Source organism: Xenopus laevis, chromosome 9_10S (genome assembly GCF_017654675.1).
Source record: "Xenopus laevis strain J_2021 chromosome 9_10S, Xenopus_laevis_v10.1, whole genome shotgun sequence".
Classification (NCBI taxonomy): domain Eukaryota; kingdom Metazoa; phylum Chordata; class Amphibia; order Anura; family Pipidae; genus Xenopus; species Xenopus laevis.
This window is the reverse complement of record NC_054388.1, coordinates 5,344,281-5,588,501: the sequence shown is the minus strand read 5'-3', so window position 1 is coordinate 5,588,501 and position 244,221 is coordinate 5,344,281. Positions and strand designations below refer to the sequence as shown.

The window sequence follows — 244,221 nt, the reverse complement described above, 5'->3', positions numbered from 1 at the left end:
CAAGTTGGAGTGATATCCCCCCCCCCAGCAGCCTGACAACAGAACAATGGGAAGGTAACCAGATAGCAGCTCCCTAACACAAGATAACAGCTGCCTGGTAGATCTAAGAACAACACTCAATAGTAAAATCCAGGTCCCACTGAAACACATTCAGTTACATTGAGTAGGAGAAACAACAGCCTGCCAGAAAGCAGTTCCATCCTAAAGTGCTGGCTCTTTCTGAAATCACATGACCAGGCAAAATGAGCTGAGATGCACCTACACACCAATATTACAACTAAATACACTTGCTGGTTCAGGAATGAAATTTTATATTGTACAGTGAATTATTTGCAGTGTAAACAGTGTCATTTACAAATAAAAACTACACCATAAAAATCAAGACAGAATCCCTTTAAGCTAAACTGGGGACTATGGCAAAAGGCCTGTGAAATCTCCTCCCTGCAGTGCTGTACAGTGATTTCATGTCATGGGCCAGGGTTTATAATAAAATTATTCTATCATACAAAGAAGTCAGTATTTGGCACTGTGCATGCTGGGGTAGGGCCACCATTAGAAATCACCGGGCCCCATACAACAACATTTTTGGTGCACCCTGGGCCCCGCCCACCCCTACCCCTGGGTGGGCCCCCATAAAACTTTTTTAAAAAAAACATTGGCTCCAGGGACCCCCTTACAAGTAAAAAAAAATGGGGTCCCAGAGAATATTTTTAAAAAAAACTTTGGTGGCAGGTAGGGTTGCCACCCTACCTAGTGGCCTATAGAATATTAAAACCCTAGTGGCAGGGGCCTATAGAATATTAAAATAATACATTGGTGGCCAGGGGATTAAAAAAAACACACACACTGGTGTTCAGTAGAATTGAACTTGTGGCTTCAGGACTTCAACTTCGCCTCCTTTCGTGACTTCAGGTCATTTCGCCACTTCAGGACTTCGGGTTTTTTTGCAACTTCGGGACTAAGGAAATAATTAAGGGTTAATTAGGCCTATTTAAGGGTTAAGTACAAACACACACAATGGCCGGCTTCCCTGGAGAGATAGAAGCCCCTGTATCCTGTGCCGTGACTCAGACTTGTGTCTCTAAGGGCTATTCCACACGGGGAGATAGCGACGCGTTTGCGGTCGCGGCGACAAAGCGCCGCGACAGTCGCCGCGACCGGCGCAGGCGACAGTTTTGTATGGGCGCCTATGTAAAAACGCCTGTGCTAACCACACGAGGCGATGCGCTTTTTCAACAGTCGCCTGAAAATGCCTCGCCAGGCTTTTTCAGGCGACTGTTGAAAAGCGCATCGCCTCGTGTGGTTAGCACAGGCGTTTTTACATAGGCGCCCATACAAAACTGTCGCCTGCGCCGGTCGCGGCGACTGTCGCGGCGCTTTGTCGCCGCGACCGCAAACGCGTCGCTATCTCCCCGTGTGGACTAGCCCTAAGACCGCAAATCATCTCGCACTCCACAAGCAGTTTACAGAATAGTAACACAAAGTCAGGCAGGAGACATCTGGGATACAAAGGACGAGAGTCTCGAGGCAAAGGAAAGCAGCAGAGTTGGGCTATTGGTTAAGGGAACGTTGTAAAATGCTAACGGATAAAACAAAACTGGAAAAAAATATGGAGAAAAGATCAGCAGGTACAGAGAGTGTCAACGTGGGTGGGAGTTGATGGTCATAGTTCTATTCTCAGCCTTAAAGGAATCACCCCCCCCCCCCAATTATTAAAGGGATACTGTCATGGGAAAATGTGTTTTTTTCCCCAAAAACGCATCAGTTAATAGTGCTGCTCCAGCAGAATTCTGCACTGAAATCCATGTCTCAAAAGAACAAACAGATTTTTTTTATACTTAATTTTGAAATCTGACACGGGGCTAGACATATTGTCAGTTTGTCAGCTGCCCCAGTCATGTGACTTGCGCTCTGATTAACTTCAGTCACCCTTTGCTGCTGTACTGCAAGTTGGAGTGATATCACCCCCCTCCCTTCCCCCCAGCAGCCTAACAACAGAAAAATGGGAAGGTAACCAGATAGCAGCTCCCTAACACAAGATAACAGCTGCCTGGTAGATCTAAGAACAACACTCAATAGTAAAATCCAGGTCCCACTGAGACACATTGATTTACATTGAGTAGGAGAAACAACAGCCTGCCAGAAAGCAGTTCCATCCTAAAGTGCTGGCTCTTTCTGAAAGCACATGACCAGGACCCTTATATCACTTTTGTACAGGGGACCGATCCTACTTTGTTCACCCTGAAATGCTGTGGTTGGAATACTGTTTTCATTGTTGTCTAATGAGCCTCTCCTTTATTGGACAAGGCTTTGTGTGATGTAATGTATGTCAATTTTATTGGTTGATACCCCCTTAAAAAGGGAGGGGAGACCGACAGCCTATAAGTAAGTGCCCATTTGGCACAAAATGCGTTAGGCTAATGCATGTCCTAAGATTTTTAGCAAAATGCTCTGTAGCATCAGACTGCTGCATTTTTTTCAGAAATACCGCAGGGAATCCAATGTATCTCTGTAGGCCTCGCACATGGGTGGCTAAACTGGTTAGGGATCTGCTCATCACCATATAAGCAGTTCTCATAGTAAACAACGGCTTATGATTTGGTGTTACATTTATCTGCTGTCCTAAATTGTCTTGGAACTATGGCCAAGTGGCTGATACACCAATATTTTCACCAGATATTTCAAATATCTGTATCCTGCTCATAAGCAAAGGAGAACTGCGACCCAAGGGTTGACTTTTTTTTACTAGAAAACCACTGAGGGTCATAGTGTTTTGCCTTAACAGCTTTCCCCAGGGAAACATCTTGAGGTGGGTGTGATGTAATTAGAAATTTGGCATTTTCCATGATGATTATATAGTGTTTTGTCTCTTCAGCTTTTCCCTGGAAGAAGCTGCAGAAACAAATTGGGTGATAAAAGTCAACTGAAGGACCCATGGGATGAGAAAGTAAATACCATATGAGGAACCATATAGCATATTGTCCTATAAGTTCGGTGGTTGGAACTGCAGAAAGGGAGAGGAAGAGGAGCTGGACTTATTTATTCATGGGGAGGCCCATTTATCAATGTCCGAATTTTTCTGAATATTTTCTGAAAACAACTCCCACCAAATCAAAAATGTTGGAAAAAAACCGAATCAAAATTAATTGGGATTTTCCACCCAAAAACTCTTTTTTGGCAGAAAACCACGAAATCTTCAGATTATTGCACGAAACCCATCACAGATCAAAATATCTTTGGCACTTCTCCCATTGGCTTTTATGCAACCTCGGCAGGTCTGAGATGCCGGCTTTTCGGATTCAGACTATAATATCTATAGAAATAAGTCAAATCAACTGGACTTGCTGTGTTTTTCAAGAAAAACACAGCAAGTCCAGTTGATTTGACTTATTTCTATAGATATATCATGACCTGGATGAATGAGAACCTTCCCAAACAGACTATGATAAATCCCAAAAAATTCGTGTTTTTTTTCCTCAATAAAAATTTAGATTTTATACAGGTATGGGATCCGTTATCAGGAAACCCGTTATCCAGAATATTCCTAATTACGTAAAGGCCGTCTCCCATAGATTCCATTATAATAAAATAATCCAAAATTTTAAAAATGATTTCCTTTTTCTGTGTAATAATAAAACAGTAACTTGTACTTGATCCCAACTAAGATATAATTAATCCTTATTGGAAGCAAAACCAGCCTATTGGGTTTATTTAATGTTTACATGATTTTCTAGTAGTCTTAAGGTGTGAAGATCCAAATTACGGAAAGACCCATTATCCGGAAAACCCCAGGCCCGATGATTCCGGATAATAGGTCCAATACCTGTACTAAAAAACACAAATTCTTCAGGTTTTTGGCAAATAAAACCCATAATGTTATTGGTAAGTGTATGGCCAACTCATGAGCTCCACTACACTTCATTCAGCCTGCACAGCCCACAGCTAGGATCACATCGGTTACAGAAAGCGTTCTGTTTGTTTGTTGGAGATTGGAAGGGTTGTAGAGATCATTCCCAAACATTTCAGGAAAGAATTTACAGATGGCTTTGGCTCTTTCTCTTGACAGTTGACAATTAAACACTGGCTGACTAATGAGAAAGAAACTCGGGGTAGGGCTGGAGATCCAGGAGGGAAGGGTTGGCCCAGTTAAACAGGCTTTTGGTTTTGTTTGTTAATATGAACACAACACCATGAGCTGTATGAGCAGGAGAGGAATTATTATTGGTGTACATGATAAACAGTTAATGAACAACTTCCTAGTTCAATAAAACAACATTTAAACAACGAGCTATGGAACACAAGGTGCTTCGGTCACATGAAGCTCAAAGTGCTGGGATTATTGTGGTTAGAGACAACCCTGAAACTATTCTCTGTATTTTAATTGCTAGCACTTTGTATGCTATAGCCATAACTTCTGGAATGATTCCAGTTTTTTTTTGACAAAACGCTGAAACTTTATTTTATCTATGGGTCTTCATGGAAAGAATTCCGGCCCGTGTGTTTGCGAGCAGAAGTGAGCATATGGCTGTGCCCCTGGTCTGCCTCCAACCATACCCCTGGTCTGCCCCCAACCATACCCCTGGTCTGCCTCAATCATACCCCTGGTCTGCCCCAACCATACCCCTGGTCTGCCCCCAACCATACCCCTGGTCTGCCTCAATCATACCCCTGGTCTGCCCCCAACCATACCCCTGGTCTGCCTCAATCATACCCCTGGTCTGCCTCAATCATACCCCTGGTCTGCCCCCAACCATACCCCTGGTCTGCCTCAATCATACCCCTGGTCTGCCTCAATCATACCCCTGGTCTGCCCCCAACCATACCCCTGGTCTGCCTCAATCATACCCCTGGTCTGCCCCTAACCATACCCCTGGTCTGCCTCAATCATACCCCTGGTCTGCCCCTAACCATACCCCTGGTCTGCCCCAACCATACCCCTGGTCTGCCTCAATCATACCCCTGGTCTGCCCCCAACCATACCCCTGGTCTGCCTCAATCATACCCCTGGTCTGCCTCAATCATACCCCTGGTCTGCCCCCAACCATACCCCTGGTCTGCCTCAATCATACCCTGGTCTTGCCTCAATCATACCCCTGGTCTGCCCCAAACCATACCCCTGGTCTGCCTCAATCATACCCCTGGTCTGCCCCTAACCATTACCCCTGGTCTGCCTTAATCATACCCCTGGTCTGCCCCTAACCATACCCCTGGTCTGCCCAACCATACCCCTGGTCTGCCTCTATCATACCCCTGGTCTGCCCCAACCATACCCCTGGTCTGCCTCAATCATACCCCTGGTCTGCCCCTAACCATACCCCTGGTCTGCCCCAACCATACCCCTGGTCTGCCTCAATCATACCCCTGGTCTGCCCCAACCATACCCCTGGTCTGCCTCAATCATACCCCTGGTCTGCCCCTAACCATACCCCTGGTCTGCCTCAATCATACCCCTGGTCTGCCCCTAACCATACCCCTGGTCTGCCCCAACCATACCCCTGGTCTGCCCCTAACCATACCCCTGGTCTGCCCCAACCATACCCCTGGTCTGCCTCTATCATACCCCTGGTCTGCCCCAACCATACCCCTGGTCTGCCTCAATCATACCCCTGGTCTGCCCCTAACCATACCCCTGGTCTGCCCCAACCATACCCCTGGTCTGCCTCTATCATACCCCTGGTCTGCCCCAATAGGCTGGCTTTGCTTCCAATAAAAATTAATTATATCCTAGTTGGGATCAAGTATACGCTACTGTTTTATTATTACAGTTAATTATTTATATTAAATGAATCAGTGGCCGAACCAGTCCTCTTAGCCATCTCATAACTGTCAGAGTGAAGGCTGGAACCATATTAGTGATATACGAGTACGACCAGTCTGTCAGTATGAGCCAATATAGATTTTATTATATATTATATATATTATATTAACTATAAATAGTGTAAAACAATATTCCTTTACCCAGTCGTAAGCAATTTACTGAGATAATATCCAAACAGACAGCAGAGAGGGTGCTCCATATTGAGCAGAAATGTTATTACATCACTTCCTAAATGTTTTCATCACATTCTGACATCACTTATTTATATCAATCCCACAATTCATTGCTCTTTTTCCACCCCCTCCCCCGTGAGCACGGATTGCCTTAGATCGTAAGCTCCTCTGGGTCAGGAGCTAATGTATAATCTCTGTAATGAGCTGTGGAATATGTTTAACTGAACATACAATTCTGGTTAGTTTTTTTAGTTCCTGCGACTGTCTATGGAAATTAGGGACAGTTGCAATGAAAGGCTAGGGGGCCCCTACGCCCCCTACGCCCCTACGCTTATTATGTTTAAAAAAAGATTCCAGCGAAGCTTCTGCATCCAAAATAAACATGTTAAACACTAAAGCATAAATTAATCCTTTTTATTGGTCTCATTATATCGAACTTCCTTCTTTACCCACGACCTATTGCACAACTGGTTTTTACATTAAACAGCATTGCTTATATAATCCTATAATCCAAAGGAATAATAAACCACGATCTCCACTACAGGTGCGGCAGAACTACAACTCTCACATCATTCTATCATTAGACCTGCCCGTGGGATGGTGAGATCTGGAGTTGTGCGACATTATCTCTCAAACAAACCAGTTACTCCATATGGCACGAGAGTTGATTCTTTAAGAAAGACTTGTGTTATAAAGAGGGGGTGACACTGTTTAGTAGCGCTGGGAAATTGGGGGTAAATTCTCAGTGGCAGATTTAATAAGGGTCGAATTGAAAATTTCGAATTCGAACTTTCGAATTTTATTCATGGTCAAAACTCTCAAATTCGAATTGTGAAATATCTAAACTCGTTTTGAATTTTAATTTCAAGATTTATCTTAACTCTGGCCCTTTAAAAATTCGAATTCGACTATTCCCCAACTAAAAACCGGCCGAGTTCATGTGTAAGTTTAGGACTACACGGACGTTTTCGGTGGGATCCGACGCACTGCGACAAAACGCTGGCGTCACAACGCATGCGACGGAAATAAGGTAGTCCTACCCTAAATCAATGCAAGAGGACATGTTAGTAACCTTCCTGACTAGGGATGGGCGAATTTTTCCGCCTTGTTTCGCCGTGGAAATGACGCCCATAGACATGTATGGTGTTCGAAAAAAGAATGAGGTGTGGCAAAAATAATTTGACGCCCATAGAGTCAGCGACATTTTGCCAGCGGCGAAATTCCGGAGAAGCGAAACGTGTCAAATTCGCCCAAGCCTATTCCTGACATTCGAGTTTTTTCTCGGAGAAAAAGCAAGATTCGAGTTTAGTCAAATTCGATTCGAGTCTGTAAAATTTGTCCAAGTTTTAGATATTTGAGTTTTTTATTAAATAACGCCCCAATCGGGTAAATTTGAATTATTTAGAGTTTAAAAAACTCACATGAATTCGAAAATCGACCTTTGATAAATGCGCCTGCCCAAGTCCGCCAGAATATTGCTTTTGGCTTAAACAGTGGTAGCATTTTTTGCCTTGGGGCACTAGGGTCTTAGGTTTGGGGGATTCCATTGACAGTATTTGAATGTTCCCCCAGTGTCTTTGTGGGTATCCTCTGGGCACCCTGGTTTCCCAAATAGATATTGGCATCTCATTGGCTCTTGATAACAGTAAACTTCATGGGGACAGTGAATGAGCTATAATCGTTATGGATTTCTGTATTAGATAAATAAAGGATAATAATAATAATAATTAGGGATGCTTTGAATCCAGGATTCGGTTCGGGATTCAGCCTTTTTCAGCAGGATTCGGATTCGGCTGAATCCTTCTGCCCAGCCGGACCGAATCCGATTCCTAATTTGCATTTGCAAATTAGGGGCGGGGAGGGAAATTGCGTGACTTTTTGTCAAAAACGAGGAAGTAAAAAATGTTTTCCCCTTCCCAACCGGTTCGGATTCGGTTCGTTATTCGGCCGAATCTTTAGCAAAGGATTCGGGGTTTCGGCCGAATCCAAAATAGTGGATTCGGTGCATCCCTAAATAATCAACTGGTCAAACAAACTTCCACTTTTTTATCCATCGGGCTCGTTTAGTGTAGATAAGGCATTGGATGAAGCCAAATCATTGGCTGGCAAGCTGTCCCTGATTGTGGTTTCACTGGATGGAAGCCGGGACCAGTAAAAACCACAGACAGCGGGTCTGGAATGCTTATTCCACGTCGGCTGTTAAGTTTAAAGGGGTACAACCAGACAGATGTTTTAGAGGCAGGCTGGAAAAAGGCAGAATAGGAAGGCTATATAGTAAAATAAAAATATCATCATAACACAAGATCACGAAGTGATGCTTTGAATGGGTCTGTTTATAATATTCTGAAAGGTACTATTGAGTGAACTTCCCCTTTAAAAGGCACACTACCCTCAACAATTCCTTTGGATGAATATAGGTGCAGTGCTTTATAGGACAAAGTTATATCTGCAAGCAGAGTTGAAAACACCTTTACGGAATCAGGGGAAAGCCCTGCAAGAAGAATGTTTTATACAGCAACCTAATGCTTCTATTATACAAAGGAGCACCATAATAAAATATATTACATGCCGTTAATGCAATTTACAGTTGTGGTCAAAACGCTCAACACTTGTTCTCTGTGCGGGTTTTGCTTCAGTAAATCCCTGTCCCCAAGAACTTACAATCTAATTTTACCGCACGTTAGAAATTTAATTTAAAAAAAACCGGAATGCGTATTTAGCTTTACAGTTCTACATTTGGGATTTCTCCTGGTTGGTGTAATGTGAAAATCAAATCTTATTACTGTACTAAAGAAATAATGTTTATATTTTATCCAATAGGCTGCCATTATTATGTAATAGCGCCAATGACATGTCCATCTGTCACTGCATGTATTACATCACTGACCATGTGACTCACAGTTATGGCAGACGTGGCACGGCCAAACAATAGAAAATAGCCACAGTCATTGGCTTAGTGTCAGCTGATGAACCACATTGGTGATATATAATAGGAATGGTCATATTAATCTACAATTTACATGGATATATACTTATACAATAACATCCTCCAGCAGCTGGAGTCTCAGATATTAGCCTCTCTCTTTATAGACCAACATTTGGTTGATCAAACTAATTCAATACAATACAACATTTGGTTTAGTTTCCCTTAACTACCAACAAAAGGTATATAACACAGCCATCCTGTTATGTGTATATATATATATATATATATATATATATATATATATATATATATATATATATATATATATATATATGTATCGGATCTATATCGGATCGAGCGGATCTTAACACTATATGCCCACCAAAGGCAGGGCAACATCAGGTTAATCTGATCATTTGGCCCTAGGGCCAATCGATCTGATTATAAGAAGGTAATCGGAGCTGACGGGAGGACCGAAAAAAAATTCAATATGGCCGATTTTTGGCCTGATATCGTTTGGAGAGACCCCTCAGAGTGCCCCCTACATGGGCAGATAAGATGCCAAATCAGTCTAAAGGACCAATATTGCAAGCTTTAATCTGCCCGTGTGTAAGCTTTAGGGCAGAGACACACGCTCAGATTCGGGGAGTTTTAATCACCCAGAAATAAATCGCCTCTTCTTCGGGCCAACTAATCTCCCTGAACTGCCTCCCTCCAGCTAGAATCTAAATTGCCGGTGGGGTGGCACTCAGACCACTTTGTTTTCAGAAGTCGCCCGAAGTTTCCTCATGAGGCAACTTCATATAATGGAGTGCTCCAAATGCCATCACGCCAGCAATTTAGATTCTAGCCGGTGGGAGGCAGTTCGGGGAGATTAGTTGGCCCGAAGAAGAGGCGATTTATTGCCAGGCGACTAAATCGGGAGGCTGTTCGGGTAGATAAGTCCACTTCGTTTTCCAAAGTCGTCTGAAGTTTCCTCGTGAGGCAACTTCAGGCGACTCTAGAAAATGGATTGCTCCAAGTGCCATCCCGCCGGTGATTTACAGTAGATTCTAGCCGGTGGGAGGCAGTTCAGGGAGATTAGCCGCCCCGAAGACTAAATCGCCGGCGGGGTGGCACTCAGACCGCTTCGTTTTCCGAAGTTGCCCAAAGTTTCCTCGTGAGGCAACTTCGGGCGACATTAGAAAACGGAGGGATCCGAGTGCCATCCTGCCAGCGATTTCGATTCTAGCCGGCGGGAGGCAGTTCGGGGAGATTATTCGCCCTAAAGAAGTGGAGATTTGTCACTGGGCGACTAATCTCCCCGAATCTAAGTGTGTGTCTCTGACCTTAGTCTTGTATGAAAATAGAATTAAAGGAGTGAAACTGTTTCCTTTTCAAGACTCATTCTGATCTACATACAAATGGGGAAAGAGTCCCTATCCTTTCCTTGAAATGCTTCATCTGGCAGAAACAATTGACTCCTATTGATTATAAGACTCCTTTGTCTGCATTGACACCCCAGTCAGAAGATTAGGGTGCAGGTTTTGATGTTTTTTTTTTATTTTCGATGTGTCCAGTGGCTCCTCCATCACTCGGCACAGCAACGTACACACCTGCAACATATGATTCCATGGAAAGCAATGGTTGTGCACGTGGCTGCTTATCCAGACAATATTTATACTATTAAAACATAGACATGGGGCATGCTGTGATTTCATCCTGCAACTAAATAAACACTTAAATGAGCTTTATTATAGGACCATGATCACCTAACAAATCAGTTTCTCACCATAGTGCCAGCAAGCTCGGCAGAGCTTTACAATAGTATGCCAAACTGCATTATAATGTCCCCATGACTGTGCATGTACATTTTAACATCAAGACAATAAGTTAATGGAAAAGTCGGGGATCAAGGTAATAATAAAATATAAGTAAATGTCAATACAGCATAAAGTTTTAAGAGGAAGATTCTCCCTGCCCCATAGAGCTTACAATCTCAATGCCTATGCCTTATTGCAGTATTTGAAAACATTTTGTAGGCTGTCACCTATTGGCTAATGTCTACCAGGAATCTGTTTATATTATTAGACCCCAATTAGAAGCAGCCAATCACGGTGCGGCACTGTATTCAGCATCAGCTCCCATAACTGTTTTGCATGTGTTCTTGCAGGACCATTCCCCCCATTCTGCCTCAGTGACACCCACCGACACCCTCTGAAAACGATACCCACTCCCAAATCTCGCAGCCCCTACACACGTCGGGACCTACCCATTTTTTTGAAGGTTTTGAGTCCTTGGCTCTTGACGGGCAGCACTTCTTGCTCCAAAACTTCGGGTTCTGGCTTGTACTTCTTCTTCTTCTTTCTGCCCCCACACATGGTGCCAAATACGCTGGGCATCTCTTGCACCCCAATTCCTTACACCCCAATTCCTTACACCCCAATTCCTTGCACCCCAATTCCTTGCACCCCAATTCCTTGCACCCCAATTCCTTGCCTTTGCTCTCACTCTCCTTGTGTGTCTCTTGCTGGTAACTCTGGTGCCTTTGTGTGAGTTCAGCCCCAGTCCTGCCTCCCTCCCTCGCTCCTCCTTGAACACTGATTTTTTTTTCCCACTCTCTGGCAGCTCTGCTTGACCTGGAATCGCATTTCATCACGGAGCTCACTATTTTAAAGTTGCAGAAACGAGAAAATCCTGCTGGTTGGGGATTAGGCGGTTTCAGTGGGTGTGAATAAAGACCGCATAATTATTGATGGGTTAGTACCATCAACAAATAAAAAAGCTGTATATACATTTGTAGTACAAATATAGCCCGCGGTGAAATAGCTATCCTGCATTTTTATAGCGCCGACATATACCGCAGAGCTTTGCGGAGATGATATAGCAGATATACAGTGGAGCTTACAATCTAAGGTCCCTATCATAGTCACATATCAGGGTTCATTACAAAAGAAGCAAATTAAATTGCCTTTATATTCTTGGAGTGTGGGATGAAACTGAGTACAGGTATGGGATCTGTTATCCGGAATCCTGTTCTCCAGAAAGCTCTGAATTATGGGATGGCCATCTCCCATAGACTCACTTTTAATCAAATAATGCACATTTTTCTAAATTCTTTTTTCTCTGTACAGGTTGGGATGCACCAAATCCACTATTTTGGATTCGGCCGAAGCCCAGAATCCTTCTAGAAAGATTAGGCTGAATACCAAACTGAATCCGAATACTAATTTGCATATGCAAATAAGGTGTGGGAAGGGGAAAACATTTTTACTTCCTTGTTTTGGGACAAAAAGTCACGTGATTTCCCTCCCCACCCCTAATTTGAATACGCAAATTAGGATTCAGATTCGGTTCGGCTGAGCAGAAGGATTCGGCTGGGCAGAAGGATTCGGCCGAATCCTGCTGAAAAAAGCTGAATCTAAAATCTATGCAAATTAGGATTCAGATTCGGTTCGGCTGGGCAGAAGGATTCGGCTGGGCAGAAGGATTCGGCTGGGCAGAAGGATTCGGCTGGGCAGAAGGATTCGGCTGGGCAGAAGGATTCGGCTGGACAGAAGGATTCGGCTTGGCAGAAGGATTCGGCTGGGCAGAAGGATTCGGCTGGGCAGAAGGATTCGGCCGAATCCTGCTGAAAAAAGCTGAATCTTGGCCGAATCCTGAACCGAATCCTGGATTTGGTGCATCCCTAGTACAGGTATGGGATCAGTTAACGTAAAAACCCATTATCCAGAAAGCTCCGAATTACGGCAAGCCCATCTCCCATAGATTATCCAAATAATCCAATTTTTTTTAAAAATGATTTCCTTTTTCTGTGTAATAATAAAACAGTCGCTTGTACTTGATCCCAACTAAGAAATAATTAATCCTTATTGGAAGGGAAACCAGCCTATTGGGTTCATTTCATGTTATTGATTTTCTAATAGAATTAAGATATGAATTAATCCCAATAGGCTGGTTTTGCTTCCAATAAGGATTAATTATATATTATCTTGGATCTGTTTTATTAATACAGAGAAAAAGGAAATAAATTCTTTGGGTGAATGGATTTCCTTAATTCGAGTTTTCTGGATAACGGATCTCATACGATCAATGATATTGATGATAATACAGGTGCTGGGAAGGGAGTCCCTCAATTGCGGTCCCAGTGGGCCCCAAAGGCTCAGTCCAACCCTGGACCTAATTCCGCCTGTCCATATTAATATGTGCCACTTAATCTTTGTTATTGTGTATATTCATTTGTACAGGTATGGGATCCGTTATCCAGAAACCCACTATCCAGAGAGCTCCGAATTACGGAAAGGCAGTCTCCCATAGACTCCATAGACTCCCATAGACTCCATTTTATCTAAATAATCCAAAAATAAATAAATAAATAATATATATATATATATATATATATATATATATATATATATATATATATATAAATAATTACCTTTTTCTGTGTAATAATAAAACAGTAGCTTGTACTTGATCCCAACTAAGATATAATTAATCCTTATTGGAAGCAAAAAGTATGAAGATCCAAATTATGGAAAGATCCTTATCCGGAAAACCCCTGGTCTCGAGTATTCTGGATATCAGGTCCCATACCTGTATTTATAACATTGCTTGCCATTGAATTTGTACCATAAGAGTAATGTAAAACACTATCGCACGTTGTATAGAGAAAATAGGACAAACCCTAGTGCTCCCTCCCATGATCAACCCACTCCCCACACCGAATCCAAACAAGCTTTCTGCCTTCCCCCTTACATATATAAATAAAGAAGTATATATAGAAGTAATTATAGAAGTATATATATATATATATATATATATATATATATATATATATACCTCTTGCAACAGAACCAAAAAAAAGCTTATTCATTGCCATGAAAGTTGCCAAACAGGATCGTATCAGGTTGTCTGGTTCAGTTTGTACTGCAAATAACTGATAAGCTGCTAAGAATACTATTGGTTTAGTAGTAGTTTACTGGTAAGACATTGGAGTCAAATGTCATATATTTTGATTGCAAGCTTTCTGTTACGGCTCTTTGAACAAATAAAGGGTTTAAATACATAGGGGCTGATTCACTAAGCTCGAGTGAAGGATTCGAATGAAAAATACTTCGAATTTCGAAGTATTTTTTTGGTACTTCGACCATCGAATTGGTTAAATTCGTTCGAATTCGAACGAAATCGAACGAATCGAACGAAAAATCGTTCGACTATTCGACCATTCGATAGTCGAAGTACTTGCCCTTTAAAAAAAACTTCGACCCCCTACTTCGGCAGGTAAAACCTACCGAAGTCAATGTTAGCCTATGGGGAAGGTCCCCATAGGTTTGCTAATCTTTTTTTGATCGAAGGATTTTCCTTCGATCGTTGAATTAAAATCGTTCGAATCGTTCGATTCGAACGATTTAATCGTTCGATCGAACGAAAAATCCTTCGATCGTTCGATCGAAGGATTAGCGCTAAATCCTTCGACTTCGATATTCGAAGTCGAAGGATTTCAATTCGAGGGTCGAATTTCGAAGTATTTTTAACTTCGAAATTCGACCCTTAGTGAATCTGCCCCATAATGTCAAATAAGGTTGTTCTTGCAACCTGCTGCAATATTGGGGTCTGTGCAATTATTTTAAAGTGCAGACTAGTGTGTCCAACGTGCAGAAAACATGGTGGATTGTGCCTGTTTTTTGCACTTTGCACCCTGTGCTGCACTTAAATGACCCCTCTTAAGTGTCACATGGGAAACTGCCAGTCCTATTGCCAATACAATAAGAGCACAAGCCAGAAAAAGTAGAGCGCTCCCTACAGGTCAGAAAGTTGCACAGTAGTCAGTGTGGACAGGGAGTAGTTGTGCTTATTACTGAGCTACTATCACTGAACTGCCGACATCCAAAGATCAATTTATAGCTCAATAATCTCCCTGTCCTTGTTAAGGGTAAGGGCACATGCTAAGGTTCGGGGAGATTTAGTCGCCTGGCGACAAATCGCCTCTTCTTGGGGCGACTAATCTCCCGAACTGCCTTCCCACCGGCTATAATCTAGCCCAAAGTTGCCTCAAGAGGAAATTCGTGCCGAAAGACGACTAATCTCCCCGAATCTCCACGTGTGTCTCTGCCCTATTAGACCTTTGCATGTGTTTACCCTGTGTCCCATATGGCCATGCCAATATGGTTTCTTATAATACTACTATAGGTGTAGGATCTGTTATCTGGAAACTTTTTCTCTAAAAAGCTCTGAATTTATGAGATGGTCATCCCCCATAGCCTCCATAATAATCAAATAATCCAAATTGTTTCAAATGATTTCCTGTTTCTCTGTAATAATAAAACAGTACTTGATCCCTACTAAGATATAATTAATCCTTATTGGAAGGAAAACCAGTCTGTTGGGTTTATTTCATGTTTACATGATTTTTAAGCAGATTTACGGTAGGGAGATCCAAAAGCAAAGGTCCCGTACCTGTATAATGATAGCTAATCTCACAAATAAACCCAGTCTATGCCCAGTCGAGTAATTGCTGAAAATACAGATGCAATGTAATATTTAACACTCCTGTGTTACCAAACCTCATGGAGAACTGCACAGTCAGCAAATGAACAGGGAAGGATATATGTCTGTGTCTGCAAACTCTTGGCCAAATAACCTCCTTATTTATTAAACCAATTAACCTATCCAACTGCTAGCTGTTGTGTGTGTATATATATATATATATATATATATATATATATAAACAAAATACCGCACTCAACAGGCTCAGTTACAGTACCTGAATAGACAAACAAAAGAAATTCAACGTTTTGATCACATTTTGTTTGTCTATTAAAATCAGTTACTCTAACTGAGCCTGTTGAGTGCGGTATTTTTTTGTTATTTTGTACATATTTTACCTGCACCCAGGCATGCTGTGTTTTTTGTTTGGTGAGTGCTCCTCCATGTTCCACAGTATATATACTGTTTATATATATATATATATATATATATATATATATATATATATATATATATATATATACAGTATATATATATATATATCTATATATATATATATATAACGTTTCGGTTCCTTACTGGAACCTTCGTCAGGGATAATAACGTTGGTTATTATCCCTGACAAAGGTTCCAGTAAGGGACCGAAACGTTGGATCTTCAATAAAACCTCCACTTTAGCATTATCGACTCGTTGTGAACTTCCTTGGAGTGCTGTCAATATTTGCAGTATGGATCTATATGTTACGGACTAGCACCCAGGTATCCAGTTTTCCTTATGGTCGTGCACTCCACTCCCTTTGTTTTATATATATATATATATATATATATATATATATATATATATATATATATATATATAGATATAGATATAGATATAGATATAGATATAAAATATATATATAGCAGCTTCATAAGGCTCCTTAGGCAGGAGCTGAAATAGATTATGCTGACACTACTAATATTTAAGGATGAAGACAAGATGGATGAGGTACAATGGCAACTTAGGCAGTGCTGAAACTGCAAGCTGACCCAATAACATCTTCATAGCCGTTAATAATAAAATACAGTAACAAAGAAATACTGCTCTTCGGAAAAACCAAGGGGAAAACATATAACAAAGGTATATGCATACCTCCCAACTGTCCCTTTTTTCGGAGGGACAGTCCCTCTTTTGACAGCTCAACCCGCAGTCCCTCATTTGTACTGGAAAGTCCCTCTTTTCTCTGCACTGAACAGCCAGAAAAAGAAACAAAGTTTCTCACTTAATTGGCTTTTAGCAGAGAGCCCAGAACAGCTAACAGGTGCAAATAAGATACTTTGTAACAATTTTAAGACACAAAAACACAGTTTAGATAAGGAGAAATAGTTTCAAACTTTCATAACCTGCCAAATTTTGTAAAACAAACATGGTAATTAGGGGGTGTGGCCACAGAAAGGGGTGTGGTCAAAAAAATTGCTGTAAAAAAATTTTTGTCCCTCTTTTTACTTCCAAAATGTTGGGAGGTATGTTATATGAACGAGAATAGATCATTTAACGAACAAGAAAAATGATGTGCTAATTCGATGAGTATTAGGAAAAATGTAAACCGCTACATTTTGATCGCAGATTTACCCCAGGTCAACGCCCTCTCTCCAGTGGCGTAACTAGAGGTTACTGGGCCCCACAGCCAATTAATTTTAGGGGCCCACCTCCAATATATCCAGAGGTTGTCCTGTTTTACCAATATATGTTGAAATTGCTCATTAATTAATTAATTATGGGGTCCCCTATTCCTCCCAGGCTCCCTCGCAGCCACAGGGTCTGCTTCCTCTGTAGTTACGCCCCTGCCTCCCTCAGTATGCCAAATTTGGACAGGATCAAGATTTGCAATTAAATGCAGAGCTGATTAAAAGATTTTTAGAAACGTATCCCCCTGGGACTGTGCAGGCAACAAGAGAACATCCATTGAGATTGGAGCCAATGTTGTTTACTTTTCGGTTTGGGGGGGGTTTCAAAATGTAGATCTGAACTATAACTTTCTGCTGCATTCTGGATCATTTCCTTTGTTGCTTTAAAATAACCCTGTAGGTCAGTGATCCCAAACCAGTGGCCCGTGAGCAACATGTTGCTCACCAACCCCATGTAGGTGTTTTCAAGTGGCCTCAAAGCAGGAGCTTCTTTTTGAATTCCAGGCAAGTTTTAGTTGCAAAAAAAACAGGTGTACTGCCTAAAAGAACCTCCTGTAGCTGTCAGTCCACATAGGGGCTACCAGATGGCAATTATTTTGCACCACCCAGGAACATTTTTCATGCTTTTGTTGCTCTTCAGCTTTTTTTACAACTGAATGTGGCTCACGGGTAAAAAAAAAAAAGGTCGGGGACCCCTGCTGTAGGTTATACTGTGTATACTGGATTAATTTTATGTTTCCTAGTGGTGGATATCATTTTAGAAAACATCTGGATTGTAGCTTATAAAAGGAATTGGCGGAGGCCGAGAATAACAGAAAGGCATGTGGCTTTTTATTTCAGTTTATTATTACCTTGTATTGCATGATGGAGATTCCAAGAGGAGCGCCAAGATCACACAGCATGTGGCCTATCTTCTAAACTCTTGAACCGCTGTTAAGCATCTTGTTTACCTCATTTGCTCTGTAGGCCTTGAATGTTGGGAACTGGGGACAAGTGTTTATCCTACGACCCACCAGCACCTGCCTTTGTTTTTGCCAATTCTGCTCCATGTAAGATAGGATAAGATAACTTTTGGGAGGTGTCTGACAAGCTTGATGGAAAACAGATAATTTGGTGGGTTTAGAAGACATAAAGCTTGAGTTATATCCCTGTTATAACCCATAAAACCAAAGAGTGGAACATGGACACAGGCCCGGATTGGCTTTCTGTAGATTCTGGTAAATACCAGAGGGGCAGCCGACAGATGCCACAGTCATTATTTATTGGGGTTGTTTGGGCCCATGTGTACTTGAAATGCCAGTCTGTACCTGCACAGACAGACAGACAGACACGCAGAAGCACAAAACAGATGGTTACATGCGTTGGAGATCATGAAGAGCATGTGTTTTGCATAGTGGCTGGAGGCTGTATAAGAACACACTCATATGATAGCCGAAAGCAACCACAATTATTTTTCTTGTAAGTTCCCTGCCGACGCTGTTAACCTGATTATTTACACTTCTTGAGCACAAGATGATATCAGGAGCACAAGTACAATACAACAAATACAGGTATGGCTTGGTTGCTTTTAAAGCCCTTGTTTAATTGACAGCAATACACATATATTCAAATTTTGTTTTAAGCTTTGTATTTGGAAGTAGATGCTCGGAACAAGGCCTTATTGTATATGATTGTGATGAGTTAGGAGTCATTTGCACAGACAGACTGTTATCAAAGGCAAGTGTTATATATTAGGGACTGGGTGTTGCTCATTAAAGAGCAGATAGTCAACTAACAGAGCAAATTGTAAGGTATGTATATTTATCTTAATTTAAAAGTGCTGTTAAGGAGCCGCAGCGCTGTACAATGCATAAAAGTACAATATATATAAAAGTATACATGGGGAAGACACATCACACAATAAATATACACAGAATTCATATCAGGACAAAGCTTAAGGGGCCGATTCATTAACTTCGAGTGAAGGATTCGAAGGTAAAAAGCTTCGAATTTTGAAGTTTTTTTTGGGCTACTTCGACCATCGAATGGGCTACTTCGACCTTCGACTACGACTATCGAAGGATTCGAAGTAAAAATCGTTCGACTATTCGACCATTCGATAGTCGAAGTACTGTCTCTTTAAAAAAAAATTTGACCCCCTAGTTCGGCAGCTAAAAGCTACCGAAGTCAATGTTAGCCTATGGGGAAGGTCCCCATAGGCTTGCCTAACTTTTTTTGATCGAAGGATATTCCTTCGATCGTTGGATTTAAATCCTTCGAATCGTTCGATTAGAAGGATTTAATCGTTCGATCGAAGGAATAATCCTTCGATCGTACGATCGTACTATCTGCGCTAAATCCTTCGACTTCGATATTCGAAGTCGAAGGATTTTAGTTCCTAGTCGACTATCGAGGGTTAATTAACCCTCGATATTCGACCCTTGATGAATCGGCCCCTAAGTGTTATGTGGTAATAGACTTAGGGGTATATTTATCAAAGAGTGAAGTTCCGCCACTAGAGTAAAATTCCGTCACTCTCCATTCATTTCTATGGGATTTTTATAGGTGTATTTATCAAAGGGTGAACTTTCCCTTCACCCATTGATAAATACGCCTTTCAAAATCCCATAGAAATGAATTGAGAGCTGCGGAATTTCACTCTTTGATAAATTTACCCCATAGTGGGAAGGAGGGCCCTGCCCCGTAGAGCTTACAGTCTAAGTGGATGGGAGGCTAACATACAGGCACAAATTGGAGATGAAAAAGTGCACAAGGTAAGGCATAGTCAGTAGGAACATGACTAGACTACTGTTCTAGTGATCCAAAGGGTAGGCTCTTAGTTTTTTCTTGAAGAGGTTTCCTTACAGAGAAATGGAGGGATGGAATTCCAGAGGTAAGGAACAGCAAGATAGAAGGGTTTGAGATAAGAGGTGGCAGTGGATGTGGATGGTGTGAAGAGAAGGTGGCTCTAAGAGGATCGGAGAAGACAACCAGGAATGTACAGTGAGACAAGAGAAGAAATGTAGTGAGGAGTGAAGGGCTTTGAATGTTAGTAGAAGGAGTGTGCTATCCTTTGCTTAACAGGCAGCAATGTTAGGGACTTGAGTTGAGGTTGAGCAGGTTCCCTTTTAGGAGAGAGCAGAAGGATCCTGGTAACAGAGTTTAAGATTGATTGGAGGGGAGAGAGCTGGGAGTCAGGAAGACCAGTTAATAGGATAAACACTGATGTTGCTTGGTAAATTATGTTGGGACATTAAACCTTGGCCTAGATACAGTCTGTTTTCCAATGTGTCTTTAATCAGTAAGAGTTTCCTTTCCCAGATTTTATTGTCTCCTTGGGTTTCTATATACTGTACATGCACACAGAAAGGGGATTTCTAAAGAGAAAGGTAACCTCCCCCTTCCATCCCAAAAGGATCAGACGCAATAAAAAAAAAATGATCAAGGGCAACGCTGGGGCGGAAAGAGTGTGGGGCAGGTACAGCAAAGATGCACCAGGATCACTTCCCACCAGGGTTGGCATCTCTGTAATTAATGTAGCTTGTTATTAAAGGATAAGTAAACCTTTAAAATAAGTGAATGTAAAATTGATGAGGGGTCTATTCTAAGTACTTTTGTCATTTACATTCACTATTTATTTTCTTTTAATTCCGAGATATTAAGGGATACATGTGCTGTTAATATGAATGAATGTTGTTACAACAGCGCCACCTGCTGGTCAGTTTCCCACCAGTCTGACCACCAAGTAGTCAAGGAAGTTGTCAGGAGAAAGAAAGAGGCTGATGTTCTTCTGCTTAGGAAAGATGTGAGAAAGGTTTCTAATTTTATTCCTAAACAGAAGAACATCAGAGCAGCCTCTTTCTTGTATATGTATATGGATTAGGGCCTTAAGAGGCCCCTATACCTCCTGGACCCACCTCTGTACTGACACCCTTGATGATGGGCGAATCTGCTCCATTTTGCTTCATGGAAAAACTTATGAAACAGTGAAAAATTGAAAAAAGGTATTTTTTAACATACAGTCTATTTATTTATTTTGTAGACTTTTTTTCACTTCACATATTGTGCTATTTTTGGGCTAATTTTGAAGTGCCTCTTGGCTAGTTTTGGGCTTGTTTTTTAGCCGATTATGGCTGGTTTTGTAAATTAGACCTGGCAACCCTGTTCTAGATGTCACTGCTCTCCCCACATTCCCCCAGTTCTCTTCAACATTAAATTGTGTAACCAGGACATGGGGATGGACATCAGGCCCCCCATTCTGTTGCACAAACAAGATTCTGAGATGATACAAGGCTTGTCTTAATAACAGTGTCCACAAAATGGCTCCTGCCTGCTTGCTATAATTAGAGTTAACAGACTGATGGAAACAAGATTTAAAGATTTATACAGTGTAATTAAAGTTAATATTGCTTGACAAACATGATAAACTATAATTTGGAATAATTTTTTTGGGTGACGGGTCCCCTTTAAAGGATACATAAACCTTTCTAATAAGTGAAAGTGCTACAGCATTCTTAGTAATTTTGAAAGTAATATCCAAGATATTAAAGGAAATATAGACTTTTAATATGAGTGAATTTGGTTACAACGGCGACACCTGCTGCTCAGTTTCCCACTGTGATCCAGTCGATGGAAGAAGAAACAAAGAGGACGGTTCTGATGTTCTTCTGTTTAGGAAAGATGTCATCTGAGGTTTTTTAATCTTTAATAATAATATATCCACAATCACATTTGTTTTCACTGCATTTATAAATCCATTCATTTTTGTTTTTTAGGAAATGACGTCCTTTCTATGGCCCCACATCTAATGTCCAGGGTGCTATATTATAGTATTGTCATCTTGTTGCCCTCAAGGTTACACTGAGATGTTTCCATGTTTGTGTGAAGGTATCAGCCATTAACTCTGTGTCATTGACTTCTAGTTTATGGAAATATCAACAGTATAGTTTTAGTGGTGCCAATAAAAGTTACGTTTTAACAGAGCGTTTCCTCTCACTTATATGCAGATTAATTTGCCATTATGTTGCTTCGGGTGGTGTGGGTGATCCACCACATACAGTATAAGGTCCTTCTACCATAAGTAGCTCCTTCCTTTGTCCCCTTTCAAAAACATTTTAATTGTTCTAGAAATAAAAAAAAAATCATATTGATAAATCACAGTGCTTTCAATAGCCTTAAGATACTGTTGCAATGCACCTCATAAAATTCTTCAGCGGATAACTGTCAAAAGGGAGTGCTCATCTCTGAAGCAGCCACCAACATACCAACAATAATGAGCTGCATTATACCAGGAGCACATTCAAATATGAAAGTCCAGTTGGTTGAAAGTCCAAAATAGAATAAGACTAGAAATGCTGTATTTTGTATACTAAACATAAACATGAACTTACTGCACCACAAGCCTAATCAAACAAATGATTTATGCTTTCAAAGTTGGCCACAGGGGGTCACCATCTTGTAACTTTGTTATATATCTTTGCAAGACCAAGACTGTGCACATGCTCAGTGTGATCTGGGCTGCTTAGGGATCATCATAAATGATCAAAACAGCACAAGTCAAATAATATCTGCCAGAAGCCGATACAGCAAGACTGATTAATAATCAGAATATACAGACTGCACTGGGTCCTGTGTTGTCATGTAATCTAATGTGGATTTTATAGTTTTTCTATTGTTTAATACAAACTTTCTCCAACTCTGCAGAACCAGTGGCTGCAGCAAAATAATCCTCCAAATAGAATCCCAGTTTATCTGTTTAAATCTGGCTCCATGATCTTTGTCCCTGCAGCTGGAGTTGGAAACCGTAAAGGGGATGTAAAGGCAAAAATAAAATCCAATACAAATCTCTACACAGTCGCCGACTGCTCTACAGGGAAACAAACAAAGCTGCTTGAGTTCTGCATGGCTGGGAAGTAAGGTGGGGGCTCCCCCTGCTGTTCATAAGTATGATTGCAGTTAGGGACTGTCTGACAATTCCTATCCACAGCAGTAAATGAAGGGAGAATTTCCCTGCATACAGTCAGGTTTCTTATAAAAACGGTACACGTTTTTTAATTAAAGTATATTGGAGATAGGTTTCTTTTTCATAAAAAAAAAGTAAAAATGGTATTTTATTTTTTTGCCTTTACATGCCCTTTAATTACTCCCCGGTCTCTGTTCTTTGGAAGCCAGTCTCACAGTTGGAGCAATACAACTATATACCACTTTTTCACCTACTCACCAGACAGATTTACCTTCGCTCATCCACCAGGGCTTAGTTTTTTTCTGCTTGTCCGTTAATTTACTGATGGGAGAGTCCTGTCTCGGCTTGGGGGCAGAGATGCTGAAGTGAACTAAGTAGCAATGTCTCGGTTACAGGGAATGTGCTGAGTGGGCAGTTCGGTAGCGCACACCATTGTCCATAGCAGAGACATACAGGGGTTTATACAGGGGTCAGCAAGAGTGGACAAAGGCTGAGGGCACACCTATAGACTTCATACCTAGGATTAGGCAGGTTATTTGACATAAAAAAGTAATAGAGTAAGAAATGCATTGTATGCAGGAGGTCTAGTAACCCATAGCAACCAGTCAGGTCTTTTTTTATTTTAAGCATCTCCCCACAATACATAATATCTAATGATTTGCTGTCCTGGATATCACAATTAGTGCAAAATGTGGAGCCACTTACAGCCTAAATGGCACAAATAAGCCAATGATGCTGTGGTTGTTTACAAGGAGAACTAAGTGATTCATTAGAAGTAGTAATTGCACCATCTTGTGTTCAAATACAGATCTGCACGAAGTAGTAAAAAAATGCAACCGCAAGCAAAAAAAAAAGGGAACCTTTACTTACCAGAGGGATAGTGAAAGTACAGTTTTTGGATGTCATCCACCGAGAGTTTTTTTCTTCTAGCATTTTTCAGCATCAGTCTGGCCACGCAGAGAGTTGCAGTCACTTCAGTTGCATGCTACGTGTCCAAACAAGTGCTACTGTGCTAGTGTTATTAGGAGCAAGTACTTTTAATAAACAGCGCCAATACACATACAACATTGTGTCCATTTAAGTACTTCCAAACTTGAGATTGCAAATGTTTAAAGGGTAAATAAACCATTTACAAAAAGTGAATGTAAAATGTAATTTTTGCATTCATTATTTCCAAGATATTAAGGGATACATGTGCTGTTAATATTAATGAATTGTGTTACAACAGCGCCACCTGCTGGTCATTTTCCCACCAGTCTGACCAACAAGTAGTCAAGGAAGTTGTCAGGAGAAAGAAAGAGGCTTCTCTGATGTTCTTCTGCTTAGAGGAAAAAAGTAGAAACCTTTCTCAAATATTTCCTAAGCAGAAGAACATCAGCCTCTTTCTTTCTCCTGACAACTTCCTTGACTACTTGATGGTCAGACTGGTGGGAAACTGACCAGCAGGTGGCGCTGTTGTAACATAATTCATTCATATTAACAGCACATGTATCGCTTAATATCTTGGAATTAGAAGAAAATAAATAATGAATGTACATTGCAAAATTTCTTAGAATAACACAATAGTCAATTTTACATTCACTTATTTTAAAGGTTTACTTATCCTTTAAGGGAAACTATGGTTAAAACAGAAGCTGTTTTTATATGAGAGACTATAAGATATTTTGCCTTTGCACCCAGGGCTGATCCTATCAAATGTGGGGCCCAATTGGGACCATGTTGGCGGGGCCCCTAGACAAAGTGTTGCTGGCTACTGACACACCAAGTATTTAGGAAAATAAGGGCATACAGGCACAAAATAGAAAGGAATGGGGCAGACAAGGTAAGAGAGTGAGAGGGATGAAATAGGGGCACATAATAGGGGCACACAGGGTAAGAGAGAGAGGGAGGAAAGAGGAGAGTGGACTGGGCCAATTAGTGGGCCGATTCAGCTTGGGAGCAGGCTTGGTTGGATTGGGGCCATCAGGGCCTATCAAGGTTGGAGGAAAGCTGGGCCTATGAGAGTTGGGGGCAGGCTAGACCTATGGAGTTGGGGGATAGGCTGGCTTATCAGAGTTGAGGGTGGGCTGGACCTATGGATTTGGGGATGGGCTGGACTCTCAAAGTTGGGGGCAGGCCAGGCAGCATCATGTGCTGAGGGAAATATTATCTGTGCTGCCCTGTGGTGCGGGGCCCCTCGAGGTGCGGGGCCCTATTGGGCCCAATTGGTCCAATAGGCCTAAAGCCGGCCCTGTTCACACCTATATGAATGTATAAAGACAAGGTATACTCCTCTTACATATGGTTTTCCATTTGCTTTAAGGTTATAGACACTGTACCATCAGAAGACACCTCTCCTGAGATGTTGGAGCATTTCCGCCCTCTGTACGAAGTGATCCCTGACATGCCACCACCCCCGGAATCCTTTTTCAGCATTCCCCTGGTAAGTAATGACTACACTATTCCTTCTTTATGGTCACTTATCACCATTGGTTATATAAATAAATGATGAATAAAATTATATACACCAGCTTGTTGGCGCTCTAAAAATACATGTTAATAATAATAAATAATAATGATCTTAGAAAACAAAAGATTTTGGGGGGATGACTGACCCCAGCAGCCACAGCGCTATTTCTCTATGATGTTACTGTCAACTTATCTTTATAGTCAGGTCCTCTCCTATTCATCTTCCCCTTATCATTCACTGGGGCTCATTTATCAACACTGGGCAAATTTGCACATGGGCAGTTACCTATAGCAACCAATCAATGATTAGTTTTTTAAAGCCAGCTGCAAGTAGAACAATGAATGCAGCAATCTGATTGGTTGCCATGGGTTACTGCCCATGGGCAAATTTGCCCAGTGTTGATAAATAACCCCCACTGTCATTCAAACCACTGCATGGTTGCCAAGATCAGATAGGCCCTAGCAACCAGAGAGCTGCTGACATTCCAAACGGGAGAGCTGCCAAGCAAAAAGCCATTTAATTTGAAAACTATAAAAAATAATGACCAATTGCAGATTGTCTCAGAATATCACTGTCTACATCAGTGATCCCCAACCAGTAGCTCGTGAGTAACATGAGCAAGTCCATATAGGGCTACCAATACCCAATCACATCCCTTATTTGGAACATTGTGTCATGGGTACAGCATATAAACATTCCTTCAGCACTGGGGAATGCCTGTAATAGAAGGCTTCAATAAATATTTATGATGCACGAACATGGAGAGCTCGACCCAATCCCAAGTAAAACACTTGTTGTAAGTGTAGGGTGCTATTCCGGAAGACCCTTCCCTCGCATAGGGGTCAGTGGGATAATAGCAAAGAAATTCGGATGCACACCTGTTAGTTGCAATTGTGTCCAAATGGTGATTTATTAAAGCCCAAAATATACATCACAAAGGGGCAACTTTTCGGACCCCTCTGGGTCCTTTATCAAATATTTATATATATAAATATATATATATTTATATCAACAAAGTCCAATATGTCGATCCTCGGAAAATGTAAGTACAATTATTGTACATGGAGTGACAAATGAGCTTAAAGGGCAAGTAAAGCCACTGACAAACAAAGGTTGTTTACATTTCTAGGATGACACAGGGCTGTTGTTCAGTTTCCCACAGCCGGTGTCTCCATAGGGCTATGAATATGGATTATCTAAGGCTCCACTGAACATAAAGTGAGTGGGTGCATTCAAACTATTCACTTAACAGAGAAGCTTTATTTCTCGATGTAAAATAATCCATAGAGTCGATCTGATTCCAAAACTCCTAGAAGGGAGTGAGGCCCAATGGGTATTGACCCAGATGTCAGGAATCAGGTGATTCTACTCAAATATTCAGGGTCGGACTGACCTGGGTACCCAGGGTATCAAAGGACCAAGCCTAGGAGAATTCCCATTGGCCCATTAATCCAATAATGAGCCTATATCATAATAATAGAATAATAATCTGAACCATTTGACACTCTTTTTAATTGTTGGGAGATTAGGCCAAGGCCTCAGCTAAAAAGGGTGCACTCCTGTGGGTACAAACTCACTGACGCAGGTTTGTTTAGACAGTTGCAAGAGGAACAATAACCGCAGAGATTTGATTGGTTGCCAGGGAAGACTGCGTGTTCATTGGCCCATTGTTAGTAAATGAGCCTAACGTGTCATCTTTTATCTATTAAAGGGATGCTCTGCTATGTAATCAAGGCAGCAATACTGTAAAGAAACCAAGATGCACAGTGGCACATCTCATAAAGGGGTGGTTTGCCTTTACGTTAACTTTTACTATGTTGTAATGACGAATTCTAAGAAACTTTTCAATTGGCCTTCATTATTTATTTATTTTTTATAGTTTTTTAAATTGTTTGCATTTTTCTTCTGACCCTTTCCAGCTTTCAAAAGGGGGTCGCTGACCCCATCTAAAAACAAAAGACCTGTAAAGCTACAAATTTATTATTATTGCTACTTTTTATTACTTCTTTTACTCTTCAGAACTCTCCTATTCATATTCCAGTCTCGTATTCAAATCAGTGCATGGTTGCTAGGGGAATTTGGACCCTAGCAACCAGACAGCTGAAATTGCAAACTGGAGAGCTGCTGAATAAAAAGAGCTAAATAACTTAAAAACCTCAAATAATAAAAAAGGAAAACCCATTGCAAATTGTCTCAGAATATCACTTTCTACGTTATACTAAAAATTAACTCAAAGGTAAACAATCCCTTTAATAATACTGGCATCATGTGATACTGGGCATGACCATGGTGAATTAGCAGTGAGGCCTAAGATGGCAGTTGGGAGGGAAATGCTTATGCTGCATTATATATGTGAACAGTGGCATTTGCACGGATTGTCAATGGTGATACTGCAAAACTGGATGTGACATATTGCTGCCAGTCTCCCCTGCCCCCTGCTCCTTTTGCTCTGAGACCCCCAGTAGGAGCAGGACTGGAAATAGGGGGTCACAATCAATGCTAGAACAGGGTTGCCGGGTCTAATTTTCAAAACCAGCCGAAAATTAGCCAAGAGGCACTTGAAAAGTAGCCCAAAAATAGCAGAATATGTGCAGTAAAAAAAAGTCTAAAAAATAAAGAATATATATATATATATATATATATATATATATATATATATACACACACCTTTTTTATGTTTCTATTAAGCAAAATGGGGCAGATTCACCCGTCACCAGGGAGGTAACTACAGAGGAAGCCCAGGAGGCATAGGGACCAGATAAGGCCTAATACATATACAATTTCAATAAATATTGATAAAACAGACCAACCTCTAGACATTTAGGTGGCCAGTAGATTTTTGCCCCAAAATTGTCTGAAATTGAGGAAAGTCACCGAAAAAATTGAGAATGTTTAAGAGTGACGGGAGACTGGGGTACAGAGTCCAAAATCTGGTAACTTTAGATTTCTACACAAGTCAGTCCCATTGCATGCTGGGTATTGTAGACTTACATTATACCTTGGCAGTCGGCAAATTGTTGAACAAAAACGACATTACCCAACATGCATAGGGAGACCGAGGCTTGGAACATTAGGGCAACAAAAGCCTTTGGCTGGTTTCCAAAGTACTTTCAAAACCAGTCCAGGCCAAGGCCAGTAAAAATTATGACTGATCGCATAACTGATGTTATTAATAGGAAATAAAGATAAATATATAGGAAGGCCAGTGATCCCAATGTTATTAATAGGGAATAAAGATAAATATATAGGAAGGTCAGTGATCCCAATGTTATTAATAGGGAATAAAGATAATATATAGGAAGGTCAGTGATCCCAATGTTATTAATAGGGAATAAAGATAAATATATAGGAAGGTCAGTGATCCCAATGTTATTAATAGGGAATAAAGATAAATATATAGGAAGGTCAGTGATCCCAATGTTATTAATAGGGATAAAGATAAATATATAGGAAGGTCAGTGATCCCAATGTTATTAATAGGGAATAAAGATAAATATATAGGAGGTCAGTGATCCCAATGTTATTAATAGGGAATAAAGATAAATATATAGGAAGGTCAGTGATCCCAATATTATAATAGGGAATAAAGATAAATATATAGGAAGGTCAGTGATCCCAATGTTATTAATAGGGAATAAAGATAAATATATAGGAAGGTCAGTGATCCCAATGTTATTAATAGGGAATAAAGATAAATATATAGGAAGGTCAGTGATCCCAATGTTATTAATAGGGAATAAAGATAAATATATAGGAAGGTCAGTGATCCCAATGTTATTAATAGAGAATAAAGATAAATATATAGGAAGGTCAGTGATATGATCCCAATGTTATTAATAGGGAATAAAGATAAATATATAGGAAGGCCGGTACTTTTTTTCTAGAAAAGTTGGCAACCCTAGACCCGGATGCGACCCAAAGATTTTGCGCAGGAGTCAGACAGAACCCGTCCGACCCATGGGTCCTGGTTTCAGGTCTGCCCGCAAATCACTATTGCCCAGAAGCAGTAATCCATAACAACCAATCAACAGGTAGAATTCACTGATCACCTGTTTAAAAGCAGACATCCCATTGGTTGCTATTAGTTACTGCTCCTGTGCAAACTTAGTGCCTTTTACTACATATGGCGGTTTAAATGTTAAGGCAATGTATCGTGTAAGAACTGTTTGTGGCACCATTAGTTTGCATCAAATTGTCCCCATGTGCAGGCCACAGGCTCACTTCCGGGTGCAGGCCAAACTGCTCCTTTAAGCCGGATCTACACACGGCAAAGGCGGTTTTGTCTTTCCCGATCCGCGGAAGGATCTACAGATGAAGCTTTATTAACAACTAAGATACCTTTAAATATACGTTCGCCTTTCGCGCAGCTGGCCTTAGTGGGCGACTAGTCGCCTGTATCTCGGCCGTTCGTAAGATGCGTAACTACACTGCGCTCCTCTTTCGGGACTTTTTTTTATGTACGGTCTGATATAATCTTGGGGGCGGGGGGGGTATTTTTTGACGGACTATATTTATATATCGGGGCGGGGGATAAACAAATCCCATTATCTTATTCGCAACATAAATCTACTTTATAAAGGTCAATAGAACGAAATTGATCGTTGTCCCTAAAAATATTCTATAAAAATATTGCCCAGAGCAAGTAGGAAAGTGGTACAACCCTCGCGCACACCCTTTCGATCGCTGATTGGATTCGTGGCGCTCGATTGGCAATCAATGCGGCCAATAATCTTCCCTAGTCCTACTTGGCAACGGCCGGCGGTAATTTCAACCAATGGAAATTAAGAATGGGCGGTACCATGCGCCGGAGCGTACATTCGATCGTTCGCTGAACGTTTGTAGGGTTGTGTGGGAGTCGTAGTACAATAGAACTCGGACCCCTTGGCATTGATAGCCTGCGCGGACTACAACTACCATAATCCTTCGGCGCTGCGGCGACTGAGGCTGCGCAAAGGAAAGGGGGCCGGCTCGGCTATAAAAGAGCGAGTCCCAGCCTAGAAGGAAGTAGTTGGAGAGTGGTTGACGTGTGCTTCGGAGCTGGAGGTGTGAGTGAGGGACTGAAACTAAGTTGCGTGTTCAAGAGCGGCCAGGTGGTGGCAGTGCCTAACAGTTTCATTCCAGTGCCGCGTTCCTACCACACGGCTGCTTGAGGAGAAGGGAAGCCAAAAGAGAACTGTGACAGGAGAGCTCATTGTAATTAGACTGTTATCCCAAGCAGAGCTTCTGAAGCCAACTGCCTGTCACTTTCCCTGGTTTTACGACACTTGACTCCCAGTGAAGTTGTTCATCTGTTGCATTCCCCCACAAAGAAGAAGCAATGTCTGAAGTGGGAATCTGCAAAAGTTTGGCAGGTGGGGGTAGTTTTCTGGCCCCTAAGGAAGGCGGTGGGTGGCAGAGAGAGGAGCAGCCCGTGGCAGATGCCAACAGTGTGTCAGAGGGCCACCACAATGAAAGTGGCTACCAAAAGCCAGGGCAGCTAGTCAAGGCAAACGCCCGGCAAGAAGACGATTGGAAGGAGCTTGGAAAAAAGAGGCACAGGAGACTCCGATCTAAAAACAAGAGACAGTGGAAACCCTACAGTAAACTCACCTGGGAGGAGAAGAAGGAGCTTGAGGAGCGTCAATCCCAAAGGGCATCAAGGATACGAGCAGAAATGATTGCCAAGGGGCAGCCCGTGGCACCTTACAACACCACCCAGTTCCTAATGGAGGACCACGACCAGGAAGAGCCAGACCTGTGCCCCCCGCCGAGAAAGTCCTCCGCCGCTCTTCCCCTGGCCATCATAAACTCATCCTACAAAGGAGACAGCACCGACGATGACTTGGAGGAAGAGGAAGACGAAACGGGCAGCGACGGAATGGGGGGCTACGACGGGGAAGACTTTTTGCAGAGGGATTTCTCGGAGACCTATGAGAAGTACCATGCGGAGAGCCTACAGGACATGAGCAAGCAAGACTTGATTAAAGAGTACCTGGAGCTGGAGAAATGCTTGAGTCGGATGGAGGAAGAGAACAACCGCTTGAGGCTCCAGTCGTTATCCAGCGCACCCGCTGCCGACCACAGGGACACAAGGATCCAGGAACTGCAGCTTGAGCTTGAAAAGCTGAAGGAGGAGAACCGACTTCTTCAGGAGAGGAAGCAAGTGGCAGCAGACTCACGTGAACACTGACCAATGACTTGACTAATGCCACTGAACTTTCTACAGTCAAAGTACAGGTCAACACGTTCCCTTCCATATTTTTTATGGTTGGCTTTCTGGAATCAGGGCAGCCATTGGGGGGCAGCTGGAACTACTATAGGGGGGTGCATTTTTAAAGGCCTGGAGATCAGTTTCTTTTTCCCCTTTTTGTAGTTGGAGCCCATTAGGGTCTTTTGCTCATGGGCAGGTAAGGCAATATCTAGGCCCTGGAGGAGTTTACAAGGGGCGTGCTCTGCTGAGGGGAGGCGGGGCCTGACTAGTTTCCTAGTCCTCAATTTCTAATGGTGGCCCTGGCTTGAGTAAGCACATCGCTGCCCTAGACCAGTCATTTAGAGTTTACCCACCCTACTCTACAATAAATTTTTTTTTTTTTTTTAATTCAAATCTGAACTGTAACATTTACAAACAACACAGGCCAATGGGGGAAAAGACTTATTTTTGACTGTTGATCACATTAAGACTTTTTTTTTTTCTTTCTTACAGCAGTGTGAATCTGAAATAGCATATTGAGTTTTATGATGTCTATATATAAATATATGTATTAAGTATACAGTTTTTTGTAATGATTTATTTGTCAGTATGACGCCTTAATGCCTATTCTCTAACCTTTCCTCGCATTCTAACCTGTTTAATGATTTCCTTTTTTTTTTTTCAGTATGAAACTTTTTAATAAATGTTTAAAAAGTAAGTCGACGTAACTGGTTGCTTTACTTTCCCACGTTATCAGGTTGAAGGTTTGCATGTAAATTCTTCTAGAATATTTAGAGTTTGCCACTTTATGCTGAACGCGGTTTCATGTATCTGTGATTCTTATCCGTTCTGTGCCAGATGCTTACAATGCACTGTCCTGTGTGTTAGAGAACAGTCTGCCTTTGCCATTCTTGCAATGAGACCTCCGTTTTCAACGAGCAATTCCTTGCTTTAAACCGATTGTTCTTTATATCGTTTATTTAGAATTAGTTATCTTATATTTCGGTGGTTTTAGTAAGGGGACACCCACCTCAAAGCTGTTATTGCATTGTTCAAATTATATTTTCCATACATCGTGTCAGCAGTTTTGGGGTAAAAGTCCTGTTTAAGGTGTAAGTTCTCCCATATCTGGAAAGTGTTTTGGCTTATAAGTGGGGTGTCTTTAAGTTTATAGTCTGTGACACATGGGGTTTTTACTACCGCTTTTTAAAGCACTTGCCGAAATAACCAGTTATGCTGTTGTGGATTGCTCCCCTGCTGGTAAAAATGGGAAGTGCAGTGAGTTTGAAATTCTTGTTTGATTTTTCCTCTGGGATTCCACAGAGCCCTAACTGGACCTACAATTGAAACTGGTAGATTGTAGGTCTGGACTGAGAATCAAAATAGGCCCTGGCATTTCAGGTACCCAGAGGCCGATTCAGCACACACAGAGGCCCAAACAGCCCCCACCAGCCCACTAAATACTGATTTTCTGTGGCACCTTATAGCAGCCCCTCTGGCATTTGCCAGAACCCACAGATCGCCAGTCTGGGCCCTGTAGATTGTAAACCCATGTAATGTTCAAATTCAGGTTACTGAAATCAGTGGGTTATGTTTACTAAAACTGGATAAAATTGCCCCAGGACACCAACCAATCAGCAAAGCCGTCAGCTGCAGGTAGAAAAATGAGAATATATACTTGATATGCTGCTTTAGGGTACCGCACCAAGGCATTGTTCTTCCTAATTGACTTTCAATTTGCTGTTTCAACACCTAGGAATCCTAGTAATGCGATAACGGGGCATAACCAAATAATAATAAGTCGGGCTTTTGTCCTAGTGAGTGTCATACTGAAAGTCTGATTCAGATTAACGTCCCCATTATTTTGCGCTCTATCGTATTTGCTTTAAGGGCCATACATGAGAGGTTTCTCAAGAGGACCCAACGTGTACTGTAAATTCTGCACGTCTCTGCTGACTAGTCTGTACATGCCACACTGTAGCCTAAACTGTCATATACAAACCACTATAAAATCTGGGAATTTGTGCAGTTATTTCTGATTTGCCCCCTGTGGTGGGGGGAGGGGCAGTGTGCTTTTGTATAAATAATTATTTTAACATTTTAAATTCAAGGCTGTGAGAGAGAAGCTATGGTTTTTCCTGTGGTGTGTGATGCCATAACTTGCACAGGGTATTTGGGAGGGTGGGAGCTGACATATTGCTAGATTCAGCAGATAAGTATCCTTCATATACTGCTGATGAGCAGTATATCCACCCAATACAGCTGCATCATTGGAGTCTTCAGAGAATATTTCATGTTTAGGTAAGCAGTACATCCATTCCCCCTGCTGTTTAAATACGAATAACTGAAATATCATAAAATATGACCTTCTACGTTTACATTTAGAAATTCATTTGATTGAATCAACCTAAAAACATCCATTACCTACTATACTTTTATTATTTTTTAGTAATCAAAGCACACCTTGGCCCTTTTTACCAGAAACTGCCCTGCCCCCTGCTGGCCACATGATGCTGGGAGTTGTTAAAAGGGATTTTTATGGCAGACTAATGGCACGTGAAGTGCAGCCTCGGCTTTGCTGTTCCTGCAATATTTCTGCAGGCAGACAGGACCTGATATGCTCTTATCTGTTCCCTTGTGTCTCTACACTGATGGGCACAGTGTCGGCCTAAGTGCAGGATATCCGCATGGTAACAATGCATTTTCATGAGATATCTGATATGGGGGAGCACGTCGGCTTCTGTCGGGCTCTCCATTTATGCTTCTAATTGGCTCATGGGTGTTTTCTCAGCTGGTGGAAAACTGCTGACTGTGACCCCACAACCTCTCATTCAACACCAGGCTACAGTTTTGGAATGGAAAATGCAAGTGCTTCTTTTTCCCTTTGTCCCATCAAACTTTAACAGGAATTCTACCTAGTGTTCTTCTTGGGGGCTAAATTCATTTACATTACTGAGGATTAAAGGGAATTTTTTAATAAAGCCCTTTTGTTTTTAACACTCTAACTATAGTAATGGTGGAGTGTTTTTAGCCCTTCTCAAATTCCTGAACTTTGACCGTGGCACCATGTCAATGATGTGAAAATGTGATAATCAGGAATTAGAAAGACCCACAGATATTTATGTAATAGGGAATTTAAGGTTTTCAACAATTTAATTTTGAGCCTGAGCCCTTTGCCCGAAATGTATTTAATAAAGAGGTCACGCATGCTCTGGTTAGAGAAACCAAGAACTTTTGCCTCTCTGTAGCTTGTTAATTTGATTGCTTTTAATAAGTAAACCCTTATATAAATATATATGTCCCTCTATTGTAGAACTCCAAATGTAAGATGCCAAATGCAATATTAAGCTCGTCATACTCTATAAGATTCTCTCGAGTGGATCTTTCTCTGATATGCCAACCAGCTTAATCCGACAGTTGACCATAGGGCCATAAAAATTGGATTACAACAGTGGGAATACATATGAGCCGTTGGAGCAGACTGCAACAGCAAGTCGTATCAGTCCTCAATCTGAAGGGAAAATCAAACCCACCCAATCGGCATTGGCTGATTTTCAGATTTTAGTCGATTGCCCAATCAGAGGTCGCCATACTAGGACAGATAAGATGCTACATCGCTCTACAGGACAGGAATCTTAAATCTGGCCATGTATGGACACCTTTAGGGTGGTGGCACACTGGGGATTAGTCGCCAAGCGACAAAACGCCACTACTGCGGTGACTAATCTCCTTGAAATGCCTTCCCATCGGCAAGAATGTGAATCGCCGGCAGGATGGCATACATATTGCTTCGGTTTTCTAAAGTTACCTCTAGAGGAAGCGACTTCGTAAAACTAAAGTGACGCGTATGCCATCCCATCGGCTATTCGCATTCTTGACGTCCGGAAGCCATTTCAGGGAGATTAGTCGCCCGCAGTAGTATTTGTCACTTGGCGACTTATCTCTCCATGTGCCACCACACTTAGGGGCTGATTCACTAAGGGTCGAATATCGAGGGTTAATTAACCCTCGATATTCGACTAGGAATTGAAATACTTCGAATATCGAAGTCGAAGGATTTAGTGCAAATACTGCGATCGTACGATCGAAGGATTATTCCTTCGATCGAACGATTAAATCCTTCGAATCGAAAGATTAAATCCTTCGAATCGAAAGATTAAATCCTTCGAATCGAACGATTCGAAGGATTTTAATCCAACGATCAAAGGAATATCCTTCGATCAAAAAAACTAAGGAAAGCCTATGGGGACCTTCCCCATAGGCTAACATTGACTTCGGTAGCTTTTAGCTGCCGAACTAGGGGGTCGAAGTTTTTTTAAAGAGACAGTACTTCGACTATCGAATGGTCGAATATTTGAACGATTTTTACTTTGAATCCTTCGATTCGTAGTCGAAGGTCGAAGTAGCCCATTCGATGGTCGAAGTAGCCCAAAAATACTTTGAAATTCGAAGTTTTTTTACTTCGAATCCTTCACTCGAATTGAGTGAATCAGCCCCCTAGTCTCACCCAGAAATCACTTGGAGAAGCAGGAAAGTGTATGGTCATGTACATTCCACTTATCTAGAAGCAGGAGGAATAATATTACTGTCCAAAAAGAGTCCGATCCAATCAGCATTGGGACACAACTCCCAAGTGTACAGATAGATATATAAACAATGACACCCTTGTTCCCCCTGGACTTCAGAGGAAAAGTAAGAATACTGGAGTTTTCTTTTTGTATTTGCCTGCGCCCCACTAGCTTTCCACAAACTGCACTAAAGTGTCACAGAGGCCCATTATTTGGTAAATGGATGCACTTTATGTGCAGGGTTAATACATTACGAATACATGGATGACGCAGGCTCCACAGCCAACCTGTGCCAGATACACACACACACACAACTGCTACTGTTCATGCCCTGCCAGTTGTGTGTTTGCCTTGCATATTAATAACCCCACGCTACTGGTATATTTTAATTACACTTGTGATGTGCTTGTGGGATCATCCATCATTTATGTATCCGGATAATCATTTATCTGTCTCTCTGAGGGCACAGAGCCAAAGGTTTGAAGTTTAAGTGCTTCTACACAGGGCTGAGCTTCCAGAACAACATCACACTACAACCACAACACAATTGTGGGACTGGGTACATACCTGTACAGTGTCTGGCATATGGCTCAAACATTCTAGGTAAACACTGAGTATGTTCGTGGTGCCTGAATAAAATAGAAAAATAGATTGTAAGGTTAGCTCATATTAAAAACAAAACAGTTTAAAGGGGATCTCCCACCAAAAAATGATAAATGAAACAAACAATAATTCTAAGCAATTTTCCAATATACATTGATGAATAAATATCCAATGTTTTGAAACATATTTGTAAATGTAATTACTATGGACAGTATGATTTATGGCATTCTGACTCTTGAAACAGCGTAGCAGATGTCTGTTTGACCTCAGGCTTGTTAATCAGCTGCTTTCTGCTACATTGTTTCAGGAGTCATAACCAGCAGGGCAGAAGCTATAAACAGCCAGACAGATGCTTTCAATAGCAATTACACTTATAAATAATTTTTTTTAAATTAATGTATATTGGAAAGTTTCTTATAATTACATTTACTTTCACTATGCAAAAAAAAAAAAAAAAAAAATGTGGGTGGAGATCCCCTTTAACCTGTAAGAAAAACGGAATAAAGTTATTAGAGAGAATATCCAATACATCTGAACACATCTGCACCAATGTATTAATTGACCCTTTAAGATATTAAAATGTGGTCATTTTAATGATTTCCAGGGACACTTTGGGGTTATTTACAAATATGCAATACATTTTAAGCGTGGGGGTACTTTTCCTGTGAGCGCCATTTTGTTTAATATCCCAGGTATCCCTTGGGAAGGTTTGCCACCTGACTGCTATTTACCGGCCTGGCCAGAAAAAATTAGGCTTGACACCAATGTTATATATATTAATGCGGGACAGCCCTGATTTTGACAGCTCAGCCCACAGACCCAGCATTTTATTAAAAAGTCCCGAGTTTCTCTATGATCTTCTGCACTAATGCACTAGGCCCAAAACACTCAGCACCTGCACTAAGCTACATTTGTAACAATTTAAGATAAGCAAAGATGCAATTGTAACTATTTAAAAGGGCAATTTCATCTTGATTAGCAAAACTCTTTTAACACATCCCATGTGTAGCGTGCCAGACTTTTTTTTGTCCCTCTTTCAATTTTTTCAGATGTTGGGAGGTATAATTTTATAGGGAAAAAAATAAAATCTAGGAAGGCCAGTATTTTTTTTTTTCCTAAAAACAATTGCAATCCTACCCCTCAGCAAGCACATGCTCAGTACAGATTTTTGTTGATTTCTCTACCCAGGTTAAAGTGCTAAAGCTTCTGATGAAGTGGCAGGATGCCACGAAACGTGTTAAGCCAGGGTTCACTACTGCTGTAATTTGTTTTTATATGTATACTAAATAAAATTTCATTTTTTAATACTTTTACTGGACTCCACGGTGCTCCGCTGTTCTTTCTTTTCCTTAAAGTGCTTGCAACACTGAAAATTTGACACAGAAAAAGTACCTGGAGCCAGAGCAATTTTTGACAAAAAAATCATCACCATCCAAGGCTACCTTACCTGTGAGCGTTTCACATGCAAGCTGACATTTGATTCCATGTCCCTAGTCCTCTTTGTTTCTGCTAGTTACCTGTATGGCACGGGCGGACCCTTTACGTGGTGTCGCGAAATTTGAATCTATTTTAATGGGCTTCGGGCCAGTAATCGTTGCCCGTTGTTAGGTCTAACTTGTTAGTATCTGGGTGGGATTCTGTCTTGTTTTGATTGTGGTTTTGATCCCTGCCTGCCTATTCTGAACTCTACCGATATTGACCCTTGCCTGCCTGACTACTCTTTTAATGCTGCCTGTACCGACCCAGGCCTGTTTGACCTTGCTTGAACTCCGCCTGTACCGACCCCAGCCTTTCGTCTACTCCCTGAACTGTTTGCCTTCTGTCCAAAACCCTTGGTAACGCACGTGCCCCTTTGCTCATTCAGAACACTTGCTTTGCTCATCTCAAATAGCGTTGCCACCTGGCCGGAAAAATTGATGGTTGATCCCAATGCTATTAATAGCTAAAAAGATAAATATCTAGGGGGGCCGGTATTTTTTTTCCAGAAAAGGTAGCAACCCTACTCTCAAGTGAAGACCTGGTGGCATCTGAGTAGCTGAGGGCTCCTCCTGAGGCCAAAGGCGGCAGCTACAGGCAGAAGATTGAGCCGAGACCAGGGAATTTAGCACTTGTTCTGAATTTAGGGAGCTGTACGTGACACATTGGCATCAAGCAACCCTACCCGGGCATCCAGTGCACCGCTTGAAAGCCAGTAACGGAACTACTGCTGGCAGAGCCCCAGGACGTGCAGTTGGCCCCCCCTCCAACACACAATCTTGATTTGGAGAAGATCCATTGGATTTGCTGAATATGTGAGGCTCCAGCGGGCCCCAAGGGGTTGCGGGTCCTGGTACTAGAATCACAAACTGACATCCCTCAAGGAATCTGATTTTTATTAATCTATATTGGGTAGAAAATAGAACTTTTTGCAGTAAAAATAAAAACAACACTAAATTTCTTTCAGAAACTAGTGTTTTACTTCTTTTTAACTCAAATTCTGAGGTAAACACTTTTCAGAATTCCCCTCTGTGCTGTAGGCATACATCAACAAGAGGATAGATAAATAACGTGGCTGGTATTTTACAGGCCTGGTCGGTAAAAATGATGCTTGATGCCAATGTTATTAATAGGAAAAAACAGCAAGAATATAGGTATTTTTTTTCCCATAAAAGGTGGCAACCCTAACCACAGGGTAGCCCACAGCTGGCATTTTCTAAGGAGGATGTTAGATGACAGTTGCAATATACCAAGGACATGCTTTTTTCAGGGGCAGCAAGTTAATGATACCATGAGGCTGGAATTGGAAGACAACTGGCATCTAAGGCCTTTGATATCAAACCAGAAACGGTGAAACCCCAGTAAACATTGTGCAAAAAGTTGCCCGTCACGTGAGAGGCTGTTTAACAACAACACCCACATTTTAAGGATATTGGACAGAGTATATTGATGACGAATTCGACGTGTTAATCTCAGTCACACACCTCCAGGACTAGGCCGCAAGCCTGGTGATGGAGTAGAAGCAGTCACCGTGACTGACACATACGTAACCCACCACCCTTTTTTTTTTTAATTCGCAGCAACGACAGCGGCCCAGTTATTGGTAAAGCCACCACGTAGATAAATATTCGTTTTATTATTAGTAGTCTTTGTCAGAGAACGGCAAATATTTATTTGACAACAGGATTTGTACACGCCTGCTTTTCTAAGAACTACAATGCCCGGTGTCCCCGCGGCCTAGATCTGCTGGCAGGGTGCCTCTGGGAAATGTAGTTTTCATGCGGGCGACGCGCACTTGCGGAAGAGCGGGATACTATGATTGACAGTTGGTACGTCCAATAGGCGGGCGGAGTTCATGTTACCGGAAGCGCTCTCCTATTTAGAATGGGCGGGCATGTGGTGGGTGCAGTGTGCTCATAGCTGCTGCTTACAGTGGGTTTATTTTCTTTCAGGGGACCCAGAATACGGCTGGGCTTCTGTTTTGCTGGTTTCCCTTTGAGATTGAATTGTGTATCTTAGTTGCTATTATTTGGGACAAAAGGAAGTGAATGTATAAGCCAGGAGGGTTGTTATTGTTCCTTCGGCCTCACTACTTAAAGGAACAGTAACATCAAAAAAAATTAAAAGAAAAATTTGTTAGTATACATCAAAAAATAAACACCAAGACAAATAAAACTTTAAAATAGCAAAGCCTTTATTAAGAAATAACTTACCGCAACTCCACTTCCGTTCATGTTAAGAAAAGGTGATATGGTGACCATCCATTGTGCGGCACTGGATTTCTCCTCCCTGGCTCTCTCATGGTGTGCTGACAGCGGCTGCTGCATCTGGGAGCGCAAAATTGTACACATCACCCCGGCTTCTGTGTAAGTACCAGTTCCTGAGTACAGACCACTGGAAGACAGGGGGCAGCTGAAGGATCTAAGCGCTGGCTCGGGTTCTCCGTGCTCTTCTGGAAGTCGCACTCTACATCGCCCAGCTATACAGGCTTGCCAGATCCCTTCATATCCCTTTATATAAACTATAGTAGTACTTATCTGTTATCTACTCTGTATCCTGTGCTGGCTGCCCCCGTGGCTACACCGCAGCTTGTTTATATAAACTATAGTAGTACTTATCTGTTATGTACTGTGTATCCTGTGCTTGAATGGCTGCCCCCATGGCTACACAGCAACTTGTTTATATAAACTATATTATAAACTATAGTATTACTTATCTGTTATCTACTGTGTATCCTGTGCTTGAATGGCTGCCCCATGGCTACACATCAGCTTGTTTATATAAACTATAGTAGTACGTATCTGTTATCTACTGTGTATCCTGTGCTTGAATGGCTGCCCCCATGGCTACACAGCAGCTTGTTTATATAAACTATAGTAGTACTTATCTGTTATCTGCTGTGTATCCTGTGCTTGAATGGCTGCCCCCATGGCTACACAGCAGCTTGTTTATATAAACTATAGTAGTACTTATCTGTTATCTACTGTATATCCTGTGCTTGAATGGCTGCCCCCATGGCTATACAGCAACCTGTTTATATGAACTATAGTAGTGTTTCTGAAGCAAACACACCAGTTTTACCAGTGCAGGGCAACAGTACATTATATTTTCCTATTTTTTCATTTTTTTGTGTTACTGTTCCTTTAAGGGGTCATTTCAAAAACAGTTTTGCTCCAGGGCAGTAGCCCCTAGCAACCAATCAGCAATTAGATTTGATCGGCCAAGTGCCTTTTAGGCCCCTAAAGTTCCATAGTATGGATATTTATGACTGGCCTAGGAATGTTAACAGATATAATTGATATTATGTGAAATAGGAAGAGACACACGTAAACCTGCCTGTCAAGATTTTTGTTATCTTTCTCAAAATAAATTTGTATCTGAGTAACAGCCGTGTCACTCCAGCCTTGTTTACTCTGTGGCACGTTGTGTTGTCCTGTGTAATCCGGTAAAGCCCACAGGCAGGGTGTACATTCCTATGTTAATTACTCGCTGAACTAACATACTCCCCTTTTTGCACCTAATACTTTATTGTAAAGGAATGTCGACTCTTGGAGAAGGAACAGCGAAATTCCTGCACAAGTGTGAAATGACAATGTATAGCAGGGAAAGGATACAATTGCACATTATGTACCATTAAGGGACACTTTACCTGTAAATTGTGCTTAGAACAGGGTAGTACTACAGTTTTATGGGATCTCTATGTACAGACTATAAGCAAACTTAGGGGGCAGTTCCTGCTGAATTGTGCTTAGTACAGGGAATACCTATGCTGCCATAGTTTTATGGGATCTCTCTGTATAGGCTATAAGCAAACTTAGGGGCTGTTCCTGTTGAATTGTGCTTAGTACAGGGGAATTCCTATGCTGCCATAGTTTTATGGGATCTCTCTGTACAGACTATGAGCAAACTTAGGGACTGTTCCTGCTGAATTGTGCTTAGTACAGGGAATACCTATGCTGCCATAGTTTTATGGGATCTCTCTGTACAGACTATGAGCAAACTTAGGGACTGTTCCTGCTGAATTGTGCTTAGTACAGGGAATACCTATGCTGCCATAGTTTTATGGGATCTCTCTGTACAGACTATGAGCAAACTTAGGGACTGTTCCTGCTGAATTGTGCTTAGTACAGGGAATACCTAGGCTGCCATAGTTTTATGGGATCTCTCTGTACAGACTATGAGCAAAGTTAGGGACTGTTCCTGCTGAATTGTGCTTAGTACAGGGAATACCTAGGCTGCCATAGTTTTATGGGATCTCTCTGTACAGACTATGAGCAAACTTAGGGACTGTTCCTGCTGAATTGTGCTTAGTACAGAGGAATACCTATGCTGCCATAGTTTTATGGGATCTCTTTGTACAGACTATGAGCAAACTTAGGGACTGTTCCTGCTGAATTGTGCTTAGTACAGGGAATACCTATGCTGCCAGCCTGCCATAGTTATATGGGATCTCTCTGTATAGGCTATAAGCAAACTTAGGAGACTGTTCCTGCTGAATTGTGCTTAGTACAGGGGAATACCTATGCTGCCATAGTTTTATGGGATCTCTCTGTACAGACTATGAGCAAACTTAGGGACTGTTCCTGCTGAATTGTGCTTAGTACAGCCATACTGCCATAGTTTTATGGGATGCCTCTTTACAGGCTATGGGAAAACCTACGGAGAGTTTTATAGAACTCATGATTTGCTTGAAAGTTTCCCATTTGCACGGAATACCCTATAAACTTTTGGGTTTTAAACTATAGCCAAGGTGCTGATTATTGGTCCTGATTAGATCCATGGAGTTTATGGATAAGAGGAATGATATGGCAGCTCTAACTCATATGCTTTAATGTTATAGAGTGTATATATATATATATAATTTAGGTAAACCTCTATAGTTCAGTTATATTGCCCTAACGGAATAATAATATAAAAAAATGAATCATCTGACTTGGAAAGTCCCTGTCTGTACCCTGCCCACCGCTCCCAGTCTCCTCCTCATCATCAGCAGCGTCTACCAGTCTCCCTTCACTAGACATTTCCAGAGCTGCACCCAGGTCTTTGGAACCTCCATAAAGTTGGCAGCAGGTGGAGTTTTCCTTCTGTTTGATCAATCAGCTCCAGGCACTGATCAACTGTCAGATGCTGTGCAGTGGACACATGGTACGCATTGGGGCTGGAGCTAGGGTTAAAAAATAATGGCCTTCCTATATTTTTTTTTCCCTATTAATAACATCGGGATCAACCATAATTTTTAACTAAAATACCGGGAAGGTGGCAACCCTAGTTGGGGCATAATAGGGCAATATTTCTTATATAAAGCAAGGCCTTCTGACGTGGGCCCTTGGCCAGGGGCGTAACTACAGAGGAAGCAGACCCTGCGTTTGCAGGGGGGCCCAGGAGATATAGGGGCCCCATGAGGCCCTAATTCATATAAAACCAATATAAATATTGGTAAAAAAGGTTAATCTCTATATTTTTTTGGGGCCTGAAAGTTAATTTGCTGTGGGGCCTAGTAATATCTCGTTACACCACTGCCCTTGGCTGTAGTAGAAAGTACAAAAAGGGGTGTAAACGACAGTTGCTTTAGTTAACGAGAGGCTCATTAGGGGTTTGGGCCTTGTTTTCCGTCTGATCTGCATCCTGTAGAACTCTTGCACTTCCCGTGCCGTTGCACTTGTGCATTTACGTTGCATTATGTCTGTGCCATGCAGGGGGGCGAATGCTACGTTCTCCCTTCTCCTTTTTAGCAAAGCGTCAGCTTTTCTGCGCTGGAGACCAAACCCACACATTTCCAAAACATCACCACCCCCTTTAAACGCTGGCAGAGAGGCACAAAAACCTTCCTCGGAATGTGTTATTACTGGACTCAGAGGGAAATTTGGCACCGGGGATAGAGATGGGCGTGGGGTGTCACAGCAGGAGAATAGCAGGGGCAACACAACATGTAGGGATTGTCCTAGAAATGGACGGATTCCATTACTCACAGTCCTGCACTGCCACCTGCCGTTGACAGTTAGTATTGTATGTTATGGACATAAAGAACTTCGTTTTATACAATATTTCCCTGCTCATATGTACAAACATTGTCTGTCCATATTCCAATATTCCAATATTCCAATTTTGTGATCTGTGCACGTGTAGCTGTAAAAGTAAAAGCGGGTGGTTTGAGTCCACCTGTGTCATTTATGATTGACTGCAGCGCCATCGCATGGATAGGGAAACCCCCTGACTTTTTTTTTTTTTAAATGACAGTTTTCAAGTTATGGGTTAGCAGTTTAAGGGGTTCAGCTTTCCAACCCCAAGAAAAATACCAGATCTGTTGGCCTGAGTCTGTATCCCAAGGAGGGCCAAACATTTTAGCCATTTCAGTCACCCGTCTACCTCAAAGGAGACATTTTGTGTAAAAAATAAGAGTGTACCACTGCATTAGATATAGAAGAATTGTGCTTAAAAAAGTAGTGTTTCAGGCTGATTTATTGAATATTTCTGTAAAAACCCTAATAATCCCTCCCTTCTCTTCCACGTCCTGAATTCCCAGGCTGTGCACTCAGCTCACTGCACTGTAGGACAGGAACCAATCAGCAGCTAGCAGGACCTGATAGGGAACTGAAGTCTGTCTGTGCTTGTGTGACTGCAGGGCTGTGATTGGCTGTCCCCCTCCTACTGTGCTTCTGGGAGGGACCGTTAGGACACGCCCGTCCCTCATTTGAAATACATACAGGGACCAGAGAACGTCTATAGGGAGCTCCAATAAAGGGGCTATTTTTAAAGATAATATTAATTTTAAGCACCATGTAAAAACAACACCATCTATTACTTATAATTGCCTACAAAATTAGAGTTTTTTCATTTATCCTATATGTCTCCTTTAAATATTCATTATACACCTTTATAATGATAATCTTATAATTGAAATGGGCTGCCCAGGCCTGCTATCATTTGCTATAGCTTTACACTGTTTAGTATCCCAGTATCAGCAGACCCACGGCTATGAACAGCAGCGTAACTGGAAACAATGGATTATAAATGTCACAAAAGGCACAGTGTGTACGTCAGCTCCTGTATAATATCAATACAGTTTGTACATTACCTGTATAATGTTATCAAAGCATGTCAATTAGATTGGTGTTCTATATAACAGTAAAAAGCACATTATTAATATACAGGTATGGGACCTGTTATCCATTTCCCTCCATACTGTACATGCCTATTTCCAGGGTCAAAATGTGCACCCTGAGACCAGGGGTCGGGAGCCAATATGGGTCTATTTAGGGTGGGTGCCTGTGATCCCCTTGCATATGGTGACACTCTCCTACATAGGGGACAGGCATTAAAACGAGGGAGAGAAACACGTTTGGGTTGTAAATCTGATTCTGTGACTTAGGGGCAGATTTACATATGCTCGAATATCAAGGGTTAATTAACCCTCGATATTCGACTGCCGAATGTAAATACTTCGAATATCGAAGTCGAAGGATTTACCGCAAATAGTTCGATCGAACGATCCTTCGATTTGAAGGATTTTAATCCATTGATCAAACAATTTTTCGTCGACCAAAAGATTGTTACAAAGCCTATGGGGACCTTCCCCATAGGCTAACATTGCACTTCGGTAGGTTTTAGGTAGCGAAGTAGGGGGTCAAAATTTTTTTTAAAGAGAAAGTACTTCGACTATCGAATGGTCAAATAGTCGAACGATTTTTAGTTTGAATCGTTCAATTCGAAGTCGTAGTCAAAGGTCGAAGTAGCCTATATATATATATATATATATATATATATATATATATATATATATATATATATATATATATATATATATATATATATATATATATATATAATATCTTCCTTATTGCTATTTATCATATTTTGATATAGCACCCACTTGGACAAGTCAGAGTGCGGATACACACCTGGACTGTGTGTATATATATATTCCCTTGTTTGTTATAGTTCTACAAGAGCAGTGACCAGCTCCATGTTGTAGCTCCCACCCCCTCCAACTATAGTCAGGTGATCCCACTGGTGTCTAATAAAAGGGCAGCCAAGTTTGGGAGTTTTACTTTGAAAGCAGCTAGTAAGTTGCAGGTAAAACGTATTCGTCCCTTTTATAAAATGTATAATTAAACCATAGAATTCTTAATGAATCAGATGAAAGTTGAGCGTAGGACTGGCCAGATATGGGATGACTTTGACGTAGTTGGCCAGCTTAAATATATTGCAATATATGGACAAACAATCCCTGTGTTGTTTAAAGGGTAAGGCATTTTTCAGTAGCAGTAGCACAAAATGTCTCTGTCTTAAATATATTGATAATGGGTTGAGTGCAGAGGAATCTTGTATTTGTCTATATATATATATATATATATATATATATATATATATATATATATTATATATATATATATATATACATATATATACAGTCCAGAGTTCCACACACTGAAAAAAAGTACTCGGAGAGCCTTCTTGTAAAGTGCACTTGTCCTTTATGAGCAGTTCCGGCATGTTGGGTTGTCACTCCTCCTGCCCTTTACACACAATTGCTTTACTTAGCGTCATGCAGAGCTATTCAATACATTTTCCCACCCATTCTGCGTGTTGTTTTTTGCTTCCTCCTGTAAGTGCCCGTTCTTATGTCTAACAAGCGCTTGAGTCAACGAGGAGGAAACGCACCTTCGGAGAGGCCGGTGACTGACATGAAACGTGTGGGCGTACTTCTGGGATATTTAAATGGTTTGCTGGTCTGCAATTACTATCCTTCCATCCTTCTCCTCCTCCTCTTCCTCCCAGCAGCCCCTTCATGGCTTGTTACACCAGGGACAGGCAACCTTCATCATTCTGGCTATTATGGTATTATAACTCCCTGCACCTCTTACATTACACGGACATAGAAAGGGCCTTTAAAAGAAGCAGAGAATCAGGTTGCTGGACGCTTCTTTTGTGTGTACATATGGGTCAGCACCAGGCCCGGACTGGCAATCTGTGGGTTCTGGCAAATGCCAGAGGGGCTGCTATAAGGTGCCATAGAAAGTCAGTATTTAGTGGGCTGGTGGGGCTATTAGGGCCTCTATGTGGGCTGATTGGGCCTCTGTGTACCTGAAATGCCAGGTCCTATTTTAATTCTCAGTCCGGACCTAGTCAGCCTTTAAGCCAGGGCAGCAAATGAGCTGCAAATTCTACCCTCAGACTCTCTCTTCCCCCCATTCCACCTATTTTGGAGCCCCCATGGATCCCAGTTGGGGAACCCCTGCACAGAGGCTTTGACACCAGTGCATATACGCAACGTTTTTTACCCATTCACGCATAAATTAAAAAATAAAAATATAACATTCACATAACCAAATGAAATTCAAAGTCGATGCAATTTGCATTCATTAGCATAATTCGGTATTTGCTCCTGCTCACCCATTGCAAGCTATTTGTAAAAAGCTGCTATAAGAGAGAACAGCGAGGCATATGCGTTTGTAGATGAGGCCTTTTATGGAAAAGTATTACAATATAAGTATGACATCAAGGGTGTCATTTAGTCTCAAAGGGTTGACTTAAGGAATGGACTGGGCCCACAGAGGCCCAAACAGCCCCCACCAACCCAAATAATAGTGGTTGCCTATGCCATTTTACAGTAGCCCCTCTGGTCTTTGCAAGAATCCACAGTCTGGACCTGGTCAGCCTTAGAAATGCAATGGCCTTCACAGAGATGGCCAAGAACATTGGGTCTATGGTGGGTAGAGACATTAAGCTGACAATACATGTCCCAATATGAACTTCTGTACATATATTGTGGGACGATGATCCCAACTGATACACGTGTGCTGTGACATCAGTTGGTACGGTGCCTGGGTAAGTTTGAAGGGGGCCCCAATACATGAGAAGCTATGATTCATGAGTTGCAAAGGAGACTAGGCGTGCAGGAGAATGGGTGAAGTTTGGACAGATCGTGGATGAGTTTTGTGCCCAGACAGGGCAGACCAGGGGCATGAACATGGTCTCATTCTACTTGTTGCCTACAGTCCAGAGGCTCAGGTTACTGGTGGGCTAATTATTGGGGCCAAGATGCGTGTAAACCCACCCAAGATCTTCCTTTAATACCTTCAGATTATTATGAACCTACAATGCAATTATTCTACAAAGGTCTACGTTCTGTAGTAGCAGGCATAAAATGAACATGTCTTCCCATCTGCATGGGTGTGGTGCCCAGATGGTGGTCGACAACAGCAGCTGCTACTGCCATATCTAAGACTGCCAGGGTGCTGTGCCCATTATCAGCAGGAAGCCTTTGCAGTAAACTGCTTAATCAGATCTATTTACTGTAGATAATAATCAGGAAACCTGCTTTTTGGCTCTGTGTGGTTAATAACATCACAAGCAGATAGCGGCAAGGCCAGTGGTGGGCTACTGGCTGGAAGCTATGAACTGTTATAGTTCCAGGCTGACTGTCCATTGGCTGCAACTGTCTTAAAGATATATATGTAAATTGTAGACCATTTGGGAATTAATGACCTGCTCCGCTCTTCCAAGCCCCCCTCCCAGCAGAGCAGAGGCTGCAAACAGCTGATTTTGCTAAGCTGACCTACCCCAACCATATCCAGATGTGACGTCACAATAGACTCTATGGGGCAAATTCACTAAACGCCGAAGCGCCTAACGCTAGCGTGAATTTCGTTAATTCGCCGATTCACTAACGAACGCTGGCGTAAATTCGCTAGTGTTACTTCGCACCCTTACGCCTGGCGAATTTGCGCAACGGACGTAACTATGCAAATTCATTAACGCGCAAATGATTCTGAGCGCTACCTTTTACGCCAGACTTCCGTCGCCACCTCAGACCAGGCGAAGCGCAATAGAGTAGATAGGGATTGCTTCAAAAAAAGTTAACATTTTTTCTAATGGGCTGAAAAAGATCGAAATTTTTTTTGGGGCTCCCCTCCTTCCCCCCTACATTTCCTAACTCATGGCAACTTAACTATACAGTGGGCCCATGCGTAGGGCAAAATAAAAATTTTATTTGCTGTTTTGAAGGTTTCCCAGGCTTGTGTAGTTCTGCTACATATACCTCCATTGTAACTTCAATTTGGCGCCGTATGCAAATTAACCATCACTAGCGTAACTTCGATTTGCTTGGCGAATTAACACTAGCGCAACTTCGCAACCGTATGCTACCCCTGAGCGCAACTTCGGATTTTAGTGAATTTGCGGAGCGCTGGCGAAGAGCGGTAAAGCGGACGCCAGCGCAACTATGAATCATAGTGAATGTCCCACTAAGTGGGGCGAGTAACCCCAGGATTGAATTTTTAAAAAAAATTGTCTGGCATTTTCTTAAATTCCTTTGCAGAGTGTTTTTGGTGCACCCCCACAGTCAGAAGATCAGGTTTTACTCTAATCTTGACTGCTTGGCATCTATTCCTTGGGCACCCTCAGGTACCTGACCCAAAGTAAATATAGATCCGTGAATCATTTTATAAGGGTCAATTAGAAAGGCAAGTTTATAGGGATAGAACGTTGCCGTACCCCTACATTCAAGAAAGCATTGCTATACAGGGATTTCTAAATGGTACAACTCTTTTTTAATGTTATAAACCAAAAAGTCGCTAGATGGCGATAAATTCCATTACATTTTTTTAGGCAGCAACAGTTTTCCTTTGTGGTGTTATAACAACAACACGGCTATTGCAGGTGGCTTAGATTTCCTAAGGCCTATTGAAATGCATTAGTAGGGGCAGATTTACAAAAGGTATTCGATTTCGAAAGTGTCAAAATTCACACATATTAATCCCCCTTTTCAAATGTAAATTTGAATGTGAGATTTATCACACCTTGACTATGGAAACTGTCCTAATTCAAATATTCGCCACCTAAAACCTGCCGAATTCATATACAAGTCAATGCCAGAGGTCCGTTGAGCCATTTGGAGATGTTTTGGGGATAAAAACTCGAATTAGATACGATTCAAATTTTCGGGTCGCAACCATTTGAATATTAGACATTCCAATTTTTTCTTAAATAACCTCCCAGTCAATTGTGAGTATATTCAAATTAAAAAAATTCGAAACTCGACCTTTGACAAATGGGCCTCTCAATGAATAAGATTCACATACACGTCTGCCATTAATATTTTAATACTCAATACAAAGTTTTACAAAAAAATGTTTTAAAAAGTTTATAAATTGAAAGTCTTCTTTCATGTTCATGTTGACTAACCTTGGGCACAAGACATTACAGCCAGGAGTCAGATCCACTTAAATGTATTTTCTTCTTTGTCCATATGTACACATTTCATACTCCATAGATCATTGCTGGCCAATGAAGCAGAAAGAGTTGAGTTTCAGGCACTTGACTTGTCCCAGCTAGCCTGGCTCATTTAGCAGTGCAGTTACTGGCAACACAGTTTAATAGGTTGCAGAGCTTGCACTCTGTTAAATATACATACAGTCTACACAAGGCTTTGGATGTATTGTTTTGGAAGAGTACCGTATGCAGTTGAATAATGAAAAGCTTTTTCCCTCAGTTGTGCCTGAAATCTTTGTATAATTTATTTAAACACCATATTTTTTTTTTTTATATATAAAATACTCCAGTGTTTTGGCAGATGTACTGTGATGATGTTGTACATTCCGGTCCTTTGGTTTCCAGTAGAGGACAGGGATTTCAGCCTTCCCGTTAATGTCCACAGTCAATAGATTCAGTTCATTTCCTTGATCCTTAAATTGTTTCCTAGACTTGTATATCAGGAGTGTTCACTAGTGGCCCAGTGTTCTGCTTCTTTCCACTTCGCCTTCCAACGTCTGTCCGTCTGTAGGGCTGGTTCCTGAGATCTGATGAAGAGACAAAGGTGTGATACCCAGGAGAATTGACTTTTATTAGATGCCCCCATTATAAAAGTTGACTCCTCATGATCACCTCCTGCTCCCACCACCCATGGTACACCCTTAATGCAGTATACTAACCCTCTAAAACATCAAGAAGTTACTGTAATATTTGCAGGCAGAAATGGTAACAGGGATGTTGAACAAGAAGATACATGTAACATGAGAGCACAATAAAAGAAAAGAACATGAGAGTTGATTTTATGAGCTTCTCACCAGTGATAATGTCTTCTATGGCCCAGTTCTGCTCATAAACGCGCGGTTCCTTTGTCTGCAGTTTTTTGTTCAGTTCAGCCATTAGATTTACCTGCGGTCGAGGACTTTTAACTACTGGGGACTGAGAAAAGATGAAGTTGTGCATCAGACTTGGTTGTTGTCTGACTTGGAATCTCATTACCAGCCTAGTAACTCACCTGTGGTACTTGTTTTCCAGCAGACTCTGGCTTCACTTCTTGGACTACAGACTCCTGCTTCTTCCACATTTCCAGGTCCTGCTGAGCTTGCTGAGAACCAGAGAGTGTGTATTAAGTACATATCAGTAACATGTTATTACTGACACATGTAGACATTATGATCATTGACATGCCACATGCAAGAATAGTGACCTTCATGTGTATTTGGCATGTCATATGACAATACCAGCCTGTGGGAGGACCTTGAAGGGTATTATCTTTCCAATGACCACACCCAATCAAGTCAAGCTTTATCTTGACCTACTCATGGCAAAGCCAACCCAACAATTCCCTTGGTATAGAGATGGAAATTAGTGGATATGGTCCCCCTGGTCTACCTTATAAGCTTTAACGAAGCGCACAAAGATGGGGAAGAAGGTTGATGGAGGAGTGGTCTTGCTGTTCTCCCCAAAGTATCCAACAGCAGCATCGTAGGCTTCCTAAAATGGGAGATCACAGAGGTATACAGTTAGAGTAGAGTAAGAAAGAGAAAGTTGAGAAATGACCAGAAATGGAAATAAAATACAAGGGAAAGGAAGGAAGAAAGATGGGCACAAGATATTGATGGTGCCACCATGCAGTCCTTGGTTCTAGTTGCTGATTCACTTGGCACATCAAGCATAAAACTACTCCAAACATGGAGGCATCTATCACATTTCTGCCACTGTCAACTGCTGTACAACCACATGACATGGTTTTACTTCTTAGGGTATCTCCTACTCTTGAAATTGCCATGTTTTGTGGTGACTACTTTGTGGTTTAAAAAAAGGCAATTATCTGTTACAATATCCTGAAAGCTAATGTTGGTTCTTTGTCATCACAATTGTTTACCCTTTGTTGCCATATTTATTTGAACCCAAAATTAATCTGATTTACTATATATCTGTTATAAGCCTCCAGCTCTGTAGGGTAAACTCTTTAATTATTTTGTATGTAGAACTGGTTTTTAATCCAATTCTATCCCAACCAATGGCTCTTCACCTGAGCAGTCTTAGCATCTGCGGCAAGTTGCTTCAATCCTTCCATATTAGATTTGATGAAGTCATTTAGAATAAGACAGTCCTCCTGCTTCGTAAATTCCTTCTGTGCCTGTTCCATCCCAGCCTGCAGAGATTTGACATCAGCCAACACAGCATCCAGAGAGACTGAGGAAGATTGGAAAGGAAGTGACTTTGATAGGCGGGGGACATGGGGGAATTTTCTTACCATAACAATTTATTGGGCATCTTGTTAAGGATGAGACATTCCTGGTAGCTCTAGGGATTGACCCCCAGCTGGTCACATGGTGAATGATACACCAAGTATTAGGTTAATAAGGCATTCCCCATGTTCTTAACTTAATAAGTATATTTGTCATTGTAGTGGTTATTGAAGGAGCCTGGTAGGCTTAGGTCCTTCTGCTTGCTGGGAGTTGGCCAGAAGGAGGCAATTGAAGGTTTTGCAGTCTGTTATTTTGTACATATGTATGTGATTAAATTAAATTGAATAAATGTTTTCATTTTTGGCCTTGATTATGATTATCAGGGCTTATTACTTTTAGGTTTATACAGCCTAACTCTTCCTGTGTGCCTGGAGAATCTGCATGCCATTATATGGTTTGCTGCAAAGGTGCCCAGAAGATAGATCATGATCTAGCATCAGACAATGAGCTTGTAGCCAGTAGATAACAGCTGCCCAACTGGCAGCAGATCCTTTTATTGGGTACATAACGTAATAAAGTGACATGAGAATGGGTATTGTCCAACAATGTCCATGGCAGCCTAACACTTTTGGTGGTAGACCCTCATCAGGTCTGGGCACCCCTGTTTTAGTGGCCATGTCCACAGTGTTACAGAAATTGGAGGCATCCGCAATAAACGAGCAAGGTTAAACCTGCTAGAATTACCCATGTTGTGCCAGTGTTTTCTGTGTCTACGCTGTTTTTGAGGTTGCCCAATTCCTCTATCATCGAGCACCTGGGATTCGTTTGATTTTGAACGGCCAGGGTGTGCGAGTGTAAGTTTTTCGTTTTTAGGAATTGGAGGCAACAGCAATTAAATACATTCATGATAGATCAATTGTTGGTGGTACCTGTGGCAGCCTTGTCCATAAAGTGCAGATCAGAATGGAAGCTGGATAAATGGGAATATTTCTCATGGATCACGCGTATCATATAATGTAGCAAGGTCTGTTTGCGATCAGTGGACTTTGTTTCCAGGAGCTGCTCACAGAAAGAATGTTGGGTAATCACAATGTTTGTATGTTACAGGTAATACAGTCATAGGCTAGTACTGAAGGATATCAGGGTAATTGAGGTTTTGAGAATGTTTCATGGATCAGAATGAGTGTTTTGAACATTTTCTTAATATGAAAATCATTGGGAATCGTATGAATGGCAGTAAAGATTTCAAGAAGCTGTTGTATTCTGGTTGACATTATCACCAGTACCCAAGACACGGTTGCTGGAAATAACATGACAAGATGGCAGCCAGTGGCCCCCATCTGTTGCTTCCAACCAGACATGCCCTCATTTCCTAAACACCCCATTTCTGTGTCTCCTTCTTTTCAGGGAGGTGCACATTAATGATTGCAATGAAGGGAAGTTGCACACTTACCACATCAAGTGACTGCAGACGGAATCCATAGGCTGCACCTCTCTTACTGCTGTTCATGTAATTCCCAAAAGCCAGGACCAGCTGCAGGGACAATGGGATAAAAAAATTAGACTCATGAAAGTACAATTGTTTTTCTACAGGTGAGAGAGAAAAATAAATAAATATGGGATAAATCTCTTGTCCATCAAATAATTTGTCCTCTTACCTCCAAAATCCCTTTTAGTTTTTCAGAGGATTTGATTGACATGGAGGCAGCTATCAAAGAGTCTAATTGCTGAAAAGAAAATTAGTGTAAATTCAAAAATACGAGTTTATCAATATCAGTATTGATTGTATGTATAATAGATCAGACACGGAGAAGAACCTTTAGCATGCCCACTTTGTTACCTCCTAGGTGCACGCCAAATTCTGAATTTGGTTATGGATTTTGGGCAAATCCCAGCTCTTCTTGGATTTTTATTCTTATTGGGTTATGTAATAGACAGTGGGGTCATTTACTGATCCAGGGATGCAAGTGGGCATGTGTATAATCAAAATACACAACTGTACTAGGACTTCAGTGCTACACTGACATTTCTCTTACTGGTTTAAGGCGTGAGGCCATATCAGGGAAGTTGGCCATGAATGTCATGGTGTTAACTCTCTCAGCCAGCCTGGGGATGGAGCAAAGATGGACCATGAAACGATCCTCTGCAGTTAGGTCATCAAGGGGCTTCTGATCGCGGCAGTATTTCGCGATCTGCTGCCTCTCCCAATCTGTAGGCAGGAATCGGGCCAGGAGCTCCAGGAAATCCATATTAAAAGCTTGCATGTCAAACCTGAGAAGAATAAGAAATCAAAATTTTGTCCACCACTTGGAGACACACACCTGGAGACCTACGGAAAGTGTCAGTTATGAAAAGTAAACAATAACCAAATTTAAAATGATCTTTTGGTGCATAATAATTTTGCCACTTCAGGATTCCATTTAAACCAGACACCTTTTGCCAGGACAAGCTCCCTTTAGAAGATACCTATAACACGTTCCTTTCCATTTGGAATACACTCACTTTTGGATTGCAGTGGTAATGGCTTCGGGATTCAGACCTCCTTTCCTTAGAGTGATCGCCAGGTTCTTAGCCCGATTTGTTTCAATAAGGGACACCTTGTTTGGCTGGTTTTGAGCAGCCTTGACCTTCATAGAGAATGTGGTCTGACTTGTACCCTGGGCCTTTGTTTTAAAGTTTTCCTCAAAGTCACTCATATCAAGTTCCTTTTGGCAAAAGGGACAAAGGTTATGTTCTAATGTGATGTAACGATATCCATGTTGCATCATATGTACCTCTGTAGCAAATTTATATCTATGTACCTGCAACACCTTCTCATCATTCAGATGCGTGAAGACTGTCCCATTGATCTGCGTTGGTTTCAATGCCACCCAATTGAGTACTTGCATCCTTAGCTTGGTTTGTATTGGCTTCTTAATACTCATGCCTAAGGTTTTGAGAAAAGGAACTTATCTAAAATTGAGATTATCTAAAGGTTTTTGCTTGTTACATTTTGCATTTGTTTGTTTACACCTGAAGCACAAGTTACAGGACTGAATTATACTCCTCCTTGTCAATGGATACCAACATGGCCTCTGTCTCTGCCAACACAGGGTGGTGAGAAATTGTAAAAGAATTAAAGTAAAGCACATTGAAGAGGGGCACGGTTCAATGATAACAGGTACACAAATATGTTTCCTGGGGGTTCCTAACAGTTTGGCACCCCTACCTTTCCAACAAAGATGTCTCTGCCTGCCAAAAAGACAGGCCCACTGCTTTGGCCTGGCCTTTTCAAGCACGGAAAGTATCTAAATTAACAAAAATTACTAATTTCTATTTTTACACCAGGTTCACTATAACTAGAACTTTATAGAATGTGTAGAGTGCATCCATGTTTTGTATAAATGAGATATAGTATATCTCTGAATGAATCATACAATTGATGTTTCATTCTAAAGGAAGGAGCAGGAACATCTAAGCTTAACTGTACTGTCTTTTAAAGTTTTTGTTTAATTTCTTTATGTTGCAGAGCTAGCAATGATGTTCTTACCTGTGTTTAATGTGGCTGCTGGTTGACCTCCTGGAGGTGGTGGTGGGCCAGGTCCAAAGCCAGAGAGAGGAGGAGGTGGAATACCTGATGCCCCCATTAAGGGAGGAGGAGGTGGAACACCTGATGTCCCCATTGGGGGAGGAGGTGGTGGTGGTGGTATTCCTGATGTTTCAGGTAGAGGTGGAGGAGGTGGAATATCATCTGATTTAGGTAGAGGTGGGGGAGGGGGTGGTTCAGCTGATGATGGAAGAGGTGGAGGAGGTGGAGGAGATGGTCTTTCGTCATGTGTTCCAGAAAGGAACTGAGTAGAAGAAGTGTGAATCTGGTCTCTTACAGGTGGAGGGAGTGGAACTGGTGTGACCTGAGACTCCAGAAGTAGAGTGGGGGCAGTGACAGGTGATTCTTCTGAACTAGGCATTGGAGAGTGGGCAGGGATTGGGAGCACCTCTGATTCTATTAGAGAGGGAGGGAGAAGAGGTGGTGCAGTGGATCTAGGAGAACCAGCTGTGCTGAGTAAAACATCTGCAAAAGAAGATGGGCAGTTTTATCTTGAAGCATTTCTATTGCCATTTCCTAAGTATCTGGTCCCTAATGGAATACATCTACTATTTCAGTGAATAAAAACACATACTCCCATCAAAAGAAATATTCATATAATCACCTGTACTTTTTACTGAAGGCGATATCAGTGTGATTCTGATAGCGGATGGGGACAATGGAGGGGAACTGGCAGCAGATGGTGGATCAGAGGGGACTTTGTTGTCAGAAATGTCCTCTGTGCAAGTATCTCCTGCTGGTTCCATCCAAAGAACTCCAAGTTTCACAGGTTCTGTCTTTTGCACAGTATTCTGGGTCAAATGGGGTGGTTGTATAAGAAGATTGTCCTGGGAACATAAGAATGTAAATCAAAGTTAGGATTACTTATTGCTAATTGAACAAGGGTGGAGTTGAGACTACAAGCTTGAAATAAAGTAGAGGTGAGAGTTGGTCTAGCTGGTCATCTCTTAATTATTGGGTTCTTTTTGCCCCTCTTCCAATACACTTTAGTCCACTGCACTCACCTTTGCAGCGATCAGCTCACGGCGGCATTGATCTAGTTGTTTTTCCAATTCAGCCACTCTCCTCACATATTCATTTTCTGTTTGCTGCAGTTTCTCTGTAACCTAGGAAGTGATCATAGTTTACTTAGTACAGTACTAGTTTTTCTCATCATTCTCTACTACCTACAAGTACGGTACTGACTTTTCTCAGTGTCTTTGAGGAAACACAGTTTTAGTTCATCATTCTCTACTACCTACATGGGTTAAGTGTTCTTGAAGGACCTCAACTTGTTCCAGCATTCCATTCTTAGTGTCTGTATCTTCCATGAGACTGTTCACATCAAAAATGTTATCAAGATAGGCCTGGATCTGAACCTGGAGTCGCTCACTCTCGGTGTGCTTGAGAATCTGCCGATTGAGCACAGTGTGTTAAAATGGAGAAAGTGTTGGATCCATCAGACTAAAGCTTAGAATTTCCAAGAAGTGCAACTAGCTGGCTAAATAGGCCCAAAAGAGTAGAAGAAGGATTACAAGGGTGAACTACTATCATTTGCTTTCCTGCATATTGCTTGAGGGTCAACTTGGGCTACATTGCGGATGAATGTCCATTTGCTCTCCTAGCACAATCCAAACGGTCAAAGTTACAATTTCAATTAGGCCCAAGCACCTACCCATGCATGACATCTTGTCCTTAATACTATCCTTTCATTAATAACTATTAAACTTACCTCCAGATAGTCATCTAGTCCCAGGAGGGTAAACTCGTACTGCAGGAAGACCCGGAAATTCATGTTCTTCACTGAATGTACAATAATATTGATAAACTGCATGCATGCCACCTGCAAATATAGGCACATATATAACCAGAGCTGCCATTAGGCATGTGCTAATAATAGGGGCATCTGCCTTAGGCCTCATATATAGAGATATTGAGATGAAAAACACATAGTGCACGTGACTATAGGACAAAATGGCAATATCAGAGCAAAATTAGTTCCCAACTTACATTCTTTCAACAGCTGGTACTGCAAACTGTATTTTGCCTTGGCCTTGCCACTACTAATGGCCTTACACAGAGATTTATTTTCTACATTGGCCGATTCTAAACATAAGAAAGCTCATAACTTCTACATACACGACACTCCTCTCACCATAAAATCAATGCTTGAATCTTCTGTCTGGAAATATTCCATGAGTTTTTCGAAGCGAACACCTTCCCCGCACACCTGTACAAAAGGTTAATAACCAAGGACGTCAAGTTAATAACCAAGGACGTCAAAATCTTACAAAGACATTTTCCAAGCCTGCAAGAGGGATTTTAGGAAACATTTTCTATGGTATAGTGTAGGGCACACGTTCAATCAATCAATGAGAAGGCTTTATTTTATGCTTTGTCATATGAAAAGGAAATTCGAGATTTCTCCTATTTGACTATGAAGATTTCCATTCATCCAGGTCATGGTATATCTAATATTAATAATTCTAAAACAACTGGACTTGCTGAGTAACCATTGAAGAATCTTCAATGATTACTCAGCAAGTCCAGTTGTTTTAGAATTACTTATATTAGATATTTCTCCTATTTATTTTTAGTCTTTCTCGTAGACTTTAATTATACAAACTCCTTGCAGATAGAGGCTCAACCTAGAACCTTTAGCCCTTTATTCCTGTATGTTTTGCTTGCTATACACTTCATTAGCTTCTTGGTTTTGGCATGGCAGGTTCACTGAAACAAGCTAGGTTCTACTATTCAACCTACATTTTTTTGTAGACCAGATTTAATTACTTAAGAATGTTGCTTAAGAAAATTGCTTAAGAATGACTTCATTGAATTACATCAGTGAGACAAAGAGGAAGAAAGAACTATTAACAAAAACGCTAGATTAATGGGGAAGGAACAAAGCAGGGATGATGCAAAGACAGATGGTATTTTTCGGCTGCTCATAAAAAATGTATTAGTCATTTCAAATAATAAGTGTCCCTTGCCTTCACTGATTCATTTTCATACCCACATGGGCACTAGCTGCAAAGGAATTTGTATGTTCTCCACATGTCTTCATTTGGGTTTCCTACAGGCGTTCCAAGTTCCTCCCACATTCAAAAAACTTTAATTGGCTTCTGATTAGATTACCCTGATATATGAACTGTGAATATGCTCCACTGGGGCAGAGACCAACAACTTTGGGGCTTTATACATAATGTCACCCTACCCACAAAACCCTCTTCAAGTGATGTAGACTTAGGGACTCTTGTCATATGCTTACTGTTTTAAACCTGTGTTTAGCCTTTAGCCGAACCCAAAACAGAAAAATTTGGTAAATGTAATTTGTAGTTTGGCAACTAAACTGATGTACATTTCTGCTCACCCCGAGTATTTCCATGCCTCCTAATCCTGAAACCCATGGGGTTGCTTAAAGTTCATTGTGGTCTGTTGAAAGCAGAAGATCAAGTAGACCAAATATATTATTTTAAATATATGTTTGGTTCTTATTATGAACAGTAGATAACAATATTCACAATGGATCCCAATATACATCCACCATACCAGAGACCTAAAAAAAAGAAGGCCTGGATACTGAATGGCTCTGCTTCTCACCTCCATAAAATAGTTGAAAGACGAGAGTATTAACTCATGTCCACCTCGGACCAAACAGATAGCAGCTAGGAGCTCCAGAACAAGGGCCTTGGTGCTGAAGGAGAGAGGAAAATGCAGATCAGTTGAGAAAAGGTCAACTTTATAATAACTTATAACATTTCCATTTATCATAAAGAGAATTTTGGATGGCATGGGTGTGGAGGAAGCAGAAAGAGGCAAAAAAAGTTGATGGCATTGCCGATAGAAGAGCCCTAATAGACATAGTTAGAAGTAAAAAGTTCTATGTAAAAAGTTGGGCTCCATACTTACCGAGGATTCTTATTGCTGAGACTGAGGGTGATGTGGTTGACACATGATAAGTGTGACATCACCATGCTGAACCCTGACTGCGGAAAGAGAGGAAGAAGGTGGTCGGGCATTAAAACATGTCATTGTTGTACCTTTATAATTTCTCATCACTAGGCTGGCTGGTGGTGACCCTTATAACCTGAATGCGTTCAGATTTCATGGTGACCATTTAAGGTGGCCATAGACGTTACGATTTTATAAAGATCTTTTCGTTATCGTAAGCCCAAACTTATCGTGAAACCATCATTTAAATGTATGATTTGTCCATCAACTAAAAAGACCATTTCAAGCATCTAATTGAAGCTGTGAAAACTGTGTCTAGATGCCTGCTTGGCCCTGCAAACAATTGGATGATGGATACATTTCACTGTGAAAATTTTCTGACCAATGTCAGCCAAAAAATCGTTAGATGTATAATCGTTCAGTGCCCACGATAATTTGATTTGTCAGATCGCTCTAAAATTGGTCTGTAGGGAGAGAAAAATTCAACATCTATGGCCACCTTGTTGTAAAGATATGTCAAAAAAACTACACAGGGCAGTATTACTGATGTAAACAAGATTGTCATCTATAGTGTCTAGAATCTCTTTGGTGGATGCGTATAATAGTTCTGCAAAAAGTAGAAGGTTGCAAAGCCTTAGAGCTTAGAGCAATTGGCTTAGAGCTTTCTGAGATGACTTCTGCTCTCTTTAAGTTATCTTTAACTATTCACCAAACAGGAAACCTCATAACTAATTTTATTGCCACTGTAAACTAATAAAATACAGAACGAGTCTCAAAGGGAATATATAGTAACAAACACAGAAGAACAGGGTTTGGTATTAATGAGAGCAAAAGAAATAAGAGTATAATTGGCTTACTGAGGTTATCATAGATTAACCACGTGTTTTTCAAATAAAGAAATTGAACAAAGGTCTAAAAACCTATTACTATTTCACTTGTACGCCGAGTGTGTTGGACTGTAGACGTGTATTAGCTATATACTTGCCATTTACCTGGTAGTTCATGATGGCCCTCAGACACATGATACACACATGGACATCATCTTTCATATTTGCATGTTTGGTATTTCTCATTGTAGCCCGACTGTGCAGGTTGTATCTGTAAAGCCAAGGAGCGAGAAGCCTTTCAGAATCTATGTCATATATATCCACTGGTCTGGATGTCAGACACTGCAAAACATGGCTACATTTGGGATATAGAGCCACACCTTTGTTATAAGATCGTTACTTTTGGCTGGACCATAGAGGAATGTAGGAGGGTGCATATACTAAAAAATTATCAAAAAAAACCTGACACTCCTTATGGCTTAATTTCTCAGCCTTGAGGATGATAGGCATTGGTTCCACCAGGACTTAAAGGATACTAACAATGCAGTACATATGTCTTAAATAATATCTTAATTTTTGCAGTCAATCCGGCCCTTAACAACTTGAGAGAGCTGGAATGAGTGTGAAGGAGCCTAAATGAGACACAGAACTACTGTGTTGTACTTAGCTGTGCAACTTCTAGGAGATAAATGAAGACTGGTTCTAGCTACTGTTGACTTGGCCTGTCACCAGTGGGGATCTACTGGGGGAGCAGGGGGTGCGATTGGATAAGGGTCCGCACCCCCTCAGGGCCCGGCGGTAGATTGTGCATCGATGCAGCTGGTAAGAAGATCGCTAAGTTCTGGAATGGGGTGTAGGGGGCCGGCTAGTTACGTCAATTGGATGAAAGTTGGGAAGTCAAGGGTTTACCTGGGTGTAAGATTTCTTGACCGAGATGGAGTATTTGTGGGCGATGGAGATGAACTGCTCTTGTTAATGTCCTCTAGGGAACGCTGCAATGATTTGGACTTCTCTGGGGTTCCATTGTCAGAACATTCCATGTCAATTCTGAATTAAGATTGCAAGATAAAAGGTGTGTGGTTTGTGGTGTGGATTAGTAAAGACTGGACAATATAGGAAGGATTGCAGAGAAAGGTTTCAGTGCAATAAAACAACAGTCACTGAAGTATCAGGAGCAGATATAACATTGTAAAATAGTTTTGTTTAGATAGCATATTCATTTAAATACTCACGGGAAAGAACCCTGAGCATAGGACAGATATTCCACCAATGCATCCAGTCCTCCAACCTCTGGGCTCAGAAATTCCTCTACCCATCTGAAAGATATTTCAATTTAATATCAATCGTCCACATATTATAGTTTACTTTTGTGGCAACTGACAATGCTTTCCTATATAACCGTGATGGGGTAAGCAAGAGTTTGACCAAATGTTGAACTGCAAATTGGAGTCTGAAAGCCACAAACCCTACAATCCATGGAGCACAAATAGGGCTTTCTGTAGTCCTTGTGTATTCAGCACTGGAACTATGGGGTAGGCAGTTGTGGCAAGTGCTTTGTTGCAGTTGGGGGAGGTTGCAATTGGAGAAGGAGAAATGTAAGCTGGGTGGGTGGCATGGGAATGGGCCAAGTAGTATTTGTCTTGGGCACCAATACTACCAAGCTCTGTGTGTATCGAGAGTAGATAAATTATCTTACCCAATATGATTGGTCCTCAAGGAGATCTCCAGTTCTCTCAGTACCTGAGTGGATTCCTGGTCCCGTTTCTTGAACTGTAATGCATATATTCACAGTTATTAAATAAAACCTACATGCAGTTTTTAAAAAAAGGCCTGGCAGTGCAGGCCTATGCAACTGGGACTTCAAAAGGACATTTATAAGCCCTGTCTACTCAAAGGCTACTTGACAATATGATTTCAGTACACTCTCATAAAAGGTGCAAAGTCTGCAACATGTCTACAACTATTCAGCTGGTAGCATTTACTGGGCAGTAATTATTATATTGGTTGCTATGGGTTACTAGACCCGAGAAAATGTTGTGCTTTGTGTTAGATCTTCATTAGTCTTTTTTATGTGAAATTGAGTAGTAATTTTTACATATTTCTTGGTGTGTAGTGTAGGTTTAATTGGGTGTATGTGTATTAGGTGAAAAAATCCAACTGCTACTACACGGCCCTGTATAGTGTTTCTAGGTAAGACGTCGCATTATCTGCTGCTTGTTCACGTGCAGAAGAGAGGAAGTGATTAAGCATGTGGTTGTAAGGGGAAACTATTGTTTAATAGAGTAATGAATATTGTCTAGGGCAGCATTTTGCCCTTTGTCTTTTCTAGGGCTTTCCTAGTTCTCCCTGGTTAGACGGGTGAAAGTATTACAAGACTTTTTAAAGAAGGCAGAAGCAAAGGCTTGTTCCAATGCTCGTTTTGTGAAAGAGTTGATAGTGTATTGCGGGGGTCCCTAAACTTTTTTACCCATGAGCCTCACTTAAATTTAAATAAAAGTTGGAGAGCAAAACACGCATGCCGAAATTTCCTGAATGTGCCAAATATGAGCTCTGATTGGCTACTGATATCTCGAGTGTGGACTAGAAGCCAACAGGGGGCTCTGTTTTGCAGCACCTAAAACTTGCCTTCAAGCCAGGAATTCAAACAGAAGCACCTGCTTTGAGGCCACTGGGAACAACATCAAAGGGCAGAGACACACGCTCAGATTCGGGTAGATTAGTCGTTCAACGACAAATTTCCTCTTCTTTGAATCTCCCCGAACTGCCGTCCCCTGCCTTCCCGCCAGCTAGAATGTAAATCGCCAGTGGGATGGGACTCGGATCGAAGTTGCCTTCTCGAGGAAACTTTGAGCGACTTCGGAAAACGAAGCACTCCGAGTGCCATCCCGCTGGCGATTTCGATTCTAGCCAGCAGGGAGGCAGTTCGGGGAGATTAGTCGCCAGAAGAAGAGGCGATTTGTTGTCGGGCGACTAAATCTCCCCAAATCTTCTCATCTGTCTCTGCCATTAGTGTCTCCAAGTGGTTAAAACAGTAACTTGTTTATGTAGACGTCCTCCTGTCAGAGCTACCACTTTGCCATCCTATTTCCTTTAGTTTTTTATGTAATTTGGATATAAACCAGAACTGGTCCTGGAATGAAAGTATTTGCCCTTATCTGTGGCTTAAAATAAAAGGCCCTTGACTCAGCAGTTACCTCTGATCTGCCAACTCCAAGCAACTAAAGTAAAAGTCTTATCTTTAGATTAGATATCATTGTGTTTACTTTACTCTATCGTAGTAGGCGTAGTTGGCATATATTTGGCCTGGATATGTCACCATTTCTGACATTTGCCATGTCGTGACAATAATCTGTGCAGCTAATGAAAACTGAAAGTCAATGTTCTGAATTTATTGAGGAGCACAAAACGATGTGTGTTATCTGCTTGGTTTGTTTGCACATCTGAATAATGAAAATGAGCAATGTCGGACTGGCCCACAGGGATACCAGGAAAAGTCCTGGTGGGCCCAGGTATCAGTGGCCCCTCATGCTGCTAAACATTTGGCCTATTTCATGGCCATTCCCTATTTCTATGAGAACAAAGAGACTAAATAGATGTAAATAGAATAATAGCATGTAAATAAAAGAGACTAGGAGAATAGAAATTGAGTGAGTAGAGGAAGAATAATAGTACTAAGAGTGGGCCCCTTGTCTAAGATTAATTGGTGGGCCCCTGGTCAAAGGTTTTTGGGTGGGCCCCTGGTGTCCTAGTCCGACACAGAAAATGAGCCTGAAGGCAGAGACACACGGGGAGATTTGGGGAGATTTAGTCGCTCGGCAACTAATCAACTCTTCTTCTTGGGGTGACTAATGTCCCCAAAATGCCTTCCCACCGGCTAGAATCTAAATCGCCAACGGGATGGCACTCAGAGCGCGTCGCTTTCTGAAGTTTCCTGGTGAGGGGACTTTGGGTGACTTCGGAAAACGAAGCACTCCTAATGCCATCCAGCCGGCGATTTAGATTCCAACTGGCGGGAAGGCTTTTCGGGAGATTAGTTGCACAAAGAAGAGGCGATTTGTTGCCGGAGACTAAATCTCACCAAATTTTAGATTGTGCCCTTACCCTAAATTATTTGTTTTTATATCAGGGTGTGTTATAATTTTTTTTACTGACATTACTGCATTGTGGATTTATGGTCGATCTGCGTACACTGTACATTGTGAGTTTGTCATTATCTCTCAAGCTGTTATGTGTCAGGAAGCTGTTAGGTCTCAGTGCGGAAACACCCCTGTTTTTGTGAATTACAGTAATTATACTAGGGGTGGTGTAAGTGGGTTGAACCACATACCCCTCAGGAATGAAGCACAGTGGAACAGATCTAAAGTGCCTCTAGCAGCCAGTTGTTTTAACCCTATTCCTGACTTTAGGAACATTAATGAAATGCCAGACACCCCAGTAAATTTAGATTATAGCCAATAGATGCCATAATAGGGATAGTAAAGTGACTTCTAATTAAGGATGTACCGAATCCGGGATTTGGTTCGGGATTCGGCCAGGATTCGGCCTTTTTCATCAGGATTCGGATTCGGCCGAATCCTTCTGCCAGGCCGAACCGAATCCAAAACTTAATTTGCATATGCAAATTAGGGGCGGGGAGGTAAATCACGTGACTTTTTGACACAAAACAAGGAAGTAAAAAATGTTTTCCCACCCCTTATTTGCATATGCAAATTAGGATTTGGATTCGGTTCGTTATTCGGCCGAATCTTTTGCCAAGGATTCGGGGGTTCGGCCGAATCCAAAAAAGTGGATTTGGTGCATCCCTACTTCTAATCCATTGTAGATACAAAAAAGCAACATTCTTACCTTTCTACTGATTCCTCCTGTGTCCAGGTAGCTCCTCAGTTTCTGGATATAGGCTGCTGGTGGGTTCTTCACTTGAAAGCGCTCCTATGGGGAGTTTATGGAAAGGGGCAGAAATATTGCATGAGTGCCAAAACACTCTGAATCACCCTGTATGTCACTACCCTTAATATATAACCTTAGTTTTGGTTCAGGTATATACAGTAACTGGGTTTAAATTTTAGACCTTTTTTGTATCTTCAGTCCTAATTCCTTAAAAGTCCCAGGCTGGTATCCAAACCCAACAAAGCCCTCACGTCTACGGAAACATTTTGTAAACAGCCAGCATCACCCAAACTTGCACTCACCTGATCACATACTAGTTCCCACTTCTTGTCTTGATCATATTGGCGAAGCACTTGGATCTTGTCTGGGGGAAGATTCATGGCGTCCTGGAAAAGAAGAGAGAAAACATGGTAGTGGTGAAGGCACTTAAAATCATCAGAAACGTGACACTGTCTACATATATGAACCTAAAGTTACTAGTAAATGGCCCAGTTGCCTAATTCTACTCGGCTAGACCTCTTGCTTTGTTTGACCCTATCCTATGACCAGGGATCATTACATTTAATGTAATATAATGTCATTTGGGTTGAAAATAGACAAGTGTAAGTTCAACCCTTCCAATATCCCCAGCACATATAGTGGAACTCTATTATTCAAGGTTAAAGCGGTGGCCTTTTGTTCTTTTCGAAATTCCCCCACTGTCTATTATGTCTTTCTCCTTACATATCTGTCTTTCCCTCTTTGGCCTCAAAGAGAAATGGGAATAGCCATGGGATATGCATAATGGTTGGGTGACACTGTGGCCCACCCAGATTTCTCCTGGTATCCTGATGGGCCAGTTGCCAACTGTTCACTTTACAAATATAGTTTGCAGTCATTCATATGGAGAACCATTTACCCAGTGTGTATTTTCCATTGACCAGAGTAAATGGCAGCAGAAGACTTTTTTGAAGTCTACCCTTAGCCAACAACGGGGCCATATTTGTTGCCATCATGGAGATTTTATGACAAATGCGCCAGATATAGTTTACAAGCAACCACTAAGACGTTATCTGTCTTGTTCTGTTTCTTTATTTACAAATGTTCTCATGTGGTTGGTCTGCAACCTTTCCTGTTAGCACCACGAAGCTGACAATGAAGTGTGACAATCTACCCATTCTAACTTACAGGAATGCTTTACAGATCCTCATTTGTTGAATGCTTCTGCACATTTTTAGCCATAAAATGACTTAGGACATAGAGCCATGGTTTGGTGCTGGTCTATGATTCTTACTTCTTTGAAACCGTTTGATACCTGCCGAATAAAGGTGTTATTTATAGATTCCCGTGTGGATATGATTTCCAGAGTAGATAACTATTCATTTCCCTCCAAACGAATACATTAAAACCAGCCTCGACATAACACTTTATAGAAAGCCCTTTATCATTTATTGAGACCGTTGATTTCAGAATTGCACTTCCTTCGTTTGCTTTGTTCTCCCACTCTTTATATATCTCCAGGCTCATTTGCTGTCTTTGTTTACACGTATTTATATTTAGTAGACATGTAGGAAGAACTGACTCATTAGATCTCTGCAGAAAGTACTGGCGCATTGTCTCCAAGTCCTCTAAATCACACTGGTCTGTTTCACATTTTGGTGCAAGGAAACTGGTTATTGCATTGAGATCAAAAAGCTGTAAGGTGTCATAGACCAGTGATCCCCAACCAGTAGCTCATGAACTCTCCAACCCCTTGGATCTTGCTCTCAGGGTCCGCAAAGCAGGTGCTTCTTTTTGAATTCCAAGCTTGAAAGCATGTTTTAATTACATAAAAAAGTATAGTGCCAAGTAGAACCTCTTGTCGGCAGCCAGTCCACATAGGGACTACCAAATATCCAATCACAGCCCTTATTTGGCACCCCAAGGGACTTTTTTATGCCTATGTTGCTCCCCAACCTTTTTTACAGCTGAATGTGGCTCTTAGGAAAAAAAGGTTAGGAATCCCTGTCATAGACAGTCACTATGTAATAGGTTGGTGGGGGCTGTTTGGGCCTCTTTGTGCTACAAATGGCAGGGTCTATTTTAAATCCCAGTCCAGACCTGATTTCTTCTTCGTAGGTGCTTCATCTTCAACCTGCAAGACCATGTTCCATTTATTAAAAGTTTTCCATTGGTTCCACTTGTCACTCCCCGTTTTTGTTGGATTCTGCATTAGGCCGCATGAGCCCTGTGCAGTTGCAGATTGGCTTTAGTCTATTTTTTTAGTAGATGATTGACCATGACCCTTAGTTAGCATGCCCATAGAACAGAGATACTGGTGGGTCCATCTGCCCCAAGATTTTGGAATTGAACGCACCTTATCTATACAAATTACTAGACTACTTGACGTATGGCCAATCAATATAGTTCCCGAGATAAAGGGGGCGCAGTACTCACCAAGTTCAACTGCTGTGTTAGCTTAATCGTGCCACACCAAATTGAAACAATGTTTAGGGGGGGGAAATCACCTCCCTTTATCAGGGTCCATTTGCCCAACATACACATATTAAAAATAGTACAAAACCAAATGTTATCAGTACATGTATGGCCAGCTTTAGACAACTTCTATTATATCCTATGTGAGGCTGAAGAACTATAAACAAAAGGAAAAATTGGGAAAGTGGGAGTTGCCCGGCCCATCAATCGTTTTATTGGTCATTGAAATAAGATTTAAGTGACATTACACCATTTCAATGGCAAATGTTTGACAATATATTCTGTTCAGTTTAATGAAACATATTGAAAAGTAGAGAAGCTTATACTTTAGCTATATGTATTTATAAATAGAGCCCTTACTTACAGAGAATGTTTTGCCTGGTAGCTCTAGTAAAGCTCTAGTAAAGGTTAGCGAACAAAAAACCTACATTAGCCATTCAGAGTATTCTTATAGATACTGGTCTGTTGATGGTCTGTAACGTCTATGTTGTTGGGACACTCCCTTGAAATGTCATCTGTGGGGCCACAAGCTCTAAGTATGAGTCACCTTGCTTCTTTATCTCTGGAGCTACTGTATATATATATATATATATATATATATATATATATATATATATATATATATATATATATATATATATATATATATATATATATATCATTCACTCGTGAATCTTTTATTTAGGATTCACTGCCTACAGGAGAGGTAGACATGGGTAGGACATGGGCATCTCCTTGCATGACCCTTCTTTGTAGGTTCATGATGCACAAAGGAAGCAGCACATACAAGGTGCTCTGGAGCCCTGTACTTAATGTCCTCTTAATGTTGCTCCCATTGACATAAGGCTGCTCTAGCTGGGTGAAAGTTCTGATGGTCTGATTAAGTATAGTAGGGGTCCCCAACCTTTTTTAACCATGAGCCACATTCAAATGTAAAAAGAGTTGAGGAGCAACACAAGTTTGAAAAAAAATCCCTTTTGGTGGTTGGTGGTGCCCCAACCTGGCCAGTTGCCCTTATAAAAGAGCAGAAAACGTGTTTATTGTCTCCAAGTGAACATACCAAAGGCAGTGGTTCAGACCACCCTAGGTCCATTGTCAAGCCCTATTATCTTAGCCTTTTGAAAAGTCTAATGTTTGAATGGCTACATGGTGGTCTATGTGTATAAATATATATTTTACAAAGACAAGTCAATACTTACACTCCTCTACACCATTTCAAGTGAGTTGCATTAATAGGAGTGTAACTGTTGGGAGACTTAGTATTAAGGCCACCCAACCCACAACATGATTGAAATGGTAGGTGCCCCTTCACCTGTCCTTCCTGGACCTGCTGCAGTTACGGGGTCTGCGACCCCATAATGCTATTCATGGGACTGAGCTATGAAACATGTCACTGTCAAGTTCTTGGTCTGCAGTACATGGAAGGTGTAATGTCGTTCATCCTTCCTGTGGGTTTCCTGTTAATGTTTTTGTTCTGCTCTTCTGGTTCTGCTTATAAATGTGAGACATGACAGAAAGACAGAAAAAAAATACACATTTTAAAAAGACACAATAGCATCATCAATGCTTTTTATAATCCCACTGTAGTGTGCTGTTACAGTAGAGTTTTTGGGTATCATAAGCTGATAAATGGTCTGGCCATTTTGGGATCATTAGGTTAAAGAGGTGATTCAAATTTATGTTAACTTTGAGTATGTTACAGTATTTCTAACTCTAAGCAACTTTTCAATTGGCCTTCATTTTTCTTTCTTTTTTTATAGTTTTTTAATTATTTGCTTTCTTCTTTTGACCCTCTCCAGCTTTCAAATGGTGGGTCTCTGACCCCATCTAAAAAAAACCCCAAAGCTCTGTAAGGCTACAAATGTATTGTTATTGCTTCTTTTTATTACTCATATCTCTATTTAGGCCTCTCCTATTCATATTTCAGTCACTTGGTTGTTAGGGTCATTTGGACCCTAGCAACCAGATTGCTGAAATTGCAACCTGGAACGCTGCTGAATAAAAACCGATTCCAACTCCATCTATGTCATACTAAAAGTTAATTTAAAGGTGAACAACCCCTTTAATGGCACATGTCCTCTTTCTCCACTGGCACAAACTCCTAATACCCTCTCATACCTCCCGTCATTGACATAAATGTAAACCACCTGCCATCCCTTTCAACATGGGGTAACAGCAGCCACATTAGGGCACAATCTGCAGAGTTTTTATGTATTTACTATGTCTCCAGGCAGGTTCATTGGCTCCTGATAATACTGAGCCTAGTGCCTGTGTGAATGTAATAGGGCCTTTGAATTGTAAGCTTCACTGTCAGGATCTGATGTATAATCTCAGTAAAGCGGAATATATCAACACTATATAGATCAGGGGTCCCCAACATTTTTTACCCATGAGCCACATTCAAATGTAAAAAGAGTTGGGGAGCAACACAAGCATGAAAAAGTCCCTTAGGTGCCAAATAAGGGCTGTGATTGGCTGTTTGGTAGCCCCTATGTTGACTGGCAGCTCTACTTGGCTCTATACTTAGTTTTCATGCAATTAAAACTTGCTTCCAAGCCTGGAATTAAAAAATAAGCACCAGCTTTGAGGCCACTGGGAGCAACAGCCAAGGGGTTGGAGAGCAACATGTTACTCACAAGCTACTGGTTGGGGATCACTGATATAGATAAAGAGTAATAATTTCAAAGATGCATTTTTATATGAATAAAAGATAAATAATGGGCACAAAAATAGACCATCTGGCTCGGTTTCAGCTGCTAAAATTCTGTGTATCTGTAATTCTACAGAACATACAGTAAATATCCCTGGCCAGATGCACATGGGATGACAGATCCTGCGCTATATACACAATAACAAATCTCTGCTTGTGACTCCCCGTCTGGGCACCGGGTGATTTCCTATTCCGCTGCTGGACCAGAGACTTGCAATACTAGAGCCACAGCTGCATTTACAATTTAGGCAATGGGTTAAGCAGGGTCAGACTAGAGCATTGGGGGCCCATTGGGTTCCAAACTTCCAGGGACCCTGGCAGTTCAGGGGAGCAGGTCCATAAGGGCCGGGGGCCCACCAGGTTTTTTCCCAGTGTCCAGCTGGCCCAGTCAGCAGTCCATTTCTTACAGTATGTAAAATATCACATGCTTTCAGCAGCATTAATGTTATATGTAAATGTAATTGCTCTAGGAGGAATTCTAGGCGGTACAGGCTATGACCAAACCTGGGGGGAGGCTGTTCCTGCAGAAATGTGCATTTTATAGAGAATTGCCTGTACTGGCAAAGTGTTATGATTCAACCATTTCAATAATACAAATACAAAATGAAAATAAAGGAGGAAACAGAATGGCCACACCCTATCTAAGTTCTGCTGGACGTTGGCTTCTCTGAGCTCAGTCTCCTGACTGATGTGTCACTTTGCTTGTACTTCCTAGGCTTATGGGTTTTGGTCTTATGATCAGCGATGTGGTCAGGCATCTCCCTTTTCCTTTCTGTGGGAGATTTTTCCTTCCTTCTGCGGGAGATTTTTCCTTCCCTCTGCGGGAGATTTTTCCTACCTTCTGCGGGAGATTTTTCCTTCCCTCTGCGGGAGATTTTTCCTTCCCTCTGCGGGAGATTTTTCCTTCCTTCTGCGGGAGGTTTTTCCTTCCTTCTGAGGGAGGTTTTTCCTTCCCTCTGCGGGAGAATTTTCCTTGCTGCTTGGATTTTTGGCTGAAGAACTAGAGGGGGCCTCTTTACAATGCCCTACAATGACAGGTGCCAAAGCTTTTCCTTCATAGGAACAGTATCGGACTGGGGCCCACGGGGACTGCTCTCCAGGGCCTCCCGCCCTCCTTGCTGCGCCGCACCGTGCCCTGTGCTCCCTTCCGTGTGTTCCACGCAAGCACGTGCAGATGACGCGGTGCTCTGGCTTTTTTTTTTTAAAATACCACGATTGGGGGTTTGGCCCGGCAGGGGCCCATGAAGGGTCGGGGCCCACCGGGTTTTTCCCTGGTTTCCCGCCGGGCCAGTCCGACACTGCATAGGAATATCTAAAGCATACCTCCCAACATTTCAGAAACAAAAAGAGGGACAAAAAATTTCCCACATGTAGCACGGTAAAAAAAAATTTTGACCAAGCCCATTTTTGTGGAAACACCCCCTAATTTCAGCTATTACAGTTTTGCTATTGAAGGAGAATTGCCCTTTAAGCCGTGAGTCTAACTTCTCCCAAGGGACCTGTTATCTTATATTGTTACAATTACTTATTTGCTTACCTAGAAATTCACAATAGTATCTTATCTGCTGCTGTGGCTGTTCTGGCCTCTCTGCCAAAAGCCAATTAAGTTAGAAACATTGTTTCTTTTTCTGCCTGTTCAGTGCAGAGAAAAACTGGACTTTCCAGTACAAAGGAGGGGCTGCGGGTTGAACTGTCAAAAGAGGGACTGTCCCTCTAAAAACGGGACAGTATTTCATCCCTTGGTGAATGTACCTGTGGACACCCCCTTTTAGTGCACCTACACCTGACACCACACCCTTAATCCCCCCTCCACTCACAAACATCTGATAACAACAGGTGAATGAGAGCCTGAATAAAACATGAGCCCAGTTCAATGTGACCTTCCTCTGACATCAATATCAAGTGTCATCTCACTGTGCTTATGGAACTACAACTACACATTCGGAAGATTATCCTTGAATACAGTGCATGGACTGCGTTGGGTTTGCTGGTGCAGAATGCCATTAATCCCCCCGCCCCAGCATTTATGCTGCACCGCTGCCATTATTGTGCCATTGTGTACTTATAGTGAATGGTGTATTTTGGTGCTGGCAGTTGTAGGAGGTGTGCCCAAACTAGCATTGGTCGGCAAGTTCCAAAATTCTGCCCAAAACCAAACCTGTACCAAAAAACCAACTATCATAGTTAAAAGAACCCCTCAGAAAAAGTACCCTATATAAGGTAATAAATGGAACTGGGGATGAGCGGCACCTCCACTTTGGGTTTCTCAATTCTCGCAAGAACATGTGTCACCCAGGGGAGGGAAGCAGGCCCGGACTGGCAATCTGTGGGTTCTGGCAAATGCCAGAGGGGCTGCTGTATGGTTACATAGAAGGTTACCATATAGTGGGCTGGTAGGGGACCGTTTGGGCCTCTGTGTACTTGGAATTGCAGGGCCTATTTTGTCTACCAGTCCAGGCCTGGAGGGAAGAGTTATCTCAGGCAACAAAACGCCCTGTGTGCCATTACCCTTAGGGGGGTCATTTACTTTGCCCCCCAATGATAAGTAAATGACCCCTTTGAGCTTTCCATGTCTACACAAACCTACACAAAGAACACATGTTGCAAAGGTCGCATTGTGAATGTCTAAACATCCAGGTTGCACAAGTCCAATAGATAATGTCTGCACTACACAACTGTCATACTCAGGGTGCAGACTGTGAAAACTGTACGTCCTACGTTGACACTATAATTGAATTTAAATGTGGATTTCTAGTGTTGTCCATCCTTTGGAGGCCCCTCGCAATCACTGTGCGTTGTTAGCATACATTTAATCAACTCTAAAGGCCAATATTGTAAGTACCATAATTTTTAATATTAAAGTTATTTATAAATGGCAAAACAATAAAATCCCGCAAGCGTCAAAGACAAACTATGCTGTAGTCTGCCTGGTCATGTCCCCAACCTCCCCAAACTCCATCCCTTTTGCGATTCATCCACCTCTTTAATGGCAGTCCGGGGCCCATGTTTCCAGTCCTGCCTGTCCCCACTGAGGGCAGCCCTTTCTGCAAGCGCCCCAAATTATAGAAAGGCCGTCTTCCATAGACTCCATAATTCACATTTTAAAAGATGATTTCCTTTTTCTGTGTAATAATAAAACAGTACCTTGTCTTTGATCCCAACTAAGATATAATAAATCCTTATAGGTGGTGAAACAATGTGGATCTCGGCATGAGGTTCAGCTCATGGTAAATGCACTTCATGTGATGTGCACAAGCAGTGCCCATGATGTGTAGCTCACAAGCAATGCACCAGGATGTGTAGCACCACAAGGAATGCACTATGATGTGCAGCTCACAAGCAGTGTACTAGGATGTGCAGTTCACCAGGAATGCATCAGGATGTGCAGCTCAACAGAAATACCCCATGACGTGCACAGTGAAGCTCACCAGGATGTGTAGCACCACAAGGAATGCACTATGATGTGCAGCTCATCCAGAATACCCCATGATGTGCAGCTCACCAGGAATACCCCATGACATGCACTGTGAAGCTCACCAGGAATACACCAGAATGTGTAGCACCACAAGGAATGCACTATGATGTGCAGCTCACAAGCAATGTACTAGGATGTGCAGTTCACCAGGAATGCATCAGAATGTGCAGCACAACAGGAATACCCCATGACGTGCACAGTGAAGCTCACCAGGAATGCACCAGGATGTGTAGCACCACAAGGAATGCACTATGATCTGCAGCTCATCCAGAATACCACATGATGTGCAGCTCACCAGGAATACCCCATGACATGCACTGTGAAGCTCACCAGGAATACACCAGAATGTGTAGCACCACAAGGAATGCACTATGATGTGCAGCTCACAAGCAATGTACTAGGATGTGCAGTTCACCAGGAATGCATCAGAATGTGCATCACAACAGGAATACCCCATGACGTGCACAGTGAAGCTCACCAGGAATGCACCAGGATGTGTAGCACCACAAGGAATGCACTATGATGTGCAGCTCATCCAGAATACCACATGAAGTGCAGCTCACCAGGAATACCCCATGACATGCACTGTGAAGCTCACCAGGAATACACCAGAATGTGTAGCACCACAAGGAATGCACTATGATGTGCAGCTCATCCAGAATACCCCATGACGTGCAGCTCACCAGAAATACCCCATGACGTGCATTGTGAAACTCACCAGGAATGCACCAGAATGTGTAGCACCATAAGGAATACACTATGATGTGCAGCACATCCAGAATACCCCATGATGTGCAGCTCACCAGGAATACCCCATGATGTGCAGCTCACCAAGAATACCAAATGACGTGCACTGTGAAGCTCACCAGGAATGCACCAGAATGTGCAGCACCACAAGGAATGCACTATGATGTGCAGCTCACAAGCAATATACTAGGATGTGCAGTTCACCAGGAATGCATCAGAATGTGCAACTCACCAGGAGTACCCCATGACATGCACTGTAAAGCTCACCAGGAATGCACCAGAATGTGTAGCACCACAAGGAATGCACTATGATGTGCAGCTCACAAGCAATGTACTAGGATGTGCAGTTCACCAGGAATGCATCAGAATGTTCAGCTCAACAGGAATACCCCATGATGTGCACATCGAAGCTTTTCAGGAATGCACCATGATGTGCACATCGAAGCTTTTCAGGAATGCACCATGATGTGCAGCTTACCAGGAATAAAAAAAACATTGCAGGGTTTCCCAGGACTCAATGCAGGACTCTATTCATTATGTTTCAACAGGAATTTTAAACTAGTTTATGTAGTAACCAGATACATTTAAAGCAGCCAATAATAATAATAAATAGCAACCAATGACATCTCCACTTTCATTATTTTAACTGCACCAGATTGGTACAATCAACTGTTGATTGGTTACTACTGCTTAGTGGACCAGGGCAGAATTTTGTGATACACTGTCACCTCCTTACGATATGGGCAGTATTGATGGAGACACTCACTGATGACGGATGTGTGATCACAAATAAGTTCCTTCTACTGCCCCCATAGATCTTTTAAATAACACATGAAGTGAGATTATACAGACTGCACATAGCGTTCCATATATTCAACATCTCCTGGTCCCTCCTCCATTTAACAGAAAGATCAAGTTGTGAAATGAATGTCCCTGCAAACGCCAAACCAAGTTTAATTTTTAACAGCTCAAAATGATAATTTAGAGTTCTTCAAACTTTATAAATATCCTCAACAGAAAAAATGGAATGCTGAAATTATGATGTGGGCAGGTCTTGGGGAGCACCATGTATGCAAACCCTGGTGCAGGCCAATCATCTCAACATTACATTTCCTACAGCCAACAAATATATCCAACAAATATATCTTAAGTGAATAAATTGGATATAGATTGCACATCATTTGATTGGCAGCATAATGATTTATCTTGATGTCTACATACTCCGTGTATCTAAAGTTCATTTAGACCAGTGGCTCCCAGCTAGAGGCTCACAAACATGTTGTGTGCCACTCTATCTACTCTTACTCCCAATGATGTCCCAACATTGTAGCATAAGTTCACTACCATGCAGAAGCTGCTGGAGGCTGAGAGTCCACATGGGGCTTATAAACAGTAGCTCTGAACTGTAACGCCAGTCATGGTTTTGCATGATTGTTTGGCTCCTCAACACTTTGTCCATGAGATTGTGGTTAAAGGCGCAAAAGTCCATAGACACCCCTTAGTCCACTAATAACTACTGGGCTTGCTGTTCCTATTATTGTGCCTCTAGACTAGTTATATTAAATTAAAAAGAAATATTAGGACCATTTAAGACATTCCTGGGCTAAATTTTTGTGTATATATAGTTATATGTACTCACCAAAACCACGTTAAATCTCTGTTCCAGTTCTACTGAATTAGGCCTTGGTAGTTTGGGAGGTGTCCCTTCTTTCTGTTTTTGTGTTGGAGTCCCAGAAGACAATTGTCCTCTTGCATCCCGGGCCTGGAACATATCCGGGTTTCCAGCAGCATTCCCCATGATCCAGTCCGCTCCTCGTTTTAGCAGTCCAAAATCCAGCCTGAGAGGCAGAAGATGGGACAATAACTACAGATCAGATCAAAGAAGTATCAACGGTGAATTTCAGGTGGCACACACCCAGCTTCCGATTGACTTGCCACCACAACTTGAGGAACCACCCAGAGAACGGAACGTCACAGTTGATGGATGTTAATCTCTCAATAAATAAAGTGCACGGGGAAGCAGTGCAGAACTGAAACTGTCAATAACGACATCACTGGTGTACATTTACACCATGTACAGTGACAACCCGTTGGTTTGTAGCTGTAGTTAAAGTAAGGTGTCTTCTGTAGAATTTGAAATGAAGACCACAAGGCAGAAGGAAACTAGCTTTCTAAATCAAATGGGGGAGGGAGCAAGGTGTCCGGAAGCTTACTTCTGATGCAGACAGTTTCCTCACTTGGTCTTGTGGTGTCATTAAAGGAGAACGTTGGTTGAATGACACTCTAATTTCATGTGGGCACCCAGGGGTGGAGAGAGAGAGAGCGGTGGGGAGAACAGAAGCACAATATAGACAGATAGGTTTGGTGCATCAGCTGAAACAGGATCCTGCTGCCTTGTTACAAGATCTCTTGTTCTTTAACTTGCAGAATCTGTTAACTATTGAAATGCATGACTGACGGAGCCCGGCTGATGCCGAGTTCACTTCTGTTTTTGCAAAATGCGAGACCCTTATCTCACAGGAAAGAGACTCTGTGAAAACAGAAAGAAATGCTACAGCGCAAAGTATGAAGATACATGATATTTGGACTAAACATATATTTGACGTAAAAAGTCAAAATGTAATACTAAAGCATCTTTAGATACTTACATTTTAATTGGCAATTTCACTTGCCCTGGAGTATAGTCAATACCAGTGTCAGCCTTACTGACACACTGGGCATATCTTGGGCATTCCAGTGCATGCATTTAAACAAATTCAAGGGCATGGCCAAAATGTGGATGCTTCTCTGCAGACAGGCTTGGGCCTAAACCCAACCTGGAAAATCTGTTCTTCAGAGGATGGGATTCTCTGGCTGGCCAATCAGAATACAAGATACATGAAGTTATAAATAATGTTCTAGATTAGTGATCCCAAACTAGTGGATCACAACATGTTGCTCCCCAACCCATGGGATGAAGCTCCCGGTGGCATCAAACAGGTGCTTATTTTTGAATTCCTCTCTTGAAGAAAAGTTTTAGCAGCATAAAAACCATGTCTACTTCTAAACAGAGCCTCCAGTAGGCTACCAGTCCACATCGGGACTACCAATAGCCAATCACAGAGCATATTTGGCACCCAAGAAACTTTTTGCATTCTGGTGTTGTTCTCCTACTTTTTTTTTTAAATGTGGCTCATGGGTAAAAAAGTTTAGGGATCCCTGTTAGTTTGTGGTCCACTAGGACCTGCACCTTCTGGGATATTTTCTAGTATTTTTTTTTTAGATGGGGCCAGCGACCAATTGAAAGCTGGAAAGAATCAAAAGAAGAAGGCAAATAATTAAAAAAACAATAAAAAAGAAAAAATGAAGGGCAATTGAAATGTTGCTTAGAATTAGTCATTCTATAACATGTTGAAAAGGAGGCGCATTCAGGCCATTATGTGGGGCACATCATTGAGTTTACAGAAAAACACAGTGAAGTAAAAGAGATACCTTTCTTTGCATAGTCCGGGACTTTTAATTAGGGATGCACCGAATCCACTATTTTGGATTCGGCCGAACCCCCGAATCCTTTGTGAAAGATTCAGCCGAATACCGAACCGAATCCGAACCCTAATTTGCATATGCAAATTAGGGGTGGGAAGGGGGAAAAAATTACTTCCTTGTTTTGTGACGAAAAGTCACGTGATTTCCCTCCCCATCCCTAATTTGCATATGCAAATTAGGATTCGGATTCGGCCGAATCCGAATCCTGCTGAAAAAGGCCGAATCTTGGCCGAATCCCGAACCGAATCCTGGATTCGGTGCAACCCTACTTTTAATAGCAGGGAAAAAGGAACTGTACGTTTCCTATAATGGTTATCATCTTATTTAGCTATTAAACATATCACCTTAAATCTTAGGGTAGAGGCACACAATGCTATTTGGGGGAGTTTAGTTGCCCAACGACAATCACCCCTTCTTCAGGGGACTAATCTCCTTTGTTTTCCGAAGTCGCCTGGATTTTTCTCTTGAGGCAACCTCGGCGACTTCGAAAAATTAAGCACTCGGAGTGCCATTCTAGCCAGCGGGAAGGCATTGTGGGGAGATTAGTCGCCCGAAGAAGATGTGATTTGTCGCTGGGCGACTAATCTCCCCCAAATAGTATCGTGTGTCTCTACCCTAAAGCAACCCGTGAAAGCGTTAAAAAAAACAGAAGCTTTAAAAAAGACAAAAAGTCCTATTAGTGAATAATTTAATTTCTCACTGCTCGTACTTCTCAGAATGCAACTTCCCAAGCAACAGCCGCAGGGTGAGAGGTGCAAATGTTGCAACCAAAGAACCTTCGCATTCTATCAGACCCCCTATAAATGATGCACAGGAACATTCTATTCCCTGCAATTGTTGTGCAATTTATCATTTGGCGAAAGCCATAGCACTTTAGTGCAACTATCCCTGTTCTGTCTTCTAGATGTATGCAGCAGACATTTGAAAATAGTGAAATTAGCGCCCCTTAGTGTTGCACTGGTGTAATACTCTTTGTGCCAGGAACCTACACAGTCTCCATTACCTTCACTGGAAGCGAACTGTGCTGCCAACTACCTCCGCCTGGTCCTTTAATATAGTAGAAAAGACTGGAGCTGTTCCTGAAGGTGCATAGGGGTACATTTACTAAAAGGCGAATTGACAAACGCTGGCGATGATTCGCCGGCATTACCGGTTTTAGGCACTTCGTCGATTTACTAACGGGCGCAGGCATAACTTTGCTAACGAAAGAGACAGACGCTAGCACTCGTTCGCACTCCATCACCAGGCAGATTTTTGCTCTGCCGAATGGACGTTACACCGCAAATTCACTAAGATGCGGATTTTACTGACCGTTAGCTCTTTCGCCAGAATTGCCTTCGCCAGTTTAGACCAGGCAAAGTGCATTGGAGTGCATAGATCTTCCTCATTCTTCTGTTACTTACATATTTTTAGTGGAAAAAGTTGCTCAAAAAACACTGGCGTCTTTTCGTTTTTTTTCATAGTGATAGCTTGCAAAAGTCCTTACATTTTTTTTGGGTAACCGTGTTCCCCCATACATTTTCTAACATATGGAACATAAACTATACATACATATCTGCTGCTCATGTGTCGGGCATTATAACAACTTTATTGTCTTTATTAAGGTTTCCTGGACTTGTGTAGTGTAATGTATTTGCTGCAACATATACGTCCATTCAACTTATGCCGTATGCAAATTAGCCTCAGCGAAGACCTGTAACGAAGTTGCGCTAGGCATAACTGAATGCTAGCGCAACTTCGCTTTGATTGCCAAAGTAACGCTAGCGAAAATGCACGTTAGTTAAAACATCTGACGCGTTTCGTGTGCAGTCACACGTAGTCATACAATCTACATCATACATCTATGACTACCTGTGGCTGCACATGAAACGCGTCAGATGTTTTAACTAATGTGAAATAAAGCTTTTTTGGAATTCTTCATCACCTCCAAGTCGGGTTGCCACCCAGCCGGTATTTTACCGGCCTAGTCGGTAAAATACCTGCCAGGGCCGGGGCCGGTATTACAAATTTACCGGCAATGTAGCTGCTGGTAATTTGTAATACCTATAACAAAAGCCCTTGGCCCTTCGGCAGAAACGTACCTCTCCTTAGTCTTCTGCCCCTCTCACGATGGGGCCCCGCCTCCTTTTGCAGCACGCCACGCACAGCCCCGCCCTTTTACCATCACAGTCTGCCCATTTACCCGTGGATCCGCCCCTTTTTACATCACGGCGTTACTGCCCCATCACTTGCCGGTAAATTTTTTAAAAAAGGTGGCAACCCTACCTCCAAGAAGTTCATGAGTGCGTATCTAAAGTTGAAATTTGGTCGGACGATCTTAACAGCAAGGACATCACATTATTTAAGGATAGCAAAAAAAAGTGATGGTGGATAGTGATAGCAGGAACCAAGCTGATTTATATGAAAGGTTTGATGTCGTTGGCTTAGACCTTGTGATTGCTCATGCCCATCCCGATGACTCTGGAATTTATATCTGTGGTGTAGAACTGAACTCCAGAGATCCACTGATGCCCGAGTGATATTCAGTGACGAGGATGAACAACCCTACGAAATGTTACAACAGATGGATTTCAAGCCTACACCAGTTCGGGAAAATGGTTCAAATGTGATAGATGTGGAGTTAGAGGAGAGCAGAGAAAATTGGGCCTGTGCTTTGCCAGTAGCCCGTACATGAATCCACATTACTAATCAAAAGTGATGACCACCAAGTAGTCAAGGAAGTTGTCAGGAGAAAGAAAGAGGCTGCTCTGATGTTCTTCTGCTTAGGAAAGATGTGAGAAAGGTTTATAATTGTTTTCCCGAGCAGTAGAACATCAGAGCAGTCTCTTTCTTTCTCCTGACAACTTCCTTGACTACTTCGTGGTCAGACTGGTGGGAAAATGACCAGCAGGTGGCGCAGTTGTGACAAAATTCATTCATATTAACAGTACATGTATCCCTTAATATCTTGGAATTAATGTAAATTACAAAAGTGCTTAGAATAGGACTCTCATCAATTTTACATTTGCTTATTTTAAAGGTTAACTTATCCTTTAATGGAAAGCCGCTTGCTTCTATAAAGTTGTCTGTGAGCAAAAAAACCACCCGAGTGCCGCAAACTCACGGACGCAGACACCCTTTTTGTTGTAAAGGTCCTTGGCTTTTGTTTTTTAATCTGCACAATATTATTTTTTATTATCTTTTGCATCAAGTGTTGCTGCTACTACTGCAGATGCTGCCCGAAATTCAGTCATAATATTTTTTTAGTTTTAACATTTTAACTAATTTAATTAACTTTTTACAATCATTTAAAGCTGTAGCATTTGTGCCCAAAAATAAGGGCAAAGCCATAAGTAGTGATGGGCGAATATATTTGCCAGGCGCAAATTCACGGCGTACAGAAGAGTCGTTTGCGTCAAAACCATTGTGCATCAACATTATTCGGACACCATCAAAATTCGCATTTTGCAATTTTTTTGCAAATTTCCCACAAATTCTTTGGCGAATCGAAACGAGACAAATAAGGTGAAAGAGGTGCACTAATCACTTTGGCAAAGGTTGCTAATCTTCTCCCACTAGGGGGAATCTGCAGTGAACCGTAACAACTAATAATGATTTAGCTTTCAACTGTCCAATCCAATTAGACTAATGTAAATAAACGGGTGATTGGTTCCTCTAGGTCACAAAGGCCTGGGCCTAGGGCGGCAGTACCACTTCTGCGGGAGGTGTCTATGTGGGAGATTATAACAGCTATTTTAATCACCAGCCCACCCAGTCCACAGTGGGACCATGGGAAAAAACCTGGTGGACCCGCAAGCCCAGACCTCAACTAGCTTTGGGGGTAGGGGCACGGTGGGGGCAAAGCCGGGCCAGACCGAGCAGGGGCCCTAGGCAACCTGCCAGACCATCGCGTCGTCTGAGTCGTGCGCATGCGCAACTTCACGCTTGGGCACATTGGCATGCACGGAAGCGCTCATCGTGTGCACGGAAGCGCACATCAGCGTGCGTGCATGCGCAGAAGCGCGATTCTATGTGCATGCATGCGCAATAGCGCAAGAAGATGCTGAACTGTCGTGGAGAGAGGGGACCGGACATGGGGTAGGCGACAGAGCAGGTACGTGCCTGTCGCTCCCGCAGCTTTGCGCGCTAGGCACGTGCCTACTCTGCCTAACCCTAGTTCCAGCCCTGGTTGGGGGTCCCTTGGAGAGTTGCGGGTACACCTAGGGCATCATCCCCTGCACCCACCTGTCCAACCCTGTTGGGGGCTGAGTTAAAAAGGAGGCCTAGGGTTGCACCTACTCCTGAGTTGCACTAAGCTAAATTATTATTACATAGAAGACACTAACAACAAGTTTGTTTTAAAACGTTTTTTACTATGTAGAACCATAAAACACTGATATAAAATGACATTGATTTGATTATATTTCAGCATCACTTCAGTAACTGGGTGCATAGCTAGGAAAATGTATATATCTGTGTATTTTATACTCTAAGCCACTCGTAGCTCTCACTACTTGGCTGTTAATGGGGTGAGCTCTTCTTTAGAGGACAGGTACTCTGCCCATAATGCATCGGGAAAATATGTTAATGCACAGTTGCCTCTTAGGCTTGTTTAGGTCTAAGTGGAAATACTAATGCTAACGTTGACATCGGAGTTCACCTCACCTTAGCTAGAAACCTGTCCCCCTCGAACATTGGCTCTTCACAAAGGGATCCGGTTAAGACTGGTGGTGCTTATAAAACCGTAGCTACTGGTGGGCTGATAGTCATGGAAAATGGTAGAATGCTTGCTGAACAATCACCTAAAATCACTGAGTATCGGCTAAAACCATAAAACCATTTAAGAAAACCTAAATATAATTTTTAATGTGCTTTTGAGCTTATTGTTATTTGCCTCCATTCCTCTGGTTACTCCTCATGCAATTTCTAGAGCCTCTCGTGCTTGGACCTTCCATTGAGAATGATGGAATTCATTGCCTTAAAGCCTTTAGTATTTTGAGATCACTAAGGGGAAAGGAGTGGGTTTAAAACATCAGTATATTTTAATAGGGATTAAACCTCAGCAACCAATCGGACATTCCCTTTGAGTGATGAAAGAAAAATTGCTATTGGTGTAAAATGGACTTCATTTTTGTGGATTCCCAAAGTGCTGCAAACCATAATTGTGTCTTTCAATGGTCAATTGAGGTACAAGGTGGGAAAGACAATCTTAGACTGGATGTTCTGTGTTTGGAAAGACCTCTTCTTTCTTGCAGGGACTTCCACCACTGCCTCCACCTGTATACACCTCTCCTGTGGGTCCCTGCTCCAGTCTTCCTCTCATCACTCGCCAGATCCAATCCCCACCACGATCCGGGGCTAATGCACACTGCAAATATATTCCACAGTCAGCGATATCTGTGCTCCATGGAACTGGCTTTCCTTCTGGGGTCAATATTGTGAACGACTGCAGCGGGATCTGTCCACATATTGGGAGAAAAGAAAGGGCATAAAAAACGAGGCTTGCACTTTATTCACCTCTATGGTTGTATAAAAGTTAAGAAATTAAGTTGACTGTTAAAGGGATACTGTCATGGGGAAAAAATTTTTTTTCCAAAATGAATCAGTTAATAGTGCTGCTCCAGCAGAATTCTGCACTGAAATCCATTTCTCAAAAGAGCAAACTGGTTTTTTTATATTCAATTTTGAAATCTGACATGGGGCTAGACATTTTGTCAATTTCCCAGCTGCCCCAAGTCATGTGACTTGTGCTCTAATAAACTTCAATCACTCTTTACTGCTGTACTGCAAGTTGGAGTGATATCATCCCCCTCCCTTTGCCCCCCAGCAGCCAAACAAATGAACAGTGGGAAGGTAACCAGATAACAGCTCCCTAACACAAGTTACATTGAGAAGGAAAAACAGCAGCCTGCCAGAAAGCATTTCTCTCCTAAAGTGCAGGCACAAGTCACATGACCAGGGGCAGCTGGGAAATTGACAAAATGTCGAGCCCCATGTCAAATTTCAAAATTGTATATTAAAAAATCTGTTTGCTCTTTTGAGAAATGGATTTCAGTGCAGAATTCTGCTGGAGTAGCACTATTAACTGATGCGTTTTGAAAAAAACATGTTTTCTGATGACAGGATCCCTTTAAATTGTGGCTCAGTACCCCCCTTGTTTTAATCACAAAGAAATCTATGGTTGTTGTTTCTTGAGCTGAACAGGGCAAACAATGAAATGAAGCTGCTCCATGTTCGACCCTTCAAGGAAGATAATTTGATTATAAAAGTATACAATCCCTTTTCTTAATCTTGTTATGACTATTTTCTTAGCAGGAGATGATCTGTTCACCGTTAATGTACTTTAAGGGTAGAGACACGCTCAGATTCGGGGAGATTAGTCGCCCAACAACAAATCTCCTCTTCTTCAGGGCGACTAATCTCCCCAAACTGCCTCCCGCTGGTTAGAATGTAAATCACCGGTGGGATGGCACTCGGAATTCTTTGTTTTCCAAAGTTGCCTCACAAGCAAACTTTAGGCGACTTCGGAAAATGAAGCGTTCCGAGTGCCATCCCGCTGGTGATTTTGATTCTAGCCGGCGGGAGGCAGTTCGGGAGATTAGTCGCACTGAAAAAGAGGAGATTTGTCGCTGGTGGACTAATCTCCCCGAACATGTGTCTCTGCCCTTAAAGTACATTACCAGTGAACAGATCATCTCTAAAGTCCTGCTATGAAAATAGTCATAACAAGATTAAGAAAAATCTCCCCGAATCTGAGCGTGTGTATCTGCCCTTAATCTACCTTGCAAGGACCAAACACAGCTTCAATTTCCCAGTTTGCACTTTTAATCTCAAGAAATAGCCCCATATTTACCATTATATGGGCTATTTGCATGAGTAATTCAGGTTGTAGATGTCTATCCTAGCAGCCTACTGATGAATTATGGAGACAATAGCTAGTCTCTTTCTTAATGCTAGTAATAAATATTTATATGATTAATGCATTGGATTCCATAAAGTTTCAAGGGTCCATCATGGCCTTGCATAGGCCCAAGTATGAAGTAGAATCACATAATGTATGGTACGCAGTGGATTTAAAGTCCACAAACCCTGAGTATGATAGATCTATACACAGTACAGATTGAGCAGAAGCATGTATTCTCACCTGACTGCTAATGCCCAAGGCCAGATCTCCAAGTTTAGTCCTTCCAGATTCCCAGATGTGCAGCTTCTCCCCACTCAGCGTTTGCAGCTGAACCTTGTACCCTGTGCCCAAGCGGAGAAACAAGAGTAAGAGGTTGCCAATGATACAAGACATTACTAATCCCTCCCACCCACCCTTTAGTTATACAGTAATAACATATCAATCTAACTAACTGTTTAGATAAACTAAAATTCATATAAATTTGAAAATTTGTAGGATTAAACAGAAACCGCTCCCAAAACTACAAATGTTTGACTCATTCAACAGACATTGCTAAGAGAATGACTAAATTGCTATGCTATGTACATGGAAAGGTCAGATTTCATATGTTGATGGTTACAGAGCAACACGGGCATAGTTTAGTTCTGTCTTGTAACCCACACCAACTATTCAGCATTTTGTTATTACTGGTCTAGACTTGAGCATTTTGCAAAATGAAAGAAAAGATATGATTGGTCGTTGTGGGTTAAAGAAGAAGGCCTTGACCATAAATCAATGAATGGAGGTTTACTACTGTTTGCTGTTCTGAGTGTTCTTTTAAAATTAACTTAAAACCCATTACTGAGAGAGCATACAAAAGCGACCCCTACCGTTGAACCAGCTGGGAGTGGTTGTGACCCCTTCATGGTTAAGGGAGTCACTTTTGAGACTCAGTGGATCCATCTCGCTGTCCCAAGAATAAATTCCAGAGCTTGCTGTGTCAAAAGTATGTAGTGAGTCCTACAGGGTGGAAAGGGAAAGAAAGTCACAATATGGAGAGGAGCCATTATGTACAACAGGAAGGGCTGAGAAAATATCTAAGAAATTCAGATATTGACAATGGGTTGAGGATGATGTTGAGATGATTAAAGGAATGCAGGGAAGAAGTACGATGGGAGGCAGTAACACACGAGAGGAATAAAAGTAGGAATGCTGTAGATGCAGGACAGAAATACAAATGAGGATGGCAAGGATGCAGGAAAGATATAGAAATATCAAGGAAGGGTTGGCAGAGAGACAGGAGAGAACAAGTCAGGGTGGCAGGGACACAGGAAAAGAAAAGAAGTAGCGGAATGCAGGAAAGAAATACAAGGAGGGCTGCAGGGTTGGTGACATGTAGGAGTGTCAGGGATCTAAAAGAGAAATGTTGAGCACAAAGATCTCCGCCTTACCTTGTGACTGCGATGCAGATCCAGGTTGTCCTCACTTAGGCAGGACAACATTTGCTCCTGTTCTTCCAGGGAACTTGCCAGGAACAGATTGGTGAGAAGATATTCTAAGGAAGATTAAGTGCACTGTCATTAGTGAAATTCCGCCTGTTTTAATGAATTGTATGAGAATGCAATATGCAGGGTGAACAGTCGCAAGAGAACCCTAGAAATAATGCCTGCATTGAGATGTAACTTAGTACAGTGAAGCACACACTAATATAGAATAAAAGGCAGTGGGTACTGGTAGTGAAAGTATAGTAAAGTATATAACAATAGACATGGAGAATTGACACCCCTATACAGGTTGTGAGGTGGTGGATTCGTGCGCCATAAGTGTATTGTATATATATTAGGGATGCACCGAATCCACTATTTTGGATTCGGCCAAACCCCCGAATCCTTTGCAAAAGATTCAGCCGAATACCGAACCGAATCCTAATTTGCATATGCATATCCCCAAGTCATGTGACTTGTGCTCTGATAAACTTCAGTCACTCTTTACTGCTGTACTGCAAGTTGGAGTGATATCACAACCCTCCCTTTTCCCCCCCAGCAGCCAAAGAAAAGAACAATGGGAAGGTAACCAGATAACAGCTCCCTAACACAAGATAACAGCTGCCTGGTAGATCTAAGAACAACACTCAATAGTAAAAACCCATGTCCCACTGAGACACATTCAGTTACATTGAGTAGGAGAAACAGCAGCCTGCCAGAAAGTATTTCTCTCCTAAAGTGCAGGCACAAGTCACATGACCAGGGGCAGCTGGGAAATTGACAAAATGTCTAGCCCCATGTCAGATTTCAAAATTGAATATAAAAAAATCTGTTTGCTCTTTTGAGAAATGGATTTCAGTGCAGAATACTGCTGGAGTAGCACTATTAACTGATGTGTTTTGAAAAAAATATGTTTTCCGATGACAGGATCCCTTTAAGTACAATAAGAAGCCATAGGTGATGTTCTTGAAGGGCCAGCTGCTTCTTTTCATAAGCTCGGAGGGACCTTTAGAAGTGGCTGTGAGCATGTAGATGTGATGTCTACAAACTCTCCGAGCGTCACTCACCTCTTTCCATCTGCTGGATTTCCTTCCTAGGCAAGATATTTGGCCGCACTGCGCTGCTGTCAGTCAGGCTGCTGATTGTCTTCTCCTTAATGAACTCTGGTTTCGATTTGTTGGGACTGGGGCTGGGCCTGGTATCGATCAAGGCAGGTTCATGCTTGGAGATAGGGCTTTCAGTTGCTCTTACAGGGCTGGGGGGTAATGTGGTATCTGGGAAGCTCCTTGGCGTTTTGTATTCAGATTTACATGGAGATTTCAAACCCCCAACTAGAAGATACAAAACAAAGAAATGTCCATAAAAACTATAACTGATGGTTCCTGTGGAACTGCAGTTAACTTATAACAAGCCAACGACATACTTTAGCCCAGACAGAGGAATCTGATCATATCCCATAGCTCCCCTTTTGTTGCAACCAACCTAAACTTCTGTGATGGACAATTCTGCATCCCATGTACTTTCATTTTTAATGACATGTCAGTCCTAAATGTTGGTAACTTAAGTCATTGAAGGAAGCCATGGAAAACCTCCAGCATAAATACAATTGCAAATTCACAATTAATCTTTCCATGGACTAAACGCAATTTAAGATATCTAAACCGATCAACAGAAATGTCATCTTTCGTGTATATACTGTACACGCCTTATTAGGAATTCTTACTTTTATGCAAAGCCAAATGCACTTTCTCCTGTAGCCGCGCTGCCGTCACTCTCCTGACTGGATCTTTTTCCAGACCCTCTACAATAACCTCACAGGTTTGAGGGTCACAGGTGGGGGGTATCTCCTGCACAGGAGGTGGCTCAGTGGCGATCTACGCAAATGGAAGAAGAGATAAAGACATTTATCTGAAGCCAAAGAGAAATGATCATCTAACCACATTATCAGCATTAAAAGAGAATTCAACTCCCCTCCCCAAATCCCAGCCTTGCTCAACTCACCTCCACTTTCCCTCCCGCAATGTCTATTACACTCAGAACGACATTTCAGGCACCAACTGGGAGCCTTTAATTACAAAAATTTTCCCCAAAAGGCAGAATTATGAGCTGTAAACAAACATTATAGGCCTCATTTGCAAAACCAGTCTGCAATTGACCATTTCTTTCTTTTTTTCACTTGGCACAATGTTTTCGGCTGTGTGCAAAAAACCTTAGACATCACAATTAACCTCCATAGCCTAACTTAAATTTTTCGGTATTTAATTTAAGCAAACCACTTGATCATAAGTAGTTTACCAGGAGGTATAGGCACCCCATAAGGCCCTAAATAATGAGCAATTTCACATATATTAGTAAAAAAAGGACAACCTATGGAGATGGTAGGGGTCCTAGAATTAATTTGCTGTGGGGCCCTGTAATATATAGTTACACCACTGCCAAGGGCTAGGTTGGATACCCTTATCCCAGACACTATGATACTACAAGACTTTGCCCATAACTGTCTGCTTTCCATCCCCTCTTCCAGTTCAGCCTCTACCCCTTTAAATTAGTATTTCATACTCACTTTCAGGCACAGCGGAGGTGCGTGAGTTCGGCTCCATGGGTGCCAGCCATTCAGCATATGAAGCATCATACAGCAGGAGCTCCACACGTCCAGCTTTGTGTCACAGTCGTCCCCCCGTACTATTTCGGGGGCCATGTGTGTCTCTGTCCCAGGAACATAGTCCGCTACAGTGAAGCAACCAGAAAAAGTCTCATCACATTGCATGTTATTTTATATTTGCAGAGCAAGCACAGTAAAGGAAAGAAGGACTATTCTGTGCATAGTAAGTTACTCTCTGTTTTATATTTCCTATTTGTCCAGTGGAAAATGTGTTTTTTTCCTAGTAGCTATATTAGGCATTTGGAGCTCACACTTTGTCCATATAGACTACTTCTATTCCCCTTGTCTCCACTCATTAAGGTCAGGTGTCAGTAATCTTATCCTATATAAAGGTGGCCATACACGTAGAGTTTACATGGACTTGCATAAGCCTGCAGCCTGAACTGAAGAAGCTGCTTGGATGAGTAGTGAAACGTCGTCAATGATCAAGCAGCAAGTCCAGTTGCTCTACATTTACTTCTACTAGATATGAGCAAGGACAGTTTTGCTGGAAAATGTAGAGTGGAAGTGGAGGACAACTGCTTATAGGGGGGAAAAGGATCAGTTCCCTTTAAATACATATTCTATTATTGTAAATTAAATCAGTGTGAGAATGAGACTTCACATACCTGTCAGAAGCTGCTTCTTGGAACCATCCATGGGCAGATAAGCAGAATGCCCCAGATCAGACAGGTATGCTTCATTGCCATCTTCCGACAGGAGAATATTGTCAGCTGTGCAGGGAAAAAGAAGAAAAGCTATATAAGGTTCTAAACTGCAGAGAGTGCATATGTATTGTAGAGAAAGTAGAATGGAACTAGGGTTGATATGACTGAAGAGAAGGAGTGGGAATCAGTTTCCCTGTGGCAGAGATTGAAAAAGATATAGAAAATGTGTGTCGGTACTAACCTTTAATATCTCCATGCACAATGCTTTTGGCATGAAGGTGTGTAAGGCCCTCCAGTACCTGCCCAAGGTAGTAAAGGGCCCGATCTTCTGGTAAAAACCCATTTAACTTGATGAGTTGTCCCAAGGAACCTCCTTTAACAAAGAATAGTACCCCCATTGTCATTCCTGGTTTGAACATGAGTGTCCAGTTAAAGGACAACATTGCCTTTCTTTTTAATGTTCCCATTGTATTTGTCTAATGACATATAAAGATATAATTATATCCTGCTTGCTATGTTTTGGGTTTTCCTAGAATATGAATGTGATATTAGACCAGTTTCACTCTTGTGTAAGCCTCAACTCATTTCTAGTGGTCTGTTGTATAATCATGTTGTAATCATGATACAAGTTTATAGGCCAAATCGTGTATGGTTCTGAGGGCTTGCCTATTTGAAAACATCTGGAAAAATGAAACCATACAAGCATATCTGTATATTCAGTAAGTTTTTATCATGGCCTGTATAGAGGGATACATTTCACTGGTGGTAATTACTTTAGCGGGAAAAGTTACTCTTTAAAGTGAAAGTTGACCTGTCACTGAAGCTATAAGTCTTTACCTGTCATAAGCTTAAGAAATACATTGATACAAGGTCCCTCCCGGACTGCTCCATACACTGGGACAAGTTTTGGGGATGAGACCCAAAGGCACGAAGTCAGTTCTTGGGACCGGAATCTACTCTGATGTATCTGCAAAGTAATTGAGACTTATTTTAGAGGATATGAAAAAAAATGTATCCTAATTAGACTAAGCAGCATAATGGAGAAGAGGAACTGATCATACAAAGCTGGGATGTGAGACTTTATATCCTCCATAAGTTCTAGATTATAACTGGTAGCTGAGGGTCACTAATATTAACCAAAACATGATTATAATAAAAGTAGTTTCTCTTCTACTTACCTTTTTAACTGCAAATCTGACTCCAGTTTGCTCATCCTTTGCAGGAAGCACATCTCCAAAGGATCCAGACCCAAGAGCTTCTCCGTCTTTGGTCCAGTGAATGCCTTCCTTGTATTCATAATCCTCTGTCTTCAGCTTCTAAAAAAGTTAAAAAGTTAGTATGGATTAGAATATATATATTTTTTTTAATAAAAAAGTTGTGAGATAAGAACTGAAAATTATGAATCCAAGGTGGAAAGTCCAACCAAAAAGCAGAACTCAACCTGAGGAAAGAAAAACAGTCAACAATTTAAAATACTCTACCTCTGTTAGTATGACCCCTTCAGTATCCATTTCTCTATTCTCATCATCTGCTTCTTGGTTCCAGGCCTTGGCGAAGGTGGACAGGCTTTTAGGCTCCCCCATGCTCACACTGCCTCTCAGAGCTTCAAACATACATTCTTCCACAGAATCAGTCTTTGGGTCTTCATAAGGTCTTATGAGCTTGGGGGAGCCATACTCTGGGCTTGTGGTCTCTCCATAGTCTAAATCGCAAGAACTCTTTGTCCCCAAGGTTTTAAGAAATTCAGAAATACTTAAGCTGTCTAGAGGTGGGACATGGAGAGCAGCTGATGGTGGTAGTTTCCCACCTCCTATGTGGTATATGCATTGTTTAAGGTTAATAAGCTTATGGTGTTCTTTCAGTCGATCATCTTTAAGTAGACAGAGGTCTTGCAGTGGATGTTCATTAGATATTGTGGGATGTTTTTCTTTTAAACCAGACGTCTTCTGCTTCGCATCTGTCCACCAAACGTTTAGACTTTCCAGGCTCTGCTGGGACTCTTCATCCTGGAGAGCAAGAAAAAAAACATGTTGACTTAACTTTTCCTAATGAGACACTTTTATTGGGTAGTTATATCGTACTCAACAAGACACTGTCTACCCTGCAGAGAAAAGGTTTGAGGAGGATGTGATGTTTAATTCTGAATTGTCTCTCCAGGGTCAGTTCTTTTTGTTTCATACCTGAACAGGGATAGGGGCCCGACACTCCTGCTCAGGAATCCTTTGCCCTCTTTGTTCTGGATTCTGAGAACCATTTTTCTGTTTTCTCTTTCGCTTTGCTTTCTTCCCTTTGATTCGTGGAGGCTTTGACTGATGGGATGGCTTCCCCTCGGTTGAGTTCACCACATTATTGGCAGTGTGCTCAATGTTCAAGTGACTAGAATAAGATATGCAGAATTACAAATTACCACTGAACTCTAAACCACTAAAATAAACATGCCATTGAGAGAACTTGCAGATGCAGAGGATTGGGGTAGTCTGAACGGCACATTGTTAGTTCCATAGGCTTTCGTATTACCTGTACTGTTTGGAGTCAGTGTTGTAAATTTGATGTTGCTGGAAACTTGGGCAGATCTCATGATTATTCTCACCTAAAATACAACATTTGTAGATAGAGTTACAGTGTGTGGTTATATGAAGCAGTAGGCTGAGTTTTAGGGAGGACTATGGAGAAATAGGAGGAGTTATATAAAGGGCTATGGAGCAATGGGAGGAGTTTTTGGGAGGGCTATGGAGCAGTAGGAAGAGTTATAGGGAGGGGCTATGGAGCAATGGGAGGAGTTACAGGAAGGGCTATGGAGCAATACGAAGAGTTATTGGGAGAGTTATATGGAGCAATAGGAGGAGTTATAGGGAGGAGTATCTGGAGCAATAGTAGGAGTTAGAGGGAGGGTTATATGGAGCAATAGGTGGAGTTATAGGGTGGGTTATTTGGAGCAATATGAGGAGTTATAGGGAGGGGTATATGGAGCAATAGGAGGAGTTATAGGGAGGGGTATATGGAGCAATAGGAGGAGTTATAGGGAGGAGTATCTGGAGCAATAGGAGAAGTTAGAGGGAGGGTTATATGGAGCAATAGGAGGAGTTATAGGGTGGGTTATTTGGAGCAATATGAGGCGTTAAAGGGAGGGGTATATGGAGCAATAGGAGGAGTTATAGGGAGGAGTACATGGAGCAGTAGGAGGAGTTATAGATAGGGGTATATGGTGCAATAGGAGGAGTTATAGGGAGGGGTATATGGAGCAATAGGAGGAGTTATAGGGAGGGGTATATGGAGCAATAGGAGGAGTTATAGGGAGGAGTATATGGAGCAGTAGGAGGAGTTATAGGGAGGGGTATATGGTGCAATAGGAGGAGTTATAGGGAGGGGTATATGGAGCAATAGGAGGAGTTATAGGGAGGGGTATATGGAGCAATAGGAGGAGTTATAGGGAGGGGTATATGGAGCAATAGGAGGAGTTATAGGGAGGAGTATATGGAGCAGTAGGAGGAGTTATAGGGAGGGGTATATGGTGCAATAGGAGGAGTTATAGGGAGGGGTATATGGAGCAATAGGAGGAGTTATAGGGAGGGGTATATGGAGCAATAGGAGGAGTTATAGTGAGGGGTATATGGAGCAATATGAGGAGTTAGAGGGAGGGTATATGGAGCAATAGGAGGAGTTATAGGGAGGGGTATATGGAGCAATAGGAGGAGTTATAGGGAGGGTTATTTGGAGCAATATGAGGAGTTATAGGGAGGGGTAAATGGAGCAATAGGAGGAGTTATAGGGAGGAGTATATGGAGCAGTAGGAGGAGTTATAGGGAGGGGTATATGGTGCAATAGGAGGAGTTATAGGGAGGGGTATATGGAGCAATAGGAGAAGTTATAGGGAGGGGTATATGGAGCAATAGGAGGAGTCATAGGGAGGGGTATATGGAGCAATAGGAGGAGTTATAGGGAGGGGTATATGGAGCAATAGGAGGAGTTTTAGGGAGGGGTATATGGAGCAATATGAGGAGTTATAGTGAGGGGTATATGGAGCAATAGGAGGAGTTATAGGGAGGGGTATATGGAGCAATAGGAGGAGTTATAGGGAGGGGTATATGGAGCAATAGGAGGAGTTATAGGGAGGGTTATTTGGAGCAATATGAGGAGTTATAGGGAGGGGTAAATGGAGCAATAGGAGGAGTTATAGGGAGGAGTATATGGAGCAGTAGGAGGAGTTATAGGGAGGGGTATATGGTGCAATAGGAGGAGTTATAGGGAGGGGTATATGGAGCAATAGGAGAAGTTATAGGGAGGGGTATATGGAGCAATAGGAGGAGTCATAGGGAGGGGTATATGGAGCAATAGGAGGAGTTATAGGGAGGGGTATATGGAGCAATAGGAGGAGTTATAGGGAGGGGTATATGGAGCACTAGGAGGAGTTATAGGGAGGGGGTATATGGAGCAATAGGAGGAGTTATAGGGAGGGGTATATGGAGCAATAGGAGGAGTTATAGTGAGGGGTATATGGAGCAATAGGAGGAGTTAGAGGGAGGGTATATGGAGCAATAGGAGGAGTTATAGGGAGGGGTATATGGAGCAATATAAGACGGAGTTATAGGATGGGTTTTATGGAGAAGAAGGAGCAGGCCCGGATTTGTGGAAAGGCCACCTAGGCCCGGGCCTAGGGCGGCAGGATTTTAGAAGGGGCGGCATGCTGCCCAACCACACCCTTATTGGTTCAAAAACACTGGGTATGCACTGGAGATACAATCATTTTTTAAATTTCCCATTCGCCAATCCCCATTGCACAAATAAAGGGGGGGGGGACAGGGTTGACGAATGGCAGTGGGCCTAGGGGCACCCAGTATGTAAATCCGGCCCTGATAAGGAGGAGTTATGGAGTTAGAAAACTATAATGAATATAGGCAATATGATTATATGGAATCTTCCAGGAAACAGAAGATACAGCTGGGTGTACATAAAATGGAAGGAGATCATTAGGAGATATATTGCAGTCTTACACTCAGGTTGTGCAATGATTGAGATGTATAGAGATGGACTTTGTTTTTCCTCCTTGGCAGTTCCTTTCTCTATGACGTCACTCCATGGAAGAAGATTTTTAAGATTTTTTGCCATTCCAAGTTCTGCCGACTCTTTTGCCACTGTCCCTTCACATTTGCAGTACTTTTGGGGTATTTCAGGGTCCAGGTGAGAGGACTGCTGACGTCCAACAGCCATGGTTCCTGATGCAAGTTATCCTGAAAGCAAAGAACACAGTAAGGCCACTTTTGTCATGGGTGAATAGGATTGGCCACGGTTGCATAAATGTATCCCCACCACTACTTAAATCCGCCTTATCTGTCTCCAACAACAAAAAACATTCTGAATGTGGTTTTTCTTGATCAGCAAAGGCCACAAAGATGTGCACGAGACTTTTTTATGTCACCGCCTATGAAAAAAATGAGAAGTATTTTCCTCATTCCTCTCTTTGAGGAGCTTAAACTTTCTTATTCCTGCCTCGCCTCAATCTTATTCTACATATTATCATACCTACAGTATCTTTGCTGCTATGATGCAACAATTACACATGTATAAGTCATTGTGTCCATCAACAAACACAGTGTCAGATTTATATTGTCTTGCACACATGGCTTTGTGGAGCCTTGGGGTAGGGCAGCATAAAGTGAAAAAGTTGTTTACATGGTGACTTCAGTGAACACACTTTGTAAAGTGAAAATCATAGTCAACTCCACAATGAAGTGGTTGCTGTATATGGCAAATATATGATGGAAGTATAACTTAACAACTTGGCATCTAATTGGCCCATGTATGGGGCCAACCTGAAAACCTAATATATGTCCAATGATTGATCAGACATCTATTAGACAGATCTCTATTAAGGTCGCCATACACGGATAGATCCGCTCGTTTGGCGATGTCGCCAAACGAGCGGATCTCCCTCCGATATGCCCACCTTGAGGTGGGCAATATCGGGTTGATCCGATCGTGGGCCCTAGGGCCCAACGATCGGATCCTAGCGTTCGCCAAACGGGCGGTCGGATCGCGGGACCGCATCAACGAACAGATGCGGCCGTGATCCGACGGGATTTTTAACCCCATTCGATCGAGATCTGGCCGACTTTCAGCCAGATCTCGATCGGGGAAGCCCGTCGGGGGCCCCCATACACGGGCCAATAAGCTGCCGACTTGGTCTGTCGGCAGCATTTATCGGCCCGTGTATGGCCACCTTTAGACAGGTCTGAATATCTCAATGGGCAAGGACCACACCAGTCCAATGTGGTCATCTCCTGACGGGGCTGTAAGATCCAGCGTGGAAGACCCAAAGCCGCACCAAATACCCAAAGTCTCGCCGAAGACCTGAAGCCGCTCCGAAAAGACCCGAAGCCACGAAAATACCCAAAGTTGAAGTCCAGGGTGCCCAGAAAATTATACTTTGGCCCAGATTTAATATGATTCTTAACACAATTATCATTTACAAGATGACAAAGATTTCTTCCCCTTGAGATCTTCCCCCATTTGCAGAAGTTGCGGCAGAACCTTGTGCTCTTAACAGGACTTGTATCTGATTCAAGAACAAAGACAGTAGTGGGAAGCAGCCCCCCCAAATAATAATTTCATGCTCCTATATTGTCCATGAGACTAATCCGCTTACTAGCTGGCAGTTGCGATTCCAAAACAGTGGCAGTTGGAACAAAAAAGGTACACAGAGAATAAGTTGCGTATTACTAATTGAATGTGGTGGCAAAGCTGGTTAAACCAGTTCCTTAAAGGAAGCAGTTTCTATTTTCTTACGCAATGCCAGAGCCGAGGGCTTAACCCTTGGGCTGCCTGGTAGGAATGCAGTTCTTGCTCTTCTTCCTCCCTGCAACTTTAATTTCAAAATGAAAACTCGTGAGCTTCCATTTTTATACAGAATGTTTCTTTCTATTGCCGTTGAGACCTTTTCCTGCCATTCTCCCCATGTGTTCTTTAAAGTGGTGGTTCCCCTTTAAGATAACTATTAGTATGTTATACAAATCTAATTCTAAGCAGCTTTTCAATTGGTCTTCATTATTGATTTTGTATAGTTTTTGAATTATTTGCCTTTTTCTTCTGACTCTTTCCAGCTTTCAAATGGGGGTCACTAACCCCATCTAAAACGAATAGTTTCCTTAAGGGCAGCAACAAATCTCCTCTTCTTTGGGGCGACTAATCTCCCAAACTGCCTTTCCGCCAGCTAGAATGTAAATCGCCGGCAGGAGGGCACTCGGAGCGCTTTGTTTTCCGAAGTCGCCCGAAGTTTCCTCGTGAAAACTAAACGCTCCGAGTGCCATTCTGCCGGCGGGAAGGCAGTTTGTGGAGATTATTCGCCCGAATCTGAGCATTTGTCTCTGCCCTTAAAGTGAACAACCCCTTTAAACCATTACCAGGATGCTAGGGTAAGTGAAGTTAATCATTATCTAATTATCCATTAAAACATAAGCGAGAAAGGATTGCAAGCTGGGTAATTGGGTATTACTGTCCACATCACAATAAAAGTTCATTTGGTTGTTGATATTACTGAGATACAATTTCTTACCCCCTAGTTGAACATGAGTGCAAGGGAACTGAAGCTACTCCATGTTTAGTCCTTGCAAAGTAGATAATTATATTACCAGTATCTTATCCCCTCCTTAGCCTATACTGCCCCTTTAATAGATTCTGTGTATACCTTGACAATTAGTGACGGGCGAATTTGGGGCCAGCGTCTCGTTTTTGACGCCGGCGTCTGTTTTTGATGCCGTCGTCCGTTTTTTTGGATGCCGGCGTCTGTTTTTGGCGAAATTACGCTGGCGTCCAAAACAATGGACACCGGCGTCCATTTTTATTGACGGCTGCGAATTTTTGCGGCAGTTTCACAAATTTATTCGCCGGCAGCAAATCGTGCGAATTCGCGACTGGCAAATATATTCACCCATCACTATTGACAATCTGAATTGTGCGGTACACCGAAATGGAAAGTACAAATGTCCAATGTATTTTCCCACAGGCAGACAGCATTCCATAACAGAACTGTACTGTTTATATATATATCTGATAACAATACGCAAACATTATGTAGGCGTTGCAGCACAGTTATGCATGAATAAACGTTGTATTGTATTGTATATAATAATAATTTACATGAGACATTACTCATATGGCGTTGTAAGGAGATCATTTTGGCTTTAAGAGGTAGAAAAAACATTTATTGTTTTCTGCATTGTTTGAAGTCTCTCTGTCTGTGAACTACTGTATATTCTTAAACATTCTTAAAGGAGAAGTCACCGAGGGGTTCTGTGACCATATAAAGAATGCAGGTTGAGTTATACAGGGAACTCTGAGTATCACTCATGTATTATAAGGGATAATGTACCCCCTACTGTAAATGATAAGGATATTAGAAGTCACTGAGGGGTTGTTCTGTGACCATATAAAGACACAAGGCTGCAGACTGAGTTATACAGGGAACTCTGAGTATCACTCATGTATTATAAGGGATAATGTACCCCCTACTGTAAATGATAAGGATATTAGAAGTCACTGAGGGGTTGTTCTGTGACCATATAAAGGCACAAGGCTGCAGGTTGAGTTATACAGGGAACTCTGAGTATCACTCATGTATTATAAGGGATAATGTACCCCCTACTGTAAATGATAAGGATATTAGAAGTCACTGAGGGGTTGTTCTGTGACCATATAAAGGTACAAGGCTGCAGGCTGAGTTATACAGGGAACTCTGAGTATCACTCATGTATTATAAGGGATAATGTACCCCCTACTGTAAATGATAAGGATATTAGAAGTCACTGAGGGGTTGTTCTGTGACCATATAAAGGTACAAGGCTGCAGACTGAGTTATACAGGGAACTCTGAGTATCACTCATGTATTACAAGGGATAATGTACCCCCTACTGTAAATGATAAGGATATTAGAAGTCACTGAGGGGTTGTTCTGTGACCATATAAAGGCACAAGGCTGCAGGCTGAGTTATACAGGGAACTCTGAGTATCACTCATGTATTATAAGGGATAATGTACCCCCTACTGTAAATGATAAGGATATTAGAAGTCACTGAGGGGTTGTTCTGTGACCATATAAAGGCACAAGGCTGCAGGCTGAGTTATACAGGGAACTACCCATGCTCCATGAGCCTGGGGAATGGCAGAACTGCTGCTCAATGAGAAAAAGGAAAACTGACTATAGGGGGTCAATTATAGTGTCCCTTTAATAGCGTTAACAATTTAGAGCAACACCCGAGTGGCCCTCTTCCTGATTCCTATTCCTTTGCATTTGTATATTCCTGAGCAGCAAGTGCGACGCACTAATGGAATTCTGATCCCCATGCTGGAGGCATGTGTAGTACAATGTGCCATTTATTAACAGGAATAAAACGTTTACTTGCTGCAACGTGCCTACTTTTATTTACTGGATAAAATCACATGTGCAAACCGTATTCCCTTTAAAACCATTAGCTAATCCCTTAACCTGCTGCTGCTTGGGGAAATGCTAATGAATTAAGGTTGCTCGAGGGGTTTTTCGGATGTCTTCCAAACTCTGACGGTAACTCGCCTTCCCCCTTAGTCTGCTTCCCGCTTTCCTCTTCTGACCAGGATCCTCCCTTTTCTAATCCATCTTCCTGTCTATGCCTTAAACCCTAGTCTTTAGACCGGGACCCTCGTATTGAAGTGAAGGAATATGTGTGTGAATGGAAACCAGGTGACCACTCAAGGTCACAAGCAGTTACTGGAGTTGAACCCACAACCCTGGGATTAAACCATAGGGACTTGAGCTGGAGGAATCACTGAATGTCGCCGGTAGCTGAGTGGGTTAAATAAAAGTTCTGATTCCACCTCCGCCCCCTTCTCGCTGACTCTTCACTTCTCAAGAACTGTTATTGTGATTCTGAAAACTGCCTCAGTGAGACAAACAGGAAAAAGAAAGAACTTCTCGAAACTAGCCTGTGTCCTGCTGCGATTCTACGACTTCGTTACAAACCCCCCAACCAAACACATTTAAACTGTGCCATAAATAGCCCACCGCCACCACCACAGAAATAGTGGTAATATAATAAAATGCGGAGGGTATTCTTCCCTAAGCTTTATCATGGGTCTTTGGCTTTATAGGGAGATTGTGAAACCTAGATGATATAGGTCGGCCATCTTCAGTTTGTGATATTGTCAACAACTGTCATCTCTGGAATATGGTGTTGCCCATGTACATGAACACTCTCCTATCATATTTAAAACATAAAAGGACCCCTTGTCTAAAGGTGGCCATACACGGGCCAATATCAGTCCTTTAGACCAGGTCAGATGGGGTCTCCCCGATTAATATCTGGCCAAGATATCGACCAGGGAGGTTTGATTTTTCTTGTTATCGAGTACCGCAGCATAGAGTCCTGTCCTGAACCAATTTCTAAGACCCGGACCCGCAACCCGCAGATAGGGTTACCACCTGGCCGGTAAAAATGATGGTTCATCACAATGTTATTAATCGGGAAAAAATATAAATATATAGGAAGGCCAGTGATTCCAATGTTATTAATAGGGAATAAAGATAAATATATAGGAAGGTCAGTGATCCCAATGTTATTAATAGGGAATAAAGATAAATATATAGGAAGGTCAGTGATCCCAATGTTATTAATAGGGAATAAAGATAAATATATAGGAAGGTCAGTGATCCCAATGTTATTAATAGGGAATAAAGATAAATATATAGGAAGGTCAGTGATCCCAATGTTATTAATAGGGAATAAAGATAAATATATAGGAAGGCCAGTGATCCCAATGTTATTAATAGGGAATAAAGATAAATATATAGGAAGGTCAGTGATCCCAATGTTATTAATAGGGAATAAAGATAAATATATAGGAAGGTCAGTGATCCCAATGTTATTAATAGGGAATAAAGATAAATATATAGGAAGGTCAGTGATCCCAATGTTATTAATAGGGAATAAAGATATAAATACATAGGAAGGCCAGTGATCCCAATGTTATTAATAGGGAATAAAGATAAATATAAAGGAAGGTCAGTGATCCCAATGTTATTAATAGGGAATAAAGATAAATATATAGGAAGGTCAGTGATCCCAATGTTATTAATAGGGAATAAAGATAAATATATAGGAAGGCCAGTATTTTTTTCCAGAAAAAGTAGCAACCCTACCCGCTGCCCGCAACCCAAACCGGACCCGCATATATACCTACTTATTTGCAACCCGCCGACCACCATCAAACAGGAAGTGACATCATCAAAAGTGGGCAGGGACAGAAACAAGTTTTGTAAAACTTTAAAAGGAGTAAAATATAGACAATATTACATAAGATAAGAAATTTAGATCCACAGCTATACCCACACCTGAAAATCCTCCCCTCATTCCGCAGGGTGCCCGCTTTTTTTGGAGGTAATCCACGGGTACCTGACCCGCTAGTTGATGCGAACCTCATCCCATCTGTGCCAATTCCCTTCATTGTAATCCCATCGTTTGCCACCCCGCTGCCCCTCTCTATTCTGCTCCAGACCCCTCGACTAGTAAAGCCTGAATAAAAAAGGTGGCAACCCTGCTACAAACTGGCAGATGAACTATAGCTTCCATTATAGGGCATTTACTGATTGCTGTGCATTTAACTGCTGTAATTATACTTTTAGATCAGATTGGCAGCATCTAATGGCAGCTAGACAAGTATGCAGATGACTCAATCACAAGAAAACAAATGCTTCTTTGTTCCCTAATCAGTCAGTCTGTCTCCATGGAAACCAACCAGGAAGTGATGACAACTGCAGAGCTCCTCGTGTCAGACAAGATGGCCTACTGTGTGGCTCAGGCCTCTCACACCATAACATTTGTTTTTTGGGCCTGCAAGTAGGGTTGCCACCTGACCGGTATTTTACAGGCCTGGCCGGTAGAAATGATGGTTGAGCCCAATGTTATAAATAGGGAAAAAAAGATAAATATATAGGATTTTTTTCCAGAAAAGGTGGCAACCCTACCTGCAAGGATTGTGTAGTGTTCCAAAGAAAGTTCTATATTCTGGCCATAGTTATCCCCAGAACTTTCACAGATCTCATCTGATATCACCACAAGGTTTTGGGCGTTTTACAGGATTAATGAGCAGAGAGAATGAGTTCAGAAAATGAAGCACGACAAAGGATACAACCACACGACTGCTGATATATTTAATAATGAGAAAATATTTAAAGGGATTCTGTCATGATGTAGTTTTAATTTGTAAATGACACTGTTTACACTGCAAATAATTCACTCTACAATATAACATTTCATTCCTGAACCAGCAAGTGTATTTAGTTGTAATATTGGTGCATCTCAGGTCATTTTGCCTGGTCATGTGCTTTCAGAAAGAGCCAGCACTTTAGGATGGAACTGCTTTCTGGCAGGCTGTTGTTTCTCCTACTCAATGTAACTGAATGTGTCTCAGTGGGACCTGGATTTTACTATTGAGTGCTGTTCTTAGATCTACCAGGCAGCTGTTATCTTGTGTTAGGGAGCTGATGGGCCCCATGCCTCACTGAGGCAACTTTGGGTGACTATTGAAAACGCATCACCACGTGTGTTTTACCGCAGGTGACTTTTCATTGTAGCCTATGGGAAAATACACTGAGGAAGTTCGGGGAGATAGTCACTCAGAAGACAGGGTGATTAGTTGCCAGGCGATAAAATCTCCCCAAATCTCCTTGTGTGGACTAACCCTAAATGTGTCTATTTGTAGACTTAGCAATCACTTTGACCCTTCTAGTACACCCACTGGTCAAATGATTCCAGCTCAGAAACATTCATCAAATTATGAATTACCAAACCATAATCCCCCTTTGCAGAGCAATTGCTTTTCTCTGGCTCTAGTATAGTCAGGGTCGGAACTAGAGGTAGACAGAAGAGGCAGGTGTCTAGGTTGCAAAGCTTGGGTGGTTGCCAGGCTACCCAAGCCCAGCCCTGAGTATAGTGCCATCTTAGAATTGATCCTGGTATCAAAGTCCATGCTATAACTGTTAATAAACACCAACACATAGTTTTATGAGTAACACATAGATTCCATAGCTCTTTTATGACTTAAAATACAACCATATGCAAACAGACTCCTTATCTCAGAGACCCAGGCAGTGGCAATAACAATAACTGCTGGTACTTGGTTAACCCCTGCTGTCCCTGTCTTTTAAATCTATAGCAGAGCTACTTTTTAAGGTTCAAGCAAATTTCCCTTTTGTGCCCAACATTCAGTAGGCACATAACTCTTAGCTCATAACAAGGTTAAATACTGATGAAAGTTTTGCTGTAGAAGTCAGTCTCCTTTGGTTCCAGCTGTAACCAAAAAAAAGTACTCACCCCAAATCTCAACCATTCCCCCCTTCACTTCTTTCTCGGGCTGTCCCAGACATCATTGGGCTTTATGAAATATAAGTGATTGATGATGTCCCTATTGCTAGTAAAACTTGGAGCCAATGGGCACCCGGTAGGGCATTTTGAACCTAATTCAATTTTTCGGATTCAGCCTAAAACCGCATCCTCCACCAAATATTTAGTCAAATATTAAATCTAATTATCTGTGTATTCAAATTTCAGATATTTGGGTCCTCTGTTTTTCACATGATGTCCAAATCCCAAACTGAATCTTGAAATCAGTGCATCACTATTTTTTACATAGCTGCTCATAAGCATCCAACCATTGTCCACCTATTTCATTATTATATGATGTTCAGAACAATCCAAATTTGCCTTTTTTCTTGTGATAATCAGGCAAATCAACAAGCGAAAGTGCCCTGCCCCTTAACTATCACTGACCCCAAAAGACTGTCCCAAAACATGGGCATGATAGCATATAAGCACCAATAACCACTATTAGTGCTTTGAGTTTACATTTTAAGGAGAAGGTGCAACCTCAGGGTCTGCCAGTCTGATGGTGCTGAGTTTTGGGTTTATAAAAACATCAATTTGCATTCCTCAATGATGATTTTAGCAATTCCAATCAAAAGACAATCTATATACTCCAACTGTATCCCTGCTAAGGTGAATTGTGGGTGCATTCTTTATTTAAAGGGATCCTGTCATCGGAAAACATGTTTTTTCCAAAATGCATCAGTTAATAGTGCTACTCCAGCAGAATTCTGCACTGAAATCCATTTCTCAAAAGAGCAAACAGATTTTTTTATATTCTAAATCTGACATGGGGCTAGACATTTTGTCAATTTCCCAGCTGCCCCTGGTCATGTGACTCAAAATTGAATATAAAAAAATCTGTTTGCTCTTTTGAGAAATGGATTTCAGTGCAGAATTCTGCTGGAGCAGCACTATTAACTGATTCATTTTGAAAAAAGATTTTTTTCCCATGACAGCATCCCTTTAAGATAAAAAGTGCTGTACAGGTATTGTTTAGTCATCTCATTTTAGGCTCATGGCATGCAGATAATTATTGCTATAAATCCAAATCGCTGCAGAAGAGAAATCGCTGCAGTTCAATTCAGTGGTGAAACTATGGCAATCATTGCTGGCGATACAAAAATAATGGTCATTTCTCTTTGACGCCATCAGAACGAATCTTGACTTCAAATACAGTCATCCATGTTTTGGATGATGGTGTTTCGGGCGCCCTGGGCATTTATCGCTGCCATGGTTGTAAGACCAACAGCTTCATGGAAAAATAGCTCCATGCAACTTTACTCTTACACTTGGCCAGAGTTTCCAGTTGGCTATATCTACAGGGAACACAGATAGAACTAGGGACTGCCCATTACAGACAGCCAAAGAGCAGCAGTTATAGGTAACAAGTTGGGTGATAACTGCTATAGCAATCAATCATTAGCCACATCATAACTCATAACAACTGCCCTACTTCCTTGTAAGAGCTTTGCTCTCTATATCCAAGTAGTGCTGCCATACACCAACTAATAGTGAGACACACAGCAGCTGCCATCAGCCTGGGACATGTGGGAGGGTTTGACAAATGAGTCACACCGCCGGCCTCCCACTCACAACCGGTGCACAGGAACTCTCATGTGAATTCACTTACACACTGATAATGCACAAAATAACACACACTCACCGCCACCCCAAACATTTCAAAAGACAGCATCTCCATAAATGAAATAAGTTGTTACTGACTGCTTTGTGGATTAATACTTTCAAAAACTTTCATGCATGCAAAATGGAACTGCAATTTTAAGCAATAAAAGTACTTTTTAGCCCAGAATAGGGCCTTCTGGACTCAACCGAGGTTGCAGTTGGCACAGGTTGGCGTCCCATCTCATATACAACCACATCTACAGGCAAAACCTTCATCTCATTTCCCTGTAAAAGTCAATTATCCCCATTTCCATGCTGTGTTTCTCTTACACAACTTTTCTTGTTAAACCATGTGTAGGTAGGGCATGTGCAAGGGATTCTTACACCTTATATGTTCTGCACACTGCAATAAAATGCTTCCAACTGGTCTCTGCTCAACTGTCGATTTAAAGCAGTGCTCCCCAAAACCCAGGCTTCACAACTTATTCTTATGAGAGGTCAATCTGCATCTGCACCTTTTTTCCCAGCCAAAGTGAATAACAAAAAACAACCAACTCTTATTACAGTGAGCAAATATTTCCAGAACCCAGACCATTTGGCACTTTTGCAGACATTACCCAGATGGAGAGCTAAGGCTGGACAACCTCTTCAGCCCCAAGTCAACTGATACATAAAGTACCTTCTGGACATTAAAATGTTCTGCAGAACTTACAGTCAAATGTTTTGACCTCTTATCAATTCCCCCCAGAGTCCATATATTCCCAGAGTGCTTTGCACACAAACCGTTGACCACTTCTGCACATAGACATGCCTACTGCTGTTGATGGAAGCCCATCCAAGTTAAGTGACATCTATTCTCCATTAACAGGCGCCATGATTTCAACTTTACAGCTCAACCCTCCCATTGAGTCCGGCACTGCTTACCAGCTCCTGTCCTTTCCTGCCTTCCACACTTTTTCCTTCTTCCTCTGTATCCACAGAAAGTCCACGCTCTCTTCCCCACTCTCCTTCCACCCACCCTCCAGTTTTCACTGATTTCTTCCCCACTTTTTCCCAGACTGCTCCCAGGCACGCTTGCCTGTAACTTCAACTGCTTGTACATCAGCAACTGCAGCTCCTCCTTCCATAACCCTCCTCTTCGTTTTCTTCCTCCCCCCCTTCTTTTGGTGAGCTCATTGGCACATTCTGATTGGTTGCTCAGCTCATGAGATTTCCAGGCAAAGCCACATATTTACAGGAAGACAACAGCCATTGGGTTAGAGAATGCTCTAAACTTCTGCGGGGGTTGACATTTTTTTCACATGCAGCCTCTAAAGGGAGCACTTAAATAATACCGCAAGTTGCTCTTATGTAAAAAAAATAAATAAATAAAGGCAAAGTAGAACTTACACTGTTGTCTGAGCCTTGCAATGGTATTCAGACTGTTTTCTTAAATACTCAAACCCCATCTAATTTACAGAAGCAAAGCAGAACCAAACCCTAAAAACCAACATGGATAGAAATTCTGTATTTTATATACTGAACTTGCTGCACCAGCCTATAAGATCAGCATCTGTATAACAATAATGATCCAGGCTGTTAAATGTGCACAGGAGCTCCCCATTTTGGACTGTGCTAGGAGTGTCAGTGACACTGCACATGCTCAGTGGGCTGCTTTTGAGAAGCTAAGCTTAGGGGTCGTCGCTAATCATCAAGGAGAAAATGAGGTTCATCTGCCTTAGATGTTGATATTATTTAAATTCTGATGCTAATTGCACTGGTTTCCAAGCTGCCATCCAATGAAAATGTGAATTAATGACTACTTAGTCCTATATGGTGACTTTGATATTGTATATATACTGTATATTGTGAGTCGGTCCCTAAGCTCAGTAAGTGACAGCAGCACAGAGCATGTGCAGTGAATCAGCTAAAAAGAAGACGTGGAGCTTCTGGGGCATCTTTGGGACACAGATCTTTAATGCTAAATGGCTAGTGTTGAATTGGTGCAGAAGCCCAATGTACAGCTTTCTACCCTACTAATTATCCTTTAAAGGACAACTAAAGCCAAATTCATGGAGAGTGCCCATTGAAAAACACTTTCCAAGCAATGCTAATTTCTAACCTTGGACCACAGATGGGGGGGCACTTTTAATTAGACAGTTGTGCTACCTTCTTTGTCTTTTTTGGGCTGCTGTGCTGCCTGCACACTCAATGTGTTGGCTACCCCACATTCCTGCTTTATGCCCTGGGGCAGTGATCCCCAACCAGTAGCTTGTGAGTAACATGTTCCTCTCCAACCCCTTGGATGTTGCTCCCAGTGGCCTCAAAGCAGGTGTTTATTTTTGGCCAATCACAGCCCTTATTTGGCACCCCAAGAACATTTTTCATGCATGTGTTATTCCCCAACTCCTTTTACTTCTGAATGCCAGCGGCTTCAGTTTAGGTTATTGCTTGATCTTTAAGGCATTGCCTTCTTCCAGCTATAGCAATTCATTCCTCCTTTATTTGTATGCATGCCTTTAACTAGGAATTTTATTTAAAATATTCAGATTTCATGTCTTTAACTGGAAGCTGCCATATTGCTTCCTTCCACACAAATGTTCAGCTTGTCCCAGAAGCGTAGTCTCGTGGGATATATATATATATATATATATATATATATATATATATATATATATAAAATAATGCTGCTATCCTTGGAGCTTGTTATTTGTAAGAAGGCTGTCTGAATACATTTAATATATCCAAAAACATAAGGCAGTTTAACTGGACGCTGATCCAATTGTCCCTGGTGTGTGTGAATATGATAGGGACCTTAAATTATATTGTACATTTCACTGGAGCAGAGAAGAATGGGAATGATGTATAAGCCCTGCAGAAAACATTATAATTATAAAAGAATAATAATATATACATTAGCACTGGGATTCTGTCACAGCTGGGGCAAGCAATATGGCATCTCCTACAAACGTGTAGAAAGATAGAAAGTCCTGAACCCTCAGATTTTATTATTTAAAGGGATCCTGTCATCGGAAAACATGTTTTTTTCAAAACACATCAGTTAATAGTGCTACTCCAGCAGAATTCTGCACTGAAATCCATTTCTCAAAAGAGCAAACAGATTTTTTTTATATTCAATTTTCAAATCTGACATGGGGCTAGACATTTTGTCAATTTCCCAGCTGCCCCTGGTCATGTGACTTGTTCCTGCACTTTAGGAGAGAAATGCTTTCTGGCAGGCTGCTGTTTTTCCTTCTCAATGTAACTGAAGGAGTCTCAGTGAGACATGGATTTTTACTCTTGAGTGTTGTTCTTAGATGTACCAGGCAGCTGTTATCTTGTGTTAAGGAGCTGTTATCTGGTTACCTTCCCATTGTTCTTTTTTTTGGCTGCTGGGTGGGAAAGGGAGGGGGTGATATCACTCCAACTTGCAGTACAGCAGTAAAGAGTGATTTAAGTTTGTCAGAGGACAAGTCACATGACTTGGGGCAGCTGGGAAATTGACAAAATGTCTAGCCCCATGTCAGATTTCAAAATTGAATATCAAAAAATCTGTTTGCTCTTTTGAGAAATGGATTTCAGTGGAGAATTCTGCTGGAGCAGCACTTCTAACTGATTCTTTTTGGAATTTTTTTTTCCCCATGACAGTATCCCTTTAATGGAATATAAAGGAATCATAGACGAATGCTTACAGCCAAAATATATTTTCCAATTGGGTGCGGAAGGGTTACTGCTGGCTGGTTTTGGTTATCCTGTGCGTGGGTGTGGGATAAAGACAATCTCGGGCCCCTCCTGCTCTCAGCTGGGCTCCTTTCCTGATAGGGCCACAGGCAGGAACCCTAAAGTTACAAAGGATACACTGCCAGGGCAGCAATGTGGGAATGGGTCAATAAGGAGCCTAAGCAGCTGAGAGGCAGCGCTCTTGGAAGAGCTTTTTTAGCTATAGAGGAAGTGGGATGAAATAGAGGAAGTGTGTGTGTGAGTGGGTGCAATGAGTTCAGCAGCCGAAGGGGGGGAGAGACACAGAGAAAAAGGTTGACCTATTAATGAGGAAGGAATGAGATTATAAAGAACACAAGCTTGATTTCATCCCACTGTGCCAAGTCAGCCTTTTTCAACTTGAGCATTGATCGAATGGACTAAATGCCACTTTCTAATACACAATAAAAAAAAAAATTTAAATAAAAATAACATTTTAAAGTTTCTTGAAAGCAATGGGGTACATGAAGTATTTCTCTACATGGAGCACCACGTATCTTGACGGCGATAAATAAATGATGATGCCGATGGAAATGCATAAATCCTGAAATGCAAAAGTAACCGTCCTAAGCTATAAATACCGTTTTATTCCATTGCCCATTGTATTCAGAAACAAATACAAACTTTGTTGATAATAGTTCCCCTTTATAAACATTTACAAGTAGCTGAATACAAAATCGGCAGAACCGACACTCAATGTTACAAAGTGCCACCACCACTGATTATTTATTTTTGGGTTAATCAGTGTCCTGCAATAAAACGAGAGCCAGTGCCAGGCACTAAATACACAGGTACCTGCCCAAACGCCTGGCTCCAGTCCTACAGATTTGCATTTCCTTGTAGACAAGCTGTCCTGGGCTGATTTCTACTGCTGCCCTGTTGAAACCTGGAATGGTTCCTATTCGCTGTATCTCAAAGTACTTGAAACAAATACTGCAACATGCACTGTATGGCCAAAGTATCCAGCACCTGCCTGTCCATCGTTTCATTCCAGACCAGGACATTGGTCCTTCCTTGTTTCTAGGTTCCCACTAGATGATCTTGGTGAGATTCGGCCACAAGAACATTCGTGAGGTTGGGTATCAGGCCTGACTTGAAGTTGGCGTTCCAATTCATCTCTCAGGGATGAGGTTAGGGTTGTGTTCAGACCAATCAGGTTCCTCCCCTTCTATCTCAGCAAGCCAATTCTGCATGGACCTGGCTTTGTGCATGGGGCATTATTGTGCTGAAAAGAACCTTCACCAAACTATTGCCACAAAATAGAAAGCATGGACTTGTCAACAATGTCATTGTTCTCTGTAGCCCAAACCATTACTCCTTATTTATATTGTGCATTCAGCAGATAGTGATCTCCTGGCATCTTCCAAACTAAGATACCACTCCAGGTTACGTTTTTACTGCTCCACAGTCCAAAGGTGACAACGGTTACACCAGCACTTGGCATTGTGCATGATTCCAGTGAACAGCTCTTGGGCAGATGTTTCATAAAGAGACAGTTTGAAACTTAGCAGTAGTTGTTCCACCTGAGGACAGAGGACAACCCTTCACATGATAGTCCTCATGACCAGTTGACACCAATGCCAAGTCTCAGTGGTTGGGACAGCTGGTGCTTACTGGTAGATCTTATTTTCCCCGCAGAAGAAGCATAGACAGGCAAATAGCTTAGGGCTTCTTGCCGAGTATTTGTGGCTTTACACTGGAACCAACAAAGGGAGGAACCAGTCTACTGTACCTTCAGGGTTTGAAAATGCATCTACGTGTACATGTTTTGGTATTTGCATACTCATACTGGTAACATAATTCATTGAGCTGGGTAATAGGGTTCAGACCTGTGGTTCTTATACCTGAAATCTTCAGGTCCCATATTTGATAGGCCTCTTTTTGCATCTGGTTCCAGTCTCACTCAGGATCCTGGTGTAGAAAAATCAGTGCTACTGGAGATGGAGCCACATTGTAGGTGATGGAAGTAAAGTTTTTTACATGCTAATGGGTCAATCATTTATTATTCATGCCCGAATGGACTTCCTTCGTCAAGAGTGTTCTGTGATGTTCATGTTGCAGTTGGTCTTGTTTACATCTGCATTTTGAAAGCCTTGATTGGCTGCTACAGCAGTGGCACACAGAGATGTATGTGTACACATTAAACATAATAGTAATGAACGGGACAATGGACTTTGATCACACACAAGTAGGCCAAATTAGATCCAGAACAGGGATTTCCAGCCTGGACCTCCAGGGATGCTGCGAGTTATAGCCTGACAACAGTTAGAATGCCAGCTTGAGTATCGTTGCCCTAGGGACACCCTATTATGCACAGGAAAAATATACTTGTTATGTAACTGTATCACGTCATTTGCACATCCGCTACTGTTGTTGCATTTGTTTGAAGCTATGCTTTAAGCTATTCTTTTGTTGTTTGTCAAGGGCATGCCACCAGGATCATGTATAGTGTCATATGGTATTATAGGTTCCTTATTTGTACTTAATGAAATGCTTACTGAGATTCTGCCTCTTGCAACTTTTGTTTTTAGGTTTCTCTTCTCTATATGGAGCAGGAGAGGTTTGGTCCTACAGACTTGGGTAGGCATGGTCGGACTGTCCTGCCAGGATTGCCAAGAATCTCCCAGTGGGCTCAGACTTTTATGGACCCAAACCAAGGAAAATTCCCATCAGCCCCTTCTTAAGCCTATAATTTTTAGCACTATCTGTAGCTAATATGCATGACAGTGGGCTTTGGATGTCAGGTTCAACTGCCAAGCAGTATGAGAGGTGCCTCTACTGCCAAAAGATATAAACTGCGGCCTAGGAAACAAACATCACCTGCAACTGCATTATTAGTCTTTATATATCTAAGCTCATATCTCAAGGTCCCTAACACAGCTGGAAACACTCCCCAAATTTGAAGGTGACCTTAACTCCACCGATCTGGTAGCAGGACAATACAGTGCCTGTGTGTTTAATGTACATCATTTATTTATTTATATAGCACCAACAAGTTACTCAGTGCTTTACATTCATTTATAATGAACATGGAACAGATAGTGAATAACAAACAAGGGTTACAGAGTACAACAGGAACAGAGGGGCCTACTCGCAAGAGTTTAAAACTAAAGGTTAGGGTACAAATGAGACATAAGGATTCCAGAAACACATTTGTGATTTATGATACAGCTATGACTGATTCGTTAAGGTACATTGAATACGTTTCCTTAAACAGATGGGTCTTAAGGCTTAAGGCCCCCATACATCGGTCGATAAAAGCTGCCGACAGACCAGCAGATTATTGGCTTGTGTGTTGGGCCATCCAAAGGGCTTCCCTGATCGATATCTGGCTGAAAGTCGGGCAGATCTTGTTCAATCAGGTTAAAAAATCCCGTCGGACCACTGCCGCATCTGTGCTTGTATTGTGTCCCGCGATCTGACCGCCTGTATTGGATGCATTATGATCTGATCGTTGGGCCCTAAGGCCCACAATTGGATCAGCCCAATATCGCCCACTTCAATGTGGGCATATCGGGGAGAAATCCGCTCATTTGCCGATATCGCCAAACGAGCGGATCTCTACGTCTATGGCCACCTTCTAGGATCTTCGAGCGGATCTCTACGTCTTGGGCCCACGATCGGATCAGCCAGATATCGCCCACTTCAATGTGGGCATATCGGGGAGAAATCCGCTCATTTGGCGACATCACCAAACGAGCGGATCTCTACGTCTATGGCCACCTTTAGAAAGAAGGAGAAAGTCGAGACAGCTCGAGGCAGAGAGTTCCAGAGAAAAGCAAATGCCTCCAGAGAGAAGTTTTGTAGACAAGAATGTGCTGAAATGATGAGAAGAGAAGAGAGGTGAAGATCAGAAGTAGATTGAAGGTTGAGTGGAGTCCTGCATGAGTCCATTTTCTTATACCCGTACCTGACCCATACCCTCTACCCAGACCCGCATCCCCACAATTTTCCCTCGCTGATCCTCTACCCAACCCGCTATAGGCCAACTTTTTCTTTAAATTAATGAGCAAGATCTTGGGCAGTTTTATTAATGGGTGGAAGGTGCAGAGGGGGGATTCCATGAGATAAATGTGCCAAATAGTAGTTGCAGTTTAGATGATAGTGAGCAGATAAGCAGTATAGTACGAACTTGAAATGAATGAAGTTAGGATCAGTTTGTGACTTTCAGCTGATCTACTATATCTTCTGGGTTACTGAGTTAAACTAGTTTGCCAAGCAGGCTTGGCTTTAAGGACAGGTCACAAAGGGGAGGGGAAGGGTTGTTGAATGGCAAGGGGCCAATGGGTACCCACTAGTCAAGAGTTGTTGAAATAGCATCGTAGTAGAGCGAAGCTGCCATATTCAGACAGCTATGCACAAGAGTTCCTGGAAGAGATAAGAAGGGATGCTTTACTATCATGTGATACTAATATTAGTATTAGCATTAAATGCAACAGGACTTAAGCTATAGCTTTTTGGCCGTTTGCAACCAGACAGTGTAAATGCTCTCTGTGTTCCACAAGTGAGAATGTTAAAGCAACATGACACTGACGGAGCAATTATGTGGCCGTGCTTCAGTTGTCTTACCAAGTAAAATGAGCCTCTGCCTCCAGGATGACTAATTGCAAAGTTATTGACGAGTAAAAGCAAGGACACTTTCTATGGATGAGAATTTAAAGGGACCAGACAGAATTACTGCCTGAATGAGCACGGAGAGCTCTTGTAGGGAAAACTGTAAAAAAGTGCTGAAAAGATAAACTGTATAAAATGTATTTGGGTTTTGGGTTAAACCTGCCTTTGTTTGCAGCCGTACATCATGCGACAGCTGTCATTTGATAGAATGGGAAAGTTATTTTAAGGAAAGCTCACACACTTGTGGCTGAGATGTTTGCTCTGGGAGAGCCACGCGGTGGAGCATGCGTTGGAGACACCACATGCCAAAGATCACATTTCAGATCCACAATCAAACAACAAGTGAAATCTCAGCCATTCTCACTTCGGGCTCAAAATATGGGAACTGTGGTCCTGACTCAGATCAGTTTCCACTTCTGGAATCAGCCCACCACCCACCAATGTCATAGAAAAGGTCATTGCAAAAACCACAGGTAGAAATCCTCAAGACTTATGCCTTAATTCAGTATGTTTCTAGAATCCTGCCCAGGATCGGACTGGACCGGCAGGACACCAGGAAAAAACATGGTCGGCCCCAGCTCTTTTGGGCCAAAAAAACAGATATGCGTGTGGGAGGCTGATGGTGGGTTGCGTCTGGAGCTGGGAGGCTTTTTGGCAGGGGCAGGGGTCCTGAGACAATGCTTGGTCTCCTTTGGTTCCCAGTTGCTGGAGGAAGTGTTGCTACAGGGCCTAGAACAGAGGGAGGTTCAGGCAGGAGAAGAAGGTGCAAAGAAAGATTTGTAATATTTCTAGGAGTGAGAGGCAGGACCAAGGTAGTCGAGAAGAGCCTCCAATGAAGATACCTGCAATGTCGCCACTATAGGGACTCAACAATCAAACACAGGAATAAAGAGATTCCTGGAGTAATGGCTGTTTGTTCTCCTAGAAATAACTGAAAGCCCAACCTGAAAGTGAGGTAGAGATTTGGAGGGAGTATTTGCTGTGTTAGATATTCTTGAAATGATGACTGGATGACCGATACACAGATACTTTTCTATATCAGTGTTCATTTCATGAATGGAGGGGAGTCCTGACCAAAGACTTGCTCTTCAAACAGGGTGGCCTTGGCCAAAACTTGGACCTTCAAATGGTTCTTGAATGGAAAAGGTTTGAAAACCACTGTTGTAGGGTATGAAAATGTAATTTTGGGTTCATGGTTTCTAAATGTTTCCCAGGAGATTGAGTTATTGCTTTCCATTCTAAAAGTATGGCAGTTTCTGTGCAACACCTTCAAGTGTAAATACCTCCAAGATGTCCATACAGCACCCATCTATAATCCTCAAGCCTTGCTAAGGTTGTCTCTTACATACAGTAGAAAGTTTTACCCTGGCTCTGGAATAAACATGAGCCCGGAATTATTGTTCCAAGTTCACAATGACAAAATTCAGACCCAAAACTTTTGCAGCTTGATGGCGCCGTGTAGTGGAGGTACTGAGCAACTACACGAGTATGATTCTTATAATGAGTATGATTCTTATAATGGTCACTTGAAAAACGAAGAAAATAAAGCAAACAATTACAATTCTAAAGAAATCAGCTCCATACAATAATGTGAAGCAGCCACCAAGCCACATCACTGATTGAACAGAAAGAAACATTGGGGTGTCACCCTGCTATAGTTCCAGGGGTACCCAGGGCACAAATAATCACTCACCCCCTATTTATCTTACTATTATTATTATTACTGCACAGTTCTGAGCTTTCTTTCTTCTATTCCAGATTACTCACAGCTCAGCCCATTGGAATGAATCACATGAACTTATTTTTGAGCCAATAACATCTCAAGTTGCATCACAGCTGGGTGATGTCATGACACATTTATACCTCACCATAACGCAACGGGGGGCTCACGGCTTGGGAGTCTGGGGAATGATGACAAAGCAAATAGGGACAAGCCTTTCCTCAGCAATTTCATTTGTACTTCCTAAAAGAGTACTAAGGGGGCCCAGTCTGAAGGCCAGTTAGGGGGAGATTTCGGGTGAGTGATTATTTGTACCCTGGGTACCCCTGGAACTATAGCAGGGTGACACCCCAATGTTTCTATATATCTGTAACCTTGTTATGAGCTAAGGGGGCCCAGTCTGAAGGCCAGTTAGGGGGAGATTTTGGGTGAGTGATTATTTGTACCCTGGGTACCCTGGAACTATAGCAGGGTGACACCCCAATGTTTCTATATATCTGTAACCTTGTTATGAGCTAAGGGGGCCCAGTCTGAAGGTCAGTTAGGGGGAGATTTGGGGTGAGTCTTTATTTGTACCCTGGGTACCCCTGGAACTATAGCAGGCTGACTGTTACCCCAATGTTTCTATATATCTGTAACCTTGTTATGAGCTAAGGGGGCCCAGCCTGAAGGTCAGTTAGGGGGAGATTTGGGGCGAGTGTTTATTTGTACACTGGGTACCCCTGGAACTATAGCAGGGTAACACCCCAATGTTTCTATATATCTGTAACCTTGTTATGAGCTAAGGGGGCCCAGTCTGAAGGCAAGTTAGGGGGAGATTTGGGGTGAGTGCTTATTTGTACCCTGTGTACCCCTGGAACTATAGCAGGGTGTCACCCCAATGTTTCTAAATATATGTAACCTTGTTATGAGCTAAGGGAGCCCACCCTGAAGGCAAGTTAGGGGGAGATTTGGGGCAAAATCATAGAGTGCAAGCTTTACATGGTAGGTGCCTTTGTGTTCAATAGGTTGGAGTTGTCTATAAAGCCTATAATGGCCCATTTTGCAATATTAAAATATCTGGATATGTGTGTTTAAAGGGCAAGTGAAATCACAATAAAAAGAATTGCATTACAACCTTAAGGTGGCCATACACGGGCCGATAAAAGCTGCCGACAGACCGTGTCAGCAGCTTATTGGCCCGTGTATGGGGCCCCCCCCGACGGGCTTCACCGATCGAGATCTGGCTGAAAGTCGGCCAGATCTTGATCGTATGAGATGAAAAATCCCGTCGGATCGCGGCCGCATCTATACGTTGATGCGGTCCTGCGATCCGACCACTCATTGCTATCCGTTAGGATCCGATCGTTGGGCCCTAGGGCCCACGATCGGATCAGCCCGATATTGCCCACCTCAAGGTGGGCATATTGGGGAGAGATCCGCTCGTTTGGCGACATCGCCAAACGAGCGGATCTCTCAGTGTATGACCACCTTTAGGAAATAATGCTTTAAAGCATGTAAAAGAGAAATAAGGAAATATATGGGAAGCAATTCTTCAGGACAGATGGGCAATAAATCCAAGTAAATAAGAGCTCCTGACGATAATTTCCAAAAATATGCGCCATTTTTATAATCTGCCCACTAGAGGGCCCTGATTGACCGGAGCCTATAAATCATACAGGGTATATGTCACAATATTAGTCCTATTCAAGGGATTGTTCACCTTTGAGTTAACTGTTAGTATGATGTAGAGAGGGATATTCTGAGACAATTTGCAATTGGGTTTAATTTTTTATTATTTGTGTTTTTTGACTTATTTAGCTTTTTATTCAGCAGCTCTCCAGTTTGCCATTTCAACAACTTGGTTGCTGGGGTCCAAATTACTCTAGCAACCATGCATCGATTTGAATAAAAGACTGGAATATGAAAAGGAGAGTGTAGCCTTACAGAGCATTTGTTTTATTTAGATGGGGTCGGTGACCCCCATTTGAAAGCTATAAAGAGTCAGAAGAAGGTGACAAATAGTTTAACAACTATAAAAAATAAATAATGAAGGGCAATTGAAAAGCTTCTTGGAATTGGCTATTCTATAACATACTAAAAATTAACCCAAAAGTGACCCTTGCTCTAGCCCCAAGTGCCAGGCTGAGCAATTAGGGTTTCCACCTTTCTGATTTTGAGCAGGAGAGTTCTTGCAGACCTCCCAACATTTTGGAAACAAAAAAAGGGACAAAAAAGTTGCTGCGTGCAGGCTGCGTGCAGTGCAGCAATTTTTTTTTGATCGCGCCCATTTTTTGTGGTCAAACCCCCTAATTACCATGTTTATTTTACAAAATTTGGCAGATTATGAAAGTTTGAACATATTTCTGCTAATGAAGGTGAATTGCCCTTTAAGCTGTGAGTCTAACTTCTCCCAAGAGATTTGCTTATCTTATATTGTTACAATTACTTATTTGCTTATCTCAAAATTGTTACAAAAGTATCTTATCTGCAGCTGTGGCTGTTCTGGTCTCTCTGCCAAAAGCCAATTAAGTTAGAAACATTGTTTCTTTTTCTGCCTGTTCAGTGCAGAGAAAATCGTGACTTTCTAGTACAAACGAGGGACTGTGGGTTGAGCTGTCAAAAGAGGGACTGTCCCTCTGAAAACGGGACATAGTAACATAGCAAGTTAGTAACATAGTAAGTAAGGTTGAAAAAAGACACACATCCATCAAGTTCAACCCTTTTACTTTTTTTAACCTGCCTAACTGCCAGTTGATCTGGGACAGTTGGGAGTTGTGTCTTGTAGAACTGCAGTTCTCTGCATGTCCCTCCGTAGCCAGCGCTGGTGGAGATATTGAGAGTTCTGCGACAGCCGGAATGTACAAGTTTTGTTTATCTTTTAATTTCCACCCCTTCCCCTCCACGCTCCCTTTTGCTCTGCTCCTTTTTTTTATATTCGCCCCTCACCTTTCCCTGCCTCCCCTACTGTAACTCTCCTTACCTTTCCCCTCCCTCACTCCTCCCCTCTCTCCTCCTCTCACCTCCCTCCACCCAATCTTCCTGCTTTCTCTATGGATTTAGTGGAGTCCGGTCTGGGACACTGGGAGGAGCACAGCCCTGGAAGCTTCTAGCCCCCAACCTGAATTCCCCCCGAGCCCTGGCCAGGGGGTCTGCACTGCACTCTAACAGGGGTCTCATCTCTAGCCCTAAACTTCTACCCCCCTCTCCCAGACATAGAAAGAGAAAGCTGCCTAAGCCTGGGCTGGACACCTGCACTGTAGGACACGACTACTGAATGAATGAGACTGGGGAGATCACGGGCTCCTGGGAATGACAGCGACACCCTGGGAAAGGAGAGTGAGCGTGTGCGAGAGGGAGACACCCCTATTCCTGCTGCCAGGGTGTAGCACTGACCAACTGCACTGCTGTCGGTGTGTAACTGTGTCACAGTAATTGCTTATTGTGTGTCACTCGCTCTACACTTGGGGTGCAGGTTAAATAGGCAGCTGACCCCTCATTTGGACACTGTGCTACAGGTGTGATTGTGGTCCTTTTGTGTGGTGATTGCGGTATAATTGTGTGGCACCTGACATCAGAGCAGCCGACATGGCGGAACAAGAGGGGCTTCAGTACGGGAAGGCGGATTTCGTTCTTATGGACTCAGTCACCTTACCGGAATTCATGGAAAACCTAAAGCTCAGGTGAGTAGCCCGGTGTCTGCTATCATTTACAGGTCCAGTGTGTGTGAGACAGAATCAGAAGCAGGTTGTCCCTGAACCACTGAGCTTACAATCTAAAGATTGGTTCCTTGAGGCACAGGGTGAGTGTGACTTGTCAGTAAGTGATGTAAGTGAGCCCCACACCTGAGATAAGGAGCTGACTCTTCAATCAGAACCCCTGGCTCACAGTCTAGTGACTTAACTGCTCTTGATGCTGTGGATTAAATATGTTGTGATGCTGTAAATGCAGGGCGTGTAGTAACGATACATACGTTACATATATGTACTGGTCGGGACATAAGGGGGTCTCAGTTCATGCCTTTAACATTCTATTAGTCTGTTTGTATTTATGTTCCCCCAAAGCATGCCAAGGGTTAAATACAATGTCGCATTAGGAATCCAACGCATTCCCCAATAGCTTGTCTATAGCAGGTCCTAGACTTCCCCTCATGCTCAGCTGCTGGAGGGATCACGGCCACTTTTGGGTTAAAATATCAGCGTTTTATTGTCTGCCATTATAATACTGTTCAGAGCTAATCTCTGATTGGTTGCTGTTTAGCCCCTATGTAAATAAATGAGGAATGGGAAAGATTCCGCATGAAATAATATACACAACTTTCCAGTTATCACTGGTTTCTCCTTTTAATGTGTCCTTTATATTTCTAGCTGGTTGCTAGGTTCAATTGCCCTAGCAACTAGGTAGCAGACTTATAGGCAGACTGGAATAAAAATAAGAGGGAACTGGATATAACATCTCAGTTTTAAACTCTCTTTAGATGTCACTCCATCATCCTAAATGTTAATTTAAAGGTTAACTTCCCCTTTATCAATATATATATATATATATATATATATATATATATATATATATATATATATGTGTCTGTATAATACACAAAAGTCATGGAAACGGCTCTTAGTGATGTCATCTGTTATATATGGCTCTTAGTGATGTCATCTGTTATAAACGGCTCTTAGTGATGTCATCTGTTATAAACAGAGCTTAGTGATGTCATCTGTTATAAACGGCTCTTAGTGATGTCATCTGTTAGAAACGGCTCTTAGTGATGTCATCTGTTATAAACAGAGCTTAGTGATGTCATTTTTTGGCACAGGACTCACTAAAACGTGTGTATTATAAAAAATAAATTACCCCTTGTTGAAAAATATAAGTGTTATCAGATGTTTTGTATATATGGTCATGGAACTCCTCTGCGACTTATAATATCCTTATATTTTACAATAGGGGGTACTTTATTGTGCCATTTCCTCCCCTCTATTCATTCCCCGTTGCCCCCCTTCAGATCCGTCTCAGAGGTGTGTGCCAAGTGGGAGCTCACAATCTGGGGAGGAAATGATGATTCTGGAACTCAAATTTAACCCTGGTACAGCTGTTCTTCTTCTGTTTGCCTTTTAAAGGGGGCACCTCAGGGAGTCACATGGAAACCAGAACTTCAAGGGCAAAATATACCCTGTGCATAGTTTGTGCTAAGCCTTTATTTAAAGGGCAAGTAAAGTCAATGTCCTCTTCATCTACTTTTCTATTGAGGCATCTGGCCCATCAGGATACCAGGAAAAGTCCAGGTGGGCCCAGGTATCAGTGGCCCCTCATGCTGCTAAACATTTGGCCTATTTCATGGCCATTCCCTATTTCTATGAGAACAAAGAGGCTAAATAGATGGAATAATAGATTATAGTATGTAAAGAAAAGAGACTAGGAGAATAGAGGTTGAGTGAGGAGAAGAAGAATATTAGTACTGAGAGTGGGACCCTGGTCTAAGGTTTTCTGGTGGGCCCCTGGTCTAAGGTTTTCGGTGGGCCCCTGGTGTAAGGTTTTGTGTGGATCCCTGGTTTAAGGTTTTGGGTGGGCCCCTGGTTTAAAGTTTTGGGTGGGCCCCTGGTCTAAGGTTTTTGGTGGGTCCCTGGTCTAAGGTTTTGGGTGGGCCCCTGGTCTAAGGTTTTGGGTGGGCCCCTGGTCTAAGGTTTGTGGGTGGATCCCTGGTCTAAGGTTTTGGGTGGGCCCCTGGTGCAAGATTTTGGCTGGGCCCCTGGTCTAAGATTTTTGGTTGGGCCCCTGGTCTAAGGTTTTGGGTGGGCCCCTGGTTTTAAGTTTTGGGTGGGCCCCTGGTCTAAGGTTTTCGGTGGGTCCCTGGTCTAAGGTTTTGGGTGGGCCCCTGGTCTAAGGTTTTGGGTGGGCCCCTGGTCTAAGGTTTTTGGTGGGTCCCTGGTCTAAGGTTTTGGGTGGGCCCCTGGTCTAAGGTTTTTGGTTGGGCCCCTGGTGTCCCAGTCCGACGCTGGGCATCTGCATATGAAACATGATCCTGGAGGTGCAGATTAAAGGCATATTATTTTATGGGGAGAAGAACATGTAGATAATGCTAGAGCTGCAATTGAACCCTGGATGCTGGCGCTGCCCCACCGTTATTTGCCCAAGAGATTAAAGATGATATTCCAGTTGCAGGGCGTTCCCTTGCTTGTGTAAAGGTATCTCTGTCTATTTGCACATTCAGTCTTGCTTATAATGAACCCTAGTCTTCCGTATCTCCCCCACGCCACTGCTTTTGGGGCCTCTATAGAAGCTCACCAAGGTACAATCAGCTGACAGCCACACACCAAGTGTCAGTTAGATATTTGCCCATACATCTTTATCTACAGGAGACTTGCAGTGCTCTGGTGCTTATAGGCACGGCAGGCAGTTGGTTACGGATGGGTGGCACCACAGCAGCTGTTGGGAAGCACAGCTGCTGGTGTTAAAGGAACAGTAACACCAAAACAGGAAAGTGTTTAAAAATATGATAATATCATGTACTTCTGCCCTGCACTGGTTAAATTGATGCTTTTGAAACACTACTATAGTTTATATAAACAAGCTGCTGTGTAGCCGTGGGTTAAGCCATTCAAGCACAGGATACACAGTAGATAACAGATAAGTACTACTATAGTTTATATAAACAAGCTGCTGTGTAGCCATGGGGGCAGCCATTCAAGCACAGGACACACAGTAGATTACAGATAAGTACTACTATAGTTTATATAAACAAGCTGCTGTGTAGCCATGGGGGCAGCCATTCAAGCACAGGATACACAGTGGATAACAGATAAGTACTACTATAGTTTATATAAACAAGCTGCTGTGTAGCCATGGGGGCAGCCATTCAAGCACAGGATACACAGTAGATAACAGATAAGTACTACTATAGTTTATATAAACAAGCTGCTGTGTAGCCGTGGGTTAAGCCATTCAAGCACAGGATACACAGTAAATAACAGATAAGTACTACTATAGTTTATATGAAACAAGCTGCTGTGTAGCCATGGGGGCAGCCATTCAAGCACAGGATACACAGTAGATAACAGATAAGTACTACTATAGTTTATATAAACAAGCTGCTGTGTAGCCGTGGGTTAAGCCATTCAAGCACAGGATACACAGTAAATAACAGATAAGTACTACTATAGTTTATATGAAACAAGCTGCTGTGTAGCCATGGGGGCAGCCATTCAAGCACAGGATACACAGTAGATAACAGATAAGTACTACTATAGTTTATATAAACAAGCTGCTGTGTAGCCATGGGGGCAACCATTCAAGCACAGGATACACAGTAGATAACAGATAAGTACTACTATAGTTTATATAAACAAGCTGCTGTGTAGCTATGGGGGCAGCCATTCAAGCACAGGATACACAGTAGATAACAGATAAGTACTGCTATAGTTTATATAAACAAGCTGCTGTGTAGCCATGGGGGCAGCCATTCAAGCACAGGATACACAGTAGATAACAGATAAGTACTACTATAGTTTATATAAACAAGCTGCTGTGTAGTCATGGGGGCAGCCATTCAAGCACGGGATACACAGTAGATAACAGATAAGTACTACTATAGTTTATATAAACAAGCTGCTGTGTAGCCATGGGGGCAGCCATTCAAGCACAGGATACACAGTAGATAACAGATAAGTACTACTGTAGTTTATATAAACAAGCTGCTGTGTAGTCATGGGGGCAGCCATTCAAGCACAGGATACACAGTAGATAAAAGATAGTACCTGTCAATAGGCCTCATTGTTCTGTGTATTTTCTTATAAACGGCTCTTAGTGATGTCATCAATTATAAACGGAGTTAGTGATGTCATTTTTGTCACATGACTCACTTAAACATTGCTTATATAACGTACCCCTTGTTGGAAAATATGAGGATATTAGAATTGACCTGTATAAAAGCAGGAGGCCAAAGATCAAGGAACTCCTCTGTGACTTATCATAATATCCTTATATTTTACAATAGGGGGATACTTTATCCACTATATAAACATAGAATCCCACAATACGGTGGATTAATTCAGAAGGGTGCTCTTTCCTTCACCTAATAACCCATAGCTTTGCTCTCACTAGTGCATCTCTTGCACAAACGGCTGTGCTAATTGGTGCATCTGTAGGCTGTGCAGGGCCCTATGATTAAAGTGTGGGATTACTTTCCCTTTAAAGGATCACATATTCCGCTGGCCTTGTCTGACCCACATCTTGCTTTTACTTTTGTGCTGCTTTGCTGCAAGAAGTTCTTGTTATTTTTTGGAGGAAAGGGGAAGGATATTATTTTGCTACATGTGTTTCTTCTCCAGCAGGTTTGTAGTGGCTAGAAATAGGTTTCATTGTTTCCTATGAGGCAATGTACACTATGTGACTCTTGTGAAGCAACGGGAGACGACTGCAGACAGCTGCCTTCCTGGCTGACATAAGTCTGAGGCTTCGCAGGTGTTTGCACATTGATGGTTATTGTCTGACAAACAAAAGAGGCTACATGCTTTGTATGCTTGTTAGAATTAGCTGTTTGCTCAGTTTCTGCTTTTAAAGGGGAACTAAAACTCGAAACAGAATTTATACACCGTACATCTTGTACCTGCCCAGAGGATTTCGTTCTAAGCAGCTTCCTCTTATTCACAGGCTGTGGGAAACTGAGTCTTTGCTGGAGGGGAGCTGATTGCTGGTACATTGTGTATGCGGTCAGGCAAGCAGTGCAGAGAAGAACCACATCTGCCATGTAGTTATTGCCTAGTGGCTTCCTATCTAGGGAATGTTATTTAGTCAGCACAATGACTTTAAGCACTTGTCCTAGTTATTATAGGGTAATTGAGAGATAATGAGAGATGCTACATCAGCAAGAATAAACGTGGCCTTAGACGTAGAGATCCGCTCTTTGGCTCCCCGATATGACCACATTGAAGTGGGCGATATCGGGCTCATCCAATCGTGGGCCCTCGGGCCATAATGGATCTGATAGGGACGGTTGGATCGTGGGACCACATACACGCATAGATGCGATATCGATCGTGGAAGTTCGTCGGATTGCCCCATACACGGGCCAATAAGATGATGACTCGGTCTGTCGGCCCGTGTATGGGGCTTTAAAGGTCAAGTAAACCTAAGGGTCAGGATTCACACTGTCAATAATGGGGAGCCGCCGGAAGACATTCCTTGCATTATTTATTCAAAGGAATAATTATTGACTGTGCTTGATTAGACAATAGGATTATCCTCCGAGCTATAGAATTCTGACTCAGAAGTTTGCACATTTATTGCTTTATTCTAGAGCCAAGAGGAGAAGTTATTGCTGCTGTAAAGAGATATACAGAAATAGACATTGCTGTTCCCACATCGACTGTATATGTAAATCCCGAAAACTATAGAATGAATAGTGATGGGCGGATTTCTCCCGTTTTGCTTTGGCAAAAAATTCACAAATTTCCAGCGAAAATTAGCGGACCGGCGAAAAACTCACAAAACGCGAATTTTGATGCCCGCGTCAATTTTGACGCCGCTGTTAAAGTCAATGGGCGTCCGAATAGTGTTGACGCGCAACGGTTTTGACGCGAGCGACTTTTCTTCAATTTTTTTGGTTGGGATTTCGCAAATTTATTTGACGCCGGCGAAATGTGCAAATCCGTGCCTGCCGAATTTATTCGCCCATCACTAAGAATGAATAGAAGGAACACAATAGCCTATGTTCTCTCTAAAAGCCTAAATGCCAAAGAGCAGCCGTAATCTTATGTATAACCCTATGCCTGGTGGGAGGGGGCATATAAAGTACAGGTATGGGTCCTGTTATCCAGAATGCTTAGGACCTCTATAATGGATCGTTCCATAATTTAAGGTATGAAGATCCAAATTAGAGAAAGATCCATTATCCGGACAACCCCAGGTCCCGAGCATTCTGGACAACAGGTCCCATACCTGTATATGTATATACAGCAGTGATAACTTTATCCTCTTGGCTCTAGAACAAAGCAAACTACTGAGTCAGAATTGTGAAGGTCGGCGGCTAATCCTATTGTCTAATCAAGCAAAGGATATTCCTTTTATAAATAATGCAAGGAATGCTCTCCGGCGGCCATTGTCGAAACCTACTGGAAAACGGCCAAGAACGTCCCTTACAATGTTCTGACTCTTGAAAACGATGTAGCGGAAGTCAGTTCTCTTCCAGGTCTGCTAATCAGCTGGCTTTTGCTACATTGTTTCAGGAGTCAGAGCCAGGAGTGCAGAGAATATAATCAAATCTGGAGGGATCTCCCCTTTCTTAATTTTGGTGGGGTCGCCCCCAAGTCTTTGACCCAACCCAAAAAATGGGTAGTTGCCCATAGCAACCAATCAGTGAATAGCTTTTTAAAGCCAACTGCAAGTAGAACAATGAATGCAGCAATTTGATTGGTTGCCATGGGTTACTGCCCAGTGGCAAATTTGCCCAGTGTTAATAAATGACCCGAGTGTGTATAATTAACTGCAGATAAATCATTACAAATACCAATGTTTTCTGGCATTTGCAGCTGAACCAGATTCCTGCCTTTATTTATACAATATACAATAGAATAGAATAGAATTCTAATATTGGTTCAGAATAAATAGCATGCGAAGGGCCACAAAATAAAGCCAATGCATTAGGTCAACATTATTCTAGAGACTTACTTTACAAAGGGGGGAAGTACAACAGCACTTTGGGGTACTTAGGGGGTGGTAAATAGACGATAAAACTATAGACGTTAAAAGGGTCATTCCCAACTTTAAGTATATTATATAAATGGTTAATTCTAAGCAACTTTTCAATTTTTATTACTCGCCTTTCTTTTCCGGCCTCTCCTATTCATATTCTAGTCTCTTATTCAAATCAATGCATGGTTGCTAGGGTAATTTGGACCCTAGCAACCAGACTGCTGAAGTTGCAAACTGGAGAGCTGCTGATAAAAAAAGCTCAATAACTCATAAACCACAAATAATAAAAAATGAAGAATAAATGGTCTCAGAATATCACTCTCTATATCATACTAATTTAAAGGTGAACAACCCCTTTAAGGGAGGTCCTGTTACTTGGGAGTGGAGTGAGTGAGATCCTGCAATATGGGGGCCCATCACTTGATGGCTTTCCCCAGGACTCTAACCATTAAGAACTGTTCTGTTCATAATGCAACAGTATCAGGTAGATTAATGCAGATAGGGGTGCAGGTTGGTAATTAGGGTTACTGGTTGCAAAAAGGATGCTCCATCTTTCTTCAAACATGCCTAAATGAGGAAGCTTATGGCTTTAAGATGCTAGTGGTGGGATTGGAAGGTGTATGCATGGGTCCACCCAATTAGACCTGAGTAGTTCTGTATCTTTAAGATCTGTGCCACTCCTCTTCCTGTTGTCAGTGACACTGCACGTGCTCAGTGTGCTCTGAGCTGCTATGAGTACTTACATGTCTATTAGAGCCACCAGACACATAGGCTCTAAAGGGCTTCTGTATCTCCAAACCAGTACAGGTGCGCTGGACACAAAATACAGAATTTCTTGCCTAATCCTCTGGGACTTGTTGCCCTCGTGCTGTGCCCACCTGTAGTGTTGCTCAAACATAAGTCATTTAGGGGGTTTAGCGATCCCAAAAATGTTTCCAGGAGACATAGTGTGGTCTATCATGGCCTGGGAACATCTCACCTTAAATACGGTGCCATATTTAGCATGGGCACCCCCTTCTAGCACCACGGGCACCCCCTCCTAGCACCACGGGCACCCCCTACCGATTTTGACAGCTCAACCCGCAGTCCCGGATTGTTATTGAAATGTCCCGACGTTCTCTTATCTCTGATCTCCTGAACTTGACAGCCAGAAAAAGATACGTTTCTAACTTAATTGCCTTTTGAGAACAAAACACTTGGCAGGTGCACTTGGATACTTTTATAACAATTTAAGATAAACAAAGAAGCAATTGTAACAATTTAAGATAGACAGGAAAACTGTGACTTGCAGATTAAAGGGCAATTCACCTTCATTAGCAAAACTATAATAACACATAAAAACCAAAGAAATGTGTTCACACTTTCATAACCTGCCAAATTTTGTAAAATGAACATGGTAATTAGGGGGTGTGGCCACAAACATGGGCGTGGTCAAAATTTCACCTCCCTACACACAGCAAATCTTTTTGTCCCTCTTTCTATTTCTATAAAGGGCCCATAGGTTGTCGTGCCTCCAGCTCCCAGTCTTGGCTGTTTGTGGAGAGGAAGGAGATGAGACTGATTTGTAATGACAAGGCTTCTGTTTAATTATACTAGAAACCAATGTTCCGTGGCAGCTTCGCACTTGGCTGAAGGCAGCTGTTCATGCAGGTGTTTCCAGGCTGAATATACGGCTTTAGGGTCACAGGCCACCCAGTTATCGCTCATTTCCCTTCTAAATTTATAGGGCAAACATGTTAAGAGTTTATTTTCCTTTAGCTGCTATTAAGTCATGGAATATCCTTTTCTGCATATTTTGCTCATTACATATGACATTATGGCATTAAGCAGCGTGGTTATTATCGGCATACACGCTCAACGATCCGGTGTCCTTCATCAGACATCCATGGACACATGCAAGTAGGAAAGTAGGAATGTTCTAGGTTCCACATTCTCTACTGACTCACAGGTTATTTAATAAAATAAATGTCTCCTTGGTGAGACTATGATTTTATATACCTGCCCAGCATCTCCCCTTGGGAACAGATACTGAGAATCTGTGGAGATGGGAATGGAAATGGTTTCTTAGAGATGCTCTGGGAGGGATTTCGCAGTCATCTTTCCTTAACCAGTCAGCAGCCAAGGACAAGGCCCTGTTGGTTGGCGACGATCACTGTTGGGTACAAATCATACCCAGGAAAACATTAGGGACCACCTTGGAGTTGGCCAAGGACACGGCCCTGTTGGTTGGCAGAGATCACTGTTGGGTACAAATCATACACAGAAAAACATTATGGACCATCTTGGAGTTGGTCAAGGACACAGCCCTGTTGGTTGGCAAAGATCACTGTTGGGTACAAATTAAACCCAGGAAAACATTAGGGACCATCTTGGAGTTGGTCAAGGACACAGCCCTGTTGGTTGGCAAAGATCACTGTTGCTTACAAATTATACCCAGGAAAACATTAGGGACCATCTTGGAGTGGGCCAAGGACACAGCCCTGTTGGTTGGCAAAGATCACTGTTGAGTACAAATCATACACAGAAAAACATTAGGGAACATCTTGGAGTTGGCAAAGATCACTGTTTGGTACAAATTATACCCAGGAAAACATTAGGGACCATCTTGGAGTTGGCCAAGGACACGACCCTGTTGGTTGTTAAAGATCACTGTTGGGTAAAAATCATTCCCAGGAAAACATTAGGGACCACCTTGGAGTTGGCCAAGCACACGGCCCTGTTGGTTGGCAAAGATCACTGTTGGGTACAAATCATACCCAGGAAAACATTAGGAATCATCTGGGTTGGAAGCTTGTTGGCTTATGTAAAGGCATCAGGTGGTTGATGTGAACCTCTTTCAGTGGCTATGCTTAGGCCCCTGTTTATGGCCCAGGGATTAAACCTATAAATTGACCCAAATGGATGTCCAAATGCACCAGCTGAGTGGATCTGCCTGTGTATGAGCAGCATATCAGGGTTATTAGTATAGAATCTTTACCTGCTATGTTTCTTGCTACACATGGGTGCAGCCTACAGAATCATTCCATAGGGAGGGGGACAGATTAGAAGTGAGTTTAGCAAGGGAGGTTGCTCATATGTTCTTCTCCCACTTTACTTTTGTACGTGTCACACCCTGGCACAGGATGGGAGAGTCTCGGAACACTCCACGGCATTTCCTTGCACCCTATGTGGCAAGCTGAGAACATCACTCTCAATTACACCACTCACTTCTTTCCATGTCTCTATGATCTGAGTCTTCCTAATGTTTATTGTTAAGCAAAACAAACTCCCTGAGCACTAGGTGAAATCAGCCTGATCTGATTGTTGGACTGTTGTCAGTCTATGGAGACTGCTTCAACCCACAATACAGTCCTCATCCCTCTAAAAAAAATAACATTTCCACCCACAATGGGCGAGTAATAAAGTGAACGAATCCCACAACCCTTTCCCTGTTATTGAACTGCAATTCCCATCATCCTCAGCATACACCCCCTGTCTACCTATGGGCCCCATTCACTCTTGTTCTTCAACTAGATATAATCCTGCCCCTCGACAGGTCCCGATTCTTGTGTTCTAAAGCCGAATTTATTCCTATACTACATGTAATAAGATTATTATTTCTCCTTCCACACATACGAGGGCCAGATTCAATTTAAACCCAAAGATGTTGCACCCTGGGAGCCATAAACATCAATTTGGAAGGCCACATCTGGCTCTATTATCAGGTTGCTAGGGACCCACTTATCCTAGCAACCAGGCATTGGTTTGAATGATGGACTGTGAGATAAACAGTAGATACCTGAAGTAATACAAGGATAACATAACACCAATTATAGGGGTTCCTATGACCATATAATGGCACACGGCCCCATAGTGCTTTTTCAGGTCTTGGAAGGTGACATCTAACATAGTCATATTTTATATCAGAATGCACATTTGTATAATACACCATTTATATTATATATTTTACTGGTTATTCACGGCCCTCTTGTATCTATAAAGTAATAATATAACACTCTCAGGATGAACCTGCTCTGGGTGCAGGGTGTCCCTGTCCCAGCATCCAGACAGCACTGTGAATTTTCAGGTTACAATGAGGAGCAATAATAGCAAACAATTTAGAAAAAGAAGACCATCTGCAAACGATGTCAGAATATGAATGACTTCCCTGTGCTAAAATTGAATGTTGAGGCCAACTCCCCTTTTGGATTGTTTGTAAGCCTTTCAGGATATGTCTGGTTCAAAGAGGTGAGGTGGCAATATATAGTGAATAAAGTACCCCCTTTTGTAAAATATAAGGATATTATAAATTACCAAGGAGTTTCATGACCATATAAAAACACGAGGCCGAAGGTCATGGAACTCCAAAGGTAACTTCTAATATCCTCATATTTTAGAACTGGGGGTACTTTATTTATTATAATACACACATTTTAGTGAGTCATGTAACAGAAATGACATCACTACTCACCATTTATAACTGATGACATCACTACTCACCGTTTATAAGGATATAATTTACAAGATATTCATAGCTTTTGTGTATTATATATATATATATAGCACTTGCACTGTGACTAACCACTGAGTAAGCAGGAAGGTTGCCACTCACATTCCAGCCATGAGCGTGGGGCTGAGTTTATTTAACCATCTCCTGGCAGCTTGCAATCTGATCCTCCATGTGGGAGTTTATATAGTGCAGCTTTAGGCCATGGAAGGCTGTGGATGTGAAATATCTTCTTCATTTCTAACAGGACAGCCTACATTATATGAAATCGTATTGATTTTCACTGTACAAGCCGTTTAACGCAAGCAAGTCCACCCTGCCCTATTCCAGCTGTTGCTCAATCCTAGACAGTAAGGACAGGTAGTAGTTGCAACTAGCACAGCCAGACCCCAGACACACAAGTGCTTTTTTTAAATGAGCACCCACTACCTATAGCATCTGCTCAGCTAACCACAGCATGCTGGGAAATACAGTGTCGCCTATAAAGGTGCATCAGCCACTCATAGGTAGGGTTGCCACCTGGCTGGTATTTTATGGCATGGTCGGTAAAAATGATAGTTGATCCCAATGTTATTAATAGGGAAAAAGTATAAATATATAGGAAGGTCGGTATTTTTTTCAGGAAAAGGTGGCAACCCTACTCATAGGTGATCACAGATATTTTGTAATGGTTTAGAACAGTGATCCCCAACCAGTAGCTCATGAGCAACATGTTGCTCTCCAACCCCTTGGATGTTGCTCTCAGTGACCTCAAAGCAGGTTCTTATTTTTGAATTCCAAGCTTCAAAGCAAGTTTTAATTGCATAAAAACTAAGTATAGTGTCAAGTAGAGCCTCTTGTAGGCTGCCAGTCCACATAGGGGTTACCAGATAGCCAATCACAGCCCTTATTTGGCACCTCAAGGGACTTTTTCATGTCCCAACTCTTTTTACATTTGAATGTGGCTCACAGGTAAAAAAAAGTTTGGGGACCCCTTGTTTAGAATAACCAAATCTAGCTTCTCCCTCTTGTGGTAGATTGCAGTATTGCAGGTAGATGTATCTCCGTCCGTAGGAATTAAATCTGGTTTTTGGTCGCCAAGCCAAGGTCACTGACCCTAGTGACCAGAAAGTGTTTTACATTTCATAATGGAAAAATCCAAAACAGAAGACTAAATAATGTAATCCATGTGGTCTGTCCCATAGTAAACAATGAAAGCAGTTTATTCTTCGGCACAGGTTCATAGATGTCTAGAGCCCTAAGACTTGGGGTGGGATGTCAGACTCTTGCCCCTAATAATGATAAGCAATTAATATTAACAGTTTTGTCTTTTGACTTCACCCGTATCTCTGTTTTGCTCGTCTCTTGCAGGTTCGAAAAGGGCCGAATATACACGTTTATCGGGGAGGTGGTGGTGTCAGTCAATCCATACAAGAACCTGCCAATCTATGGGAGAGATACCATTGAGCAGTATAAAGGGAGGGAGCTGTATGAGAGACCTCCCCATCTTTTTGCCATTGCAGACGCTGCCTACAAAGCTATGAAGAGACGGTGCAAGGACACGTGTATAGTAATATCAGGTGCGCATATAACCAGTGGGCCTCCCTCCAGGGACCCTAGTCCCCCTAAGGTTTGATTAGAGGCTAGCCAATCAGAGGTTTGATGTCACTCAACAGCCAATAAGCAGCTTGCCAGGCATCCAACCATGTTGTCCCATTTTTAATTTTGTACTGTATATTCTAGGGGAGAGCGGAGCTGGCAAGACAGAAGCCAGTAAGTACATCATGCAGTATATTGCTGCAATCACCAACCCCAGCCAGAGAGCAGAAGTGGAGAGGTAAGGGACAGTTCCTTCAAATACCCCATAGTAATAAGACTTCATATGGTGGAGCTCATACCACCTTTATCTCCTGGCACCCATCCTCAGGGCTGCCCGAATAAGCCTTTTTGGAGGAGCATTAAACAGTTCATCCTTTTTGCAGGGTGAAAAACATGCTGCTGAAATCGAACTGCGTCCTGGAGGCTTTTGGAAATGCCAAGACGAATCGTAACGACAACTCCAGCCGCTTCGGGAAATATATGGATATAAACTTTGACTTCAAGGGAGACCCCATCGGGGGGCACATCAGTAACTACTTACTAGAGAAGGTGATGCAGGGATCTTATATGATGGCTAGGTTTACAAGAAGAAAATAATACCAGTAAGACCCAGTTCTGCCAGTAATGCCCAACTAGAAATGGTTCTGCCAATAATCTTAGTGCAACCTAAACACTGGCAAATGTTTAATTGTATCCAATGACAACAGCAGCCTATCAGATGTTTTCTTTCATTATTTTAAGAGCATTGCACCAGTGACATGGAGCTGCTGATTGGTTGCTGCTGCATTAGGACAGATTTTTTGCATGTTGTACTGTAACCTTCCTAAAGGCTTTGTTGAGTTCTACAATGATCCGTCTCTGGCTCTCTATAATGTAACTGTGTTGGATCTGCCTTACTCATATTCTGTTCTTTGTCTCCTGGTTTAGTCCCGTGTTATTGTGCAGCAACTGGGCGAGAGGAACTTCCACTCCTTTTATCAGGTTAGTTGTCAGATTGTGGGGCTTGTGATGCTTTTCTTGCATTGCAGCTGTTCCGAGGAATAATAGAGCAGGTATTTTGCCCTGACATTGTAAGGTGTCCTCGGCTGTCCAAGATGGCGGCACCCAGAAGAGGCTATGCGGCCGTCAGATGCCAGCGTGACGCTGGTGTTTTCGCGCAGCATATTAACGCTGGCGCATCCTTTAGACGCTGGCGTCCAAAACGTGCAGACGCTGGCGCATATTCTGGCGCACGTCCTGTGACATCATCTAGCACGTTTTGGCGCGAAAATCCACCTATTTAAGGTCGCCAGAAGGTTCTCTCAGTGCCCGAGTATAGGTTCTTCTATCTAGAGTTCCTGGGTGTTTTCTAATTATTGATTCTTGATTCTCGACCTTTACCTGAAACCTCAACCTTGATTCTTCGCTGCCTGGACTGACCTTTGCCTGAAACCTCGACCACGAAACCTTGCTGCCTGGACCGACCTTTGCCTGAACTGACGATTCTTCTGCCTAATCCATTGTACCGCGAACTGTGTTTGCCTATTTGCTTCCTCCTTGGTCCGCACTCCAAATTGTGCCTTCGGGCCCTGAAACACATAACATCAAGTAATGTGCACTACTGCAACACACAATAGTATTGTATAGGAGCTTTGTTGTTTGGATCACATCTGTCATAAAACAGCTGGGCATATACTTCTATCTCACTTCCCTCTACCTTATTCTTTGCATTTGTGCCTTTCTTCTCTCCTTTGCCTACTGTCACTCTCAGCCCACTATTTGCATCTGCTTGACTTCTCTTTCTTCTCTCTTCTTCTTCTTACTACTGACTTCCAGTTCTCTCTTCTCTCTAACCTGAGCCTTCTTTCTCTCTTCCTCCCTATCTACACTCTTCTACTTCAACCTCTCAGTGACTGCACTTTAATTTTTTGCAATTTTACTCACACTATCTTCACTCTTCGCCCCTGACTCCTCTATCTATCTGTTTTCATTAACCAACCTTCTCTCTTCTTCCCTAACTTCAATCTTTGCTATAGCTCTCTGTCTTCCTCTAGCCATCTTTATCAACTCTCATTCACACTCCACTCTGAAGAGTATGAAGAAAACTTGGACATGGAGGTGCGTGAGACAGGTCAGTGAAGATAAAAATAAAATCCAACACAAATCTCTACACGGTCGCCGACTGCTCTACAGGGAAACAAACAAAGCTGCTTGAGTTCTGCCTGGCTGGGAAGTAAGACGGGGCTCCCCCTGCTGTTCATAAGTATGATTGTTTCCCTGCAGAGCAGTTGGGGACCGTCTGACAATTCCTATCCACAGCAGTAAATGAAGGGCGAAATTTACTGCACACATTCAGGTTTCTTATAAAAAACAGTACGATCTGATTTTGGAGTCAGGAAGGATTTTTTTCCCCTCTGAAACAAATTGGAGAGGCTTCAAATGGGGTTTTTTTTTTATTTGCCTTCCTCTGGATCAACTGGCAGTTAGGCAGGTTAAAATAGAGTTAAAAGGTTGAACTTGATGGACGTGTGTCTTTTTTCAACCTAACTTACTATGTTACTATACGTAAGATTAAGGGAGGAGAGAATTAAAGAAGGATGAATTGGCCAATGGCCCAGCCTTTGGTTCTTTTGTTTGAAAAAGAATAAACAGATCATGACAAATCCACTGATAGCACCATGTGTACAGAAAAAAAAGCCTTGAGCATATGTGCATGTCCTATTGCAGTCTCTGTATGTGTGGGTGACAGCCATTCATTTTCTATAGTATATCATACATCATGCCACAATAATAATAGTAATTGGATGTACTTATAAAATCAGGAATGATAATGGCAGCATATTCCTGTTCTGGCAGTAAGAAGGGAAGGATGGTTTTGAGACATTTATGCTAGTTTGGCCATCTGCTGGGACAGACACACCAGTGAGCACCAGTGATACTTTATTTGCAGCTTTCACTTTAAGTATCGAGTTATGGAAGCTTTGCTCTATATTTTTTACTCTACATTACTAAGTAAAAGTCCAGCATTTGCTTTTAAGGGCTACTGTTAAACATATTACAGCTGAGTACTTGCTTCACACAATATTCACTTGGGATACTGTTATGATTCTCCTACAGATGATTCTAGGTGCCCCCGAGCAGACCCTTCGCTCCCTCCACCTACAGAGGGATATCTCTTCTTACGCCTACACCTGCTCTCTCGCTCAGCTCAAGGTGAGAATCATCCTCAATTAAATCACAACGTAATTCAAATGAGTACTGAGGGGGTAGTTGCAATGGGCAATAGAAATGTATCATTATAATGAAGTTACATAAAAACAGAATTTCACACTATTGTCTGCATCATGGTTCATAAAGTATACTGAATGCATGATTTAGATATACAGGGATGGTGTGCCCATTTTGGACCTTTTTGAATAAATCAGCAGCCCCGTGACTGAGACAATTAAATGAAATACCATATACAGTGGCTCAGTGGTTTAGTGGTTAGTGTTGCTGCCTTTCAGTAATGGAGTCCTGAGCTCAAGGAGGAGTTTGTATGCTCTATTTAAGGGTTAATGGATTTCTTGCCAAACTTTAAAAACAGAGAGGCAAGTTGATTGTCTCCTGGTGAAACGGAGCCTAGTGAATGTTACAGGGACCCTAGATAATAAGGGGTTTAGTTAGCCTTTAACAGAATGGTATATGGCAAATAGTTTCATGCCTTACCCCAGTCTGCTGAAAAGCTTTCAATTCTGTATTAAACCATAGATTCTACAAGGCATGTCTATAATATGTTAGCTCACATTCCCTCCTTGTCGATCTCCTAGTCTTCAAATAATGACGCGGGAGAATTTAAAGAGGTTGCTGAGGCGATGAAAGTGATTGGATTCAAACCAGACGAGATTCAGACAGTGTACAAAATTCTGGCTGCCATTCTGCACCTGGTGAGTATGAGATATTGGGTTTTATCAGGGGCCTGGTCCTAATAGTTACCTATAGGAAGCAAAGTCTCCCCAATATCTAGGGTAGTGATCCCCAACCAGTAGCTCGTGAGCAACATGTTGCTCTCCAACCCCTTGGATGTTGCTCCCAGTGGCCTCAAAGCAGGTGCTTATTTTTGAATTCCAGGCTTGGAGACACATTTTGGTTGCATAAAAACCAGTTGCACTGCCAAACCGAGCCTCAATATAGGTTGACAATCCACATAGGGGCTACTAAATGGCCAATCATAGCCCTTATTTGGCACCCCAGGAACATTTTTCATGCTAGTGTTCTTCCCCAACTCCATTTACGTCCGAATGTTGCTCATGGGTTGTAAAGGTTGGGGATCCCTGATCTAGGGTGACACAGCCCATGGGAACTAATACTTACACAAAGTGGCTTCTGCCATGCAGGACTAAGCCTACACAGATAGTAGGAGGTGTAGGTTATTAATTCCCTTTGCATCAATTTGCCCCTAGGGAGGCACATATTTGCTTCCTTGATGGGTACAATAAACAAAGGACATTGTTTGTCTCTTCATTTGCAGGTATACATAGAGGAATCTATGGATTATGGTGTAAATCAATAACCTCTTTTTTGCTTAACAATTTCTTTCACATTTTCAATTTCAGGGGAATCTCAAGTTTGTTGTGGATGAGGACACCCCACTAATAGAGAATGGTAAAGTCGTTTCAATAGTGGCAGACCTTCTGGGCACCCGGTCTGAACAAGTAGAGAAAGCCCTTCTCTTCCGAACGGTGGCCACGGGCAGGGATGTCATAGACAAGCAGCATACTGAGAAAGAAGCCAATTATGGCAGAGATGCATTTGCCAAGGTAAAAAAATATGGTCCTCCTTACATGCTTCATGATGGCTTCTTGTCAGATTGGTATGTAGATAAGTCCATTAAATAGACAATGGGTGCAACAAGATAAGGTAGAGTCAGTATCACCTTTATGGAGCCTAAAGATGTCCTGCAACATAAAACCCATTATACAACCATCTTCTGATGTTTTCCAGGCCATCTATGAACGTCTGTTTTGCTGGATTGTGAATCGGATAAATGACGTTATTGATGTGAAACAGCAAGATGCCTCTCTGCACGGAAAGAATACGGTGATTGGAGTGCTGGATATATATGGCTTTGAAATTTTCGATAATAACAGGTGAGGTGCAGTGAGAAGAGGCATTGCCGTGACAATGAAATGCCAAAGAGCTGAATATACACGTTTTCTGGTGAGATTATTAATAAAGACTGGATAAGCTTAGTGGGAGTTATAGCAGCAAGTAGTTTACTAATTGCCCACAAGGTAGGCTTGCTCCAGTTCAGTTCTGGTTTCTAGGATTGAGTTAAACGTGTTAAAAACCGAGTATGCAGTATCCATTCATTTGACTTCTAGTCCACAGTTACATGGCAACAAATGCCCATATCAAAATGTCTGGCCCAGAGACTGGACAGTCATGTAGAAATTGAAGGCATATCTGCCCTTGTTTTCTAGCTTTGAGCAATTTTGCATAAATTATTGCAATGAGAAGCTACAGCAGCTGTTCATCCAACTTGTACTTACCCAGGAACAGGCGGAATATCAGAGAGAGGGGATTCCCTGGAAACGTGAGTAATTATGGAATTAATGTGTATCTTAGTTGTAAGGAATCCTTGGTTAATGGTTAAAGGAGAACTAAAGCTTAACTAAAGAAGTAGGTAGAAATTCTGTACATTATGTTTTGTGCTTCTGTACCAGCCCAAGGCACACAACCCTTTAGCAGTAAAGCAAAGATGCCCCAGTAGCTCCCCATCTTCTTTTTGCTGATTCACTGCACATGCTCTGTGCTGCTGTCACTTACTGAGCTTAGGGAGCCACTCACAATATACAGTACATATAGAATAGAGATGTCACAATATAAGGCTGATTAGTAATTAATACAGATAATTACTACATGGCAGCATAGAAACCAGTGCAATTAGCATCAGAATTTAATAATCATCAAACCTGTAGCATCAGCTTATATTTCAGGGGAAGCTCATTTTCTGCTGGATAATTAGTGACGACCCCTAAACTTAGCTTCTCAACAGCTGCTCAGAGCCCACTGAGCATGTGAGTGTCACAGACACTTTCCAAGATGGTGACCCCCTGTGACAAGTTTGAAGTCCTGGATCATTGCTGCTATTGACAAGCTGAAACTTTAGCCTCGTGCAATAAGCTCAGTGTATAAATTGTGGCATTTGTAGCCATATACATTCTTAGGGTTTAGTTCTCCTTTAAACATACACAAGTATGTGTATAGGAAAAAATATAGGCACACAGTTCCAATTTTACATAAGCTCAACCACCTTGGCTATTCCCCCGTGCCCCCTGTGTCTCCACAGATTGACTATTTTGACAACCAGATCATTGTGGACCTGGTGGAACAGCAGCACCGAGGGATCATTGCGTTGCTGGACGACGCCTGTATGAATGTCGGGAAGGTGACGGACGACATGTTCCTCGAAGCGCTGAACAAACAACTCGGGAAACATGCGCATTACTCAAGCAGGAAGGTATGATGGTTGCCGCACCGCGTCTGTGCACAATGCCTGTTATCTTCCATGTATTAATGTTAATTAAATGGTCCTGTCAGAGGGGCATTGTATTTATTAGCAAAAGTGCAAAAAGAGGGGTATCAGGTGGTCAGGAAGCTCCAGAAGGGCTGCTAAAAATAAAGTTAAATAAAGTAATATTTATATTAGATTCAGTGTCGGACTGGGATGCCATGGGCCCACCAGAAAACATTAGACCTTAGGCCCACTAGAAAACCCTAGACTATGGGCCCACCAGAAAGCCTTACACTGCGGGCCCACCAGAAAACCCTAGACTATGGGCCCACCAGAAAGCCTTAGACTGCAGGCCCACCAGAAAACCTTAGATCACAGGCCCACCAGAAGACCTTAGACCACTGGCCCACCAGAAGACCTTAGGCCGCGGGCCCACCAGAAAACCTTAGACCGCGGGCCCACCAGAAAACATTAGACCTTAGGCCCACTAGAAAACCCTAGACTATGGGCCCACCAGAAAGCCTTAGACTGCAGGCCCACCAGAAAACCTTAGATCACAGGCCCACCAGAAGACCTTAGACCACTGGCCCACCAGAAGACCTTAGGCCGCGGGCCCACCAGAAAACCTTAGACCGCAGGCCCACCAGAAAACCTTAGATCACAGGCCCACCAGAAGACCTTAGACCACTGGCCCACCAGAAGACTTTAGGCCGCGGGCCCACCAGAAAACCTTAGACCGTGGGCCCACCAGAAAAACCTTAGATCGCAGGCCCGCCAGAAAACCTTAGGCCGCGGGCCCACCAGAAAACCTTAGACCGCTGGCCCACCAGAAAACCTTAGATCCACTTTCCAAACTATTAATTCTTTCTCTCCTCACTCAACCACTTTATTATCCTAGTCTTTTATATCTACTTACAATATTCTTCCATTATTAAGCATTTTTATTCCCACAAAGAAATAGGGAATGACTATAAAATAGGTTTAGTGTTTAGAAGCACGGAGGGATCACTGACACCTGGGCCCACCGGGAGTTTTCCTGGTATACCGTTGGGCCAGTCCGACACTGTGTAGATTCATTAAAAAAGGAACAGTATCTCCATTGGCCCTAGCCCATGACTACGTGAAAACACATTGGGCCAATGGAGATACTGTTCCTTTTTTTAATGAATCTGCAATAAACATTATCTTTATTTAACATTATTTAAGGCGGCCCTTGTGGAGGCTTCCTGAGCCGCCTGATACCCCTCTTTTTGTACTTTGCTGGTTTATCCGCTCCCTAAGCTGAGGGTCTGGGGCTGCTGCACCTGTTCCACGTGGTGAGGGATCAACATATTTCATGTCCTTTTTTTCGGTGGTTTAATAGCAGCCATTGTATTTATTACTGTTCTCTGCATTTATAAGCTTCATAACAGGCCTAGTCGCTGTTAGTATTGCAGCGAGGAGAAGTAAGTGTGAATGGCACGGGGCCTGTGTGTCTAATTGCCTTTTCTCAGACCTATGGCCTGTTTGTGTGTGTGCGCGCGTCTGAGGTAAACTCTTGTTCAGAAAGTGATGTCATGTCTAGCCAATAGGAACAGGTCTGTGGGATCACCTGATCGAGGCTGTCTGAAGACTGTTACCAAGCCCTCAGTGCTTCATGTCGCCTGTTAACGCTGCTGCACTTGTGTCTCATCTGTGTGGCCTCTCTGTCTATTTGTCCGTTGTCTGAAGTGGAGAGTCTGATAACCCAGCCCCAGTGAAAGTCACTCCTATAAAACAATTGAAACATTTGTATGGTCTCCACTCTCCACACAAAGCCATGAAATACTTTTTGCAGGTAGCTGTGAAATATAAAACTCTTTTTTTCAGGTATTTTTACCTCAGGTAAAGTGAAAGCAGCTAATACAAGTGTAAAATAGAAGATTCATGTGGTGTTTTACACTTGCTCTCTACCTAATTGGTACAGAAAGGGGGTGTTTATGTTTAATAGAAGCAAAATGGCTGCCAGGTTGCTTAAGCAACCATTTTTGTCGTAGCCGGACCATTGCTCAGCTGTATATATTTGTTTAGTCATGCTGCTCCAAAAGGCACATGTACTATAACTAGGGATGCACTATTTTGGATTCGGCCAAATCCCCGAATCCTTCATAAAAGATCGGCGGAAAACCGAACCGAATCCTAATTTAAATATGCAAATTAGGGTTGGGAAAGGAAAATGTGGGAACATTTTTTTGACTTCCTTGTTTTCTGACAAAAAGTCATGTGATTTCCCTTCCCTCCCTTAATCTACATATGCAAATTAGGATTCAGATTCGGTTCGGCCAAGCACAAGGATTCGGCCGAATCCAAATCCTGCTGAAAAAGGCTGAATCCCAAACCGAATCCTGGATGCGGTGCATCCCTAACTATAACATAAACTGGGGGTTACCTATAAACACTGTGCAAATTTGCACCAGTTGAACAATGAAAGCAAACATTTGATTGTTGCCATAGGTTACTGCCCAGGTGCAAAATTGACCAGTGTTTATAAATGAGCCCCACTGTGCCTTCAGGAGAATATGTGAAAAAAGGAGGTCCATGTCCAAGGAGCTTGCATTCTAATTACTGGAACTAAACAAAGAAACAGTCGATGTAAGTTTAATGGTATAACTCAATTCAAGTACGGGATCCCTGACCTGTTATCCGGAATGCTCCGAATAACGGGCAGGCCATCTCTCATCAAGCAAATAAATCAAATTTTTTAACAATGATCTCCTTTTTCTGTGTAATAATAAAACAGTAGCTTGTACTTGATCCCAACTAAGATATAATTAATCCTTATTGGAAGCAGAACCACCCTATTGGGTTTATTTAATGTTTAAACAATTTGTAGCAGACTATCCAAAAAACCCCAGGTCCCAAGCATTCCAGATAACAGATCCCATACCTTTATAATGTAATTGGATTACTGTATGTACACTGGCCTCTCCTAACAGTCTCACTGACGTCCCTTCTCCTCTGTGTTTCGAATCTTGCAGGTCTGTGCCACAGATAAAGCGCTGGAATATAACCGAGATTTCCGAATCCGTCATTACGCTGGAGACGTGGTGTGAGTTTTTTGTGCCGTGCCCTTCAAAGGGGTCGCTCACCTTTAAATGATCTTTTAGTATGATGAAAAAGGTCACAGAGAGGACCGAAACGTTGGAGATGAATTTGTGAATAAAGCACATCGATTTATTTCACTATAATAAAGGAGTGCGGGTCCATCTTCTAAGATATATATATATATATCTATATATATACCTTGAGTCTTCCTTCTCCATGTAATTCCATTTATACATAAGAATGGGAGCTTCCATATCACTCTGTTGAGGCAGTATGTCAGGGCATTATGATAGATGTTGTTTATCCTGAGCTCATATCAACTTTGGATCCATTATGACAGTACCCCTTTCTCTCTCTTTTGTGACAGTTACTCGGTGGTGGGATTTATTGATAAGAACAAGGACACACTCTTCCAGGATTTCAAGAGACTGATGTTTAACAGGTATAGGATTCATAAGGCCATGAAATGCTGTATTCTATATAATGAGTTTGCTGTTCCAGTCCTATAACAGTAATGATCCAGGTCTGCAAATGTGTCCCCAGCAGCGTGTCGGTGATACTGCAATGCTTAGTCTGCTGTGGGCTGTTGTTGAGTTTCTAAAGCTTAGAGGTCCTCAAAAATCAAATATTAGCAGAAAATGAGTTGACAGCTGTTTTATTATTTTCATTCCTCAGCTCCAACTCAGTTCTGAAGGCCATGTGGCCAGAAGGGAAGCTCAGCATCACTGAGGTCACCAAGCGACCGCTTACGGCAGCCACGCTTTTCAAAAACTCCATGATTGCTCTGGTAGACAACCTGGCATCCAAGGTATGACCCCTGACATCATTATGAAACGTTTATGTATGTGTGACATCATCCAGATACCACTTGGGTGGGAAAGAGGCCTGACTGCCATATTAACTCGTTTCAGGAACCGTACTACGTTCGCTGTATTAAACCAAACGAGAAGAAGTCTCCTGCTCTATTCGATGAGGTGAGGTGTAGGCACCAAGTGGAATACCTGGGTTTACTGGAGAATGTCAGGGTCCGAAGAGCCGGATTTGCATATCGCCAATCGTACGAGAAATTCCTCCACAGGTTTGTTTTTTCTTGTGCCTCGTATTGTTAGTAGCTACACTATATGTACAAGGCAATCTCTAGCTCTGAAATGGGCTAATTGTATTTATGAAGATGTGTTTTGCTCAGGTACAAGTTAATATCGTCTCTGACCTGGCCAAACCACAGCCTGCCTTCAGACCGTATCGCTGCGGAAAGGTTCATGGTAGACTGCGGCCTAAATCACGATGCGGCTTATGGCAAAACCAAGATCTTCATCCGCACGCCACGCACTTTGTTTTCCCTGGAGGAAAGACGCAGTGAGATGCTGATCAGAATAATCCTCTTTCTGCAAAAGGTGAAACCAGAGACAAACAGGCTTAAATATTCTTTATACTCACTGTTCTTTCAGTTGATGTTACCGCTGTGGTGTTACTGACAGTGAACGAGAGCAGCAACGTTTGGGCTTCTATTAGGGCCTTCTTCAGATAATTGATGGCACCTCATTCCCATCTATATATGCAAATATGCAATTATAATACACAAAAGCCATGAATATCTTCTAAATTATATCCTTATAAACGGTGACAAGTGCTGTCATTAGGGATGTAGCGAACCGCCGATAATGTGTTCGCGAACGCCGTTCGCGAACACCGGCAAAAATTTCGAACAGTTCGCGAACAGTTCGCGAACTTCGAACATCCGAAAATCGTTCGATTCGAACGATCGAAGGATTTTAATCGTTCGATTGAACGATTTTCGTTCGAATCGAACGAAAATCGTTCGATTTTAGCGATCGAATGGTCGAACGATTTTGACGCGAACGCCTATTGGCGAACGTCGCGCGACGTTCGCGAACTTGCGGCGGACGCGAACAGCCGATGTTCGCGCGAACAAGTTCGCCGGCGAACAGTCCGCGACATCCCTAGCTGTCATCAGTTATAAACGGTGAGTAGTGATGTCATTTTGTCACATGACTCACTAAAACGTGTGTATTATAATAAATAAAGTACCCCTTGTTGTAAAATATAGGATATTCAAAGTAATTTCGGAGTTCCATGACCTGTATAAAAGCACTCGGTCTTCAGCCTTGTGCTTTTATATGGTCATGGAACTCCTCGGTAACTTATAATATCCTTATATTTTACAATAGGGGGTACTTTATTCACTATATAATACACAAAAGCCATGAATATCTTGTAAATTATATCCTTATAAACGGTGAGTTCTGATGTCATCAGTTATAAACGGTGAGTTCTGATGTCATTTCTGTCACATGACTCACTGAAACTTGTGTATTATAATAAATAAAGTACCCCCAGTTGTAAAATATGAGGATATTAGAAGTTACCTCAGAGTTTCCTGACCTGTATAAAAACACTCGGCCTTCGGCCTCGTGTTTTTATATGGTCATGAAACTCCTCGGTAACTTATAATATCCTTATATTTTACAAAAGGGGGTACTTTATTCACTATATAATACACAAAAGCCATGAATATCTTGTAAATTATATCCTTATAAACGTTCTGATGTCATCAGTTATAAACGGTGAGTTCTGATGTCATTTCTGTCACATGACTCACTGAAATTTGTGTATCATCACTCGTGCTTTTATATGGTCATGAAACTCCTCGGTAACTTAAAATATCCTAATATTTTACAAGAGCGGGTGTTTTATTCACTATAAAATGACCTCTAGTGGACAAATGTTAAAGTGCATAAACAAGGATTACTAAAAATGCAGAATTCTTCTTTGTTCTAATGAAAGGAATTCATTGAAGAATAATGAATGATATTTGATTGGTTTTACATACAAACACCCACATCCTCTACTTACTTGCTAGTGCATCCGTCTGTCTTGAGTGGAGGCCAGTGAAATGCATAGATGGGCATTTCAACACCCAGTGGGCAGAACCATCAGGTGCCATAGGCCTAAAGGATTCCAATTACAACTGACCAGGCAATTGGTATTGCCCCTTGTTATTTAAAACATCACAAGGAACAGAATGTGCAGAGACCAGATCAGATGGCAGCTTATTGGCAAGTTTATGGGGCTTCACCAATATCCATGGTTGGCACCTTTTCTGGAAAAAAATACCGGCCTTCCTACACTGTTATCTTTTTTCCCTATTAATAACATTGGGATCAACCATCATTTTTACCGGCCAGGACGGTAAAATACCAGCCAGGTGGCAATCCTACCAATATCTAGCCGAAAATCTGCCACAAATCTATCGGGCAGGTTTGAAAATCCTTTTGGGCAAGGGGTTGTTTGAAGCTTCACTCTGATGCAGGTTGGTAACCTACTGGATGAAATTCAAGCAACACCTGTAATTACATATAATTATGAAGGAGTGAATGGAAGCTGAAGGTTACAAGTAAACACATAGTTGGGAGGGTGTCCACTTGTTGAAAAAAAGCAAAAATGTAAAGCCAAGTGGTCAGTGTCGCTGCTTTTATGGCATCATTTTCTCATGTGAATTTTTTTTAACCTTTCTCTGAATCAGCTATAAGTAGAAATTATTTGAGCTCAGCATCTATGTTATTGGCAAGCAAGCAACATGGCAGCTTCATTGTTTGTACACAAATACAGATATATTGATGTGAACAGTTCCTACTCCGTCGGTAGCATTTGTAATTTTCTGTGTTACAGGTATGGAGGGGGACTCTTGCACGCCGGCGGTGTAAGAGGATTCGGGCTGGCCGCACAATCCTTCGGTACTACAGGCGCTACAAGGTGAAGTCTTACCTGCGTGAGGTCATGCACAGGTTCAACGGAGTAAAGAACAGTCGAGACTATGGGAAACATGTGAAATGGCCTACTCCACCCAGGGTTCTGCGGCGCTTCCATGAGGCTCTGCAGAACATCTACAACAGGTATGGTGTGTGTCGGAGCCCCCTAGGTTTTAGAAGGCACCAAGGGGGTATATGATAAGTCTGATTGTGTCTTTCTCTTCAGGTGGAGAGGGTACCAGATAATCAAGAGTTTGCCTCCAGCAGAAATACCCTTTGAAATACCCTTTGAGAACCTTAAAGGGCACAGAGTGGATATGGGACTTCAGAGATGCTGGAAAGGAAGCTACTTGGCCTCAGTGAGTATGAGGGACACCAGAGTGGACCTGTCAGTAGAATAAAGCATTAAACCACATTTACCTCTTACCATTGCTCTTCTATGTTTGGGAAACTGCCTGCCTGGTTTAGATTGCTCTGCACCATTTGTCCATGACCAGGACATCTTACCTACCTCACTCTGTTCTCATTACAGAATCAAGAAAACACACGGAATTCTCACCTGTTTGTGTCTCGCTCAAGTGAGCTCCAGAGAAAGGACAAGTTCATGCAGGTTCTGTTCTCCTGCCATGCGAGCAAGGTACACACACATTGGAGAGGATAATATATGGTGGCCTGGATACTAACCTTCAACACTGCCCTATCCTGTGCTTTGGATTCTGGAAGTCACTATGACTGTTAAGTAAAGGATAATATCACATTATCTGGTGTACCCTCTGCTGGCTGTGATTGTTGATCTAAATGTTGGTGTATGTGTCTCTATGTTGCAACGTCTGGAGGGTCTGTGTCTCTTTGCATTGACGAGAGTGGGTGCCCGTATCCTTATAATCATGTAGGACTCTAGTATTTGGGTTTTTTTCTTCCTATGGGAGACATTTGTTGAGCTTGTGTATCTGTTGGCAGTGGGACTCTGGGTATTCCTGGTAAGTGGCTGCCAGTCTCTTCTTGCTTCTCTATCTCTATTGTGTTTATGTGGCTCAGTGTACATTGGTGGGCGATATTCTCTGAGAGTTATTGGGTTTTCTTGTTTCTTTTGTTTATTGCAGGTCAACAGGTTTAACAAGGTACAAGATCGCGCCATCTTTATCACTGACCGACACTTATATAAGATGAATCCTGGGAAGGAGTATAAAGTAATGACCAGCACTCCACTTTATAATGTAAGTAATACAGGTCTAGACAGTTTTGGGGTTATATTATGGTCAAGACATTATAGGGCCCCCCACAAGCCACTCTTCCCAATTTCATTTCACCCCACTAGTCATCCATTTATCTATTCAAATCCTCCTTTGCCCCAGCTGGGGATCATCAGGCAGGATTGGTTAATATTTCCTGGTAAGAAGATGCAGCATGGCAACATCTAGTCATTATTCTGCCTGTATAGAATATCCCATTCTAATATGTAATATGTGTCAATGAATGCCTACATTGGTATTGCTCCTGCCAGGAAGCAAGGATGATGAAGGCCATTATATGTCTAACTAACTGAACTAATTGTGTCTGAAACCTTGGTCTGACAAGGAAACATTTAAAATACGTGAATGCAAAATTGACTATTGTGTTATTCTAAGAAATTTTGCAATGTACATTCATTATTTATTTTCTTTTAATTCCAAGATTCCAAGTAGTTAAGGAAGTTGTCAGGAGAAAGAAAGAGGCTGCTCTGATTTTCTTCTGCTTAGGAAAGATGTGAGAAAGGTTTCATTGTTTTCCTGAGCAGAAGAACATCAGAGCAGCCTCTTTCTTTCTCCTGACAACTTCCTTCCTTGACTACTTGCTGGTCAGACTGGTGGGAAACTGACCAGCAGGTGGCGATGTTGTAACAAAATTCATTCATATTAACAGCACACGTATCCCTTAATATCTTGGAATTAAAAGAAAATAAACAATGAATGCCAATTACAAAAGTGCTTAGAATATCCCCCTCATCAATTTTACATTCACATATTTTAAAGGTTTACTTATCCTTTAAGGCAATATATCACCTTAGCACTGATGGCTTTTTTTTGAACATATTTATAGGGTTTCATTAAAGGCTTTCTAGTAATTAGGGATGCACCGAATTCAGTATTTTGGATTCGGCCAAATCCGAATCCTGCTGAAAAAGGCAGAATCCTGAACTGAATCCTGGATTCGGTGAATCCCTACAAGTAATTCATTAAGTCGTAAGGTGTACAATGAACAAAACTAAATGGAATTTAGAGTGTATATGGTGAAAGTGTAAGGTCACAATCATTCTAATCCAAATCAATGTGACATGAGAGATGAAGCTGAGCAGAGAAGTGTCAGGAGATGCTTCCTGTAAATTAAGCTTTTGCTGGTATGTCCAGGCCCTTGCCCAGATCTTAGAGTATATATTATATTATTATCCTGGGCTGATTGTCCTTATGATCAATATCATACATGGAACATTCCATCTTAATGGACAGGGAGTTCCAGGTCAATCCCTTAGAACAGAACAGATTAAGTCATGTTGAGGAGCACTAAAGGGAATTATTAAAGTGCATAAATATTTAGAGGTGATGGGTGTTGTTGACGTATATACAGTATACATTAATAGGAGTACATTAATCCTGGAGAGATACAAAGAAGAAACAATAGGGATTGGGGGGGCAAGTGTTATGGGCTGAATCAGTGCAATGCAATTATGGAAGCAAATGTGGTGGAAATTAATGAAGGTGAAGAGGTTAAATGGGAATCAAGGTTAAACTGTCAGTCAAGTGAGGAATGGGGGGGTGTATTAAGGAAATGGATTAGGAGTAGTGATGGGCGAATTTGTCCCGTTTCATTTCACCAGAAAATTTGCGAATTTCGCAAAACAGCGAAAAATTTGTGAAACACGAATTTTGACTCCTGCAGCAATTTTGGCGCCTGTGTCAATTCTGATGCTCGCGTCAATTTTGATGCTGACGTTAAAGTCAATGGACGTCCAAATATTTTTTTTACACTGACGAATTTTCGTGGAAATTCACTGCAAATTCGCGCCTGTCTAATTAAATTGCACATCACTAATTAGGAGCAAAAAGGTAGGGCAACTGCTGCAGGACAATAGGGAATATACCCGACAGTTTCACCTGAGCCGTTAGGTGGGTTTCACTCGGACACAAAGGTTCATTCAGCTTTTTCCAACCTCAACTCCTTTCACTGCTACAAATACAAAGGAAGAGACGATGGTGGAGAATGCGGCAGAATGAGAGCGACATTCATTCTCATTACACCCAACTGCATTCAACGTCTCCGCCTGAAAGAGCATCCCATGTCTGTGAGAGCCCAATCGGGGGGACGGGGGGAGTTGTTTCCATGGGGATCTCCATGGAGACGGGATCAGTCGATGCTTGGTCCAGCTCTGGATTCATTCAGCTTTTTCGTGCTGAGATTATCCACCCCCTGTTCCTTTCACCTTCTGTTTCATCTACTCCCCCCATTTTCCTTCCCCTCCTCTTATTTGCCTTTTCTTTATTCCATGCAGATTTCTGCTTAATTTGATGTATTTTCTCTTGTGCACCCTCACCTCCTACTCTATTTATTTATACATGTCGGCTGCCTATGGAAGCAGCAGGGGGTGCCATACTGTTTCTCCTCACACTGACTGCACCCAGTACAATATAAATCACAGAGGAAATTGCTTTCTCTACATAATGAGAAATAAAGGGGAAATATATACTGTTTAAAGTGTTATTTATTTTTTACTGTTTTGGTCCTCAGATGTTGCTGAACTACATCTCCCAGCAGGCTTTAGCCACCCCAATCAAGCTTAAAGTCTTAATATTGCTGCTTAGAGGCAATTTGCAGGTGGCCTTAATTGTGTTATTTTAAAGGAGACATATAACATAAGTAAAAATCCCCACCCAACCTTGTAGGAAGTAGTAAATAATATATAGTGCTGGTTTCGCTCTGGGCTAAAAAGGATCATTAGCTTTAAATAGCCTATTTATTGGAGCTCCCTAAAGATCTGCTGTGAGCCATGTGCATGTTGTAGATGAGGGGTGGGCGTGTTCTAATGGTCCCTGCCAGATGCACAGTAGGAGGAGGATAGCCAATCACAGTCCTGCAGTCACGCAGTTTCCTGTCTGTTCAGCCAAGCTGCTGATTGGTTCCTATCCTACAGTGGTAGGAAAGGGAAAGGAGACAGCAGGAAGTTGAACAGATGGGTGGGACTAGTAGGGTTTTTGGAGAACTTTTTACACCTATATTCAGAGTGTAGTGCACTGGCACATATGTATGTCTCCTTTAATTAGTCCCTTCCTCCATCTGATTACTAGGGTCATAGACCCCCCCCCCTGGCAACCAATAAACATAAGTACAGGATATGAGAATTGATGCGATAAAGAAAAAACTTGCTTTATGACACTGTTAATTGAATTGTATTCATTTCTGTGCCGTCTCTAGGTGTCAGGCATCAGTGTGACCAGTGGGAAGGATCAGTTGGTCGTGTTCCACATCAAGGACAACAAAGACCTCATTGTGTGCCTGGGATGTTCTGGCCAACGACCTTATGAGAGCCGGATAGGGGAGCTGGTTGGAGTCTTGGCACACCATTTCAAAAGGTGAGGGTAACTGGCTTTGGCCACATGACGTCCATTTGACTTCACGTCAACTACATTGTCCATTATCTACATATGAAACCATTATCTTGATTATATAAAAACAATGGTGTCTTCATTACGGTCAATGGAAGCCATAGGTTTGTTGGGCCAGAAATTCCCAGCTGGTCCCTTCCAGAGTACAAGGGTACGGATATACCTGGGCAGGAAATATTAGTCATTTATAAATATTGGAAAAATCTGCACATGGGCAGTAACCCCCATGGCAGCCAATCAAATGCTTGCTTTCATTGTTCAACCTGCAGCTGTCTAAAAAAAAGCCTGTCTCTGATTGGTTGCTATGGGTTACTGCCCAGGTGCCAATTTGCCTAGTGTTTACAAATGAGCCCTGTTGTGTCCTGGATGCAGAGGAGGAAGAGGGAGGCCACAGAGGAATAAATAGAGCCTTTAGTTGCCCTTTCAGTCATCTACATGGCCACTCTTTTAGGAGTTTACCTTCCCTGGTTTCTTTATATTTCGTTTCTTGTTCTAAAAGCCTACCCTATTTTGTTCTGGGGAGCGGTGGGAGGTGTAGAGGGGCAATGCCTGAGCAGGAAGACATGAAAGGGAGAGAAGCAGAATGATCTCAGCTAGAGTCCTGCAGCGGTTGGATTACCTGCAAAAACCTGTGGCACCCTGCAGGTTGCAGATAGAAGTTTCGGGAGGGGGTATAGACACGGGTTGGCGGTTCTTCGGGTTTGCGGGTCTTCTCAATAGCGCGTTTTACTCCTTTTTTCCTGATCACGCCTACTTCTAATGATGTCACTTCCAGTTTACAATGACAGCACTTCCTGTTGTACTCCTTTTTTCCTGATCACGCTTACTTCTAATGATGTCACTTCCAGTTTACAATGACAGCACTTTCTGTCTATCGGGTTGCGGATAAGGTACTTGCGGGTTGGGTTGGGTAGTGGGTCCAAGCGGGTAAGTATGTGGGTCGCAGGTCGGGTTCGGGTTTAACAAATTGGTTCCACGCAGGACTCTATTCACATGTCCTTCCAATCTCCATTGCTTCTCACTCTCCAGCTTCTCCCTGTCTCGTCTGATGTAGCTGCGCTCTCTTTCTCTCTGTCTCATTTCCCTCGGCTTCTCTTTCATCCTTTGTTTCATCCCCCCTGTACACACAAGTGCACACACTCTATTCCCATTCACATGCCTTGTACATTGTTTTAGCCCTTTCTTCCAATCATTCTTATACTCACTCTCCTGCAGTCTATTAGATTTGCATCTCTTTTCATTATAGCAGATAAAAAGGTTGCTATGACAACATCATCAGCATCTGAATAGATCCATGATGGGAGCATTCTTGGATTTGAGACAAACAGGGGGCATTGAGTTCTCCCAGCGCTGCATCTGCCTCTGGCTTTAACCTCCCCCTCTTGCCATGAACCTCTTGTCTCTACCTCTTGTGAGTAACACGAGCCTCGGGGGCAGTTTCTCTTGCCATTTACCCCCTGTGATTTACTAGATTTCTACCTGTCATTCCTCATTTCATATGTTTGTCTTCCTCTGTGGCTCTCAACTCCCATCAGTCATTTACCCTTTCCCTAAAACAGTTTATACTTATGTTTATGCTAATTTATTTTTGCGCAGATTATGGTTAAAATGGCGATGTCATAAAAAGAAGATTCAGGAACCACTTGGGTGAAATAGTGCCTGAAAAAACCTTTTAGAGGATTGTGATCAGCCCCAGGGCTTCTGTTGAGCAGCCCTATCCTTACTAATAGTATACAGGGTGCTCCATTCCTTCCATTCACTGCTGCAAGATCTCTAAATGAACCTCTCTAGTCTACTAAACTGGGTCTCTAACACCTCTGTCTCACCACAACGCTCCCCGTCTCTACTTACCAGCTTGCTTTCTTTCCAACACTCAGTAAGAGTTTTAAATTGTCTTTGCTTAAGCCAGAATTACAGCAATGACAGGGGATGATGTAATGATGACATCATATAAATACGTGAATAGAATGACAGCTAGAATTCTGTGAATCTGAAGTTGTCTGGTTTTCTTCAGGGGCCAGTCTATGGAACCAGAGCCTGCAGACCTTGTACAGACTTGTCACTGACTTGCTACATTAGCCTCCCCTTTACTCTCAGTGTGTCACTTGTACAATTTCCTAGCTGGTGTAACAAGGGAAGTTGCAACAGGTCTGAGTATGGCACAGCTGAACCTTGTGTTCATTATTAAGTCTTAGTCATTGCTGTGGGAGCAATGACTAAGCAATGTGCAATGTGGGGCAAGAGTCTCTCAATGGAAAATAAGCTTTGGTTTTAGGGAGGGTTATATGGAGCAATAAGAGGAGTTATAGGGGGGGGTATATGGAGCAATAGGAGGAGTTATAGGGAGGGTATATGGAGCAATAGGAGGAGTTATAGGGGGGTATATGGAGCAATAGGAGGAGTTATAGGGAGGGTTATATGGGGCAATAGGAGGAGTTATAGGGAGGGGAATATGGAGCAATAGGAGGAGGGTGTTGTAGGGAGGGTATATGGATGCAATAGGAGGAGTTATAGGGGGGATATGGAGCAATAGGAGGAGTTGAGTATGGAAGGGGAATATGGAGCACATAGGAGGAGTTATAGGGAGGGTATATTGGAGCAATAGGAGGAGTTATAGGAGGGTATATGGAGCAATAGAGATTATAGGAGGGTATATGAGCAATAGGAGATTAGTAGGGAGGATATGGAGCAATAGGAGAGTTATAGGGAGGGTATATGAGCAATAGAGGGTAATATGGGCGAGCAATTTAGTAACGAAGTCTATAGGTAGGAACTATAAGGAGGTCTAATATGGATGCCAAGCAGAGAATTATAGGAGGCTATTACAATAGGAGAGTTATATAAGGGATATGAGCATAGAGATATAGGAGGGAGTAGCGTATATGATTGAAGGGAGTATTGAGCAATATATGGAGTTAATAGGATATATGAGCTATTATGTAGGAGAATAGTTATATTGGAGGGACAATAGGAGGCCTTAAAAGATCGGATGTATATGGAACAATAGGAGAGTTATAGAGGAGGGTATATGGAGGCAATAGTGAAGGAATATATAGGGATGCGCATTAGGAAGAGTTATAGGGGTCATATGGACAATAGGAGACGTTATAGGAGGAGTTATAAATGAGCATAGGAGGACTTATAGGCCAGAGGTATATGGAGCAATAGGAGGTTAGATTAGGGAGGGTTATTATTCGAGCAATAGGAGGAGTATATATGGAGAACTGGCCGGTTATATGGCGCATATGATAGTTATAACTAGATCTGCTCACAATAGGAAACTTTATTGTTATAGTTATATATTGAAAGTCATCATTTGAGTCAGATATAGGTTAACCGACCTAATATGATGTAAAGCCAATAGGCAGGAATTATAGGGCTAGGTATATGGCAGCAATAGGAGGATTAATAGGGAGGGAAATGGAGCAATAGGAGGAGTTAAAGGGAGGGTTATAGTAGGCAATAGGGAGGCATTATAGGAAGAGGGGTATATGGAGCAATAGAGATTATAGGAGGGTATTTATGGAAGCAATAGAGGATATATGTAGGGTATTTTGGACAATGGAGCGTATATAGGAGGTATATGGAGCAATAGGAGAGTTATAGGAGGGTATATGGAGCAATAGGAGGAGTATAGGAGAGTATATGGAGCAATTAGGGAGGTCTATGAGCAATAGAGGAAGTCTATGGGAGGTATATGAGCAATTAGGAGGAGTTTGGGAGGGGGTATATGGAGCAATAGGAGGAGTTATAGGGAGGGGTCTATGGAGCAATAGGAGGAGTTATAGGGAGCAGTATAAAGAGCAATAAGAGGAGTTATAGGTTTATATGGAGCAATAGAAGGGTTAGAGGCAATTGGAACAGTGGCATAACTTGGCCCCACCCAATACCTGCAGTCTCCTGTACCTTCACGATGTAAGTGGAGAGCTGGGCTTTGGGAATGGGATTGAAAGGGCAGTCACTGGCATCTTCTTTCAATAATTACGCCACCGAATAGGAGGAGCTACAAACAGTATAGCTGAGCCCACATCGTAGAGTAAAGCTGATACTAACCATTATGTAATAATCAGGCTTTCATTTTTTTTCATCCTGGCAGTGAGAGGAGGCCCCTGCAGGTGACAGTATCGCACCCAATCCAGTGCAGACAGCATGGCCGGTCCTGCTCGATTACGGTGGAAACCAAGATCAACCAATCACAGCCTCAGTTCACCAAGAACCGCTCAGGTTTCACACTCAGTGTTCCAGCCAATTAGCATTCCTGTATCTCAGGACCCAACGCTTAGCAGCTCGCCAAATCCACGCTTTTCCAGGCTTGCTTGATTGAATGGCGGGGGACTGGCTCCCCTATTTCAGCCTTCGAAAGGACTGTGCGCACATTCCTACCTACCATACCACTAGGGCTGCCACCTTTTCTGGAAAATAATACCAGCCTTCCTATACAGTATATTTATCTTTATTCCCTATTAATAACATTGGGATCACTGACCTTCCTATATATTAATCTTTATTCCCTATTAATAACATTGGTATCACTGACCTTCCTATATATTTATCTTTATTCCCTATTAATAACATTGGGATCACTGACCTTCCTATATATTTATCTTTATTCCCTATTAATAACATTGGGATCACTGACCTTCCTATATATTTATCTTTATTCCCTATTAATAACATTGGGATCACTGACCTTCCTATACAGTATATTTATCTTTATTCCCTATTAATAACATTGGGATCACTGACCTTCCTATATATTTATCTTTATTCCCTATTAATAACATTGGGATCACTGACCTTCCTATATATTTATCTTTATTCCCTATTAATAACATTGGGATCACTGACCTTCCTATATATTTATCTTTATTCCCTATTAATAACATTGGGATCTCTGACCTTCCTATATATTTATCTTTATTCCCTATTAATAACATTGGGATCACTGGCCTTCCTATATATTTATCTTTTTCCCTATTAATAACATTGGGCTCAGCCATAGTTTTTACCGGCCAGGCCAGTAAAATACTGGCCAGGTGGCAACCCTACATACCACTGTCTTCTCTTAGAAGCTTTAATATACGTAAACTGACACCGAGTAATACAAATCATGGAGACTGTAGCCTTGGAACCCTGTGGTTATTTCAGAGATATCTTTTGAAATATGATTAATATCAGCCGACCAGGAGATTCTGGGAAATGTAGTTGGACAACAGCCGCAGGCCGCACATTGCTGCAGGGATTGGTTCCCAGACAAAGTGGTTTCACGTGAAACTGTAATGAACCAAGCACGAGGCAGAGCTGATCACACACAGTATCTTTATTTTTATCTTCACTGTACAAAAATAAATAAAAGAGACAGAGACACAGCACGGAATGGAGATTTTCATTCGTATCTGCCACCCTCTCTGCTCATCATGTGATTCAAACACACTAACACGTAAACACACAACAAGTATGTAACTAATGTGCCTTCATGTGACCTGGGTACGAGTGCCTGGCACTTACTCACACATGGGTGCACAACAAGTAGCTGTGGGCCGGGGTTTGCTCTGTGCATTCATTACACAATTAGTGATGGACGAATAAATTCGCCAGGCGCGAATTTCAGTGTTTCGCCGCCGGCAAATAAATTCGAGAAACTGGTGCAAAAAATTTGCCTGCGTTAAAAATTTTTGGACATGCGGCGGAAAAAATGGCTCAAGTCAAAACAGTCGCATGCCAACATTCTTTGGACGCCCATTGACTTTAACACCAGTGTCAAAATTGACGCCCATCAATATACACAACAGATATAGGGTATTTACTACCTGTTCCTGGGTAAATACTAATACACATGCTACTCGTAACACAACCTAACCACCCTTACAAGAATAGGAGGCCAATCAAATTACCTAAAAAATGTCCAATGTTGGATCCCCAACCTTTTAAACCCATGAGCAACATTCAGAAGTAAAAGGAGTTTGGGTGCCAAATAAGGGCTGTGATTGGCTATTTGGTAGCCCCTATGTGGCTTGTCAACCTACATTGAGGCTAAAACTTGCCTCCAAGTCTGGAATTCAAAAATAAGCACCTGCTTTGAGGCCACTGGGAGCAACATCCAAGGGGTTGGAGAACTACCGGTTGGGGATCACTGTCCTAAATGGTAATGGCAGGACATGGTTTTATGGTGGAAATAAGAAAGATGTGGCCCACCGGGAGATGTCCTTGTAGGCCAGTCCGACCCTAGCAGGTCTTTTTAGCTCCACTGTCCTCAAAGAGTAACTTCAGCTCTTGGTAAAGATTAAATAAATTAAAGGTGATATAATCCATAACGATGTTGTTCAGCTACGGTTACCCTACTCCAACATCGCTTATTCATTGGGTGCTAAAGGATGATGGAAACTGTAGCAACACTGTTTAATACATCTTTTCCCCTCCTCTCCTTGGCCATGGGCAGAGTTAATATAAGAGGATCCTCCAATGAAAATCCTGCTGCTTGTATATGTGTTCATGATATGATTGCTGGAGGCATGAAACGTATCAGCAAACCAAAACTGCATGCTTAACTCCCTTCTGTAAAGAGCAAGGTGGCAGGAGTTTTATTGGGAAGTCCTCTTGGATCTGGGCCACCTACATAGTAGAGTCAGATTTATATCTGCCTTCAGATAACATGCAGCTGCAGACCCTGACAGTAAATTTAGATTGACCCAAGTCTCCTGGCACTGCTGGAGGTGGCTCATGAGCACCACATTCTGCTGATGCCCAGTAGGGATACAACCTGTATTGGGACATCAGAACCTGTGCATAGACAGATCTAACCCAGAACTAAACCCTAAAAATGAATGTTGATAAAAATGTCATATTTTATTTGGTGAACTTATTGCACGAGGCTAAAGTTTCAGCTTGTCAATAGCAGCAATGATCCAGGACTTCAAACTTGTCACAGGGGGTCACCATCTTGGAAAGTGTCTGTGACACTCACATGCTCAGTGGGCTCTGATTGGCTGTTGAGAAGCTAAGCTTAGGGCTCGTCACTAATTATCCAGCAGAAAATGAGCTTCCCTGGCTGTAATATAAGCTGATGCTACAGGTTTGCTGATTATTAAATTCTGATGCTAATTGCACTGGTTTCTGTGCTGCCATGTAGTAATTATGTGTATTAATTACTAATCAGCCTTATATTGTGACATTTCTATTCTATGTGTACTGTATATTGTGAGTGGGTCCCTAAGCTCAGTAAGTGACAGCAGCACAGAGCATGTGAATCAGTGAATCAGCAGAAAAGAAGATGGGGAGCTACTGGGGCATCTTTGGAGACACAGATCTTTACTGCTAAAGGGCTGTGGTTGCCTTGGGCTGGTACAGAACCACAAAATATAATGTACAGCATTTCTAGCTACTTCTTTAGTTAGGCTTTAGTTCTCCCTGACAATGGGTTTTTAATCTAATGGAAAGCTTCAAAAGTCGCTGGTGGAGAATGCGTCTCATCCGCCATTAGCCTACAAGGCATGAATTCACTGTATGTCAAAAACAACACCTGTACCTTCCACCCACCCCTTGACCTTCTCCCCATAATGAATGCACCGAGCTCCACCCCAGTCCGACACACAAGGCAAGCGAATACCCAAATCACAACACTCCATTCCAAAACACTTGCACAAAAACAATACTACTAATAATAATAATAATACAGTCACTGTTTTTGTTCTAATACTGCACATGTAATAGAAACAAAGAGAAAGTTCCCCTTGCATGCCATGTTAACCCTTTAGCCGCACGTTTCCCCCGTGCCTCGGCCTTCCCCCTACTAGCAGCCAAATGGTTAAATGGAACTGGTAAACACAATGGCAGGAACTAATGGCACGTGTATTGTATGTTAGAACTCTGATACCTGTTGTTTTTCCCAACAGAAATTGTTCTAAGCATAGGATATCCGGCTTTCCCTCACTTCATGTTAGTCCCTGAGTTCAGGCAGATGGCCATGAAAAATCCTGAAACACCACGGGCAGCTGTTCTCCTAGGGCTGGGTCTACAGGCAATGCTCAGGTTACAATGTGGCCAATCAAGTATAATTTCCATTCACCGACTTCGGCTGAGGTTGAATGTAAGTTTCATGTCCAGGTGAACCATCTGCAACTTTGGTGCAACTAGTTGCCCCTGGATTGGACACCGACCCAACAGCAACAGAAGTCGACGCATGGTTCCAACTGCAGACCGACGTCTTTAGTGTAAATGAGCCCTTGAAGAAAACAGTGCCCCCCCCAATAATTCACATTTAATTCAGGTTGGTCAAAGTCCAAAACCAGAAAAGGAATGAGGTTGGAGATCCTTGAATTTTTGAAGGAAAACTCAATAGATCATTCAGTACGTTTTTTTTTTACATATGGAATGTCCATGCAGAATTCTCCAGTTGCCGAATTTAAGCAACATCTATAGGGCCTGTGCTGGACTACAATTCCCAGAGTTCCATTGACAGCCGTTGAGTGTGGAGTGCTGGTAGTTGTAGTCCAGACCAATTTCTAGTGCATTAGTGTTGAGTGTATGACAATGGCATTATTGCTTATAGATGGACTAAGTATCAACAGGAATGAATGATCCAACCCACTTGCTGGTAAAGCCAACCCAACAGTAGAATGCACCGGTTAACGATGATGCACATGAAAGAACAGAGCTAATTACAAAGGTTAATTATGGTTTCCAACCAGGTGCTTAGTGAGGCGGGGGGTTTAGACTGACAGATTAACCTCTAAACAAATTGTATCTGTAATTTCCCTGGCAGGAACCAGCATCCCATCGAATCAGGGAGCTCAAAGTGCATTGCAAAAGCAACGAGGCAGTGCACGAATGACTTAGACATTGGCTCAGTTGTTTGGACTGTACCGTTTGTGCAAAACAATTGATAGCATTAAAATGAAAGCAGAACACTTAGCCAATAGGAAAGCATTTTGAGAATCCAGTTTAACAACTATCCAGACACACCTGCCGAGCAAAACAGTGTTATAAACCACTGACCTGCAAAACATGTGAGTCAATAACAATGTACCAGAGCCCAAAACCCTATCACTTTCTCAAAACAATGGTGTGCAACTCATACTCTTCAGATATCTCAGCACACAACAAGGTGTCCCACTGAGTCCTATGGTCCTTTTCGCCATTCATCGGTCCAGCCCTATCCGTAGGCGACTTTTATCCTCTTGCCCACCTTCAGTCTTAAGGTCAGCGAAGATCTGAGTGAAATATTGGGGATCAGCATTGATTCTCAACATTTTAGCGCTCATCAGTGTAATGATGGAGAGGCAACGGTCCCAAAAGTCTTCCTTGGAACTCTCCACAAGGAAGGGCTTTAAAGGGTAGGAGATTTCATTGCCCATGTAGGAATAGGACAGATAAACACAGGTCAACAATGCCGCCTGCAGTTCCTGCTCAGTGTTCAGCTCTGAAGAGATGACATCTCGGCATAACATGTAGAGGAAAACAACATTGGCTGGGCTGATGAACCCTTGGTCCTGCCACCCTTGGAGAAGAAGAGACCTGTCCACACTTCGAAGCCACAGCACAGTTTCTGTAGGTGAAAGATGTTTGAGTTTGTAACACCTTCGACAGAGGAATTCCCCAAGGCATCTCAGCAGCTCGCTGGTGGAGGCTTGCACCACTACACGTTTGGGAGATGTATGGGTCTGCTGTCCAGTTGCCTTGGTAATTGAAGACCCAACACCCTTGCTAAGAGAGTCCTTTGTGTCCTGAGTGAAGCTAGATAGGTTAGCACATGAGATGGACTTCTTAATGTTCTCGCTGTTGAGATGCGTAATGTTGTTCTGGTAGCTGCTGTTGGCTTGACCCTTTTTGGGTTGCCTTTTCTTGGACGAGACAGCCACAAGTCGTTTCCATGGCAAAACAGAAATAATGGAGTGCCTCTTTAGAGACTTTCCATTCTTGCTATTCTGGAAAGCGGTGTAATGGCCGACGCTTGTTGAGCCGCCTTCAAACAGCCCTGCCTTGCGGTAGCTAGGGGACAAGGAAAGGACAGTCCCCATGGTTGCTAAGCTTCTGATTTCAGAGCAAAGGTCTTCAAGAGCTGAGCTGAAACACTTAGAAAGTAGAGAGGTTGGCTGTCATTCGAGAACCTGGGAATCTCGATGAAATACCTGGGTACGAAAAAAGAAAATATAGTTCAATTCCCCCTTCTGGACAGAATTGTAAAAATATGTCAACCTGCAATAATTCCATATCATCCAATCTCACAATCTGAACCTAGTTGGCCACTCCCACGATCCACTTCTTTTAGTCCTGAGGGTGGTCCAAATACTTGGGAGTCTCTGTACTATACAGTATTCTAATGCAACAAACATCTGGCTCCTCTACAGAGAGCATTCATCTAGTCCTGTCTACTAAAGAAAAACCAGATAAGACCAGATGGAGCTGAAACTGGAGCAGAAGTGACAGGTTTTTTTTGTGTAACAATCTGCATTTTGGTCTAAATTTACTCCTCTCTCACTAACAGATTGAAAAATAAATTACCAAAGCAAATTTTTGCCACCACCAAAATATTTAATTTGGAAATTGGGCCTAAGTGTTATGGTACCATAGGGAAACCACTCAATGCTATTCTATCTTCTGTGTCATTGCACTTTTCCCTTGTGCCAAGCCTTCTCCTTTTATCTTGTTTTTGTTTCTCTCCCCTTTACTTCTCGTTTACCCGTTAACAGCTTAACCAACTGCCTTTCTCTAGTTCTTCCCACCCACCTGCCATTCTACTCTCCAGTCTTTTCTTCAAGGTGCCATTGTTTCTTCTTTTCCCCACAACTTTCTGCCTGTTACACTTCCGCTCAAGTGCAGTGTTGAGCTGGGGGACCAGGGGCCCATCCCAAAAACTTAGGCTCACACTCCAAGTTGATTTTCCATCTCTGTTCACTGACTTTCTTTATTCTCTTATTCTCTCTATCTTATCTTATTGGCTTCTCTTTACATACTATCACCTCTCCTTCCCATCTTTGTTTTCAAATAGAAATGAGGAATGGCCATGGTAACTATAGAAATATAAGGCAAATAGTTGGGTGAGCTGGAGGACCCACTTACACCTGAGCCTGCCGGGAGTTTTCCTGGTATATTTGTGGACCTGTCCAACACTGCTCACGTGCCAATCTCTACTGTGGATTACATTTTGGCCTCTCTCCACATGCCACGCTTTTCTACTACACTATTTTACCTTAATGCCTATGTTTCACTCTTTACTAATTTCTGTATTCCATGTATTCTTAACCTTTACACCTTTTTCTCCCCATCACGATCCCTTTCCTACTCTCTTCTGGGTCGAACAATGAGACGGCGCCTCCGGTGATTAACAGCCATTCAGTTAAACAAGTATTGTTAGCTAAATACATAACTGCCCAGTATTATGTATATAAGAACCTAAGTGCATATTTCTACCCTCCTATTGGGGTCAATGTGCCAATGTATGAGTGTCCTGAGCATTGTCTCTATCGCTCCATATTCAACAGCTTCATTACAATTTTATAGGGAAGGTAAAGGGACTATGAATCAGTTAACATTCCGGTTTGGATTGGCCTTACCTTTTGAGCCTGCCACTGGCCTGTATTTGGGTTAATTAGAAAGTAAACGAGTCACGGCTCATTAGAAGTATGGAAATAGATGTGCGACATTCATCATTATTGCCAGCCTGCTTTTATGAAATATCCTGGAAATGTGACTCAGTTCAATGGGGTTCTTAGGGTAGGAACTGGGTGGAGAAGTGGCATTATAAAATAGTGGAATAGTCTATATTAAGGTGGAGTGTGCATTGTGTCTCCAGATGTTGTTGCACTGCAACCAACGCCAGAGGCTGTAATGCATGCTGGGATGATGTTGCTGCATGTGAAATAATGGGCCCTGCCATCAATAAGGTCAGCTCTGTACAGGGTCCTAGAAACCCTAGTAAATGGGGCATTGATTGTGCATTGAAAGGGTCCATTAGAGCAGAAGTTGCCATGTTGGTTGTCTTGGCTACAGAATTCTCAGCCAGTCACCCCAAGGGCACTGTGTGCAGCTAGTATGGTTGTGTGTAATACAGTATTGTGAGATACGGTCTGATTATGGCCAATAACAATAACATGGTTATGGCCCCTGTAGGATAACCAAATACATACTCTAAATATGAATAATGCCATTGTATATAATGAGCCATACAGCTAGCGTGGCAGTGGTTGTGCAAGAGAATAAAGAAGATGCCCCCTGCAGGCCAGAACAGGAACAGCGATGGATCAGAGCCAGAACTGCGCACGAAACAGAACCAGGTTCTTGGGAAAACCTTGAAACAAGGCCCTAGAAACAGATCCTGATGTACCTTAAAAGCAAGTCTGAAAAGACCCAGAATCATGTCATGTTCCTGCACTGGATTTGTCCGGTTTATATTAATTAAGCAATCGGAAAATGGGAGACGGGACCGAGACAGTCCTGGTTCTGTTGTAGTCGTTATATGGTTCTATAATATTAATAATAATAATAATAAATCACCTAATAGAGTTGTGGACACTGTATTATAATAGATGGTGTGGACCAGTGGAAGCAGACCCTGTGGCTGCAGGGGGGCTCAGGAGGTATAGGGGCCCCACGAGGCTTTAATTCATATACAATTTCAATAAATATTGGTAAAACAACTCTCTCTAGACATTTTGGGTGCCTGAAAAATAATTTGCTGTGGGGCCCGGTAATATCTAGTTACGCCACTGGTGTGGACAGGGAATAATAATATCTGGACGAATAATCGGCATTGTTATTGTTTACTCAAAGGAAATGTAGTTGTTCTGTAAACAAGAGACAGGCACATTCATATACATGAGAAAGAAATCTTTCTAGGAAAGCCAAGAGCCATAGGCAAATGAACGGGGTACATCGACGACGTACAGAGGCTCGTGCCAAAGCCCAGACAGACAGACAGATACCGACCCATTGTAATAAAGCTGTGATTACCTTGCAGCTCGGCTCTTCCCAGCAAAGACGGCAGATAATTAACCTTGTGAGAAGAAGGGAGTCTATTGTTCTCTCTTCCCATTAACACTGATCCTATGACATGCCAGGATTCCTGAAACCTAATTATAATGCAGTCATATGGGATGGGGGTGGGTTTATATGGCCTTGGGGGGGATGCTTTGTATGTAAGTGCGTCCTGAGCCCAAATCAATATAATGGCATCAGATCCCTGGTGTTTTCTATTATTCAGAACCTGGCCCTCCCCCTTGATTCCTCATGGCTCTTACCTTTGTGTGTTTCGTTCCTGTCCAAGGTGCTGCAATTTGGGTTCCGGACTGGAATCAACACAAGGGGGGTCTCATCTTCCCATCCCAGGATTGAGCCCAGACCAGGTTCTGTTTCTTCAAAGCCGATTATTCAGATTCTGTTCAGGGAATTGAAGTCAGACGAAATCAATGCACTGGATTAGTGCAAAGCAGGGCTGGTTCTGATCCCTTGAGAGTCCAACAGGGAGTAAATACAGCTCGGAGCTCTCTGCATAGAATTTCTATTGATGATGATGATGATGATGATGTATGAGCTGCTTTTATTTACACTGCCAATCTTTCATCAGGAGCTTAGATTTGGGCTCAGAGCTGCAGTGGTTCTGGAAAGTAAGATCTATTATGACCTGGTTATGTTAACAAATATATCCTTTGAGCTGGCTTTGGGATACAATTGGTTCTGATGATGAGCGTGTGCTATGACCCAGGCCAGGGTTATAGGCAGTTCTTATGTCAATGAGAGTAACTCCCTTTCAAGGTTTGGTCCTGACCCGATCAGGTTCTGATGTTAAAACTAAGCCTTGAGCATGCGTTGGATCAGAATTGTTGGATAAAGGATATTGGATCTGACCCAGGTTGGGGGTTATGGATGGTTCTGATGACGATGGTATCTGCTGACTCGTTTTGGGTATCTTCTGACTCTGGTTTGGGTTACAGCTGGGCCTGATCTGGTTTGGATTTGATGATGACCATCATAGGATGCAGCTTGATTCCAGTTGGATCAGGAGGGGCTGGTTCTGGAGATAATAATCCAGCACAGGAGTCTTTAGATGTGAAATGCAGGCAAAGCTAATTCTGGGGAGCCTGATCCAGTTCAGCTTCTATCTCAGTTTATAAATCATATATGCTGGCCTTACCCACTGCCCGGCTGCTCTCTCTGGGGAGGTGTATGGGATTGGGCAGGCAGCTCGCTCAGCATCTGTGCTCTAATGAATGTCACAGATTCAGCACAAGCCTGGCTCCTCCCACTCCCATCAGCCACGCCCCCTCCTTTCTCAGGAAACAGCTGCAGACACTTGATTTACCTTCTGCTTTAACCCTTTGCCTTGCTCCCTGGGAGATTTTAAAGGGCAAGGCGCACCAAATACTCAGATGCCTGTGATATAACCTGTATATATATATTAAATCTATGAGCTGGCAACAATTAAAGGCAGAGACACATGCTGGGGAGATTTAGTCGCCCGGCAATAAATCAACTCGTAGCACTTTGTTTTCCGAAGTCGCCTGAAGTTTCCTCGAGAGGCAACTTCGGAAAACTAAGCGCACCATTTGCCACCCCGCAGGCAACTTACATACTAGCCGGCCGGAGGCAGTTCGGGGGAGATTAGTCGCCCCAAAGAAGAGGAGATTTGTCGCCGGGTGACTAATCTCCTGAATCTGAGTGTTTGTCTCTGCCCTAAAGGGAAAAAAACCCACATTTTAATCGGCTTAACAGTCAGTAAAATATAAGGGCATAGGTTAACTGCTGCAAGGGTACATCTAGTAACACACGGGTGCTGCCATGCTGATACATAAACCAAAGCTGAACAGGGGCCAGATGTGAAATAAAAACATCAGAACATCTACTTGGGGTCACTGAGCATCTCCATTTGGATGATGCACCCCACTGACATGACAGAACCCTAAAATAATGATCAATGGAAGGCATTTTAACCAGGAATCCTCCATTGTCTGCATATTGCTGTTTATTTGAGTGGCAGTGGATGTGATTGATCTGCAGAGGTAAATGGATCCACAGATCTATATGTGCAGGCTCAGCCACACTAAGCAATAACTTTGGAACAGAGAATGTGTCCAAAATCCATAATGATCTATTACTAAGATCCTTTACATGCTGAGGATTCTGGGAAGTCTTATAGTGGGGTTTTAGGAGGTGGTAGGATGAGAATTGTAATGAATACGAGGAGGGGAGAGTAGGGACAAGGAGCAGTTCATGGGGAAACCAGGACTGGCCGTGCAAAGTGCCAAGTATTTGGGGGAGGATGTGCTAAACTGTATTATTGTGTGAGATCCTGTGCTAAATGTCACAACAAGGCAACCACAGGACTTTTTTACCAACAACACAGTGACACAAAGTCTCCTGAAAGCAAAAGCTCCACACACCGTTCCTACTACACACATGATATTGGCACACAAATCCAAATAGAGGAGTTTACGCTTAATGGACCACTACACCCCCTGCTGTGCCCTTAGTACGGAGCAAGAGCTGTGCCGCAATAGTTTAATCTGTGTACAGGCTATGAACAAACTTAGGGGCAGATTTACTAAAAGGTTGTCGTTAGCAAAAACTCATCAGAAATGCAATCCGCAGGGACATCGCTAATTCACAAAACAGGTGTAGCGGACAATTCGCTAGCGAAAGAGAGCATCCCTAGTGCAGTGTCGCGCCCTTTCACCAGGCGCATTCTTGCTCGGGCAATCGATCGTTACTCCGCAAATTCCGAATTTTCCATTACGTTACCCCTTACGCCAGAGTTTCCTTCGCCAGCTTAGCGAACTGATAAGATGAAGCTCCATCCTCCTCAATCTTATGTCAGTGACATCATATCCTGTATGCCAAAAAGGTATAAAAATGAAGGAAAAAAACGCAGGCTTTGTTCATATTTTAAAGTGAGATTGTGTTTTAAAGTTGTAGCTGTTCAAATGTTTTATTTTTTTTAACCATTTGAGAGGCATGCCACATTTGTTTTAGGGCTGGCTCATGTCTAGGACCTTTTTGTCTCTAAGTGGCCACAACATCTCTAATAAAGTCATATATATGAGCTAAATGTACCCGGCCTATTCAAATTGACCTAAGTATACGTTTATTAAAGGGATACTGTCATGGGAAAAAATGTTTTTCAAAATGAATCAGTTAATAGTGCTGCTCCAGCAGAATTCTGCACTGAAATCCATTTCTCAAAAGAGCAAACAGATTTTATTATATTCAATTTTAAAATCTGACATGGGGCTAGACATATTGTCAATTTCCCAGCTGCCCCCAGTCATGTGACTTGTGCTCTGATAAACTTCAATCACTCTTTACTGCTGTACTGCAAGTTAGAGTGAAATCACCCCCCTCCCTTTCCCCCCAGCAGCCAAACAAAAGAACAATGGGAACAGCTGCCTGGTAGATCTAAGAACAACACTCAATAGTAAAAACCCATGTCCCACTGAGACACATTCAGTTACATTGAGAAGGAAAAACAGCAGCCTGCCAGAAAGCATTTCTCTCCTAAAGTGCAGGCACAAGTCACATGACATGAGGCAGCTGGGAAATTGACAATATGTCTAGCCCCATGTCAGATTTCAAAATTGAATATAAAAAAATCTGTTTGCTCTTTCGAGAAATGGATTTCAGTGCAGAACTCTGCTGGAGTAGCACTATTAACTGATGTGTTTTGAAAAAAACATGTTTTCTGATGACAGGATCCCTTTAAAGTAGAACAGAGATGTCCAACTGGAGGCCAAATATTGCCCTACAAAAGATTTTTATGGTCCACAGTCAGCTCAGAGGCTCCACTCCATCATTATTTTAATTGAATCCACCCCTCCAACATGCTGTATGAGATATAATTGCCCCGTTACAGGTAATAAGTTGGACAGCACTGATGTAGGGCATCGGTCTGGAAGGGCTTACGGACAAGCATTTGGTAAAACGAGGACTTACTTATAGATGAAGGTGCATTCATAACGTGAGAGCATGTACAGTTTAGTCTAGTCTAGTAGTTAACAGACACCTAGTTGATGGGGGTAAGCCCCCCTAGGCATCCAACCAGGAACCAGTGTGTGTCCAAGGCACCCCTAACAATGGCTTCTTAATGATCAGGGCATTCAGGTTGTACGATCCCCCGAGCTAGGGAAGTGCCTGACTTCCCAGCAAGACAATAAACGCTTAGTAATGTTTACCAAATAAACTCATCAGGGAGCACGGCAGGAAGTATTGTGATGCAATCTAATTATCACTTTTCAGTCATTATTTCTAGAAACATAAAGTCCAAACAACCCTCACTTACTCCAGTGGCCAAAAATATTGGCACCTGTGCAATTTTTTAAAAAAAAAATATACTGCCCCAGTCCTGCCAAAGAATTGACAATAACAATGCCACGTTATTCATATTTTTACTCGTTTCTGGTACAGTATGAAACAAAATCTCATTTTAGTCCACCGAGAAATCCTAAAAATGAACCGGACCCAATTAGTGGCACCTTCTAGAGGTTACAAGAAAGATTTGAATTTCCAGCAAGTGATTTCCTTTTAGTTTGTAAGCAAATATATCTGTAATGAGATGCAATATAATAATGACGTATTCACCCACCCTGAACATGGGGAAAAGAAAAAAAAGCAGAGAACTGTGAGACAGAACACTGTAAGAAAGTATCCGAGGGCTACAAGTCCACCTCCAGAGACCTTAATGTTCCTTTGTCCACCCTATCCACCATTATGAAGAAATCTGAGGCCCATGGCACTGAAGACAACCTCCGTGGGACACAAGAGGAAAAATTCTCAAAACTGGATTGTAGAGAAGGATTGTTCAAATTGTGGTGGCCCTTCGGACGAAAGGTACAACCAGTTTAACTTGTGCCATCCATCACCAACACAACGAAAGTGGGTCTCTATGGTAGAGTACCCAGAAAGACTCAATTACTGACTGAGAACCATGAGAAAGATCATATACACGATCAACTTGAAATCCTTCTGGTATCTGAGGGCTACAAGTCCACCTCCAGAGACCTTAATGTTCCTTTGTCCACCCTATCCATCATTATGAAGAAATCTGAGGCCCACTGCACTGTAGCCAACCTCCCTGGGACACAAGGGGAAAAATTCTCAAAACTGGATTGTAGAGAAGGATTGTTAAAATTGTGGTGGCCCTTCAGACCAAAGGTACAACCAGTTTAACTTCCACCATCCATCACCAACTCAATGAAAGGGGGTCTCTATGGTAGAGGATATAGGAAGACTGGACCACTGGCTGAGAACCATGAGAAAGCTCATATACGATCAACTGAAAATCCTTCTGGGAGTCCTTCTTTGTTTGTCAAAGGCCTTCAAAGAAAAGAGCACCATCCCTACAGTCAAACATGGAGAAGGTTTGGAGATGTTTTGTGGTGGCTTTTCTGCCCTGCAACTGGGTGCATGGCATCAGAAGATTGACAAGACGTTTTAGAGTGCAATAATGAACCCAGTGTCAGAAAACTAACAGCGGCTCAACATCTAGAAGATGCATAGGAGCTTGACATTAACTCCGACACAAATCCTGCACGTAGAGAGACTGCATCAGTTGAAAACATCTAGATCAGTGATCCCCAACCAGTGGTTTGCGAGCTCACAACCTCTTGGATGTTGTTTTCATTGGCCTCAAAGCAGGTGCTTATTTTTGAATTCCTTAGAGTAAAGTTTTGGATGCACAAAAGCCAGATGTACTGCCAAACAGTGCCTCTTGTAGGCTGCCAGTCCATATAGGGGCTACCAATAGCCAATCACAGCCTTTATTTGGCATCCACAGGGACTTTTTTCATGTTTGTGTTACCCGTCCAACTCATTTTACATTTGAATGCGGCACACGGGTAAAACAAGTTTGGGGACCCCTATTCTAGACAAAGGGACGCCCCCCGACAGACAATAATATCGACCTGTCAATCAAAATCTGACTGCTGCATCAAGACAGACTGATTGCTGGGGAGGGGTGGGTAAAGTGAGAAATATTATACTGTACATAGACAGCTTATTATTTCCACGGCATGAAGCTCATATTGAATTTACATTTTTAGCAATAGTTCCCCTTGTCGTAGAAACCCATTTTTCCACTTCAAATTTATTTTGAAGTAGCTCAATTAAAAAGAGTTATCGAAGAAAAAAAAAAGTGCCGGTATCGTTCGCCTGAATTTATTGAAACTGGAATTTCTATAAAATTTTAGCACAAGAGAAAGTAATATGTGGGATTTCTGCAGTAAAATACATATTTGTGATTATGTGCCAAACACAAATGGACTGGGGAAAAACCATTACAGTACTGGAAAGTTACAGAAGAAAAAAAGGACAAACACAAATATTTTGAATGAAAGCCACAAATGCTTCCAGCTAAATCTATAGCCACCGGGAATTTACCAGAAGTGAGAAACAAAAAAGAAGGAAGTCATACATAAAAAATACACCCACCCTCTCACCTGTCTACATTCCACCTATTTGGTGTAGATAGCACAGCTAGTGATACACATTGTAAAGGATATTGAAAGAAAGATCGACCTAGAAAGAAAGGTCTAGATATCACAACATAAGCTTGTAGGTCCCAGAAGATGTGCCCTCACCATTGTCTTTGGCCTTCATTTGCTTTAGATGTTACTACAGGCAAGTCTTTTGAATTCTACACGACCATAAGAATCTGGTCTCCTGCCTGTCCAACATCTAATTAATGTGTATCACATTAAAACTTTTCCAAACAGTTGCCACAGAGTAGGAGGAACGCCATTACTTTAATCCAAATCATGGAAAACAGGCCCTGATCATTATTCCGAAACATTACAGTTGGCCGGTAATGTTCTCCTGACTTATCTCAACCTGAGAATTGTGCCTCAGTCTGCCAGATGTTAAAGGGCAATTCATCACTCCAGCGCAATTGTTTCCACTGCTTCAGGGTCCAGTGACTGCGACCTTTACACCCCTCCAGTCAATTTATTATGTCCATGGTGATGGTGGAAACCCATAGTGTTGAGCAGCCAACAAAAAGTCCTTCTGCCGACACTGTTTTCAGACAAAAGAACTCAGCAATGCACATCGTTCTCAACTAAACTATTGTTGCTCCTCGATATTTCCAATTTGCAATGGCTCCAATAAAAGTCACCTAGGCAGACTAAATGGAATGGTAGGAAAGCTTGTATCCTATGATGGGGCCTATTGGCTCATTATACATCTGGGCAGGCAATAGGCATGACTCAAACTGCCAATTTAGCTAATGAAAGGGCTCATGGCCATATAGTGTGTATCCTATGCTTACTTTAAACTTTATCTTGTATTAGTAGAATTTAAATATTGATCACTGGGCCGCTTGGCATCCTCTCCTTGATGATTGGTCTTCTCTTTGAGGTCAATGCCCATATTGCTACTTGGCTTTACAGCTCTTGCTTACTTATAGCTTTCCGTTTTCCTGCTCCAGCACAAATATAAAGGAGTCCCTCAGCCAGACAGACGTTTCCTACTTAGAAATGTATCTTTAGGGCCTCGTTGTTTTTGTGTTTTCAGTCCCAAAATACTGTAAATGCTCCTAGAACTGTCAGACTTCCATTAAGGCCAATAGAAGGTGGTGCCGATGGTTTCTAACCTGCAGAGAAACCCCAGTGTGACCTGACCAGGAATATTTCTATCTTTAAAACATTATAAATAAATCTCCTTCTCCTAAAAACGCTTTCACCGTAGGAAACAATGTGCTAGCTAAACTCATTCGTCTGACAATATTTTGTATGAATACTTTGAGGCATTTCCAGGTGTTACTGCAGTAAACTGGTTTTATTGTGCAGGTACGGAACCTGTTATCCAAAATGCTCAGGACCTGGGGTTTTCCAGATAATGGATCTTTCTGTAATTTCGATCTTCATACCTTAAGGGAACCTACACACAGTTTTTTTACCTGCACTCCCGTGTTGCGCTTTCTTCTGTTCAGCCACAGGGGGCGGCAGTAGTAGACGCACTCACTTATTGTCAAGGGGGCTGTACTCACTCAGATGCATTTATGCGCCGATCACAGGTGAAATGCAACATGCTGCGTCCCAACCTGCGTTTGGCACATACATGAGTACAGCCCCCTTGACAATAATTGAGTGCGTCTACTCCTGCACTAGAGTCCTGCAGTGGGCTGGGTACCCACAAAAACCTGCAGTACCCTGTGGGTAGAAGTTCCGGATGCGGGTCGGGCCACAGGTCTTCTCAATAGCGATTTTTACTCTTTTCTGATCATGCCTACTTTGGATGACGTCACTTCCGGTTTACAATGACAACACTTCCTGACTCTTGATGGTCAGCGGGTCGCAGGATAAAGTACTTGCGTGTTGGGTAGCGGGTCCAATCGGGTAAGAATGCGGGTTGCAGGTACGAATCGGGTTACAAAAAACGGACCTGCGCAGGACTCTATCCTGCACTTCCCTGCGGCTGAACAGAAGAAAGCGCAACGCAGGTAAAAACGCCCGTGTGTAAGGGCCCTTAGTCTACTAGAAAATCATATAAACATGAAATAAAGCCAATAGGCTGGTTTTGCCTCCAATAAAGATTAATTACATCTTAGTTGGCATCAAGTACAAGCGACTGTTTTATTGCTACAGAGAAAAAGGAAATCATCTTTAAAAATTTGGATTCTTTGATTAGGAGTATATGGGAGACGGCATTTCCGTAATTCGGAGCTTTCTGGATAATGGAGTAGATACCTGTACTAGTAACCCTTTTCTTGCCACATTAAATCCCATGTCTACTGTTCTTCTCCTAAATAAATGTAAGCTGTTCGGAGCGGCATTTGCTTGGATGCTGCCAATCTCTCCCGGCAGCTCACAGAACCAAACAAGTGAACAACGCAGCCTGCAACAAAATGATTTGCTTACAAGCCAACGGTGAATTCCTCTGCTGTGCTTCAGTCTAAATCCCAAACACCAGACGAGACTGTAAGCTCCTTGGTACAAGGTTCATTTTGTATTTTCCGATGCAGCAACTGAAACGAGGTGCAAAGGAATCTGCTGGTCTGGGCCATGAGTCAGTTGAATGACAAGGAGGCAAAGCTCCCCTTTAAAGGATAAGTTACCCATTGGGGCCCCTGCAAAGGCCCTATTGTGTGACAATCACCTGAGACTCACGTGTGCCGAACTCACTGTAGGCTGATGGAGACAACTGGGGCCCCTGCAGGGAGCAATGTAGACGGAAGGAGCAGACTGACAGTTACTGCAGTGATTTCAGTCAAACTCAGGGGATCATTGACATGTTACAAATGCTTTTGCTTTTTATTTAGAACAGTGAAATAAAAATATAAAATACTGAGAGAAGACACACTTCTTCCCTTCCTGCTGTCTAGCGGGACATAAACGTTTCCCCTGAACGCAGTCAGTCTTAAAGGATAAGTAAACTGTTAAAATATGTGAATGTAAAATTGACTCTGGTTTTATTCTAAGAAATTCTGCAATTTACATTCATTATTTATTTTCTTTTAATTCCAAGATATTAAGGGATTCATGTACTGTTAATATGAATATTTGTTACAACAGCGCCACCTGCTGGTCAGTTTCCCACCAGTCTGACCAGCAAGTAGTCAAGGAAGTTGTCAGGAGAAAGAAAGAGGCTGCTCTGATGTTCTTCTGCTTAGGAAATAAATTAGAAACCTCTCACCTCTTTCTTTCTCCTGACAACTTCCTTGACTACTTGCTGGTCAGACTGGTGGGAAACTGACCAGCAGGTGGCGCTGTTGTAACAAAATTCATTCATATTAACAGCACATGTATCCCTTAATATCTTGGAATTAAAAGAAAATAAATAATGAATGTAAATTACAAAAGTGTAAGAATAGGACCCTCATCAATTTTACATTCACTTATTTTAAAGGCTCACTTATCCTTTAAGAGGCCACCTAACCGCCAGCTGCCTTATTCTTAGTACAGGGGAATACCACTGTGTAAAGACTACAAGCAAAACTCTGTTCCAGCTGTATTGTGCTTAGTATGGGTGAATACCTGAACCACCATAGTTTCTGGTATCTCTGTACATATTGTGAGCCAACTTAGGGGCAGTTTTTTTGCAGCTTTGCCTCGGGAACGAATTGGTGAAGCACTTTGGCTTTCTGAATAGTTACAGTAACACTGCACTAGGTCTATAGGAGAGAGAATATGGAAAACTGCACATAGTGAAGTCAAGCTGAATCAGTAACCTCCATGGAATGAAGGAAAGCAAAGGCAGCTCATATTACTTCCAGTAAACAAGGAAGAATGCAGGTAGAGTTGCCCTTTAACTTAGCCTTGTGCAAAACCAGCAGCACTATGTATAATTGAAAAATAAATACTGGGTTTATAAATGCGCAGATATCTTGTGTGCGGTACAAGAAGATCACAGGAAAAGAGCGTTAATACAATAATCAGAGGTTGAAATTGGGTGTAAAGGGGACCCTGCCCATAAGAGCTTACAGTCTGAAAGGGGTCAAGTGTCAGTTATAAGAGCTGTCCTTATTGTGAGTGACCACCCTGGTAATTTATACATAGTGCTGAGCAGAAGATGCCGGTAAGAACAGTGGGAGGAGAGCAACAACATCTGGGGAAAATGGTGCAAATAACGCTTTATGTCAGTGCTGCACAAATTTTTGCCCTTCAGCTGCTGCTGTGCAACTCCCATTGACACATGTAAACTGTCTGGGGAGTAACAGTTCAACAACTGGAGGGCTATAGGTTGTACAACACTATATTATATAATCCACAATCCCAATGATGAAGCTCAACAGAGGTTGGCGCCCAGCGATGGACACGCAAGCAAAGCAGCAGAGGATCAGAAAGTAAGAGAGGAGGACACGGCAATGTTTTTGAAAACCCCAACGAGGAAAAAAAAAAAAAACAAAGATTTTATTGGAACACATCTGAACATCAGATATACTCTGGTTTCAGCTGGGTGGAAACTGCACCTCTTTATGGCATTATCAAAACCCAATGAGTAACAGGACATCAGCAGGAAAAGGACATTGTCAGATGGGAAGTAAATGATTGGGGGTGGGGCAAGCTACTTAAAGGATAAGTGAACCTTTAAAATACGTGAATGTAAAATAGTCTATGGTGTTATTCTAAGAAATTTTGCAATGTACATTCACAATTTATTTTCTTTTAATTCCAAGATATTAAGGGATACATGTGCTGTTAATATGAATGAATTTTGTTACAACAGCGCCACCTGCTGGTCATTTTCCCCACCAGTCTGACCAGCAAGTAGTCAAGGAAGTTGTCAGGAGAAAGAGGCTTCTCTGATGTTCTTCTGCTTAGGAAAGATGTGAGAAAGGTTTCTAATTGTTTTCCTAAGTAGAAGAACATCAGCCTCTTTCTTTCTCCTGACAACTTCCTTGACTACTTGCTGATCAGACTGGTGGGAAACTGACCAGCAGGTGGCGCTGTTGTAACAAAATTCATTCATATTAACAGCACATGTATCCTCAAGCTCTAGCCTTATGGCTCCCTGTGGGGGGCAGAGGCTTATTGCGCCTATAGCAGAATTATACTGTATATCCATATTCAGTGGAACAGGGACACTGCAGGCTGCAATGGTTAGGGAAGGGCCCTGACTAAGTGCTCTATTCTTCCTATGTTACTAAAGCCATCTAAATTCGGCAATAAGCTTGTAACTTTAGGTGAGAAAGGGCTAATTTATTAATAAATATTAATTGCATCCCTTTTATAACGAGGTATTTGTTCCATTAATGTGTTAAAGAAGCAGCAGTCTCCTTCCACCCCCCATTATACATTTTGTGCCCCCCTAGAGACGATAATCCTGCCATCACCGAGTGCTTCTTAGTGATCTTTATGAATTCTGCCCATCGGTCATGATTGTGGAAATGAGGGAAGGAGGTCTCTAGGACCTGGGGATGATGGGTTGATTAAGAGGGAGATGAAGTCCCACAATGCTTCAGGTGTGTGCAGAAAGTCCTATAAAACAAGCAATTCTGTGTGTGTATGTGTTTCCTACCCCATCTTTTTTTTATGTTGCCAATCACTCTGTTTGCAATGTGAGCCCCATGATATTTAGGGGATCTGGAGTAGAATGGGGGTACCAAAGGAAGAGGGCATCTGCGCGGATGAAAATAAAAATGTTACAAAGAGGGAAGAAAAACAAAGGGCTCCCCTCAGCAATTCGCCATTAAACCACCCCACCAAAGAGGTGTCGTGCTCCTGCCGATGAGATACCGTCACGGGCTGCTCGCTCTGGAGGATCTGCAGGGGAAAGTGAGAGCGTAAGGAAGGTAAACGATTTTCTCTTGCTGATTTGTAGGTAAACACCATTGTTCATCATACCTTTTCCAGCAGAGGGCACACTTTCAGTAAGGGTGGTGACACGCTAAGATTCCGGGGAGATTAGTCGCACCAGCGATAAATCTCCTCTTCTTCGGGCAACTAATCTACCGAAAAGCCTTCTGGCTAATGTAAATCGCCGACGGGATGGCACTCAAGGGTTTTTTATTTTCCGAAGTCGCCTCCCGAGGAAACTTCAGGCTACTTTGGAAAACGGATGGCACTCTGAGCTACTTTTTCCCCGAAGTCGCCCAAAGTTACCTTGTGAGGTAACTTCAAGCTGCTTTGGAAAACAACGCGATCCGAGTGCCAACCCACTTGCTAGAATGTAAATCGCCCGCGGGATGGCACTCGGAGCACTTTGTTTTCCTAAGTCACCTCACGAGGAAACTTCAGGCGACTTCGGAAAACGGATGGTACTCTTGAGCGTTACATTTTCTGAAGTCGGCCAAAGTTTCCTCGTGAGGCATCTTCAGGCGACTTCGGAAAACAACGAAGTGCTCCAAGTGCCATCCTGCCGGCGATTTACATTCTAGCAGGTGGGGTGGCACTCAGAGCGCGTTGTTTTACGAAGTCGCCTGAAGATGCCTCACGAGGAAACTTCAGGCGACTTCGGAAAACGGATGGCACTCTGAGCGTTATGTTTTCTGAAGTCGCCTGAAGTTGAAAAACGAAACGATCCGAGTGCCACCCCGCCGGCGATTTACATTCTAGCCGGCGGGAAGGATTTTCGGGGAGATTAGTAGCCCAAAGAAGAGGAGATTTGTCAGTGGGTGACTCAGCTCCCTGGAATCTTAGCGTGTGTCACCATCCTAAGGGTTTTCCATGAGGATTGCTCACGAAAATAAATAAATAAAACCTTGATAGATTAGAAAACTAACTTCCAGCCAAAGGTTGTCAGGTGATGCAGGGAGTTTTAGCTCAAAAGCCTGAACATGCAGGTTGGAAATTCCGGTTCTATAATGCAGTAAAAATGTGTCATGTATCGCAAAGTTGAAAAGTAAAAATGAAGTTGGTCTATTGTACTGTTTGGTGCCTCTAGGCAGTCATAGAATCACAATGAAAGCTTAAAAAAAAAAACAGCTTCCTGTAGATCAGCTTTCAGATCAAGTAAGTTCAAGTCCCGTAGTACAACTCAAGGGCAAGACATTTTTACGGCAGTAGATAGACCTGCATGAAATAATAACACAAACTGCCCCTAGATCAAAACTTGATATTGAATCGCATTTATGTTTCGTCCACTGGACAGAATGCAGGTTTTTAAATTGCTGAATACTGAATGCAGAAACGCACTGACATTGGTGTGTAGCAATATTCTAGTGGGAACATGTGAAGCAGAAGTGACTGCGTTTGTGTGACACTGAAGCAAGATCTTTTGTGTAATAAGTTCCTGTCTACTGTCTCTCAAAGGAACAGTTCAGTCTAAAAATAAAAACTGAGTAAATAGATAGGCTGTGCAAAATAATAATTGTTTCTAATATAGTTAATTAGACAAAAATGTAATGTATAAAGGCTCTTTTCCTATGATTAGGCCCCTTGTCTGGCCCAGCAAGTATTCAGTGCTTGCAACCCCCCCCCCCACTTACCTATGTAAGTTTTTTGGCCTTGTTGTACAGAGAATCAACCACTTTGCTCATATTCTGGATGGTTTCCAAAGCAGCTTCGTACGTTTTATCTACTGGCGGTTCATCAAAAATTATTAGGACACCTTCTCCTTGATCCAGGATTCCTTTGGAAGGGTGAAAAGAGAAAACAAATGTTAAAAACAAACAGATTAGTAGATGGTGATATCCGCAGTGGTACATGCATAGGTCAATAACCAAGTAAAACTTTTGCTTGTAGTCGAACATGCTTAAAGGATAAGTAAACCGTTAAAATAAGTGAATGTAAAATTGATGAGGGTTCTATTCTAAGCACTTTGGTAATTTACATTCATTATGTATTCTCTTTTGATTCCAAGATATTAAGGGATACATGTACTTTTAATATGAATAAAGTTTGTTACAACAGCGCCACCTGCTGGTCAGTTTCCCACCAGTCTGACCAGAAAGTAGTCAAGGAAGTTGTCAGGAGAAAGAAAGAGGCTGCTCTGATGTTCTTCTGCTTAGGAAAGATGTGAGAAAGGTTTCTACCTTTTCTCCTCTCATAAATTTTAGATTTGTTTTAAAGGTTTACTTATCCTTTTTGTTTGAAACAAAGACCTGTCTTGGGGTCTATTCTAATCCTTAAAGGATAAGTAAACCTTTAAAATAAGTGAATGTAAAAGAGGCTGCTCTGATGTTCTTCTGCTTAGGGAAAAAAAGAGAAACCTTTCTCAAATCTTCCTAAGCAGAAGAACTTCAGCCTCTTTCTTTCTCCTGACAACTTCCTTGACTACTTGCTGGTCAGACTGGTGGGAAACTGACCAGCAGGTGGCGCTGTTGTAACAAAATTCATTCCTATTAACAGCGCATGTATCCCTTAATATCTTGGAATAAAAAGAAAATAATGAATGAATGCAAGTTACAAAAAAGAGCTTAGAATAGGACCCTCACCAATTTTACATTCACTTATTTTAAAGGTTTACTTATCTTTTAATAATCAGAACCCACATGCCCAGCCAATGCAAGTTATTGGTTTTGCTTTCCTGTGAGATATCCAAAACATTAAACTTTTGTGCAAAGCCTGGGTGACCAAAAATGATTTATCTGAAAACTGAATAGGTGTATAGCCAGGGAAAGAGATTTGACTTTAGCTTACCATGAAATTTCTTATCTAGGATCATCTGGGAGAGTTTGCGTTCTACCTCGGGCTGGAAATCATAAAACAGCAGGAAGAATTGGTTAAAACTGAATATCAAATATCTCAAGCGCCCACAAACATTAGAACATAGCTAGCCAATCAGAAAGTAGTTTTTTTTTTTACAAAGAAATTAATATGCATTTTAGACTGGAGGTTAAAAGCATATGGGAAGATTGGGAGTAAGCCAACTGGAAACAGGTGGGTGATCAAAATGATACGGAATGCGAATTCATTGGAGCAGGACAATGAGGATCGAAGGGGATATTTTACGTTGAATTTAAGTTTATAGCAAAAAGATTGGACTTTGCGGTGGGAGAGAGAGACCTGTTGTAGCATGTTAGGTCAGTAACAGCTTTGAAAAATAAGGAGCCATTTCAGCAGCAATCAAGTTACATATAAAGTGTAAAGTTCCTCACCTTTGGGAGCTTGATAAGACTTGATATGTGATCAATCTGAAAAACAAAGCCAAAAATTAACATCTTGGAAGAGACAGCGGCATGAAGAGAGAAACACTGATTAAAGGGATACTGTCATTGGAAAAAAAACATTTTTTTCAAAATGAATCCGTTAATAGTGCCGCTCCAGCAGAATTCTGCACTGAAATCCATTTCTCAAAAGAGCAAACAGATTTTTTTTTTTATTCAATTTTGAAATCTGACATGGCGCTAGACATATTGTCAATTTCCCAGCTGTCCCAAATCATGTGACTTGTGCTCTGATAAACTTCAATCACTCTTTACTGCTGTACTGCAAGTTGGAGTGATATCACCCCCTCCCTTTCCCCCCAGCAGCCAAACAAAAGAACAATGGGAAGGTAACCAGATAGCAGCTCCCTAACACAAGATAACAGCTGCCTGGTAGATCTAAGAACAACACTCAAAAGTAAAATCCAGGTCCCATTGAGACACATTCAGTTACATTGAGAAGGAAAAACAGCAGCCTGCCAGAAAGTATTTCTCTCCTAAAGTGCAGGCACAAGTCACATGACTGGGGGCAGCTGGGAAATTGACAAAATGTCTAGCCCCATGTCAGATTTCAAAATTGAATATAAAAAAATCTGTTTGCTCTTTCGAGAAATGGATTTCAGTGCAGAATTCTGCTGGAGCAGCACTATTAACTGATGTGTTTTGTAAAAAAAACATGTTTTCCGATGACAGGATCCCTTTAAGGATATTAGATTAGAAGCATCTGGGAACATACAGAAAAGTCTCCCAAAGATACTGCATTTAAAAAATATGATGTTCCCCTTCTTGCCCATTGTTCTTCTTGCTTCTGAAATCATTCCATCCATTCTTTTACATTCACTCTACGGACTATTGCTTCTGCTCTGCCCCGTACATCCAAGCCCTTTCCAAATTTCGAATTTATGTGAATTTTTTTTTTTTACTCTAATAAATTCAAATGTTCTCACAACTCAAATGGGAAGTTATTTATGAAAAAACTCAAACGTCTAATATTCGATTGAATAGTCCAGACCTAAAAAATCGAATCGAGATTTCCCTCCGAAGGCAATTACCATATTCAAATGGTTCAACGGACCTCTGTCATTGACTTGTAAATGAACTCAGCAGGTTTTAGGTGCCGAATATTCAAATAAAAACTGTTTCTGTGATCGAGATGTGATAAATCTCACATTCAAATTGGTGCTTTTAAATTGAATTTGGGAGTTGACACAAAAAAAATTTACCATTCGAACCTTAAAGGATAAGTAAACTATTAAAATACCTGAATGTAAAATTGACCATTGTGTTATTGAAATTTTGCAATGTACATTCATTATTTTCTTTTAATTCCAAGATATTAAGGGATACATGTACTGTTAATATGAATGAATTATGTTACAACAGCGCCACCTGCTGGTCAGTTTCCCACCAGTCTGACCACCAAGTAGTCAAGGAAATTGTCAGGAGAAAGAAAGAGGCTGCTCTGATGTTCTTCTGCTTAGGAATAAAATTAGAAACCTTTCTCACATCTTTCCTAAGCAGAAGAACATCAGCCTCTTTCTTTCTCCTGACAACTTCCTTGACTACTTGCTGGTCAGACTGGTGGGAAACTGACCAGCAGGTGGCGCTGTTGTAACAAAATTCATTCATATTAACAGTACATGTATCCCCTAATATCTTGGTATTAAAAAAAATAATAATGAATGCAAATGACAAAAGTGCTAAGAATAGGACCCTCGTCAGTTTTACATTCACTTATTTTAAAGGTGTACTTATCCTTTAATAAATCTGCCCTAAAATGTACCCTGTTTAAAAGTAAGTCATTGAAACAAACACTGCAGTGTAAACCTGTCCACTGAAGCATTAGCCAACTGGTCTGGCATGGCTGTCTCTATGCATCGTACTGACCTGTACTCTGGAGAATGGCTCAATCACCCGGATAAGGTTCTGCTCTAGAAGGTTATCATAAAGCTTGGCCAGATGTGTGCTGATAATGGGATCATCCCTTAACTCTGCCTTATAATCTGTCAGTGCCTGAAGAAGATATCACATGTGAGAAGGGAAAAACAACAAAGTGGGGCTCATTTATAAACACTGGTCAAATCGGCACCTGGACAGTAATCCATGGCAACCAATCAGACGATTGCTTCCACTGCTCAACCTGCAGCTGGCTGAACAAAGCTTGTCACTGATTGGTTGATAGAGAGATTTTTGTACTTACCGTTAAATCTTTTTCTCTTGTCCTATATTGGGGGACACAGGCACCGTGGGGATGAAGATCCTGCAGCTGGAGATGGACACTATGTTGCAAAATAAGACTCCTCCTCCTGCTCTGGGCTTCATCCCCTGCCTCCTCCTACAAACCTCAGTTTCAACCGAAGAAGGAGCAAAACAGCCCAAAACAGAAGAGAAATCGAAAAAATAACACCCTCTGAACAAAATACCCGAAAATTGAGAACTATAAACACACATAGAAAAAAACGTCACAGAATCGTGAAAAAACAGTGTCAATAGGGAGGGAAGGCCTGTGTCCCCCAATATAGGACAAGAGAAAAAGATTTAACGGTAAGTACAAAAATCTCTCTTTCTCTTGCCTAATTGGGGGACACAGGCACCGTGGGGACGTCCCAAAGCTCCCAAAAGGGTGGGACACTGTATAGTAGCTGCCTAGCTAACCACAGCGCTGAGCACTTTCCTCCCAAAGGCAGCATCAGCTGAAGCATGCGTGTGGAGCCTGTAGAATCGAGTGAAAGTATGGAGGGATGCCCATGTGGCCGCTTTACAGATCTGATCCGCCGAAGCTTGGTGACGGAAAGCCCACGAAGTGCTGAGAGAGCGAGTAGAGTGAGCCTTGACCCGCAGCGGAGGATTCTTCCCCTTGACAGTATATGCTCTGGAAATGATGGAGCGGATCCATTTGGCTAAGGTCGTCTTGGCGGCCTTGGTGCCCCGTTTGGGGCCATCGGGGAGAATGAACAGTGCGTCTGTCCGGCGAACGGTTTCCGTGGCTTTCAGGTAGAAGGAAACAGCTCGAACAACATCCAGAGTGTGGAGCTTGAGCTCGATCGGTCCTTTGGGGTTCGGACACAAGGAGGGCACCACAATGTCCTGGTTCAAGTGGAATTCAGAGACCACCTTAGGTAAAAAGTCCGGAGTGGGTCTAAGGACAACCTTGTCCATGTGAACAACCGTGAATGGCGATTTGCAGGACAGAGCCGCAAGCTCGGAAACTCTCCTAGCAGATGTGATTGCCAGAAGGAACAACACTTTCTCCGTAAGTGTGGACAGAGGAAGCTGGTCAAGAGGTTCGAAAGGTTCCTCCTGCAAGGCTGAGAGCACCAAGTTGAGGTCCCACGGGGGCACTGGGCAACGATACGGTGGTATGATACGAGTAGCACCTTGTAGAAAAGTCCTGACTTTTGGATTAAGGGCTAATTTGCACTGAAGGAGAATAGACAGGGCCGAAACCTGCACCTTGAGGGAGCTGAGGGCCAACCCTTTCGAAAGTCCATCCTGCAAGAAGGAGAGTACCTCCTTGACTCCCGCCTTCTGAGGGTTAAGGGTTCTGTGCTCGCACCATGAAATGAAAGTCCTCCAGACGCGGTGGTAGATCTTTGCTGAGACAGGTTTGCGAGCCCGCAGCATGGTGGGGATCGCATCTGGAGGAGCTCCCGAATCTCGTAGAATCAAGGCCTCAAGAGCCACGCCGTTAAAGCCCAGAGATGAGAATTCGGGTGGACGACAGGACCCTGAGTGAGGAGGTCTGTCCGTTGAGGAAGGTGGAAGGGGTCGTCGGCTGCCATGGCGACGAGATCGGCGAACCAGGCCCTGCGGGGCCAGAAGGGAGCCACTAGGATGGTCTGGGTTCCTTCTCTTTTCACCTTTTTGATCACCTTTGGTAGAAGAGCTAGTGGCGGAAAGATGTAAGCTCTGGAGAATCTCCACGGAATCACTAAGGCGTCTACCGCGTGAGCTAGGGGGTCGAGGCTTCTGGAGACAAAGGTCGGGACTTGCCTGTTGGTCCTGGACGCCATGAGGTCTATGTCGGGCAGGCCCCATCTTGCCACGATGAGTTGGAACACGTCGTGGTGGAGGCTCCATTCCCCGTGATCGATGGTTTCCCTGCTCAGGTAGTCCGCTAGCCAATTGTCCACACCGGGTATGTGAACCGCAGAGATGGCGGGAACGTTGCTCTCTGCCCATGCTAGTATGGCTTGGGCTTCCCGAAGGGCTGCGAGGCTTCTGGTGCCGCCTTGATGATTTATGTAGGCCACGGCCGTCACGTTGTCTGACTGGATTCGCACAGGGTGATCCCGGAGTACCTTCGCTGTGTGTTCCAGGGAGTAGCGTATCGCCCTGAGCTCCAGAAGGTTGATAGGTAGCCTCTGTTCCTCCGTAGTCCAAAGACCTTGTACGGTGGTTTGGTCTGTGACACCTCCCCACCCTCTGAGACTGGCATCTGTGGTGAGAATCTTCCAGTGATGTGGGGGGAAGGGTTTTCCCCCCGTCGTCCGACATGGTTGGAGCCACCAATGTAGGGAGAGGAGGACCCGACTCGGAATGGATATCTTGCGATCGAGGTTGACTCGATCCCTGCGTTGGTGCAGAAGAATGGTGTGTTGAAGGAGTCTGGTGTGGGATTGTGCATACGGGATGGCCGGAAAGGATGCAACCATCGTGCCCAAAGTCTGCATGGCTGACCGGAGGGGAACCCTGTTGGGACCCATGAGAGATCGGATCCGGGTTTGGAGGGTCCGGGCCTTGTCCTGTGGTAGAAATGCTCTCCCTTGCCTGGAGTCCAGTATCAGGCCGAGGTACTGTATGGATTGAGTCGGGTGTAGGCTCGATTTGTCGAAATTGATCGTCCAGCCCAGGGATGTCAGGGTCTGGAGAACTTGAGAAGTGTGCTGATGAGCCAACGATGCTGACTGCCCCTTGACGAGTAGGTCGTCCAAATATGGGATAACGGTGATGCCCTTGAGTCGGAGTTCCTCCAATGCTGCCGCCATGACCTTTGTGAAGGTGCGGGGAGCCGACGATAGGCCGAATGGGAGAGCCACGAACTGCCAATGATTTCCGTTCACGAAGAATCGGAGGAAGCTGTGATGAGCTGGGTGAATAGGTATGTGAAGATATGCGTCCTTGATGTCTATGACAGTCATGAACTCGTTTTCCTCCATGGAGGCAAGAACTGAAGGTATGGACTCCATTTTGAAGTGGCATCGTTTGACGAACGGGTTGAGATCCTTCAGGTCTAGGACAGGCCTGAGAGAGCCGTCTTTTTTGGGGACCATGAAGAGGTTGGAATAGTAGCCTCTTCCTATGGAGTGTGGTGGGACGGGTTGAATGGTGCCCGCCGCTGCCAGGTCTTGTATGACGGACAGGAATTTGGTTCGGTCGGAGGCCTTGGCCGGCAGTCTGGAAATGAAGAATCTGTGGGGAGGGGTGTGAGAAAAGTCTATCAATAGTCCTTGTGAAACCACCCGAAGGACCCACTGATCCCGAATCTTGTTGTGCCAAACCTCTCGAAAGGACTTGAGTCGGCCTCCTAAGGGTATCCCTTCGGGAGGGGGCACACCTTCATGCGTTGTGGGGTTTATCTTGAGAGGGCTTGGAGGCAGTTTTGGAGGAAGACCAGGGCTGTCTTTGTTTGCCCTGAAAGCGTGAGCGAAAGCTGGAAGTGGACTTATCAACTTGCGTTTTAGATCTTTGTCCCTGTCGGAAGGGTCGAAAAAAGGGCCTCCTCTGGAAGGGGGGTCTCTTGGGTCTGGTTTGGGGGAGAAGAGTACTCTTTCCTCCAGTCGCCTGAGAAATGATCTTGTCCAGTTCGGCTCCGAAGAGGAGCTTGCCTTGAAAGGGAATGCTGACTAGGGAGCGTTTGGACGTTAGGTCAGCGGACCACGACTTTAGCCACAGATATCTGCGAGCAGCTACGGAGTGGGCTGAAGCTTGGGCCACCATCCGTGCCGCATCAAGTGCCGCGTCTCCGATGTAGGTCGTAGCGTCAGCAATTTGGGAAAGGATGTTGTCAGTAGTTGGATCTTCAGATCCTATGAGTTGTGCCGCCTGTTCCACCCAGACCTCCATGGCCTTAGCCACCCAAGCGATAGCAAAGATGGGTCGGAAGGCCGAGCCGGAAGCTGTGAAGGAGGATTTGCAGAAACCCTCGAGGCGCTTGTCTATAGGGTCTTTGAAGGCTGCTGCGTCGGCGACAGGAATGGTGGTATTCCTTGACAATCTGGAGACGGGAGGATCAACCGCTGGGGGCGAAGACCAGAGATCAATGCATTCCTTAGGAAAAGGGTAGGTTTGGGTGAATCTTTTGGAAAGTTGCACTCTGTGATCAGGGTTTTTCCATTGTGACTTGATAATTTCATCGAGCTGATCATATGCGGGAAAAAGGCATGAGCTCTTCTTGTGACGCTTAAAGATGTTCTTTGCCGGTTCAGGCGGGGGAGAAGCATCCTCAATGTTAAGCGTGTTGAGAACTGCTTGAATAAGGCCTTCCACTTCCCCTTGAGTTCTGGGAGTGTCTATGTCAGGATCAGGGTGTTCCTGATCTGAGTCCTCGGCTGATAAGACTTGACCTTCTTCGTCAGATGGGGAAGGCATCTCCCCAGGGGAGTCCGGAGGAGAAGGAGCAGGGCGCTTAGACCTCCCTAGTCGTTGTTGAGAATGGGAAGGTTGGGATAAGTGCTCAAGGACCCTGTCTAAGGTCTCGGGGATGCGGGCCAAATGTTGGATGCCTGCAAGTGAGAGGGAGAGAGCCCTAAGTATATCGGGGTCCGAAGTACTAGCCTGAGGTAGAGGTGGTAGGTCGGATTTTCTGCAGGCCCCACACAATGAATCAGCCGAGGCTGAAGGAAATTTAGTTTTACAATTTGAGCAGGCTAAAAAAGAGACCTGCGGGTGAGGTTGAGCTGAGGACTTAGTGGTCCTGGGCTCTTCTGCCTTGTTGGCCATATTGCTCCTTCGTGGTAAACAGTTAGGAGTATAGGAAAAAAATCCCAAATAAAATCCCGTAAACTTTTTTTTTTTTTTTTTTTTTTTTTTTTTTTAATATAAACCTTATATATATATGAGGCAGGGGAATCGGCCTCCGTTAGCTGAGGCAGAGGTATGGCTGCGGGAATTCTCCAGGCAAGTGTGGTCTGTGGAGAAAATATCAGAAGTATGAATGGGGGCCCAGTGGGTCCATTTACTCTGTAAGTAGTAGCCATAGCACGTAGTAACAGAAAGCAAAAGTGACCAGCATCCACATAGCCTATTCAGAGGCATAGAAGTGGTATATAAGAATATAAAAAAATTATATAATATATATAAATATATATAATATATATACATATGAGTATGACCAGCATATGTAATGGGTACAAGGTATGGCAAAGGCAGAAGCAGCAAGCGCAGGAGGGAAGCGCGCGAGTAGACAGTGTGAGAAGAGAGAGAAGGCGATAGGGATAGAGTGTGCCAGAGTCTTAGTATTGCCGTGATCATAAACGGTATTACCTGCTTGCAGAGAGGATCCGGAGGAGACTGCAGCGTGGCAGGGCGCGCCAGGCGGGAAGGGAGCTGGGCGGAAGCGGAAGGATGAGTGATGGAACGCGAGTGCGTTCCACCAGCAAAAGGCGCGCATCCCTGACCAGGAACAGTGAGAAGGGCGGGAGGGGGGATGGTGGAACGCATGCGTTCCACCCGAAAAAACGGCGGTAGAGCTAGTAAAAATTTAGGAATGGGGCGCAGATAACAGAGAGGGTGCAGGAGAGAAAAATAAAAATAATGTACTCACCATAGAAGACTGCCAGCTGAAATTGTGCCCTGTGGATTACTTCCCCTAGGAATAAGAGACACACATATAAACATATATATATATATATACACAGTTGTGAAATATATATATATATATATATATATATATATGTGAGCTATTATACTGTGATACACCCGGGTGGATGCATACCGCTGATGCAGACCTCCGTAGAGCGGGAAAGCAGCGTAGGGGGGTGAGGAGCCAGCCTGCAGACCTCCGGAGAGCGGGAAGGCTAAAGGGCAGACAGTATGCAGCTGGAGAGGCGCTTGAGTGAATCAGTGGCCTCTGTATGAGTGGCGTGACCTTAGGCCTGAGGCCCTGATCATTGCTCCAGCCACAAGAAGTGAAAAAACGTGTCGTCTCCTTCTGAGGACACTAAAAGAAACTGAGGTTTGTAGGAGGAGGCAGGGGATGAAGCCCAGAGCAGGAGGAGGAGTCTTATTTTGCAACATAGTGTCCATCTCCAGCTGCAGGATCTTCATCCCCACGGTGCCTGTGTCCCCCAATTAGGCAAGAGAAATGGGTTACTACCCAGGTTCAAATGTACCCAGTGTTTATAAATGAACCCACTGATTCCAGATAAAGTAAATCCCACCACAGTCATTGAGCAACACGGATACCTTTTCAAAATTGGCAAGTGAGCGGTTCTTACTGGCCTGTGCCACGCATTTCAGTGCTTCGGTCTGCAAAGCAAAGAGAAAAAAAAAGGTTTAATGCTCTGAGCACAAAAATCTTTCCTTGTCTGTGTGAAATGTCAACTTTTTATTATTTGAACTGCTTGAATTGCAAATACACTAACCTGCCGTCCGGCGTAGCGCAAGGCCAGCTTTCCACTCACTAAAGCCTGAACGTCCTCTGGCCTATAGGAAACATAAGAGACAGGTCAGAAAATAACAGGAATATAGTTAAAGGTGTGTTCGCCTTCCAAATACTTCTTCAATTGAGTTGTTTTCACCAGAAATAAAGACTTTTTCCAATTGTTTTCCTTTTTTTTTTTTTTTTTTTTTTTTTACAAAATCTAAATTCTAAGGTTCCTGTCTCTGGCATTTTAGTAATTCAGATGCAGATTCTGAACTGTTACAATTTTGCAACATTTACTTGATCCATTTCTCAGTAGCATCTCTGGAGTATTAGCAACTATTGTATCAATTCTAACAGCTGCCTGTAATATAACTCAGAGATTCTGCTCAGCAGTGAAAAAATCAGTTAAATGTATGAGTTTAGAGGGTCGACGACCCCCCATCCCACAGCAGCTTTAGAAGGTGAAAAATAAGACTTACACTTCAATATTAGAAAAACAGTCACACATAGGGGGGAATTCACAAAAGCAGGCCCGGACTGTCCTGTAACTGCTTCAGGAGGAAACTTTGGGCGACTTCGGAAAACGAGCGCTCCGAGTGCCTGCCCCCAGGCGATTTTCATTTTAGCCAGCGGAAGGCAGATCAGGAGTTTAGCCGCTGCGAAGAAGAGGAGATTTGTCGCCTGGAGACTAATCTCCCCGAATCTACCCATGTGGCCAGACCTTAAGAGTGTGGACATCGCTGAAGCCGAAGACCGGACCTCTCTGCCTCTCTCTCTCTGCACTTTCTGCGAGTCTCTGTCTCTCTCTGCCTTTCTCTCTGCACTTTCTGTGAATCTTTGTTTCTCTCTCTCTCTGCACTTTCTATGAGTCTGTCTCACTCTCCGCCACTCTCTGTTCTGTGAGTCTTTGTCTCTCTCTGTGCACTCTCTGCCTCTCTCTCTGCACTTTCTGTGAGTCTTTATCTCTCTCTCTCTGAATTACACTTAAGTGAGAAAGGCAGCTCTTTATGCACATACATTTTTGCAGCCTGGATAGGACTGGTCCTATAAAACAGGATTTTTTGATACTTACCGTTAAATCTGTTTCTCTGTAGTCATAAGGGGGACACAGGGAACCATGGGGTTAAGCTCCATCCTCCAGGAGGCAGGACACTTGAATATTAATTAATTCAGGGGCGTGCCCTTCAGGCTTTACCCCCTACACTGTACCTTCCTATTCAGTTTGTCCCAAAGCTGCGAACGTAATCACTGAATAAATCACAGGCAGAAAGTAAACAGTGAAACTGAACAAAACTAGACCAAAGGTCAATAGCTCGACAAGGGCGGGAAGCCCTGTGTCCCCCTTATGACTACAGAGAAACAGATTTAACGGTAAGTATCAAAAAATCCTGTTTTCTCTGTCGTCTTAGGGGGACACAGGGAACCATGGGGACTTAACAAAGCAGTCCCAAAACAGCAGGGTGGGAACGAGCTATAATTATATACAATGAGTACTGCAGAATTATTTAAGTACTGAATGCAACACCTTACGCCCGAGAGAAGCCTCGGCTGAGGAAAAGGTGTCAACTTTGTAAAATTTGGAGAAAGTATGAACAGAAGACCAGGTAGCCGCCTTACAGATCTGCTCCAAGGAAGCAGAGTTTCGCCACGCCCAGGAGGCTCCCACCGCTCTGGTAGAGTGAGCCCTAAGTCCTTCAGGTGCTGATCTTCCCTTCGCAGAGTATGCTTGTTTGATTGATTCTCTGATCCATCTTGATATTGTCACTTTTGAGGCTGCCTGGCCCCGACGAGGGCCCGATGGTATAACAAACAGGGCCTGCGATTTTCGGAAAGATTTAGATCTGTCCACATACCATCGTAAGGCTCTGACCACATCCAGATTATGAAGTCTGCGTTCCTTATCATTCTTGGGTTCTGGACATAGAGAAGGAACAACAATTTCTTGGTTCACATGAAAGTCGGAAACTACCTTGGGTAGAAAGGTTGGAACCGTACGAAGAACGGCTTTATCCTTATGGAATATGAGGTAAGGAGGAGCACACGATAAGGCACTAAGTTCAGATACCCGTCTGGTCGATGATATTGCCACAAGGAACACTACCTTATAGGTGATCCATGTATCTGAAACAGAAGATAGTGGTTCGAATGGTGGATCCAGCAGGGCTTCCAACACTAAATTGAGATCCCAGCCAGCCACCGGTGTACGGAATGGTGGCACGATATGGGCCACTCCTTGCAGAAACGTGCGTATCAAGTCTTCATTCGCAAGGCGAGATTGAAACAGGATTGACAAGGCTGACACCTGGACCTTGAGCGAGCTGAGCTTAAGGCCTAATTGTAATCCTCTTTGTAGAAATGAAAGAATCCGTGGTAATTGCAATTCAAGGAAGGGAAAATGAGACTCCTTGCACCAATTGAAGTAAGACTGCCAAACTCTGTGGTATGATTTAGAAGATGAGGCCTTTCGAGCTCTTAACATAGTGAGTATGACTTCTTCATCTAGCCCTTGGCTTCGCCAGACAGACCTTTCAATAGCCATCCCGTCAAAGCGAAGAGTCCTGGGTTGTGGTGCAATATGGGTCCCTGCTGGAGGAGATCTGGTCTGCCGTCTAGCCGTATCGGCTGCTCTATTGACATCTCCTGCAGGTCGGTGAACCAGGTTCTCCGAGGCCAATACGGTGCCACTACAATTACTATCGACTGAGATTGCTTTATCTTTTTGAGAACCCTTGGCAGCATTGGAAGCGGTGGGAAGACGTATGCTAGATCGAATTGCCAGCGCTGAGTCATGGCATCCACCCCCACTGCTAACGGATCTCTGTGGCGGGCAAAGAATCTTGTTACTTTTCGATTGTTTCTGGATGCCATTAAGTCTATGCTGGGAGTTCCCCACTGGTCCGTCAGCTGATTGAATGCCACTGGATGCAGTTCCCATTCTCCTGGATCCAGCTGATTCCGACTGAGAAAGTCCGCCTTTGTGTTGGACACTCCCGGAATGTGTATTGCAGATAATTTTACTGAGTTGTTTTCTGCCCAGAGAAGAATCTGTCTTGCTTCTGCCAGGGCCGCTCGACTTCGCGTCCCTCCTTGACGATTTATGTACGCTACTGTCGTAGCATTGTCGCTTTGGACGCGTATCGGCTTTGCTCGGAGTCGATCTGTCCACTGGACTAGAGCCAACTTTACCGCTCTCAGCTCCAGAATATTTATTGGTAGTTTGGCTTCCTCTGGAGACCATAGCCCTTGAGCAGACTGCTTGTCCCATGTTGCCCCCCAGCCCTGGAGGCTGGCGTCTGTTGATATCACAACCCAGTCCGGTGTTGCCCACGATTGACCTCCGGCTAGATTCTCCGATCTCATCCACCACTGTAGATCCGCCCTTGTCTGTTGAGACAATGACATGGAGCGGGATAGAGGTCCCCCTTTCCACGTCGCTAGAATGCTGGCTTGGAGAGGTCGAAGATGTATTTGCGCAAATGGAACTGCCTCGATGGCCGAAACCATTGTTCCCAGTACTTGCATCGCCTTGTGTACTGTTGTGCTTTGACTGGATAGAAGATATCGAACTTGATCTCTGATCCTGGACTGTTTGTCCCTGGGTAAGCTTACAGTTTGTGTGATCGTATCGAATTCCAGGCCTAGGAATATCATTTTGTGACTGGGATCTGGGCTGGACTTCGACCAGTTGATGGTCCATCCGAAGCTCTGGAGTAGCCGAACTGCTCGGCTGAGGTCCTCCTTGGCCCTTGTTTCTGAACTGGCCTTTAGCAGGAGGTCGTCCAGGTAGGGGGTCACAGATATCCCCTGCAGTCTCAACGTTGCAGCTGTTACCGCCATCAACTTGGTGAAAACCCTGGGAGCGGACGACAGTCCGAACGGGAGTGCAACGAATTGATAGTGTTTGTTCTTGAAAGCAAAGCGTAGGTAGCGGTGATGGGGGGGCCAAATTGGCACATGTAGGTATGCGTCCCTTATATCCAGGGACATCATAAGTTGCCCCTGTTCCATTCCTCGAATGACTGATCTCAACGTCTCCATCTTGAACCGCACTGACCGAATGAATTTGTTGAGACCCTTGAGGTCGAGCACTGGTCTGAGAGACCCATCCCTCTTTGGTACTGTAAATAGGTTCGAGTAAAAACCGGAGAATCTCTCTGTGGTTGGTACTGGACTGATTACCCCGGATCGCTCCAACTTGTCTATACAATCTAGAAAGGCTTGGGCCTTCTGAGAACAGTGAGGAACTCTGGACATGAGAAATCTTCCGGGTGGTATGCTTGTGAAATCTAAATGATATCCTTCTGTCACTATTTCTTTGACCCATGCATCCGTAGAATGCTTTATCCATTCCTCCCGGAATCGAAGTAGTTTGCCCCCTATCCATTCCAACGATTCCGGAGGTGGTGCCCCGTCAGGCTGAGGCGGGCTTCTCCCCTGAGGGTTTATTGTGAGGCCTGTTGGTTTTCCAGGAGGGCCGGCTTTTCTCACCGACTTTAGCCCGAAAGTGGGACCGTTGTGGAGAACTGTTTCGCCTTGAAAATCTGCCACTTTGGCCACGAAAAAATTTCCCCCTCCTATTTGAGGTGGGTGCTCTGCCTCTGGTCTGTGGGAGAAAAGTACTCTTCCCCCCCGTCGCCTGGGAGATGATTTTCTCTAGCTCTTCTCCAAACAGACGATGTCCCTTGAAAGGTAGAGAAGTGAGCGACTTTTTGGAACTAAGGTCCGCAGACCAATTTTTTAGCCATAACGTTCTGCGTGCTGCTACGGACAAGGCTGAAGTACGGGCAGTAATTTGTGAAGTATCAAGTGTGGTGTCACAAAGATAACTAGATGCCTCAGCAATAGTCTGTGCCGATGATAACAACTCCTGTCGAGGAACCCCGTCTAGAATGTCCTTGACAAGCGATTCAGACCATGCCTGTATGGCTCTGGACACCCACGCTGAAGCCAGGCAAGGGCGTAGCGCCGACCCTGCAGACGTGTAAATTGCACGTAGAAACCCTTCTAGTCTTCTGTCTGAGGGGTCCTTGAATGCTGCTGCGTCGGTAACTGGTAATGTGGTGGACTTTGACAGTCTAGACACTGGTGCATCAACTGATGGTGGGTTAGACCAAGTATCAACTAGTTCTTTCGGAAAAGGATATGATTTAGAGAATTTTTTAGTTGCCTGAAACTTGTGTTCAGGTGAATTCCACTCATTCTGAACCAAACCTTGAAGTTGTTCATGTTCTGGGAAACAGACTGACGACTTATGTTGTCTCTTGAATAGACTAGATGCATCTCCTGTATGTTTGGGCTTCTGAGATATATTAAGAACCTCAAGGACCCCCTTAATAATCCCGTCTACATCATGAAAACTGTCACGATCCTTTCCTTCATCCTGATGTTCTTCCTCATCTGCAGATGAATAGTCAGAAGATCCAACCTCACCTTCAGAGTAAGAAGAGTGTAGCTCAGGAGAAGATTCGTCAGACACAGCAGGGTTGACAGTGTCCCCTCTTGCGTCGTCCACACGTCTACGCTTGCCACCAGTCCTATGGCTAAGCTTAACCAGAGCCTTTCCTAGGTTATCTGCGATGGCAGGCAACCCTTGTAATGATGCCAGAGATTGAGACAATTGTACAGCCCATAGAGGGGGAGGTGGCTCTGCTGCAGCTCCAGAGTCTAAATCCTGAGGTACAATTTGTGGAGTAGTCACAGCTGAAGCAGCTGAAAGACCCCCAGGAGCAGTAGTTTCCCCCTGCCCCAAGGAGCAAGACCCACACAGCGGCTCACCCTGGCCCCCTGGAAACTTTTTCTGGCATTTTGAACAAGCAAGGTATCTCACCTGTGCTGTTGAGGGCCCCTTCCCCCCTGCCCTTGTGAACAGTCCCACTGACCTACCTTCTGCCATAGTATAGTAAGGTAGAGAGAAAGGGGTACTGCCTGAAGTAACCGCTAGTCTTTTAGCCAGTTCTGATAGCTGCCTGCTGCTCTCCCTTCGGATCTCCGTTCCAAAATGGCCGCTGGAACGCAAGTTGCGTTCCAAACCGTGCGCGCATGCGCACAAACGCTCGCTTCGCGCCAAAAGAAAATGGCGGCCGGCAGCAGAGAAAGTGGAACGCATTGCGTTCCACTTCATTGCGCTGAGAGACGGAACCCTCAGCCGCAAAGGAGCCTCCCTCCATCCACCTCCCTCCAGAGTCACCACCAGAATGCGCAATGGAAGCGCAAAACACCGGCCAGACCCTGAAGGCAGGAAAGGTAGGGACAGGAGACACCAGAAGGAGCCGATAGAAGGTAGAGCTGGCGCTGGAGAGGGAGAGAGAGCAGGGAGGGGGGGGGTGGGGGTTAGCCCCCAGGAGAGGGGGGGTAGCCCCCAGGAGGGGGGGGGGGTAGCCCCAAAATCATTAGGCAACGTTACTGCATAACACAGACAATGTGCCACTTACCCCCACACCGGCCAAACCTTCTGCCCTGAATCAGTCAGCGCAGGCAACGTCTGGGTGGTCGATATAGCAACAGCTAGAGAGTGACCCCGGTGCGTTTCACCTCGTAGGGGGCTTCCTATGTAAAGACAGGTAACCCTGCTTTCAGGCCTCACCCCGGGTATCAGCCATGGGCTGAACGTGGAATCACGCGTCGGTCCAACCTCCCGGGAGCAGGACACTTAAAAAACTGAATAGGAAGGTACAGTGTAGGGGGTAAAGCCTGAAGGGCACGCCCCTGAATTAATTAATATTCAAGTGTCCTGCCTCCTGGAGGATGGAGCTTAACCCCATGGTTCCCTGTGTCCCCCTAAGACGACAGAGAAAACAAAGATATGATAAAACACATTCATGGAGTGATTATTACTAGGGATGCACCAAATCCATTCACCAATTTTGGATTTGGCCGAACCCCCAAATTCTTCGCTAAAGAGTCTGCCGAATACCGAACCAAATCCTAATTTGCATATACAAATTAGGGCTGAGAAGGGGAAACCATTTTTTACTTCCTTGTTTTGTGACTAAAAGTAATGCAATTTCCCTCCCCCTAATTTGTATGTGCAAATTTGCATATGCAAATTAGGATTCAGATTCAGTTCAGCTGGGCAGAAGGATTCGGCTGAATCCAAATACTGCTGAAAAAGGCCGAATCCTGAATTCAGTTCATCCCTAATCATTACACCCACTAATGACGTTGCAAAGAAACTGTGGGATCACAAATCCCAAACATTTACATAACAACATTCAATTTCAACGTACGTATTCAGCATGATCTTGCACAGCAACATATATTTCAGGGCTGTTATAGCCTTGGGGCTGTCTATGGAATCGTTCCCTTCAAAAGCCTCATAAAAATAAGAATAAGCGGTCTTCCAGTCTTTCTCCTCTGCGGCGTGGATTATACCTGAGTTAAAACAGCGGAATGTGTGAATGATTACACCTCCGTATAATGAAACATGTACATCCACAGACATTACAATATTCCAGGAAGGAGATATTAGTACCTGACTGCATATCCAGAGCAGCCTGCAGTTTGGGTGGGCAGTAGATGGCGTTGGCTGTGGTGCGGGCGGAAGTCAGTGCTGCTCGAGCTTTGGGTAAATTGCTCAGAGCATGGTAAGTCTTGCTTTCCAGTAGCTGAACCTCCACTAAGAGGGCCTTGTCATCCATCTTTTTCAGTTCTTTTAAAAGCTGTGAACCTGGGGAATAAAGGCAGAGAATATTATATATAATGTATAACTTATATTATATGAACTTGTGCTCATTTTATTGCTTCTTTGTGCTGACCAGCTACCCTCAGCAAAGTCAGAGGCCATCCAGTGTGCAATAGGCCTCCATCCCCAGTTGCATCTTTTAAAACCGATATTCGCCTTAGAGCAGAACGGTTTAACTGGGGATGCATATGACAAATTTGCTCTTCCAAAAGAGTTTTCTTATGGCTCCCTGAATTCTGGCTCAAGCACAAGTAGTATACTGAAGGACAGGTCTACTATATGGAAAGGTTGCACTTTTTTTTATTTAAAGGGGTGGTACACCTTTAAAGGAGAACAAAACCCTTTAAATTAACGTAGCTAAAAATGACCATATTTTATTTAGTGAACTTATTGCACCAGCTTGTCAATGGCAGCAATGATCCAGGACTTCAAACTTGTCACGGGGGGGTCACCATCTTGGAAAGTGTCTGTGACACTCACATGCTCAGTGGGCTCTGATTGGCTGTTGAGAAGCTAAGCTTAGGGCTCGTCACTAATTATCCAGAAGAAAATGAGCTTCCCTGGCTGTAATATAAGCTGATGCTACAGGTTTGCTGATTATTAAATTCTGATGCTAATTGCACTGGTTTCTGTGCTGCCATGTTGTAATTATGTGTATTAATTACTAATCAGCCTTATATTGTGACATTTCTATTCTATGTGTACTGTATATTGTGAGTGGCTCCCTAAGCTCAGTAAGTGACAGCAGCACAGAGCATGTGCAGTGAATCAGCAGAAAAGAAGATGGGGAGCTACTGCGGCATCTTTGGAGACACAAATCTTTACTGCTAAAGGGATGTGGTTGCCTTGGGCTGGTAAAAATTCCCAAAACATAATATACAATATTTGTAGCCTACTTCTTTAGTTAAGCTTTAGTTCCCCTTTAAGTCTGCTATATGAATACAGTATAGCCTGGGTCATACATACATACATCTTTATGCTCCATCATTGTGAAGGCTTAGGTTTATTTGTTGTTTGTGGATTTTCTTGTGTCTAGGGGTTACAATCTGAATATACTTTAATATTCTGATCGCTGCTCCAAGCACTTACAGGTTTAAAATATTACCTAGTGCAGAGGTCCAGATCAGTTTTATTATGGCCATAAAACAATGAGAATAGGTTGTAGTAAATCTGCAAACAACAAATAAACCCAAGCCTCAGCCATGATGGAGCATAAAGATGTAGTGGCAGCTATAAACATTCTCTAGAAGCCCTTTAGACGCTTGTCTCTAGGGTCCTTTAAGGATGTAGCATCTGGATCATCATTGTGGCCCTGGATGTCAGGATAGCGGAGTGGCTGATTTGGGAGGAGACTTGACTGTCCACACTGATTATTTATGGGGCTGCAAGGAATGGAGTGCCTCATCGAACTACAAGTCACGTCTCCCATCCTCACTGCCCACTACATTATTTACCTTGTATCTCTCTACCATTGGTACAATCTCTGTAGACCTCAACACATCACCCCCCAGACACGCTCATCTGGAAGACGTCATGCAAATTGCTCCATTTCAGCTGTTCTCTCTGAAATACTTACTGCTATTCCATTCCACCCCCATCTCTCAAGCATTCAGCCATAACTGAAAAATGTCTCCACATCCACAGACATTGTATCTCCAGGGGAACTGGTGAAGTGCATATGGCTGCCTCTCATTCACTCAACCCCCCAGACCTAGTGTGGATTGAAGGGGATCCCACTTTGTATTTTAGCCCCTTCAGGTTGTTCATTTTCCTTTTAAGCTTTAAACTTAGTGTTTACTCCACTTTCCATCTTTCATATTGCAGGAATGTCCTTCTAATCAACATGTTATTGTGTTTTCTAAACATATAATAAGTGACTTGCACACCACTATTTACATTTAAGCCATTATGGTGCCACTATGTTTTCCATTTTGCTATGTCATTTATCTTGGCTTTTTGTTTACCTTTATTTCAATGATCTTAAAATAGAACACAAAAAAAATACACAGAGAGCGGAGACATTAGATCAGCAAATAAAAAACAGACCAAGACTGCCACCTGGAGGAAGACTTACCTAACTGCAATGCTTCTTGATAACGTTTTGTGTCAAGGTAGAGGGATACAAGCCGAGCCTGGAACAAATATCACAAGAAGTGTCACTGGAGCAAGGAAAGCGACAAAACGAGTCCAATGACATAAATGTAAAGTAGCAATTATTTTAAGAAGTTATAACCACTGGGGGTGCCAAGCGTTTCCCCCACCCAGTGATTACAATCAGTTCCCCAGGCCTGTGCTTCTGGTTGCTGAAAACTGTGCTGGAATGGGGTACTTCTGTAGGACCTTAAAGGGCAACTAAAGTCTAAAATAGAATAAGGACAGAAATGCTGTATTTTGTATACTAAACATAAACTTACTGCACCACAAGCCTAATCAAACAAATGATTTGTGCTTTCAAAGTTGGCCGCAGGGGGTCACCATCTTGTAACTTTGTTATACATCTTTGCACATGCTCAGTGTGGTCTGGGCTGCTTAGGGGGTCATCATAAATTCAATTCAAAAATCAAAAAAGCACAAGTCAAATATCTGCCAGATGCCGATACAGCAAGACTGATTAATAATCAGAATATACAGACTGCACTGGGTCTGTGGATACAAATCTACACAGTTGTTACAGGGAAACAAACAAAGCTGCTCGAGTTCTGGGAAGTAAGGTGGGGGGCTCCCCTCTGTCCTTTCAAAAGTATGATCGTTTCCCTGCAGAGAAGTTAGGGACCATCTGAAGTTTCCTAACTGCAGTGTCAGAGCAAGTAAAACGTAGGGGTAATTTTACTGCATTGAGTCCGGTTTCTTATAAAAACAGTACAAATTTTTTAATTAAAGTATATTGGAGATAGGTTTCTTTTTCATAAGTAAAAATGGGATTTTATTTTTTTGCCTTTACATGCCCTTTAAGTGGAAGAAGATCACACCATGCTGTAACTACAGATGTACCTTGGGCTCGTGGAGTTTTCAGCAAACAGGAGCACCGGCCTGGGGTATCAGGTAAGCAATTATAATCAATAGGAGGCTCCTAACATTTGGCACCCCACAGTGATAATTTTACTTCTCCTAAAACCCCAAAACAGGCCAGAAATTAAATATTCCATCTGCAGAACTGCTGTGTTCAAAATGACTAAATATAATTTTGCTACATATCATCATGGAGCACTTAGCACCATGAAAACATGATTGACTGGCACAACTGCAGACTAAACACCTATGCAGTGCCATGATTGGTGCTGGAGTTGGGGGATAGAAAATGGATCAGGATTGCAGCACAAGCTTGTGCCTGGTTTTATATTTATAAAGAGAAGACAATTTTAGAAAGTGTTCGTACCTCCAGTGCCTGGCGTAGAAAGGTTCTTTTTTCAGCTTTTGCCCATTCGATGCATTCCAAGCACAACTTCACCTACAAGCAAAGGAATAATAGTATTGTTAAAGTTAAAATTACATTTAAACAAATCGGCACTGATTTGCCGGCAAATGACGTTCTATCTCCAATATGGGGCGATCGGTTTTTACAGACCTACAAACATTTATACGTTTGAACTATATTTTTTGTCGGACGATGCATTAACCAGTGTTGTTCAGCTTTTTATGTGTAGGGGGGGACAATCATATTTCATCCCTTATGTTTGAGAGATGGCTTTTAGTAAAGGAAAGGAATCTATGCCCATAACAATCCCTTTGAGGTACCCTGGCCCAATAGGGCTCAAATCATCTACTAATAATAATAATAATAATAATAATAATAATAATAAATCACCTCCTGTCCTGTTGCTGCCTCCATATCCAAGAACAAATCCAAAAGGGACCGCACAAGTCTGGCTGCTTTAGCTTTGCTGATCGAGTTCAGAAACGGACGCACATATTTCAGGAGACCGCCGAGTTCTACGAGGAAAAAGAAATGTAAATCCAGTACGAAAAACGCCTTTGTGGAGAATAAAAAGGGTAGTTCACATTTGAATTAACTATTATTATGATGCAGACCGTGATATTCTTTTTGGTCTCTGTTTTTTTTGTAATTTTTTAAGCAGCTCTAAAGAGTTATCTGGTTGCTATGGTCTACTTTACCGTAGCAACCTAGGCGATTAATTGAACGAGAACCTATAAAAATGAATAGGAGTGGGGCTAAACAAAAAGCCACATAGCAATAGTTTTTTTTTTGGCTGCTGTTAGGCTCAGCGACCCCTAACAAACACCAGAGAGCATTGTACAATCTACACAGATTTTCTGTTATCCAAGAATTACTGTGGGGTTCCATATCTGTATGGACATTATGGCACAGTCCTTGTAAACAGAACAGTGGGGAAATGGCAATTTACTGAACAAGTTTACAGATATGGGATCCTAGTATCCAGAAATAGGGGAACGCCAGCTCTCATAGAGCCCATTCTGAGCATTTTCTTTTTGTCTGTACAGGTTCGGGATCTGTTATCTGGAAACCAGTTATCCAGAAAACTCAGAATTACGGAATATATAGACTATTTTAGCCAAATAATTACATTTTTAAAAATGATTTCCTTTTACTATGTAATAATAAAACAGTAGCTTGTACTTGATCCCAACTAAGATATAATTAATCCTTATTGGAAGCAAAACCAGCCTATTGGGTTTATTTCATGTTTTCACAAGTTTCTAATCGACTTAAGGTATGAAGATCCAAATTACAGAAAGATCAGTTATCTGGAAAACCCCAGGTCCCGAACATTCTGGATAACAGGTCTCATACCTATAATAATAAAACAGCGCCTTGCACTCAGCAACTAATGGTTGCACAATAATCCTATTGCATTTGTTTTGGTTTTAAATGTTTTTTTTCTAGCAGGTAAGGGGATCCAGCTCACGGAAAGTAAACACCAGCTGCCAATAATTCTGGATAATAGATCCTGGAACTGTAGTAAATATTGATATAAATATACAGACAGGAGGGGGGATAAGTTTTACACTCACCTGCTGCTTGTCCGGTCTTGGCCAAAAGCCCACCCAACTCCAGGATGCTTTGCTCTTTGACACGTAAAGCCTCCTCATCGCTCTCCTGAATATCTCGCTTCACTGGAAAAACAGACAAGAGTTATGGGACGCCGCTTCTAATGGTCAAGTTACAGACTTTCCTAATTATTGCCAAGGCCTATGACTTAATTGCCCCCCAGAGACGCATGAAACGTGCAACGTTTTTTATTGTTAAAGGGGTTGTTCACCTTTGAGTTAACTGTTAATATAATGTACAGAGGGATATTCTGAGACAATTTGCATTTGGTTTTCATTTTTTATTATTTGTGGTTTTTGACTTATTTAACTTTTTATTCAGCAGCTCTCCAGTTTATAATTTCAGCAGTCTGGTTGCTAGGGTCCACATGGCTGCACAGCAGCTTGTTTATATAAACTATAGTAGTACTTATCTGTTATCTACTGTGTATCCTGTGCTTGAATGGCTGCCCCCATGGCTACACAGCAGCTTGTTTATATAAACTATAGTAGTACTTATCTGTTATCTACTGTGTATCCTGTGCTTAAATGGCTGCCCCCATGGCTACACGGCAGCTTGTTTATATAAACTATAGTAGTACTTATCTGTTATCTACTGTGTATCCTGCGCTTGAATGGCTGCCCCCATGGCTACACAGCAGCTTGTTTATATAAACTATAGTAGTACTTATCTGTTATCTACTGTGTATCCTGCGCTTGAATGGCTGCCCCCATGGCTACACAGCAGCTTGTTTATATAAACTATAGTAGTACTTATCTGTTATCTACTGTGTATCCTGTGCTTGAATGGCTGCCCCCATGGCTACACAGCAGCTTGTTTATATAAACTATAGTAGTACTTATCTGTTATCTACTGTGTATCCTGTGCTTGAATGGCTGCCCCCATGGCTACACAGCAGCTTGTTTATATAAACTATAGTAGTACTTATCTGTTATCTACTGTGTATCCTGTGCTTGAATGGCTGCCCCCATGGCTACACCGCAGCTTGTTTATATAAACTATAGTAGTTCTTATCTGTTATCTACTGTGTATCCTGCGCTTGAATGGCTGCCCCCATGGCTACACAGCAGCTTGTTTATATAAACTATAGTAGTACTTATCTGTTATCTACTGTGTATCCTGTGCTTGAATGGCTGCCCCCATGGCTACACAGCAGCTTGTTTATATCAACTATAGTAGTACTTATCTGTTATCTACTGTGTATTTTGTGCTTGAATGGCTGCCCCCATGGCTACACAGCAGCTTGTTTATATAAACTATAGTAGTACTTATCTGTTATCTACTGGGTATCCTGTGCTTGAATGGCTGCCCCCATGGCTACACAGCAGATATAATACAAGAAGTAAAACAGATGATAATAAAGGACACGATTAGAAGGATCAGAAGTCTCTGAGACAGGAGCTGCCATTGGGCAGGCAGAGAAGTCACGTTGAAAGCAGTGGGACGTTCATATTATTTGTACAAATCAGCTGCTTCCCATTTCCCACAATAAAAGCCTCTGACTAAACGATAACGTCTTATCCAACCATGTGTCGCGGCAACAGAAGGCTGAGTAATTCCCTCCTCTGTCAGAGCCTCATTCCCCACAAAGGAGCCCAGCGAGCAGCCTCGTTCCTCTTATTTCACCTACCCACCGGCTCCTACACGTGCCGCACGCTCACCTATAGACTGCAGGATGTCTATACTCGCCGACCGGTCGGACACCAGCATTTCTTGCGCTCTCTGGAACTCAATCACCGCCGCGGCCGCCATCTTGCCCTATTCCAGCACCCTGACACAGCTCTTCCGGGCCGGAAGTAGCCGTACCGGAAGGCCGACTGGCTCCCTGAATGAGTGTCCCGGGCCGCGCTGAAATGTGGGAACTGTAGTTCCGCTTGACAACAAAAGAAGGTGACAGCAACAGGAAGTGACGCAGCTGTTACTAGGCAGTGGCGCTTTTGCTGACTTATTATGAGTTTTCAAAACATTAAGGCCTGTGGAAGCTGATTCGGTGTGGGCAAGCTTATTTTAGGGATTCTTCACCTATAAACCAGCACCCAAAACTTGCTAACCCTTCTGTTTAGGCTTGGTCCCTATAATCCCATTTATAATGTTTACATTTCCTCCTACAACAGAAAATATGAATAAAATCGATTATAAACCAATGTTCGTGTCACAATTACTGTTGTTTTTACTGCTATGTTAGTCCCCAGACCAAAAAATGTTACTTGATGCCAGTTATTTGTAGGGAAAAAACACAAAAATATAGCAAGGCCGGTATTTTTTTGTGGCAACCTTAGTTGGCCACCTGGCTGGTATTTTATGATGGTTGATCCCAATGTTATTAATAGGAAAAAAATGAATACATAGGAAGGCCGGAGTTTTTTTCCAGAAGAGCTGGCAATCCTAGTTGGCATTGATACCAGATAAACCAACCCAACCACAGTTTCGCAGTTCTGATGGGTTTTCTTGGCCGTGCAGCTCTTGCTCTCTCAGCCGGTGGTGTAACTAGATGTTACAAGGCTTAACAACAAAATCCTTTTAGGCCCCCTCTAAATGGCACCAATAATACAATTTCTTTCATGATATAGCCGATACAACAGAGACCCATTAGGCCTAGGGTTGCCACCTTTTCTGGAAAAAAATACCGGCCTTCGTATATATTTATCTTTTTTTCCCTATTAATAACATTGGGATCAACCATCATTTTTACCGACCAGGCCGGTAAAATACCGGCCAGGTGGCAACCCTAATTAGGCCCCTTTTACCTACAGGCCCCCCTTAAAATTACAGTGTCCACTTCCTGTTTATCTATGGCCCTAATTCCAGCTTTGCCGAATGTGCCTGTTCTTGATGGATATTTGAGTTTAAAGAAGGAAAGGTTAAAACTAAGTGAGCTTTATCAGAAAGGTCTATAGAAATACACCAGTAAACCCTCAAAGTAGTGCTGCTCTGAAATTGCATTTCTTTCCTTCTATTGTGTACTCATGGACTTTTGTATTAGACTTCCTGCCGTCAGCTTAAACCTCCTTGCCCCAGGCTTGAGCATGCTCAGTTTGCTCCTCTCCCCCTCCCTGCTGTAATCTGAGCCCAGAACTACAAGTGAGCAGTTAGAGGCTCAGGCAGAAAGTGATGTCACACAAGCTAATACTGCAGCTGCTATCCTTCAAGGAACAGTAACACCAAAAAATTAAAGTGTTTAAAAGTAATGGAAATATCATGTAGTGTTGCCTTGCACTGGTAAAACTGATCTGTTTGCTTCAGAAACACTACTATAGTTCATGTAAACAAGCTGCTGTGTAGCAATGGCAGAAATTGAAATTGACCTTCCTATATATTTATCTTTATTCCCTATTAATAACATTGGGATCACTGACCTTCCTATATATTTATCTTTATTCCCTATTAATAACATTGAGATCACTGACCTTGCTATATATTTATCTTTATTCCCTATTCATTACATTGTGATCACTGACCTTCCTATATATTTATCTTTATTCCCTATTAATAACATTGGGATCACTGACCTTCCTATATAATTATCTTTATTCCCTATTAAAAACATTGGGATCACTGATATTCCTATATATTTATCTTTATTCCCTATCAATAACATTGGGATCACCGACCCTCCTATATATTTATCTTTTTTCCCTATTAATAACATTGGGATCAACCATCATTTTTACCGGCCAGGCTGGTAAAATACTGGCCAGGTGTCAACCCTAGCTGGAGGGACGCCGGAAAAATACCTGGTGGGACCTGCTTGCTGAACCCCACACAATTGTGGCGACAAGTAAAACATATGTGTCAGATATTTCTGCAAGCCCTGCCTGTCCCTGACTCCCTGTCATTTTAGGTAAGGTTTCATGGGAACTTATTTGCTCCCCTGGGTATTCTTTGGAAATAAAGTGAATAGCTAATAATTCAATTTGTAGAGGTAAAGTAACTCTTTTTTTAAATATATCTACTGTCTCTTGTTATGAGCAAACAAGAGCCATGGTTAAATATTGGCTTTAAAAGTCGGGGACACTAGAGCATGCGCAGAAGTGTCACGGACGAGAGATGTTCCTGTACTAGTAATAACCAGGACAACATAAGCGCTCAGCAAACGACACAGGAGAAATCCCTGGCCACAATCCTCCGTCTCTGCCGCAATGTCTCTCCCTTTCTACAACAACAACCCGGTCCCTATGCACCAGTCTTATCATTTTGTCTCTTTCTGCCAACACTTAGAATGATGTGAGGGCGGAAATGAGCCCAGGGGGAACCAAAGAACCTTGCTGAGAACTGGCAGCGCCATTGGTTGGCAACAACAGTCATTTCCATGACGGACGGAAGCTTCAACCAATCGGAGAACTCCATGCTTAGTTTGGCTGAAGCCGGAAGTGAAAAGCGGAATTCTGGTAAGAATTTGAGAGGGTTTATTAATTAGGCAGGGGGTACTGTCCCTTCCCTCGCTCATTGTCGTAATAAGTGCCATTTGTCTAATGGTCAGACAGTGACAATGTTTTCTGCATGCAGTTTGAGCAGGCACCACAACAGGCAGTCGCTACTGGGGTCCTTTCAGTAAGTCCCTGTATAGACACAAGTTCATCCCTTCAGTCAGTGGCAATGTTTGTCTGGGCCTTGGCCAGTGTTGGGGCCTTACACTGTGGTATTTAGTGGCACTGGGATGTGGGAGTGTCACATGCTCCAGGCTGATTGTGAGTTAGGGACTGAGCCATGTGACAGACATTCCTGGCCCCAAATTGTATCTGTATTAATAGGAAGGGCTTCCATGCTGCTTGGTTGGACCTCACACTCTCACACAGGCTCTGATCTAGGGGAAGGCCTGATCCAGTGAGTTGCAACAACATTTAACCCATGGGTAGTGTTGGCACCTTTTCTGGAAAAAAATTCTAGCCTTCCTATATATTTATGTTTTTTTCCCCCTATTAATAACATAAGGTTTTTTCTGGCCAGGTGGCAACCCTACCCATGGGGTGTCTTTGCACTGGGGACTGGGTGGGAATAGGGTTGCTGTCTGTCCAGTTGTTCAACGTAGTGAAACCTAGATAAACACTGGCCCATTTGTGTCTGTCTGATGTCATAGCCGTGCGGCCAACATCACCACTCAACCTGAACGTCACTGACCCGCCTGATGTCACTGTTCTGCCCCATGTCATCATGATGATGTCATCAACCCCCCCCCACACACACCTTTGTTGGGTGTTTTGCCTTTGGCAATGGTGGCTACACTTAGCAGGCCTGTATTTCCAAGTTGTGCACCCCTAGAGGCCAGAAAGTCAGCCCTTTACTCACTCCGCCCTTCCCAGCAAGATTGAAGGTGTCAGTTGCCAGGTCTGGAGCGCTGGGGATATTGCATGCCAGATTTATAGAGTTATGAAATCTCCTGTGTGTCCCCAGTGCTATGGAACAAAATTTTAAGGAGACGGAAAGTTGTCTTGCACTTGCCTGAAACCCCGGGCCAGTGCTCCTATCAGCAGAAAACTGCACCAGCCCGGGGTTATACCAGTGAGCACTATGGAGTGACCCTCTTACGGCTTTTTCTTGCTTTGCATGCGCATTAGAGTGAGAAGCCGAGCTTTAACGAAAAAGTCGCTATTTCATTCTACTGCGCATGCGTTTGCCACGGGAAATTTAAAGAAAGAAGAAGCCGAAAGAGGATCGCTCCGTGGTGCTCACTGGTATAACCCCGGGCCGGTGCAGTTTTCTGCTGATAGGAGCACCGGTCCAGGGTTTCAGGTAAGTCAATACAATCACTTGGGGGTGCCTAACAAGTGCAAGACGACTTTCCTTCTCCTTTAAATGGCCCTCAACCCTGCGCATGGAGACAAGTGCGCGTATGTATGATTACGTCACAGGAGGTTGGATGGGAGTACTGTGACCGCTTGAAGACAGTACAGGGGAAACTGTTAAGACTAGGGGTAGGCAGAAAAATATCCCCTACATAATTGCACCCCAGGCACGTGCCTCTTCTACCCACCTGTAGTTCTGACCCTGGGTGAAATACCACCCTTAAAGTTCTGCTGCCCTAGGCCCGGGCCTTTGCAGCTTTCCCACAAATCCAGGCCTGACCCTTGGTGTGAAATTCAAAATGCTGAAAAAATCTCCTGCCTCCCATGAGCCAGTGCAGCTTGGAGAAGGACAGGGAGGGGTGTAGGTGCAAGCATGTAAGGGCGGGTGCAGGGAGGGGTGTAGGTGCAAGCATGTAAGGGCGGGTGCAGGGAGGGGTGTAGGTGCAAGCTTGTAAGGGCGGGTGCAGGGAGGGGGTTTTGAAGTGCTGTATCAAAGGCCCTACACACATATTGATAGAGTTGTCAACTAAACCCAACTAAACCCATGTAAAAAAAAACCAAAAAAACATATCCTCTTCGATGAAAATAAGGTCTCAAAAATACCCGGAGTGGATCATTATCACCTTGATGACACAGGGTTAGTTGACGTCACTGGTACCATGATACCACTGGCATGCACGTAACTTGCATTAAAACGTTAATTGCAACAGAATGTTCCCCAAAACACTGGAGGAATTCTGGCTATGGTTGACCCACTGGTGGCTGCTAGTTTCAATTTGATTATTATAAATTGCAACATTGGATTTGGTATATGTACCTCCCTAACCTCTGGTTTTCCCATGATTTCTGCCCTTTAGCAATGTTCTTGGTGGGCCTGACTGGTGGGATAGCTTCAGGGAAGAGCACGGTTGTGTCCATTCTACGAGAACTTGGCTGCGCTGTCATCGATGCTGATCTCATTGCCAGACAAGGTAGGTGGATTTTGTTTTTAATTCTAGGAAGACAGAGGTGTAAAGGTGTAATTGGGGCTACGACTGATCTTGGCTGGGCAAACTAGAAGCAGAAGAGGTAAACAAGATCATTGGGAAAACATAGTCCCATTCAGTACGACAGCTTGTCCTTTTACCATTGACATAATATTGTTGCACCTACATTAACATTGTGCTTATTGTTTATATAACTTACTCACACATGTGGTTCTGTCTGATACAGAATCCAATGAGCTGTGAGTATTGGGCCAGTAGAGGGAGCACCTGCTCCAGTACATTTAGCAAATGCATCTTTTATCTTAATACAGTGATAATATTTGATTTAAATATCACATAAATGGATATACAGTATTCTCTGTATCCACTGTTGTTTATAACTGTTTTTATCTTTTGGGTTTTTTTTTTTTAAATCCTCCATCATACTGACTGTAGTGTGTTCTTCTGACTCTTTTAGTGGTCCGTCTTGGCACCCCAGCGTACACCAAGATTGTGCAGCATTTTGGAGATGGGGTGCTGCTGGTGAGTGGAGAGCTGGACAGAGAAAAGTTGGGTGCCATTATATTTTCTGATCCGCAGAAGAGATGCGTGCTAAACTCCATCACTCACCCACAAATCCGCAGAGAGATGCTGAGACAGACTCTCTGGTACTTCTTCCTAGGTAGGTATATTTGGGGAAATATCTATGTGTGTCACGTCACAACAGCTAATCACATACTGGTACGGCGGTGACAGAATAGTGACATCATGAGCATCATTATTGCAGGCATTGCGTGATCTCGCCTTGGTGGATGCCGGTAGCATTTAAATTTATACTGATAATATTAACAGAGCAGACACTTTCAGACCTAACACAAAGAGGTGATATACAATTTTCAATCGATTACATTGCCACACTTCTTCCATGTGTCTCAGTAGCTACTTTGCTCACCCACTCATAAGGTACAATGTAGCTGCTGCATCTTTTCGGAGAAATATCTAAAACGTCAAAAGTGCAGTTTGTTGAACTACATACTGAGCCCTCATACATAGCCATACTTATTATTGTTGTTATGATGCTGCAGAGCACAAAAAGGGAGAAAGTTACCCCTAACAAATCAACATCTAAACTAAATCAACATCTACTGTAAATCTCATAATTATTAGAATTTTACATTTGCATATGAAAGATATGCCCTGTCAGGTGTTATTTAGGGACCTACTGTATCCTTGAAGTTCAAGGGAAGAAGAGATAGTCAAGGGATACAATTTCAGATCGAAGCTGATCACCTCTGTTGAAGTTTATACACATTTGCACTATGGGATTCAATTTAGAAATCGCCAGCTTCCATAAGATTGCAGGTGAAAGATATAGGTCTCCAATAAAAAGGCAAGTAATGGCAGTTACAGTCATCAGGAGTCAGAGAAATATCACTCAGCCTACAGGGAAAGCATGAAGAAACACTCCTCTTTCTGTTTCACATTTGATAACATCACAAGATGTTGAGGAAGTGCAGACTGGATATTTTCCAATGTCTCCAGAGACGGGAATATGTCAGCCCATGCAGATAATACAGCTACTGAATACAGCTGTTTGCGGTGGGAATAGAATGGAAAGGGATTGTGGGAAGGTTTGGTTTAGCAGGAAGGGACTTTTTTAAATGCAGATAGAAGTGAATGGCAGGAGATAGTTGTGCTTTCTTTTGTGTTGGGGTATAAAAGCAAGGACTATTCTGTAGGGGTGGCACAGATTGTATGGGAAGCATATCTCGGCATGCTGAATTATGGCTCCTTCTTTATCAGTTTGAAGCTATGGTTTTCTCAGACGGCAGAGATAAGCTGCCCGTTTCAAAAAGCAGTGGTCATTTTATTTGTTGTAATTATCATACAACAGTATCATTTATATATGAACTATAAAACATTACGTTTATCTTTTTCATAGTCTCGTGGCAGGTGCTGTGTATTCTCCACCGCCAGTAGGGAAGCACCTGAACCCAGATTTCCTGCAAATCCGGGTCCAGTACTCCACATTTGTCATTTTACCCCCCCAGTGACAACAATCAACTGAAGGGTGCAAGGGCTACCTCATCTTTTGAATAAACATAAAGAAAATGTCATTTTCTGAAATTAAATAAAAGCTGTATAGTACATTTTAATCATCATATTTAATGTCCTCCAATCCACAGGCTACAGGTACGTGATCCTCGACATCCCGTTACTTTTTGAATCCCGGAGCATGACACGCTATATGAAGCACACCATGCTGGTATACTGGTAAGAGATCTTATTGTCCTCTGTCTTCTCAATATTCTTTAAAAATGCATTATTTTAATGTTACCAATGTAAAGTGCTTTTCATTGTTGGACACACCCAAGTCAATATAATCGCTAATCTTGACCCCTGGGTCAGCACATCTCTGACAAACAGGGTTGCCAGATTGGTGGGTTTATAGTCAAATTGTTTTTTTTTCTAAAACAAATTGGCGGGTTTTAAAAGTTCAAACCCGCCAAGGTACGGATCTGGGCTAGATTTGGAAGATGCTGCAGGCTTGGACTTTTTTTATGCAAATTGGGTGATATCAGAGTTTAAGGGATGCCTTCGTTTTGCTGCATTCGTTGCTGGAGGAATCTGCTTGACTGAGAGAGCCCACTAACGCTAATACCTCCCAGGAAGCCCTGCTGTGGTTTCAACTGCCAGCTTCTGTGAGTGTGTTACCTGTATAAGGTAAGGGAAATGGAATTGGCAGTGTATGAATTGGGCTACTTTTAAAATGGCTTTTGGCTACTTTTTTATAGTCTTAGGTTGCTTTTGAAATATAAACCTGGCAACCCTGCTGATAAACACACCAACTTGAGGTACTTTTCTTCTCCATGCTTCATCCTGAGGGAACCCCCAGCCAGTCAAGAGACAGGACCATGCACCATCCCTCATTCCTGCATGCGCATGTTGAAAACCATTATCTTTACAATTTTTTAGTGACCCACAGACGCAGCTGGAGCGGCTAATGCGGAGAAACAGCCTTTCCCAGGACGAGGCCATGAAACGCATTGCTGCACAACTCCCGCTGGACAGCAAACTCCCCTTAGCCGATCACGTCATTGACAATTCAGGGGACAGGGAAAGCACTCGACGGCAGGTCCTGCAGCTCAATGCTCGGCTCGAGTCCTCTCTTGCTTACCTTCCTGTCAGGATCACTGCCGTTACCATGGCCACAGGGCTGGTAGTTTTCGCTTGCAGCCTTCTCCGAAGACTCTGGCAATGAAGGCGGTGGAATTTAACCTCAATGGAAAGCGTCACGGCCTAGTGATCCTTTCTTGGCTCAGTCCCATGTATGATCAGAGCAAGGTCCTGCCAGCGATGCTCATAATTTTAAAAAAGATTTTAGAAATGTATTTTAGATTTTAACCAATGAATGCCCTGAGTGTAGATAATTCTGCATATCGCAAGGGCAACGCAAGGAATGATATCAAACTGAACTGCAATGCAAAGCAGTCCCCAGTTGCAGCTCATACATGAAGTAGTAATGTTATTATTAAGAGACACATGCCCTTGGAACGGCTGGTGGTATCCATGCTTTATACGATGGTGATTGCTACAGTTCTGCCATTGGTGTAAAGCAGTCACATGCATTACCATAACTTGCTATTTTAATTACTTTTATGTAAATGAAGCCCTTGGGATTCCCTCTGTATCTGGGATGACATTTACCTTGGGTAAAAGGCACCCAAAATTAGATGCCCAAATTCAGTTGCATTAAGCCTTTGAAATTGGAACCTCCCCTCTTCGCCAATATCCTTAGGTATGGGAGATGCATACTACCCATGGGGTGCAATATACTGCATACATGTACTTTGTTTACCATGTACCACAAGCCCGTGTCAGGGGTGATCCAGGCTCCTTTCTCAGCCTGGAGCCTCCTCTTATCTCTTTAGAGAATGGACAGAAAGTGGATGAGAAAACAGTAACAGTAATGCCCCAAAAAATGAAGCAGGTTATGTGCATCCCATGGGATTGTATAAAACATTGCTTCATTTCTGCATAAGCACAGGTGGCCATTCATGGTCCAATAAAAGCTGCTGACAAACAGAGTCAGCAGCTTATTGGCCAGTGTATGGGGCCCTCCGACGGGCCTCTCCAACTGCCGTATTGATTTTCAGCCAGATATCGATCAGACAGTCCTGCTGGAGCTCCATCTGCATTGGTTTATAGAAGCGACCACCTGTATTTCCATCAATGTTATCTGATCATTGGGCTCTAGGGTCCCGATATTGACCACTTCAAGGTGGGCGTATTGGAGAAAGGTCTGCTCATTTGGTGACATTACCAAAGTAGCAGAAATGCAAGTGTATGGCCAGCTCAGAGTAATGTGCCAATCTCCTCTCGTGGCATAAATGGCCGTATGTAGCCCACTATATGTGCATTGCATTTTTAGATTTGGAGAAGGAGGTGGAATCCCAGCTGATGGATATGGGAAGCAACACAGCAGCCCTACCAATAATGTTCATGTTGAAGGGCTTCAGTTGCTTTTAATTCGTTCGTACTCAGAAGCAACATTAAAAAGTCTTTATTTTAAAGTGCTTCCCTTTGTGCATCAGTCTTCCTGTGCATCAGATTGGAATGAGGGATATGGATCTCTATGGAAGACCAGTGTCGATCTTGATGTACAGGTATGGGACCTGTTTTCCAGAACGCTCGGGACCTGAGGCTTTCCGGATAATTGGGATCTTCATACCTTAAGTCTGCTAGAAGATCATAGAAACATTAAATAAACCCAATAGGCTGGTTTTGCTTCCAATAAGGATTAATTATATCTTTGTTGGGATCAAGTACAAGCTACTGTTTTATTATTACAGGGATAAGGAAATATTTTTTTTTAAATTTGGGTAAAATGGAGTCTATGGGACATGGTCTTTCCATAATTTGGAGCTTTCCGGATAACTGGTTTCTGGATAACAGATCCCATACCTGTATAAGCTTGTGGGGGGTTACCAGTTACCAAAAACTATGCATGGTGGTTTACAAACCCAAATCTTTTATGCATAAAATAAATTCTATTTATTGAATAATGTTTTCTCTGAAAAAGGCCGAATATAATCCCTAGTGCATTGTTGCTATTTTATTATCTACATAATAGGGGGGGGGGAGGGAGGGGTGTTACAAATACCTCTCTCCAGAAATCAAACTGAAGCAGAATCAAGGAAAAGGGGTTCAAACCTGTATTTTAATTACTTTGAAGATTTTTGCAAGGGGAACTTTTTACCGAAACATTTAGTGTTTTACATTGCTAAAATAAATGAAAATTAGCATTTTGAAAATGACTGCCTGAAAGCTGTTTATTCCAATCTCTACCATTATTCGTGGTTACTTTTGGGGATTACACAGCTGCACGAACTTTATATTTGGAACGTTTGAGCCAGTCTTTCGGTTTTTTGAACTTTTTAAAATAACAATTATAATAAACAAAATATCTTCCTTGACTTGTCTGGGCTGTTTTCCTTTAACAAAAAAAAAAACGGCCTATTTCTAGCAACCTTGCAGTTGGTTTTCATTATTTTTTTTTTTAAATGTTTCCCTTTGTCTCGTCAACGTTCAAATGGGGGTCGCTGACCTCAGCAGCCAAAAACAATTTTATTGCTATGGTTTCTTTTTAATTCCTTATTTTTCTATGCAGTCTCCTGTTCATATTCCCATCTCGTGTTCAAACCACTGCCTGGTTGCTAGGGTAAGTAAGGCCCTAGTGACCGTATAGCTGCTGAAATATCAATCAGGAGAGCTGTTAAAAAGGTGCACTTCCATAGTATAGGCTCTGTTTTATTCTTAACCAAAGACATGTTTGTATTTCTCAGTTAAAGTCCCTGCTAATAAGCGATGAATATTGCTGCACATGCAAGTCCCCTGCGTAGGCAGCGGGGGGCAGTGTGGGGCCGCGTGCATTTCGTGCTTATTAGTGAAGACGAGAGGTGTTTATCGACCGAGGAGAAGGGGGCGACAAGGGGTGGATTTTATCAGATTGTTCTTTTCCTGATCAAACACTGATCAGGGGAAAGGAGACCACCCAGTCTTATGTCCGTCTCTGCGCATTTCTCAGTGGCAACGTGACCGGAGTGCAGAGAATTTAACCCTAAGGATGTGGCGGAATAATAAATCGAAGATCTTTTGCAGAAGTAGGGTGACCGTTGTATCTCACGAGAAGGATAAGGGGACTACTCTCTGTACATCCCAAAGATTTAGACTCCCACTGAGTCTATTGACAAGTGATGGTACAGTGGTTGGCATTGGCCGTGATAGGGTCCTAGGCCAAGGTACTACCTCATCATCATCATTTATTGATATAGCGCCGACAAGATACGCAGTGCTTTTACCTGCAGATGAATGCTCCCCTCCCCTTACTTACACTCTCCGGAAATACAGGAAGGTTATTTGGCTCCTAATAAAGTTGTCCGTAGTGTGTAACAGCTACGTTGCAAGCTCCGCCGGTGCAGTGAGTGATGTATATTCTCCATAAAAGAATATGTCAGTGTTATATTAATAAGATATAATTAACAGTATTTCATAGTCTGAAGACCTTCCCATAAGCACAGGAGTGTTTCAGGTCTAGCGTATCCATAAGTTTGGGCCACACACTCCATCTAGTATGTGCTCTATTTCCATAACTCTTTCATTTTGGCCCAAGCAGAACACACCACTATATGTCCTGGCATAGGGTTGCCACCTTCTGTCTCATGGAACTCCGGGCAGGGGGTGGAACCGTGACATAATGGGACGGAGCTGCAATGTCATGGGGCGGAGCCACAACGTAATGGGGGTATCCAAATTAGGGGAAGGTGGCAGAAGAGGTTCATGCCGGGCACCCCAATACCTTTGCTCTGCCTACCCCTACTTCCGAGTTTCTAAAAATTAAAGCCAGCGCCATTTTTAGAAACTGGGATTTGGACTTGAAGGGATACAAGTAAAAGCTGGCTAAGGATTGTGAACACAGTTGAACCTGGGACTATACCCTTTGGACACATTTTTGATTACCCCTACTTCCGGCTCTTCACCCAGCGGCAAAAAAAAAAGGAGAAGGAAAGTCGTAACCCATTTGGGGGTGCCAAATGTTAGGCACCCCCAAATGATTGTATTTACTTACCTGAAACCCCAGGCCGTTTTTTCCTGCCAGCAGAAAACTGCACCAGCCTGGGGTTATACCAGTGAGCACCACAGAACGATTCTCTTCCGGCTTCTTCTTTCTTCAAATTTTCTGGGCGGACGCATGCGCCTAACAGGTGCCTAACAATTGGCACCCCCAAGTGGGATATGGCTTTCCTTCTCCTTTAAAGGAGAATTCAACCGTTAACTAACAAAAACCCCAACCCTACGTATGAATAGGAGAGGCCTAAACAGAAAGATGAACAATAAAAAGTAGCAATAACAATACATGTGTAGCCTTACAGAGTCTTTGTTTTGATGGGGTCAGTGACCCCCATTTGAAAGCTAGAAAGAGTCAGAAGAAAAAGGCAAATAATTTAAAAACTTTAAAAAAGAAAAAAGGAAGGCCAATTGAAAAGTTGCTTAGATTTAGCCATTCTGCTCTACATCTCATAACTAATAGTTATCTGATACTAATAATTATCATGGGCACAGTGTGCTTGTGCATATATATTGGTTTAGGGGTGCAGTGTGTGTGTGACTGTGTTATATTTGTCTGCCAGTGGCTCAGGCTTTTCTCTTGCTGTGATTGAGAATTCATGCTTAGTCGCCCTGGCTGGGTAATTACTGCAGGACCTCGCTGAGATCAGGGAGAGAAAAGGGGGGCTTTGAAGTGGCACCGCTCTCTCTTTTTCTGAAACTTTCCTGCTATCGATCGGGAAATTTGGAGCCGTTCTCTCCGAGACAACAACAAAAATATTAGATGTGTGAAATAACAAGTCGGGGGGCACTAGGGGCTTCTGTTCTGCCTGTGTATCATCAGGGTGGGATTCGGGGTTCAGTCCTGCCAGGTATTTTGCAGTCTTATTGCAAAGGATTTGTTGTACAGGTATGGGATCTATTATCCAGTATGCTGTAATTTAGATCTTCATACCCATTCAGTCTACTAGAAAATCATATAAACATTAAATAAACCCAATAGGTTGGTTTTGCTTCCAATAAGGATTAATTATATCTTAGTTGGGATCAAGTACAAGCGACTGCTTTATTATTACAGGGATGGGATCCATTATCCAGAAAGCTCAGAATTACGGAAAGCCATAAGTCTCCTATTGACTCCGTTTTATCCAAATAATCCTAATTTTTAAAAATGATTTCCTTTTTCTGTGTAATAATAAAACAGTTGAGCCCAACTAAGATATAATTAATCCTTATTGGAGGCCAAACCAGCCTGTTGGGTTTATTGGGTGGCCCATTTATCCAAGGTTGAATTTCAAGTTCATGTGAATTTATTTTTACTCTAATAAATTCGATTATACTCAATGGTGGAACAATCCTTCCCTTTGTCCCTGTGAATTAAAGGGATACTGTCATGGGAAAACGTGTTTTTGTTTCAAAACACATCAGTTAATGGTGCGGCTCCAGCAGAATTCTGCACTGAAATCCATTTTTCAAAAAAGCAATATTCGATTTTGAAATCTGACATGGGGCTAGACATATTGTCAGTTTCCTAGCTGCCCGCAGTCATGTGACTTGTGCTCTGATTCAGTCACTCTTTACTGCTGTACTACAAGTTGGAGTAATATCCTCCCCCCCAGCTGCCTTCCAACAGAACAATGGGAAGGTAACCAGATAGCAGCTCCCTAACACAAGATAACAGCTCCCTGGTAGATCTAAGAACAAAACTCGAGTAAAATCCAGGCCCCACTAAAGTGCAGGCACAAGTCACATGACTGCGGGCAGCTGGGAAACTGACAATATGTCTAGCCCCATGTCAGATTTCAAAATTGAAAATAATAAAATCTGTTTGCTCTTTTGAGAAATGGATTTCAGTGCAGAATTCTGCTGGAGCAGCACTATTAACTGATGTGTTTTGAAAAAAACGTTTTCCCGTGACAGTATCCCTTTAATATCTACACTGTGGGGAATGGCCGTGGGGTAAATGCCTGTTCTCATTCCCATATTTAAATTCTGGATAGCTTTGGGCACTGCTCAACCAACCAGGAACTCTCCACCCCATTGGCACCATAGACTTGCTCCCTACGTTATCCATCGCTGGATCCATAAACACAGACGTGGGGTGTGCCTTGAATTCATTGCAAATGACACGTGTTCTGTTAACACAGAAACATTTTTGTAACCACAAAACACATTCTGTAAGCACAGCAATGATTAGCTTAGTATTTTAAAGGGCTTTTCGTGTGATGAAGCCAGGTCAGGTTTTTCGGAGCTTTGCCCATAGCTGTGCATTACTGGAGGGGAAGTATTTAGGTCCCTACATTTTGATCACTTTAATGGCTGATTGACCAAAATTATTTTTTTATGGGGCCAGCAGGAACAAACAATCACATAGTGTCCTTGCGAGATTGATCCAACTTAATGAATAATTTGTATGGGCACAGTCAGCATATATTGGGGGGGGGGGGAGCTCAATAATCCATAAATTCCTAATTCCCCCCTCTCCTCACATTCTCTAGGCTGGTATTTGTTTGTGTGGGGATGGTGTGGTTAGACTATAAGGATGCAGTGATCTTGCTGGGTCTCCCTTTGGGGACACATTCGAAGCCCTTCATTCAATTTGACTAATTGGCTCCCACGGAAATCTCTGTCTCATTAGCGAGGAATCCGAGTGGCCCTTAGCGTGTCTGAAACATGTCATGTGTTCAACAAATGTACATGTGTGAGGGGCGTCCTTGCCTAGCGCTCTTCCCTTTTATTAACCTCTCCAATTCTCCAGCTCTTTTTCCTTTTTATTCAACTGTTCTCTCTTATCCTATCTCTTAACTCACACCAAACCCTTTGAACCCCTTCCTCATCTTCTCTACCCTCATTCTCAATGACCAATTCTTCCCCTCGCTTGCCTCTATTACTGTATATTCTTACTCTGGACTGGGAATGCAAATGGGCCCTGGCATTTCAAGTACACAGAGGTCCAAACAGCCCCCACCAGTCCAGTAAATAGTGAGTGTCTGTAGCACCTTACAGTAGCCCAGAAGCCACAGATTGCCAGCCCGGGTCTGCCTCACTCTCACAGACCTTCATTCCTTTCCCTGTTTCCCCCTCACATGTTCTGATGATCATTCTTAACACCCCAATGTCTGCTGCACAGTGCAATGAGCCCCCTCACATACTGTATATTTCATTCTTATTCTCACCCACCTTATATCTCTTCTTTCCTGTATCTACTCCATCCTTCCTCATCCCACCTTCCGCTATATCTTCTATTGATCTATTCTACCTTGTTACTCCATCAGTCTTCATTCCTCTGTAGCCGTATCTGCTCCATCCTTCTGCCTCCTTTCTAACCTGCTCCATCTGTAGTGACTGTCAGTGGCCTCTTGCTTTACCCCTCTTGCTCCCTTCTTACTCTTTGTTTGCCTTAACTAATTACTTTTTGCACTGATACCAGCTCTTCTTACATCTTACCCTTCATTCTTCTGCCTCACACATTTCTCCCTCCTCACTGTGCCAATGCACTCAATCCCCCTCACTATTACTCTATTGCTTTACCCTCATACTAATGCCAGTTCACTGCTTCATTTTTCTACACCTGTATCTCTTTATATGCTCATATGTTATACCCTCCTTTCCTCTCCCGATTCATTATACATATATCTGGTTCTTCTCCCCTTCCTTGTGCTGCTGCTAATTACTTATTTCTCTTTCTAACTTCTTTCCCGATTTATGTCTCCTTTTTGCCTTCTAATTCTTGTTTTTCTTCCCAATATTTCTGTACCCCTCCTCTCCCCCATTCATCTGTTCATTTGATTCTCCCTCCTCTACCCTCTTCCTTCTCATCTGTTTCTCTTGCTCATTATTTTTACCTGCCAATCCTATTCCTCTGTATCTCTATCTGGTATTTTCTCACTAAGACTCACACGCTGTTAGTTGGGATCTGTATAATCTCACTACATACTCGCAGGCAATGCACATAAACTGCAGTGTTGGAGTCACTGAGAGCAATAGAGAGAGCAATAGTGTTGGCCACGAGAGCAATAGCACATGATCTGTTACATTTACCTTCATTGGAACGTCGGAAATATCGTAACAGCTTAATGCTAATGTCACTCCAGCTGACAGCCTGCACTTTTGTTCCCTTAGAATTTCACCAGGAAAACAGTGACAAAGTGATTGGAATTGCTTTCAGCTGTGAATAATACGAGCTGCAGTGTGATTATATTTTGGATATTGTTGTAGGGAGAGATGGTGCCTATAGTAACAGTGGATAATAGTCTCTGGGAAGGGAGTGTGACTGTGGGATAGCAGGTATAGTAGGGAGAGATGGTGTCTATAGTAACAGTGGATAATAGTCTCTGGGAAGGGAGTGTGACTGTGGGATAGCAGGTATAGTAGGGAGAGATGGTGTCTATAGTAACAGTGGGATAATAGTCTCTGGGAAGGGAGTGTGACTGTGGGATAGCAGGTATAGTAGGGAGAGATGGTGTCTATAGTAACAGTGGGATAATAGTCTCTGGGAAGGGAGTGTGACTGTGGGATAGCAGGTATAGTAGGGAGAGATGGTGTCTATAGTAACAGTGGATAATAGTCTCTGGGAAGGGAGTGTGACTGTGGGATAGCAGGTATAGTAGGGAGAGATGGTGTCTATAGTAACAGTGGATAATAGTCTCTGGGAAGGGAGTGTGACTGTGGGATAGCAGGTATAGTAAGGAGAGATGGTGTCTATAGTAACAGTGGATAATAGTCTCTGGGAAGGGAGTGTGACTGTGGGATAGCAGGTATAGTAGGGAGAGATGGTGTCTATAGTAACAGTGGGATAATAGTCTCTGGGAAGGGAGTGTGACTGTGGGATAGCAGGTATAGTAGGGAGAGATGGTGTCTATAGTAACAGTGGATAATAGTCTCTGGGAAGGGAGTGTGACTGTGGGATAGCAGGTATAGTAGGGAGAGATGGTGTCTATAGTAACAGTGGATAATAGTCTCTGGGAAGGGAGTGTGACTGTGGGATAGCAGGTATAGTAGGGAGAGATGGTGTCTATAGTAACAGTGGATAATAGTCTCTGGGAAGGGAGTGTGACTGTGGGATAGCAGGTATAGTAGGGAGAGATGGTGCCTATAGTAACAGTGGATAATAGTCTCTGGGAAGGGAGTGTGACTGTGGGATAGCAGGTATAGTAGGGAGAGATGGTGTCTATAGTAACAGTGGATAATAGTCTCTGGGAAGGGAGTGTGACTGTGGGATAGCAGGTATAGTAGGGAGAGATGGTGTCTATAGTAACAGTGGATAATAGTCTCTGGGAAGGGAGTGTGACTGTGGGATAGCAGGTATAGTAGGGAAAGATGGTGTCTATAGTAACAGTGGATAATAGTCTCTGGGAAGGGAATGTGACTGTGGGATAGCAGGTATAGTAGGGAGAGTTGGTGTCTATAGTAACAGTGGGATAATAGTCTCTGGGAAGGGAGTGTGACTGTGGGATAGCAGGTATAGTAGGGAGAGATGGTGCCTATAGTAACAGTGGATAATAGTCTCTGGGAAGGGAGTGTGACTGTGGGATAGAAGGTATAGTAGGGAGAGATAGTGCCTATAGTAACAGTGGATAATAGTCTCTGGGAAGGGAGTGTGACTGTGGGATAGCAGGTATAGTAGGGAGAGATGGTGCCTATAGTAACAGTGGATAATAGTCTCTGGGAAGGGAGTGTGACTGTGGGATAGCAGGTATAGTAGGTAGAGATGGTGCCTATAGTAACAGTGGATAATAGTCTCTGGGAAGGGAGTGTGACTGTGGGATAGCAGGTATAGTAGGGAGAGATGGTGTCTATAGTAACAGTGGATAATAGTCTCTGGGAAGGGAGTGTGACTGTGGAATAGCAGGTATAGTAGGGAGAGATGGTGCCTATAGTAACAGTGGATAATAGTCTCTGGGAAGGGAGTGTGACTGTGGGATAGCAGGTATAGTAGGGAGAGATGGTGCCTATAGTAACAGTGGATAATAGTCTCTGGGAAGGGAGTGTGACTGTGGGATAGCAGGTATAGTAGGGAGAGATGGTGCCTATAGTAACAGTGGATAATAGTCTCTGGGAAGGGAGTGTGACTGTGGGATAACAGGTATAGTAGGGAGAGATGGTGCCTATAGTAACAGTGGGATACAAGTCTCTGGGAAGGGATAAGTTGTAGGACAGCATATCTGTGTTGCTACTGGTTCCAAAATCCCCAAAATTTCTTTGTTGCTCCGGGCCCAGCCAACATTACATTGAGTGAGTGAGGGCAGAACCACATCTGATATGATGTAATGATATAATGTAATGATATGATGTAATGATATAATAATTATAGGTGTAATGATGATATCATGGCCACTGCTAATCTAGCTTTGTGTTAGATTTCTCCCAATGCTGAGTGTACTGACCAGGGGTGTTCTTGTTAGGAAGAGTTACCATTACTGATATATGAGGGGACACATTAAGAATTCTAGTCTGCAGCGATTCCCTTCTTTATGCCCCTAGATCTGTCAGATAAAGGACAATTGTGGCCGCCCCAAAGGAAGACTGTGACATTTACCTAAACCAGACACCTCTCCCCTCCTCCCGTGCAGACACAAATGCGTGTTCAGGGGAGCTGGGATGCCATGAGTAAAGTTTAAACATTAAATGAGGAATTGATCTCAAGCAAAATGCCTTGGATACAAGAAGTGCACCAAGAATCTTGCCTTATAATCACAAAAGCTTGTGACACAACTGCTTCAATGCCAGATCCCAATTTGACCATTACTTGTATCAGCTGGAATATTATGGGCTATTGGGACAGATTTTTTGCCATGGAGTTAGGGAAATTTGTTATATGGAGAAGAACCAGTATGCGGCAAGAGAAGCACTTATATGGAGCAGAAGAAGACATTATAGGAGGGGCAATAGGGATAGCTTGATGTGCAGGTCAAGAAAAACTCAACCCTAACCCAAACCCAAGAACCCACACCTGACCCTAAACCGGCATGCACTCGCCCGAGACCTGCAAACTTTGTGCAACAGTCAACCCGAACCCACTTGACCCACAGGTCCCTTGGTCCTCTGGTTGGCCCGCACATCATTTAAGGAGGGTTATGTGAAGCAATAGGAGGAGTTATAGGGAGGGTTATAGGGAACAATAGGAGGAGTTATAGGGAGCGGTATATGGAGCAATAGGAGGAGTTATAAGGAGGGGTATATGGTGCAATAGGAGGAGTTATAGGGAGGGGTATATGGAGCAATAGGAGGAGTTATAGGGAGGGGTATATGGAGCAATAGGAGGAGTTATAGGGAGGGTTATAGGGAACAATAGGAGGAGTTATAGGGAGGGGTATATGGAGCAATAGGAGGAGTTATAAGGAGGGGTATATGGAGCAATAGGAGGAGTTATAGGGAGGGGTATATGGAGCAATAGGAGGAGTTATAGGGAGGGTTATAGGGAACAATAGGAGGAGTTATAGGGAGGGGTATAAGGAGCAATAGGAGGAGTTATAGGGAATATGGAGCAATAGGAGGAGTTATAGGGAGGGTTATATAGAGCAATAGGAGGAGTTATAGGGAGGTGTATATGGAGCAATAGGAGTTATAGGGAGGGTGATAGGGAGCAATAGGAGGAGTTATAGGGAGGGTTATATGGGGAAATAGTAGTAGTTATTGGGAGAGTTATATGGAACAATAGGCTGAATATGGGGAGATGTGGGTTTAAGGCTTATTTGTCTATATTGGGGATGCACTGAATCCAGGATTCAGTTCGGGATTCGGCCAGGATTCTGCCTTTTTCAGCAGGATTCGGATTCGGCCGGACTGAATCCAAATCCTAATTTGCATATGCAAATTAGGGGTGGGGAGGAAAATCGTGTGACTTTTCATCACAAAAATACAACAGAATTGGGGGTTCAGTCAAGTCTTCCCGGGGCAATTCTCCATTGTTATTAATTCATTCTTGGACCTTTGTTTATAACAAGTAGACTTTAGGTAGAGTGGATTTCTATTGTTCCGAATTAAAACTTCTTTCAAAGATTGTTGAGGGTTGGGATGCCCTGGCAGTTCAATTTCATCAACAGTTGAAAAGCCAAGTGTTAACATTTAAGGGAGTCTTCCTTTTCTCCGCCCCTGGATTTTTATCATACTTGGGGAAGACGTCAATTTTTCATGTATGAAGATCAGGCAGCTTTCCATATGTACCAGGAACATTATTCAGCCGTGCAGCCTGTGGAACATCTACATTAATTGTAGAAGATCAACCCAGGGTTGACATGTTTTGAGATGAGGAACAATAGGCCAAGATGAACTGATTCACTAGGAGCAATTATATGAAAGTGTGCAAATTAATTGGCATCTACATAGTTAATATGTGTCGATATTCGTTTTGTTTGTCTATGGCTGCCCTCATTGCTGACGCTCCAGAATAAACTAATATTGAGTGCAAGAACCTGCCGGGGCTCCAAAGTGGGTTGAACAGCCATAGAAACACTTCTCTTTAATCATTATTGTGTATTATCTGACACTTTTTCCCTTAATGTTCCTGCTGACAGAGCACTTTTTCTTTCAAACGCCTTAATTATCTGCTCGCAGTTTACAAGGTTATGAGAGGTCCTACACAGTCAACTGAAGAGGAAGCGGTTCCTCTAGGAAAATTGCCTCTTAACCCTCTCGTTTCTTGTGGAATTTTTATGTAGCCACAGAGTTATGGAGTTCCACTGCGAGGGAAACAGAGCAGCCTAAAAAGGGAACCATGTGGTGTTCGTTGGGGTTTAGGGCCAAGCAGGTGCAACTGTGTAGCTTCAGAGCTAATGGAGTTATGAGGATTAGGCTCAGTTAACAGGGGGTGGGAGGTACATTGAGATTATACACAAATGGTTCGGTGAGACATAAGCAACATTAGTAAACAACGAGAAAAGCCTGGAAGCATAGGCATCCCACCCATACTAAGTATAAGCAGTCCAGGAGTAGTTGAGGGTATGGTGGCCCTTTAGTTTCCCCAAATCCCACATCAGGGTAGAAGGATCTGTCTGTACAGGAATGTTATGGAATACAATTCTTCTATATTCTTTGCTGCATTGCTCTGGTAGGATAAGGCCATGCTGTGAACCCTATTACCCAGAGGTCAACATCGTCTCGAAGAGGATTCCCAGGTGCCCCTTGGTCACGTGACTATATATTTGGAAGAGAGATGAGAGGTGTACGGCCTGACTGTCACCTGTAGAAACCCCTCCGCTCCTTCTGTGTACTCTGTGTAATGAAATTTTTGAGAGAAACCGCCAGAAAATTTATCAGCTGGGAAATCAGCTTTGCCGGGTCGGAAATGACTTTTTTTGTACCCAACTTAATTTTTTCCTGCACGCTGCTTGGCCTCAGTTCGAAAGGCACTCACTGTTTTAAATTGGTTCTCACTGGAAGATTGACTCATTTTTAAGAGGGGGGCTTGTGAGCTGAAGGGAACACATTGCCTCCCTCATTAGAAGCTGGGCACTTTCACTGGTCACAGGTGTCTCACGTCAGAAGGCTCAACCGAAAGTCCCATTAGGAGGCACAGCTCTCATTAGGTACCCTTCTCGTTGGTAGCAATTTCCCTCACATTAAAAGGCAATCTCATTGATAGGATGACAGTTCTAGCTGTTGGGAGGTTTCTTCATAAAGGAAAGATGTATAAGCAGGAATATTTTGGCATGTGCCAATGTTGGCTGGCTCTATGCTGTCCCACATATTTCTTTAGTTAACATGGGAGGGGGAGCATCAGATTAAGGGCTTCATAGACCAATAAACTCCCAAAACAATATTGGTTTTTTTAAACTATACTTTTCTTTCATGATGGTCTTGTTGCATGCATTGTCCTCCACAGTTTGGCATCACCATTTGTTCCCAGTGACCTCTTAAAAAAACTATACCCTTCAAACAACGTAGGTCTCTATAAAAAGATATTGCATAAAACAGCTCATGTGTAAAACCCTGCTTCATGTAAATAATCCATTTTCATAATCATATACTGTTTTAATAGTATGTATCATTGGGTAATCCTAAATAGAAAACTGCCATTTTGAAAAATAAGGGCAGTCCCCTGGGATCGTATGATTCACGGTGCACACAAACTTACCAAACAAACTATACTTGTTAGGGCACATAAACCAATTAACAGAGTTCTGTCTTTTGCTTCCACACTTCTTCCTGTTACAGTTAGAGCTGCAGTATTTCTGGTCAGGTGATCTCTTCCTGTTACAGATAGAGCTGCAGTATTTCTGGTCAGGTGATCTCTTCCTGTTACAGTTAGAGCTGCAGTATTTCTGGTCAGCTGATCTCTGAGGCAGCACACAGACCATCACAAAATGGTGGTTCAAGGCAAGAGATGTAAAAGGGCAATATTTACTTAAATATATATTCCAGTTTGATAAGATTCTTTAATGTGCCACTTAATTTGATATAAACTATCTGTTCATTTTGGGGGTATAGTTTTCCTTTAAACAAGAGCCACCTTCTCACAGAATCATCTGCAAAAGTTGTCCCTTAGATCCTGATGGTGTCACCAATTTGTGCTTTTTTTTTTAATAGTGATTGTTTTTGTCTTCTTGTTGCCTTTCTTTGTCCAACCTGCGGTCTCATCAGTCTTCAGACTCTCTTCTCAGACTCTCTTCAGACTCTACACATTTTATCCTTTGGTGTCTTTTTCCACTACACAAAATTTCCCTCTTAACTACCCATCTATATTTGCTTTCCATATTGCTTGAACTCAACTTGTATTCCAGCCTCCCTTAAATACTTACACTTTGCCTCTCCCCAATCTCTATCTTCTAGGTCCTCTCTTTACACAATCAATTATTTGTCCTTATAGTCTTTCCACTTACATCAAGGAGCATAAAGTAATTAATGCCAAAAAGTAATTATTCAGAGTTGGACAGAGAGTGATTGTTGTTGTATTTTACCTGTATTTCGGAGACTCCAACACCTGCAACCATATTTGCTCTTTCCATAGCCATTTTGTGGATAGATGGGTATTCCAAACTTTAACTTTTGGTCCACACCAACAGATATAAAGTGTTACTGGTGCCATCTTGCTATACCCTTGCTCTGCTGTTGTGATGGTTCACTATATAAAGAAACTAAGGTAGTCTCCTTAGATGTGTCCTCAGTGTCGGACTGGGATCTCAGGGGCCCACCAGAAAGACTTAGACCTTGGGCCCACCAGAAAACCATACTTGCTATACCCTTGCTCTGCTGTTGTGATGGTTAACTATATAAAGAAACTAAGGTAGTCTCCTTAGATGTGTCCTCAGTGTCGGACTGGGATCTCAGGGGCCCACCAGAAAGACTTAGACCTTGGGCCCACCAGAAAACCATACTTGCTATACCCTTGCTCTGCTGTTGTGATGGTTCACTATATAAAGAAACTAAGGTAGTCTCCTTAGATGTGTCCTCAGTGTCGGACTGGGATGTCAGGGGCCCACCAGAAAGACTTAGACCTTGGGCCCACCAGAAAACCATACTTGCTATACCCTTGCTCTGCTGTTGTGATGGTTCACTATATAAAGAAACTAAGGTAGTCTCCTTAGATGTGTCCTCAGTGTCGAACCGGGATGTCAGGGGCCCACCAGAAAGACTTAGACCTTGGGCCCACCAGAAAACCATACTTGCTATACCCTTGCTCTGCTGTTGTGATGGTTCACTATATAAAGAAACTAAGGTAGTCTCCTTAGATGTGTCCTCAGTGTCGAACCGGGATGTCAGGGGCCCACTAGAAAGACTTAGACCTTTGGCCCACCAGAAAACCATACTTGCTATACCCTTGCTCTGCTGTTGTGATGGTTCACTATATAAAGAAACTAAGGTAGTCTCCTTAGATGTGTACTCAGTGTCGGACTGGGATCTCAGGGGCCCACCAGAAAGACTTAGACCTTTGGCCCACCAGAAAACCATACTTGCTATACCCTTGCTCTGCTGTTGTGATGGTTCACTATATAAAGAAACTAAGGTAGTCTCCTTAGATGTGTCCTCAGTGTCGGACTGGGATCTCAGGGGCCCACCAGAAAGACTTAGACCTTGGGCCCACCAGAAAACCATACTTGCTATACCCTTGCTCTGCTGTTGTGATGGTTCACGATATAAAGAAACTAAGGTAGTCTCCTTAGATGTGTCCTCAGTGTCGAACCGGGATGTCAGGGGCCCACCAGAAAGACTTAGACCTTGGGCCCACCAGAAAACCATACTTGCTATACCCTTGCTCTGCTGTTGTGATGGTTCACTATATAAAGAAACTAAGGTAGTCTCCTTAGATGTGTCCTCAGTGTCGAACCGGGATGTCAGGGGCCCACCAGAAAGACTTAGACCTTGGGCCCACCAGAAAACCATACTTGCTATACCCTTGCTCTGCTGTTGTGATGGTTCACTATATAAAGAAACTAAGGTAGTCTCCTTAGATGTGTCCTCAGTGTCGGACTGGGATGTCAGGGGCCCACCAGAAAGACTTACACCTTGGGCCCACCAGAAAACCATAGACAGTGGACCTTTCCAAACTATTATATCTCTTCTACTCACTCAACCTCTTTATTCTCCTAGTCTTTTATATATTCTCCCATTATTAAGCATTTTTCCCCATAAATAAATAGGGAATGACCGTGAAATAGGCCAAATATTTAGAAACAAGAGGGCCCACTAACACCTGGGCCCACCGGGAGTTTTCCTGGTATCCCAGTGGGCCAGTCCAACACTGTGTGTCCTCCAAAGACAGCCCATACCCAGCCTTAACCATCTGTCTACTTTCTCATTGCAGTAACAAACCCATTGCAAGTTTCCATGGCCCTTTAGATTGCTATACTGGAAGGTTTCATTTATAAAGCAGCAATTGCTTCTCACCCTTTAGGTGTTTGTGTAAGAGGGAAAGAAGAAGAAACGAGAAAAGTGAAATCTCAGACACATTATTATTCTGAATAAATAAAAAAACAATTGCATAGTTTTATATTATTTGGGGGTAAGATAGATGGGGAGGAGGAGCGGGAAGACAGATCAATCTGGAAGCTTAATATATGTGCAGGAGAGAGCGGTGTGTGCCGTAGGATTACAAGTAACCTTGCAATATATATGGTATTGGCCTTGCTGGAGAGGAGGGCAGGCAGATCACCAACGACATCCCCAGGGGGGTGAGGTAGGAAATTAGTAGAGACTATTTCCCGTCTGATTGACCAGAAGGTAAACACGGTTTGGGGAAGATCAATTAGTGGCATTTGTTTGTAGGGGGGGAGAATATTTGAAGAGGACAAATGACATGGAAATCTAAACAGAGAAATCTGCATAGGAATGAAGGCAGGGGGAAAAGTTGAATATTGAGTTATTGTTGAATATATATATCAGCACACAGCTGAAGAGCAAGCCATGAATAATTCAGAGCCTCCTAAAGAGCTATATGTATACTACAGGCAGCATTTACCAATATGTCATTCTGTCACTTTCTCACATTGCCCGGCCATCTCTCCGTGTGTGGCCACCTTTACTCAACTTTCTATAGAAATCTTTCCTATATCTTTCCTATACCTCCTCACCATGTTTCTAATGCAGTTGGCGAATGCTCTACTCTCTCACACGTACAAGGACCAGGATATATTTATCCCCCTTCTGTGCAGACCCCATTTATATCCACCCTCTTTGAACCCTATGAGTCACATAAAGGTTAAACTATAACCGTCAGACTTTCAATAACTAGAACTTGCTCCCCCTTTTCCCTGGTGTCTGCTGCATGGCAGTTGCACAACTGTGCAATTGCCATTGTAAATAGAACAGGTATGGGACCTGTTATCCAGAATGCTCGGGACCTGGGCTTTTTCAGATAATGGATCTTTCCGTAATTTGGATCTTCAAACCTTCAAACAGTCTAGTAGAAACGCATGTAAAAATTAAATAAACCCAATAGGCTGGTTTTGCTTCCAATAAGAATTAATTATATCTTAGTTGGGATCAAGTACAAGCGACTGTTTTATTTAGGGATGCACACAATCCACTATTTTGGATTCGGCCGAACCCCCGAATCCCTTGCGAAAGATTCAGCCGAATAACGAACCAAATCCGAATTTGCATTTGCATATGCAAATTAGGGGTGGCAAGGGGAAAACATTTATTACTTCCTTGTTTTGTGACAAAAAGTCACGTGATTTCCCACCCCGTCCCTAATTTGCATATGCAAATTCAGATTTGGTTTGGCTGAATCCTGCTGAAAAAGGCAGAATCCTGAACCGAATCCCTAGTTTTATTATTAAACAGAATTTTTTGTGAAATTTTTGATTATTTGGATAAAACGGAGTCTATGGGAGACGACCTTTCGTTAATTTCTAGCTTTCCGGATAATGGGTTTCTGGATAATGGATCCCATACCTGTATCGTTTTATGGACTCCTTTCTTTGAAATAATGTAGCTGACATTAGCAGCCCTCCAATCAGCAGCATGTGCTGCAGTGTTTCAGGATTCAGGACCAGCAGTGCAGATGCTGCACACATACCGATGCTGCTTTTAATTGTAATTTAAATTTAAAAATAACGTTAAAATAATGAATGTTTATTGGAAATTTGCTTAGAATTCCACTGTCTTTCATTGAGCAATCACAGTTTTTGGATGGCATTTCTCTTTAATATTTTCGAATGGGATCTTCCCTGAACCCACACCATTTAAACCACAAATTGGCCTTTATCTCTGCCTCTTCCTAAAATGCCCTAAAGGGGTTCACAGCTCCTACAAGAAATTAGGGGGAAATGTCAGGTGCCAAATCCCACTTCTTTTTAAATTTCTCACCAATATTTGCTCAGGAATAGGCTGACCCGTGGCTGTTGCAGAACTATGGCTACCAGAATACTGGCACATATTGCCCTGGTATAGGTGGTGCCTGGTTCTCTGCCAAATTTAATTTTGTTATATCTTTATGCATAACATACAAAGGGGGCAAACTGGTGATTGTTTTCTGTTTGTGTATAACTTGCTGCCCACTCTGGGACCTGGTAGAACATCACCCCGTATAGACAACAAGCCTGGCACTGCTGCTGCCCTCCAGCTCCCACATCAGCTGGGCACATCACTGCCCCCTATAGCAGTAAGTGACCTTGTCTCATTATAATCTGCTGCCGAGATGCCTGTCACCCAGAGGTACCCAGAGCGAGTGCAGGGAGAGAAGCACCCAAGGACTGAGGAGCAGAAGGACATTGTATCAGAGTCAACGGCACAAGGAGGACAACACTGTATTTATTGGGCAATAGGAGAGATTGGCTTTGAGTCTCCATCTCTTCGGTACCAGATCCACCTTCTCTGAGGAGCTCTGGCCCCATGTTCTCTGCTTTAAACTCCCCCCAATGCAACGTTTGTCTCAATTCCACATATTCCCTGTCCCCATACCAGCCCCTCTCATCTCCCAATGGTACTGACAGCTTATCAAACAGAGTTAGCCTCCAATGACTTTGTGAGACAGTCCCCAGGGCTGTGTGGGAGAGAGGGAGCCGAGAGAGAGAGACAGCCCATGTTTCCCTTCCTGGGGGATTGAGATGTCCTGGGGAGAGAGAGAGAAAATGACCCCTTCCTAGTTGGAATAAGGGTTCAATGGGAGGGAGGAGGTTAAATATATATTACAAAGGGAAATGCGTAACCAAGAAAGAGAAAATAAGGGGCAGTCGAGAGAGGAATATCGGTTTTGATTACTCCAAGGCCTTATATTGAATAGCACAGTGGTCATATGGACCATACTTTTTGTTTTAATTAGGATAAAGCTATGGTTTTTCTTATTTCTCAAGCCAAACAAGGGCAATTGGGCAAATTTAAACTACTCCATGTTTGGTCCTTGCGAGGCAGAAAGATAATTAGAATCACCAGTATACAACCACTTCCCTTCACCCTTTGTTGTGACTGTTTTTACAAGCAGGAGTCCACTATGCAGGAGGATTATCTGTACACTGATTATCTACCTCTCCAGGAACAAACATGGAGTAGCTTCATTTTACCTGTATACAACACCATTTTTTCCTTCTGTACCTAACCCAATGTTTCTATATATCTGAAACCTTGTTATGAGCTAAGGGGGCCCAATCTGAAGGTTAGTTAGGGAGAGATTTGGGGTGTGTTTATTTGTGTCCTGGGTACCCCTGGAACTATAGCAGGGTGACTGTTACCCCAATGTTTCTATATATCTGTAACCTTGTTATGAGCTAAGGGGGCCCAGTCTGAAGGTCAGTTAGGGGGAGATTTGGGGTGAGTGTTTATTTGTGCCCTGGGTACCCCTGGAACTATAGCAGGGTGACACCCCAATGTTTCTATATATCTGTAACCTTGTTATGAGCTAAGGGGGCCCAGTCTGAAGGTCAGTTAGGGGGAGATTTTGGGTGAGTGCTTATTTGTACCCTGGGTACCCCTGGAACTATAGCAGGGTGACTGTTACCCCAATCCTTCTACAGTATATATCTTTAATTGTATTATGACTGGGGACACCTATATTTTGAAGCAACAGGGCAGGGCCCTATCAGAAGAAAGTGTCCAGCGCATGAGAGGTTAAGAGTGCTTCCTTGCCCCAGTGTCATGCTCCGTAACCCCTCATGTGCTGGAACAAAAAAGGGAGCAGCAGGTGAAATTTGGAAAGTGTTATTTTGTGTTCCCCTCCAGCGGAGCGGAGAAGAGAGCTGACAGCAGAGGGGAAGGGGGAGAAGGAGATGGAGTGAGAGGGAGGAGGACTGTTTGAATAAGGAGATTTTCTCCTCTGTTTAACTGTAGTTTAGCATCAGAAAGAAGAGCAGTGAGAGAGAGAAGAAGGATGTCAGCGAGACAATCTGATAGAGGGAATAAGACAAGACTCTGGCTCATTAGCATTGTCCCTGGCTTTCACTCCCAGAATCCCTTGCTGCGTTGACTCATCCCTGTGCACCGAAAAAAGGGGATAGCATAGGGAGTTAAAGGGGCAAAACAGTGGGACAATGGGATAGAACTGCTCACAAGGGAGAACTTATATGAATACTATCCATCTCTTTCTATCTATCTATCTATCTATCTATCTATCTATCTATCTATCTATCTATCTATCATCTATCATCTATCTATCTATCTATCTATCTATCTATCTATCTATCTATCCTCTCATAAGTCTTCCAAGGGAAGCTTGTAGCAAGACACCCTCTATCTCTCTCTATCCATCTCTCTCTCTATCCATCTCTCTCTCTCTCTGTCTCTCTCTCTCTCTCTATCCATCTCTCTCTCCATCTCTCTGTCCATCTCTATCTATCCATCTATCTCTCTTTCTCTATCTCTCTCACTCTATCTTTCTATCTATCCATCTCTTTCTCTCTCTATCCATCTCTCTCTCTCTCTCTCTCTCTCTCTCTCTCTCTGCCTCTCTCTCTCTCTATCTGTCATCATCATCTATCTATTAAATACAAATGGAAGTTGCTCTTGGCAGGCTTGTTGTTGGTGGAAGGCTGTTGGTAGTTGCAGCTGAAAGGTCAGAGGTTTTGTTTGGGAGTCCACCACAGCCCTGGCATTGTAGGAGTCATTTACCAATGGGGGGGGGACAAGATGTAAAGAACTAAAAACTAGGAGTCCATGGGCCATTGGCCCATACATATGCCTTAGTTGCTTGTCAATCATGAAGCACAAGTAGAAGCACCTACAGGAGCAGTATTGTAGCACCAAGAACTTGCACCTAGAACTTGCTAGATGCTCCATAGTGTGAGCACAGGGGCACGTGTTCTCACTCCCGTCTAATGCATTGATGACTTCTTTTTCCCCCACGTGTTCCTCTCTGCGTCTTTCACCCCACCTTCCACATGTAATTCCTATCAGCTGCTAAGTGGCAAGTTCTGTGTGGGCTCCGGCAGCCGAATGCAGATCTTGTCACTTTGTTGACTTCTTATTTGACATCGCTAGGGAGTCTAAGTCTCATTCTGTTCAAGCAAAAAGGTTCATTTAAGAAAATATATATTCTAGATAGTCATAGTGCTTGTTTGTTATAAATATATATATATGTACATATATATATATACACACACACACACATAGCAAGGGAGATAGAGGCAGCACACTGCAGATATACATTGTGGTCGGGTTTCAGGTAGAAAGTTCCAGATTCATCACATGGACATTCCATGGATTCCCTGCTTGGGTATCTGCTCATCTGTGGGTCTAGCAGATCCTCCCACCTTCGCCGATTCCTTTCCTTTACCTGGTTGGGCCACCTCTGGAGTCACGAGTCTGTAAATCAAAGTGACAGCTGGGAGAGGCACAACAGAGGGGCTTGGGACAGGGGTACAGATTTTTCCCCTTTGAATCCTATTAAAGGAACAACTTGACATTTGTAAGGGTTTCAACAACATATGTAGTCTTCAACTCTCTAGTTGTTGAACTACAAATCCCAGTATCCCCTGACCAACAAAGGGTGCTGGGAGCAATACTTTAACATCAGGCACAAAATGCTCATCCCTTGCTTATAATTTGTTTTGCAGAAGTGTATGGATGGAAGAAAAACACGTAAATTCCTTCTAGTTGCCCCTTAACCATTCAGTCAAAACAGAGCCAGCAAGTGGATCTCATTAGCGAGGTATATGTTATTAATTACACTTACTAATGACGTTGTTTGCTTGTATCTAGTGCATTATACACACTGCGTTGTCTGTGTATTTATCCAAGCTCATGATTATCTGCAGCCTATTTTTTTTAAAGCACTTGTGTTTTTATTGCTCTTTGAGATAATTGGATGTGACTATTCTGCTTGTTGGACCCTTTCAGACGTCATCCCCCCCTTCTCTCCAGCCTCATGTCCTTTCATTGGATTCCTGAGACATAACTAGTAGGATTTTAACCAAATCATCTCTCACTGGTCTGGATTTGAGTGTTTTTTAGCATTACTAGCTAAGCCAATAGTAGCCAAGTATCATATGGCACATATAGACAAGTGCCATGAAGTATCAGAAGGGTAGGAGAGTAACATGTATCCTAAGGGTGTGGTGGGTTTCCAAGTATCATAAAGATGGGTTAGGTAGCCTGGCATCACAGGAGAAGTGTGGGTCACCAAACACTACAAGGCTGGGAATCCTGGGATAGTTAATGAAGCATCACAAGGACAGGGACAATAGCAAAGTATCTTGAGGCTGTGGAACATAACCAAGGCTCACAGCGGTAGGGTAGATAGTTAAACACCAAAAAAGTAGGGTGTAGAGCAAAGCATTACATGGTATTGTGGTTAGCCAGGTATCAGAAAGTATGGGGGTAGCACAAGGGTGGGGTAGGTAACAAAGCATCACACGGGTAGGATGGAGAGCGAAGCATCATGAGTCTGGGGTATATGACCAAAGCTCACAAAGGTAGAGTGGCTAGCGAAAAACTCTAATAGTGGGGAAGGTACTAAAGCATTACAAGGGTAGGGTATGTAGCCATGTATCAGAAGGGTAGGGGGTGGCCAAGTAGTATCACAGGTTTTGGTGGGTATCCAAGTATCATAAGTAACCTAGGCATCACAAGGGAAGTGTGGTACAAGGGTAGGATGGGTAGCCAGGTATCAGAAAGGTAGGGTAGGATGGCTTGCCAAGTATCACAAGGATGGGTATCCAAATATTATAAGGTGTACGTAACCCAGAATTACAAGGAAAGTGTGGGTATCCAAGCACCCCAAGCAGTGTCGGACTGAGACACCAGGGGCCCACCAAAAAACCTTAGCCCAGGGGACCACTCTCATTACTATTATTCTTCCTCTCCTCACTCAACCTCTATTCTCCTCGTCTCTTTTCATCTATTATTCCATCTATTTAGCCTCTTTGTTCTCATAGAAATATGGAATCACCATGAAATAGGCCAAATGTTTAGAAGCAGGAGGACCCACTGACACCTGGGCCCACCTGGAGTTTTCCAGGTATCCCAGTGGGCCAGTCCGACACTGACCACAAGGCTGGGATAGGTTACAAAGCATCACAAGGGTAGATTGGATAGTCAGTCATCAAGAGGGGTACATAACCAAGGCTTACAATGATAGGGTGATTAGCCACCCCACTGTAGGTTGGGCAGTTGCCAAATGTCACAAGAATCATGATGGGCATTGACTTTGTAAGCATCACACGTCTGTAGTGCCTATCTGGATGGCCACGATAATGCAGACAGGCTGGAGACATCTCACCATCTTTATTTTTCACATTCTCAGCCTGACATCCCAGTTTCTTGCCAATATTTTCCAAGGCAGCAACATTCTGACATCCTTCAAAAGCAATTGACTTTATAAAACCACACACGACTTCTGTAAATAAATAACTCCAAACACCAGTGGTTGAGAAGGAGGATGGCCAAGGGCCACAGATAATGTCCAATAAATCTGTGACCTCTGTAACTTGCTTGGGATCTCTGGCCAATGTAAAGCAGAAGTGACCAGTGGATATACAGTAGGTTGAGAGCAATTGGGCAAAGCACTTGTGTGGCCACATTTCACAAGTCAGCCTAGGGGCCCCTGGGGGGTCAGTTGCTAACCAATTCCAAAAATCTTTTATTGTGTTTAATGACTTTAAAATAAGTTAGGGCTAATAAGGGGAAATGCAGGAAGAACAGAGACAGGGAAAATACTCCAGGCTTAAAGAAGGAAAGAGCTAATTAGGATGAAATTTCAACTATTTTTATACATTATTTCCCATACTGGCTGATTCTTACCATAAACATCAGGGCTGCAATCTGTGGGTGCTTCACACTTTAAATCATTTCTGAAGCTGCAAATACAGGTTATAATAATGTGTATTTTTCTATAGCGGGGATACAATTCTGTTTATCAGTTCAAACTCTGCTGCCTAAAGCCCTTGAAACAAAAGACCCAGGGAGAGCATGGGGTTAACACTTTGTGCAGTAATTGAAAATGCACAGATAAGGGGATGCCCGGGTGCACAGTGATAATATGACAGATATTTAAATAGCAGAAGACACATCTCAGTTTGTGAAGCTGAAATACAGTAATACAATAAGGAGACGGGTCATGGATCAAGGAGAAAAATAATGCTTAAAAAACTGGGGAGGCGAGAGATGGGTTCCTGTCTAGGGAGAGAGGAGGGAAAGGACAGGGACAGGCCCTGGGTTAGGGAAATAGGAAGGAGAGAAGAAGTGGGTCCCAGATTATTGAGGATTAAAAAAAGGAGAGATACAGCCAATTTAAAGGGAAAAGAGCAAAAAAAGAGGGGTCTCAAGTTAGGAAGTGAGAAAAAGGAGAAATAGGTCCTGGCTATGGCGAGAGGAGGAAGAGAGATGGGTACAAGGGTAGAGCCAGAGAAGAGGGGATTGGACCCAGGGTAGGGTTGTAAAAGGTAGAGGAGAGATCCTATGGTTACTGATAGAAAACAGAAGGTACTCAGATGACAGAAAGAGGCTACAAAGTAAAGTAGAGTATGACTTTATAGAGATAGGACATTCCAGGCCAGAAATAAGATCTGAGCTTGGTTGATTCTGACTTGCAAGAGATGAGGTGGATCCCAAGTTATGGAGAGATGGAGAGAAGAAGGAGGAGAGATGGGTCCCAGGTTTAAGCGAGAGATCTGTCCCAGGATCTGGGTAGAAAAAGAAAGAGAAATGATGCCTTGATAGGGAGAGAGGGAGGTACATATAATTCCAAGGCCTAAGGTGGCCATAGACATAACAATTACGATCTTTCTGGGAAAAGATCTTTCCAAGAAAGATCGTTCGTTTCAAGACACACGTGTAGAGCTAAATCGTCAGATATACAGGTAGATATACGGGAAGAAACAATAGAATTCTACCTGTATCTGACGATTCAGCACTAACAATGGGCAATGTTTGGGTCCCTTCAAAGGCACCCGATCAAAATTTTCCGTCTAGCCCGATTGACGAGCCGACCGATATCCAAGTCTTCTACCGATATCGGTCGGCTCTTTTTCCACCATACACGCAACGAATATCGGACGAAAATTTGTTTCGTACGATATTATCTGTGCGTCTATGGCCACCTTTAGGGAAAATAGAGAGAGAGAGAGAGAGAGAGAGAGAGAGAGAGAGAGAAAGAGATGAACTTAGATTTAAGGCTTCATAGAAAAGATACAGAGGTGGGTCTCATGTAGTGAGAGTAGGGAGAGAGAGGACATAGGTCTCAGGCTAGGGCAAGAGGAGGAGACAGGTTGGGGAGATATTGAGTGTTAATGCTTTCGGGAAGAAGACACATTGTTGATGTGTAAGATTGATATGAAAGGGAATATAATGAGTGAAGGTGTTGGAGAAAGAGGGACACAAAATCAATATGGGGCATAAGTATGAGACATATGTATCTGGAACTGTATAACTGTGTAATATGGGACATAAAGGCTCATTCACTAGTATTGGAGCAAAACTACCACTAGAATTATTGTTCTTGTAATTTTTATGGTAGCTTATAATAGCAGAAATCAGTTCTCAGCTACATCTGTTAATCAGCTGATTTCTGCTACATTGTCCAGGAGTCGGAACCAGTAGTGCAGGGCATATAAACAGCAACACACCCACTGATTTTAACTTTCTTGATTATTGTATACCAGTAATGGAAAATTGCTTAGAATCAAACAGTTATTGGGTGGAGTTCCCCTTTAAAGCAGATTTCAGGCCAATGTCGCCCGTTTTTCATTACTGTAGCAATTTCAAGGGGAGGATGCTGGAAGGCTTGCGTTATGTAAGGCAGAGGGTTATGGTATGTGAGGCTGGAGGGGGGGGGAGGCTATATGTGAAGAAAGAGCTGGGCTGGCATCACTGAGCTTGACACTCATTCTGCATTCACTGTAGCACTAGAAACAAATGGACTTTGTCAGATTACAAAAGAGGGTTTTGGCCAAGAGACGCTGAGCAGAAAATGAGCAGCCAATGCTGGACACGTCATCGCAGCACCCTCCAGTATCTGTGTGTGCAAAGGCAAATTACAGCTTGATTGCTGGGTCAGACACATGATTACACACTGTACACTTGTCTCTTTAATTATTAATAATTAATACAACGCAGAGTATTATGATGATTACTTCCCCTTTACATAACCAATAGTGTTTTGTTATCACAGTCAATGGATTAACACTGCATTTTAGATTATTACAGTGTTGGACTGGGGTATCTGCGGCTCATTGGAGGCCATCACCCCAAAATCCCACAGCCACAGAGGACCCCACAAACCCCCACTGCCCCTCCATGTGCCTTCTCTTGCTGCCACTCCGGGGGCTGCAAACTTCCAGCTGCCAGCAAATTGCTCCCCCCCAACCACAGATTACGGACATTAAGCCGGCCTGGGGAGGTGGACCCAATGAGGGTCTGGGCCAAACAGAATTTCTACAGTTGTCCCACCAGCCCAGTCCAACCCTATCTGGAATATTGACCTTTGAGATTGAAGTATTATTTAAGGGCCTGAGAAATAAGACAAATCTCATGAATATATATTGAAACTGCTTATCCATCATTGAGTCCCCTATAACTTTTAGCCCCACCAAAATGCACAGGGTCTGCTTTTTCTCTAGTTACACCTATTCTTGCAGAATTGTACTCAGCCCTGTCCTTGGGCATCAGAAGAAATTGCGATGGAGCCCCAGCGATCTTAAATAAAGGTATTTTTATGGGCCTTATTGGGTCTTTATATATATATATATATATATATATATATATATATATATATATATATATATATATATATATATATATATATATATATATATATTTAGACTGGGATTTTTATAGCAGTGACCAAGCCCTTAAAGCAAACATTGTCCACAGATAGATCTCTGCTTGGTAAACAGGCTCCGCACAATAACATGGAACAACGAAGATCTCTAGAGTGATAAATTGGAAGGTTTTGTCCTTACAGACTAATAAATACAGACCTCAGACTCACATGCTGACAAAGCAAAATCTGCTATAGAAATATGGGGAAAACACACTTTTCAGACCAAATTTTGTCTTTATTCTATTAAATCATAATATTTAAACATAAGCGCTCTTAGCTCTCTCCCCCAGCCCCCATACAGTTGCTGATTCTGTTAACCCAGTCGTTTCGCCGATGGATACTGCATTAATAAAAATATTTCAGGGTCCCTGCAATGATGGGGCCAACTTCAAATACAATGAACCCATCAATACCCAGTTGGTGGAGTTCCCCTTTAAGCAAATCATGAAATAGTTGGTGTCGATAGACATCGCCGAGAGCGGTGCTTCAGGAAAGAGCGAGGAAGACCAGTAGGAATGGATCTGGGTCAAGGACAAGCTGAGTCAACAACAACAAAAAAAAAACAAGGAGCAAAAACATAATCAAAATGAAAGGAATCTCTTATAAATTCTGTTTAAAGGGGAAATATATTTGCTTTTTAAAGAGTTTCCAGTTTTGTATACACAAGTGTCAGGCAATCTACTGCAAATATATCTGATTTTCATCTAATTACCTAGAAAGGGTTCTGTTACCTTGAGAAGGATGAGGGAGATCTGTGAAAGGAGTCTGTGTTGCCAAAGACTTTCCTTCTCCTTTAATTACCATAGCAACCAGGCAGCAATTGAAAAATCAATATGATTGGGACAAGAAAGATAAGCAATTAAGACTAGGAAAAACTATAAAACTGAACCTGATGTATACAGAGAGGCCCAACAGGGTGCTGATTGATAAGCATTGACGCAATCCACGGTGGGAACCCTAGAATCACGTTCAGGGTGGAGGCATCTCCAGGTTTCCTAACATCAAGTAGGAGCACGTGTGAATGATACAGCTGAAGAGGCAGTACAGATGCAATGGTGCTTAGCACAACTATACAAAAGTGCAAGGTGAGGAGCCCTGGGTGACTCTGTCCCAGTACAGGAACACTTTCCTAAGGAACAAGGACATACCATCTACAGGGCCACCATCAGAGGGGTACAGGACGCATCTCAACATGACAGAGGAGGATCCCAGGAAAAGCAAAAATAAAAAAAATAAAAGTGTCAGGGGTTATAGGAGTGTGAGTGGAGTTTGACTGGATTGCAGGTGTGACTCGGGCTTAATGGGTTGATCAGGGTAATGGCAAGGAGCTCAGTTTTAGTAGGCTTTTTTTTTTTTTCATTGGGACCTGTTTTACTTTGTATGGTCCTGGTGGGTGTTGGACTAATAACAAGACCCCCTGGGTGGAGGGGGTCCTGCTAACTAATTGGTATGGAACCCCATGATTTCGGATGGCGCGACCATCAATACTATAACGAAGACCTTAGGGTTTCCCTTGGTCAGCAGGGCCATCTTGCAGGTTAAGAAGCCAGACTGAGCTATGACAATTATGCTTCTTCTCTTCCCCTTCTTTTAGATCACCGATGCCAACGTCTTGCATGCAGTGGACTATTATCAGCTTCAATACAGTTTTACTCTATAGTCATATGATGACATTCTGGAAAGCTCTGAGATGACCATAAATATTTCATGGTGGGCCAAGTGCTGCTTGTGGGCTTCCAGTTGGACAGCTCTGTCTCAAATGGTTGTACAGTGAAAGTCACATAGGTTAAGAAGCCTACTCCTCACATGGACCAAGGACATATGCAATGATTAAAGGTTACCCAATAATGAGGAGGGATCATGGTAGGGTGCCACCCATTTCTTGAAATACCAGGAGACAAGAAGTCTCATCCCAGCTAGCATAGAAGCACAGAGACATGGAATAATCACAATAAAGACGATGCCACCCAGGGTGCAATGAACAGAGAAGATTGACATGGACACGTTAAGAGAAGAAATGCTAAAAGAAGATGTCAAGGGTGAATAAAATGTAGCAGATTCCAAATACACAGGGTTGAAAGTGAACAAGATGAAAGTTATGGTTAGCGAACCAGCACTAAAGACATGACAAAGACAGCATTAGGTATCACATATGATAATATGCAGTTCATCATGAGTCGGCTATGACCAGACATGGGGCCAAGGCTTGTTGATTGGCCAGGAGAACAGAGAGCGCTGGGCCTTTAATAGGCCTTGCAATTACACAGCTGTCACTGAAGCAATCAAGCTTAATGAGAAGCCTGTTGGACCTCAGGAATATCTCCTTCCCAGCAAAATAGCTGCAACAGCAGCAGCTCAATAAGGAGACGGCTGAGATGGAAACACTTGAGATCCAAATCCTGCCCTAGTTTCCTTGCACTTATGCGAAGACCTGCAGCTCCTCTCCCAAAGCATCCAATTCCCAGCCCTGTTCTTGCCTCCTAAGCAATTTAGGATAATAACAGAGAGTCCAGCATCTTTCTGCAACAACCAGAGACAAGTTTATTTGTAAGCGTTGCCCATGGACATATCTCTGTTATTAATTCTCTAAGTCTAAGCCAGAGCACCCGCTTATGCTGCTATTTACTGCCCTCACATGGACTTGAACCATGTACCTACTTCTCAAACTCACACCCAGGGCCTCCTACAAGCCTGAGGGCAGTACACACTGTAATTAATGTATGAAAAGATGGGCAACTGTCTCGATTTATTTGCCACCTACACAGATGGTTGTAGAGGACCTAATGAGTTACCAAGGGCCCCTCTCTACTGGGCAGTTACAATTCCCCCTAGTCACTAGAAAGCAGCAGGACTCGTTGATGCGTGCCACTCCCAATGGTTCTCCAAAGACCTCTGATATGGTTCAACAGTGGAACAAACAATTCCATGAGTTGGCTTTCCACTGCATGAGTTAGCAGACTCCATAACGGCAGAAACGAAGGGTAGATGACAATGATGTAGTTAGATTATACTGGGCCCCAGAGCAATCTCAATTTAGGTCCCCATTGGTAAGATGACATTTTCTGCCCTTACTGGGCCCTCTACAAACCTGGGTAGAGTCTGAACCCCTGGTAGATTACTTGGGCAGTTCTGCCAGACCTCAGCCTTCCCTGCTGTACTGCACCTTTGCCGATCATGAAGATTTAGGCGCACCCCAACCTCACAGCTCCTCCAAAAGATTGACGCTAGTATCCAGCAAAGGTGATGGAGATGATTTTTTCCCCATAAAATTTGATTTATCATATAGGCTGCCCCCCTAAGTCAAGGCCTTCCCTAGGCAAGGGCCCTGGAGTGCTTATATGGTAAACACGACCCTGAGCTTGAGTAGTATTGGGGGACAAATGAGGAGACAGGGGCAATGGGAAATGAGTGGAAGTGGAGGCTGTGTTTTGTTTTTGTTTTGGGCCCTAATACTACTAACTAACTTGGACCCATTTTTTCACTGAACTGAAGTTCCGGCAACATGCAGCGTTTACCATGCTGTGGGTACATTCACTATAAGGTCATATTGAGTCCAGTGTAGGGGTCTGCATGAAGAACCACAACCCTTGATGTCTGTCAGATTCCAGCCTGCACACCACCACCGCTCACTCCCTTTCTCTTTGCAGTAATTCACAATGATCCGCGCAGCCAATTGACTTGGCCTTGCACTTGCCGGATACACCTGATGGGACTAGAGCAATTAACTCTGAATTACATGGTATTTGTTAATGAGCTGCGTTAAATCACATTTGCAGAGCAAGCCGCGACATGCACCACTGCCGGTGTTGTTCTGACTCCGGCTCCTCCAATAAAAATCCTTTTCATACACCCATGTTTTTCTCCGGCATTAGATTTTATTGGAGTCAATTCTACAGACGGCTGGGAATAAGGCCGGGATGTCTTGGATGACTCCTGTTGAGCTGATGCAGCTTTGTAAGGTGCCAGGGGAGATGGGGAACAGAACAGCACCCTGTAGGGCAGAAAGTAGAGCTCAGTTCCTTCGCAGAACATTCACTTTTTAGCCAGAAATAAAAATAGTCTGCTTAATCTGCTATTTGAAAATCCCTCTAGTTTTCTTGGTTGGGCTTTTGGGGAATATTCATGAAAATATATTATTTAATATGAAAATGTGGTAAGGGGTTGTTCACCTTGAAATTAACTTTTATTATGATGCAGAGAGGGACAGGGTGGAATGGAGCTTTGGGGGCCCACGGGGCTACAAAATGAAGGGCCTGTCTGGCAGTCCCCATCCCAAACTCCTGCCCCTGAGTGAAAGACGCGCCACAGCATAACAGTTTTCCTTTATGGGGCAGCCGGGGAGCAGGTCTGGGCCGGCAGGGGCCTACCGTGTTTTTTCCCGGTGTCCCGCCGGCCCAGTCCGACCCTGGAGAGTGATATTCTGTGACCATTTGCAATTAGTTTTCATTTTTTATCATTAGTGGTTTTTGAGTTATTTAGCTTTTTATTCATCATTACTCTTCTTTTACTTTCCAGCTTTCAAATGGGGGTCACTGACCCGCACAACCAAGAAAAAAAAAACTTTTGCTCTGTGAGGCTACAATTTTCTTGCTATTGTTTTATTGTGTATTCAGGCCCTCTCCTATTCATCTTCCACTCTCTCATTTAAACCCCTGCCTGGTTTCTAAGGTGAATTGAATACCTAGCAACCAATTAGCTGCTGAGATTCGAAACTGGAGAGCTGCAAATTAAAAGATAAAATATATGTATATTATCAGCCAAGGCAAGGGGTTTGTTGCAGTGAACTGAACGACTTTGAAATAGAGCCTTGGAAAATGGCGCAATGGGAGGTTTGTCCACTCGCCATGCGCTTTGAATTGGATCATGACCTTTATATGTTAAATACCTTGTTGCTGGCGGTCACTTTGGGTCAGTTCACTTTTTAATTGCAAACTATATTTAACAATGGCTGTGTAGCTCAGTCTGAGTGTTCTATAATCCCCTCTCCATGGGCTTCTTTTCCCTTGTGATTGCAAGCTCTGTGGGTGGGATCTTACATTGTGTAGGCAATTTTCTTATGGGTTTTATTTTAATTGCAGTTAAGTGCCATTATATTTTCCTGCGTTCATGTCAAGACTTTTGATATATTGATTGAAGTTAATTTCTTCCAGAAGTGCCTGGTACCTTCTGTCTTCTCCTGATTTGCAGTGGACAACCAATCTGAGAATCTGCCCAAAAGAGTAGTCCAAAATTAATCCTGGACCATACACAAAGCTGCCCATACCTAATACACTTAACCCAAAAAACGGCTCTAGAAAATATGAAAGCATGCGCCATTGAGTGGGCCATTGTAGAACCTTTTTTTCTTGAGTCTCCAGTTGGGTGGCCACAATTAGCCTTAATGAAAACTGGACAATTGAGAAACCAATGATATCAAAGGTGGAGCAGTGGTATTTAGGGGGGTTGGGTTGTAGTTGTGAAATCGAAGGTGGATATTTGGCAGATCTTTATTCAGGATTCAAAACAGCTGCAAGACACCAGAGATGTGGCAACCCTAGTCTCCAGTGTTACGTGTGTTGTTGTCTTGTGTTTGGGATCAAACTTTCTTCTACACTTTGGGATTTTTTTGCAGATTATCAATGTTTTTCCTTTTTGCACCATACATTGTTGCTTATTTTTTCAACACAACGCCCAGTATCAGCTGATGAAAAGCAGCCATCTCACCGTATTAATGGTGTTTTTGAGGTGAAGGCAGTGCTTTTTGTTTGAACCTTGGGTAAAAGAACTCTGTCTTGGTCTCACCTGACCACATTACCTTTTTCCACATCACATCTGGGTCATACTCTTGTGCCACCCTCTTGTGGAAGCCAGTAGTCTCTTGATATGGTTGAGCGTGGTTGGATGGTGCACCTCTTGTTTCAGTCACTGAACTCTGTAGATCCTACCAGGTGACTGTTGACCTCAGTGTGGCTTCTTTGTCCTTTTTTAGGTTTTCTAGGCAGTATCTGGGTGGTTTGATGACGTTTCCGAGCAAACACTGCCCAAGAAATTGGATTTGGTTGTATGTCCCTTTCCTAAATGCTGCACCATTTTTATTACTCTACCACTTACTTCGATGGTTGGCCATTAAGTCTTCATTCTCACACCGGGCCACAAAATCGTTTTATCCAGGTAAAGGGGAAGTTATATTAATAATTCATTCTTGGAGGCCAATTGTAAGGCAACTGTGTTCTTGATATGGCAATTGTTTTTGGCTTGTGTAACCTCTTCTGCGACACAGGAATGAAATGCTAACACCGACAAGAGTATTTCAGATTTTTCTTTTAGATGATTTCTAACTGTACTCACATTAAATAACATAAGATTTCGGTGCAGGGTTACCTGTAAATTGAGAGAATTGATTAAGGGCTGGGCAATTATTGCACGGTGCTGTATATGATCGTTAGGGCAGTGTCCACCACTTAAATAATGATCAGCCATCAGGCAAAATCCAAAAGTGGACACTTATCTACCTGTGTGTGTCTGGATGGTGAGTGTAATACAGTGTGTATATACCTGTGTGTGTGTCTGGATGGTGAGTGTAATACAGTGTGTATATACCTGTGTGTGTGTCTGGATGGTGAGTGTAATACAGTGTGTATATACCTGTGTGTGTGTCTGGATGGTGAGTGTAATACAGTGTGTATATACCTGTG

General features: G+C 42.7%; 8 protein-coding genes across 12 annotated transcripts in view; 3 read left to right on the top strand and 5 right to left on the bottom strand.

The window, feature by feature from the left end:
- Nucleotides 1–11,496, bottom strand: part of plcd3.S (phospholipase C delta 3 S homeolog) — a 28,900-nt gene extending 17,404 nt beyond the window's left edge. The window contains exon 1 of one of the 2 annotated variants that reach the window (XM_041578601.1): nt 11,169–11,496. In XM_041578601.1, the coding sequence (XP_041434535.1) occupies nt 11,169–11,298 (130 nt within the window). In that variant the 5' untranslated portion in view covers nt 11,299–11,496. The remainder of the gene's footprint in view (nt 1–11,168) is intronic. The other variant, XM_018238087.2, reaches the window with a different exon arrangement.
- An 18,803-nt stretch (nt 11,497–30,299) lies between these two features.
- hexim1.S (hexamethylene bis-acetamide inducible 1 S homeolog) lies at nt 30,300–33,958 on the top strand. Its single transcript, XM_018238086.2, has one exon. The coding sequence runs from the start codon at nt 30,761–30,763 to the stop codon at nt 31,610–31,612; it is 852 nt and encodes a 283-aa protein (XP_018093575.1). The 5' UTR covers nt 30,300–30,760; the 3' UTR covers nt 31,613–33,958.
- Nucleotides 33,959–50,345: 16,387 nt separating this feature from the next.
- On the bottom strand, nt 50,346–77,551 carry fmnl1.S (formin like 1 S homeolog). The gene is made up of 26 exons (XM_041578637.1): nt 76,959–77,551; nt 66,236–66,319; nt 65,892–65,975; nt 62,743–62,816; nt 62,279–62,362; nt 61,956–62,093; nt 61,212–61,317; nt 60,178–60,254; nt 59,869–59,962; nt 58,424–58,498; nt 58,001–58,111; nt 57,531–57,680; nt 57,294–57,395; nt 56,894–57,116; nt 56,233–56,754; nt 55,505–55,629; nt 55,206–55,408; nt 54,740–54,974; nt 54,362–54,430; nt 54,157–54,237; nt 53,633–53,762; nt 52,544–52,707; nt 51,901–52,002; nt 51,524–51,613; nt 51,327–51,447; nt 50,346–51,059 (listed from the first exon to the last, which is right to left on the bottom strand). Exons 1-26 carry the CDS (start codon nt 77,115–77,117, stop codon nt 50,959–50,961), a joined length of 3,504 nt encoding a protein of 1,167 aa, XP_041434571.1. The 5' UTR covers nt 77,118–77,551; the 3' UTR covers nt 50,346–50,958.
- Nucleotides 77,552–83,175: 5,624 nt separating this feature from the next.
- Nucleotides 83,176–106,628, bottom strand: map3k14.S (mitogen-activated protein kinase kinase kinase 14 S homeolog). Its single transcript, XM_018238085.2, has 16 exons — nt 106,435–106,628; nt 95,491–95,727; nt 93,017–93,089; nt 92,680–92,875; nt 91,981–92,505; nt 91,678–91,815; nt 91,337–91,466; nt 90,741–90,872; nt 90,461–90,565; nt 89,754–89,917; nt 88,914–89,064; nt 88,258–88,521; nt 87,158–87,261; nt 86,597–86,726; nt 85,968–86,068; nt 83,176–84,281 (listed from the first exon to the last, which is right to left on the bottom strand). Exons 2-16 carry the CDS (start codon nt 95,705–95,707, stop codon nt 84,033–84,035), a joined length of 2,679 nt encoding a protein of 892 aa, XP_018093574.1. The 5' UTR covers nt 95,708–95,727; nt 106,435–106,628; the 3' UTR covers nt 83,176–84,032.
- Nucleotides 106,629–118,447: 11,819 nt separating this feature from the next.
- LOC108702550 (unconventional myosin-Id-like) lies at nt 118,448–154,739 on the top strand. Of its 2 annotated transcripts, XM_018238084.2 has the most exons (23): nt 118,466–119,244; nt 132,087–132,295; nt 132,459–132,552; nt 132,698–132,863; nt 133,242–133,295; nt 135,411–135,506; nt 136,103–136,219; nt 136,889–137,092; nt 137,277–137,422; nt 137,756–137,868; nt 138,148–138,149; nt 138,625–138,795; nt 141,786–141,856; nt 142,220–142,294; nt 142,528–142,660; nt 142,764–142,930; nt 143,039–143,246; nt 145,543–145,766; nt 145,849–145,981; nt 146,155–146,259; nt 146,726–146,839; nt 150,069–150,226; nt 154,356–154,739. In XM_018238084.2, exons 1-23 carry the CDS (start codon nt 119,150–119,152, stop codon nt 154,510–154,512), a joined length of 3,012 nt encoding a protein of 1,003 aa, XP_018093573.1. In that variant the 5' UTR covers nt 118,466–119,149; the 3' UTR covers nt 154,513–154,739. The 2 variants fall into 2 exon arrangements, with proteins under 2 accessions (XP_041434572.1, XP_018093573.1); XM_041578638.1 differs by lacking the exons at nt 138,148–138,149; nt 141,786–141,856; nt 142,220–142,294; ... (7 more) ...; nt 150,069–150,226; nt 154,356–154,739 and having other exon boundaries at nt 118,448–119,244; nt 138,625–138,756.
- Nucleotides 154,740–158,535: 3,796 nt separating this feature from the next.
- On the bottom strand, nt 158,536–164,711 carry cdk5r1.S (cyclin-dependent kinase 5, regulatory subunit 1 (p35) S homeolog). Of its 2 annotated transcripts, none has more exons than XM_018238081.2 (2): nt 163,495–164,711; nt 158,536–160,386 (listed from the first exon to the last, which is right to left on the bottom strand). In XM_018238081.2, exon 2 carries the CDS (start codon nt 160,273–160,275, stop codon nt 159,397–159,399), a length of 879 nt encoding a protein of 292 aa, XP_018093570.1. In that variant the 5' UTR covers nt 160,276–160,386; nt 163,495–164,711; the 3' UTR covers nt 158,536–159,396. The 2 variants fall into 2 exon arrangements, with proteins under 2 accessions (XP_018093570.1, XP_018093572.1); XM_018238083.2 differs by lacking the exon at nt 163,495–164,711 and adding an exon at nt 163,208–163,458.
- Nucleotides 164,712–174,844: 10,133 nt separating this feature from the next.
- Nucleotides 174,845–201,910, bottom strand: psmd11.S (proteasome 26S subunit, non-ATPase 11 S homeolog). The gene is made up of 14 exons (XM_018238080.2): nt 201,725–201,910; nt 200,027–200,128; nt 198,840–198,964; nt 198,411–198,482; nt 197,109–197,166; nt 194,825–195,019; nt 194,580–194,724; nt 187,352–187,412; nt 187,173–187,235; nt 180,654–180,779; nt 178,719–178,754; nt 178,261–178,312; nt 177,108–177,250; nt 174,845–175,443 (listed from the first exon to the last, which is right to left on the bottom strand). The coding sequence occupies exons 1-13, from the start codon at nt 201,813–201,815 to the stop codon at nt 177,108–177,110; spliced, it is 1,269 nt and encodes a 422-aa protein (XP_018093569.1). The 5' UTR covers nt 201,816–201,910; the 3' UTR covers nt 174,845–175,443.
- A 2,246-nt stretch (nt 201,911–204,156) lies between these two features.
- dcakd.S (dephospho-CoA kinase domain containing S homeolog) lies at nt 204,157–211,588 on the top strand. Of its 2 annotated transcripts, none has more exons than XM_018238078.2 (5): nt 204,157–204,451; nt 206,704–206,817; nt 207,290–207,493; nt 208,998–209,085; nt 209,788–211,588. In XM_018238078.2, exons 1-5 carry the CDS (start codon nt 204,373–204,375, stop codon nt 210,071–210,073), a joined length of 771 nt encoding a protein of 256 aa, XP_018093567.1. In that variant the 5' UTR covers nt 204,157–204,372; the 3' UTR covers nt 210,074–211,588. The 2 variants fall into 2 exon arrangements, with proteins under 2 accessions (XP_018093567.1, XP_018093568.1); XM_018238079.2 differs by lacking the exon at nt 204,157–204,451 and adding an exon at nt 204,477–204,614.
- Nucleotides 211,589–244,221: the final 32,633 nt, after the last annotated feature.

What these genes read in the sequence shown, in the direction of transcription:
- psmd11.S (XM_018238080.2), bottom strand. Translation starts at nt 201,815, where the DNA reads ATGGCGGCCGCGGCGGTGATTGAGTTCCAGAGAGCGCAAGAAATGCTG. An exon ending in TCAAGAAGCATTGCAGTTAG is followed by an intron (nt 195,020 to 197,108) that starts GTAAGTCTTCCT and finishes TTTATTCCCCAG; the next exon opens with GTTCACAGCTTTTAAAAGAA. An exon ending in CACTTGCCAATTTTGAAAAG is followed by an intron (nt 180,780 to 187,172) that starts GTATCCGTGTTG and finishes TATCTTCTTCAG; the next exon opens with GCACTGACAGATTATAAGGC.
- fmnl1.S (XM_041578637.1), bottom strand. Translation starts at nt 77,117, where the DNA reads ATGGGGAATGCTGCTGGAAACCCGGATATGTTCCAGGCCCGGGATGCA. An exon ending in TTGAGGACCAATCATATTGG is followed by an intron (nt 62,363 to 62,742) that starts GTAAGATAATTT and finishes AATATCTTTCAG; the next exon opens with ATGGGTAGAGGAATTTCTGA. An exon ending in ATGATGAGAAGGTGTTGCAG is followed by an intron (nt 55,409 to 55,504) that starts GTACATAGATAT and finishes TTTTGCCAAAAG; the next exon opens with GAACTTGATATGAGTGACTT.
- map3k14.S (XM_018238085.2), bottom strand. Translation starts at nt 95,707, where the DNA reads ATGGCTGTTGGACGTCAGCAGTCCTCTCACCTGGACCCTGAAATACCC. An exon ending in AAGGGGTCATACTAACAGAG is followed by an intron (nt 91,816 to 91,980) that starts GTAGAGTATTTT and finishes TAACTTTTTTAG; the next exon opens with AAGCTGAAGACAGAGGATTA. An exon ending in AATCCAGCAGATGGAAAGAG is followed by an intron (nt 87,262 to 88,257) that starts GTGAGTGACGCT and finishes AATCTTCCTTAG; the next exon opens with AATATCTTCTCACCAATCTG.
- cdk5r1.S (XM_018238081.2), bottom strand. Translation starts at nt 160,275, where the DNA reads ATGGGGACTGTCCTTTCCTTGTCCCCTAGCTACCGCAAGGCAGGGCTG.
- LOC108702550 (XM_018238084.2), top strand. Translation starts at nt 119,150, where the DNA reads ATGGCGGAACAAGAGGGGCTTCAGTACGGGAAGGCGGATTTCGTTCTT. An exon ending in ATGGAAAACCTAAAGCTCAG is followed by an intron (nt 119,245 to 132,086) that starts GTGAGTAGCCCG and finishes CGTCTCTTGCAG; the next exon opens with GTTCGAAAAGGGCCGAATAT. An exon ending in CCAGCACTCCACTTTATAAT is followed by an intron (nt 146,840 to 150,068) that starts GTAAGTAATACA and finishes TGCCGTCTCTAG; the next exon opens with GTGTCAGGCATCAGTGTGAC.
- hexim1.S (XM_018238086.2), top strand. Translation starts at nt 30,761, where the DNA reads ATGTCTGAAGTGGGAATCTGCAAAAGTTTGGCAGGTGGGGGTAGTTTT.
- dcakd.S (XM_018238078.2), top strand. Translation starts at nt 204,373, where the DNA reads ATGACGGACGGAAGCTTCAACCAATCGGAGAACTCCATGCTTAGTTTG. An exon ending in TGATCTCATTGCCAGACAAG is followed by an intron (nt 206,818 to 207,289) that starts GTAGGTGGATTT and finishes TGACTCTTTTAG; the next exon opens with TGGTCCGTCTTGGCACCCCA. An exon ending in CACACCATGCTGGTATACTG is followed by an intron (nt 209,086 to 209,787) that starts GTAAGAGATCTT and finishes ACAATTTTTTAG; the next exon opens with TGACCCACAGACGCAGCTGG.